The sequence below is a fragment of the Pagrus pagrus genome (assembly GCF_965226575.1).
Source record: "Pagrus pagrus genome assembly, chromosome: 6".
Classification (NCBI taxonomy): domain Eukaryota; kingdom Metazoa; phylum Chordata; class Actinopteri; order Spariformes; family Sparidae; genus Pagrus; species Pagrus pagrus.
The window spans coordinates 24,122,062-24,359,464 of NC_140190.1; the positions used below are offsets into that span (position 1 = coordinate 24,122,062).

Consider the following 237,403-nt stretch of genomic DNA (forward strand, 5'->3'; position numbering starts at 1 on the left):
GAAAAGTACACATATCCAGGTTTTCAAACATTCCTGTAGTCACTTGTGGGTGATGGCTATGACCCTAAGCATGGTCCGACTGACCATACAAACTTAAAACAAAAAATTGAAGATATCAAACAAACCCTTTACAATCACTTCCACACAAATCCCTCAGCTGTGACTGACAATTTTATAAGAGAAAAAAAGATAACAATAAAAAAACTAAAGATAAAAATACTTAAATGTATAAGAAAAATAAAAATAAAATGCAAAATGTTTTCTTCTCTAGGTTATCGCACAACCATGTAGATGTATTACCCTAACTATCAGATTTGGTGGTCAAAGAGTAAAATAAACTTCATACAAAAAATGTAAAATTAACTAATAAACAGATAATATAGTTAATGCAGTCAATGATCAGCCGGCTCATGATAACACTACTCATGATAACAAACTTTATATGTTCAAGGCCTCATGTACTCGGGTTCAATCGGTCTTCCTCGTATGCCTCATTGTTTGCCAAGTCTGGATCCTTCAGGTTCATCTTTCATTCACAATTATCACAGAAAATCAATAAAAACAGAAACAAAAAAAAAAACAAAGTTAAATCAAACTCCTTTGGTTTCTACATTATATGACCAAAACTTCACCTGTGAACTCAAATCTCTCTTAACTCATCTAGTTCATCACTTCAGTTTTCCTTGATAACATTTTAAGACTAAACAGGCTTAAAGAATGACTGTTAGCTGTTCTGAAAACTTCAGTGAAGAGTACAAACAAATCCAAGTTCCCTGTAGTCACTCATAAGGGATGTCACACATTTTGACCATGTCTTTAACCCCAAACATGGACTGAACAAAACACACTTAAAATAATAAATCAAAGATATCAAATAACCATGCTAGTCACTTCTACACAAATCCCTCAGCTGTGACTGACAATTTTATCAGAGAAAAAAAGATAATAATAAAAAAACTTAAGATAAAAATACTTAAATGTATAAGAAAAATAAAAATAAAATGCAAAATGTTTTCTTCACTAGTTTATCGCACCACCATGTAGATTCTGATTTGGTGCTCAAAGAGTAAAATAAACTTTATCCAAAAAATGCAAATATAACTAATAAACAGATAATATAGTAAATGCAGTCAATGATCAGCCGGCTCATGATAACACTAAACAAACTTTATATGTTCAAGGCATCTGGTACTCAGGTTCAATTGGTCTACTTGGTATGCCTCATTGTTTGCCAAGTCTGGATCCTTCAGGTTCTTCATCTTTCATTCACAATTATTACAGAAAATCAATAAAAACAGAAACAAAAAAAAAAACAAAGTTAAATCAAACTCCTTTGGTTTCTACATTATATGACCAAAACTTCACCTGTGAACTCAAATCTCTCTTAACTCATCTAGTTCATCACTTCAGTTTTCCTTGATAACAGTTTAAGACTAAACAGGCTTAAAGAATGACTGTTAGCTGTTCTGAAAACTTCAGTGAAGAGTACAAACAAATCCAAGTTCCCTGTAGTCACTCATACGGGATGTCACACATTTTGACCATGTCTTTAACCCCAAACATGGACTGAACAAAACACACTTAAACCCTAAGCATGGTCCGACTGACCATAAAAACTTAAAACAAAAAATCAAAGATATCAAATGAACACTCTGCAATCACTTCCACACAAATCCCTCAGCTGTGACTGACAATTTTATCAGAGAAAAAAAGATAATAATAAAGATAAAAATACTTAAATGTATGAGAAAAATAAAAATAAAATGCAAAATGTTTTCTTCACTAGTTTATCGCACCACCATGTAGATGTTTTACCCTAACTATCAGATTTGGTGCTCAAAGAGTAAAATGTAAAATGTAAAATGTAAAAATAACTAATAAACAGATAATATAGTAAATGCAGTCAATGATCAGCCGGATCAGGATAACACTAAACTAACTTCAAGGCATCATGTACTCAGGTTTAATCATTCATGGCATGCTTGATTGTTTCTTTAGCGCCTCAACGTTATATTTGTTCATCTTTCATACATAACTAGGACAGAAAATCAATCAAAACAGAAACAAATAATAAACAAAGTGAAATCTAACTCCTCTGGTTTCTACAAATCACTCAAAAACTCATCCATTTCATCCCTCTGTCAGGTACTCCTGTTTGGCTGTGATGGCATATTTCCATGTCTCGACGATCTGGGACAGTTGTAGATTTTCAGGAAATTTTTCCTCCACGTAAGGAGGCACCTCCACTTCTTTACGGTCCATGTAGACAGTCACAGTCTCTTTCACACTAAGCAAAAGGAAAGGATATTAATCTTAACACATTACTTTCTCAGTTCCAATCAAGATAAATGACCATGTTTTGCTATTTATCCTCCCTTTTCCTCATCTTTAATAGTTGTACAAATAGGTACAATTGAAGGACCTAAGAGAAGCAATTCAAAACTAACTGGACAAACTCATAAACAACAAAGATACTGTGAATTCTAGAAACCGCCATTACCCATGTTTTAAATTATTATTATTAGAAGCCCTTGATAACTTCTTTAAATTGTCAACTGACTTGAATGAGTAAGTGATGGTGACTAAATTTTGAGAGAATTATTTGACTAGCCTTTCACAACAAGAACTTTAGAAAATGGATGGATGTTTTACAAATTGTGCACACTCATAACAAGGTGACATTAAAATGCCCTTAACACAGTTTCAGTTGTCAAAATGATCTTATTCTACAATGTTAGTATCACATATATATTCCGTATCACCTTGTTACAACTCTTTATTGAAGTTATTGGTCTTAATGATTCCATCTTTTAATTTGGTCTATGTTTTGTATCTCACTGGATGGAGAGCGCCAGAGTTGTGTCAAAGTCTGTTACCCTGCTAATATGTGTTTCCTCTTACCAGCATGACTCAAGACGGTTCAAAACTAGCATTCTTTCTACTAGATCAAGTAAAAACGTAGAGGTTACTAAAACCTGCCGACTTATAATTACAACCAGATGTTTTATTCTGCCTTTTCATGGCGCAGAGATCAGGGTTTCTAGGTCAAACTGGGATGTAGGAGTTGTAGCCAGGCTACTAGTGGTAGCCTTGTTGCTAATGCTGTGTTTACAACAGCGCCAACAATAATAACACAGGGAAGCAATAGGGAGAGGGAATGATGAAACGTTGTCTATTTCCCCTTTAACTTCTGTTTTCTATTGCTGGCTGTAGTAAATAGTAAAAAGTCAAATGTTGCAGTCCTGATCGATTCACACAGCCTGCTGCAAATTTCTTAACATTTGGAGCACACAGCCATATTTTATGAGGGACTCATTTGGTTTGACATCACTACATCTACCACAAATATTGCATTAACTGTCAATTCACCCACTCAAAATGTAGTCCTTCAGTGCATTACCCTCTAAACAGCACAGGATGGTGCCTGTAACTTTGTAACACTGTCCTTCTAAACTGACTGATACTTTAAACCACAAGTGATCATCTCACAACCCATTTGATACTCCACTTACTACTTCCCGGTGCGGCTGACAGTTCACATGGCCAGTCATTTGTTTGTGAAAATCTTGATATTGATTTGGGGACAGTGACATGGCTGGCAGGCTAGTGAGTCTTGTTGTTAAACACACTGTGAAATTATATTTGCTGTTTGTCAACCATACAAAATGTGATTGACTCTGCCATTCTGACCTTCGAGTTATCCATTAATTCCTGATTATATCGGGCATTATCTCTTACATACAAGATATTTTATTAACAGCATAGTTTTGATGCTTCTTGAAGCTCGGTACACAATAATTCATCCATGTCACATAACTGTGCAATAGTGTACCTAACCAGGTGAGTCTCCGCTGTTCACTGTGCTTTCAATGAAAATAATGTTGTATTACCAAAATAAAACACATTCTGACCAGTCAGGACTGTTTAAAAGAAGCATGACTGGCTGATCTGAGCCCTGTGCAAGGAAGTTGATCTATCATTTTCTTCAAGGTCTCGCAGCCCTTCAGACTGTATGATATATTATATAACTGTTCAGATTTTTACTAAAATGCACACACAAGGTGATCACAACCAGCAGATGCCAGGCTACATGATGGGACACATTCCCAGTTCAGGATGGAAGTTAAAAGATAAAACAGAGTCTAAGCCTTTACTTGATGTAATTATGATGTTTCAACTAAGTGAAATATTTAAAACCCAAGATAAGATGTCTTTTTAATTGCTGCAGCAATCCATCGAATGAGATATTTTAGATGTCTCGTGCATCAATCATCCCTTAAATTGAAAAATAGCAGTAGAAATTGTGAAGCTGTTTAAGAGATTTACCTCCAGGATGGCATGTAATCGGCAGTGGCCCGCGGGCGGCCGAGACTCAACAGGAGGAACTCGTGCATCTCAAGCAGCCATTGGTCCACGTTTGCCCTGGACATGAAGGTTTTCAACTCAGTCTTGTCTTCTTCTGTCAGCGACATGTGGTACTCATCTGGATACCCCATAAAGGGCTCCTTTTTGTAGAAACACCAACAAACGAACGAACAAATGAATTAATGACAACATATTTTTGATGAGCCATACCCAGGTTTTTAAGTGATTTTCAGTATAGTGCTCTTGTTTTGCATTTAACAAGACCCAACATCTGGCAAAAGCAACACTTACCCTCTTGAGACGGAGCAAGTTTTCAGATTTGAGGGAGGAGAGGAGTTGCCACAGAGAAACACAGTGTCTGAGGTTGCATCTCTGCAGAACCTGAAGAAACAGCGTAAAGAGTCTGAACTGAACTTATACCAACAGTTTCTTTAGTCTTTGGGTTTTGAGAATGTTATTAAAATGGGATTTATTTAAATGGAGCTATATTTTGTAATTACCTTATTTTACTTATGTTTATTTGGGTGATTGACCTGATTTAATTAGTGGTAATGATAAACTCTATCTCTTTAAAATGTCCATATTTTTGTGTTGATTAGGAAAAGGCACACTATCGTGCACATTGTAATTACAACTATAATTGTTTAGGTTGGTGGAATGACTGGAGGCTGGAAGTCACTGTACTTATAAAATCCATTGAGGCACTGTGATTGTGAATTTTGGCTATATGAATAAAACTAGCCTGACTTGACTTAAGACAGTGAAGTGATGCATTTAGAGTTGTTTTTTGCTTTTACTTAACTCATGATGAAAAAGTAGTCATAATTCATTAAAGGATAGGTTCACAATTTGTCATTTGATTCACAAAGTACAGTATGTCTTAAAACTTTAGTCAGGTGCCCATATGAATATTTGCCTATAAGAGAGCCCTTCGTTATGTATTTATAATGTAATTACTCAAAATCCACAGTCCTCATTCCATGCAAGAATTTGAATTTGACAATTCAAGTGGATATCTTTCAAAGTAACAGACGTGTGCATATCTCTGCCAGGCAGCAACGGTGGACTGCTGTTATATCCACAGGCACTGCAGATCGGGCAAAACAAACATTAAATAAACATTCTGATTCATAGGAGGGTTGCGGGTGGGTGAAATAATACAACCCTGATTTCAAAATGTTGGGATACACTCAATTGAAAACAGTACAGAGACAATACCTCATCAACTTTATTGATTTTGTAAATATATTCATATTCTGAATCTAATGCCAGCAACACTTTTCAAAGAAGTTGGGACAGGGTCAACAAAAGATTGTGGAAGTTATGAAATGCTCAGAAAACATCTGTTTGGAACATTTCAGAGGTAAACAGGCTCATTGGTATTAGGTGATAGTATCATGATTGAGTATGAAAGGGGCATGCAAAGGCTCAGTCATTCACAAGCAGGGATGGGGTGAGGTTCAACACTTTGTGAAACACTGTAGAAATGATATAACTAAATGGGCTTGTGAACACTTGGTGAAACTGTTGTCGGTTAACACAATTTGTTTTGCAAATGATTGCAATCTGTTTTTGTTTACATTTGACACAGGATCCCAACTTTTTTGGAATCGGGGTTGTACATCATCATTGTTGAAAATATTAATTACATTACCTGAATCAATCCTCCAGCAGCAGCAAGCATAAGTGCATCCACTGTGTGTATATACGCATGAGGCACAGCAGTATAACATAACTATTTATTTAAATCTCTCAACACGGTGACAGGATCGGTCAGGATCTAAGGTTAATTAAAGTAGTGTTCTTTTACAAATCCAAAAGGTCACATGCACACTCCAGGTTAATGCAGTCAAATTGTTTGGAGTGAAACTGCTGTCCTCAGAGCAGACTAAAAAAATTATTTCAGATGTTAAAAGTTTAACTCAGCCCCATAGGAGCAGCAGAAGGCCGAGAGAGAGAACAATGAGACTGGTGTGTTTACCCAGAAAACTACAGTTCAAAAACCGCAGAAAAAACACACATTACCAGAGCTACTGTGTGAGACAGTAAATAAATCACAGGTGAAGTAGGGTGCATCTTTTGAGAACTGCAATGGGATCCATAATAATGCCTCAGGGTGATGGAGAGTGATGTCAGGTTTACCAGGTGGATGCATTTTGGTAATTTTCCTAACCAAGGGAACAGCATCCTCCCTGGTCCCCCCTCAAATCATCTACTGACTGGTGAAAATGACATTGCAGATATCTGTAGTGGAGGTTACAGCAAGTGGGAGGCGGGCCCAGCAGTGTTGCCAGATCGGGCTCATTTTGGGATGTGTTGTGTGGGTTTACATGGACATCTTAGAGAGTCAGTTTACATAAAATAACTGTAACAGTATTCAGCCTGGGCAAAAGAAGCTGGATATATGCTGACCTGCAATATGTGATGATTGATGTGGTCGGCCATCTTCAGGATGTCCTGGAGGTAGGTGACCAGCGACATCATGGGATCACCACCAGTCATTGAGAGGAAACCCATTAGCAGGTCCAAGATCTCAAGCGCCTCACACACCTCGCTGTATGAGTCCAGCCCTCTGGACAAGGCATTCCGGGTCAGAGAGGACAGAGCGACCTGAAGGAACAACAGTATGTAAGTATGAATGAAGGCTGAAGCTACTGTAAATATGTGACAAATGAAGCTCATGTCATTCAATAGCACAGTGACAAACCTTCTTCAGTTCATTCATGCTGCAGTTTTGATGGTCAACAAAAATGCATGTTGGATTGTAACCTTGTTCAATGCAATCCTGTTTATAGCTCTTTTAGGACCAACTATTAACTTTATGATTAGTTATTAATTGTTAAGTTGATTAGTTGATCGAGAGAAAATTATTTAGCAACAACCAATTCATATTTTAAGTATTTAGCATTTATTTAGCACAAATAGCCTACCAAGCATTCTCTGGTTTCAGCTTCTCACATGAGATTATTTCTGTTTAATGGCATGTTTGATGATGATGAGGTGATGATGATGATGTGCCCTCTTTAGTCACAATTCAGTTGCCTATTGTGCAAAAGTACTGTAGAGGGTTTATTCATTTACCTGAGGCACTTTTCCTTTAACTGCTTTGAAAATAGTTTCGTAGTCTCTGTCTTGTGTGTTGACCAGAGTGGGAATTCCCTAAAATAAAGCACAGTGAGTTTAGTGAAGCAGGGAAATAAAGAAAAATAAGTAAGGCAACACAGAGCAGATGCAATGACACAAACAAGAAGTTACGATTTTGTTGTTGAAAATGTCTTACCATATTGTTAACTAACCCAGTGCATACCCTCTAGATTTGCTTAGCAATACATACAATAAAATATGACAGCGGACATGTAGTTGGACATGATGACAAAGTCAGAGAAGGTCTGCTCTGTGTTGTGCAAGGCATGATGGATGACCCATGTCAGATTCAAGCAGGATGTGGAAGCACTGCCTGCTTCCTTTCGGTGCCTATGTTAACCAGTTGGGTTGTTCAGACAGGATGAAGCAAACTCGTGATCTGCAGCAACAGTCTGTGATTTTGTTTTTTAAATTACACACTTTTCCCCTTTGTGGCCCGTCCATCGCCTGTCTGACCAAGGTAGTGCACAATCATGGCAACAGTAGACTGCACAGGACTGCTGAACTTGTGTTTATGCCTCTTTCATTTGCTGTAACCAAACCAGGCTTTCTGGACTCACTGTGCGGGTGATGATGGGTTTTCCCTGCAGGAAGCGGGTGAGGATCTGCTGCTGGATCCTGGGCAGGTCAAATTGTGATATCGTCTCATGGCCACGTTCTAAGCTGTACTGGCAGTTGGATAAAACCAGAGGAAGCAGGTCTTTCTCCATGTCATAGTGGATCACATGCTCTTCCGTTAGCTCTGCCACAGTCACCCTGTAACTGCTGCAGATATTATAATGCAAGTATAATCTTGTTATTCATGTAGTTACATTCTTTATCCAAACCAAAACGCATAAACTCTCTTACAGCAAACATGTTTTTTTTATTGGCAAACTTGTTATAATTAATTGTCCATAATATCTGGCTGTTCATCAATAAAAATGATTCAACTGGATATTTGGCCAGATGCTAAAATTTCTGATCAATATATAAAGCACACTAGCAGAAGGCATGATCGCTGCCGATGTTACATATAACATATGCAGAAGCATAAAAGTACTCTTTCTAAGAAAAAGGAAGAAAGGAATCTTTAAATAGCCAGTATGTACAGTGTACATGTACAGTGTATGTTAAACTGAAAAATTGTCATCTACTCCCTGTTAGACAATACAGTTAGCTTGTTTTTTGCAGCTCTGTGTATATTTTGTACCTGCTGTCCACTTTAGTGTGGCTGTCAGCAGCGTTCACCAGCTCATTGTGTAGCGTCACCAGGTAGCTGACCAGCCCTGTGGCACACAGGCCTGGACCCTGCCGCCGGGGCAGGAGGTACAGCAGGTCGCTGTTCAGGTCCAAGTCCTTGCCGCAAAACACTTCTGGGATCTTCAGCTCATCTGTAGTTTGAAGAGGACATAAAATGGCTTTTCAATACAGCAATAAATAAATATGCATTCACTGATTAAGTGCTTACTAGACATGTTAAACAATATTACAATTGTGTTAATGCATTAAGGTAAATTCATGCTAAATTCAACTTTATTTATCTGGCAAAGTTGTGACAAAGTGCTTTGTAACACAAAGAAAAACAGAAAAAAATAAGGGAGAGGACAAAGACAGATGTAAAAGCACTCACTGAGAGTGCTTCCATCAGTAAACTTTTTAAGGAGATTAAGAGCAGGGTAAGCTTTACTTACTGCTGGTTACAAAATTTCTGAGCAGATTCCATGTTTTAAGGAAGATGTCAATGTGTTTTTCATACCACTCTCTCGTATCTGAAACAAGAAATGTTTGGGTTACAAAAAAATTTAAAGAAAGAAAAGCATATTTTCTGTCCCATAACCCATGCCTCCCCAAAAATTAAGTCCTTCCATTAGATTTTGGACAATTAAATGTTAAGATTTTGTGAATTAAATAAGGCTTTGGTCTAGTCATTGCTCAGAGATACAGCAGCTGTACCTTTTTGCTTCTCAATGAACTCTCTGATGGAGCCCATCGTCTGGTCAGATGTGTTCTGGAACTTTCTCACCAAGCGTTTCTGCAGGTTTAGGATGTTTGGAAGGAGCTTAATCTGTCGAATTTCCCCCTCCTGAATAAGAAAAACACAACAGCTAAAAGTCACACCTCATAACCATTGATTATTTATATATAGCTGAACAAAATTAACCTCATTTTTCATTTTACTGAAATTTCAAAGAGGTTTTTATTCTAATTTTCTTTTTCCTTTTTTTGAAGATTACTGGGAAAATAATTTTCACTCAAACTTTTTAATCACACATGTTATAACAAAATCACTGTAAATGTATTAATCTACTTCTCAAGACTGTTTGTAAAATGAAAGTATTATGAGTAATTTTAGTAAAAATGTAACATTTATCCTGAAGCTGTTGGCAGGTGCCATTGCAAATGATTACTTACAGATTATAGGATATCTTGTTATCATAATTGACATTCGGTCTGAAGGTTGCTTAAAAGAAAATCTAATGGTCGGTCTAAAATGCAAAGAGCATATTCTCTGAACTTGCACAGTTACTAAAATGAATCCAACAATGTTAAATTTTATTTGCTGGTGCCCCTAGATGAAAGGCCAGGATGCCAAAAAATACAATTATCAAGTCAATCTGTTGGAAATGAATATCTACAACAAACCTTACAGTAATCTTGTAAAGATGTCTTGCTCTGAACCAAACTGTTGGATGGAGAGGTGAATTCAAAGCCATTCTGTCACAAAGCTTTACATCTCGCAGACATTTACCTTCTGCAGGAACCTCCAGAGAAGAGGCAGCTCCTCCTTTTGGTCATGCTGCTCCACAATGTGTGTGAGGCTGAGCAGTGACAGCCTCTCCCTGTAGCTCCACACTGCTGAAGTGTGGACCTGAGAGCCCTGCGCTAGAGATGTGAGGAAGGAGCAATCATCACCAAAGGTCACCCTCATGATGAAGTTGGAAGAAACACGGGAGTCAGTCCTGATGAAGCCCTTTGCTTTCTGTAGGAGTTGATCAAGATCCTAGGCACAAAATATTTGGAATAGTGGGAGGAGAGTTTTGCTGCAGCAGTGAAAAATATTTGTGCTAAAGAAAGCCATGTAAATATCAGCATACAACACATATGCATTATAAATGAGTAGTAAATGGACATGTACGAGTCAAAGCTTATAAAAGCTACATTGTCAGTTGCAAGGGGGGAAAAAACAATGTGAAATGGTAAAAATGTATGGCAAACAGTGTTACCTTCAACTGAGGTGTCATAATATCTTCAGCCACAGTAGTCTCCCATTTGTTTCTGGATGCTTTGGTTGTTAGGTTAGGATCAATATCAGCTAGTCAAATTAAAACAGAGACAAAATGTACAAAATACATTATCTTCTTTACCCTATATACAAATGTGTAATTTTCAAATATATTCTTACTATCCTTTCACACAAATACAATTTTCAATGCATATCCGACAAATTTAGACACATTTTTAAAAAAAATTTTGTAGGCTATGTGTCCATCATCTCACAGATGTGGACTCAAGTCATTGTGACTTGGACTTGAGTTGACTCGAGTCACTGTTTTGATGACTTGCAACTTGATCTGACAGAAAATAAATGTTTTGAGACTTGACCTGTACTTGGAAGTTTAAGACTTGTAACTTCACTTAAGACTGCGACTTGTCTGTATTCATTTTATGTCTGATTATTTTATATCCATGGATGGTTATTCAGATATATGATGGAAACAAGAAATCCACACACATACTGTATGGGGCTTAAGAGCCTGAATCTGTTTGTAACTGAGTTGTTGAGCAAACAGGCAGACAGAGACAGTGGTTGAATGTAACTTGTCTAGATAACAGTGTTTCACTGTTCAAAAATAATGGGGAAACATTTTTTCTTTTTTTTTTCGATTGAGAAGCAATTAAGAAAGAAAGAAGCTTTTAAAGTTATTAATTTTTTTTGTTTGATCTCATTTGTTTCACTGAAACTGGGGGATGACTTGACTTGGGACTTGACTAGTCTAAGAACAGATGCCTTGGGACTTGCTTGAGACCTGTACTGAATGAGGTTTCAGGTTCCGATTTCCATTATTGTTTTTCCAACTGGTAACCACACAGTTACTGACTCCGCTGATGTAGACTGTCGGCATTAGTCAGGCATTGGTGCCTATTTTAGATGGCATTCTTTGCCTCATTCCGCTATCTATGTGTTACTGATTTCAAAATCTCTGTAGTTACGTGAAAAAACAACAAAATCAGAGCTAGCAACCTACATGCTGAAAATGGCCAAGTTACTCTTCGCTAATCTGGTCACTAACAGTGTGAACCTCAACGAGCTAGCAGCTTTAACCTTTTCTTTTGCAGGGATTTAGCCATTTAAATGCCAGAGCTCACCTACCAGCGTACAAAACAAGTTCCCCCCGACACTATTTTGCACGGTGATGCCTGAGATGACTGTATTTGGGTTAAAGAAATACAAACAAGTCAATACATACAAGTATTTTCCCCCAATACCAGAATGACAGTTGTTGTAGCCAGACCCTTCTCGAGTGCTGTGGAGATAGGTCTGGCTTTGCAAGACTACACTAGAATTCAATTAGAGCAAATAGGGTCTTGAATTAGTGTGAGTGGGACTCATCTTTGTTGTGATTTGGACAAATTAGATCAGGCAATGTGCTTTAACAAATAACTTTTTAACAGTGACTGACTGCTGGTGGTCTTACAGTGACTGGCCTGCTCGAGCTCTTGCAGGGACCTGAGCACCAAGTGAGCAGTTGTAACAGTGTCGTCAAATCCTCTTCCCAGCGCCTTTAACAGCTGATCCAGATCCTTTTTTATGTGTAGAGCAAGAAACGAACTTGCATCCTCTACAGTCGGCTGAATAATGTGCTGGAAATGCTAAAGACAATGTTACAAAACAACAGGCAGAATTATTCGTTTTTATGTGTTTTCTTGCACAGAGATCTTTATCTGGATAGAATCATTTGATATCTCAGCTAAACTTAACATCAATTCTACAAAAACATTAGTGCTTGCAGTCCAACAAAGTTAGCTGTTCAGAAACTGCTTCTACACAGTAAGTGCTGATGCAGATATAAATATCTAATTTTGAGAGTAATTGACTTCATCCACTCACCTGGGATTTTTCTGAGGCACCCAGCAACATTGCCAAGTGTGTAACCAGCCGGACCAGAGTGAAGGGAGTCAGAGACATATTTTTAGTGTCCAGTGCATCTGGGTTGTTTCTCAGCTCAGGATCTCCCAAGATGTGGCCAGGCTTTGTTCGATCCCTTAAAAAACATAACAAAGCATCAGTCAGTCAATCAGTCAAATTAGTAATACAGGAGAGTTGTTTAAATGTACGTCTACATGACATTTGATGGTACAACTACAATCAAATGGGTTTAATAAAGGAACTCACAAATTATCATCTGCTTATTGCTCCTATAAAATTAATGATATTAATCTGATTATTTTTGACATAAAGTTTCATAACTACTGTAGGTACTATAAATCACATTATGGGCAGCTGGCAATATACTAGATATTTTCTACTAGATGTACGATATGGATTTTTTTTCAGCTGACACAGATGACCAATAATTACCTGCTTCTCATAGCCGATGCCTAAGATAACCAATAGCTTCACATTTTTAAGAATTTTATATTACATAACTCAATTAACGTCATATTGTGTTAACATTGTAGACTCCCTCCGTCTTCTCAGAACCCTTGCAGAATATGTGTCACAAATTGCAATTGCATTGTCTCCTTCTTCTTCTTCTTTGTTCTTCTACTTCTCTGTGTTTATTGGTGGACTGCAAACCAGTTTTACATCATCTACTACATCGTACAAGTGTATAGGTGCTGCACTACTTAAGTCAGAAAGCATTGGCAAAATATTATCTGCTCTATTTATCGGGCATTAATTTCCCTAATACCGATAAATGGCCGATAATATATATTTCCCAAAACCAGGCCAATAATTTATCGCCCAATATACATTGTGCATCCCTACCATAAACATCAAAATATTACACTTTTTTCACTTTTACTTTGCTGTCGTGGTAACATTTCTTGTGTTAACAAAATCACCTACATTTTAAAAAATGTTAGGATTTGCATGTATATTGTGTCTTTGTGGACTTTTTTTCACCCACCAAACAACTATAAATAATACTTAATGGTCCCTCCATATATTACGTCCGACACAAAAATGACATTTTAAGTGGGAAGTATACTATATTACAGAGCAAAACTACTAAGAGACAATTGAGTGAGTGACTGTAGCTTGACCAATAATGACACTCACTGTTGCAGCTGAATAGATGTGAATCCAGGTAGGGGTTTATGATGTTCCCCTCCAACCTCCTCGCCACACTCCAGACATTGGCCTCTCTGCATGGGCTTGCCGCACTGCAGTAGAATGAAGCAGATCAGAACATTTTGCTCAGAAAGCAAATTTCTTACATACGGTATGTTTTTACTACTTCATGTTTTAATAACTTTGCAAATTAGTTAAGTGGAACTACATGAAAATAGCTTACCTCATCAACAAAGCATGGGTGATTATTTGGACACACTGTGAAAAACAATTGGCAATTTAGAGTAGGCTATGTGGGTTAATGTGAGTCCCTTAGCATTTAATATGATGTAGCAAACCAAGAGTGATAAAGATTATCAACACTTTGAGACTGTTTGGGAAAATAAAATCCACTGAGGAGATGGAATGTATAAATAAATGCAGACTATTGAGATAAACTAAGATGCAATTATCCAATGAATAAAGCTGCAAGAAACCATAATTTACCATTGCGGTTTATATATGAATAAGTAATACTTACCATACCAAGTGAGCTGCCCAAAGTCTTGTTTTATGGCTTCCTGGGCAACAGCTAACATGTCATCAGGCATTGTGGGTATAAATGCCCTCTGTAAGATTTAATAGAAACAACTTGTAAAAACTGGCATGAAAGTAACATAAAAAGTAATCATCAGCTACAATTAAGTTTTTTACACAAGCTGTTGGATTTTGATTTTACAATACTTTCAGCGAGTAAACAGTAATGGATTGACAGAATTTATACAGGATTTTTCTGCCATATAACCAAGGCTGAAAGTAGTTTTAGTTCTTGCCAGTACTACTATTAATCTTTATCACTTGTTATTGTGTCCCCTAGCTTCATGCATCACTGAACAAATGCTTTCAGTGTTGGAGTAGAAAAGAAATTAGAAACACTTGACATCATGTATAGCAAAAGATTTGTTTAAATGGTTTAAGTGCCAGATTTAATATGTGATTTTTGACAAAACTTTCAAAATCCTAACAACTTGTTTTGCTTTAAATGATTACAAATTAATAACAGCTGAACAGTTATGAAGTCTCTGTTTTTGAATTTTCAGAACATCAGGCATGAAAATGAAAATACAGATGATTAAGAGTAAAATATATCAAAATCTCTGTTACGATGTGTCATGGTATAAATGCCACAGATTATTACTGAATGTTGACAAAACTTTTATTATCCTAACAACTTGTTTGGTTATAATTACTACAACTAAATTAATCTGGAACAGGTGCTCGTTCTAAAGCGCATGGTCTACAGTCCACGGTGCAAGTGCGTTTAGGGCATGTCCATCTCCCTTTTGCAAGTTAAATGGCGGATAATCTGAGCGCAAATTTAGGTACAAGGCGCAAAGGGGTTATATTTAGAATCTTAATTAGCCATGGGTGTGTTTTGGGTGGAACATAAATTAAACCAATCCAAGTGCCATCTCCTATTCCCTTTAAGAGCCAGGTGCCCTGGGACCTGGTGCATTCATATTAAACGGTCGCACTCGTCTTTGCTCAGGGACTGGGAGGTTGTCCTCAGCTGCTGGACCAGGGTTGCCAACTCTCCCGATTCACGTGGGAGACTGCTGATTTTACAGTGAAGGAAACAAGTAAGATTGTGGGGGATATTTGTCGCAGTATCTGGCAACCCTGGCCTGCCTGCACATATGAGGCAAGCCGGTGATGTGACTCAGTCACTCGCTGGAGGCAGTGATATGCCAAGTAGCGTTGATACGACCGGAAAATAAGAAGAAGAAGTCGTCACTCGCTGGTGGTTTCTGTCTTCCCGCTCACTTCAACGTTCGGACAGAGATGGATAGAGTCAGAGAAAGAGTGACACCTGACACTCATCCAAAGAAAAGAAAAACTGAAAAAGGAAAAAAAGAAATATGCGTCCAGATTTAACACAGCGTGGACCGAGACCTTCCCCTGGGTTAGAGCCAGCTGGTGTAGTACCCACAATGCGGGAATAAGGATTAAGGCTTGGACATTCACACACTCACTAAGATGCACACAATTCAGTGTCCAGTTAGTGTTGTTTGTAAGGCAACTCTTTTGCACATTGTGTACAATATTGTATTTCTGTACACTCATTCTTTTTCAGTACTTTTGAGATTTTGAGGAGGGAAGGATGTATCTATTTTTAATTTGATGTGCAATAAATACTGCACTAAATGCATTGCAGTGTAACCGCCTTATTTAGCCTTCTGGTACTCATTTCAACAATAAAAACAGCTAATTTTTTCATTGTCCTCAATGGTAAACAGAATCATTTATTTAATATCAAAGAAACAACATTTTCAGAGCAAGGTTCCTTCATCAGGTTTAAAATACAAGGCAAGAAATGATGACAATAATTGTCATCATTTCTTGCCATGTATATGCACACCTGGCAAAGGAACCTTGTTCCTTGGGCCGATACACCGATGAAAAAAATCTCCCTATTTTTCACAATCCAATGTTGGCAAGTATGTGCTGGACCCTCTACTGTTACACAATCATCTATCTCATCAACACGTTGTTTGACTGCATATAAGCAAATACACTGATATTTAACTGAGGAAGAGGATGAGTGCTGCTGCGTGCCCGTCTGTGTGTAATAGTGATGTGCGGATCAGTCGGTACTGGTCATGAAAATTATTATTCTGGTAAATAGGAGGTGGGATGCCGCTATATATGTCTTTGATGAGGAAAATATTACCCGCAGCAACCCCCCCAGCAGCAGTAATGCTCTCCATTAAGAAAGCCACATGCGCATTTGTGCACGAGGAACAGCAGAAAAACTACACACAAAAGGTCATACAAACAGTTTAGATGCATACAGTAAAATAATTTGGAGTGAAGCAGCTGTCCTCATGTGGATCCCACTCGCGGTAACTACCAGTAGTTATGGCAAAGGCAGTGGGGTTCCCTCCAGCACAGATTTAAAACACAGCACAAAGCACTTAAGAACAATTTAGAAGCAATGTATAAGGAAAACATGAGTTGTTAAAGATGACATGGCGTTAGCAGATGTGTTTTCTTGTTGAAAATGTAAACATTAGATTTTGGATGTGGGTTTTGGCAGGCAGTTGTTGTTCCTTCTAGCCAGTACTGCCTACCAGCACTGAATCTTTAAGTGGTACGGTGTACTGGACCGTACCTGTCTACAGTCACCCCTGCCTATAACCCAAAATATCTTTAATGTACACTCCAAACACTTGACTATGTAAGGTACCATAAAGTTGTAAAACAGTCATTGGTGGTCTAGACAGGCAGATACCATACATGTTTACCTGCATATTTTGAGGAGACAGACCAAGTTGCTTGAGTGGCATCACAAGAGGGTAAGTCCCAGTGAGCAGTACAGCTGCCAGATGGATGGTCAGCTCAATGACAGTGTTGTCAACAATGGTATTACCAGGATGGACGGCCAGTTCTCCCAACCTGTTGTGAACCAAAGCTGAGCCAAAATCCCTTACTTCTTTTTGATGCAGAAACCTTGAGCCCTGGATGAGCTCTTCAAATGCTTGGCATTGCTACAGAGAAGATATGAGATGATATACAGTGACTATAAGCAGGTTTTTATAGCCGATTATAAAACATATGACGACAAAATATCAACTGAAAAATAGTATTAAAAAAATAAAATATTTCCAAGAAAGAAAGTTGTCAAACATTTCTATAATAACACTACACACTACTTCTACACGCTACACCCCTCAATCTTACTTCTGTCTAAAAAGGCAAGTGGAGGATCTTAGAACAACCAAAAGGCACAATCCCTCACTGGCTTTGTACACCAAGTAATTGTGCTCTGCCAAGCTAGAAGCGTTGCTGCTTGGAAGTATGAAAACCTTTTGGTATTTTTCATGCCACCCACAGGACCCAATACGATACATTTTGACAGATGACCCATGGATTATGTTCATCTTCCTCTGCAAACCGAGACGGATTTGTTAGTGTTACATGCTGCCCACTGAGGTTTATCAATATCGAAACATTTTCACTCAACATACAGTTCATAGAGAACTTTGTAGTTTGTGAAAAAAATGTTATGCAAGCTTAAATAGCAATTGAGGCAGAACCTTTAACAACGGATTAATTGATCACTGAAAGTTTCTGTTCTTGTGTCGTACACACATTTTCAGTCCTGAATGAAATCAGCGTCTGTTCAACTCTGGGCTACTTTTAGTCTACTGAAGAGTCTTGATGTGTAATATGTTACTTGTTTTCTGAAAAGGTGCATTTTATCCTTCTTCATACCTCAGGGGTTGGATGAAGACCTGTATTTGCAGATCTGTACAAAGTTGTAACTTCTCGGAAAAGTGCCAGGAGGATGAACACTGTTCGATTCCTTGGTGGCACATCACATTTCTAAATCAATGGAAAACAAACAAAAATTAAATACTATTCTGACTGAAACCAGACATTATGAAAATATGATTAGTTGATTACACTCAGTAATCCAGATTACAGTCATTCACATTTCCATCCAGGTAACACTAGCCCACACCACTTTGTTAATTGTCTTGTCCTTAGTTTTGCTTTTTATTGCATCGTTGTCTCCTTTTGTTGATAGATTAGCAAATATAAGTTTGTCCATAAAATTGTCGCCTCTGTTATCTCTAACTTTTACATTCAGACCCTGAACAAATGCCAGTTCTGCTTTGCTTTGCACCAGTCCATGATGTACCAATCATGGACTGGTGTTCACCAGTGCTACCAGTGGAAACGTTGTTCTAGAGCCCTGGAATGAGGCAAATATATGAAAAAAGTGAATATAACAGTACTTGTAGCAGATTTATTTGGTAAATTTAATTTAAATACCTCTAAGACTTCCTCTATCTGTTCAACATTGCCATTCACCACTGCCTTTGCGACTGCATCCCTCACGGCCTTGTATTCCTCTCCATATACAAGATACTTGTCCATCTGGCCTCCATCTTCATTCTGTTTACACCATAAATGGAGGTAAAGGAGCAAAAACATATATCTAAATAGAGAGACTTTGAATGGATTTCAGATGTCATGGTCTGTTTCCATGTCTTAAGAAATGAAGACCTGCACATTATCAAATGATAGTGGCCCCACGGCCTGCATAATATTATAGTTGTGACATGTTTACATACATTTTTCTATAGTAGATTTGCTGATGAATAGTGGTGTACCTGTTGATTGATTTCCGCAGGGAAAATCCAACTGAACTCTGGCTGTTTCAACAGTGTCTGGACGAACTCGACACCTTGTCGTTCACTGAGATGACGGATCAGGTAAACATGGTACCAATCATTCCCACTCTCCTGACAGAGCTTAATCACCATGTTCAGGAAATCCTCTGCTCCTTCTGAGACATCATTGTCTGCAACGCAATGTAACAGTAATGTTATCCGATAGATAGACTCTTATTTTTTTTTCACCGCTCACTAATGCAAACTGCCAGTCATAGTTAAGTTCTCTCTCACCAGATGGACTGTCACTGATGAGCTGGACAGCCATGGTGAGGGAAAGACGCAATCTTGCGATGTGCTGCAGATGTTTAATAGACACTGTTTCTGGAACAGAAGTGACTTCAACCAAAAAGAGGCGCAGGAATTGTGTTTCACCATTGAAAAATGCCTTTAACTCTTGAGCCTTGTTTCCTTGAGGCATTTTCTCCCACATTGAGTCCTGTAAAGAAAAAGGTTAAAGGATTATTATTGAACTATCACTTGACACAAACTGACCTGAATCAGCAGTGACCAGAAACTGAAACAGCAGTTTGTGATACAGCTGCCATCTACTCCTCCAGAATCTGGCCCTGAAATAAATCAATTTGGCCCACTGACAAAGCAGAAGTTTTTTCATAGCTTACATCAAAACCTTTTGATTTTTCATAAATCATCTGTAGATAACAATGTGAATACAAAGCTCATTTAAACACTAAATATGACCCTCACACCTTCACATCTTCACATCACATCTAATACAGCAGCCCTCTGAGGAAATCAATCCATGTATGAATACACTTTTTTCCTAAATGAATCAAAAGACATAAACAAACATAAAAGACATATCATCCTTCTTCTCACAGAAAACTACGCAACATATTGCTATTCCAACCATTCACTACTCTCACACATGCTCACTGATAATTCCTGCTGTTATTATCTGGGGCTGTCAGTTGAGATATCAGCTGTTCACATCAGCCAATCACATCTATAAAATAGCACAACAAAACACACCTACATTGTTATCCTATCATCTTGCTGCTATCTTTTTAAATGGTTGTCTCTCTGCCTTAAGTTCAGCTCCTTATCACCAGCCTATCAGTCTCAGCAGTCAGAGTCACACCAACAGTTTTTATGCATCTTCATAAATAGTCAACTGTTATAAAAGGTTGCCCTGAATTATTTTCTTTGTGAAGCTTTTTTTGAATGTTTCAAAATCTTCAATCAAATTGTCTTTCCATTTAAAACAACAGGCTACTGTCATGTGTATTTGATTAAAATATATTTTACCTCCAAGCAGTTGATGTACAGGGCATAAAGCTCTGCTTTATCCTCCTTGTCCAAAAATTTGCTGTCTTCAACTGATGACAAATGTTGCTGCAAATATTCCTGGACTGCATCAAAGCTGAAACACAGTTAAGTTCATCATACACTTAGTACAATACAGAAAAGCATCACAAGGTGAAACAGAGGAGCTTAAACCAATTCAAACATTCTCTCATAACCAAATTCTTCAATGTGATGAAAGCAGCAATGCTGTAACACACCTTTGCACTGTTGTTGTCAGTGCTGCCCTATAAACACTTCAGACAGCTCTAATTATCTGTAATCATTTAAATTCAGATGTTGAATTTCAGTTTACCCACCTGAACTTCAGCAGCAGCTTGAGGATCACAGATCTCACAACTGGGTTTTTATCTGGGGACTCGTCGAAAGGTGACAGATCTTTGGTGTGAATCTGCCCATGTTCTGGTTTGAAAGATGACTTAGAGTAAATATTAGTAAGAAAAAAATAAAGACTTATTTAATTATTAAAAGTAATCTTAATTTCAGAGTGGCATTACAAAAAGCATGTTGAAATGAAAGAAGAGGGGATATTATTGTTAAAAAGAAACTTACATTTATTAAAGAAATGCTTTCGTGGTCCCCAAAAATAGGAATTTATGTAGAAAATGGTCAAAGCTTTAATGTGCAGTGTCAGACAAGTTCATTTAAAAAGAACATGAAGAAAACAAAGAGGAAACAATACTTTTGAGTTTTTTTTTAGAAGAAACTCTACAGTAAGTGGTACCTGTTTCAATGGTAAGGTAGGACAACAGTTGTTTGATGACGCCACTGACTGGTGGCGTGTTGTCCTTGAAGCACACAGTGGAGAGCAGGTCAATGAAGAAACCGTTACAACGTCGTCTAAATTCTGCATTTTTCTTGATAGAGACCCTGCAGAGTCACAAAAATGAAAGGCACATAAATATAAAAAATCTAAAGTAGTGACATTTTATCTGTGTTAATTAACATTTCCAAATGTGATTAGGTTTAGCCAACTGATTCTCCAAATTACACTCTGTCAGGGGAATTTCTTGTTTCAGTTTGTATACCACTTTACTTATTCTGACCAATACTTTGTTTCACAGCTACACCCACTGAATCACCAATCACCTGGTCAATCACTGTCAGTAAAAAATCACTCTGTCGCACTGCTCAGAATCTGAGTGCACACATATTTATTATATGACACACGGCTCATTATACACACTTGCTAAGCACTATGCAGTGCAGCAAAAGACTCCTGTGCACTTAATAACAACAGTGGTGCAGTGAGTAAAATCCACAAATCAAGTTCATGATAGCAAGCTACTGAACTGCTTATAGTACATGTCCTTCAGCATGAACAGTTGACCCTTACAAGCCCTGCAACTGCTGATCTGTAACTGATCCTGACAAGAGTGAGTTTCACCTTTGAATTTTGACAGGTGTTAAATGGTGCATTAATATTAGAAAAAACTCTCACCTGATATCTTCAGAGACATGTGGCTGAAAGTCATTTGGTAAAACCTGGCTGCACATGCGACAGAACGTCTTTCCTGTATCAAGGCTTTCCCTAATGCATGTAAAGCAGTAAATGTGATGGCACGGCAGTCCTACAGGATCCTGAGGCTCCCTCAAGCACACCGCACACTGAAGTCCAAACCTTGAAAATTAAACCAACATCAATCAGATTCCCTAAAGTGTAACATTCTTTACGAAACATAGCACAAAAAGTTACGAAATTTGTGTTTGGTAGATTATTTCTTTGTTGTAACAATGCTTCTTGGCAATAAATCTGATACCATTGGAAAGCCTGTTTATTTCCCTTTTAAATGGTCACATTTGTAAGGAACATGCATTTGTGGGATGAGCAGCAGAGCCGAGTATGTGGGTTGCGCCCATGAACAATTTGCCAAATCTTCTCTGCCAAACAGCTTATTCTGCTATTGACTCTTGTTTGGTGTTGTTTGGTGGATTGGATGATTGAAGTCTGAAGAAACAAGACATATTGGCAATTTAACAATTTATTAATTTAACAAACAGGAGCCTCAGTAGCGTGTGGAAGAACCATACACCAGCTTGGTCATACACTGCTGTGGGATGGCATCCCATTCTTCAACCAGCATTTGTCGCAAGTCAGCCAATGCGGTTGTGTTGGTCACTCTGGCACGAACAGCACGCCCAAGCTGATCCTACAAGTGTTCAATGGGGTTGAGGTCAGGACTGCTGGCAGGCCATTCCATCCTCTCCACTCCCAAATTCTGGAGGAAGTCTCTGAGAAACCCTGCTCGGTGTGTGACCAGGCTGGTGACCAGCATGAGGAGGAGATGCCAGGCTGTTGTGGCAGTGTATGGTTCTTCCACACGCTACTGAGGCTCCTGTTTGTTAAATTAATAAATTGTTAAATTGCCAATATGTCTTGTTTCTTTAGAGTTCAATAATCCAATCCACCAAACAACACCAACAAGAGTCAATAGCAGAATAAGCTGTTTGGCAGAGAAGATTTGGCAAATTTTTCATGGGTGCAGCCCACATACTCGGCTTTGTTGCTCATCCCACAAATGCATGTTCCTTACAAATGTGGCACCATTTAAAAGGGAAATAAACAGGCTTTCCAATGGTATAAGATTTATTGCCAAGAAGCACTGTTACAACAAAGAAATAATCTACCAAACACAAATTTCCTTACTTTTTGTGCTATGTTTATTTCATTTAAAATAACCAACTGGTCAAATTAACAAGCCCTCACCTGTAAATCTGATCACTTGCACCCTGCTTACAGGACTTCAGTACTTGAATCACAGCTTCAAAAGTCCTCACTGATTTTACATCTGAGTTGTCCCCCAGAGCCTTAGAAATGGGTGAAAAGCATTGTACATAAATAAAATAGCCATGACGGTGTTTTGTTTTTGTTTTGTTTTTTACTTTTTTCCATTATCTTTGAACTTTGTGTAAAATATAACAGTAATGAGGGAAAACTTGTGAACAGCATGTAGACAATCATGACACAAAAATTCTCCTCAAGGTAGATTAATAGGTTAATAAAAGAACCTCGGTCATATTAAATGTAAGCAACATTGACTTTATCCATTTTCTTTGGAAGATACCGGAGATTGAAAAAGTTCTCACCTTGCTTAAGGTTTGAATGTGAGTCAGGATGAGTGCACGGAGATGACTCTCGTCATTTTGGAAACCCAGCAGCATGTGTTCCACAAACAATGCGAGGGTGTAGATGTGCTTCCACGCATTACTGTAACATTTTACAGAGCAGTTGATTGATTCACCATACTCCAAGGCAGTATTTAAGGTCAGTGCAGGGTTACCCTAAGACATTAGCTTGCAGAGATGGTAAGCACTATATTGTATGAAAATCAACTCAATCATTGAATATGTGGCCTTTGCAATGTGAAATAGCGCCACTAATTGTTTTCCAGAGGCTTAACAAGCCTAATATTGTATTTGGCTAAAAATGTAGTAATTTCTTGTGACTTAAGCAGAAGCTTTCATCTCATCTAGCAGTGAATCAAGTTTTTGTGCACTGCAATGGTTTGGGGATGTGATCAATCGAAAGTATATCTGACTTTGACATTATATTACTAGCTGAAATACACAACCATCCAGTTTCTAAATCGCTAATGGTGTTAGTGACATTAGAGGCCTAGGTACCAGCTCTGGACAGATCTCTAGTCTATCAAAGGGCTAAAACGAAGCAACACTAAAGCATTCACACTTCAGCACAATTTAGAGTTACCTAACCTGCTTATGACCAGACCGTGGTAGGGGACAAGTGCAGACAGACAAAAGGCATGCAGCCACGTCATTATACCTGTAGAAAGATATTACTGACTTTGGACTGAGTATTTTACTCTGACTCCTGTGCATCAGCAGCATACCTGACATCATTGAGTATTTCTTTGCATCGCCCTCCATATTGCCTGGTGTTGTGTTGAGAGCAAATCAACTCCAGAGATGGTTTCAGCTTCTTCACTTGCTCCAGCCAGTCCTGGTAAAGAGCTTCAGTATCTAGAGTAGAAGGCTCCAGATATTCAAGACATGCCTTGGCTGCATGAACATCCAAAACCTTCAGGACAGGAAAACAGTTTGGGAGTGTTTTTTTCAATATTGAAAACATAAAGAAATGATAATAATATAGATTTGCAATAATCAATTATGTGAAAAATACTCAAATAAAAGCTATTCAAAGATGACAGAATTAGAGAGGGGTCAATATTGGGTTTTCCTTGACACAAAGTGTTTCTTGTCTTGGAATTTTGCTTAATTTTTGAAAAAAAAAAATGTTTTATTAATGTCTTTCACAATTCTAGGTACTTTTATTTACCAAATCAAAACATCATATTGACAAAGCTAATGAATCTTAAGGCTTTACTTTCCACCTACACATATTTCATTATTGTGCATCCTGCAGAACACTGACATTTTCTTAATCTTTAAGCATGTCTGTAAAACTTTGCATTATTGGCTTTGTTAAGAGGTAATTCAAAGGTCAGCGGTAGTTTAATGCCTGAATGTGCCTTGAAACATAATGATACATTGAAATAAAAGATGAACATCATTTAGATTTGTTGCATTTTTTAAGTCTGGAAGGTCTCCTCAGAAGATGTTGCTAAAATTTAGAAATATGTTTACCATCTCTTGACAACAGCTAATTTGCTGGTTTCTTTGCAAAGGAGAAATGATGTCAGGCCGAAGAGATATCATCCTTGAGAGGTTCTGAAGACGACTTTTGTAGAAATGGTAGGCGATGTGTATATGAGGAAGAGAAAGCTCATCGTCATCTTTTTTTCGTTTCTTTACTTCATCCACGCAGCTGGCCAGGGCCTGACACAAGAGCTGTTGAGTAGTGCACAAGTAGATTAATAAAACTGTATTTGTACATCAGTGTTAATAAAGAACCTTATGAAGGTAACTGGTAATTATCTGCTCTTGAGTCCTTAACTAGCTGCCTAGCACACATCCCTGTATCTGGCATCGAACCACAATTCTAACAACTAGTTTTACCATAATTTGTTCAAAACTGAATTATTATTCAGATTTACTCTGGCTTTTCTTTTTCTTTTTTAGCTTGGTTAGTCAGCTGGTAGATCACTGCTATCTGTACTGAACAAAGTTAAACGCTAGTTATCTGGGATTGTGTACAACTTGACAATTCATGCGTGTGCCCTGTGTCGTCTTTATTGGGAAACCATAAACTGCTTCAGTTTTGGTCATAAGTGGAGATATGGGATGGGAACCTTCAAACATCAGACATAAATGTCAAATGTTTTGGTTTTGGAATAGATTTGTAAAGATGTTTGATCAGAGACTCACTTAAAAGGCAGTTAAATGGGACATCTCACATGGTCATCCTTGGGCTAAAGACTTGAAATCCTTATTCTGTTTTCTTGATTTGTCTTTTGTTTTACAGAATATGATACTTACTTATATTCAAAAGATTAAGAGCAAAACATTTTTCTCATGCCAAGAGACAATTGGTTGGTTGTTATATGGTATAAGCAAACTCATAAATTCGAACTATAAGCGAACTCATAAATTCTCATGAAGAATAGCCACATAGTAAAACACAATCTGAAGTATAATTCAAATTAAATAAAAAGACCCCTGTGTGCACAGTTACGTTCAGAAAAATAACCATTTGTCCCTGAGACCGGCAGGTTTAATGCCACTCCAGAGTTTGTTGTGGGAGCACGGTGGAATTGAGAATGAATTTCATTTTATGTTTTGCAGTCCTATCTATGAGGACATAAGGGATGTATTATTACTAAAAGGTTTATGCTGACTTCTTTTGGCTGGGTGACTATGAAAAAGGGAGCGAGTTGTGCCTCAGGAAGGGAACCTTTGCCAAGCTTGGAAGGGAAGGCAGAATATTTTATATAAGACTGAGCTGCAAAATAGCCTGTAATTTTGTGATGAAATTAAATGTAATTAAATGTTTGACTGCTACAACTGTACTTCTGGTGTCTAGAAAACCGATAAGGGTTGGGCACCTTGAATGCTTGACACAAAAATAAAAGAAATCAATAAATCAGTCCACTATAAATTAGTGTTGTTTTTGACTGCACTGATTTGAATTTTGGCAACACCAGAGAAAATCATATACAGACAAATGTTTTGACGAAGTGAGCAGTGGTATTGCAGCTAATAGAAGGAGTCATTAAGCACTTCATTCACCCTCACCTGCAATTCTTCATCTGATGCCACATCCACACTCATGGAAACAAAATCCTTCAGGTACCTTTCGAAAAAATCTTTCTTCATTTTTTTGTACACATTTTTTGAGATGTAACTGCCAAGTGGAGTGTTGATGAACAACTCCTGGAAATGGCCAGGTGAGGCAGCTGCAAAGAAAAGTTCAGAAATCTGTCAGTTACAAAGCTTGTACTAACTGAACAGCACAATTGCAGAACAGCAGGCATTTGGATATGTTAGTTATACAGTAGTATAGTTACTTTGATGCCTGACTGTCTGCATCATGAGTCCATCCAGGAAGTCTTTGATCCACCAGCTGAAGGGCATGCGGCAGTGCATTGTGCTGCCAGCTATGATATGGCTTTGTACCTGTAACACACTGGCCCTGTTGAGGCAGGATGCAAATACCATGAATGTCATTTTGCAAGTAAGAGTAATTACTCTGTAATTTATCTGATGCTGATGTTGTTCACTTGAATTTACTTGCATCTTTTTTCTACAGTAAGAAAACAAACCCAACGGTGGGTGGCCAAAATGGGTTTTATGTTATGCTTCATTTTTATAACTACATAAATGTTAAAAAAAAAAAGAAGCCTAAAACAACATCTGTGGTATGTTGTCAAGCATTCAGACCATACATGTTTATATGAGGATTTTCAATCAGGTTTTAGAGCACATCATAGCACAGAGACGGCACTGGTGAAAGTTACAAATGACCTCCTAATCGCTTATGACAAAGGACTTGTCTCTGTCCTGGTCTTACTAGATCTTAGTGCTGCATTTGATACCATTGATCATCACATTCTACTACAGAGACTGGAACACTTAATTGGCATTAAAGGACCCGCATTAAACTGGTTTAAGTCCTATTTATCGGATCGATTTCAGTTTGTACATGTTAATGATGAGTCATCCCTGTATACCAAGGTTAGTCATGGTGTTCCTCAAGGCTCCGTGCTTGGACCCATACTATTCACCTTATATATGCTCCCTCTAGGAAATATAATTCGGAAACACTCCATAAACTTTCATTGTTATGCAGATGATACACAGTTATACCTATCAATAAAGCCAAATGAAACTAATCAGCTTACTAAACTCCATGCATGTCTCAAGGACATTAAGACCTGGATGACCTGCAATTTTCTGCTGTTAAACTCAGATAAAACCGAAGTTATAGTACTTGGTCCTAAACACCTTAGAGATGCATTATCTAATGATATAGCGAGTTTGGATGGCATTAACTTGGCCTCCAGCACCACCGTCAGGAATCTGGGAGTTATCTTTGATCAAGATATGTCCTTCAACTCCCACATAAAACAAATTTCAAGGTCTGCATTTTTTCATCTACGTAACATTGCAAAAATCAGGCCCATCCTGTCTCAAAAAGACGCAGAAAAGCTAGTCCATGCATTTGTTACTTCCAGGCTGGACTATTGTAATTCTCTATTATCAGGCTGCCCTAACAAGTCTATAAAGAGTCTCCAGCTGGTCCAGAATGCTGCAGCACGTGTACTGACAGGAACTAAGAAAAGAGATCATATTACTCCTGTATTGGCCTCTCTGCACTGGCTCCCTGTAAAATCAAGAATAGAGTTTAAAATCCTTCTCCTCACTTACAAAGCTGTTAATGGTCAGGCACCATCATATCTCCAGGAGCTCATACTACCCAATCACCCAACTAGAGCATTACGCTCCCAGAACGCAGGATTACTTGTAGTTCCTAAAGTCTCCAAAAGTAGAATGGGAGCCAGAGCCTTCAGCTATCAAGCTCCTCTTCTGCGGAACCATCTTCCTGTTTTGGTCCGGGAGGCGGACACCCTCTCTACCTTTAAGAGTAGACTTAAGACCTTCCTCTTCAATAGAGCTTATAGTTAGGGCTGGGCCAGGACAGGCCCAGGCCTGTCCTGGACCAGCTCTTAGTTATGCTGCTATAGGCCTAGTCCGGGGGACAATGACACACTGAGCTTCTCTCTCCTCCCCTCTCCTCTCCTCTCCTCTCCTCTCCATCTGTATACATTATGCCTGTATACATGCCCCATCTCTGCATGTCACTGACTTACTTCTTCCCCGGAGTCCTTGTGCTTTCTAGTCCTACAGGCTCCCATGGATCCTGGCCGCGCCCGGGTAGTGGATCGTGGATGCGCCCACTGCTATGGCCCTGCCTGATCGTGGTATGGCCCTGCCTGATCGTGGATGCGCCCACTGCTATGGCCCTGCCTGATCGTGGATGCGCCTACTGCCACCACTACTGTTGCTAATATTAGTCACATCTCTGTTACATACGTTCCACTACTATTATTGTAATGCATTACTACATACCATCCTTACCATTAATCACTACTACTGTTATCATTAGTAATCACATTTCCATGTGCATTTCATTATTATTGCTGTAATACATCTTTATGTACTTTCACTCCTGTCAACCATCGCTTATAATTGAATACATTGTGATCTCGTTGATCTGCTCTGTACATGCGACATCTATTGCACGTCTGTCCGTCCTGGGAGAGGGATCCCTCCTCTGTGGCTCTCCCTGAGGTTTCTTCCGCATTTTTTTTTCCCTGTTAAAAGGGCCTTTTTTTGGGGCAAGTTTTTCCTCACTCGAATTGAGGGTCGAAGGACAGAGGGTGTCGTCTCTGTACAGATTGTAAAGCCCTCTGAGGCAAACTGTGATTTGTGAATTTGGGCTATACAAATAAAATTTGATTTGATTTGATTTGATTTGACATGTAACTAAATCTCTAATAATAAAATCATGTGCGCTGAATAGATACCATGATCATACTCACTTGCTTTCCAGCTTCACGTAAGGCACATGGAGCATCTCTTTGCTCGCAAATATTTCAAGCCATAGGTTCCTGATGTCATCGCACTCATTCAGCAGGAGGTCCAAATTGCAATCTCGGTCAATGACTGATATCAAGTTGGCTAGAATTGGAGTGACGACTGCTTGGATCTTCCTCCACAGTGTGTTTCTGTGTGAAATATTCATATGACTTTCTTAAAAACAACCTAACATTTGCATATGCATATTAAAAATTATAGTTGAAAGAGGTTCAGCATCAGTCAGCTGAATCTCTGTACCAGCAATGACTGCTTGTTTACGTGTTGTTTACAGTGGTGCATTTAAAATATCACACCACAGCAAAATTAGTAATGAATAAATGACATATAAAGATTGAATGCAAATATAGCAAAGAAAAAGGTTACATAGACTGCTAAGGTATGGAATGTAAAGGAGAGACCTACAGGAACGTTCCCCCCTCTTGAAGAGCGTTGACATTAGATGCCTCCATTAGCACCCAGCTTTTTGGATTGGGGATCGTGGCCTCATAGTCCTCTAACAGCAAGTGCAGATGTTTTCGCACAATGTTTGCAAACACACCTTTAAAACAAAATTCATTTACAAAACTTTTTTTCAGAAAGATACATTTTCACGGGCCACAGACAGCATTGGCCCAATATCAAAAAAGACTGATTTTATGACCTTGTGTTTGACTTCCATCCAGAAGTGTCAGCAGGTTCTCAACTCGCTTTGTGCTGAGTTCTCCACTTTCTGCTGCATCTCTGAGCAGGCTGACAGCACCCTGCACACAGCTCCTAATGAGATCTGTTGTATCAAGAATATCTCCCAAAACCTGTAAAAAAAAAAAAAAAGTCTGTTAGTTATATTTATTTAATAAATGTATGAAATAATGGATAAATTGTATGTTATTGAGCTAAAATAAATTCTGAATCTATAAACTATTGCCCATATGTTTTAAATATGTTTTGAAGCTACTACTTCAACAACAACAACAACAACAACAACAACAACAACAACAACAACAACAACAACAGAGAATAGATAAAAGATGAGATGGTTGATCAAGATCATACATCTATCCATGTCCGGAATACAAAACTTGTTTGTCTGAGTTAATTTTGCAGTTTAGGAATAATTTTTAATCAGGTTTTGAAATCACTGAAATCATCAGAAAACAAAACATCTTATTCAGATTACCTTTCATAATGGGCTCTTCTAAAGTAAGAAAAGCCGAGTCAAAAAGGCTGGTGAACTCAGGTTCTCAAATTTCTTAATTGCCTTCTAATCATTTGTCACATTCACTCAATTACTTCCGCCAAGGAGATTATGTTTTCGCCTGTGTCCGTTTGTTTGTTGGTTAGTTAGTTGGTTTGTCAGAAGCTAAAGTGACGGCTCCAGGAAATATTTATCACTTTCTTTAACGTTAGGGTATTTTTCAGCATTTTCGTCAATTTTTCAGGGAATAATGCATGAATCTTGATGAAAAAAATTGTGCGTATTAGGGTGGCTTGCATGTATTTCTAGGGGATTTTTTCTAGTCGGGCACTCCGGTGGCCAGTCTAGGGTCCTAGTATTAGCAGGTGAGAATGGAGGTAGATATCAGTGTGCTGTGGCTGCAGAACCCTTCATTCTTCTTCTTCTTCTTCTTCTTCATTCAACAGAGAATGTGTTCATGAAGAAAGTAAGTAAAGAGTGACCTGTAGACTGCTTGTCTATGTTGAAGAAATGTTGCAAGTAGTGTGCATTTCATCCTGCTAAGTAGCAGTAACCGATGTATGTTTGTTTTTCTGAGCTGTTTTCTGCAACTGTGGGTTAATTTGACTCACTTGCTAATTGGGCTAATGCGAGTCAGCTAGCTGTGTTACATTGCATGTGCTTACATGTGGGTGTATTTAAGATACCAGCTCAGCTATTTTATCAGCCATTTCTGTTTACATTGTATTTGTTATATTGCTGTATATTGCTAGAGTACTAAGCTCAAATTAATGAGCATAGTCTCAGTGACATTGTATAGGAGGACATTATTTGTAACATTTTTGTATTTTTATTATTTTCTTACAGAAACCATTCTCAATTCAGTTTATCATCTATCCAGCATTATATAAACGACATAAACTGTTCTCTGAGTATGTGTCTACTCTCTGAGCAGAGTTGCTGTTGTGGATTAAGTGGTCCCAGCATTAAACATCACAAACATACAATCTTTAATAAGCGGATTTAAATATATTTTATTTGATATTGAATTAGGCTTGACTGAATTAACAGGGACCTTTCAGTCTTTGGTGGAGGTATGCACACTACTGAGTGCCATCCTAGTTACTTTTGTGTTTAATTTAGATTTAGTTTTATTGATTTTTGCAAAGAAATGCCTTTTCTGAATTTTATACCTGCAACATGTTGGGAAAGTTGTGGAATGTTCCAAAAACACCTGTTTGGTAAACAGGTTCAAAGGTGATAGTATCATGATTGGGTATGAAAGGGGCATCCTCAAAAGGCTCAGTCGTTCACAAGCAAGGATGGGGCAGGGTTCACTACTTTGTGAAACACATGATTGTATAAAGGATATTCTTACCATGGGCTTGGGAACACTTCGTAAAACCATTATTAGTAAACAGTTTGTTTGCAAATGATAGCACCCGGATTTTATTTACATTTTACACAGCGTCCCAGCTTTTTGGGAATCAGAGGTTGTACAAGTACATAAAAGGAAAACATAAATTTTTAGCAAATGTTAAACTTCTATAGTTAGTTTGTACTCTACAAATGCATTAGAGATAAGTAAATTGTATTTTTGTGTGGCCTGACTGGCAATCAGGATCCTCTTGTTCGTGTTTATGAATACGGATGGTAAATTATACTTACAGTGGAGTCCTTATTTTGTGGCACATAGGTGTGGTCCTCTGTCTCCGTGCCTGAAAAAAAGAGTTACAGGTGAATTTAATCAGTTACTTAAAATATATAACTTTACGAAAAAAAGTTTTTTGATGAACTACCCTCAGGTGGATCTTCAAAAAGGTCACTTATGCGCCGTTTTTTCAAGGAATGAACATCAGACACAAACTCTGTTGATCTCCTGAGATCATCAATGTGAACAGACCGCCAAGGACCTGTAAAAAAAGAAAGGCAGATAAATTAAGAGGCGATATGTAAGTTTTAACTGTCATCTAAATTGTTTGCTCTTTAATTTATTTTGTTTCTTGTTGTTACACTTACTGTGTAGCACTGGGTTCTGTGTATGAAAGGTGCTACATAAACTAATCCATTACTATTACTGTTGTTGTTGTGCTAATACAGCATATTGCTGCTGACATGAAATAAGCAGATTCGCTAGTCTTGCTGTGAGTGTGTAACAGCAGTGCTAACCTCCTTGAAATCCAAAATAGGAAGTCCCGCCCTCGATTCGGAGAAGTTTGCTGACAAAGTACACAAATGTCTTTGTGTTGTCAGTTGTGGCCCACTTGTTTATTTCACTGATACATGAATACCTAAAAAAATGTAATGAAAGTAAAAATAGAAAGTGAACAAACATTAACGTTTGCAATAATGTTTGAGAAATATGTGATAGTAATTATTTGATGATCTTTACACTCACTTGGCTGAGGAAAGAATATTCCTTCTGTGGGAGTCTTCATCATAGTCTGTTTGGATAATGAGCACTTTGTCTGCAGGTGTTGAGCCAAGAAATTCCCTAATGCCAGAACATAAGCATGCTTTACATTCGAGCAGACAGAGTGAACACTTTACAAATGTATGCAGGCCCATATTACGTAGTATCTACAAGGATTGGACAATTGGACAAATATGTCAGCTATTGCCAACTGAGTCCATTGCTGGTTTGTATTTTTTTGCAATTTTTCTCATTCCATTTAGCTAACAGTCTGCCGACGAAGAAGTGAGAGCTGGTCCTCAGCAAAAGGCTTTATTTTTCCCAAACCAGAGTTGGTGATTTTGTGAACAGTAGAAAGACTAACTAAGATGGTTTCGGTGAGTTTTATTTTGTTTCTGCCAAGTTTTAATAATGTCCGATTTACAATAAGCTATTTGCACTGTATGCAATTTATGCTGGATGGGGTCTCTCAATCAAAACATCTACCTAAATTCAATTTAATTCTATTCTGATTTTTTAATAAATCGCCAACCCTAGTATCTACTCAGTATGACGCAAAACAATATAGAATCCCAACAAAAATACCACTAGCGTGTGGAAAAAAAGGCTGTTTAGTTAGACTGAAATGATTACTTTGGCACCATGCTCTTTACACTGTATTCACACACCTGATTATCTTGAGGAAAGAGTACTCTGTGTCAAACTGCTGCAGTGACAGCAGCCTGATTTCAAGGTTTGTCACTTTCTGCAGTTGTTGAATGTCTGCTGCAGTCAGTAGCCTTGAAAAAGTTGTGACCTTCAAAAAAGCAAAATACCTAGAATTAGAATTTAAAATACTATGCAATCATTTCTCATTTGCTATTACAAAAAGGACAGGCCACCCACATATACTGTTACTTTGTTATGTTCTATCAATCGGTGATTTATAATGTACAAGTACCTCAGTGAAGAAGAAGTGGGACTGTTCCAATTGTTTTGTGCGATAGACAATGTAGTCTCCCAATGAACTGTGCATTTCCTCTTTAACATATTCCTTTATGAAGTGTTCTCTTTCTTCATCAGGCAGTCTGGCTTTGTCCAAACGAACAACTGAGTCTGGAGTGGCACAGTCGAGCAGAATGTGTTTGGCTTCGTCCAGTATGGTCTGAGAATCTGTGTCAGCCCCTTGATTCTCTGTTACTTGCAGGATCACAGATGAGCATGTGTCTTCATGGTAGCCGATGAAGACATCACTTGGATCATATTGCTTTTTCATGGTATGTGGAATCCTTAAGGACACAAAATTATCAACCCATTCCTTTAGATGTCCGGCAATGTTCTTCTGCTCATTTCTGAGAACAGTGTTGATGTCAAGGTAGTGTTTCTCCATCCTGTTAATCAGCGGGATTGGAAACTGCTCATAGACCACCTCTCGCTCTTCAATGACTATAAGCCTGAAGTTTTTGTGAACTCTGCATTTCACACGATGTGTTCCTAATCCAAGATCAACATACTTTTGACCACCTAGGGTCACATAGTATTGGTTGAGAGCATCATACAGACTTTCGTACAGATTCTGAAGGTTCAGAAGCACAACTGTCTGTCCAGTCTCCATGCAAACCTTGACACGATTGATGTTCCTACAGATCTGTGTGTACTCCTGATCCTTTGGAAAACTAGACCCAAAGATGATCTGTGGATGGATTTGGTTCAAGGAGAATTTCTGTAGGAGAATCTGAAGGGCTGCATAGTTTTTTGTGAGAATTAAGAGGTAACGACTTGCGTCAACTTGGCAAGCTGGAGAGATGCTTTGACTGACCAAATCATTAGTGGTGATGCTGGCATTTGCAAAGTCATTTCTGAGTTCTTTGCTGAATATGCCCATCACATCCACACCATCTTTTCCGCTGAAGTTTCTCAGGACCGCTCCAATGATTTCATCTGCAGTAGGTCTCTTATTAGTGATCTTGGTAATCGAAAACACCATTTTTATCAGACTGTAGAAATCCCGCAGACCAAAGAAACCCTTGCCTTCTTCGCATACAGTGATATATGCTTTTGCGAAAGGCTCAAAGAGGTGTTTGATCTTTTCAAGAACAGTTTCTTCAGACGAACATATCCCTTCAGCACTTTTGACGAGCTCTTTCAGGTTCAGATCTCCACGGGACACAAAGATTCCACGATTCATCTTGGCAGGGTCAAGAGCCCAATTGGAAATTCCAATGAAACCAACCCTTTTATGAGGTTGTGGTTCATCATCAACACAGCCCTCTTCCAGTAATGGGTGCAGTGTTTTCAGTGGCATTTTAGGGGAGTCTTCAGCCAATCCAATCTCATCAAGAACAACTACTGAGATGTATTCATCCAAGTTTTTGCTTTTCTGAAAGCGGGCACATTGTTTGAATGTGCTGATGATTCCTTCTGGAGTTGAATGGGGGCTGCACTGAAAAGACACCAGGTGTATCTGCTTCAGCCTCTTGTATAGTTCAGAATGTGAGGCCGAGCCCTGCATTGCATCTGCAACAAGGGTTTTGGACAATGATTTGGAGCTCCCTGGTTTCCCAACAATAAACAAGGGAATTCTTAGTTCAACACAGATCACCATCATGAAGAAATTCTCTTTCAAAGCCTCATTTCTGGCAATTGTTTTACCCATGGGAACACCATCAAGTAGTAGATCCTGCATGAGTTGGATTTCCTCTAGTACCCTCTCCATGTTGTATTCAGAAGGAAGCAACTCGCTGATAGTTCTCCAGTATGACTTTTTGTCTTCCAAGCAGGACTGATAGCACACCCCAGTGGCCATCAAGAGCGACCAGATTACTCTGTCACTAGCAGGTAGAAAGCTGTTGGAGTTTTTTCTCTTGTGGTTGAGTTTGCTTAGTTCTGTTGATAACATGGAATGATTTTTGTGGAACCACACAAACACGTTCATCCAACGTTCAACATCCCTCAAACTGACAAAGCTGCATTCATCTTTCCTCTCCCTCATGAATTTTTGTGATGATGACAACACCTGAGTTATGGTTGGAATATAATGCTTCTCAATCACATTGGCCTTCACCTCTCTTTGCACCATTTGTTCAATGTACATTTTCTCTGTTGAGTCATTGAGCTGCCCAAAATCCCAAACAAGTGGAATCATGCTGGGGGGCAACTTATGAACACGATACACAAGCTGGCGTAGAGGGATGGAGCCAAGTTTGTCATCAGTATCCTCAGCCCTGACCCGGTAGCCCAATCCAGATGCCTCTAATCTTTCAATCATCTTCTCTGTATGCTTCCTGTAGGGGTTGCATGCAGCAACAATCTGTAGTCCTGTTTGAGAGCCAAGTTGTTGTCCCTGCACAGAGTGATCACAAATGATCTCTTTGATGCTGCTGATGGCATCTGTGGTGTTTGCCTCATCGAAGAAAAGAACTGAGTCAAATTTATGATTCTGTGTGTTGTTCCTTGCAAGAATTTCTGCTTCCTTCACTTTCTCATGAAGCATTTCTGAAGTAGTTCCTCCATGAACCTTGACCAGTTTCATGTTTTCTGCCGATGTTCCACACCTTCTCAAATCACACATGAACTTTATGAGCTTCGTCTTACCACATCCCGTCTCACCCATTATGATTACCGGGATGCCGCACCTGAATCTCATATGGATTGCCATCATTTTGAGAACATTATCAGTGGTCAGCTCGTATGTTTCATCAGGATCTGTTGGCCCCTTGATGCCAAGCACGCTGCACAGAGTCTCCATCTTGTCAGCTCGAGGAAGCTGATCAAAGACCCTATTAAAAGGAACTCTCTGAAGTTTTAAGCCATTGTACAGCTGTCGAGTCATGATGTTTTGTTTTATCACTTCTCCTGTCAAGGGATTTATGGCATCAACTCCTCTCTGGCCATTGAGCTTCAGGTAAAACCCAATAAAAGTCATCGAAATGTGGTCATCATTAAAAAAGATGTATGGATGTGGCTCAGATTCCCACCTCTTTCGAATGAGGAATGGTGCTAAGTCTCTTCCATTAAGTCCACTGTTGTCAATGTGTTGCCTCCCTGGGCTCTGGTCAGTGATGCATAGTGATGGGGTTGCAAAGTCTTTGGACATCAAGATCATGAACTCAACCACAAAGTTTTTGAACCCACGGAGAGTGTCTCCGACCAACTCAACTTTGCAGAAGTCTGATTTCTCACAGTCTTGCAACTGAAGATTAAGGAACCAGACAAAGTTCCGTAGCTCTGCCCATGATGGATCTATTATGCCACAGTGGATTAAAAGTGTCTGAAGACACTTTGCATGTGTCCCCTCAATGCCCTGGTATGTGAAGTTGTCGAGATTGTTTTTGCTGTCAAAGCGTGTGAGGTACTGGTATGGTCTTTGATAAGTTTCACTCCTGAAACATTCATCATCCATGAGGGGGTCATCATTCTCCATGTCCGCATTTTCCTCTCTTCTCATTTCCAAAGCCATGACCTCCTTTGGTGAACGACAGTATACCTTCGGGAAAACATCTGTGAAAGCAAAGTTTTCCTTTTGCCCCTAACAAACACAAAAATACATATAGATTAAGTTTAGAATCAATTAATCAAGCTTATTCTCTCAGGCAAAGATCTTAAGACTATTTATTTCAGGAAAAATAATTATACCTAACTCTCCTACCAGCTACTAATAGCAGTTACTGTAATTACCTTTATACCATATTTAGCCACTCATCCTTGACCTGTCTGCAACTGAAACAAAATGCCAAGACTCTGACAAGATGTGGTTGTATCTATCTAAATTGTATCGCACACAGGTGAACTTTAGTTATTTGAGAATCTGTGTTATAAAAATATTTTACTAAACAAAAATGGAACGATTGTAGTATAATTTGTGTGATAAATCAGTGATAAAATGAAATAGATAGAATTGTGTAGTATGATTGATTGATGAAGATGAAAAATGCACAAACATCTCAACTTACAGATTCGGGGTCATATCTAGGCTGATTACTGTTGGATTCCAGCAACTCAATGATATACAAGTGTTTGTGGCTGCAGTGCCACACCCATCCATCAGAATCCATCAGGTACCCCAAAAAGAAAAGCTTGAATATGAATTCATTCAAGCCTTTTTGCACCTGGGTATTACAAATCACTTTGTTAGAACACATCTTAATGTTACTGGATTTGACAATTTTAAGGATTCTTTCAAGAACCACATTGTTAAAAATAATCTTTTATCATCATGGTTATATGAACATTGCTTACCGAGGATGTGACATCAATGTGAAACACCTTGAGATCTTTTTGTTTTGGTGTGTCATACAAAGACTGAAGAATCTTGTGATCATCAACCTCATGTTCAGTTAGTCGGATGCACTTCTTGAATGCAGTTCCTTGTTCAACACTTCCCTCCAGCTTTTCGTACAATCTTTGGACATACAATGACTTGCCTAAAATGGAAAATAACCATATATAATGAGGTGATTGAAATGATAGCATCAATAATAACCGATTGGAATATGCTACAGTTCTATCTCTAGAAAGTAAGCATTCCCACAAAACACAAAACGAGGTCAATTTAATTCTTTATCTTGTTTTCTTAATTTAATACCATATAACTTGTTTTAGTTAAAACTCCCATGTTGTATTTACAGCATTAGACGTCTATTTTGCTGAGTTGTATGAAATAATTATATACTCCAAAACTGGTGACACCGTTTCATTTTGCTAAACAATACCAAAATAGTACTTATCTAAAGGCAAGCATCAATAAATATGAGAATTGCAATACAATGTACAAAAACATTTGCTCATATAAAACCCAGTTTGAAAGATTAACTCTTTAAAAATGTATCCCCCTGGGTTACCTAACCCAATATGCAGCATGCAAAATAACTGCACAACTCAATTCATCTCCAACAGAAAACGTTGCCAAATGGACAAATTGTGATTGGGAATTAAAGGCAGACTTGTGCAATAGGCATTCTTGGAACTGAATATGGATGCAAATATTTAAACTTTAGTTAAAGATAAATAATTTGTTGATCTTAACATAAGGCTGACACACAGATAACATTAAAAAACTTAAAGCTAAATGATAAATATTATAAAACTACAGTTTATGTGAGACTTACCTACTCCTGCTCTCCCGGAAGTTACAATGCCAACAGAATGGCCACCTTTGAACATAGCATTCCTGTGGTCTGAGGGAACAGTGTAATGCTTGGACAAATACTTCTGGATCCTTTCCAATCGGTCTTGTGGCACAAAGTCTCTTTTGAACTGACTGAATGCAGTAGGAATGTAAGTGTGCTCCCTGTCAGAGCTGCAAAAGATCACTAGTGTGTAATCATGTTTAAACTGGGAACGCAGTTTCTGAAAACACTTCTCCATTGCACAGCTCACGTCATAGGTTAGTTGGTCTGCCCAAAGCATTGTGTAAATCTTCTGGCCAATGTCACCTGGTGTGAGACATCTCCTCAGAAAAAGATCTACTTGCTCATTAGATGTTGCAGGGGTACACAAGAGAACCTCATCATAACTTGGCAGTGGCTCATAGTCACTGGTCATGTACAAGCAGATACTTGAAGTCAAGACCTCATCATGTGGGCAAATTATGAGGTTAGGCTGGTTTGAGAGGAGGCGTTTTGGGACCTCTCTCCTGAGTGAACTGTCTTTTGCCTCTGAGAGCACTGGTTCTTCCCATTCATTTTCATTTTGGTTTTCTGCGACAGTCATCATTTTCAACAGATGCCCTAAACTCCTTACGTCCAAAAGGTCGTGGAAAAATATTCCCTCATTCCTCATGTAACCATTCCACAACATTTCTAGTTCTTTCAAGCCCACAGTTTGGTCTGCCTTGTCTGCTAGATCATCTGTTGTAAAATGACTCACATTAGCTGAAGACATATCGCTGTCATCCTGCCAAAGAAAGTGACTTTGAAACTGACCATCATCATTAATCCTTTTCCCAGGCTCATATTGTTTGTGAAACCTTTCCCATGTGCTCCACACATCTGATGTTGTGCAGTTTGGTTGGATAAAAGAGAGCATCATCAAAGCTTTGTCATCTATTTCTACATTCACATTTGCTGGTGTCATAACACTGCAGAGGTAGAATATTTGTTCTGCTGTGAAGTAGTTTAAGTAGTAGTGATCAGATCTTTGTTTGTCCATGAAGTTTCGCCAGTCATCAAGAAACAACTCCATCTTCTTGGACAGTGCTCCAAGTTCTTCGACTAGACTTCCACATACTTGGATGCGATGCAGGGTCTTGCAAAAGTTGATTTCCATAATGATACATGGGTCACTCTGAGTTTTGCAATATATCCTAGCTTCCCAACATCTGTAGAGTGGGTTCCCTGCAGCATAAAGGTCTACAAATGCTTTGGTAAGTCTTTGGACATTCTCAAAAACCTGCATAAGAAGAAGATACAGTGAGATTACAGTTATGGGAAATAAAAAAAAATAATACAATCATTATTTTTAGATTGACTTTAGATTAAATTAACAAAAAAAATCAGACTTAAAAAATAAATCTCTTTTCATAAAATCACAAAATATACAATTTCTATACACACCTCAGCGAAGCATTCCACCGTGCCCTGATTTTGTTCCCCTCTTCCAGACATGAGCATAAGCTTATTTTGCAACTCTTTCAGGTCCTCATAGGTGTATGTCTTGTTTTCCTCATGTCCATCCTGGATTTCCAGCATCAGGGAAGTCTCTAAAGTGAGCTACAGGGAAAGAGAAAGCAAACAGCAATATGACAGGGACTACATTAGTGTTTATTTTAAGTTCTTTGACCTAACTAGAATTACTTCCTCACAATGGTATGCAAAGTCAAGTTGTCAAGCCCAGTCAGTCAAATTGCTTTTGACAATCATGTCTGTCCAAACTCATACATGGAGTGAAGACTTTGAAGGAATATTATAAAAGGTATTACATTTTTTTTTTTCCAAATGCTATAAAGTATTGGTCAATATCAAAGCCACTTTTCTAAAACTCATACAGTCTGCATTACCAAAACACGTCTTGGCCAAACTGGTAATCCCACCTCCTGACCTAAATAACACTAACAACAGGGAGCTTTACAAAAACAATTGACTTTTATCTTTAAAGTTACATTTTTTTTTCACATACATCAGTATTTCATCATAGAAAAACATGTTATCATCCTATGACCATACTAAAAAATACAGGTAAGAGGCAAGTAAGAATAAATCAAAAATGCAGCACTTTAAATTGTAAGTTACTTGTGAAAAATGAAAAGTTTAAACAAAAATCAAATTCATTAAATTCTAGAGCTGCAATAATAATCATGTACAATATAATCACTCATACAGTAAAGTCAATGAGGGTTCTAGTTCTCCCTCTCTAGTCTAATACTGTAACTAAAAACGTGTCACCTGGGTAGGCTTTTGGCTGAAATTGCAATCAGCTGTGTTTGGATAGTTTTTAATTTCATAGTAAATATTCTGCAAATTTGTAATAATTCTGTTTTGAAAGTGTTTTTTTAACAGTTTGAATGAGAGAAGGGTTCCTGGATTTTGGAAAATGTGGTCATTGAATGCATTTTGTGTGGAAGCAATGAAAAATTATTTCAGCTTGGTTCACATGGACTTATATTTCACTTACTGTGTTAAGAGTTTTAAAATGTGACTTAATTGTGCCTGCACAAAGCTATAAAAGCATCATCACATGCACGAGACATCGATAGCCAATGTGATTTTGATTAAATTAATTAAATTGTATCTGTAAAAAACACCCACTTACTGTAAGAGGTTTTAATCCGGGCAGTTAAGATGTGTTGACATGCTTATTTTTTACAGTTTCTTTTTAATACTGAAACTGAACTTTAAAATTTGTTATGGTGATACTAATAATAACTGTTACAATGATATTTGTCCAGTGCTGTCAAATTTTTTCATGTTGTGCACTGAGCTTACCTTTTTCTGGTCTTGGGCCTTGATGGTGTATATTCCTCTCTCATTGATGGATGTTGCCAGGGACAGAGATGAAAATTCAACAGATCCATGGCTAATCTTCACAGTCTTCAACCATTCCAGATGTCGTACTGTATCCCTCTGAAATAAGGTACAAAATGAAACTTTTTGAACGTAATTCTTCACATTAACTACTTAATCAGTTTTCAATGTGTTTTCTTCATGTAGCAAATAATAAATGAACAGTAGCCATTTATGCATTTTATGCATTTGAAAAAAAAAACAGGCTGTGGTATTCATAGAAAACTACGTAGCTAAGCTTCTATCAGAGGATAAACCTTTTCCCAAAAGATTTGCTTAAAATGTTGCATGTGAAAACCCTATCTTTTCCCTTTGAAACAATTTGGTTTGGATAATAAGACATCTAAGAAACTTTTGATTGATTGTGGTTTAATTGTAGTAGCAAATTACTTACAGTATGGTGGTGACATAAAGGGTGGAATCTTACCAGCTTTGTTGGTAAATTTCTGTCACTTTTAAGTGCTTTCCATAATTTTGACAATGACTCATTGAAGGCCTCAAAATCAGAGTCCTGCTTCAGTCCATACAAGATGGATGAGAAACCAAGGACAGTATCATGAAAACAGGCCACTCGATCCACATCCAGGTCATTTTCTCCAGCAGAGATGGATGCCAGGTCCACAAAAACTTTCAGCTCATTGATATCTGCAATTAAAAAGTTCCTTAAGCCAACACAACTTCTTGTCTATAGTACAAGGTAACAAAAAATGCTATTTACTGTACCTTCAAGTGCTTCTTTAACCCACAGGACAAACTCTAGGCTCTGACTGAGTTCCTGAAGACATTCCCTGGCATCATTCGTAATGTCCATCAGAATATCTTTGGTCTTCATGAGGTTTTCATCTATGTAGTTCAAGCTGTTTTTCTTGAAGTCACCTTGAGTCTGAAAAAAATATTAAATTGTTGAGTGTATGATTTGTGATTCTAAAAGGCTGTATAAAAGTCTATTTTATTCAGTTATCTTTTCAGTTTTCTCAAACTCTTATTTAAATGGTCTATTGTGGATTGTGGGTGAATATTCTACTAGTATTTCAGTACTTTATTCAGAGTACAAGACCAAACTAGTCTTTACAGGGTTTTACAGGGATTTTTTAAACCGTGGGGGAGGTCTGCCCAGGTGGAAAAGGGGGGGTGACGACGACAACATGAATTTTGAAATGTGAAATTATGACTATTTCAAACTGAATGTTTTTCTAAATACATTATTTACTATATGGTTTCCGGTATGAATTGAAAATAATAATTGAAAATAGGATCTTGCAGAAAATTACCTGGGCATTACCTAAGCTAACCTTATGTTGTGCTGTTCAAAACATGTATCTGAAACGTAATGGGTTTCCTCTATCAATAGAAAATTAAGTTTTACAGTTAAAAATTAATCTACAACAAAATAATATCTCTCTCTACTGTATGACCAAAGACTCGACATGCTTTATTAGGCCTAAAGTAATCTCTCTTTAACAAGTGTCAATGGTACAAAACTAAAATAAAAATAAGAATCTCTCTGAAATAATGATAGAAATAATGCGTATCCGGTATTAACCACTTAATAACACATTTATCCCGACTCAGGATTTTTTTTGTAGCCTAATCCATCTATAACATTAGGGTCGTTTTCACGGGTTTGAACAAAACTGTATCAAATATAACCTAGCTTAGGTACAGGGCCGTAGCCAGGATTTTTGAAATACCGAGGTCAACATTCGGCAGACTCCACATGCATCTCACTGGTTCCTTCTCCTGCTCTTTCTCTCTCCTCTCCTCCTGTCTCTGTCCCTTCAACCTCTTCATCTCTCTCTCCTGTCTCATCCTCTGTTGAATTTTTAAAATGAAAAGTCTAAGTATACTACTGAGTCATGATTACTATAATTTGACCTAATATTTTAATGCCATGCTTAGTCACATTATTACTTATCCATCCAAACATCCAAATAATATTAGTGATGGATAATTCATACTGTGACTGAACATGGCCTTAAAATATTCTGATTCATTGCATGTCCTTTCATTTTTCAGCCTAGGCTACATTTACAGAAGGTTACAGTTTAGCATCTCTATTATTGGCTATCTGTTGCATCTGTAGGCTCGTTCACTATTTTTCTCATTCTCTTTGCTTATTACAATTCTCACCTTTCCTCCTCTTTGCCTGATCATCATCTGCCTTTCTTGCTGCAACAAATGATAACTTGGGTTGATGCAGCCTCTCACCACTACCTGCATCTTTGCTCCGATTCATTTAATTGCCGTTCTAAATATAGACCTGCAGTCACGTCGCGACCGTGTTTACTTTCGGTTTTAATGAAACGAAACTTAAGAAAAAAATATGAGGACATGACCTCGGTGTCCTCAATGGTGACTACGGCCCTGCTTAGGTACCTTTCTTTGACCCTTTTCTCTCCCTCCACGTCGGACTGTCGTCTCTACTCTCTTCGTCTTTCGCGCGCCGCAGCCAGACAGGCAGGTGGTGACTCCGGTGTTGGTTTTTCAAAATAAGGGTATTTGCAGCGTAGCATCACATTTCATGAAAAACACCATGTTTTGTGCCAAAATTCACATTTCATACAATAATTTACATTAACATAAACATAAAACAACATAAAAACATTATTCTGAAGGTGTGGCGGCTTTTATTTTGCCGTGGCGGTGCGCCACAATCTATTACATGTAGAGGAAACCCTGCTTTATAAGAATTATGAAGTTTCTGGTGAGGCTTTCTGGTGAAGTAACTGGTGTTTCTTTAAAGGACATTTTTTAGGGATAAAGCTGCTCTTCCTAACTTTAAATGATTGGGAAACATACCATTTGCAGCAATTTCTCCAGTACGTTGAAGTCTCCTTCTGGACACATTGTGTTCCTAATGTCCATGATGATTTTAGCAGACTCCATTGCAAGATGAAGACCATGGTACTGTTGAATCTGGTGAATCCTTCCACTGATCCATTTTCTGTTATCAGATGGATCTGTTTTGCACATGATGTCCAACTCTTCCTGCAAGTCTTCATATTTTCTTCCACAGTACACAAAAATGCTGTCTATATCCTCTAATAACAGTTCCCCACTCTTTAAACCATCATAAAGCCTTTTGTATTTGCTGTAGCAACTCTGGAATACTTTGCTGTAGACCAGGTCAAGAGTGTAGGTTTCCTTATTTTCATCAAGATCTTCAGTGTCATCTGTATCATGGTGGTCTGATGACAGCTCTTCTACTTGGTGCGTCCAGCACTTTCTGAAGATTGTGCTGTCTTTAACAGCATGCAGTTCTGAAGCCATTTGACGAGTGGCATCACAAAGATTGAAATAAGTGACTTGCCCAGTTGCAGAACAGGTTTCTCCATCAAGAGTGTGAACCTTCATAAATTCATTCAGGTTCATCATCTCAATGTTCTGCTCAAGTTTTTTGTCCAACCCCTTGAAGTCAACTGTGGATCAAAAAGATAAATATTAAGAAGTTAACATACACTTGTAAAGAACATGTTTATCATGGGTTTATCTCATTTTTCTGTGATGGAATGAGCTGAACACAAACTACTTTGTCACTAAAAACATTCATGAAGTTTGGTTCAATAATAAATTTATTATGGGTCTTCTGAAAATGTGACCAAATCTGCTGGCTCAAAAATATACATACAGCAAATTGAACGATCAATTTTGGTGATTATAGAAAGTTGTGTAAATCAAATTTTCTTTGTAGCATGGTCTCTTAACTTCTTCTGAGTGATTCTGATTGATAACAGCTGGTGACTTTTCTGGGCCCATTTAAATAGGGCTTGTTTGATACACCCATTAGACTCAGCTGATCTGAAAGGGCACATTATTGATTTAAACAAGTCAGTAAAGTCACTTGGAGCCATTTCAAAGCAGTTAAAGGTCCCAAGATCAACTGTACAAACAACTTTTTGTAAGTGTGAAGTGCATGGCACAGTTGTGTCACTGCCACGAACAGGAAGAAAATGCAAACTATCACCTGCTGCTGAGAGAAAATTGGTCAGGATGCTCAAGAGTCAACCAAAAACCACTAACAAGCAAGTCTACAATGAATTAGAAGCTGCTGGAAGACAGGTGTCAGTGTTCACAGTCAAGTGTGTTTTGCATCAACATAAGCTGAAAGGCTGCCATGCAAGAAAGAAGCCTTTGCTCCAGACGCGGCACCATAAAGCTTGACTGAACATTGCTGCTGATCACATGGACAAAGTACCTTCTGGAGGAAAACTCTGTGGTCAGATGAAACCAAAATGTTTTGCCACAATGTCCTGCAGTATGTTTGGAGGTGAGAGGGTGAGGCCCTTAACAATAGACTTAAAAGTGGGCACATGTATTATTCCATACAAAGTAGCAAATGACTCAAACAATAATGTTATTGTAATACCAAGTGAGGTGAGCCTATTAATAGATTTGGTAAGTGTTTCCACAACCCTGCTGAGAAACACGTTGGCATGTTTCTGCTAACCTCAAAGAGCAAGCAGTACTTAAACTTTCTGATACAGCATCTCAGGTCGCCTCACTTTGCCTCACATGTTTACACTGAGAAGGGGACAACTGACAGTTAACTACTAACGTGCATGTAAATTGCCCATCTGTATGAGAGGCAATAACCAGTCTGTATCTGTACTCCAAAAAAAAAATAACATAATGCAAAGACAAAAGTACTAATGATGTCAGGCACGCCACAAAAACTATGGTAGTCTCACCAGCATAACAATACCCAATTTGTCAGTCGATTCTTTTGGAAAGAACACATTCCTTGTGTTTCAACACAAAGTTCACCAGGACAGCTTCTCACTTGGAGCATTCTTCCTATGCTGAATATGCTACCCATAACCGTGCAGCCGGTGAGCACTCTAGTTAAGAGCTTGTACTGCTTGTTCTTACTTTGCCTGGCAAAGCTATGGCTGTCCCTAGATCCTTCATTCTTGCTGTATGATTGGAAGACAAGTGAAAATTAACAAAGCAATACAATACAAAATATTAAATGCAAACACCTCACCAGCACTCTCTAGTTTAAATGACTAACAACAGACATGGGTGTGGCAGCAGAACATGACTGGCCTTGGTCTTTTATTAGAACCTTTGTTTGATAAAAGGAGAGGTGTGTTTTTTCATTTGAATCATGGACCAGCGATTGTTTAGTCTATGCACCAAATATAATTCTGCAAGAAATTACAAAACATATTTTATGATAATAAACTACAACATAGCATACAGTAGTGTCTCTATTCTAAGACTAGGTTTCTAACATTACTTTTGCTCTCAGTGTATCAGCGCTTCCTACCTTCGACGTGCTCTGGAAGCTCCCAGCAGACTTGTAGAAGACCCTCGACCAGCTCCTTCTCTCTATTGACAGCTTTTACTTCGTCTTTTCTTAGTTTCAGTAAGGTTGTCATTTGTCCATCATCTTTACAACGTCCATCATCAGAGAGGCCATCTAGAGGAACACAAACACTCAGATGAACATAACTACAGAAACAAATGGCAACTGTGAATGTCAACAAAGAAAAACAGCCACTGGAACTGTGATGGTGCATATACACATACAGCCAGTATACAAAGTTGAAATGAAGTCATCTAAGAGGTCCAGAGGCGATATCACTCCTAGGTGGAACTTCTAAGGAAAGGACCTACACACTGCCTTTTTTGTAAAAACAGACACTAACGCAGATAGTTTTGTTTAACCAGATTTTTATATATCTACCACTTAAACCTTTGATGGTCCTGCAATACGATGATGGTGAATGTTCATTTGTTTGTGATACTGAGAGCACTAAAGGACTAAGTTTGAAAATGTTAACAGCAGTGTTATTGCAAGAAGTTCTTAATGATTCTTATTTATTAGAAAACTAGTACTTCCTATTGAAATCCTGAGCAGCAATCAATGGTGGATATCTCAAGACCAGATCAAGTAAAAACAAAACTATCTGCATTACTAGAAGGAGATATGTTTGTATTTCTCAGAATATAACTCTGTCCAATGGCACACTTTCAAGGTAACTCACACAATTAACCAACATGTTTAATTCAAGTTTGGAGCTGATGCTATGGTGTACAATCAGGTTTGACATTAGTTTAAGATTACTTCAATTAAAGAACCAAAATTCACCTTGGTTTTTATCCTGGAGATTCATTTACTGAGGGACAACTCTCAGAAGGTACAAAAAAGGGCAAACATGATTGCACTCTAGAGGGGTTATTGGTTCACAAACCTGTGTCATTTCTCTTGAATAATACTATTTCTTTTACAGCTGTTAGGTGGAGGTAGAGGGCACTGTTTTGAGAGAATACATCAATTTGGTTAAAGTCTATGGCCCAAACAATGACAATCCTTAATTTTTCAATTATTAATTCAATAATTAATTAAATTAATCAATTAAATAACTATTTTATTTATTGCCTTCCTTCCAGGTAAAGTCAGGGCTCCAGACTGTGACTTAAACGGTATGCAACCATTAAGTGCCACAGAAACAGATCTTAAAGTATTTACTGTTCCTGTGTCACTTCATGGTTGCATATGCAACCGCCTGGAGCAAGAATTAGTAAAAGAAGAAGAAGAAATAGAAACTCAAGAAAGAGGGGTTTCAGGAGAAAGAGCAGCAAAAACAGATATTTGTACTCACCTATCTTCAGAAAGTCAACAAATACATGTTCTCTCTGGACGATTTGATTTAAAGTTTTGATTTGGATCTCGCCAGTCAGGAACTTCTTTGACACAGATTTGAATGTTGAACTTGCCAGAGTTATTGTTGTTTGCGCTTCATCTAACAATTTGTTGATTAGTTTTTCTCTTGCAACTGGAAAAAAGGTGTAACAAAACCAACTGAAAAACATTTCAGTATGACAAAATAAACACACCAACTTGAGATAAACCCCAAAAAACACAAAATATATATATATATAATTAAACAGATCCCCAGTCAGTCTTGTAATATTATATGTTACAGGTACTTACCTGTCATTTGAAAGAGAGTTTTTGATATGGGCCAATTTAAAAGGTGCTCAAGTACCAAGTCCTCCACCTCAATGTATTTTCCATTAACATCTGTGGGCCATGTCTTCAGCACAACAACAGACATCAGCTTCCCAAACTTTCTGATATCATATTTCTCCAAAAGAGCTGAGACGGCTCTGCCAGACTTATCCTGATCAGAAAACAATCAAAAAATAAATTCATTGCACAACATACTCCAAGTATTTGTCATTGAGAACTCGAAATATTGTAAATAGGAGGGATCTGCTGATTTAATTAATTGCTTTATTGCAAGAGACATGCGCAAGAATTTGTTTCTTAAGTTTCTTAACTGCCTCATTGGTTACAATTGTTTATGAATTGTTTATGTTTATAGCACACAAACAGAATATACATAAGCATTTACATGTATGTAATTTAAAAGCATTTTGTAACTTTTATTCACCACTTATCAAAATCATACCTGACAAATATCTGCAACTGCCTCCAACGCACATTTCTCCATTGTACTGCATAACAATGGACTTGTCTTGCTCAGTTCTTCCATCTTTTTGGAGTATACTCCAATTTGATCCATTGGCGTTTCCTAGCACACAAGCACACAGCCTCAGTTTTGTTTCACAACAAATGTACATTTAAGGCATGCCAACACAAAAATAGTCTTACTTGTTTTAGCTTTCCTTCAAAATCAGCCATGAAGGTGGCTCTCCAGACTGAAGCGAGTTCCTCATGACTGAACGATAGTGAGAGTAACTTTTCCCATACCTAGAAAGAGAGACTTGGATTTTAATAGTTGGTCAGCTATGTCATATTTTAAGTAGAACAGACAACAACATATACATTACTGCAATTGATTTTTGCTTACCTGTATTTCATGGGGTACAGAAAACTGCGTCCTTTTTGATTTACAAAGCAGTTTGTTACTGAATGTTTTTCTCCGCCATTTCCTCATTGTTTCGAATGTCTCCCCAATTGACTCTTCTCTTGACTGGAATAGCAGTTATAAGTTACTATGGGTTTTGAATTGCTTTTACATAATAATAAGAACATTTAATGAAAATAAACCTTAACATTGTCTAATATTGCACTGCTTGCATTTAAGCGTTAATACTTAGCTAGTCTGTATTTTTACATGTTGTACCCTGCCTTTCACTGAGGGACATCAGAAATAAGACATAAGACTTAAACACATGGAACACAACAGGGGATACATTTCCCAAAACTGGCAGCTTAGCAGTACAATGCTTTGCATCCCTGTCGGTGCTATGCGCTACTTCTCCACACAGCTGGAGAGCTAACGATTATCTACTGCAGGTAATACACAGACAACAGATAAATACCTCATACAACCCCACATCAAAAGAGCCAAATTGTTACTTTAAGGTAAAAAAGTTTCATAATGTTGCTTTAAATATGGTGTATAATTCAACAGCAGAGAGTGCTACATTGCAAATATATAAACATCAGAATCATAACAAGCTTTATAAATTCTTTAAAAAGAATTTGGAGAAATAAAAAAGTATAAGACAGAGAGGTACAGAAGGTGACCACTGTGGTTCTAGACACCTCCTCATATTCACAGGACACTTTATGAACAAATATAAAATCTTCAACTTCCTCTCTCTTTTGTTTCTGTCCTCTAGACCCTGCTCTTGACTCTTGGACCTTGACCCTTGGCAAGCAGAGGCCATGTTCCCTACAGCTGCAAACTGCACCAAGCGTTTCAAGTCCTGACTGGCTTGGAGACATAAATATGAGGCTTGTCCAACAGACAGACTGTTGAGTCTCACCTGGGAATCAATGTGGTTGTATGCCTTGAAAATCTCACAGACAAGATAAAGGAAGACCATGGGAACATCATAGTGGTTTGGATCTGTTATGTGACGGCAGACAGAACCAAGAAGCATTGCTGCAGATTTCACGCAATGCTCTCCATATTTCTCTGTGTCAGCAAAACTATGGAGAAAAAAAATCTATTGATGAGAAATAGTTTTTTTTTTATCTCTAAAGCAATATAGATACTGACATTTATAGACATTACTGTATAGATACTATCAAACAGTGACAGGTACAGTTTATTTTTATCTTTTTACCTTTTACTGCAATGTTTTGTTCTGTCAATGAGAACATCTCCCAATTGTCTTAAAGCCTGTAATATAAAAAACAGAACAAACATAATTTGAAGACATACAGTACTTCAACAGTGAAAAGAGATTCATGCACCTGGTAGCTGTTATTTATTTCAGGTCATTATAATAATGAAGGGTTTTCTTGGTCACAGTTTTCAAGTTATTATGTCAAACCTGTTAGCAAACATTTGCATATTCACTCATCCAGCAGTTAAAATAATACAAGTCCAATATTCACTCTCTTTTCAGCCCCGTTTAGGTCTCTACCAACTCCTAAGGTATATACAGTACAGTATATGGCTTGAACACTGTCTGTCTGCTGTTTGATGCTGAGCAGAAGTTGTACAGTGGGATTTCAGAGCCTTCTCCTCATAGATTGTGTCACACTGCGAATACTGACACATACTGTAATGCCAGCCCCATGTGATTTCAGATATTGTAGGATACCGGCATTGTGGAACTAAAAGAACTGAGACGGGCGTGACGTGTTACATAGCAGCATCTGCGCCTAGTGTAATGTGTGACATATTTGTCAGGCAGACCTTTCTACAAAATAGGCTAATTTTAGATTAACTGCCCTTCACCAGATAAGCACATGTAAGCAGGCTTTAGCAGCAGTGGGCAGAGACAAAAAGCTGTGGTCAAGTCGAACAGGTTTACAGCAGCCTTCAGCCTGCACAAGAAATCACAGAAACACTCACATCCTTTTATATCTGATTCTGATTTACCGATATCTTACCGACCCATATATCAGTTTGTTTGACAGGGTAGCCTATTAATGGATTTGATTTCTTTTATATTGTGTCATGCATACAAAGTGTCCAACCCTCATGGGTTTACAAGACACCAAAAGTACAGTTGCAACATTCACACATTTCATGTCATTACAAAATTACAGGTTATTTTGTTGCTCAGTCTCATACAGAATGTTCTGCCTTCTCTCCCAAGCTTGACAAACAAAATCTGCTACAGCAAAGGTTCCCTTTCTGAAGCACAACTCAAGTTTTTCATAATCATCCTGCTGAAAGAAATCAGCATACTGTAGATGTTCTTTTAGTCAAAAGTGCATCCTTTATGTCCTCGTGGACAGGACAGCAAAACAAAAATGAACTTCATTCTAAAGTTTCACCTAGCTCAGTAGCTGAGGGATCACCATGTGAGATGTCCCAATTAGGGGCCTTTTGAGCGAGTCTCTAACCAGACATCCTCACAAATCAATTCAAAAGCTAAAATATTTGAGGTTCCCATCCCATGTCTCCACTAATGCAAATGATATATGACAGCACTGTTAAACCAAAATAAGTCTACCAAACTAGTTTCCATTTACAGCACCATTATAAAACAATGTTCAGCATGATCTGCAGATCTTTTCCATGTTAAGTAAACCACGTCAAACGTATATAATATGCTCAAAGTCTGATCATCAACTTCAACTTCCGAGCTAGAAGCTTTAATTTGAAGAGCTAAATCATTAACACTAATAGAAAACAATGTTGGAGAAAAAACATCTTCTTGCTTTACACCTTATTGTTCCCAAAACCACCCAGTTGAGTTTTCAATTATCATCCTATATACCATCCATTAGCTTGCATAAAAGAGGTTGGCCTTGGTGAAAAACCAGTATTATAAGTACTCCTGCATTATTTTTTTCGAAAAATACTCCCAAAATCAAGCTAAATCACAGTCCAGTAAATTCAGATGGATTCCGCTACAATGATCACAGTGATCGTTTCTGTGTAAGCCTGTGCAACACTGATTTCACATTGCCATTTGATACACTTTTATTAGAAAAAAATAAAATGTTATAGTCACTTTAGGATACATACCTTGTATTTGGAGTGAGTTATTCCAGAACTGATACTGAACTGCAGATACTTTAGAATGTCTAGGAGATCCACTTTCACAATGGATATGAAGCTTGTTAGATCCTCCACAGGCAGCAGAGACATCCAAGAGTGCACAAGAAGACGATCAATGTCTGCCAGGTATGCGCGGTCTTTCATAATCTGCATCACACTCCTAATTTAAAAATCAGAGTTGATTGTGGTGACAGGGTGGTGAAATGAAAAAATATTTTTTTTTAAATCAAGATATCCCCAGGGTGAGTGTTGGGAACCAACAAAAAATACATTTACCTAAACTTTCAACATAAAAAAAAATAGAAAAAAAACCCACTAGTCACTTTCTAGGGTGTCCGTTGATTGGCAACCTCACAGTGACAACACATTTTCAATGTTGACTTATTGCTTAAACAAATTTGGGGTCATGAAATATGAGGACAAAACATTAACAGTTTCATTTAATATAGGACCACTGATATTCAAATGTGTTTACTAAATAATGAGTTTTGTTAAACATTTCTACAGATATTTCAAAAGGTTCTGTTCTTCAGCAAGTCTTTGGAGGAGAAAAACACTTCCACCTACCTAACATTACCGTCCCTGGATGAATGTTTTGTTTTGCTCTCCCTCAAGCATGTCCAGGAGTCACAAGCTGGAACTTCTTGAAATGGCTTGCTTTCACCTCTCAGTAAGTGAATCAGAGGGGTGACCAACACCCACTTCTCAATGTGATGTTGTCTAGCACTGTCACAAAGCCTCTCAACAGCATCTGCAACTCTACACCAGCAGAGAAGTCTGTGTTTAGTTTCATTATATTTACAGTGGAAAAGGTATTCAACATTTGGAAAGCCAACCATGTTGTTTATTCAGATATTATCATTATCATATAATACATGTTTAGGATATGTTTTTACTCTGAAATATATTGTTGAAAGATATAATCAGTTGTGTTCAGATCTGCATTTTTAAGACAACAAACAAAATACATTTTGCATGCTTCAGGGTAAAGGCCATTGCTTTTTTAAGTTTACCTGTCCACTGTGTTTTTTAAATGGTTTTCTAAATTTTCAGCCTCTACACTGCACTGCCAAAATAATAGAAAAACACTTGCATCTCTTCTTCTTCCTATTCTTTTAAATTAATGACACTGGTGGTGAGCAATAGCATGATACATTACTGCCACCACCGGTAATGTGGTGTTTCAGGATGGACATAACATCTCTTAACAAAGATTGATGGATAAAAGGGTAAATCCCAGTTCTGTTGCCTCCAACTCTCAGTGGTCACTTATTTGATGTGTCAAGTATATTTGACCACACATTCTAAGTTCTATTATTGACTTACATTTTTGTTTTTTGTTGTCAGAGAAATGGTGACTTCCATAACAGTGATTTGAGTAATGTAATTAGTAGTATTAGTAATTAGAGCTAGCCTTGTCAACAGTTTTGTTCTCATGACAAAACAAAGCTTCTTGTACTGAGAAAAGGCAGAATTATTGCAAGCACAACATGAACATGTATGTCCTTCTGTAGGCTGATATAGCCAACTTCTTCACACAGTACATTGGCTCAGTTTAAGCAAATCAAGATTTGTAGGAATAATGTCACTACTAATTATAGCACTTCAATGAAAAACACATTATCTACTTTGGAGACCAATAAACTCAACTAAAAACAGATCAGCATGGAAAATAAACACTCTTTTTACTTCCATCTTTCACAAGTAAAAAATCAAAGACTTTTTCTGTGTGCACAAAAGGCTATTTTTTCACAAATTTGTCAAAGTCCAGGTTGGTGAGCACTGGTGTGACATATCAAGTGCACAGGTGTCCCTTGGACTGGTCACAATAAAAGGCTACTCTTAGTGCAGTTTTATCACTCAACACAATGCCACAGATGTGGCAAGCTTTGATGGAGTGTGTAGTTACCATGCTGACTGTGGAAATGTCCACCAGAGCTACTGCCCTTTAACTGAATGTTCATTTAACTATCATAAGCCATCTTCATCAAAATCCAACCTGCCTAACAACTGCAGACCACATGGAACCACCTTAGCCCAGGACCTACACATCAGGCTTTTTCATCTGCACAATTGCAAATTGAGACCAACAACCCAGTCACATTGAGGCACACCTGTGCAATAATATGTTGCTTTTAATAATTTCTTGTTTTGTTGTCTGTTGTTTTTTTCTAAGTTATAATCTTTATTGTTATCATGATAATTTATTAGTAACAATTGTTATATAACTTTAATCACACATGAATTACCTCTTTTCATCTATAGGGCTTGCAAAGTCCTTCCACCAAGGTGAGAAATGGTGTGGTGGTTTATTAGGCAGGCGAAGAAGATCACATAGATCAGATAGTTGCTCTGTCATGCTGCTGTTCAGATAAGCGCTGTAAATGAGCAAACTAACAACTCCTGCATGTAGAGGCTCTGAGAGATCTTTTGTTTCTTGAACAAGAAGTTGGAGCAGGATTTTGACCTAGAAAAGGTAAAAGAAGAAAAAAACAACCAATGTAAATAGACTTCAACCAACCGCTCAAAGTAATGTACAAGACACGTTGCATTCATATATTCACACACTGATGGCAAAAGGTGCCCTGCAGATGCCATCCCGCTCATCAGGAGCAATACTGTACTTTCTATCCAAATCATCCCAGAATATTTCTATGCACAATCACTGAACCACCAATGTCTGATTAGTGGATGACCAGCTCTACCTACTGAGCCACAACCACCTCTCTGTTACACTTATACTCAGATTCTGAGGATAATTCTTGCTGGAAACTGTTTTTTACAAATTCCATTTGTCTCAGATTTTGAGGGAACCATCTGTGTCCCAGAATAAAACCTCTGATTTACCTGTTTTTCACCATATGGCAATCTCTGTGGTTTTAGCATGCCGTCATGCAATGCTATCAGTGCAGGATAGCTGTATGCATAATAGAACTGATGTAGCTGGAAAAAGAAGTTGTCCACATTTGGTTCCTTCCAAGTTTTTAGAAGTTCAAGGATGATTTTCAGCATTTCCCTGCCAGCTAGGTCTCTTCCTTTGACAACTTCTTTAGCCGAAAACTCCCCGGAAAAAAACTGCTTCTTAAGCTCGAGATAGATCATATCATCAAACTGGTGCCACTCCCCTAGACACAGATTAACAAAAGGACAGAAGGCTTTTAATAGAATGTCAAACCAGTACATACAAATGGAGCATTGTGTTTGTTCAGACAGTACTCAAATCACTTGCATCAGCTGATTGGCATCAGTTACTTTCATATTCATGCTTCCCCATCATTGGCTCATTCTTTAGCGGCTTGGCTACTAGCTGAATTATCTCACATCTCACTTCTTTTGTTAATGAAGATACTCCCTCCACCCCAACTTTGTCTTGATATGATCAAATTTGGCACTGTTGGTTTTACTAAGATCTAATGTAATTATGTATTTGTTAAGGGGGATAAAATGAATTTCTCTAACTCATTGCTGCACATATGCTTTAAGATCTCCCTCAAAAAACAAAGTCTTTTTAATGAAAACATGGTCAATTATTTTACATGCAATCCATATTAGCAAACACATCTGTAGAGCTGATTGGATACACAGTAACAGAAAAATAATATCTGATCCCAAACAGCCCATCTGATAATCTATAGTCCACTTTCTAGAATTACAGACACATTTGTCTTCCTGTTTGTTTAGTAGCTGTCCTAGATCTTACCATCCATTGTCCCTGTCATGATATTGGTTAAATACCTTGGTTAACTCTGCATTCACTGCTAGATTGTTTCCGACACCACAACTAGTAGTTACCTTTGAGCCAAGATCTGAGTGTTATTTCCTAGTGCTACTTTGTATCTCTACCTGCATTAACCCTGTTCTTCTCCTCTTCCTCCCCAGTGTTAGCTTCTCCACGCTCTCCAGCCTCCAACCAGCCTATTGCCTGCACACCTCTGCCACCCGCCACACTCCAGTCGAGACTCCCCGAGCCGAGACGCTCTCAAGACCCGGTCTACTCACTGGTAACCCGCACCATAACCCAGCCAGCCACTACGCTTCTCTGCACGCTCTGGAGCTTCATGACCTCAAGTAACCCTTTCCTCACAGAGCCCTCTTCACCTGCTTCAATGAGCTACCCCTGAACTGCACAAACATTCCTCTGATTGTTGAATAAATCACCTTATAACCTTCTCCTGTCTTATTGTCCGCTTTTGGGTCTATCTACAAACCTACAAACCGTCACAGTCCCCCTTGGTAAGTGTATCTTTTGAGGCATTTCTGTACAGCATTTATCAATGAAAATGAATACTGTACCAATACCAATAATCTACAATAAGATAATACTGTCTGATATCTACAAAGCTGATTTATCAGTTAGGCACTGACTAGAAATTGCTGTTGAGCCTTTAAGTGTAAGAAAATGAATCTAGATTACCTTCACGTGTTAAAAAGTCCTCTCTAACTTTCAGGCACCTGTAGACATTTTCATTTCCATCTTCCTGGTAGATGGTCTCAAAATCGCTCTTTTGGCCATTGTCACTGTGTTTGAAAATGAAGTATTTGTAGGGTATGCTCTCATGAATTATGTTCTTGGAAATCATAACTCGTCCTTCAACAAGATATCTCTTGTCCCCTAGTGGTCTGTGAAACACAGGAGTCATTATTAGTGGTGGGACAGGGAAATGTGACAAACCCATAATTTTCAAGAAAATAATCAAATGAATGAACAGTCACTATGCTGTTGGGTAGTTGAGGAAAACTTAGCCCATAATCACTGTCATAAATCAATCTGATTTCATTGCTCCTTTGGTTTTTGGTGGAGAGTTGACAAAAGGGTTATGATAAAATATGTTTTTCAAAACTCATACCTAGAGGACAATCGCAGGCCACTTTGATCCCAACTTCCATACAATTTTTCACACGCTAAATAAATCACATCCTTTTCTGGATCGAAATGAACACTTTTGGAAGTGACAGCATGGAAGTACACAGGCACACATTCGATGTTTGATGAACTAAAAAAGAAAAATCAAATAGGTAAATGTTAACTTCATATTTTCATAATAAAATATCAAAGTATTTTGAAGCAGATAGTAGATAAGAAATACAATAGAAAATCATGTATATACGGTAAATATAATATAACCCGAAACCTACATTTGTGGTGCCTGGTGTTCAGTGGACATTTCCAAGATATTTGCTGCCTTCTTATCAGGGCAAAAGGGCCCTGGTGAATTGGAGACATCGACATCCCTGTTGACTGGCAGCTGTGCCTGTGTGGTGTCGACAGCCTGTGAGAAGAATAAAATGTCGAAGAGTAAACAAAGCCCTGATCAGATTACCGGGATATTACAATATCTAATTTCAAACATTTGCAGCTAAAAGGTAGACTTTTACCAGTATATCGTCACATTTTATGCGTGAAACTCAAATTTTATTGTCCTCGCTATTCAATGAAAGCATTGAAAGTAAGTAACCCCCACTTGAAAGTTGGTCGTGTTTGCTAAATAGGCAGGTGATTAACAATACTCAGTTAAAAGCCTGTATACATACTTGGTGCCAAAACACCAAGGTTTTAATGGGACTCGAATTAAAATAATTACAGAAATTTGGAAATGTTATTACTACCATGATTATCATTTAGTGTTTCTGTAGATAACGAATAAAAGCAGTACAAAGTCTAGTGTTATAAGCTTATAATTCAGGGTTCAAGTCAGTTTTTGAGGGTAAATGTATTTCACTGATAACTACCTCAGTGTTTCTGGCTGTTTCCTTTGCTACTGGACATGGACCAGCAGAATACTCCACTTTGGTATTTTGATCATCTGAGCAACAAGTCTCATCTCTGGCTGCTTGGTCTTCTTTCCTGGAAACTTGTTTCACAAGTTCATGCTGTTCAGTGCTGATGTGATTCTCATTATCATCTGGTCTTGCAAAGAGATTTTCTGTGTTATGAGAGATTGCTTTATCTTGCTCAGAGGCAGACTGCTTTGCAACTGAATCACATTTTTTAGGTGTCTGGCCAGCAGTGTTATCTGTTTGGTCATGCGATGTACCACCCTCTCTGGCTGTGTGTAAATCATCAATAGGCAGCTGCCCCTGATAAGAGTCTGAATAGTTGGTTTTATCATCTGGCCTCCCAGAGAGACTTTGTGTCACATCTGTATTTAGTTCAGAGGCAGACAGCTTTGACACAGGACCGTGTACTTGAGGTGTTTGCTCAGACGATTCTGATGAAGTGGGGCCAATTCCTTTAGTTGATGTTAGTGATGATGCAGAAGTAGACAACAGCCCAGACTCAATGTCACCAGGAATTTGCACTGCATTAGGGCTATCCTCTGTACTTATATCTGGTGGGCCGTCTGTTTCCTGCTCTGTCAGGTTATCACTTGCAGGTGCAGGAGAGGGCAGGGTTGTGGAAACAGACAGGCTTGATCCAGGGACTGCCTCGCCGCATGGTTGAGAGTCACATTCAGGAGCTGTAGCAGATGGCCATTCTTCCTCCTTACAAGCATCTGTGACTTGTAGCTTTGCAGTAGAGACTGATTCTCCAACTGAGAGTGTCAGATTGGGGGATGAGGGTGTGTCCCCTTTTTCCAGTGTGACTTGGCAAGCAATGTTATCTGATGGGTCCTGTGGTGTAGCTCTGGCTGGCTCAAAGTCATCACTAGTCGACTAGAAAGAAAAGCAAAGAAATATTAGCATGGCAGATATTAAAGAATGACAGTTCTTCCAAAACAAGTCAGAACACAAGTTAATAAAATGGCAAATATCCACAAAGAGTAAGAAAATATGTTTAAAATATTAGAAAAATACGAAGGGAATGCCATGTCATTCATATCTAACTAAGTTAGTTAAGTTAATTAAGTTAGCACCCATAACAAGTAAGGTTAATTTGCAGTTTGAACTTGGTGGGTCTGCTCGATATTATGATAGCTTAATGTGATAGTTTTAACTTCAAAAAGAGAGAGAGGTTTTATACAGTGTCTTTTATTTTACCTGTTGGTATTTCAGCAAGCTTTCATTCAATACATCATTTTACAGAAAAATATATATAACATATAAATATATATACACACACACACACACACACACACACATATATATATATTTACACACACACACACACACACACACACAAACACACACACATAAGTGGATATTGGAGTCCTCCAGTGTGTGAGCTGTCTTTTTGTTTTTGGATTAGAATAGTTACAATTAAAATTTGTTCTCTTTAGAATCAAACATCCTGTGTGATATGATACTTCAGGACACTTTAACAACAGATGTTACTGGGATCACAACAGAAAACTGCATATGATCATTTAATATCCAGGAATTGACATTATAGACACGGCCAGTGGCATTGTAGCTGTGTGAAGCTGGTGCTGATGCAAACCAAACATACCAGCAGTCGTACTGTTTTACATTAAAAGCCTTACAACTGTGAACCAGTTGAAGTCTTTAATTGTGAAGGCGCAATTGGAAATGCAGTGCATTTGTCAGAGTTGCATAGCTGAACTCTGAGTGTCTGTACTGTACGGTGCTTTTGTCAGATAAAAAAAAGGGTCAACACAACCATAAATGGACATGTTCATTCTTGCCAACTTGATCAACTAAACGATGGAATGGGTAAAGATAAAACTGTCACAGTAAGCTTAGATAAAAAGCCGCAGACAGGCACACCACATAGCAGAATCCTGTTCTCCTTTTTTCATGAGCTTGTTTACAACCCAAGATAATGTCGATGTAAGCAGAACAAAGTTTCAGTCACAGGAAGAGGAAGCAATGATTGCTTGTGATAAGGAAAGAACACTGCGTAGACTCCCTGTTTAAATTTAACTTTTAAATATGAGATGTTATCGTGAAAAAAATATGCCAGTACAATAACTGTTTCATAGCTTTTTCACCTTTGTCTGGGCAGTCTTTTCTTTAACATCTAGATCCTCCTTTTGATTCTTCTCCTCAGCAGGGTCCAAGAGTTGATGTGCTGACGTGTCCACATCTGCTTAACAATTAATATTCTATTACACATATATTATAAATATCTGGTCTCTACAAAATAATGCAATAAGCAATCCCTATTTGCAAGTCTACTACAGCAAATAACCCTGAGAAATTCACAAAAATGTGTTTGCTGGTAAACTTACCTTGAGTCCTATTTTGAGGCAAGACAGATAACTGGAAGTCACATCCAGGACAGAATCTGTATGACCTTTCCACATGACCTCGACATTGAGGGCAAAACATGTTGCACCTATTTAGACAGATATTAATAAGAACAGGGAAGGTAAAAATTGTAGCATTTAAATGGACTGGACTTATTTTGTTTCACTTCTTTTATTCTTTGTTAATCTTTCAGAACGACAGTGCAGGACAATCTGAAAACCACCCGTAACATTCAATAGGAATCTTACAGTTGGCTTTAATCCTATACTGTATAAAGAATACTTCATGTAAGACTAACATTAAAAATCTCAGTATGACTAACCTCAGATTAACTGTTACAGACACATTACTTACTGTAAATATTCTAGTCAGCATAATTTGATGGATTATTCTTAAACTGGTCAGTGAAATGGATGAACTTTTTCAAATAACCTACCTTGGTTGCTCTGCTTCCTTACATGGTGGACAATGAAAATCTGAGAAAAGAAATGTGCTTATATAGCTTACTGAGAGTCATGCATTTACTTTCATTTTCACTTACATTAAAAGGAGTGGCTGTTATGGCTACAACTTTTCAACTCCCCTAACCTTATTCCCTGTTAAGAAACCATAGTGGGAAGACATTATGATCAGACAAACATTTAAACACTGCACACATAATGAACATGAGCTAAACATGGAAAAAGCAGGTGTAGAACTAGCGTTTGACACATCAATTTTAGTAATAAAAGCACCATCAGTGTTATAATAGTAACAGTAACAGCTGCACGGATGTTATGTATGATACTACTTGAAATGCCACATATAGTATTTACCTATGATGCTTTCTTTATCAACCCACCACCACAGAATGATAGCCTCACCTAGGTGAGGCTTGATTACAAAGTACGCAATATAAAACTATTAAAAAAAAATCATCATTAACATAGATATATAAAAACGATGATAAAAAAGAATATAAATTAATGTTTTAAAAAAGTACTCTGTTAATTGTCTGTTTAAGCCTGTCATTATGATTTACATTTTGTGTGTGTGTGTGTGTGTGTGTGTGTGTGTGTGTGTGTGTGTGTGTGTCTACACCTCAGAGGTCAGAAGCTGCCAGGGATGTTGTTAAACAGGACTTTCATTGCCAAAGTCCAACACCCTTACACTGTTCCACATCTTGTGAGTTGTATAACAAGATAATAAGCTTCATGAAAGCAGAAACAAACAAAGGGGGCTACTTTGCAGAGGCTGGCTAATTCAGTCTCCTCACAGTGGTAGTATAATGTAAATGTAAAGAGAATAAAACAAGCAAAAATGTGCAAACTTAGGCCACTTAGGTATATCTCTACATTCTATTGCAATTCAGTATGACTCTGCCATAACCCACTTTGTTTGCCGAGAAAATCTGAGCTGATAAGCAAGCTAATATAACTTACTGAGGCTCATGCATTTACCTTGGTTTGCATTTACAGTAGGAGGTGTGGCTGCTTTGGCTTTTATACAGTTAATTACAATTTCCAACAATCCACAGTGACCTCTTCAACCACGGAATGCTAGTCTCACCTAGGTGAGGCTTCCTTACAAAATATGCAATATAAAACATATATTGCATGACGTGGTATTCAGGACTTCAAAGGTGTAAATTATCTGATAAATAGGCCCATTACTAACTTGCTCTACCAACAGTATTTGTAATGGAACTTAAAAATGCAAAATAAATTCAGACTTGCTTTAAACTTGCATTCAGTAAATACAATAAATTCTAGTAAGAAGAGCGCATCATTAACATGATGTGTGTGTGTGTGTGTGTGTGTGTGTGTGGGTGTGTGTGTGTGTGTGTGAGTGTGTGTGTGTGTGTGTGTGTGTGTGTGTGTGTGTGTGTGTGTGTGCCTAGACCTTAGAGGTCAGAAGCTGTCAGGGATGTTGTTAAACAGGACTTTCAAGTCCAACATCCTTATTTTTTTTAACCTGTTCCACACCCTTGTGTAAATATAAATAGAATAAAACAAGCAAAAACCTGCAAACTTAGGCCACTTAGGTACATCTCTACATTCTATTGTAATTCAATATGACCCCGCCATAACCTATTTTGTTTGCCCTACTTCCTTACATGTTTGAAGAAAGAAAAGAAAATCTGAGTTGATAATCAAGCTCATATAGTTTACTGAGGTTCATGCATTACTTTGGTTTTCAATTTCAGTAGTAGGTGTGGCTGCTTTGGCTTTTATCTGAACAGTAAATTACAATTTCCCAGAATCCAAAGTGACCTCTTCCAATTGCTTGTTTTGTCCAATCAGCAAAGCTATTTCACTTAATTTCTTGCTTGACAAAGAGAAACAGCACATCTGTACCTTTGGGAAGGTGGTACTATAGTCACATATATTCCTATATGATTAATAAATCATCAAAATAACTGCAGACTCATTTTCTTCTCATCAACTAGTCATTGCAGCTCTGTATGATGAGATGCCACTGTCAACTTCACTATAGTCTCTACAGATATTACTATATATACAGACCACTTTTACAAAGAAGAATAGTGAACAATCAATGACACAAAAAACACCTACCTTGGTTGCTCTGCTTCCTTCAGTGGCTGAAGAAGAGAAGAGAAATGTGCTTATATAGTATTGTAAGAGTCATGCATTTACTTTCGTTTTCATTTACAGGAAAAGGTGTGGCTGCCTCAGATAAAACCTCTTATTTCCCCTAACCTCATTCCCTGTCAAGAAACCATAGTGAGAAGACGTTATGATTAAATCGTAATGTGTAAAGTAATTAAAACCACTTCATTCAAACAACACTTTACACATATTTAAAATAAAATCAACAATGGGAAAAAGGAGTTGAAACACCAGCAGTTTATAGATGTAACAGTAATGCTATTTATAATACTATTTAAAAAAATTCTAACAATGAGGATGGATTTTCATGTTAAAAGTTGTATGTAACATATTAAGCCTGGTGTGATATTCAAGACCTCCAAGGTGGAAATCATCTGACACAAACTACTAACTATTACAACTAATAGCAGCTCTGATGTAACTCTTGATAAACTAAATGATTTGCTTTAAAAAGGCATCATGTTAAAATGAATCATGTCTAAGAAGAAAATCCTGCAATGTCATTTCCATGCATTCAGTCTGTCCTGTCTTTTCAGATCCTGTCCAGCAGATGTCACTGGAGAGCTTTCCCGACTCAGCCATCATTGTAACATCTAACCTGCCCTCACCACTGTTCCCCATGGCCCTGGTATTACCCTTAGTCACTACCTTTCCCTTGCCAGTTTACCTATGTCACCCACCATTAGTCTGCCATGTCTGCTCTCTCAGCCCAAATGACAATGATGTTGATGTCGACCTTATGCTTGCCGCTTGACCGAGTGTAGAATGATTTATTTTCTAATCCTTTTTTTGCAAATATGTTTCAACTCAATGCTAAGAGTTGCTAAGCAGGTCCCTGTATTGTCTGTATCTCATCCTGCACTATTAGGACATACGAGGACACACAAAGCCACATGCGAGAGACACGGTACACATTCCTGCTGATTGCAGATGTTTTGTTGGCATTTGTTTAAGTTTTTTTTGTGTGTATAACCCCTTTTTATTCTTTTAAGACAACTCATCTTTGTAAGAATATGAATGCTATAATTTTAACCCCAACAACGGCCCTATATTATATTGTCTTATTTTTCCTGAGATTTATGCACGTAACTACATTAATTGTGCATTGGACTATGAATGTGGTCACAATCCTCAGAAGCAGTAATGTTGCTGAGGAGAATCAGTGAAGTTAATCTGGGAGAAAAATGTAACATTCATCATTCAATACAGCAAACCATGATTGGAAGGATTGTGAAAGGCTACTGGGAGAGATAAAACAAGAACACTGGCAGACAAACTGCAGTAAAGAAGAAGACTAGAGGGCAGAATAACCTTTAAAATTTAATTAAATTCAGGACTAACGCCTTGCAACAGCAGCTGAATTGCCAAAAGGTCTATTTTAATGGCCCTCAAATGAAACAGCAGGATATGTTGAGTGCATGTGGGGAGTATTTTCCTCCCAAAATGCATGCATGCATAATAACCAAGATGGCATTTGTGAGGGAGGAAAAAACACTATTTTCAACCTCCTCTGAAGTCAGTGCTCAAGAAGCGTGCTAAATCATATCATCTCATTGCTAGGCTGAATTGTTGACCGTGCTAACAGGCTTGGACTCTGTGTGTGTGTGTGTGTGTGTGTGTGTGTGTGTGTGTGTGTGTGTGTGTGTGTGTTGGGGGTGCGGGTGCTAATCTCAGTGCTGGGCTATTGAGTCCTCCTCCTCTTCTTTTTACCACCCACACATCTCTTCCCTACACAGACAAACACCGCTGCAGTTGCCAGCCAATCACCACCTCTCTCCCTTTCAATTGCCTTTACCTGCGTCACTCTGCATGTGTTGCCATGGCGATCACTGATGCTCCCCCCACACTTTGTCTCTCTGCCTCTTCCAGTATGAGGACGAAGCCGACTTGTGGCTGATGATGCAGGCAGGCTGCAGACGTCATCACTTCCCTCGGGAAGAAGGCCTATTTTTACCACTGGGCACAAAGTATACCAAGCTGCCCAACATATTTATGGAACCGCATCTAATCCCAGCCTGCCAGGAAAACATCTCCCCCCACGCTCTGCATCTCTCTCTCCATTCATCTCAAAGAAACACTGTTCCACTCCTTCCAACGCATATTTTTATCCCTTGAATTGAGATGACAGCTCTTGTGAAGGCTTTTTTCAAAATATTGTTTTAGTATTTGCACTGTTTTATCTGTGATACTGTATTTATCACCAAAGGGAAACTCCACACACATACTCACGGTCCACAGTGAGGTCCGAGGTCAGTGGTCATCCAAGGAGTTCCAGCTTCAGAGCTGGCAGAGATTCACGATTTTGTTCGTAGGTGAGCAGTTGCCTGTTGCGCCAGGGAAGAAATAACAGAGAAGGAAGTCAGCAGCACATCCCGACAGGTTTCTGACCACTCATTTTGAAACCATAAAACAGCGACAGTTAAAAGGCGAACTGGCAGGATGAGGGAAAGAAAAAAGACAGTGGAACAATAAAATATGTACAAAGCCGACGCACATAACCACAGATCATAAACTGTAAATGGCATTCAGTTAAAGCATCTGCAAAGCTATTTTCTGTAGTACATTGCATGTTTTTCCACAGGCTTCAGATATTTACACGTTTTGTTCTATGATATATTATACATTCTTAATGTCCTATAATTGAATTATAACACGCTTGTCTTGAAAATGGCGGCTGCTAACACGTGGCTGAATGAGAATGAGAGATTTTTACTTCTAGTGATTCAATTTACGCTTCAAAAAGCAAAACAAAAGTGTTGTTACGTCATGACTACATCACTCTATATTGACAACTGCTGGTTACTGTTGCTGTGAATATGATAAAAAGGTAAGGTAGAGGTATTTGCTGCTATGAAGCTCACACGACTAATAGAGCCATGACCGAATTAGCTAATGGTAGCTAATGATATTTATAAAGAAACAGATAAAATAACACAGACATACAACATTAAAAAAGTAACTTGTCGCAATATTGCGATATTCACAATAACGGTGATATTAGAATATGGAATATTAATATTTTGTTAATAACACACACAATAATGTCATGATAATCCACAAAGATGTTTGGCCTTGTGTATGTTTTGTTTCTTCTTTTTTTTTTTTTACTTTTAATTTTTTTGTTCATCTGTTGGCCTTTTCACTAGTCATTGAGTAGCTGATAGTGATTGTTCTTTTTGTACACTTTTGTTTTTACAGTTACATTTGCAGACACTCTCTCCACCTGCCCTGTACTCATATTTTGAGGCAAATTTACCTGCCAAAAAAAAACAACACACTGAACAAATGTTAAGATAAGACTGGTAGCAGTTTCTTTTTCACATTTCTATAGATATCAAGATAATATCGTAATCGTGAATTTGTTTGGCCATGATAATCGTGTATCAAAAATCTGATATTGTGACAATACAAGGTCAAAGAAGCAGTAAATACTCTCATCAACATTTATATCAGGTTCATTTTGACTTAGACTATTTATATAAACCCAAAACAACAGTGGTCCTATGATCTATCCCTGGGGCACAACATTATACAGTACAGGCATTTTGATGCCTTGAGCTTGTACATGCTGCACTGATGAGCAAAACTGTAAAATCTACAGACAAAACAATACTGAATACTTCACATCATACAGCTACATCAACCACAGATCACAGACTGTGATCAAGTTACAGGTCCGATATTCAAACCTACTTTTCTTGCTGTCAGGTGGCAGCATTAACCACTGAGCCACTGTACCACCCAGCAGCAGCAGCAGCCGCAGCAGCAGTGAGTGTGTCCTGCCACACTCACTGAAGAGGTTTCTATTATCTTTCAACACATTCCAGATATACACTGTATAACAGACTATCAAATCCTGTCCTCTGCAATAATTAAAAGTCTGTCTTTGTGGTAATATTTAGCATAGAATCAAACACTGAGCCTGAGGGGTGAAATTAAAATTGCATGAGACTGTTTGAAACATTTTCCACAAAATGTACTGTAATTTGCATTTTTCTCTTCCACAGCCTGGTTGGAAAATGAATGGAAACAACCATTTTAGGTAAATGAGACGTTGCTAAGCACAAGTCACGATCATCACTATTGTTTTATGCAGGGAGAAATGACATGAAATCGTATTGATTTTGACTGTTGTAGCAGTAAAATGACAATAAATACAAAAACATTTTGAAATTACGATCATTATATGATATTATACAAAATAACGAAAGAGAAGTAATAGTGTGAATTTAGTGTAAATGATTGATAAAAAAACACATGCAGTATTGTAACTGTAATATTTTCTGGAAGAAAATATGAGTCAAATATCAGATGCTTTCATCTGTGTTTCTACAACAGCTAATGTTTAACCATGAAAAGGTGTAGGCCTCAGGATATGTGGTTTAGTGTGTGAAATTGTGGGTGTGTTTGTGTGCAAACCAACATTTTGCACGCACACGCACATACGTAAACACACACAAAATGTCGTTTTGTGCCTGGGGTTCCCACATCCTCCATGAGTGTGGAACTTCACCCACACTTTGAAACTACGTCAGTCAGACCCAGTGGAGCAGGTTAGTGGGACTCACACAAGCACATGTGTACCTATCATTGAATTGTTAATTACCTTATTTACAAGTGAACATAAAGTGCCAAACAATAAAACAAGTCTTAATCTCAAAGTATCACTGAAATGAATACAATCCTAAAAATATGTCAAACAAGAATCCCATTGCCGTCCCTTTAACAAGATGAGTAATAGCAAAAAGTCCCAGCTCAGTCACCAGGACAAAAAGATGGCATTTAACATGTCTGCAAACCGCAGATACGTCCAAGGTTGACATTTGTACCAAACCTTATTAGCCACCTTTCACATCAGGAAGTGGAGGGGATGTTGGTCACACCACTAGATATTTTTATCAAACTCGTGAACATTTCCAACCTTTTTCTGTGGCGTCAAAACTGTATATTTTTCAAGGGAAGTCAGACCATCCGTCTGCAATCGTGGCGACTAAAACAGGTGTTTTTTGTGCGGAAACATAACCAGAGCATAAACGCAGCATTGTGACAAGAGTTAAATAGTAAATTCAACCTAAACAAACGTAAAGTTGCAAAATAATGAAATGTAAAGCTTTAACTTATCTGCTGTTTTGCAAGAAACGTAGTTAGGGAACATTTATTCTGGCGATTGGGTTGATAAGTCTGTACTGCTGACACTCTCCTCCCTTCATTGAACCATAGAACCAATTTATATTTAACACTTGAGGTATTTCATGATCTAATACAGGGTTGCCTTGAAATTTTGACTTGCCCTTTGTTGTGACTTGGTGTGTGGCTCAAAAGGTTTGAAAAGCACTGCTCTAAACTCGGAAAGATCAAGTGTGAAACATGTAAGTTCTGGTAAATGAGATCTGAGATAAAGTGCTGTTTGACATCTGTTTTATTTTGAGCACACGTGCCCACAGAAAGTCACATACCTGCCAGTAAGGCACTGTGACATTTCTGGAGAGGATCAAGACTCAACATTTATCTAGTTAACTACTTTGAAAGAAGGCCTTATTCAGTATTTTCATACATCCATGCACTTGCCAAATCAGTTGCCAGTGAAACAGCACAACTCTTAACTTATGTGTTCGACCCTCACAGGAAATTCACAAGAAATTCATAGATGTGAAGATGAAAGTAAGCCAACCGTTAAAGTTTCTGTCTCACATCAGAAGATGGACGCTTGTTTCTATTAATACCTTCAAAGGGCCTCAAGCACAATCCACACATCAACCACATGTTGCTCAGTACAGTACAAAACGTTCCTGATCTCTTTTGGGCTCCGGTACAGCGGCAGTTGAACCGTTCCAGCCCATGCCAAGCATTCCTGACAGCTCATCCCTGTCCGCCTTGGCTTGTAGCATTAACCCAGTCACTGATAAAAAATGATTGCTGGAGGCCTGAGTTTACTCTTCACATCACGTTGATTCATGTTCAAAGAATTTACACTATTTAGCTGTCATATGACACATTATTACATTATGACACACAACTGGGCTATTTAGTGTTTTGTATGTAGAACATTTCACAACATCGTGTCAGGAATATTCATCCCAACAGGCCAACAAATCACAAGAATAAATGTTGGCAATGTACATTTCTACAAACAACAGATATGTTGAAACTTTACATCTCTTTATGTTGCAGATTTACGCTTCTGTAGGTTCATTTTCTATTTTATGCTGTGACAAAGCAGTGCTTATGATCTGGTTAGGTTTAGGCACAAAAACCACATGGTTAGTGTTCATGAGAAGATCATGTTTTTGCTTAAACACCTGTTTTTGTTGCCGCAAACACGGCTGGATATGTCCAGAGGTCTCGCCAAAAACACCTGGATTTGTCCCCACAAATAAGGCTGGAAATGTCCTGAGGTATTCTTAAAGTGATCTGGTGGTTTCAAGATCCAGGGCCCTAGACAACTGGCCTGGTGTCCACCTTGTGTCGGCAGCCCTGGTCATTAACAAAACAAAGTTTTTGAGTGATTTCCCACCTGATGAGCAGTACATGGTCATTCTAGATTCACAGCTTCCTTGAGATGCTGTAGGTGTTTGTCACCTCTAACAATTTGTGGTGACACTGTCAGTGGTCAGCTGGTCTATTGGATCCATTACCATGATATTCAGCACAGACATTCATATTCCCCAGAGGATGACTCTGGTAGAGCCCCTGATTTTTCATGTAAGGCAGGAGATATACTTGCTGTTGACCCACAAGTTCTGCTTATCCAGTAAAATAGGCTATCTCTATCAGGAAAGTCAATTGTTTTATTGTTGTTTTTTAATGCTGGGTTGCTTTGTTAAATTTGGTTGTGCGTCGTCTGACAGTTTGGAAATTAAAATTCAAGTCCATTTTACATTTAGTGTTGTTGTCATTTCAGCTTACTTCTGGTCCATTTTGCAGTTCACGCTCCCCTCCCTCCTCTCTACATCACCACACTTGCACAACTCCTTTCTTTCTTTCAAAGCACCTCTTTCTTTTCTTCAAGCATTTTTCATCCCTCGGCCTGTTTGGTAGTATAAGCCGTCACCAGGAACACTGGAGTTAGTAGCTTTGCGCCATTGCCGTTAAACAGGAGGTTCCTGCTCTCTGCGCGTTCCCCAAGCAGACAGGACCGCCTCTTTATGGAGTTCTCTGTCCTGATTGGATAAATTGGGCAGGGATACCAGAAAATGATTTTTTACTGTGTGAGTAGGGAGAGGAGAGACATGGGTCTATAACATCTATAACAGTGATTACTATTTGAATACAGAGCTATTTAACACTTATTTTGATTCGGCAACTTCAAATGTAATTTGTATTGTTTTTTCTGCCATGTTTTGTAGTTAATGCATTCTCACTTACAAAATCAAAAGTGGAGTTTTACATTTTGAATTTCAGTTTCGTCAAACAAATGAAAAATCTGAATTCAATTTGAATACATTTTACATTCATTACAGTATTTTTTTTTCACTGTAAGTATTATCTAATGTACACCTGCTATTTGAAAATGAAATAATGCAAAATAAATTGATCACAAGACTAGATTTCTAGAATTGTGGGGAAATTATTTGACCTGACACGTTCAGTATCTTAAGAACAAATTCGTTTGAATGTCATCAACATTCATGGCTTGCTAAATGAGAGGGAGCAAAACTTCAGTACCAGAAACTAAGAATGTGTCTTATCTCCAAATGTCACATTTTGTACATTTTGGGTGTGTTAAGGGAAAGAGAATGAAAGAAAGTGTGGTGTGTGCGTTACATCCTTTTCCAGCTACCCTTTTGTTTCTTTCAGACTCAACACCCCCACTCTCACTACACCGATATTCAGACAAAAATATCTCTCCTCTGTTGGTTTACCCCAACCCTTCACCCCCCTCCATCACACGTACACACACACACACACACACACACACACACCTCCATTTCCGCCATAGCGTTAAGAGATCTGACATCACAGGGTTCATCATGTGATCCACCCACACGAAGCTTTGCACTGATGGATGGGGCCTACCTGTGACGCACATACCCCCTCTGTGTAACCCTTTACAGTCCAGAGCCACTGTTTGGTGAAGGACACACGGGCCGTCGTCTATTCCATGATATTTAGCTCCACATACTTTTGGGTTTTGATTCATTATTAAATCTTTACCTTAATAAACTGATTGTCTGCTGCTTGCATCTGTTTATTTATGAAAAGAGAGCAAAAATCAAATGATAAAAGAGGAAACCAAACACAGGAAATTTTACAACAGTAATTCTGAGTATATTTAGTGTGGCTTGAAATACACAAAAGTGGTATGCAGGTATACAAAAGTGAGTAGTGGTAAAATGATAGCGGCACTGGTCAGAATACTTTGTAAGATTATTGAATGAAATAAAATGAGTCTATTGGATGTGGGAGGAGGTAATATCATGGACAAGAGTTCACCAAAATTGCACAGAAGATTTCCACCATATTCACTGGTGGCAAAAAGGCTGAACTAAAATACTGTAATTAAAAATGGAGAGCAAAAGGAAGGTAAAATCTGTCCTGCAAAATGGAAACTCTTGGGTTATTGAAATTATCATGTGACTTTGTCATCAGATGGGTGTGCTGCGTGCGAGACCAACTCAAACACATCTTGAAAACTGTTAACTGACCAGAGGAAGTGTTGAAATCAGATTAGTTTCAGATTCAACTTCTCCTAATTCTGATGTGCAGGATTACAACAAGTGTCTCAGCTGAGGGCATAAAACAGAAGTAAGCAGCAAGACGTCAACTGTTTTCTTTGCTTCATGTCCAGAATTATTCAAGCTAACACTTCCATTATATCCTCCTGTTTGGTAATAATAACACTACATTTACATATTAATTCTGCTAGTGTGAAAATGTGAACAAGACAAGTACCAGTCAATAATCACCATGACATCAAACCTCAATGTACCACCTCAGTGTTTGTAGTTTCTCCTTCCTCTCCATGGCAATAGAGCTGGTACCAAAGATCATCTATTGAGAAAATGAGCCACTCTGTTGAAGAGCTAAACAGCACAGTAGTTTACAAAATTTTAACACAAGAAGGTCCTTTTACCTTTTCTTTCCTGGAGCTTCCAACAACTCTTATTCAGATGCTCTGCTGTTACAGAAGTGTGTACCTATAACTATAATCGAGTAAGAGCATGTGTGTCATCTGTCATTTACTTTATCATACAAAGAGGCATAACACACTTCACACTAGTTGTTTTTCGAGGAAAATAAATGGAGATTAGCATTTAGCTAGTGTATGTTACTTAAAAAGAGGTAATATTTTGCTAAATATAGTTGCTGTGTTTTGGGAAAAAACACAAAAAAAACATCTCTCAGCCAGTGGTTGAAAGGAAAATGAAGCTTCCTTTCTGAGGAAAAAAACATTTGCAATCCAGGAAAAACCCAAAACACTTTGAACGGCTCATCATTCATGGACTCCCATTCATATAACATAATGGATTCCCTAATTCCTAATGCATAATCAGTTTAAAAGCATAAACTGTTTGAATTGTGCCATGAATTACACATATGATGTTTATAGATAAAAATGATTCTTTTTCAAGTCAATAAAGTCACAGTTTGTCATAAAACTACTGAAATATAAGACTGAAAATATGTAATTATAAAGACTACACAGCCAACAGCCGCGTAAGTCACGTTGTCTCTTCAAAACGTTCAACAAACCTGTAACTTTAACATTGTAGAGCTGGTCCTCAAAACAAAACTAACAAGCTACTCTTTCATATAACTGCAGTTGTCAGTATGACCAGATTTATTGCGATTTTCATCTTTTTTAATACCTTTTCTGTGTTGAGCTGGCGGCCATGTTGGTGTTGGTGACGTATATTGTGTAGTTCACTGAGCATTTAACACAAACTGGATGATATTTTACTTTATTTACGACAAACTGTGACTTCATTGACACAGAGAATTATCTTTTAAATTGACCACATACGTGTGATTCGTGATCGAAATTTTTTTGTCTTTCTTCATTCACTACCATACAAAGTTTCTCCAAAATAAGGTCCCGTGGGGTCCACCAGAAGGGGCGTGAGTCTGCTCTCTATAGGCCTACAATACACAAATATTCTGATTAATTGTAACAAAGTTAAAGTGGTGTAGTTTGTAGTCCTTAGAACCAGGAACTCAGTAAGCAGTTCCCTCGTCTCAAAGTCAACAGGTTTTTTAAATTGGTTTTCAGTTAAATGCCTGAACTAAGGTCTGTGGTTACTACAGGCTTAAGATATCAACACCCTTTGTTCTGTGACATAAAATTCATCATTAAATGTCCCACAATTCATTTATAAAGCGCTTATGTGTCTTGAAAATGGCGTTTGGTAACAAGTGGCTAAATGTGAAGTTCACATTAAATGTCAAAAAATCACTTACTAGTCCGTCTTTAGTTGCAAAATATTCCAACTCTAACTTTACAACTTGTAGATTGACCAGTTTATAGTCATATAGTAGTAAGATGTTTAGTGGCGGCGACGTTAAAGTCATGTGACCACAATGCAGTCCGTTTCTAGTGATTTAATTTATGCTTCAAAAAATCCCCTCAAAAAGGGGTTTTAAAAGTTCATCTGTGAAGATTATCTTGCTGAACAAAACGTATAAGTACCATAAACTTGTGTTTGTCACAGAGCTTATTTTCAGCAATATTCAAAAAGCCAATGGAAAAATTCCATTGGCTTTTTGTTGAGGGAACCAGATGACCAAAAGTCATCTCATGACACTTTCCAAAATGCTAATTTTTAAAATGAACTTTATTGAAAAACAATCAAATATACAAGCACATCAGACAGACATGTACTAAATATAATGGAACAGAAAAACAAGACATTATCATAAATAGTGACTGCAAATTGAATCTGCTTGGGGTTGAAAAGGTAAAAGAAAAAAAGGTACTAAACACATATTTCATATTTGAAAAGGTCTTTTTTTCTTATAGTTCTTAGTTTTCTTACTTTTTTTCAGTGCCAGACTTTTAATATTCTTTAAATTCGCACAGGAAACCTATAAGGTTTCATAAAGCCTCAATTTTGCTATCATCATTAATTCTACACAATATATCATTTTCCAGTCGAGCCCAGAAAGTGATCGAGTGTATACAAATGTAAAATAAATGTGAAATAACGATTCTGGTTCACCACTTCCTGGTAAGGCCTACAAAAATACATCATCGCCAAAAAAACAAAAAAAAATCTAATCCACGGGCACCAAAAAGCTGCACAGAGTGAGACCTCCTTCTTGTCTGCGCCTCTCTGATCAGCTTTATTAAAATAAAAGTGTGGAAAACGTCATTTCTGCCCAGTGCGCGTGCTCTGATGTGACATAATGGAACGTGCGAGCCTAGAAAAGCTCGAGGCGGCGCGAGCGGGCACACAGTACAGTCAGGTCCGAGCAGAGCACTGAGGTGTCACAACGTTAATGAAACAGGACATATTTCATTGAGCAGTGCCGTTTGTTCCTGTGGTTATGGGCTGGGCTCCGTTCTGAGGGAGCGCCGAACACTTCGACTTGTCATTGCGAAACGGAAATAATGATGAAGAAGGATATTAACTTGAGCCTGGCGGACGACGCTGACCTCAAGCCGCATCTCCGCGACGCCGAGAGCCTCCTCAGCTCCCCGGACCTGGGGCTGCTCAAACTGGCCTCCCCGGAGCTGGAGCGGCTCATCATCCAGTCCAACGGGATGGTCACGACGACGCCCACCAGCTCCCAGTTCCTCTACCCGAAGACGGTGACGGACGAGCAGGAGTTCGCCGAGGGCTTCGTGAAGGCGCTGGAGGACCTGCACAAGCAGAACCAGCTGAGCGGACCCGGGCAGACGAACAGCAGCCTGGACCTGGGCGCCAACATCGCCCCGGTCACCATCCAGCCGGATCTACCTGTGTACACGAACTTGAACAGTTACGGCAGCGGGCCGCTGGAAACCACCGTCAACTACTCCACAGAGACCGTCCCTTTCCCGCCTCCTCCGTCGCATCATCTGGGGGCAGCCCCGCCGCAGCCCGAGCTCTCTCGGGTCCAGCCGCTAAAGGAGGAGCCTCAGACGGTCCCAGACGTGCAGAGCTTCGGGGAGAGTCCGCCGCTGTCTCCCATCGACATTGACTCACAGGAGCGCATGAAAGCCGAGAGGAAGAGGCTGCGGAACCGGATTGCAGCCTCCAAGTGTCGGATGCGCAAACTGGAGCGGATCTCCAGGCTGGAGGACAAGGTCAAATCTCTGAAAAGCCACAACACCGATCTGGCCTCAACGGCGAGCCTGCTGAGGGAGCAAGTGGCCCAGCTGAAACAAAAAGTCCTCACCCATGTCAACAGCGGCTGCCAGCTGCTGCCACACGAGGTCCAGGTGCACTAGTCGGAGGACATGACCTGCAGTTGGGCTACTGACCAGCATATAAGCTTCATGGACTTGTTAATGTTGGTTTTTCTGTATGTAGCCCAGATGTGTGCCGTTCCTAGGGGAATGATTGCCAGGCCGCGTAGGCCAAACTGTACATTAATAATCGTCTGTTTCAATTGCTTTGAACATCGGCTAAGATATCATCATACCTGGTAGAACACAGTTTATGATACTGTGTGATGAGACTCTCCCGCTCTGATCGGCCATCAGACAATACTGATAAGTTGCATTTTTATTAAGTGAAAGCAATTTCCAGGATCCACATCTCCACAGACGCCTCCGTCCGGTGGAGATGATTCAACAGTATTAATCACTCGATTTTTAAATAAACAGTCGCCAATTGGTTTATTGGGTTTATGCCGAAATGAAGAGCGTTACACTTTAATATATTCGATGATTGAAATCCTGTTCTACCTCGTATTTTGTTTACTGGTGCTCAAATCAACATTAAACTGCAATTTTTTTTGCAGGAATTTGGTCATGAGATTTCCTGATGAGAGAAGGCACTTACTTGGTGCTATGTGCTCACCTTTAATGACAAAGGGGATATATCTAGATTTTTTTTTTTTTTCTGTAAAAATGTTTACAGACTGGCTGTTTCTGTATACAGTCTCAAACATGGACCAAACAGATTTTCAGTATTTGTACAGTGATATGCACACATGTGACACAGATTAATATATGAGGACTTGGTCCACACACCCACATTTGATATGACACAGATAATCTACATATATGGACTAATCACCATACATTTCTGGAACAGTTTGCATGTTGTTGACATACTCGAATGTTGCCCACAGCTGGGTGTCAAAGGGTGCAATTAATCAGTGTTTATTAACTTCAACATTTACAAACACATGTATTTATCTTTTCATTTTATTTTTTACTCTACTGTGTCTCTTATTCAGTGTGTTCTTGGTTTAATGTTACGAGTGGTAGCCTTTTTTGTTGCACTGACTGTTGCTGTCACTTCTAGCCTACAGTTACTTGGCTGTATGCTGCTGTGTTCTGAATTAAATGCTGCTGGCAATAAACACTGTTTCCTCTATTTTGGTGAAACTCTCATTTGCATGCATGTTGGCAGAAACATACTGAAGGTCCAAGTCATTGTGTGCAAAACTGACAAAATGAAACCATTAGTTTAAAGAGCATGTTCAGTTTAATTAACGTATGCCGGCACAACACTGACACCATAACTACAACTAAAAGTGAATAGTGTCATTATAGTACATTTATAGCTTCCTCCTCTGATGGAGATTGAATTAGTGAAGCCAGTGTTGTGTAATAACAGTATTTGGGAGCATATGTGCATCCCTCTGGTATCTTTCTCCCTCTGCTGGTTAATTGGGAAATTGCAAATGATGTCGCTGCACTGTAAGTTGAAGGGACATTTTGTTGAACATGTTGGGACCTTGAACAACTCCAGGAGTGTCCAAAGGAAAATAAGGATATGTTTGATTTCAGTCGTCGCTTAACAGACATCAGATTAAAGTGTGATGGTGGACTATTAATGATTTATTTGAGATATTATTTATTACTCAGCAGTGCAGAATTAAATCTGATTAGGTGTTGTTCCCTGATCTCCAACCTATGATATTATCAAACGACAGGTCCTTTAGATCAGGATTACACCAAAATATTGGTTCTATCAGCCTTTCAATAAACGCTGTCTAGCCTTTGTTAATAGCAGTCAGTATCATATGATAAGCAGGAGGCTCCTGTTTTTATCACAGTTAAAAACATTTGAGCTGTAGAAAGTCCTTTTCATGTCCTTTGTTCAATTATGTTATTGGTCAGTTATTGTATATCCCATAGTTTTCCCATTAAATAGGTGTGGTGTGTGATATATAACATCTGTTACTCTATAATATGCAGTATATATGCATACTATTTTGGTTTTCCTTTCAAATGATGGTCTAGATATACAATATATTTTTAAACTTAATAAGATAAAAATCATTGAAAAATCTCATGCCCAGCGGCCTTATAGAACCATACAATATAGCAGGGGAATGGAGGAAATGAATGCCCCCAACGGACAATAATTTGTAATATTTTTGCCTCTAAATAACTTCCACAAAAAGCTGTGAAATGTGGGAAAAGAAATGCTGCTTTGGGTTTATCGACCTCTGAGTAAAAATATACATAAAGGACTTGCTGATTGTTGCAGCAGGGAACAAAAATAATAAGATAACTGCTGTCAGTATCTCTGAGCCTGAGGCAGGAATACATTAGATTTTGACAAATCGTAGCATAACTAACAGTAATGACAGCGATACAGTCCACCATCTGAAGCCTGCTCTGTCAGTCGTGACTTCATTTTCTTGGCTTAGATGATGACTGACTTGTTTGGAACAATCTAATGTCGGGGTTTTCCAAAACAGAAGCTTAATGATGGGCCATGGGCAAAAAAAACCTATTGCCTAATTGACTGGCTTCCTGTGCAGACTGTCACTCTGCTGATCTCAGATTATGAAATAAATAAATAAAATAAAGGATAATTTTTAACCTTCTCTTTGCCTACAATTTATAGCTATTTGATCTAACCTATGGATAATTAATCTACCAAAATATAAATCTGTGGAAACCAACATTTAATCACATTCTCAAATATATGAGGGCCATTAAAAATTGACTTGAACAGCAAGGTTCTGAAGTCCTTCGCTGTCCCTTCTGAGACATACTGACTTAACTTTGGCACTCTGCATTTTTCTTTATTATACACGTCTACATCCCAGCTTCACAATTGTTAGAATTTTTGACAAGCTGCTGTTTGTTGCACAAAATATCTTTTCATTGTGTGACTTTGTTTTCATTTCCAAGTGAAGAGTGAAACAGTGACATCTTGAGGCTGTCGGGGCGAGAAGCAGTCAAACATTTGCCACCAGAACGACAGCTTCACTGCTGAAACTGAAACATTTCATTATTTTGAATAATTGTGGATTTCAACGTTACAGTCTGAGTTAAAAACAACACTTAAGATGCAGCAAGTTAGCGCATATCTTGAATATCAGTTAATTTTAGTAATGTGAAAAAAAAGAGTAAAAAGTCTAAAGTGTTTCCTCCAAAATACCGTATAAAGAAGCAGAAAATCAAAAATTGTCCCTGAGTGCAGCAGTTGAGTTAATGTACTCTGTTACAGCAGCAGTGCCCATCTCATCCCCAACAGCACAAAATCTTCAAAAACAAGAATCAACTGATTGTTAGTAACTTTTTATTGTTTTACCACAAAGTACAGATAAAAACATCCACAGCATATTCTCTCATCTTAATGGCCCGAACGGAGGAGGATTTGAAGAGGCAGTGATACGAGACCAAATAAAGTACACGTTTCTGCGTGCTAGTAGAAGATCTAAAGTCGGCAACCTCTACCAAGCTTGATGGCGTTTCTTTTGCGTGTAGATGCTGTAGTGTGTATTGCTTTGTAACAGAGTGACACATTCATTCACGAGCAGGCCTAGAAATGAATGCAGATACAGTACAACATGGCTCTTTTGGGGGGTTTCAGGTTTTTACTGTTAGTGTTGACTTTTTCTCCTCTTTTTTTCCCCTTGTTTTTTTGTTGCAAGCCTGAGTCGATACAACACAATCCACACATATGACTCAAAGGTACAGTATTTACAGATCTGGTTTATATAGAGAGGAAGACATATTAGAAAGGAGAACAGTTTTAAAAGTTTGGATTTTTACCGGAAAAGAAACAGTCACAACCAGTAAGAAGTAAAATATACGCAGGATCAAAAACAGAGGTTTGTTGTGATCATCACTTCCTTTCTGATGAGATCGTCACACTTTGACCCGGGCCGCATTTTTCTCAAACTCTAATAGTCAGCGGCTCATCTGTGATTGATTGTTTGAATGCTACACTTCTTGACGGTTGAAATAAATGCTTTTCTGATTCAGGTTTGATTAAAAAGTCAAAGGTGAAGGTGATAGGTTTGATCTTTGCAATGATTTTTATGGTGCTTTGCCTTCTCAATCATCATCTACATGCCTGTTTTAACTGGAAACAACAGCCATCCTGAAATAAAAAGTGATATAAAAGTATTCATTAATGACCAGACTTCACTTCAGTCCAACAAGCAGCACCTGTTTTAACACACTGCTTATTCTGGCATCCTACAGTAAAAACAGAGCTGCTTCTCTGGCAATCTTTGATGAAGTGAAACAAAGGAATCACCAGCAATCCCAGAGGGAGGTGATGCTACGTAGACTTGAAGCAGCTGTTAGCAGAAATGTGGTGAGGTTACAGCATTCTTGGATCCAATAAAACCTCAGAACAGAACATTTAATTCCCGCATTGACTCGAAGAACTCAACCGGGCTTGTGAACAGCCTCCAGCTATTTGATGCTTGTTTGACTTTAAACAGTGCCGTCCGTACTTCACCTAAACAGTGAGCACGATGGAGAACATTACACACAAATAGACAAGCAGACTCTGTAATACTGATTCTGAAGAGGTCTCACTATGGGCGAGGAAACGTTAAATCGCTGAGCGCATTAATGATTCTGCAGTCCTGTCTTTACAACACCTTCATGTTTCAGAGTAATGCATTTAAACTGATGTGAACTGGAAACACATCAGATGCTTGATCCTGGATACAGTCTCCTTCAGTGCGTACTACTTTAAAAATACATCTGACCAGCTGTTTGAAAGCTGTGTGAAAAAGCTACTGTTAAATAAATGTGTGTTTTATTTCTGTAGCGTGAATTCTGCTGATCCTACAAAGCCAAAGCGCAGGAACTCCAATGTTGGAGTCATGATGAATTGAACTTTTAAATGTTTGTTTTATCTTGAGACATTAAGTTCAAACTTGCTCTATCTTAGAGAACAGTGGATGTAAAAAAAACTACAAAATCCAATCAAAAACCATGGCAGACCACAGTAAGCATGGGTACTGCGCTCTGCCTTGAGTTTTCTGAGGTTACAGGTCACAAAATATTACTCGAGGATCTCTTGAATGTTTCTCATAAACTCGTCGATTTCAACTTTTTAATCATGCAAACATTAAAAACAGATATGATGGAAAAAGAAACAAGATGTTCTCAGGAAGAAGACAAGAAGAAGACTGTAGTTACTGCAGTTTGTTGTTGCACAACCCATATATCTTTTTCAGGTCATACAAAGACAGAGTGCTGTGTCGGCATTTTTGAAGCCTTTCTTCAGTTTCATAGTGTAGTTACTGTGGTTAGGCATTGTAGGGCAGCATACTGTGTATTCCTGTCAATCAAACTTGATTGTGGTGACTCAATAAGAGACTAGCAGTAGTTTCAGTGATGTGATGACCAAGCGAAAATTTCTGCCATGTAACAGCAGTGTACCTGGTTCATATACTGTTTGTCAGATTTCATACTATTCTCTCTTGATGTTTCCTCTCAAACAATCCGATAAAGGCAAAATACCATAAAGATTATCGAACAAAACAACATTGTTTGCATCGTCCAAACCCATTCAATCATGCGTTAGAGAATGGTGAACTGTTTGAATGATTATTGTTTGATATTTGATAAAGTAGCTGTGATTATCCAACTTAATGTTTGCTGCGATCAAGTCTGTAGGCTGTCAGACAGCTTTGCAGGCAGCAGCACAGTCTGTGATATCATTATGCAGCGTTGGTAGCGAGCACAACTGCACAGCTGTGTTGCACAAAAATGCTTTTCAGATATCCTTAAATTTTTACATTGTCTCTCAGTGACAGCAGGAACAATAACATCTTGAGGCAAAAGCATCAAAACATTTGCCACCATAAGCTTTTAGAGGGACTCAAATCGTTTGAATATTTTAAAAATTCATCATGTGAGCTTCACTACAGTCACTGTCTGGCTTTAAACAACATTTATGATGCCGCACAGAGTATATCCCTTTATTAGCAGCAGTGTTGGAAGTCACACTGACGTGGATTGGGAGGATGATAAACATGTTGGGAATTTTTCCAACTTGTATTTCAGATTCAAATGGTTCCACTGGATTTTTTCTCTTTGAAGAAAGTTTGAAGCGGCATGAGACCAAACCGTCAGGGAAAGGAAACAACTCACAGAGGAGCTGCCACACATCATCCAAACAAACCCGACACCACAGAGCTCTTATATTTGATACTATCCTCATAGAACTTCATTCCTTTTAAAATTCATTTCCAGAAATGCATACCTGTAGATATTATATATATATATATATTGCACAACATTTATACGTACATCTGAAATAAATATAATTAAATAAAATGTGTCTCTTAATTTTTTGCTATGTTTTTTAACCTAGCTCTATCTTGTTCATATTTTCTCCCACCTGGTGTTTTAATGTATGAAAAGAATAAGCGGGGCACCAGAATACAAAATAAAAGTAAAAGTAAAAACATAAAAAAGGCCAAACGAAAAGGCTCAGATGAATAATGAAAACAAAATACCTGCTAATACCTGAAATATCCATGTATGGATACCAGGTGAGACAACTGAATCAAATGTAACACATCAGTATGGAGCAGATTTCAGCTGGATCACCCCTCCCTCATTTACTCCACTGTGGCCTTCACTAAATCCGAGGCTGATATCTTTTCAAGACATTTAAACAAAGTACTGTAAACATCGGAAGGATTTAAATGGCACTCTGAGGACGGACGCCGTCAAATCCTTCTTGTAAAACCACACTGAGGAACAGGGAGACAACTGAAGAAGGGTAGGGAACCTTCAAGAACCAGGGCTGCAAAGAGTCTGAAACACTCCAGTTTGATTGACCTCGCTTTGGCATCAGACCAACACCCGCACTGATCACAAAAACTGACACCTTTTAGCTCCTTTAAGAGGAGGACCCAGAAGCAAACACCTCGAGCACCGTTCCACGAACACCTCGGAGCATTTCAGACACTTTTCAACCTGGTTCTTGAGACCCTCAGCTAACGATCCTTACTAGGTTACAGAAAGAAGCGGGAAAGTGAGTGAGAAGGGTGATGGAGTATGGACCCGAGGCCCTGGGGTCCAGCTAAAGGAGGAGGAGGAGGAGGAGGAGGAGGAGGAAGAGGGAGGAAAAGGGTTTCGGGGCTGTAGTCAGCTTTAACATGCACAGTCCTGGTGAGGAGGAGCAGGCTGCTCTGTCAGCTGGGGCCCCTGTTTGGCCCCCGTGACGGCGGGATCTCCAGCGTCCAGGCTCTCAGACATCTTTTCACAGATGATGTCGACCAGGCGCTCGAAGGTCTGCTTCACGTTGATGTTGTCCTTGGCGCTGGCCTCGAAGAACTCAAAACCTGGAAAGGAAAAAGGGCATGAGAGAGGGTTAGAGTGGGTAAATGACTGTGTGGTCATCTCTGACACTGTGTGGTGTAGTGGTGAAGATGTAGACACCTGGTAGAGTTCAATTTGAAACATGTTATCTTGATAATTAGATGGACTGCCAGAAAAACTCCATCTTAAAGGGACATTAAGCCCCAAAATTATAAATGTGTTTTTGATATAAACACATATTTAAAAAAAAAACTCAGCAACGATGTCTCCTTCCAGAAATCATCACCCAACTAAACTAGCTTAAGTTACAGCTCAGCCAAGGAGGAAGCTATTAAAAGTGAGGCAGCTGCGACACAGCTGCAGTGGCTGCAACGTAATCCTTTGGGGCAACTCCGACAGTCAAAGTGAAGTTTTTTGCTACTGACAGGCTGAGGTTGTTATCGGAAACGATGCCTACAGAGAGACCTTTTGTTAAATAATAAGATTCCTTTTGAAACCAGAAACACAAGTCAAATTTTACAAAGAAATCTTACGAGAGCTGAGTGGCTGCAGGACGACAACAGTGGAAACATGAGTCAGAGTTCAAGAGAGGAGTTTGACATTTGCCTAGAGGAACTGCAAGCAAGAATTTATTTCCAAGTCGTGGGTGAATAATGAACTGCTTTTGACAATCAAGATGAGGCAACAACTGCAACAACTCAACTCGCAAGACTATAGAGCGTGACTTCTGGTTCCAAAGATCTGATTCTCTAAGAATCGCTTCTGTGTTGTTGTCAGACACTTAGAATAACAACCTCAGCCTGCAAGCTTTAAGTGGACGTAATTTGACGGTCAGAGATTTTCCAAAGGATTATGCTGCAGCCATTGCAGCCGTGTTGCGGCTGCCAGCTGAGGCGAACTACTGGACCATTTCCAAACTTGTTGGTCAGTTTGAAAACAAACAGGAATTCCTGTGTTATGTTTCCATCCTGCTCTTCAGCAGAAGGAAAGTAGTATGAAACTGCTTACAAAGAGGTCTGTAGATTATATCGAGTAACTAGGTCATGAAACATTTTTATAATGTCTTTTTTAATTTAATTCTATACCTTACCTTTATCAAATTTATTTATTTTATTTTTTCAGCGATTTGATTTTGGGGTGAACTGTTCCTTTTAAAGACTTTGGTTGATATCTGTATGTGTGCCTAACAGTGAGTCATAGATAGTGTGTGTGTGTGTGTGTGTGTGTGTGTGTGTGTGTGTGTGTGTGTGTGTGTGTGTGTGTGTGTGTGTACACCGTGAACTCACCGAGGTGTTCAGACAGCTGCCGGCCTCTGTCTCCACTCACCACTCGCTCGTCATCCATGTCGCACTTGTTTCCTACCAGCAGCACCTGGGCGTTGTCCCATGAGTACGTCTTGATCTGAGTCGACCTGCAAACCAACACACCCAGCAGTCAGAGAGGAAACTCAAAGACACACTGATCACACTGCAGCTGAACGTGTCCTGAAGTCTGAATCATTCCTCTCACATGGTTCCTAATCAGAATATAAAGCCTCTTTCTGCTGTAGTTTTCACCCCAGAACAGCTGCTGGAGTGTTGCAGTCCACTGGTCTAACATTGAACTCCTCTGACACTGTTGGACTCATTATGGACAGTTTAAAAATGAATTATCAAATCAATACAGCAGAGCCAGAAATATTCCCTTTTTTTATTCCATGCATTTTTCTTCCTTTTCAAATCCTGGCACCTACATTACCCACAATGCAACTTAGCCACTGAGTGAAATCAAGATTTGAGTACCCCCTCTACCACTGCTTGTAAGTGAATTTGTCTTGTCTAACTGAATGGTATTTTTCTAAGACACAAAAACCCCACAGGTGTCGTTATAGTTTCTGCAGCGAGCAAGACTTTTGTTTTTGTCTTCTTCAACTACAGTGGACTTAAAAACAAGAGCTGTGTCCAGCATGATGACGAGAGAAAGGATGAAGGACCAATGAAAATAAAACTAAAAATATAACTGTAGGTAAAAAGGAAATAACGATAAACTTTTTTTTCTTGAAGGACAATCAGAGTAACTTTACAGCAGAGAAATGACACCGACAGGAAACATAAAGGATAAAGATAATGATCGTTGCAGCATCCAGTTCCTCTGCAGCCACAGAGGAAGCCGTGGGCCGATCAAACAATACGAACAGAAACCTGAACTGGATCATCAATCTATATCTCTACATCTATTTCCAGTCTGGTGCCGATTATCAAGACACCACCTGATCCATCATCCACGCAGCACTCCCTCTCACAGGTGAAACTCCACAGTGTCGGTTTACTCTCATGTGACACACCCCTGAGCCAATCACATACCAGTCCTGGACAGCGTTGAATGACTCCTCATTGGTGATGTCATACATGAGGATGAAGCCCATGGCTCCTCGGTAGTAGGCCGTGGTGATGGTGCGGTAACGTTCCTGACCCGCCGTGTCCTGGAATGACAAAAGAGGAACAGCAGCAGTTAGAGATGTTTTTACGAAGTCATTACTCACCGAGACTTCTCACAGGTTAAGTTGAAGATAAACTTTTAGGCCTTCAGACAGTCTAACTGGTAATATTTCCTCATTTCTCACATGTCAGACATTTGGCAGAAGCACTCAAGTGTTTTCAGCAAACACTCTGCAACTCTGACAATTTCATTCTATTTGAATAAACCTATTTTGTGTTTCTAAATTTAAAGAAATAGGCACCAGGAAAATACAAAAATCATATTCACGTTTAAATAACTAAAGGGAAAGGCAACTAGTATTATACATCAAGATTATAGTACAGCAGTTTACTAGTTTTCATGCCACAGCACTTTCTGTGAGACAGTTAAGTTAGCAGCTAAATGTTATTAAAATGTTGCTTTAGACTCAAAGTTATGGACATTTATCCAAGCCAACATTTTAAAATCTGAATTAATCTTGGAAAAAAAAGAACTTTAATCGCCACTTTGGTGGATAACACACCACTGAATCCGAAGCCGAATCTACGAGTCTTTGAACACATTTCCTACTTTTTAATCAGCCTGGTTTTGTCTTGAGAGACACAAGCCTTGATTGGTTTACAGCGCATCACCACTCGGTTGCGAGAGTCGTGTGCACCAATCTTCTATCCTGCATTAATAATGCACTATCCTAATAAAACATTAAGAGCACAAACAAAAAACAAAAAATGGAACAACGACCCCATGAGAGTCGGAAATCACAAATGAAAAGCCGTGATGTCAGAGCAGTTTGCAGAAGTTCGCAGATTGTGGTAATAACCTGTTTTTATCTGTGTTTATGTGTAGCCTGGTGTTTGTTTAAGGAACAAAAGATACAGAAAGTTATTTTAGAAATGACTCAAATATTCAAGAGTTTTAAAAGGCCTCTCCTGTTTTCTGCCAGCAGGTAACACGTCATCAGCTCGCTGAGAGCTCTGCCTCTTCCTCCTTCCCTCTCTCTCCTTTGACACGAAAACCGAGGTTGAATTTCAGAGTTTAACCCTAATGAATGCTCAGGGAATTGAAGCCTGGTGTTTCTGTTTCCCAATGTCCTGCGTCTCTCTGAGCAGCTCATGATCCAACGTCATCACAACTGCTAGTCTGGTGGAGGTAACCAGTTGTAAGTATAAGGTGATTTATTACTGTTTAAAGAGGGTTGGTCCTAACCCTTGAGTAAAAGCTGTATCTGTAGTCATGTCTCTTCTAAAATGTTTTGTTACAGGGGTGGCTTGGTGCTCATTAGCATAAACCCTACTGAATGATCACAGAAATATTACAGCAACATTATAGGAATAATTGAGAGTTATGAACCGTTTATCATTTGCTTCCTTTGAATGCTACTGGGACTTTAACAGGGACTGCAATCCCTGACAAAGAGAGTCCATAAATGTGTACAAATACAACACATTCTGCTTAGTTTCTCTCCTCTTGGATTCATCAGTGTGTCCATTCACTCAATCACACATGATCCTCCTCAGGTCACAAGAATATTGTGTGACATCTATATTTAGAGAGCTGCAGCTCCATATTGTTGGTTATAATGTTCTGCAGTTTATGTCCTGCTCATCCACTCAGTGTGCTGCAGGACACTCAGGATGAGAGCTGTAGCTCTGTACCTCAAATGTCCGTGTAGGTAGCACCGAGTGGTGTTACATAATGAGCACAGTGGAGTACTCATCTTTCACTACGAGCCCTGAAAACAGGTAAAACTGTGAAAATATTAGATGAGCAAACGGCTTGTGAGCAGATTAATTCAGTTTGATATGGATGTGCGAGAAAAGCAGGGAGGGAGAGTCATTGAGGGAAAAATTACTGTTATTATCAAAGTTATTATCGAACAGTTTCTCCTTATTTTTAATTGTGTAATAGAGGTGAACTAGGATAATCTTCTATTTGCTATAACTGTTTATGTCTGTGCTAGACAACAGGAACATTCTGTATATTTTTGTTAAAGACTGTAAGAGCTTTCTCTTCAAATAAACACTCATTCGTTGGTTCCCCTGCTTCCTAGACTCATGAGCACACTGAAGAAAGTTTGATTTAATTCAACGAAACACGAGTCAAAACCAAGATACAGCGAGGCTATGTGATGTGGGGACTTGGAACAAAGTGAGTGGAGGAAACAAAAAGGAAAACAAAAAATAAATCAGAGGTTTTCTGAAGGTGTAAAAACATGACAAAGTTTGTGGCTGGTCTATACTAGGGGTTGACCAATGTGGTTAGTTCAGGGCCGAATGTCAGTAATTCAGGAGACTGATAATCGATAATTGGAACGTTTACAGGAAAATAAAAATCTTAGTCTCAAAGTCAGGAATAACGAGTGATGGAATGTAACCAAATACAATTAACTCAAGTACTGTACTTACATACAATTTCAAGGTACTTTGCTTCAGTATTTCCATTTTCTGCTACTTTATACCTTCACTCCACTCCACATCAGTTTAGCTAGAAAATTCAGATTATTCACTGCTGAACGGCTATCACTCGTGACATCAGATATTGTTGACACTGAGGCCACAGTGGTGACCACTAATGGAGAAAGGTTGCTGATATATACTGCGGGTACCGCGAGTTGGGCAAGTCTAGTTTTGGCTCTTCGTTCAAAAGGAAACACTAAGGCAGCCAGACGACAACAAACAATACCATTTACTTCTAATTGTTGCACTAAAAAATGTTTCTGAAAGCATTTTAGAAGAGAAATAGAAACAGGATCATGATTTACTTTTGATCAGCGCTGCCCAGTTTTATAGTTTCATCAGTAAGTTTTTTCAGGCGACGTTTTCACAATAGAGGAAACCAGGCTTATTGCAGTTCACAATATTTCTGTATTGCAGCAAGACATTAAGCTAAAATATGTTTCCAATACATTTTAGGTGAGAACCGTGTGTTATAGTTTATCAGCACTGCCTAGCTTAGATAGTTTGGTAGGCGTTTGGTGAGACGACCCTCACTCAATACGAGAGAGAGAGAGAGAGAGATCATAATCATAAATTGCATATCTTTGGGTTGATCGGAGATAAAACATTTTGTGCCATTTTTTTGACTAAATGTTTAATCACTTGATCAAATAATATTCATTAATCAATAATATTAAGTCTCAATATGAGACATAATAGCTGCAGCCCAACACTAACTACACTCATGAGCGCTGACATCATGAATGTAGTCTTTATAGTCTTCAGCATAATGACAAACGGTGTCCTATTCAAGTGAGATTATATTCATATGACACACAACATAAGCATGAATCTATGTAAATGGGATTAAGTGCACACTGTGAAATAAATATACATTCTGTATGTTCACCGTTTTCATTTTACTCTCAGCTGAGAGAATTGCTGAGAGATGGGGGATGGGGATTTTATGTGTGTATGCGTGTGTGTGTGTGTGTGTGTGTGTGTGTGTGTGTGTGTACACGTGTGCAGAGGATGTAGGGGATGTACACACACACAACACACGCATGCGCGCGCACACACATACACACACACACACGGCGGCATAATGTGTAGTAAAGGTAAAAGGTGTCATGATCAACACTGTGATACTGAAACACCAGTTTCCTGCAGCTCAGTGAGCTTGAGCCTCACATCTTGCCTTTGCTCTGTAATTGTGGTTACTACCGGAAAAAAAAACCAACCTGTGATGTGTTTTGCTCTCTTGTCATTGTCTTTATTGTTTACTGTGTTCCACTCCAGTGGTGAGCTGGATGAGCAGGCTGCAGAGAGGACGGCGCTGTGTCCGATGTGAGGACAGTTTGCATAATAAAACGGCACCACGGGGCAGTGTTTCACAACGAACAAGAACTGTTGAACATGTTATGAAACGTCTTATGAAATATTATTTGCTGTATTATTAGGTCTCATTAAAAAAACGTGACTCACATTCAGGTTTTGTTTCAAAGGTTCAAGTGAGAATCACAACCATTTAGCATTCTCTCTCTTTCACAAGTATCAAGCTAACCTCACCGTGGTTGTGGTTTCAGAAAGGTGTCGGAAAGGTGTAGGGGGAGGGGGTTTCAGATTTTGATCAACCATCCGACATGCACTTTGGTATTCTTATTTCCGTTGACCCAAGACTCAGAGCTGGTAACACTTTCCAGTTATATATGCAAACAACATCGCTGGAACAAATAGACACAATGTTTTACACAACGAAGGAAACATCTTCAGGTATAACATTTCCCAAATTTAAGCAGAAGAACCAAATAAATAAGAATTTGTCACAGACCGCATTTCACAAAGTTTCTAGTTTCTTCTAACAGAAGAACCAACAAAACTGAGAGTTTTTTTAAGAGTGACTGGGGACTTTTTCAACAGGAAACAAAGACGTTTTCTATACTTGTTCCTGTTTACTGTAACATTTCTAAAATTTGAATGAAATGTCGTCTTCTTTCATAAATGTGAATGGTGAAATCAGTGTGTTCAAACAGCTTCTAAACTTTGGCAGGTAACACACACTTTAGACACAGAAACAGACAGGCTGCCACTTTTTGACACCTTTTACAAGGAAAGAAACATCTTACTGTGGTGCATTTAATGCTGAAGTTTAAGTTTCTCCTCACTCAACAACTCTCTAAATTGTCAGATTTTTTAAGGGATACTGGGGAGGACATCAGTTGCTAAAAGAAGAAAAGGGGGCATTCACACCTGTACATAGAGCAGTCCACTTGTGATCACTCAGGACAGATCTATCCTCAAACAGATTCATCCGAGAAGTAAGCAGAAGAAAGACAAGACAAATGCACTTGGAACATGGTGGAAGCAGAGGGAAAAAGTTGGACACACGTGGCCCAAAATGTAGCTATATGAGACACTGATGACCAGCTGCAGGTTGTGATGTTGTGGGAGAAAATGAAGGATGTTTGGTTTGTTTATAGATCTTCAGAGTTTAATTTCCCTCCTTCCAGGAAACTCGACACATCTCCGGATCTCTTACCCAGATCTGTAATTTGATCCTCTTGTCGTTCCTGTAGATGGTCTTCACCTTGAAGTCGATGCCCACCGTACTGACAAAGGCTGGTGTGAAGGAGTCGTCGGCGTAGCGGAACAAGAAGGAAGTTTTGCCCACACTGCTGTTGCCAATGATGAGGATCTTGAACATATAGTCAAAGTTTTGGTCCGAAGACTCCTTCTGCCCGTAGGTCGCTGTTGCTGAGGCCATCTGTGGACAGAGAGGAAGGAGAAAACAAAGCTTTAATCAAATGGCCGCTATGACCATTAGATGCTGTGTCCTCCCATGTACAGAGGCTGTGTCCCCCCTTGTACAGAGGCTACGTCCCCCTTATATACAGAGGCTGTGTCCCCCCTTGTACAGAGGCTACGTCCCCCTTATATACAGAGGCTGTGTCCCCCTTATATACAGAGGCTGTGTCCCCCTCCTGTACAGAGGCATGAATATTTTGTATGTTTTCTTTCCACGAGTCTGAAAGAAGACATGTCATGAAGTCAAAATGTGTAATGTGAGCACACTGCTGTTGTAACTGTGTGTAACAGAATTTTTGTGATGTAAAGCATTAACATGAAACACAAAAAAATAAATCGTTCTGCACAACTTGAATTGAACTAGAATGGCTTTGTACTGTGATTTATGTGTATGCATGTAAGTGATGATGAGGGTCAAGATCACAGAGGATCTCACACCCCTCCCTCCACAGCTCTGGTGGCAGTGCTTTAAAAATAGATGACAGTGACCTTTCCTGAAAGAACAAATTAGAATTTTCTGTTTGATCCACACTCTATTAACACTCTTTCAGGGCAAGAGAATTGCTCAAATCTATGCTATACACCTGTTTTATGAAGACAATAATCCCCCATAAAGTGCATATTATATATATTAGTTTGAATATTAATTAAATGTCATTTTTCAAGCAAAACTTTCGACTATTTTGTTTCAGCTTTTCATGTGTGAGGATTTGCTGTTTTGCTTTGTCATGGATGATAGTAAATTGAATATATTTGCTTCTTGGGCTGTAGGAACTTATAACAGATGCTTTTACAACATTTCATGAAATGATAAATCGATTAATTTAGAAAAATAATCAGAAACTCTTGCTGATTTAGATGCAGGCACATCTCCAAGGTGTGGACAGAATGTGAATGCTTCCTGGATGTTGCACAGGCAGCCTGCCTCCTTGAATTAATGACCGTCCCCATTTAAAAAACATAAGCGAGAAACACAATGTAATGAAATTAAATTCAAGAAACCCCCGAGAAGAAAGCATCAGAGACGCTTTATCATCCAGAAAAGGTCACAAATTTAATGAGTGTTTAGACAAAAGATGGGAGTCTGTCAGCATCTGTTAGACTCAGCATTACAGATGATAGTGATTAACTGGTCAGCCTTAAACACTGCACATTTGCTTCGTGGTGATTAATCAAAGCAGCACATTGCAAAGTCAGGGGAAACCAGGGAACCCATCTGAGTTTTTTCTCAGCGTTGGAGACAAATTGCTTTATCAGTCACAATCAGCTGGGGATGCGTGAGGAATAATTCAAAGCAGAAGCAGCTGCAGGTTCAAGTTAGTTAGTTAAGTTAGGTTGGAGTTTGATATTCACCAGCTGGACGTGATTTTTACATCAATAGCTCTGTGTCGATTTAAATCCTCAAAGACCTAGACGGCTAAAATAGTTAGAAGCAAAAAATAGTTATTGTTCTAAAATGTTTTGAACAGCTAATCTTATCCATACACCTTAAAAACTCAGGTAAAGTGGAGTTTTTCAGCTTTTCAGTGGCGTCACGCGTTTTGTTTGGGCTCCTCAGCGAACGTGATAACAGCATCATGTTTTGCAGCATTTATTCATCAAGAAAACCAACATAGTTTCTTCCTCTGGGCCAACGGGCAATGGTTGAAGCTGAGCTACTCTCGTTGTTCATGTTCAATGAATAATATATTTCACTAAACAAAGTCACTTGGCTTCAATGTCCTCTGCTATGATTAATAACCTTCCTATTTACTTTTTGTAAACATCTACATGGTTGGTAAATGAAATATAGGATTACACCTGTTTGTCACTGAAGAACACCAAGGATGATATTCAAATAAATGGCTGGAACTTTCTAAGGAAAGGTCAGATGTTGAATACAGACGACATAGTACAACTTTTTAAACCAAGAAAGCTAAACTTCTGAGTGGGGCTTTTTTTTTATTTCTGGAAAATTCATCCATTGTCAGACAAGACAAATGTAAAACTGGGACTTTAAATGAGCCAGACTTAAACTTAATTTATGACACTTGATGATGACTGATAGAATGGGGATTGGAAAAACAAAATAAATACAGCTAAGTCCGCCCTATAAATTGTTCTAGGACCTTGCGGGTTACCTTCATGGGAGGAGTCTCAGGCCTACAGCTGAAGTTACAGTCATGGAGAGATGTAGTCTGACACCAACAATGACACCACCGAGAAGTAAGTACTGTATATGCAAGTGGTAACTTTAGATTTCATAGCCTACACACAATCCATTATGGAAGGCAGCTACAACGAGGGGAAGCTAGGCTAGCCAGATAAGACTACTTTCTGCATTTACTATAGATTGGACTCAAGGACAAGTGAGATTTCTGTCATTAAAGCTGTTAGAGCCACATGCTGCTTGCATACATTGACTCTGTCCTCACTAAAGTACTAACACCCAACATTCAGGCCGGGTCCCCCCCATGTACAGAGGCTGTGTCCCCCTTACATACAGAGGCTGACCCTGAAAACTTGAGGTGCAGATCTGGATTTTTTCTAACTTTCTGATGACAGAAATGCTAGAGTAAAGAATGGAAAAAGAGAGAAAGCTTGAGATATAAGTCTCGACACACAGCAGGATTATCCCTGCATTAAGCGAGTGTGACTGTCTGATCATCAATTTTGAAAAGTTACAGAAGTGGTCTGACACAGCTCCAGCTCCCCCTAATCTGATGTCAAAAAGGTGTCTGAGGCTTTTCAACCATCCGACAAGAAGTTCTGAAAAGGCATACTGGCACCTTAAAGGGGCTCTGTTGGACTTCTGTGTTGTGCTGATAGGTCGTTAGTTTATGTTAACAGACTCCATTTCTGAACTAACGTTAGCAGCATTAGCTCTCTGTTATTGGAGTGGAGAGAGACACTGAGACGTGGCACTCGAGAACGTCCATCCGAGTCCTTCACAAAGAAATCGATCAGTATTAAACAGTTCAAACAAATCGTCCATAGGCTTGTATACTGAGAGAGATGGGCAAGGTGTCATTTTTCACATCATGTTTCAATGCGCTCACATACGGCCAATAAAAAAGTGATCAATAAATGTAAATGGCTACATAGAGTCCCTTTAATTCCAGCTTCAGCAGGAAAACTATCAGCTACGTGACCTGAAACGTGCAACAGTTGCTGGTACGTAACCACGTTCCAGCTACCACTGGATAACAAGAATTCAGGGCTACAAAGGCTAAAAGGGGAGGAAACCTTGTTGACTCTTGAGAGCACAATGAGTGGAGCCCACAGGCCTCAGAGTCCCAGCACCCTGCTCTATATTTAGACTCTTATCTCGACTCGGCTGCAGTGCAACACGAGAACTCTCAGGGAAAAAAAGCACAAACAAAACAACTGCAACCTCCTCAGATCAGGTTACATGACGGAACACAGAGATGCTAAATAATGAAGATGCACAGACCCTTCCTCAGCACACTGATGTCTTTCACTGCAAGTGGAGTTTTAACAGGAAGTGACAAAGAAAAATGAAGCCAGAAATCAGACAAAAATCATTTTGATCATTTTTGGTCTATTTTGGTTAAAGAGGATTTTTTTTTCCAGGCTCCCAATTTGAGAACATCCGAACAAACAGCAGCACGGTTGTCGATTTATATTTGGCTGATGACGAGTTGTCCTCCGTCTCTGACGTCAGCAATTCCTCACGAATCTGCAGCCTGCAGCTCCTGCGTGCACTTCAAAAGACTGCATGATTTGCAATAAATAGTAAGGGTTATTAAGAGTCAGCATTTTAACCTTGTGGTTAAATGATGCTGCTGAACTTGATTGGTGTTCAACTGAGATGACTGAGAATGTGAGACTGGATGCTCTGCAGTGAAGTGAGCTGCAGTGTGACTCACTGAGGGTGAGAGAGAGTAATCCACACCAACGACAAGAGCGGAGAACAAGGAGACGCACAGCAAAGGTCCTAAATGAAGCAACTGAACCACATTGATATGACTTTATTTGGCTAAATGACTCTGAATTCTGTTAAATGTTAAGAAAACATGGTTCAGTGCTGCTTTTCCAATTAACCTTTAACTAACATAAGAGGGACAATATCCAACAACATCAGAAGCACGAGACATATAAACTAATTTTACATGATTTCTCTAAGTTCATGTGAATTCTCTTGGTAGGATCAGAGATGGTCAGTATTTCAATTAAATGTATTTAAGATATGTATGTGATTACCTTTTGCTATTTTGTTATTTGTCTTTTGCTTGGCAGATAATAATAAGATGTCATTTGAAACCAAACACTTTAAGAGATAGTATTTGGGTATCTAAAAAAATAAAACACATTATTACCCCCAGGTTTAAACCCCAGAAAAGAAACTCTTGGTAGGAACAGGAAAAATGGTCTTTTGAAAGGTTTGTTTGCCCAGTCTGAGAATAAAAAATTTACAGTTTATAATATTGTGTACATACAGTGTGTATGTGTGCGATATTTTATTCCTGAGAATGTTTTTACCGTGACTTTAATACAGACTCTTAGTGGACTCACCTTGAGATCTACATGAACAAAATGTGACTTTGTGTTACATGATTTACAATGTGTAGCTGTAAATCTGTAAATATTAAGCCCAGAATGTGTAAACACCATACATTTATATTCACTAAAGAGATTATCTTTACATTTCCTTACTTATATAAGATCTGAAGCAAAAATTAAATGAGAAAAACTGACAGAAATATAGATTGGTGACTTGTTCAAACAACATACAGTGTCTAAGTTGTTGACTCACTACAAGCTGCCAGAACAACTTCCTCGCATAAATTCATGTCTGTAAACTCAACACTACTCATCCAAAATATATTCCATTATTCTGATGACTGTGGTGGAGACTGACGAGATGAACAGCACCAGTCAAACCTCAGACGAAAGGAAATGATGTGGGAAAACATGATGTATGACATTAATGTTTGTTTCATGTATTAACGTGAGGAGGGTTTCAGTTTTCTCAGTGGTCCAATCAGAACAGATGCTTTCTGCTGCTGCTGTTTTTTGTCTCTGTAAGTGGCAAGATTTTAAAGGACATTTCGCAAAAGTAACACAATAAACTTTCAATAACAGAATGTTAACGTTACACTTATAGACCTAAGATGTCTTTTATTTGTCATCCATCTGTAGTCCATCACTGAACTACATTATTAGTCACTGTGAACCAAAACTGAAAATGTGACAACGACTGTTCCTCTGCCTCCGACTAAAGCAAACCTGCTGGAAGTGAGTTCACACTTGATCACAGTCGGGGTTTGGTGTTGGATTTCGTCTTTGGCCGGCCTTATTAAAAATGTATCTACTCGTGTTACTGGTGCACCAAAGTGTCCACTCAGCTCGGCAGATATTTCTGCCCATGCGCTTTTTATCGACGAGTTTCTTCGAGCTGAGTCAGCGGCGTTGCAGCGGCAGCACATTAGGAAACAGCACCAAGTTTTAAACTTAGAAACAGACATTCAAGCCAAGTTCTTACGGTCAGTTTAGAGTTCACTTTCCATCTTAACTTTTGGATTATCTTTGCTTCACAGCGTGGATGCAGGAAGAGTCACATCTTTCCTGTCATTACCGTGTCGTCCTCCTTCCTTTTCCTCACATTAAACATATTTCTACTGAGAATGACCCCCCACTACAGGAATGTTTTCTTAAAATGTGGACTTATAGCACTTGTTCTGAACCAAAGTTCTGGTTTGATATCTTACAATGAAACATAGGAGCAGCGGTTAAACATGATCAGCCACTGTTGGCAGCCTGGATCTTGTCAAACACTGTCACACACAGACGTGTGCTGGCTTCACAGGAGTGAACTGTTGAGTGTCTGCTGTTATGTGACGGCGCGGTGAGATTACTGCAGCCTTTCCTCTGCGTCTCAGAGATTAGCTGCGGAGAAGAGAGTTTGGCTTAACCTTCACTAAACACTAATTTGATACAGGAGCTTACAGACTGAGGCCTCTGTGTTTAATCTCAAAGTAATTAACAAATTCTCATTATGCAAATGTCGTTCAGGCTGCAGGACGCTGCCGCTGCTTTCATTTGGCCTCGATAGTGAACTGCCTTTGAACAAATCTGCAGGTCAGGTGAGCGAAGAGAGCCTCCAGAACACATGTGCTCGTTACCTCTCATGATTTAAAGTGATAAGAAGATGAACAGTGGACTAGACAACTTTAATTTTTTTCATATGGGTAGACATTAGATTTCAGCGTTTTGTTCGAGGACACATTGAGATGTGAAAATATCTTGTAAGATTTGAACCAACAACCCCAAAACCAGCACTCTCAGGCTGTATTCAGACTACTGATTTTCGATACATATCGATTCTGAATATTTGAAGGTTAGGATACTTATTTTCTGCAGCATTGACACACCAGTAGGAGCCGCACTTTCTTGCCCTCTCTTCGAGTTGACACGCACATTTATTTTATTATCTTTTATAGCCTTGTTGTATTTATTTTTTCATAAAAACTTAAAATTATATGCACTTAATGTTGTGTCCAGTTTTACCCATGGTGTCAAAGGTACTGTATTGAATTTAGTAAATTCCGGTATCTCGACAAGACTATTTCAGACCCGATCAGGCAGTGTGAGGAGTGCTGCAGGGTTGTGTGGCAGTGTGTGAGTTTAGGGTACGTTTCCTAATTTGTTTAATGGATGAACTTGTGACTTATGATGCTTTGTGAAGAAATCCTATTATTTCAGGGGAACTGGTGGCGGGAACAATTACAGCTTATAGCACTGTCGATCATTTTTTAGAATTGTGAAGCTTTGTGGCTTTCCTGTGGAAACTTAAAATACTTACAGGATTATTATCACTACTGTTAACCAACCAATCTGATTGCCGGTTTGAGCGATTGGTCACCGTAGCATGACATCAGATTGTGTCTCTCCAAAAGTCAATTCTGTTTCACCTTTTCGCCACAGGGCCAGAGTGTTTTTTGATTTTTTCTAGCATCCCCTGTGGTCTGCATCGGAGCCTGGCAGATACAGGAATCGATGCCGAATTGGAATTCAATATTTATAAATTACCCCAAGCATCTTTTTCTGCATGAAAAATGTTCATATTTTCCGATATAATGTCACTCAAATTCAGACTTTTCTTTTCTTTCTTTTCTTGACACCATGCATGGTACACCCAGTGTCAAAGATGTGTACCAGTACGCACATTCTCACCCTCTGTGTATTTTTATACATTCGTAAATCTCTGTGGAAAGTTGCGTTAGAACACTTTTCGTCTGTACGTATAGTTGATACATTTGGCCCCTGATGTCTTGTTTTGTTCGACCAACAGTCAAAAACCAAAGATATTCAATATACAATTATATAAAACATTTAAAAAACTCACCAAATCCTCACAGTGGAGGAGATTTTTTAGCATTTTGCAAAAAAATTACTCTACACATCAATTTATCAGCTTATTGTCTGTTTGCTGTAACTGAAGTAACTATGTGATCCACTTATGTTTGTAATCTATATTCTCGTCTCGACGTTTACCTTCATTGCTCTTTTATAACAGTTTTCTTCATTATTTTCTCTGTATTATTTCTTACTTCTGAGCTTACTGTCCATTTGGCTGCTGAATGTGCTGACTCATGACTCTGCTTCCCCACAGAGATCAATACAGTCTCATCATCATAACCATCATTGTCATTTTCAATTTGACATCTGACAGATATCTTTCAATACATCTCTAAAATCTTTTTATATTTGCTTGTCAGGTGTGACATTTGTAAGTCTAAATGATGGAGTTAGGCCCTGAGACAAAAGTAACAACAGTGGTTTGTTAAAAGTAATCTTGATTAATATTGACTATTATACTGTTATATGTATTTCCCATGTGTCAAAGTGATTCTGAGGGTTACAAGAGGGAGATAAAATATCTCTGAACATTTCATAATGACACTATGTCAGCCGCTACAAATTGACTTAGAGATTAAAATCATCTTCGGGCGCAGAGACGAGACTGAACGTCAGGAGGGACATGACTTGAGAGTTTGACCCAGGCAAAGACGGCAAAATGGTCACCGACACTAGCTGCTAAGGACACTCCTTAGCTCCTCTGTCATGGAGGAGGAGGAAGGGGAGATGGAGGAGCAGGAGAAGGAGCAGGAGGGGGTACATGCTTTCAATCAGGCCTTGAATATTTAGGCCTTTGTAGGCAGAGAGAAATGATGAATCCACCTCTCTGAGCAATGGTGTTACTGCTGTGTCCAACAAAAAGTAGTTATAGGCCTGAGAACCCAGTCGCCAGAATAAATGTTGGCAGTGGACGTTTCTGCAAACCACGAACATGTTGGAGCTTTACTCTTCTTCTGGTTCTTTTTTCAATTTCAAGTTGTGACAATGCTGTGCTTATGATTTGGCTTAAAATACCTGTTTTATTACCCAAAACACATCTGGAGATGTCCCTATTCTCATCCTAAATTTCCTCCTTTATGTCGCCATCAACCATCTGAAAATTGTCCCGAGGTCTCCTTAAGGATGCCAGTGCCGTCACTGACAAATGCTGAAACACTGGTCCATCATAAAAATAAAATACCCGGCGGCTTCACACGAATATTGGCACACAGTATCGCACTGCAACTCTACAATCCCCTCCAGCTCCTGATATAAAAGTCAGGTCATAAACATGTAATGTGAACGTGATCTGACACGTAGACATTTCAGTGTAGTAGGCATGACAGATGTGGACGTATGAGTGGTTTGCAGAAATGCTGCCAACATTTAATCCAGACTGGCGACTTGGCTGGGCATGAGGTTGAGTCACTAAGAAAATTCGATGTCACCAATGACAAACAAGCAATTGTTTTATATAATATAAAGCACTGAAGATTTAAAATATTTTGATGATAAAAAGCCCTGAAACTATGGAGAAGAGTTCTGCTCATCTATCACTGATGGTCAGTAGTCACACCTTCAGTTCTCCGCCTGAGTACGTGTTGTTTATTTAAAATCCTAATTCAATCATGACTAAGAGTTGTGACTTTCTGTGCTGGACTATGACATCATCAAGCTCGCCTCTAAACCTGTCACCTAAAGGCGATTGATGTCCTCCTGGAGCAGATTGATCCGGAGCTAAGTGCTGCTGCAGTCTGCTAGTCAGGCTCATTTAATCAGTGTTGGGAGGCTTCCTGCAGACTGACAGCTAATCCTCAGCTGATCCCAGATCATCCAAACACCTTCCTGCTCTAAGACAGTTACTGAGACACCTGCTGAGACGACAGACAGACACGTCTTCAGACAAACACTCGGAGCATAAAACATAGTTCCACTTGAACACACATTTCTCAGTGAGGTGGGGATAATCTCATTGGTTTCAGTTAAAATTAGCTAAATTCAAAACTCAAAGAACAAAATCTGGCAACCTTATAACGTCTTATAGTGGAAAGTGCTTTACCTCAATATTTAGATTCCTTATTACTTCTGCAGATACTGCACTTTTTTTTCTTCACTACTTTTATTTAGTAACTTTAGTTACTAGTTACTTTGTAGATTTGGATAAACAATATCAAAGTACGATTTATTATTATAGGATCACTGATAAGGTCGTTGAAGCTCACAAGCTACCAGCATCATTTAAAGTAATTAAAATTAGCTCCACCTTCACTAGCTGCAACACTGGAGTGACTTTCACAATAACACATCCTTAATTTGAATCCAGTAATATCATATGCATTATACTGAAATGAGAGATATTGATTAATGAGTAGCTACTTCTGCTTTTGATACTAAATGCTCATGCTTTTGTGCTTTTGCTCAAGTAAAATTTTGAATGCATACTTTTACCTGTAACAGTCATTCCACACCGTCATACTGGCAGTAATGGGAGTGGCAAATAACCGGTATTGACAATAACCATGATATTTTAAAAATGTAATATTGATATCGAGTTAATACGACACATATGTTAATATCATGCAGCCTTAATAATACAATGCCTGTTACATAATTCTTGTTTCGCTTCGTTCCATTATCGCTTTGTCATAACAGGTGGCAGTAATGGACCTTAACGTTGGTCGCCACCAAGGACGTTACATTGAATCTGGAAACAGTGTTGAAGACGGAGCCCCATTCATTCCTATGTAAGCTGCTCAGCGGCGCTTTGAAGCCAAAAAAGCTTGACTTCCAGGGTATGACACAACCCGGATCTTCCGTGAAGAGACGCTCAAAAACAAAGTCATCCACCATGAATGTATATCAGTAATAACAAAGCTCTCAACATCTTAACATCTTAATTCTTTTGGTTAGATAATCATGAAAATCTGAATCGTGACAGAACTACACTAGATGAAGTTAGTAAAAGATCTGAGTACTTCTTCCAGCACTAGCTGTTGAACTTTGAGGGTCAGTCAGCTTAACTGGCTAAGCTGAATATCTTGCTAGCAGCAGGGGCGTCCAATCTATTTCATGTGTCAAAAGATCAACTGCGACAAAAGCAGTTACTTCTTTACAGCCTCTATTCAAGCAGAATTTACAACCACAACCATTCAACAGCACATTTCATGGTACCTCCTACTCAACAAGTTCATATGCCTGACAGTGTAGGAGCCCTTGAACGCAGCATATCAATAAGCGGTCTGACTGAAACTGGCATGGTAAAAATGCACATGGTAGAGATTCTTGTCAACGGGCCTGTACTTCTGCATCGAGCAGATCTCACATGAGATGGTAAAACAAGCTAACACTTCTACTGTATCTACCATTTTATTCTGCTTCATTCTTTTACTCCACTACTCATTTTTCAGATGAAAATTATACACACTACACAAGATAAGGTTATATCTGTTTATTTATCAGTTTATTTTGACAGGGACAACACATGTAGGCATTGTTACATCTAATTAAAATGTAACTTGCAATTTATAAAGGACTTCTAGCCATAAAAGATCATGTATAGTTTATTAGTATGGTAAATACCAGTTAGAATTGTCACTTCTTATGTTTTAATACATCAACATTATAATTCACAATATAACACCGAAAGGGGCCATCAAGCATAATGATAGCTGTTATGTTTGCTGCTATTAGTACATTTTGTTACCAATACTTCTGCACCTTTACATAAGCACAATTTTCAATGCAGAAAGTAACTTATAATGGAGCATCTTTCTTTGACTTTTACATCAATAAATGATTAAAATACTTCTTGAACATTGCGAAGAGGCTGCAAACTCTCGTGTAAATTCCCTGTTAGGCAGAAAAAACTGAAACTGTGAACAGACTGCGAGGGAACACAAGGTTTTCACAGATCTAAAATGTTCCACGAAAAGTGAAAATTACATTTTCACAACCAGAATCACAACCAGGACCAAAACTAAGAAGCCAGATCCAAACTTCTCAGGAATCAAATATTTAGATTGAATGAAGCACGGCACAAACCGCGTTGCAGTAAAAACCTTTACACTGGCCGAGGGGCTTGTAAAACTCCAATCAATATAGTTTTGGGGGGTTAGTGCTGTTGTTTAAAGGTGAAGTCAGCAGCCATTTGACCTCTGACCCCACCAGCAAACTGCTGATGCTTGCATCTTTCCTCACTGTCCGCGATGCTGTTCTCTTACTGCGCTAAACAAATATTAAGTATTCAGTGATTTTGGTGCCAAAATGTTAAAAAAAAACACTCAGTCATACGGACTTGTTTTTTCATCAAAGTGGGACGCTAAAACGGGACCACTGAAACACAAACTGGTCATATTACTTTACAAAAATCGTTAACATAGATCCAACGTCCTGTCAAGGGTTTGTCCAGCAGTTCACCAGGCAGCTTTGTGTGTTAACAACAAATACATCAGAGAAGATGTCTCCTCACTAACGCAGCAGTCGTCTTTTGCAGCTGCTCCCAGGTTGCCTGAGACGGCATTTTTCCCCCTTTCCTCCACTCACGTGCCTCCTTTTCTAGGAAGCGTGGGGATGCAGATGAGAGGAGGGGAGGCTAAAAATAGCATCTTAGCTTCTTTCTTTCTTCTTTCTTTTTTTTTCTTCTCCACAGCAAACAGAAAGCACAGAGGGCAGCAGCGGGATGTGGGAGATGCTTTTTGGTGCTGGAGTCTGCAGGTGAATCCAGGACAGTTTGGATAAAACAACAGCCGTGTGTCTGTTTGTAAACCGGTTCATATTTACGTCATCGCTATTTGCCCTTTTTTTTTTTACTTATGTGTCTATTCTTCTTCAAAAACATGTTGAAAATGTTAAGCTAGTTGTTGAAATTCTATGCATTAAGTCCTTATGTGTTTTCCATATGGTGAAAGTAGGCTTTAATATAGGTTTTAAAGGGCCAGTTCAAGTTATTAATAAAGTTTGGATCTAAAAACTGCTGATAGCCAAATGTTGTTCTTATATTTGAGTATTTTGATGTCCTATAACCGACACGGTTTCCCTTTCAGAGAGCTTTGTTTTCCTCTGAAGCAGATTTAGCCCCTCATGAGATGATTAACATCTCCCCTGAAACCAATTTGTTTAGCAGCAACAGCAGCAGCAGCTGTTCTTTAAGGTATAAAATGCATTCATTTAAAAAAAACCTCAACATTCCTGAGAAACTCATAATGTCGACGGGCTGACTAATATCTGAAACGTAATAAAAGATATCGACCCAGTGTATGAGTCTGAGCCTGGCTGGTGCTGCAGCAGTGTCTGCCACACAGGCAACGAGGATGTGTGTTTTCACAGATGCATCAGTCCGACCGCCAGTAACTTTTGCTGTTAGCAGAGGAAGTGCAGCTTACATTCACACTCGTTCAAACTCATGAAACTCTGCAGGTGAAACCAAAAACGGAAGCACCACAATGACTGTCAGCGGACTTAAAATTGTATTCGCTGTGGTTAGATGGACAATATTTCTTCAGTCTGAATGAAATCAATCTGATTAGAGATTCCAAGATAAACTGGCAACAGAAACGTTTTCTGCTTCAACGTATTATTATGATGTAAATGTTGATTGCACAATGTAATGGATACAGAACAACGAAAACATAAACGTCACCATCATTATATAATTTTGTCTTCCACCGGGCACGCAGTCACCTGGAAAAACAGAAATGATCCAATTGTGTTTGCAACAGCAGCACCAACAACTACATCATTGTCTGCTGCCACTTTAATGCTTTACACTGACGCTAAATAAAGTGATCTGATAGGATGTACGTTTACATTCCCCAAAATGTTATATCAGAATATCACTTTTTTTTCAAATGTGCTGAATGGTACTGCCTACTGTGAAGTGTCTAATCTGCTGGAAAGAAAAGGAAGAAGAAGAAGAATGGTGGTTTCGTTATTCTGTATCCACCACATTGTGCAGGCGACATTTACTTCATAATGACACGCTGAAGTAGTAAACTTGTCAGTTGCAATTTAAGCAACAATCTTTTAAATTCTCCCAAAAAAAAAGGTGTATCACCACCAAGCAAACCAGTTCTGTTTTGCTGACGCCATGTTTCTGTCCCTCCTGGAAGCAGTGCCACCATCGCAGCAAGAATATGATCATTCCAACCAGAGAGACACAACTGGATCAAGCGTTTACTGGGTTACAAGGCACTTTTGCTATCAAACTGATCATTGAAGGTTCACACACCACCCCGCTCAATCTGAATGAAAACAAATTCAAATCACATCAGGCTCTCTCGGTTGAGGTGATTACATGAGGCATTTTTATTCTGGCTGGGCTATTATTCTGATCATTAGTGGAACATTATCCTCCGTGTACATGCAGCTATTATCTCGTAGCTCTATGTATTATTGAGTTGTACTGATAACTAAACTGCGGACTCGATTTTCAAGTATTATGTTTTCAATACTGTAAAGCTTTGAAAATGGTGGGTGAAGGTAGATGAAAGCCTGTACACCCTCTCTCATTAGCTACCTCTGACACACACACACACACACACACACACACACACACACACACACACACACACACAGTGCACACAAACCCTTTCATCTATAATCAATCAATTAGAGGCTATAGACTCTAAAACTCTAAATTTATTCTAAAACCAATTTCCATTCATATATTCTACATTTAAGAAACTGGAGGTATATATATATATATACCTCCAATATAATGTTGTATAATTATCCTCCTGTATATGTGCAGTACTGCTATTGGACACTCCCAGTTAGGGGTGGGAATCACAGAGCAACTCACGATATGATACCGCTCACGATACGTTGCCCACGATAACGATAGAATCACGATACAGCAGTTTTGCGATAATAAATACATTTCAATACAATCATCTAACGATACATCTCAATATCTGTCTAACTGAAGGTCACAAAATACCACTGAAAAGGCAAAGTCATCATTCCAATGTGCCGCATGCTTTAATAAAAACATCGATATTTAACGCCAGTGCGTCAATAATCGTATCCCAAGAGGAAGTATCGCGATAGTCATATTATCCAGCCCCTACTCCCAATACAGTTCATAATCTGTACATTCATTTTTTACATATTCATTTTTCTTTTCTTCTTTTTTCTAGAATGTGTGGTGGTAGTATTTATGAAGCACACACACACACACACACACACACACACACACACACACCAGTTTATTAATCGAGATCTGATTGGTTTAGGACTGAATGCTTTGCCCTACTACAGGAACCTTCATATGGCTCAACATGTAATGAGATAAACTCCAATAATATCCCTTTAATCATGCAAATATACAGACAACAATCCAGCCCATGGTTGACCTCAGGTTATCTCAGGATAATAATAAATATGATATTATAGGAAAAAAATTGATGATTGTATGTATGCGTGCCAAAAAATAATCAATGATTTCTCTCGTTTTGTTTACTGGATTTTAAACGTTTGATTTTGACCCTATTGTCCCTGCCTCAGACCCATTTAAACCCATTCTCCTGATTTCATCCATCGGACGGTGTGAAACGCCTTTTCCTGCAGGACAGGCCCTGAGTCAAGCCAGACATCCACTGAACGAGCAGCAGCCCTCACATCCATCCACACAGATAACACGAATAAACATGCATTTCATCCAGCCACGACCGGTTTATGGTTTTCACAAGGAAAACAGCTGTTCTAACGCAGGCATCTTCAGTCAAATTTGAAACCCTTCACTTGATTTTTAAACACAAGCGCTCAGAGACAACAAATACAGGAAACGGTGTATTTAAATAAAAGATGTGTGTCTATGAAATAGACAAATAAAGACAGAAATCCCACCTTTATAGATTTCTATCCGGCTGCTATCCACCTCGTCCAGCACCCGCAGAAACACCACTGTCAAGACAGACTGATCGTAAAACACCACATCCGGCGAAGAGTTCCAAAATAAAAGCCGTTAATATTCGTCATACTTTTTTTTTTAAGTAACTCAAAATAAATGTGATAATTACAATGAAATCAGGTGACTGTCTAGATACTTAAAATCCCAATACATACGAAAGTTTAACTTCAGTTGGCAGTGTTTTTTTGGAAGCAAACTGTGAGCTAATGTAATACATTCAAATTTTCTGTAAACATACTGTGTGCTACTTGAGGCACTTTAAATCACTCTAAATTGTATGAAAAGCGCTTTACAAATAAAGTCTGACTGATAGCCTATACAGCCTATCCTAAACTAAAGGTGCTGTAGGCTATTCTGGTGGAAGATAGCTGATTGTTGAGAGGCGAAGTGGCTCCCCCTCTTTTTTTTTGTTTTGTTTTGTTTTGTTTTTTAAATAAATATGTATGGAAGTTATTTTATGATCCATGATCCATTTGATTTTTGATTTGGTCTGAACTGTGACGTGAATTACACATATAATGTTTGTCAATTCAAAAGATGACAGATTAATGAACTAAGTTACATCATCTTGCACAATATAGGCCTAACCTATATCACCACCACCAACATGGCCGTCACCTCAGCAAAGAAATACTGCACCTGCTAAACATCAACAAAGACTAACTTAATAATAATAATAACTTAAATAACTAAACAATGTCTTCAACGCTTTATAGGTGATTTAGTTCCACTCCTAAAACACTGACACAATGGTACGGTCAAAACCGGGCTCCTACATTACCCACAATGCAACTTGAACTCAGACAGTTGATTTGATCAGTTTGTTGAGCGTTTGTTGAGCGTTGCGTGTTATGCTAGTAGCAGCTAATGTAGCCTCCAGCCTTGAAATAGCAATGATGAGGAAGCTAAACACTACATTCATTTAAGACAAATAACTCTACAACTGTTTTTATTTATTTATTTATTTATTTATAATCTTGTAGTTTTCAGACCCAACTGACGCCGACTCAACTGACATCGGTCAATTGTTGCGAATCAACGCTTTTATACTGAAAAAACATACATTTCCGGTCTTTCCATAGCTCCGCCATCTTTACGCAGCCAGAGACGAGACGTCGTTAAATGAATGCCGAATGAATGACAGGTGGGCGGTTCTTTGGGACCGTGTAGAAGATTGACAGCCCGTCTGACCAATCCGGAGCCTCGTCGTAACCGTTCTGCTATATTCCGCCTCAAATACTCGACCTGTCATTTATTATTGATGAGTGCTGCGGGAGAGCCTGAATTATTGATCAGGGGGTCAGCAGTAACCACTGCTGCCGTTTTCATCCATTCACAGACTCTAGTCTCATTATGGTTTTTGCAAAAATATCAATGCAATAATATCTTAATGTAATAATAATAATAATAATAATACAATACAAGGTAAAAAAAAATAAATCTCAGCCAATATAAACTGCATATTGATTAACTGTATCTATCATAAAATAGATCACTTTGACCACTATTATGTTAATTTTATTATCTTTTGTTAATTATATTTTTAGTAATATGACATCTATTTGAATAAATCCTCATATTATAATAAATCTGCACAGTTTGATCAGCTAAAAGCACATTTAGGAATATTAGACGACAGAATATTAATGTTAGTAATGTTAGTCTGTTGATGTGCACAAAGTACAAACTGGTTCAGTTTAATCGTGAAGCTTAGCTGTTATGTTATGTTATCCATACGTCAAAAAGCAAAGGCTGAGATTTTATTATAGGAATTGACCTTTATGTTTTTTCTGGGTAGATACAGATTCCAATTATTAGCAATAAAGGAGCCCAATAACTGATATGACCTAAAAATAAAAACCTTTGAGTCAACATTTTCTTTTTTATAGTTTGAAGAAAACATATATCATGGAAACTTGCTGCACATCTTTAATACGCTTTAAGATAAGTCATGGTTGAAAACATGGTTGCTTTTTTTACAATAACAAAAACATTCTAACCATGATAGAGGTTAGTTTTGAATTCACTCTTTAGCCCATCACGCTATTTTAAGTAAAGTCTGTATGTGGATTTTGTGACAGTCAACTTCAAAATGAGCTGCTGCTACACTTTGTGTGAAATGCAGAACTGACTCCTCCAAGAAATTATCAAATTTAAAAAGATATCAAATTTACTTGTAATGGTTGTCACTGTCACTGAACAGTTGTTAATTAAACTTAATATCTAAAGTTATCTGAAGATTTATTTTCAAGTTCAGTTAACTTTAAATTGTTTTTCACAAGAAAAGAAAACTTAAAGCAAGATTTTAAATGAACTATTCAACCTAAATTAAGTTAACTCAAATATTTAAGGCAGCAATTGAACTTAGACTTCTAAGTTGAAACAGCCCAAAATTATTTACAGTGTGTGTGGTTTTGGGGAAGAAATTTTAATCAGAAGAAAAATCTTTCTTGACTGATTTTTTTTTTTTTATGCCTAAACAAACTAAATAAACAAACTCTCTTCGTTTTCGTGACTGAATATATTGAATGAGCAAACTGGCCATAAGGGCAACGGAATTTATTTCTGTTTTACTTTGTTTATATGTGGCGGACCCTGCCACCTTTCTAGCTTCAAACAGTGTTCTTGGGACCTTATTTTCCTCTGAGAGCAGCTTGTTTATTCAGTTATGGAAAAAATAAATATTTCTCAGTTTGTATTCTTACCTCATAAATATCAAAATTCAGTTGATGTTGTTTGGATCTTGAGTTATCCTGTGTTAAATGTGTGTGGAATATGAACCCACGTCATGTGTGCTGAAAATGACACAACAGCAAAATGTGTATAAAAGTAGGAGAGACTTTATTCTGACATTTCTCTGAGAGATAGCCTCTCTGTTGATGCTATTGAGGAACAACTGAAATAAAACTGTTACTGGAAAGCAGCCACCCTGCTGTTTACAACTTTCCCAGCTGTTTTCAAGCATTGTCTGATTTACAAGTTTACAAGCTGCAGCTGTATATTGTTGTGCTCTGTTCTGACCATCGCTCCTCCAGACCGGCAGGTGGCGCGCACACATTTAATGTATTCTCTGTAAGGCGGCTCCTGTGTTGAAGTGTTTCTCCCTCAGGTAGTGATTCCGTCCTGTGATTACAGCGTTTCGCCTCCCTGGTTGTGTTTAGAGCACAGGTAAGGTTGTATATCGTTTTAGCACAGATGACAGGTTGTAGTCAGATTAAGTTTAGCCACTAACTGAATCACATATCGACGGGAGAATAGACTGTGACAGCCAGAACACCGGCTCTGATTCTACTGTCACCGGTTTGTTGCATGCGGCGTTTAACAACAAGCAGAGAGCTCATTGTAAACTTAAAAGTGTAATTTTTACATTAAAAGTGAATGTCAGCGCTTGTGTTGTGCCAAATAGAAAACGGCACAGTAAACAGTTGTCTCCGGCTGCGTAGTGGGGGCAGCCGAGAGGTTTATCCTGGTTTAAATTACCCAGGCATCCGGACCGCTGAAGCTAAGCTAGCTGTTAGCATACAGCAGCACCGGCTGAGATGAGCTTTGAACCTTTGAACTGATGCAACACTTCATGTCTGGAAAAATAAAACCAACAACGGCAAATTAACCACAAAGCTTTAATCATCATGTCACAGGAGAGACTGTAAGGTTGAATAGCTTAACGATAATCAACTGCAAACCAATAACTTATGGGACTTTCGTACTATAAAGTATACATAAAGGCATTTTTCGGAGGCCTAACATTCATTTTTGTCTTTATTTGGCATTTACAAGGTTAATTTAAGACCCAGGGGGGGTGATTAACTTCACAAGAAAACAAGAGAGGTTTTCTGGATTTACTGTGTTTACAACAAAAGAGAATGAATGGAGTTTTTACCAAGAGAGTTTTTATCAACATTATTTGATAACTGTTTTGTAGTTTTTAGCCTCTTTAAATACTTCCCCAGTTTTTATATTCTATTCTTATTTTTGTTAAGACATTTTGTGATTGCTTGATGTGTTTTGTTTTTTTAATTTGTCCTGTACCCTTATTTTGAAACTTCTATTGAGGAGGTGCAGCCTTTAAGTACAATGGAGTTGAGTAAAACTTAAATGTCCAGGTGGGGCAACTTGCTTTACAGACAGTAGTCAAACACATGCACATACGACATGAGACAAGATCCACACCACCGTAGATCATGGAGGTTATAGTTTGTTTAAAAAGCCAATAGCCGAAGGAAAAAAATTTAATTGTATCCGTTTTCTTAGGGAGACTGAACGTCTGCCCTGATGGAAGCATCTGGAACTCAACCTATAAAAGATGTTGAGGGTCTAAAACAATAGTATTTGACTGTAATAGTCTGTAATCTTACAGCACTGCCTAACAATTTCTTAACAGTTGTTTCTTGTTTTTAAGACTATGACTTCCAAACCAGCAAATCATAGAATTAATGCTTCAGAATAACTGACTAAAAAAAGGAAATTCTTGTTGTAGAGAACATACAAGCTGTGTGCTTAAATCATCTTCAAGGCCACATGCTGAAATGCATTGGTGAAATAATTTAGAATATTATAAATGATTTTCTACAGACAGCTGTTTTTCTAATGCAGATGACAGCACTCTCTGTGGTCCAGACATCATGCTTCCCCGGGCGGGTAAAGAGTTTCTGGTGCGGATACAGTTCTCCTGGCGGCCGTTATTCCAGGGCCGGTACCTGCTGCTCACCAACACCCTGAGTGGAGGAGGAATGCTGGCGCTGGGAGACATTCTGCAGCAGAGCCGGGAGACACGCAAGGAGCCGGGCAGAGTCCGAGACTGGAAGAGGACAGGTAAGAGAAAACTGTGAAGCTAGGAGGATGTTGTTATTGCAATGTGGGATTTGCACCGTCAGCCCTGGAGGTGCTGTTGCCTTGCTTCACCCACTGAATGACTGGCCTCTGGCTCAATTAAATGAAATATACTGGCTTTGTTACTGACCATGTGCAGGATACAGAAACGGAAATAAGTTGTCTTTGCTTTTTGGCTACAGAGAATATCCGTGCAGCGGTGATGAATCTGTTAGAATCAACAGTTTCTACAGGAATAAATCAAACTTTTCTTACTCCTACAGCAGATCCTCAATGAAAATGGACTAAAACGTTTATCTAAGAAACGGTCCAAATCAATATAAGATAGATATCTGCAATAGCAGCATTGTGATCATGACCAACTGCCCTTCTTACTTTGTGTGCTCACACAGTGAAGTGAAAATCAGAGTGAGTCTGAGGTGAAACGTTTAACCAAAGAGGGCAGTAAAACACTACTTTTCAGCCATGTGATAAGCCACTGTTAAGTGTCAGGAGCAAAATCCTTTGTTAATCTTGTAGTTTATTGTGTTTTACTAAAGTAAGATAATGAGGATAACAAGGAAAATATAAACATTCATGAATCTGCATTTATTAATAAAGAATAAGGTATTTATTTATTGAAAAAGGTATTTTGGATAATGTTTGTGCAGTGTGTTGAATTTTAAATCTTTTCTCCCTTCTTCCTTTTTAACCCCTAAAGGTTACATGTTTGTGGTGGGCTGCTCCATGGGTCCAATGCTGCATTACTGGTACGGCTGGCTGGACAGAGTGTATGTTGGAAAAGCCATGAAGACGGTGGGCAAGAAGGTTCTGGTGGACCAGATGATCGCCTCACCGACTCTCGGGCTGTGGTATTTTTTAGGTGAGAAGGATTTCAGAGTTTATTGGCATTAAGCAGCTTGTCTCCTTCCTCCCTTAGTGCACACATACACACCTTAATATTTCTCATGGTGTGAGCGCATAAGCACTTTCTGTATGACACACAAATGTACACACACATAAGACAGATTCAAAGGTCATACTGGAAGACGTGGGTGAGTGAAGACAAAAGCCGGTGTATGTCAATATCAGAGGTGGATTGATTTCAAAGGTCGTTTGTAAAGAGTTTGACGTTTGATGAAATGTGGCACTGACGCACATCTGACAGACAACTCTGTTTATTGCAGGTATGGGTCTCATGGAGGGACACTCTTTATCGGAAGGATGGGAGGAGTTCAAAGACAAGTTCTGGGAATTTTATAAGGCAAGTACACCTGTCAGGGTCTGACCTGCAGATCATTGCACCAGCGCTTACATTATCCTTCACTCATGACATTGCAAATTCTCCATTGTTCTCAACCAGAGATGGGATGTTAATTTTGCAGCTCTTTCATATGGCGTTGTCTGAGCTTCTGTGCTTTGGTGTGCATGTAAAACACAAAAAGAGAAAGCTGAATGAGCATCACTCCAGAACTTTGTTCTTCTCAGCTTTTCAAATGTGAAATTTGCTAAATTCTGCCCACAAGCGTTTATATTTTAGGATCATATCAGTGCAGTTATTTGCTGCCCCAGGAGAAGAAGACCAAAACTAAATCTCCCAATTAGGATTGTCCTGATTCTACAAATACAGATTAGATTTGACTCTCGATTTTTGAGTCTTGATTTGTAAAGATTGCCAGATCATAGGTTTCATGCCATGACAACCTTAAATTACTTTGGCAAATTCGTCTTTAAAGAGATAGACTGTATATGGTATAGAGGTGTGGACATTTCTCGATTATAAGATGCATCGGGATGCGGACGTGGAAGATTCTGCATCGATGCATTAGTATAAGAATATTCTGTTAAACGGACATCTCTGGGAACACCATTTTCACCTGAAGCCAACGTCTGCAGCCATAAATAATAACTGTTACAGCAAGCCCAGCTAATCAGCCAAGATCTGAGGAGGTGCTGTCAACTTGCTGTTCAACTCTGAGAGAGGTGTGTGCAGCAGAGTCAATAGATGCCTCATCTTAAAGCTGCTATGTGAAAACAATAGTATTGTAGATTACAACAAACGTGTAAGGCCCTGCAGATGGATAAATGTTTTGCTTTCGTAATGTTTATGTTTTGAAAAGATGCAGCTTTTATTTTGTAGACTGCTGTAGTCTGATCATTGTGTGGACATGTGTTTGCATTTGAATCATTGACAGCTGAATCGTAATCGAATCGTGAGGCCAGTGAAGATTCACAGCTCTAATATGGTATGATGTGTGATGCGACGGCCATATTTCTTTTAAAGGCACCACACTCTATTTGAAATAATATTTCACCACTCAATTGGAAAATAAACTGTCAACAACAGTTTGAGTTTCTTCACCTGCGAAAGGTGTGCTTTGTGCAGTGTGTGTTTATAGCATCAGCATTGTTTTTGTTTTTCAAGTAGGCGAGGTTGTGTTAAAAAGAGAGAGGAGAGAGTCGCTGATCCTACTTTTGGTTTCAAAAACTGATATTAGAGCACGGATACCCAACCTGAACTTATCAGGACCTGAGCTGACAAATCTTGGTTGTTTGCCAGCTGAAAGTGTGTCGATCTCCAAGCCAGCTCAGCAAACTCCCCCATCATCTCACAGTTTTAAGGATATTTGTTCTGGGTAATCTTTGCTGGTTTGTTTACACTTATCTGTTTATTCTTTCCTGCAGGCGGACTGGTGTGTCTGGCCTGCCGCTCAGATGATCAACTTCTACTTTCTCTCGCCCAAATTCCGTGTTGTGTACATCAACTTTATCACCTTAGGGTGGGACACCTACCTGTCCTACCTCAAACACAGAGTAAGTCTCCCATACAGGAGTTTAAAGGGACATTCTGTATCTGTTTTTTTTTTTTAAAGATGAAGAGCATTTTTTTTTCTTTTATTCTTTGTTATTCTTTTTTCTATGTTTACTTATTATATGATCATTTAACAGCTTTTAGGTTCTCTGTGCTGTAAAGGAACACTTTAACAGTACAGTAACAGTATAATACTGTATGTATTATTGTACTTCTCTAATGTACAGTATGTCAAGTTATAAAAGGGCACATTATTATTATTAGATTATCAAAACTCCTCTCTCCAGGTTTCTGCTCATGTGGTTCAATGTGTCTTTAAGAGTTTCTACGTGCTCAGAAGTGATATTGATTATACTGATGTGTGTTGTTTCTGTTGTGTTGACAGGATAATGTCGACCCCACCGCAGCGATATCAGACAGCAGTGCTGAGGATGTACAGCAGGAAGCGCTCCAACCGTCCAAACCTCTGGAGGAGAAATCTTAGAGACGAGGTTCACTGTGAAGTCGTTTGTCGGAGGCGAAGAAAGAATTAGTTTTTTCCGCCTTCCATGTGAGAATGTTCTTAATTATATTTGGATGGTCTTTCCTCTGATAATCTGTTCCTATCTTGTGTTTAAATCATGTCTGTCTGAGCTCAGAGGAGTTGTGTGTGTTTAAGCTGAAGTGCTGGAACACTTTTCCTGTCATGTTTGCAGAGTTTTAACGCGTCTCTGTTCATTTTATCCGTCTATTTATGCCAGAATGAGGCGCACTCCAGAAAGAAAACGTTCAGGGATGAAAAGCTGTTTCACTGCCTGTCATGCTGACACCTCTGATGGTGGTGGTTTCCTTTTTATCACAACCTAGGCACGAGTGCGACTGCTGACATTAACAAGACAATCAGCAAGGCACTTAACAGACTTCTTCCAGAAACTTTTTCTGGTTTGACATGAAAGAATCATTTTTGCTCAGTTAGAACTGAAAAAGCCACTTGGATGAGAAGTGAAACCTCTTCAAGAAACTGAAACACGTCTAGTTGCCTACAGTACAGAACCTAGATTTACCATGACCTGGATGACTGAGAACCTTCATCAACATTTTGCTGTGAAACAGCTTCAGTAAAACAGCTGCTGTTTTAAATGTATATTAACCTGCATTAACCTTGCCTTAATATGTGGAACAGTGCTGCCCTCTATTTTCATGCCAAATAATCTCTTGTCTTCAGGTTATTCCTTTGAGGTACCTAAAGTTAAAGATAACTGCATGATTGTGGTTTTTATTAAATCTATATAAGAATAAGATCTATTTTTTGTATTATACAAATCTTCAACGTGTAAACTTGATTCTTGAAAGACTGAAGAACAGAATTTGATGTGATGTACTGTACTTTATATCTACAGCAGCTAACGTGTGATTTAAATGCTTTTAGTTTTGTAATGATAGAGGACAGCATGTCGTGTCAACATAAAAGCAGAAATCTGTGGAGCTATACACTGTATATATATATTTAATTTTTTTTACAAATGTGTGTAAAGAACTTGTGTAAAGGTCTTTAAAGAATTCTGATGAGTTGTAATTATTTTGTTAAATTTTACTATCAGTGTAATTTAAAGAAGAGATGGCAATAAAAAAATGAAATGACATGAACTCTCTCAAAGCTTATAAATACATTAGACATAAACTCTGTTATCCAAGTATGAATGAGTTTATTGTAGTGCCTTGTCTAAAAGGGTTGGGAAGTAATGGAATACAAGTAATGGGATTACATAATCAGGATACAAAAAAGGTAACCGTATTCCTGTAAAGTTACAGAAATAAAGATGTAATTAGATTACAGATGCACTCAGTAAAAAGGGGATTATTAACAGGATTACAAGTAAAATAAAGAATTATATATTAAACATGAAGACATACACAGTCTTACAAGTGAAAACCATGAGGTGTAATCTTTTATACATATCTGTAAATAACATGGATGCTTTAAATGACAAATATGTACATATCAGCATTTTTATGCATTTCTTTATTACTTTGTAATAGATTTCCCAGCCTGTTAGATATATAAATCTACAGTATATATTGCTGTGCGAGACAGCACACTTGTGCTAACTAGCATAACATGTTTTTGTTTTTTGTTTTTTTTTAATATGTGGTTTATTCCCATCATATTTTATCCTAACAGGGTGGCAGTTTAAGACGAGGACACACAGGTTAACATCTTAAAACTTAAAAAAGGTAGTGTTACAAACTTTTCTATTTAAAACCCTTTAAGTGGTTTGTCTAGTCTGTGATTCATCTCACTGAGGCTTCTTTCAGAAATCACTACAAATTATTATTGTTATTATTATTATTATTATGTGAAATCACATTTAAGTTGTCCTTGTTTTATTTCTTTTTCTTTCTTTTGATTTTTTAAAGAGTATCTTAACACTCCCTGAAAACTGTATTTCTTGCTGATCTCCAGCAGTTTAACTTTTTACCTTGGTGTTGTCATGTGCAGGTGCGTGCCAGGACTCTGTGACATCACTGTTGGGTGTGGTTACAGGTGCAACAGAGCACATTTCGGGCCCCACCCACCTATACCTATCAGTAATGCTGTGTGTCAAACAGTCCTGAAACTTTTAACCAGAGAGGGCAGTAAAACACTGTTTTACAGCAACTACAGTTTTTGAAAAATTAATGCATATTGTTTTACTCCACATCATGTTAACTTTTAGAAGTTTCAAACATTCATAAATACAAGATGTGTACAATGTGTTAAATTTTGAGGGTTGCATAAAGGTTGCATGTTTGTGGTAGGCTGCTCCATGGGAAATGCATTGAACATGATGGGCAAGAGGTGGTATGTGGTATATTTTAACCTTATTGGCAATAAGCAGCCTGTCTCCTTCCTCCCTCAGTGCACACATACACGCCTCAACATTTGTCAGGGTGTAGTAGTTTCTCTATGACGCAAATGTACACACACGTAAGACAGAGTCAAAGGTTCGACTTAAAGATGTGAGTGAGATAAGATGAAAACTGTCATATGTCAATATCAGAGGTGGATTGAGTTCAAAGGTCGTCTGTAAAGAGTTTGAATGTGACTGACGTTTTTTTCGTCAGTCATGTTTTAAAGATTTCAACACTCCTCCAGCCTCTGACGCAAAACTCTGTTTTGCGTCAGCATATGAGTCTCATGGAGGGACACACTTTATCCAAGCATGGGAGGAGGTTTAAGACAAGTGCTGGGAATATTATATGGCAGATACACATGTCAGAGTCAGGTTCTCATATTTTCCTTCACTTATTACATCTCAAGTTCTTCTTTTTTCTTAACCAGAGATGAGACGGCCTGTCCTCACAAGACTCACTGACTGTTGTATCAGGGGGTTAAAATGTCTGTCGACCTCTAGCGGGTGTAGTAATTATGAAGGGAGCAAAGAAGGACGTTAGGTGAAATACAGAGGAGGTTGGGGTGGATGGATGAGTCGAACACAGGACTTTTCTTCTGTTCATGTCCACTTTGTAACTTATGTAACGTACTTAACGAAAAGATCATGGTTTTGGGTTAAAATAGGTAAGTTACGTCAAGGTTTGGGTACTGAACTTGATACTTTTAAGGGTACAGACTGCATTACATTGGTCCTTGAGTACAGATTAACGTTAAATCAATCATGCTCAGTCCTATGAGCACATCTTTATTGTTACATTATAGAGAGAGGGAGTGAGCGGGACGTCAGCCCTGCAACAAGTAACAGTGAGTCAGGGCCAGTCACACCTGAGGAAACACCTGGTTAAACATAGAATATATCTGTAAGCTGAAGAGCGTACTGTGTTTGGTAGCCTAAAAGCAAGGTGTGGCATTAGCACTGCCGTTTCAGCATAACAGCCTAGGCATTCCAAGACAGGGCGACCTGCTAAGAATATTTAGAAGTACACAGAAATGCACGGTAATCTTAAGTGTAAAACTCTGTAAACATACAACACGAAAAGAGATCGAGGCAGTGCAAAGGTTCATCTTTAAGAAGCAAAAATAAGTCAGATCGAACTGCTATAAGCTTCAAATTGCTGTACGTGAGACAATTCAGGAAGTATTTGATGTTGAGGACAGTTGAATGGATGGGGAAGGGTAGAAACACGTTGCCTGTAAGGATGTACTCAAGACCAGCTGGAGGTGTAAAGGATCTGTCTCAGGTGTGTCTCCACCTGAGCTGATAAAAGAATGACAGGTATGTACAGGAGTGAAAAGGAAAGGATGAGGGGAGGAGGGATGTAGGGCTGAGGTAGGAAGGTGAATGGATGACGGAAAGGGAGGGTGGGCCGAGAAATCAGAGACAGCTCAGCGGGTTGACGTAGAACTGACAGGTGATAAGAGGTGTGGTTGAGGCGCTGAGGGTTGTTGCCCTGCTCCCAAACCTGATTAACTTCACTGAAGACAAATAATACGGAATTTAAAAGAGTAGAATAAGTTGATACAAAACTGATTGAACAGGAACATGAAAAACACAGCCGTGCAAGATATGAAGCACACATGAAAGTAGTGCACAGAGAGTAAGACATCACACTGTGTGCAGCTGGAAAGAGCTTCAGTATCAGTTTGTAAAAGTTAAAATAAAAGGTCATTTTTGGTTAGAGCACTCTGACATGAATGTCACTTTAATGAGTTGAAGTTTGATTTTAAAACAAACCTGTGAGCCGCTGAATAAGAGCAGAGCCGTGTTCAAACACTGACTAACCAGCCTGAAGGATTTGATATGCACCAACCCACCGTTTAGAGCACTCCTCCTCAGGCACTCAACACATCCTGCTGTTAAGGATGTAGCGTGTGTGTGCGTGTGTGTGTTTGAATGTCGTCGATATGACCGCCAGCCTTTTCCTCTCTCAACATGCCTGCAGCGATGCACCTCACTGTACTCGTGTCCCTTTTTGTAGTCATAGTTTGTGCAGGTAAGTCAACATATCTCATTTTACCTGTTAAACTTTTGTCAAACTTGTTTGAGAATTTGCCTGAATGTGATGTTGAAGTCTTACAGAGATGTAAATTTATGCAAATAGGAAACTTGCTACAGTGAGAGGGAAGCTCAGTTGCTTCATCCGAGGTAGTTCGGTGCAGGTTTCAGGTCTCAATATGCAAGGAAACGCTGTACTTTATAGAGAACAGTTAACTGAAACAGCAATGGCGAACAATAACTGAGTTGGACAACGTGCAGACTTGTAGTAACACAGAAACCTCCATATTCAAGCAATATATTCATATATGTTGCTGGAAAAGACAAGTCAAATGTGTCTTTCTGTATTCTGCATGATAAATATTATTAAAGTGAAGTATGAAGGAAAGGTAAGGTAAACGGGAAGGTCGTGTCTGGGTGGAGACTAAAGCAAATATTGAATCAGTACAAGTGATCCGGAGCCAAACCTACCGAGTTGTCTGCAGCTTGTGCAAACACTTTTATGCACACACAGGTACACAATGCCAGCTGACTGCCAGCTGTTTGTCTGCATCAACAGAGAGCACTGATCGTTTCCACACACACTTTTTATTAGACTCTCCGCAGAGTCAACAACCTCATCTGAACCTCAAACTGATCTGTGCCTTGAGGACACGAAAATGGGCTTCATTACTAAACAAAACAACCTCACCTTAAGATCCCTTAGGAAGCCGCTGTGGAGCTTTTAATCACATCAGCAGATGGAAATGTGGACTGTCTGGTTCCCATGCTTCCCTGAGAACTTTAAGGATTTTTCACTAATGCTTAAAAGTTGAGTTTAAAAGGTTGTTCTTGACCCTGAAACTGCTAAAACCATCCCACCTCAAGGTCCGTTTAGATTTAAAAACCCTGAAGAAGCTGCTTAATTGACCATGTATAAGTAGCAGCTGGCTCCTGAGTTAGACAGGTAGGGAGAGCAACTACTATAGAAAGCATCCAAGTTTGTTTATTTTCCCCCTTTCACTCCATATTTCTCCCCCGGTCATCCACATCCTCCCTGCAGTGGCTCCTCACTCTCCCGTCTGATCTCGTTGCAACTTTAGAAACAGGTTCAAAACTTTTTTATTGAGCAGTGGACAAAATATTTTAAGTGCCGTCTTTGAGGATTCTGTACCTGACCTTACTTTACCTCCAAAGCAGTGTTCAGTCTTGATGAATGATCCTCTGGGAAGTAGCAGTCGGTGATTATTTACCCTGGTGCGGCTGCAGGCTACAGGAACTCTGCTTACACACTTAAGATGTTTAGTTTGGCGCTCTAAGCTTGAACTCCGGCTATTGAGAACTGTTACACTTACTTATAGCAGAAAGATCCTCTAAAAAACAAACATTTAACCTCAACATAAATATAATCAAAACAGTTTAACTTCATATTCTGCTTTTTTGCTTCATGCTGAAGGCCGACTGCTTCTCAGCAATATAAATATGCAACAGTGCCAGTCGTGGAAGTATGGATTATTTCTGTCTTATGCTATCACACTTCACTCATCTGACACTTTTTTTTTATGTATTAATGTTTTTTTGGCCTTTTCATGGCTTTATTGATAGGACAGAATTGATAGATAACAGGAACCAGGATGACAGAGAGCTGGGATGACATGCAGCAAAGAGCCACAGGTCGGACAAAACCCTTTCTGTTAAACTGAAGGATGAAGTGTTCCTTTATGTGTCGAGAAAATTCCCCTTCTTTTGAAGTTATATAAACTCTTTGAAAGCTTTCTATGGATTAGCCGGAAAATGCATCGTCACAGAGAGGAAAACTTACTGTGTGACCATCTTATAAAATATGATGCATTGCTGGAGATTGAACTCCTCAACAGTATATGAAGTAGATAAAATGAGCTCAGTCTTGAACTTCTAAAGCCGTAAAAAGCAAAATACCTTTAAATACAGCAATAATATTAACCAAAAAACATCTGACGAGAGCATTTTACTACCAAACGAATACTTTTACTTTTGATACTTTCAGTGCATTTTGATAAATATTCTTTTATACTTTTTCTTAAGCAAGATTTGAATTATAACCTTTTTTAATCCCCAAAGAAATTATTGTACCAGAGATTCTCAGAATAACAGCTACATAGGAATAAGAACAAAAATACAATAGACTATTAACAAAAAATTGTAAAAGGAGTAAGTGCTGACATCAGTGCCAAATAGAACAATGATAAAATAACAATAAAAATATGATACATTTAGGTAAACTACTAGGTAAACAAAAACTACAATAGAAAAGGTAGCGATTACAATGAATGCTTAAAGGGGTACTTTCACAGTGTGTTAGTAGTGCTTTTATTCTTTAAATTTGCACATTTGTACTGTATGTAAGTGAAAGTTTGATCGTTGTGCAGGAGAGGTTAGAAGCCAACAATGGCGCATGAAGATACTTCCCCTAAAATCTCATTAGTCATGCTTAAAAGAAGAAGAACATGTTGATAAAAACAAAGATTGTGCAATTCAAAGTTTCAAGACTAAGGAATTTAAGTAAAGCATCTGAATACTTCTTGCACCACCGCTCATGACTCCCAGTGTTGTATCTGTCTCACTTGCTTACTTGCATCAGATGGAGGAGGGATCAGGAGACAGCTAGTATTGAATGTGTGTATTGCTTGGCTGCGATGATGCCAATACAGAAGACTAGATAGCTTATGGTAAAATATCATACAATATATCTTCATTTAATATAATATGAAAATGCTTGCAGACTCTGAATCAAGCTTTGTGGCTGATGTGGTTCCCTCTCACCTGCTCCTCGGGGGAGAGATTGCCTTTGCCCTGTTTATACACTAGTAAAATTAGGGAAATTAGTAAAATTGGGAAGTTTTAGATTTGTGACTCGACTGGGAGGAAGAACTGGAGTGAGTCTAGCTGCAGTACTGTGTTTGTGCATGTTGTGTCATCAAATAGGTAAATCTAAAGTGGAGGCGGTCTCCTCCTGTGCAGAGTGCTTTTAGTTTGAAATATTAGCAGTGTTATCTACGTTGAAGAAGCCAACAATCACTCTCTGCATCTAGTCAGGTGTGAATGAGGTGCATCGTCAGTTTTTTCATGCTGTTTGTTCCTCCACTTCCACAACAGCTGCACAGACCACCAGTTTGGCTCCTACAACGGAAAATGATGTCAGTGCAACCACCAACAACACACCTCTGACATCAACACACCTGATTACCACTGAAGTCACCTCAGACAAAACAGCATCATCGTCACCACCTCCCTCGACTTCCCCACAAACACCGAACCTGACAGACGTGACACATCCCAGCACTCCTCCACAAGCGACCAACCAGACGCCCAACGTGACGGTTTCCCATGGAGCGACAGCCCCAGCCAGATCAGAATCACCAAACGTCACCACAAACACCACTGCAAACACAACCAGCCCAGGTCAGAGTACTGTTCAAGCAGAGGGTTGGAGTGTTCCTTTAATCTGAATGAGAGTACAATGATTTAACGTTAAGATTGTACACCGCTAAAATCCTGAAACATCCACACAGATAAAGGATCCCTGTGTGGTTGCTGGATTTTAGGTCAGTGAGAGTCATGTGGACTCAAATAACGGGCCGCAAATTACCTTAAAGCTGCATAGATCAAGATTTTTGGTCACTGGAGGTTAGAAGATCTGCAAAAAAGATCTTCCAAAAAAGCTGTCTTTTCTATGTACCTTATTAAGAGTAAATAATGTAATTTTCTGCACTCACCATGCATGTAGGTTCACAGCTATGCAGCAAGAACAACATCCTTTCAGTAAAGGTGGAAGACAGCAGTTGACCTTTGATCCTGTAACTGTAAGAAATTGTAAAACTGTGAAAACAATATTTAAAGATTAATTCAATGATTGTGAATACAAATCAGTAAAAAAATTAGCTACCACATACAGTAGTTAGAACCAATTATAGACTCAAATTAGTCAGGCTACATCATCTCTCAGGCAAAGAACAACATAGTATTGCCAATAAAGCCAAACATTAAATCTGTATATGTAAATATATATTGAAATTGAAGGTTTTCATTTAAATAAATGTCTGTTGAGTCACTGTTTACCACCATTTCTTTACAACCACTCATCAGTGGTTGGTCCTCCAGAGAGGGTAAGCGGCGCTAACGCAACAGACTTGCTCTTGAGTGTTTTACTAGTCTGTGCTTGAGTTAAAAGAAAAGATTGATGACCACAGATGATGGAACTTCAAAAACATGTGCAAATCAAAAGACTTAATCCAAGCGACACTGTTTGGGTCCCTGGGAAGTGAAGATCTGTTCTGTAGTTTCTCCAGTTTACTGAGTAGTTAAGAAGTTAAGCTTTTTTTGTCTCACCCTCAGGCCCTTCACATGAGTGGGGAAAAGGTGACTTGGCAGCAAACCCTGGCCTCGTGGCCGTTCTTTGCATCTTCTGTATCGTCTTCGCCCTCGTGCTGGTGGTTATGACCGTGAAATGTGTCAGGTCACCGAGGTCCAACTTTGAGAGGCTTGAAGACCTGCCGCTGGTGAGTTAGAAAGAAAAGGACCTGATGTTTTGACAGATTTGAATCTGATTTTATTCTTTCTAATTCAAATGTGATCACATCTTTGATTTGATGCATTACCTTTTTGGATGAGAGTGAAAAAGGTTATTCAATTGGTTCCAGCCATGCTAGCTGCTGATGCTAATGACATGACAAGTCACTCTGCTGTGTGTGCCTGATATTTCCACCAGCAGGGGGCAACACTTACTGGCGAACAGATTATTATTATAAGATGTGACTGTCATTTTCTTCCTTTTCCTCTCAGCAGTGAGTGCAGTGGTTTGCTGCTCTTTTTTTTTTTTACACAAACAGGAAGCCTGACTGACTCGTCAGATGAGAAAAGTCTCAGTTCCAGAAACAGTAACAGTGTGTGGTGAGCATTTAATGGCGAATGCTTATCATTTCCATCAGTGCGTCAGCTGGTGTTCACACACCCTCAACAACCAGGACTCTTTACATGTCATTTCAGGTGAAATTGTAACCAAGCATCAGCTCTCCACCATGAAATTTATCTCCAGCAACACTATAGAAAGTATCTATTGTTACCAGCTATCTGTAAATCTTTATTGCCACCTTACTGTAGCCGCTGTAAAGAGCGTTCATGGCGCTGTTTAAGATTAGGACAGAGTGTACTGCATATGAACATGTGTGCAGCATGTACACACTACAAGGCCAACAGCATATGGGTCCAAACTCAAAAACAGCTGATTTAGCAAACTGAGCAGGTGATGATTAGCAGATAACTTCCAGGTTTAAAAAGTGACAGGTCTTTTAGTCATTTAGTGAAAATCTTTTTCCTGCATGCAGAGTTTGTTCCAATCAAAACCAAACATCATCACACTGTACTCCATTAATATTCACTAAGATAACATTAGAATCAACATAAACACCAGATTTCTGGTTGTGACAAGCAGATTCTGACAGCTGCTTGGTTGTCAACCTACAGTGGCCCCGTGCTGCAAAACATGTCAAATATATATGTTAAACCATATATTTGTTACTCTCATTTTTGGATTGTTTTGGCTGTATTAATGCATAGAGCATACATTTTGGCAAAGGTGTTTGTTATTTTTTTGTCTTTTAAATTTCAACCTCAGCTCATATAATATGTCTATAATACACTGTGTATATTACAGACAGACAGCTAAAACTGTCTTACATTTTATGGACCATTAAAACCAATTAAAACTATTGGAGAAACAAAAGAAAAAAATCATTTAAATTCTTGAAAATGAATGAATATTTGGTTGTTATAATCAGGACTGATGTTGGTTGAAAAATGTAACCCGGTGAAAGTTGAAATTATGAATATGAACTGATCAGGCATAACATTATGACCACCTGCCTAATATTGAGAAGGTTCCCCTTGTGCAGCCTAAACAGCTCTGACCTGTCAAGACATGGACTTCAGACCTCTGAGGGTGTCCTGTGGTGTCTGGCACCAGGGCGTTTTATAGTGGATCCTCTGGGTCCTGTTTGTTGGGGGGTGGGGCCTCCATGGATCAGACCTGCTCCAGCACACCTTTATTGTGTTCCTCGAGCTGTTCCTGAGCAGTGTTTGCGTGGTCAGGGCACATTGTCCTGCTGGGGGGCCACTGCCATCAGGTAGTGTTGTTGTGATGAGGGGGTGTACTTGGTCCACAACAGTGTTTGGATCGGTGGTGCGTGTCAAGTGGCATTCACATGAATGCCAGCACCCAAGGTTTCCCAGCAGAACACTGCATTGTGATGAGATGATCAATGTTATTCACGTCACCTGTCAGTGGTTTTAATGTTGTGGGTTTAATCGGTGTATAGTATTTCTATGCAGTTTTTGACATGGAACGTTTTTTGTACTAAATGTGGTCTGAGTAACATTTGCTGTACATTTAGCAAAACATAAAATGCGTCTTTGATCAGAATTCAAGTCATTTCAGAGTTCTTGGAAAAATAAAAGTTTGGTCAGCAATATTATTCGACACCCACGGCTCAGTCATTTACGCTTCTGTCTAGACACTATTTCTGTCGAGGTGAGGAAACGGGGGAAGCACCCAGCAGGGGTTAAGGGGTTTATTGTAGCTGTGAACATGCAACTTAAGCTAGCAGGCAGGCAGGCAGGTAAAGGCGGCTTGAAAAGAAATACATTTGACTACAGAGAGACTACAAACATTAGGTTTTTTCAGACTGGAGGAAAGTCAGATTTGTTTCTTAAATCATATCTTACTGAGCTTTCTGAAGCTCAGTGATGGAGGACGCTGTTGATGTGAGCAGGAGCTGAAGGTTACAGAGCAGAAAATATATCAGGAAACAGGAAATGATGCTGACCTTGAGTGAAGAAAAAAAATAGTTTAATGTAAAGCAGCACACAGCTCTGCAGACTCACTGAACCTTAGCGCTGAATAGCTTTTGAGTTTAGCTCTGCAGGCTTGTAACACCAGTCATCCAATACAGATGTTTTACACCACAACGGTTGCAGTTTATTATGAATATGTTCTGTTTCTTTTAACCCTTTACTGTCTCGTTTTGTTTTTTTTCTCCAGGGCAAAGTGAACGAGGAGTCTCCGTTCGCCCAGTACTCCAAGTGACAGAGGAGACTTCATCAGACACTGAAGTCCTGGAGGAGTCTGGTGTGCTGTACCTATCTGATGTTTCTGGACAGAAGAATCACAGAAATGCTGTCCGGACTAGCAGTGACGTTATTCTCCCAGGCTCTTATTTCTTTAAATAGCACTTTTGTCAACGATACTGGAGTATTTCTGCCTCAGCTCATGTGGCTACTTTTATTTCTGCAGATTTAGTCTCTGAAGTTTAATCAACGGTTGCACTAAACTCTTTCTTCTCTTTTTGAAAAGAGAATCAGCCTAAAAAGTACAAATGTAAATGTAACGTATCCTTGATGGCACTTACAATTGCACTCTTACATGTAACAAGTGACAACTGATCGCATTTTGAGTTTCCATCATGATCTTGGGGATTTGTGTTTTCAGCAGTGCACAGTAAGATGTATTCCTGTGTTATCTACATGTACAAATGCTTGTTTGGGGCAAATAGTGTGCACAAGTATGTGTGAAATATAATTTATGTTATTTATTGTCATATATGATGTATAATAATGTCTTTCCTGGCCTGTAGTCCTTCAAGCAGTTTTCAGATTTCAGACGTAAACTCATTTCTTGAGTTAAATTTGTCAAATCTGTGAACAAAAAAAATATTGGCAGGCTCATTCTCCCCTTATTGGACGCCTTCTATCTTAAAGACCATATTAACATGGCTGACATTTTGCCCTGACGTCATGCTCAGGGTGGGAAACTCAGATGATGGAAAATGTTATGCTGCTCCAGGTTAGAAGTCCTGTTTGCTAAAGGAAGGGATCAGACAAATTGCAATTGCAAATAGTAACTGAAAATATAGTGGATAGTGAAAATCTGTAGGGACACTGAGCCATACTTCAACATAGAGCAACATATCTGATAACCCAACAGCTAATGTTAGCATTCAAAATGCTCAAAAAGCTCAAAGTTTTCACTCTAAACATCTCTTCACATACAATGTCAACACATGCAGTCCTCACCTGAATCTGTGCGCCCAAGCTGCTCTTGTTCATTTATTTTAATTTCCTTAGCATTCAACCTACAGTACAGCTCTCTGCAGTGATGACTGAGACGTCACACAGCCTTCTTCAAATCAAGAATAAAGTATTGGAACTACTTTCATATGATTTTAACAAAGTAATCTTTGCTGCAGTGCAACATGTCTACGCTTGGGGACTGCTTGCTGTAAATCCATGTTTTTAAATTGTTCTGTTTTCAATAAAATAAAATCAATGTTCCCAAAACTTTTTAATTTTGTTTATTTTGCTTTTCCACATCACTTGTTGCTGGACTGGTTAATGTTATGTAAACGAGACCCCCCCTCTCCCAAAGCCTGCTGTCTATTGTCTTGTCACCTACACTTTAACATGTCAAGTTTCCCCTGATAAATGACTCAGACATCTGAGATAACCATGTTGTCTGCAGGGTTTGATGTTGATCATTACCCAAAAAAGGTCAGAGCTATGAGATGACTGAGTGCTACTGCGGTCTTACTATCTGCGTGTGACATCGCTACTGGGACAACTTTCCAGTGATAACGTGAAACCCATCTGAGTAACATCAGTGTGAGTGTGAGGGAACAATTTCTTCAGAGTCAGTCTGTCTGCCTGTTTGAGTAAGAAAAGCAGAAGTTGGACGTCGCTATCGTGGATTGTTGCAAAGCATATTTTCAAATTAGACATGCAGGCAGATTTTGGGTGAAAACCAAATTTTGTTTCATTTCCTTGTAATGCAACAGGAAGAGCAATCATCTGTGAATTAAAGATGGAAATATAACTTTTCTTGCATCACAGATGGTTTTCACATAAGAACAGAAGACCTGGAATGTTTTTTTTATTCTGTTTTCTAACTTTTCTCCTTTTTTTTTTAACCTCCTTCTATTTGTAATGGGCATGAAATCACTACTTAGCCTGTTTGTGCTTCATGAACAACTGTTCTACTGTGTTGTAACCTATTGGCAATGAAATAAAAAGTGATGTTCCTGGCAGGAAAGTGCACAGTGGAAAATCAAATATAATTTAATAAAATGAATCCCTTTCATTATGAATAAATTAAGCTGCCAACAAGTAAGTAGTTGTCAAGCTCTCGCCTTTATTCTTCTCATCAGCTCCTGTGTTATGGGACATAGATAAATGGTTACATTTATTCGATGTAGTCTTGCTAAATAAATAATATTAAACATTAAAGGTGCAATAGAATTGGCCACCAGTCAAATTCATCCTTAAAACAAATAGTGGTGCAGCATATTATCATAGTAACCGCTAACTGCTGCTAACTGTAGCTGCTATCATCTAGTTAGCTCAATTAGCTGTGCAGCTAACCGTCTGGACTGGGAGCTTGGAGCACCGTGAAAAAAGGGGGCTAACTGGTTAGCAGCATGGACTGTAAAAATAGCAGACAGAGCCTCCATGATGAGCCAGAATGACACTCAAAGACGGTGGTAATGGCCATCGCTATCTTGTCAGGACTTAACTCTGCAATAAAGGGCAAAGAGGTGGAGCGTGGGTTGATCTGAAGCGAGTTTAGTTAGTTAGACAAGCCCACCTAGCTGGAGGCTACCAAGCTAGCTAAGGCTAACAAGAAATCTGTGAAAAGATTAGCAAATTCCCCCTTATCATTTCGTTACTCACATTAGTTCAACTACAGGTTTATTTGCCCCAGACATTTTTCAGCCTTGGAGGTTACCAATCAACATTTCATTAATTAATCAAGTTTTCAACTAAAAGGTGCAACAAGAATTTAAGTTACATTTTTTGAAAATAACATTAAAATTATCAATAGAATGTGAATATATAGCAGTTATGACATTATGATGTCAGTGTATTGTGTTGCAGAGATATCTACTGAAGTTAGCATGCTAACCAGCTAGCCCAAGCCTGTCCTGGCCCAAAGCTCTTTCCAAGCTCCCAGTCCAGACTGCTAGCTGCAAGGCTAACTGAGCTAATGGCAGCTACAGTTAGCAGCAGTTAGTGGTTACGCTATTGAAATGCTGCCCCATATTTGCTTTTAGTAAGAATTTGACAGGAGGCCACTTCTTACATATTGCACCTTTAAAATGTTGCTTGCACATTAATTCATCAGTCATGTATACTGTGTAATTATTATAAAGGGTCATTCTGCATAATTACTTTTTAAACTCTGAGTACATTTAGCTTATAATACATCTGTACCTAAGCGGCATACATTTGAAAAGCAGGACTTTTACTTGTAATGGAGTATTTTCATATTTCAGATCTAGATAAATGGAGAAAAGAGTGTCACTGAGGTCATGAATAGCAAACAGAAGGTCATGACAGATGAGTAACAGTGAACAATTTACAATAAAGTAAACAGTTACGAGTAACTTCAGATAAGTGTGTGTGTGTGACCTAAATAAAGGACAGATAAGCAAACAAACAAACAGAAGTAGGCGTGTGAGAGAGCCTGTCCCCTGCGGAGCTCGTGGTGACTGTAGTGAAGTTGTTTACGTCCCACAGCCACACTTCCTGTCACGTGGTCCGGTGGTCGACGTCACAGTGACGGCTGGCCGTGCAGCGCTGCATGTTTCAGAGTTTGAAGTCTAACCAAGTAACTAACCTGCAGCAATAAAAATGGACCACAGTGATAAGTGCAGCAGTATTACCTGACCGACTCAACAGGTTCAGCGGCTTGTTCCTGCAAGAAAAACACGAGAACTCCACGAGAGAAGACGGCTGCGGTGAGTGAAAATGAGTTTTTAGGCGACAATAACTTTACTTCAGGACTGTGATACCGTGGCAGATGCGCTCAGATGTCAGCTGATGTCTTTAATATCCACGTGTTTCTCATAAAAAAGGTTAAGAAAAGTGTTTGCCTGACAGTTTGAGCCTGGAAAATGAAATCATTAATTTTTCAAAGGGAGTCTTGTACTTTCCCTTTAGAATACACACATGGACATACAGCGTCTCTGTGAGACTCAGCAGAGACTTTAGAGTGATATGATCTTTATTCATCAATATCTAACCCCTGTAGTGTCCTCATTGGATTTAATGGTGATTTTGTGTCGCTTTTTCTTTCACAATTCTCGGATTCTCCGGTTAAAACACGAGACATTTCTATGGAAGTTTGTCATAGTATTCATCTGTCACTGTTCCCACTCCCACACAGACTTGCCTTCATATATTTGTTTGATATCCTCTGTAGTGTTTATCATAAGATCAGTACAGCACATGTCCAGTAATAGCATTAGTGCTAGTTTCCAGTCACAGTTGTGTTGTATTGTGTGTGTGTGTGTGTGTGTGTGTGTGTGTGTGTGTGTGTGTGTGTGTGTGTGCACTGAGTTGCTGGAGTCATACTGCTTTGTGATGAGCAAACCAACATGGAATGTATTTCCCCAAAATATTTATGCGTTCCCTCCTCCTGTCTTTATCTCTTTCCTTCCTCCATATCTGCTTCCTTCATTCTGGCCGCTATAAGCCACACACACACACACACACACACACACACACTGTGTGACATGGCTTAATCCTTTTTTTTTTGTTCAGCTAAAACTTATCTCAGTAAATCTATCACAATTTATGTCTTTCTTTTGTTTATTTTATTTCCCTCACACACAATTTTTCTGATGGGAAGGGAAAGAAAGAAAAATAAAGTTTTTGTTCTTCATTCCTCTGGTTGGCCCTCTTTCAGTTATGTATTTTCTTATTTTAATCTAACCATTGCACATAGTTGGTTTTGCTGTAACTGTTGTTTAGTCTGGAAGGGTCAAAATAGCGATACACGTCGATTCTGATTATTTGAAGATAAGATAAGTTTATATCTAGTTGCTGATAAAATTCTAAGAGTTTTTATTATATTTTCTATTCAAATTGTTATTTTGTTCTTCAAAAATCATCTTTATTATTGTCTCTATTTTTTGAGACTTATTCTTGTGCTGCTACTTATTTCCCTCCGTACTGTACTGTGTTACCTGCAAATTTCTCCCAAGGAGGATCAATAAACATCTTGTTTTATCTTATCTTAAATAAATTACACTTCTAATAAAATACACTACTTTGGCTCTGATGGAAACCAAACTTATCAAATGAATGTAGTGGAGTAAAAGTACAATATCTGTCTCCAAAATGTGGTGGAGTGACAATATGAAGTAGCAGAAAATGGAAATACTCAAGTAAAATAGAAGTACCCCAACACTGTAATTAATACTAGTACTTGAGTAAAAATACATAGTTAAATTCCATCACTGGTATTGATGGTTGGTACCAGTATCAGCTGCGTTCCTTCACTCTCTTCTCCGACAGTGAGTGGACACAGTCCAGCCTCCTCCAGGAGTAAATTCATTCACACAGAACACAAACCTTGTTTTACACCCTCAGCGTTGTGTCAGTTATTTTCATTGTGGTTGGAACACAGTATTGAATATCAATGTTTTCCAAGGTATTGTGTTAAAGTAAGAAATCCCCGTGAAACTAAAAATCACAGGTTAGACTTGTATTTTGCTTTATCAAAAAAACATTTATGAAAGGATTTTAAATGTTCGCAAAGCAGTGTGCTGCGGTATTCTTTTGGTCTTTGGTCTGTTTTTTGTTTTCCTAAAATGTACCTCCGATCCAAAGAACTCCTGTTTGTTTATTTCTGCATTTGTGAAGCAGCAGTCTGTAGCCAATCTGGCATTTTATCTTATTTTTAGAAGTTTCAGTATCCTGTCAGCACTGGTCCATTGCTTCTGTTAAGTGCCTTGCTCAAAAGTGTTGAATGAAGTCAAGCAGTCTATGCAAACTCTTTGTGGATTAATATCAGCAACACTACGAAAAAGAGGAAGAAACAGTTGATTTCAATGTCACTTTTTAAAATACAGCTGTTAATTTTTTGCTGTTACAATTTTTTTTATCTCAGAATATTTTTGCCTATAGCTCTCATCTAAATGAATGAAAATTGAGAACTAAATAATAATAATATTAACAATAATAATAATAATAATAATAATAATGATATGTAGACATTTTGTCCGAACCTCTCACCTCTTCTCAAAATGTCAGCCAAACTCTAGGTCATATATCAATATTTTATCATTATTGAGATTATAACATCTTAGATTTTGGATCATTATATTCTGATAAGGTATAAGTTGTCTTTTTCTGGGTTTAAGGCTGTTGTACAGTAAAGTGATGTAATTTTCTAAACTTAGCAGACTGTTCCAATTGCTCTTATACTGTATTTTACTCACTTGTATCCACATTTCTGATGTTTATTTATCAAAAATCTCCTTTTGTCAATATCTGGTGAATTTACCAATATTGTTGCAGTATTGATATTGAGCTATTTGGTGAAAAATATTGTGATATTTGATTGTGTCACCCAGTCTGAGCATTTATGAAGTGCTTATGAGGAGAGATAAGTATTGAGATATATATTGTGTATTGCGACAGTATTTGAAGACCATATCTCTGAGCCCTTAGAAGAAGTCAGGGATTGTTAAGTGATCCTTGACGTCAGTAGTGAGATAAATTGATGAAGACTACAGTTTCTTTTCACACCTACAGAACCGTCACATAATTCTGCGCAGAGCTTCTCACAGTCATGGTCAGACCTGTTTCTCTGCCGTGGGAAACTTTGGTAATCCTTCAGTGTCAGCACTTTAACACTAAACACAGAAAAACAGACATCCTCACTGCGTCCATCAGATGGCGTTCTGCTCCAGCACTGATCCTCCACCTCCTCCTCCTGCTGCTCTTATCATCATCACCATCTGAAGCTGTTTGATCTGCAAATATTTGCAGAGCCAGTGCCTAAATCTGCTTTTGTCTGTCTGCATGACTCACTGGTGATTTGACAGAAAAGAAGCATTTGTCTTGTCACTTCCTCTGAAATCACTGGTGAGAAGAAGAAAAGGGCTTTTATTGACAGGTGACTGGAATTCAGACCCTTTCCTTCAGTTTTCAAGTTAGTCACAGCAATGGTCCTTTTTTCTGCTTAGTGTAATTACTGCTTTTGAATGCTGGTTGAGACTTTATGCTGTCGAGTTGTTTTCTCATTTCTGTTGTGTTTAAGAAAATGCAGAGCTGCTGGTTTGAAACTGGAGAACAGAAGGAAGAGCAGAGAAGAAGGGTTATTCTGCAGCAAAGAGAAAAACTGAATAGAAAAACATTGATAGAGTAGAAACACGTCTATATGTTGATTGATTGTGACTGTGACTCGCTCCTGTCCATCAGTGAGGGCATTGTTTAATAGTACGTCATTGTTTGAGCTGGAAAACCAACATGTGAGTTTAGCTAAGCTCCAAGTCAAATATAGAGATATTTATATTTATATATCTCCATAATTATGTAAATTTGTCTGAATTTAACAGCTTTTTGCATTTCTGGTTAGGTGTTACGCTTCATTTTGTCGTCTCGGAGCTTGTGCTTGGTGCGATGAGAGCAGAGTTTGAGCTAATCTGAAGGTAAAAACAACTTGTTATGGTTTAAGGGGGATTTATGAAGCATGCCAGACTAGGGACAACAGATGCAAATTAGCTGCCATCTAACTCTGGTGCAGTTACTTTAATTGTGCACTGTCCCTTGTTTATAATAAATAATAATAATAATAATAATAAATAATAAAGATTAAAAAAAAAAGATAATGAAATTGTTGGCCAGGAGCAGCCACTTTCTGTCTCATCATGTTCTATAAGATTATCAAATGTTTGTAGCGTCGCTGTCACATCTAAACTTTGACTTTTCTTGTTGTCAGACAAATGGCCTGTTTTCAGTTTAGTGACGATGCATTTTCCAGCTAATCCAGGAAGGTTTTAACAAGTTTATTTATTTTAAAAACTAGGAGAAATTACTCAGCCCATAAAGAAACACCTATACAGAATCACCAAATTTGGAGATATACATGGGTTTTCACTGCACAGGAAGGGGATTCAAAACTGTAATCTGTAAAGTAAGCAGCATCTAAAACTGTCAGACAAATGTAGAGGAGTAAAAACTATGATACTAATATACAGTACTATATAGGGGTTGACCGTTTTTTTCAAGGCTGATCCCGATGAGTAGTAATCCAGGAGAGTGATAATTGGAACCGATATACATTTACAGGAAAAATAAAAATCTTAGTCCCAAAGTCGAGAAAAACCAGTGACAGAATGTAACTAACTACAGTTTACTCAGGTTCTGTACTTATGTACAATTGTGAGGTACTTTGCTTCAGTATTACCATCTTCTGCTACTAAATACTTCCACTTCACTTCATTTATTTGATAACTTCAGCTAGCAGATTCAGATTATTCAGTGCTGATCGCGATTACTCGTCCCATCAGATATTGTTGTGGACACTGATGATGCCTTCCATTGTGAGATGGAATTTCCAAGACTGTATTTCCGACTGGAGACAGGAGGAGTCGGCTCCTAACGTGTACTCTCAACGACTTCTGTTGAGCGCAGGTCAACTGAATAAAAGTGAAAATGACTGTTAGGATGTTGATAATGTGTCATCACTTCGTGTGGTGGAATTAAGCACGTTCACCCGGGTCTTGTGTTTAGATCAAAGCTGAGCCGAGCCGAGGTGATAAAAACCCGGGTCTACTGCAGAGTCAATTGACCCGGGTGTAAATGCAGAGTTTACACATTCCCGTTGCACTCAAAAGCCAAATCCCAGCGGGTTTAAGAGGGATTTTTGACCAGTGGAAAAGGGTATTATTTACTGGGTGGGTTGGGGGTGTGAATCATATTTCCCCTCAGTGGGTATCTCTTTTATACTGAAGCTCTTGAACGTTGCACGGACTCTTATCAGCTTAAGTTTTAACACTCCTATCTACATCACCGCGGCGGCATCACAAGACACCTCGGGTGTTCACTTTATGATGGTGGAGCTTGAGACAAGGACACTGCTGCAGAGAGTTAATCATTACAAACTCTGCTTTGCCAGCTCAGCTCACAAAACACACACTTTTTATTGCTGCATGAGATGTTATGTACCAAAGTGTTTTCATTTTCACTGTTAAATTCACTGTCACTGCTCTGAAATGTGAAATATTTGTCAGCGAACACAGAAATGCTTTTGAACTTTTATCTAATTGAACAGAATCCATATTTTTATCACCACAAACAGCTTTAACAGACAATAAACTATTTATTTGACCTCTTTCTCGCAGCAGATGTTATAAGTTGTCATTGCAGACAAAGAACACGTGACTAATAACGTTAATGATGGCTGCTCGGTGGAACAACCAAACTCTTCGTCTTTGAAGCTAGATGTCAGCTCACGACAAAGAAAAGGCAGGCTGTCATTACTCTGAGGAGTGAAACACTGTCTGACAAAGAAGCTGACCAAAATTTCAAATATGTGGCTGACGCTGTCAGAAAGGCCTCTTGAAACTGGGAAGAGCTGTGATAAAAAAAGAGTACCGGAGCATATCAGAGGGTTGTCAGACTGAGCTGCTTTATTCTCAGAGGCAAAAGAAATGAAGAATACATCTACACAGCGAGTAGACTTCATATTCTGCAGTTACAACTAGACCTCTGTCTTTAAATCTTATGTTTCAATAAGAAGCCTTTTTCCCTGCAGGCATTTTGACTTGTAAAAGTCCCATTAATCTTTGCCAGTGTTAGACATTTTTCGTGACTCACAGTTGGAATATGTCTGTGCCTTGGATTGCCGTGAATCATCAGGCCAAAAGATTAAAAACTATGCAAGAAAATGTCTGGTCCTCTGACAAAAAGTTGCAATGCGAGCCAAAAACTTTTGGGGGAGAATATAACTATGACTCATGAGTTTGATCCTGGCAACAAACATCCAATCATAGAGCTCACAGATCTGTTCCGTGCAGAAGCTCAAGATGGCAGCTTAGATAAATTTACTTTTGGATTCTTGGCAAATTTTGAAATTATGCACAGTGCTTGGTTCACAAATTGAACAAAGAAGCGTTTTAAGCCTCTGACTTGTTCCTCCTCCAGAGCAATGGTAACTGAGACTCATGGGTATTGTAGTATTTAGACCCGTCTGCCAGGCCACACTGACAAAACATGACATCTCAGAAACAAAACGGAAATAATTCAAACTTGTGGCCACAATACAAACTGATAGGATCATAACATGCATCAACATTGGTGGAGGTGCTGTGTTTCCGTGTTATGTAACATTGAAGATATCTTTGAAGAACATTTGGTAAATGGGAAAAACATTTGCAGAGCCAGCTTCTCACAACTCTGTAGTAGGTAAAGCAGGTGTTACAGTAACAATGGCTCTGTTCTATAGCTTGTTTGCGTATGATGTCGAGTCATTCGGTTGCTATGATGCAAACAACAGATGGAGAGCAGGGAGTATTTTATGATACATAGTGATGTATGTACAGATACACAAGATTCCTTGGTGATATATAGGAAGCCTTATTACGAAATCTCAAAATGCTGAACGGCTTCCCAAACCTTCGTCTGCCATCCGGCACTGGATAATGAGTGAGATTCCATTGTGGCCATTTGTAATAGTCATGGTCAACCATTGTAAATACCCCAATATCCCTGTACCCCTGTAACTGCAACAACAATATGTAGCAACAAGAGCTCATCTTCCTCCATGTCGTCCATTCTGCTTTTGCCGCAGTGAGTCATGACTCACCTGACGTGCCGATGGTTTGGTACACAGAACATCTTGAAAGGCACAGCTAGAAACTGTTGGGAAAAGGGCAGGCACTTTCAAAAAAACACTTGACAGCTGCTCCTGCTGCTAGTGTCGTAACCTGTATGCTTTTATTTGCTTTGTTTTTTCCTCCTTTTGCTGTTTTTATGGTTTTGATGTTTTATTTGATTTTGTTTGTTAAGCGCCTTGTGACCGTGCTATATTAAATAAACTTTACTTGCTTACTTACTATCTGTCTATCACGAGAGTGATTGAGTAGAGAGAGTCGCGACGACGGAGGTTCAAAATGCTGATCATCACGTGATTCACGGAGACTTCTGATAGTTCCAGGAAGTTCTGAGCGGGCACTTTATATGCATGAATACAGAGAGACAGAAGTCTGACATTTGGCAGTTTGTAGTTAATACATGATTTATTGATTGATTGATTTACAGTCCTGGGCTGCTAGTACTTGCAGCCAACTTCTAGAAACTATTAAGAGGCTCCACGATCCGCCATTGCTTCAAAAAATGTTCCATCGGAGTAAACGGAGATGACTTTACTCTCTCTACTCAACTTCACCAACTGTGATGGGCTGACTTCAACCAATCAGGTTAGCAGTAGGGGAGTGCTACCACCAGCGGAGCCAGATAAATCAAACTCTTACCAAAAGCGAGTCGAGTTGAGAGAAGAGCGACAACATGTGTGGCATCATGAAAAGCCTTCAGGGCTGTTCGTTGCTCTGTCAATGAATAAAACTTTCCAGCTCTGATGTAACTGATGCGAACAGCATATATGCTGATCTCTGAGTCGTGACCGTGAAACTGAAGCAGCTAAATGGAATTCAGCAATCATAAATTCTGTTAATGTTCTTTTTCCTACTCTGACTTTTCAAAATGTCCTCTGGGAAAATGGTTTATAGAAACTGTTTTATCATCCTTTCAGATACAGCAGGGTAGACCATAATTACTTTTTTTGACTCAGTTAAGCTCCAAAGAAAAAAGCAAATATTTTCAAATGTGCCATTTGTGGTAATGTTAAGAAGTACTTTGAAAATACCTTGATCTGCACCTGGCACATTCTTGGTCGTTTCCTCTGCTCATGGCCTGAATTTACATTGAATTTCATTGACATCTATCAACAAGAATCTGAGATATTGTTCTGACTCAAACAGAAAACATAAGTGAACATTAATTCTTTGGCAGAGGTAAAAATGTGCTGGTAGAACCAATAAACAGGCAGATTGTGTGTTTTCTCTAGTTAAATATACATCATTTGTGCAAATTTACTGTTGTGGTCTGGATGCAGTGTGTTTTCTGTACTTTCCCGTCACTTTCATTTGTATGATTGTACACGTAAACCTCACATCCCTTTTACATTTCAAATATGAGAAGCCTTGAGTGTGCCGGCTGGGATCTGCCTCCAGTTTGTGAACAGCAGGTCTTGTTTACTGTTGGGGTTGGTGCGCAGCACAGGCTGTCATTTACGCATGTTTTTCTGCAAGAAGCCGCAGGAAAGTGATGAGCAGCAGAGATATGTATAGTATACTCGTATAGTATAGACATTATACTGACTGCCAGTGGTGCAAGAAAACAGTGCAAATAATAAAGTAGAAGAAAATTCACTGAATGCAAAAAAGAAAAATGATAAACAGCCAAGATGAAGGCACCTGAAGGTACGCAGGGACTAAAATATGGCAACAGCTCAGTAGAAGATATCTGAGACCAAAGGGCAGAAACATTAAACTCTGAAGGCTTAAGACTAAAACTTTGCATTTGCAGTTAGCAGCAGATGTCGAGTTGAGCGTGAATGATCAGACAATTAATCAAGCAGTCAACAGAAAATGTACAGGCAGCTGCTTTGATAATCAATTATTGTCTTTTTTTAAAGCCCAAATTCCAAACATTTGAAGATTGAAGATTTTATTAATATATATGTGTTACAAATGACAGTAAACTGAATATCTATGAGTTTAGGATTAAAGGACATACAATGCATTTTTACAAATTTTATTTTATAGAAAAAAATATAATTATAATTGACTCAATCAACTTTATTTTCAACTTCTCTTAGTTTTGCTTGACTGCTTGACAGCATTTCTCCTGTTATGTTATCTTCCTGAGTGTCCTGCTTTTGCTCTGTCAGAACTGTTTTTAAAGGTGCTCTATAAATAAGGACTTTTATTATTTTTATTATTTTATTTATGCTTTTAGAGATCATTGAGGGTTCACCCTCATTAACGATGACATTGAAACAAAGCAAAAACAGGAAAAAGCAATAACAAGGGAAAAAACTCACAAAGTAAAAACAGTTCCACAATGGGTTCCTAAAAAAAGCCAAAGCCGTAACAATGTTGGATATTTTGATTAAAAACAAATAAAATAATGTAAATGTAAAATAATGTAAAAATAACATTCAGTGATAAAACCCTTAAAACGTTGCAGTTATGCCAGATAATTACATATATAAGATAAAATAATTGGAAGTCAAATAAAAATAACCCAAATAAATGAAATGTTAGAACATTTTCACTAATTATTTAGCTAACCATAGCTAAATAGCAAACTATTATTTTTGATTAATCTGCTGGTTATTATCAGGGTTTTGCAGTTAAAGAGAAACCAGTGATAATCAATTCTTTCTTTGAGGAAAGACGATCAAACCTTATCATATAAAATACAATGATGTGTAGCCTAAACATCACCTGTAATAAATCTCAAAGCAGAGTGAAAGACAGTCGAGAAAAAAAAAAGAGGCTCAAGACCCATCTTTTTAATCAGGCTTTTAACTAAACTCATTTAACTCTTTCTAAGTTCTTACATTTTTTATTATTATTTATTACTATCCTTATTTATTTATTATTATTTATTTATTTATTTACATATTTATTTATTATTATTATTATTATTATTATTATTATTATTATTATATTTTTATTTTTAGCTTAGTTTATCCTGTTTTATTACTTTATTGTTTTACTTCAATGTTTTATTTCAATGTTTTAGTCGTTACTTATGGTCTATTTTATACATTCTATTGTTTTATTCCCTCAGTTTTAGCTCCTATACCTTTTATCTTATTTTACTGTTTTAGCCCCTCGATCTTCCAGTGTTTCCTCCTGGGGGCCTACCACACCGGGAGTTGCTTCTGGTCCACCGATGGGGGTGCTGTCCCGTGGATGGCCCTGGCCCGGGTGGCTAGAGAGCTCTACACCTTGGTGTGGAGCCTCCTGTCTGCCTGGGCTTGGGGGGTCTATGTGGTGGCGCCCCTGCAGTCATGGACCATGATTCCTCTCGGTGTGCATGGCCCCCAAAGGTAGCTTCTTCCTCACCTGTGATTTCGGTGCCCAGCCATGTCTCCTTAGCAACAGCTAGTGTATGTGTGTGGGTGTGTGTATGTTTGTGTGTGGGTGTGTATGTCTGTCCATATGTCTGTGTATGTGTGTGAGTGTGTATGTAAATGTGTATCTGTGTGTATGTTTGTGGGGGTGGGAGGTTTGTGGTCTTCATGGTGTTTTGTATTGTTTTGTTCTGTTTTGTTCTGTTTTGTTTTTAACCTCTGTGAGGCACTTTGTGTTACCGTACAGTATGAAAAGTGCCATATAAATAAAGTTGATTGATTGATTGATTGAGTTCAAGAGAAGAAGAGGATGTGTACCTGTAACTGACATCAACTTAGTCCAAGACTGACATGAAAACTGAGTCAACAACTAATCGAGAAAATAATCAACATTAATTGACAGTGAGATTGATAATGATCATTAGTTGCAGCTCTAATGTTGAGGAATGAGGACAGCATAGGGGATGATTAGTCGTCAGTAGGCTACATTAAAATCAATCACAAACTGGAAAGCGGCAGAGAGAGCAGAAGTGTTAATCTGAAGATGGTTTGGGATGCTGAGCATGAATAAAACATTTGTTGTGAAAGCTTCCATGTTTTGTTTTATCGTCTTAATAGAAAAATAAACCTCAGCAGTGGATTAAACCGACTAATGTGGCCTAAAGGGGGTTTAATAATCCATGACTTTCATCGACTTCTGGTGACTAACAACAGGAATTACTGCGGATAAAACTGACTCATCACACACAGATCTGTGTTTCAGCTGCTCTCATCGTGTCCCCTCCAGCTGCTGTGGGCTGTAATTGACAGAAATAAAGTCAGATTTGGATGGCAGAGTAGAAAATCTTGTGAGAGCTGTAATACAACACAAATATATGGTGACATTTTCATCCATCAACACAACAGACGCATGAAAGGTGAGGAGGAGAAGGTGATTTAGAAAAGTTCTGTTTACACATCAAGAGTACCTCTGTGACTCTGATGTAGCAGGGATGTCATCAGGGTTGTCTCGACTCGAGCTTGAGACTACAGAAACTGAAAATGTGGAGTTCAAGAGAAGTTGGTATTTTGGATGCAGGGCCATCTAATGCAAGCACATTGAGCTGCATTATGGGAAGTGTAGGATTCAGTGTTTTTTTAAGCTTGACAGAAAGAACTAAAAGTCAGGATATCGTCATCTCTGCTGCTTTGATAAGGACATGATTTTCATACTGTACATTAGAATTCAATGCTCAGACAGTACACGGTATGATAACCATCATTTAACGTTTTTGTACCACAGCTTACCTTAATGCTAGTTTTGACTGGACATCAACTGTGCTGACCAGGAATAAAATCCTTGTGGAGAAATAAGGGATTGTTTATTTGTTTATTGGCCTAAAATTAGTCATAATGTAATATATTGAGTCTAAAAAATACTGGAATAACCTCAAATATTCACCAAAGTGGAGTGTAAAGTCTCGCCATGTTCCTCAGCTACAGTCCTGAATGTATTATGAACCACTTTGTGCTGATATCAAGTTAAAAGCCCTGTTTGAATGCAGTCCATTCACCATTTTATGATCCATTATATCCCCTCATATGAAACACTTAAGAATGTCCATGTCATAGACGACACATTTTGTTCGTGCTGTCGTGTTTGTGTAATCATTTCGATTTATTGTATTAAACTTTGTTTCACTGCTGGATCTCTCATGCGTGACTTGAAAATAAACAAATCACTTCACTGAGTAATAAAAGTGCTTAATCATGAACTTCTCTGGCTGGAGGCTTTTCGACTTTGTGATGATGTCGTATTCATTGTTCCTTCGGCCATCACGGAGCGCATGGTAATGACAGGTGGTGTTGATGAGTCGTGAGTAATTTATAGATGAGTCATTGTTAATGTTTAGTTTTTGTTGCCCACTTACGCTTTCTTTTTTCTTCTACACATGTATTAGGGACCTGAATTCTTCATTCCTGGACCACTTACTTTGTATTTTTTTTCTTATGTTCGATGTTCAAACCATAACTTGAAGTAAAGGTTTAAAATGAGTTTGGTTTTCCCAGGAAAATTACTTTTGAATGTCAGAAGTGTCTGCAGTTAGTGAAGTGGTGGATGAGTTTCTGCTCATCTTTCCATATCAAATCGTTATTATGCCTACCCTAGTCGTGATGTAGGCATCATCTTAAAGGCCAGTCGTGTTAACAGAAATGTTCATTTTGTGCGGATGACAGGCTGATATTATCATCATACATCCTTACTAAGAGTGATGAATGTTGTTTCTCTTTTCTTTGTTTCAGCTGCTGCATCAACTAACCAGCGTCAATGTCTTGGCTTGAGGTAAATAAGGTTCATGGCTTCCCCTCTAACAACCACAGACACACACACACACTCATACACACACACCTCCAACCTGCCTTATAAAGTCCATGGTTTACATTGGTGATAAGTCCTACGTGAGATCCGACCTCAGCGTGACTCTGCAGCTGTGCGTCATGTAGTGATGAGGACTGAGTTACCTCATGGCTGTAAAAGTTTTACCTTCATTTCAAGGCTTTGTTCGTAGATAATAAAGACAAAGGGGACACGCACCCACACACACACACACACACATGCATGAACACCTCACAGTGAGTGTCTGCGAGAAGCATTTTAAAATGGCTTTTAATTATTCACCGAGCTCGCTTCAGAGACTGCTTTGATTTGTTTTCCAGATAGATGTGGCAACTGGGATGTAAATGCATTTTCAAGGGCATATTGATGATGATGAATTTAATCTTTCTCTCAAATAACTTTAACCTGCATTGATCGCTTTTGAAATAAATTGTAATACAGCCGTACTAATGTTACACAGGCAGTGATGCAAAAACGGTCACAATACAGTCAGCTACATTGCTGATGCCTGACGACACAGCAGAACAGCCAATTCAAAAATAGATACATGAATAAATATCAAATTATTGAATTTATATATGAAAATAATCGCTGATTCCCCTCAAATGCATTCAAGCTAAAGTAACAAGCCTGCTTTTTAAATGTAAGGAGCAGAAAGTACATATATTTGTGTTAAAATGAAGAGAGTAATAAACCCTAACCCATACAATAAAGACAACGGTTGCTCCATGAGTTTAAGTTATTGAGTTCAGTTCCTGCTTTCATGAAAACGATCAGTGTATTTGTGCCTACAGTAATAATTGTGGCACACACACTCCTACATGAAGATGTAGATGGGGATTTAGAAGGAGAGGGTTGATTGGAGCCAGGCTCTATTTATGGACCGATGATAATCATAAGCTTGCACCCCCGGATGTCATTATACGTTCAGGTGAATGTTTTTAGCTCGGCATCAGGGAACAGGCTGTGAAACGCTCACTCATGTCACTCACACCGTGGGAAGGTTGATCCAGCTCTGTTCCTGTCGACATTATGATGAATTCATATTAATTTTCTAAATGAGGGAAACAGAGGCAGCTTTGATTGCTCTCATGGAGGATCAGTGTGTTGTAATGAAAAGCTCTTATCACCTGTGATTACATCATCAAAGAGTCAGAGCTTGTCTCTGTTTGTACTTATTTGTGCAAGGATAAGTGTGTCTGCAGTGGAGTAATTATGTACTTTTTGTGTGTAATGTCTTTGTGATTAAGCATATGTGTACCTGTAGTTAATACAAGGGAACAGAGTGTAAAGATGAGTGTGTACATGTTGTAGGGGGCAGATGGCAGCCCAGTGGATTGTGGGATACTGACGGCATTAAACTTCAGAAAAGTAAGATCTTCGAGCTCCTGCATTTCAGCCACAGAATTTGTTGTAGATAGCGTTTCACAAAGTTGATTAAGTTTCTCCTAACTCTACAACTCACAAAATTGAACAATTTTTAAATGGAGCCTCAGGACTTTCTCCTCAGGCGTCAAAGAAGTTGCCTATATTGGTTACTGTTTACTACATTTGTGAATTTGACATGTTTGCCGTCAATAAAATGTTGTCTTCTATCATAAACTTGTGTAAATGATGCTACAGTAAATGTTGGGAGGTAAGACACACTTTAGACATGGAAAGAGACTGGCAGTTTGTCACAGCATTGCTGCACCAGCCTCTTTTTGACAAGGAGAGAAACAACCTAATGTATTGCATTTATTGCCGAATTTACAAGAAGGCATTGATAAGTTTGAATTTGTCATTGCAAAGTTTCACAAAGTTTGTTACATTTCTCCTCACCCAACAACTCTCAAAAATAAGCAATTTCTTAAGGGAGTCTGGGTATATTGCAGTTGCTAGTTGAATTGTTAGTTGAAACATCTAATGCCTGAACACTAGCAGGTAAAGCGAGCCCACGCATGTAATTTACATTACAATGAGCCACATGGAAATCAGACAGTGTGTAATCCATTCTGCCTGTTGTTGTTGCCTCTTCTTCTTCTTCCCCTTGTTTCATTGAGGATGTCAGTTGAGAAGGAGGTCCTCCAGTGTGGCTCACCTCACATGTTTGTACACGCTGCTGTTCACATGCATCCCAGACCACCTTAGAATGTGGTCTTGGTGATCCAATCTCAGATGCGTCCTCAATGCGTTTTAGGGCTGTTCCCCCATGGACGTAGAGCTGTCCACTTGTGATTGAGATTGAGTTCCCTTTGTATTTTGAGCAGGATGTCTAGTGGGAAAAAAAACATACAGATCCTAAATATTAAGCACTCCGCTCTCCTGGTACCCATCAAGTTGTTTATTCTGAGCATAAAAGGCTGAATTATGAAAGCCATTTTCTGTGTTTATCTGCAAAAGATGATTAGTGGAAGGTGTGAAGGGTCTGTTTAGTGACGGAAGAGCTTTGATTAACTGCAGTCGAGGGCAATGGAAACATTTACACAACAGGCTAATCAACTGATTAGCAAAGGTGAGACCAAGCAGGAGATAGAGAGAGACTGTATCAGCAGACAGAAATGATTTATCAGATCAGAACTTCCCTATGAATAATTAAACAAACTGTTGTATTGGAAATAAAATTAAAGGAGACGCGTCTCACACTACGTGATCATGTCACATATTTGCATAATTGTTGTCTTTATTCATGGTAGATGTGATTACTTACTTACTGGAAGCTGAGAACACAACAGAACTGACTGGCGACACGGTGAGCGGTGCTGGCTCAGGTGTGTGTGAGCTGACCAATCAGAGCAGACTACGGGGCCTTAAAGAGACAGGAGCTAAAACGGAGTGTTTCAGACAGAGGGGGAATGCAGTGCTGCTGCACTGGACAGTATGAGAAAACTGATGTGTTTTTGAGTACTAAAGCATGTAAACCTATTCTAGAAGTAAGCCAAAATAAAACTATAAACCTGAAAATGAACATAATAATACATAATATCCTTTCAAAAATCATAAAGTGAGAAATTAATCATAGAAGACTCACAGAGACTATTTTTACTCACCTCGTGGCAGAGAAGCACACCAGAATCAAAAGCTATTATAGTTAGTAAGTATTTAGCTTGTATAGTCATACACTCCACATTCATCAGTACTGAGCTGAGCGGTGATAAGCTGTTTCTCTGTTAATTTGCAGCTGTAAAAGGGTATTACAGATTGCACAGACAGAGCTGAGGTTATGGGTTTGACTCCCACTGTGTGCAGCCACTCCATGTGAGTCACGAGCATTGATGCAGCTCCGTGCTGTTGATTAACAGAGAAACGTGACGAGGATGAGTCCCGCCGCAGAGGCAGAACACCCACCGTCCCATCTGATCACACACCAGCCACACTGCCTCCATCTCATTCTCACTCGCTGTGTGTTGCATGGCAGGGGGCTAGACAGGTGATAACGCAGACAGCTGCTGCCTCTCTGGAAGAAAATGTGTCATTCAGCTAAAAAAGACAGTGAGAACTTGAGGCAAACCAGTGCACAGCGCTGTTGTTAATTAGGTTATATTAGGCTGTTGTCAGGTCAAAAATTCATACCTGCAAAATGTCAACTTTAGAGAAAATATCAGATCAGTGCGTCTGCGGGGGGGAAAATGGCAGCGGGGGGCCAAACAGAGAACATTAACCTTAATCCAGTTGTGACTGGTAAGCATAAAACCAACTAAGTGCAGAGCCTTTGATGGCCACCCAGGTTTCAGGACGGTTGATTTAAATGGCAGGATCTAATCAAAATCAATCAAAAGCAACACTTACATCTTAAATCATTAAAATCGTGCTCTCTCTGTCAGCATTTTATCTATCTATTTTAATTACCCGCTATTTTAGCAGGGAGGACCCACTGAGACCGAAGTCTCATTTCCAGCGGGGCCCTGCAACAACATACAAAAAGAAAATCTACAAATATAAGAATAATACATATTTACATACACATTTATGTACACACATACATACAGGCCCGTAACTCAACACATGTGCATACCATTAAAAACAACTGCAAGCATTTTTTTTGAGTAGTTCAGCCACTAGCTCTTTAAAAACACCATATGATACATGAGAGAAACGCTTAGCTTTAGTTCGAAAGTTATTCCACATAATGGGTGGGCAAAAATGACGACAGGCTTCCCATGTTCTGTCATATACCTTGGCGTTTTTAGCGTGATCCAGTCTTGAGATCTGGTTGTATGTCTGAGGTTGTCTGTTGACAAAAGCTTCTTCAGGTACATGGGCGGTTTACCAATTTATAAATAAAAAGTATGCTGTGTTGCTTCCTGCGCTGACGCAGAAAGGGCCAACCAACAGTGCTATACAGACCACAGTGGTGTGTTGACTGAGACGGGCACATGAGAATAAACAGAATCTCCATAGTCCAATACTGGAAATACTGATGCCTGCTCAGTCTTCTTTCTATTAAGCATTGTTAGGCAGTTTATGTGCTGTGTAAAGCTCTAAAACCTGACTGGAACTTTTCAAAGATGTTATTGTGACACATAAAAGCTAAAAGCAGAGTTGAAACCACTTTCTCTAAAACCTTAGAAATTGTGGAAGTTTGTTAAATTGGCCTAAGATTATTAAGAACAGTGGGCTCAAGGTTGGGTTTTTCTTTGAAAGTGGTTGGACAACAGCATGTTTAGAAATAGATGGAAAATGACTATTTGTGAGTGAGCTGGGAAAATGATACCTGGTGTTGCAGCTTCTAGGGTGGCGGATCGATATTCATCACCTCCTTTTGACCCACCAGGGACGACTCCGCCAACTCGTCTGAAGCCCAAATTACAGAGAAACAGAGGCTGACAGCTGCCCGAGGATCTCCCAAAATGGGCATGGATTTTTTGGTTTATGTGTTGTTGTGGCTGCCTCGATCACATTACACACCTTTTTAATGGGGAGAAGTCCTCTTGGTTATATACTTTTTACACACACACACACGCACACACACACACACAAACTGCTATCTCTCCTCCTGATGTCTTTCATTGCTGCTATCCATTAAAGGCTCTCAGTGGATATTAGATTGATGAGCAGAGAGAAAATGCAAAAAAAAAGCCAATATAATGGTCAGGGAGGAAGACAAACAAACTACTTACTTAGTGTCAGATGTGAAAAGTGTTTGTGCTTCGCCTGCAGCACCCTCAGGGCAGACGAGACGGATGCCATGCACCCCGGACTGATATGTGTAGATTCATTATTGATTCAGTGAGTTATTTGTTGAAGTGCTTCTAATTGAGACGGTGAAATTATTAGGTTGTCATGGCAGGGCTCTTCTGAATCTCATTTGGATTATTACATTATATTTGATATAAATATGTTCATGCATCAACAGTGATGCTTGCAAGCATATGGTAATTGTCACTGATTAGATGATGAATCTTAATTTCATCACGTCTCATTTCTAATGTCTTATTAACGGAGTCACTCAATTGAAATGACAGAGTGCGCGACATATTTAGTCGGTACATTGTGCATCCAAATTGTATGAAACACATCTGTAATGATGAGCATTAAGTCGTAATATTTACAATTCATATGCATTGTGTAAGATTGGTCAAGTGGTGAAGGAGCATCAGCAAAATTTTAATTTTGACCTCAATTTTGGCACCAAAGTAAATGTCAGGGGAGCATCGTATAGTCTTTAGGATTCATCGTCTGGGAAGCTTTAATGTCTGTGCAAAATATCCAACGGCCCACAGACTCTTCGCCATTCTGCTATTATCTGCTTTAGAGAGGTGTTGAGTCACCTTAATGGTCTATTGGCAGCTGCAGTTTGTTAGTAATGCTGCTGAATTTTTTTTACATTATACTGAGAGACAGAATTATAGAAAATAACTTAGTTGGCATATAAGGTGTGCTATAACCAAAGCAAAAAGTGATATGTAGATCAACCCTTAAAGTTATTTTACTCTTCATTTTATGATCTCAATAAAACCTTATTCAGAGTTTGTGCCTACTACTGTTCTGCCTCAGTTTAATACACTGCGTCAGCAGCTGGGTACTGGTTTTGTTAACAGATGTTTTGGCAACATGTGAGGCGAGCTGCAACTTCAATGCAGCAATAAATTGCCCAATAACATTGAAGTACAACTGTTGTCTACTCAACAAACATTGCTGATAGATTTGTCATGGTTACAGCAGGATCGTGTCCCAGGGCCATGGTTGGAGCGGTCAGTTTTGGTTTAGAGGTGCTAGAGGATGGAGGAGCATCCCTGGCGTTGGCTTTCGATTCTTCCCTAGACGGCTGTTTTCTGACTGCCTGTTCCTCTGACTGCCAGCTGGATAGTGTAAAACAGCATGTGCACCAGGGAGACCTCATTTGAACTTTCAATTTTCATTACAAGTGATGTGAAATCTAGTTTAAAGAGGTGTTGATTCAACTTAAAGCTGTACATCTTGGAGTGGCACACCTGTGCACTTATCATGTTGTTTAATATCAAGGTGTTCTTTTGTGTGCAGACAAAAAATTTGTGGTAAATGTGAGCATTTTGAGGATGGGAACTTGTAAATTTAGCATTAAACTGAAGATGTTGACGTTCTGGACTTTATGTTCTGTCTCCCCTGTCTCTCGGTGTGCAGGATCGACGGGAGTCTCTGCCTGCGGTCCGGCAGGCAGTGCGGCGGCGTTTCTCTGGAACGCTGATGCTGCCTCCTCTGTGGAGGAGACACTCCTGTCAGGACCACCCATGTGACACCCGGCGGGCATCTACAGCACACGCTCTGCCGCTGGACCGACTGGAGGTGTTGTACAGCCGAGCACTGGCCAGTCATGATGAGCACCGGTCAGTAACACACAAACACTTCTCTCTCTCTTTCTTTCTTTTGTTGGTGGTGCCTACATATCATACTATGCAGATTACACACTCCAACGCTGTTGGTCTTTCTGCTTTTATAACACTGCTGACTGTTGTTACCACTCCTACATTATTCAAGAGAGGAACCCTCAAAAATTGATCTTCAGTGATTGATGCCTTTTTCAATGCTGCTTTTTGAAATTCATGCAGCATATTTTTTCAGAAAAGGATAGATGTTTTTCAGGGAGTTGTTGTTCTGGTGTGTTTTGGTTTTGATCTGTTGCTCCGTGTCACAAGGGCTAATGATGTGTGCCCTAAAAAATTTGGTTGGAAAGCCATTAAAACCCAGTAATTACATTTGTTTTTGAGTACAGATGGCCTTTTACTTTTTTCTTTTTTTGGGAATATAGACGCCCTTTTTCTTTCTTTCTTTCTTTCTTTCTTTCTTGCAGGTTGGTATAGCCTACATACTGTATCACACATACTATGCAGATCAGTGATTGATGTCTTTTTCAAAGCAGATTTTTGAAATTCATGCAGCATATTCTTTTGGGAGTTGTTTTTTCTGGAGTGTTTTGGTTTTGATCTGTTATTCTGTATCACCAAGGCTAATGATATGTATCCTGCTCAATGGTGATGCATTTGCCAAGATATTTATTAGTGTGAGGAAAAAGAAGTGAAAACTTTAGTTGGAAAGCCATGAAAAACAATAATTACGCTTGTTTTTGAGTACAGATGCCCTTTTCTTTCTGTGTTTAGTAGCGCAGGTTGGTATAGATAGAGAATCGTGTTTTATTGCCTCCTGAGATTCATGCAGCATATTTTTTCTGAAAAGGATCGTTTTTTGGGGGGGTGTTTTGGTTTTGATCTGTTGTTCTGTGTCACGAAGGCTACTGATGTGTATCCTGCTCAATGATGCTGATTATCAATTTTTTAAGACATGTGTCAGTGTGATTTTCTGACTTTCCTTCCTTCCTTCGTTCCTTCCTGCCTCACCTTTGCTTCCCTTCCCTCTCTCTAAGGTTAGCTGGAATTGTTACCTGTGCTCATTAGCTCTGAGTCTCTTTCTTGTGTGTGTCAGTGTTGGGTTGAGTCCAGCTGGGCACTGAGGAAACAGCAGGGTGTCTGTCTGAGCAACTGAAGCTCTCTGAGTGACAGAGAGTGCTGCACACACACACACACACACACACACACACACACACACACACACACACACACACGCCACGCCACGCACACTCATGCATACACACACACAGGGAGTAGGCTGGAATATATTTTGTGGTTTCAGGTGATAATGACAGCCCTCTTCTCTTTGCAAAGTGTCTGGTAATTGCAGTAACAGAGGTGTGAGTGTGTTGTTATATTTTCCTCACATTACGGTATCTCCTCTTTCTACAATCTTAAACATTTAGAGACATTGTGTGTGTGTGTGTGTGTGTGTGTGTGTGTGTGTGTGTGTGTGTGTGTGTGCTCTGCATGACATTAATGATAGAGGCCAATAATTTGAACTATGTTGCTTTCCTATCATGCTAATAAAGCTGAATATATTTGAATGTATGACATGTAGCCAAGTCTCCCATGAAGCAATGAAAGAGCTGTAGGCTACCAATTAAATAAAACTTATAGTAGCCTGTTAAAGCTGTACAGAATATTAAACTATTCATAATGATGACTGAATGTTAAAAAAGCTGTCATTTTTACACTGTTTATGTGCAGAGGTTACAGTTAGGGCTGCAACTAATGATTATTGACATTTTATGAATAATCAAGCTATGCTTACAATCTGCTGTTCAAAGCATGACAGAAATGTCAAACTTTAACTTTAAAAGGGAACAAACGAGCCCACAAACTTCGATATAAATGTAATTCTGGGCACAAGTATAAGACGGACAGTTTCTACTTTCATGTATTTTTCGCCCACCTCTGATTGTCGGTTTAAGGTGCAATATGTAAGAATTTAAGTGGGAAACATTAAAAAAATTAGCCTAAAATCATAATCTAATTTATCAACAGAATGTGAAGAAATAACAGTTTTGGCGTTATGACATGTATGTATTGTGTTATAGAGATATCTACTGAAGTTAGCGTGCTAACGAGCTAGCCCCGACCTGTCCTGGTCCAACATTCCTGTGCTATGATGCAATAAACATCCATGGTTAAAAAATAACTACTATTCTGAGTAGTATTTGAGAAGAATACTTTGCACGTTTACTTACGCATTATTTTAATACCAACTTGTAATTGAGTAATATTTCAGTAATGTAACTGTACTCGTACTTGAGTACAGATTTGCAGTACTTTTTCCATCACATTGAAGCAGAAGAAAGAGAGAGAGAGAGACAGACAGACAGACAGACCGAGAGAGAGAGAGACCTAAAGAGTAAAGGAGGAGAGAGAGAGAGAGAGAGAGAGAGAGAGAGAGAGAGAGAGAGAGAGAGAGGCAGGCTCAGACTCGTTCAGCACTCTGGCTCGTGGACAGCAGCACACCATCATGCCGCGCGCGCTGCTCTCTGTCCGTTAAAAGGGTTTGACGCGCGGGCTTTCTACATCAGCTTCCTCTCTGGGCCGTCTTCAAAGATCAACGTTCAAAAACAAGCAGAAAACAACTACTCAACAACAACTTAAGGACAAAATGGAGTGTACCACACTGAGCAGAGAGGGAGCAGGGCTCGCCAAGCCGCCCAAACATCTGTGGCGGCAACCCAGGACTCACATACGGATCAAACAGCGCTTCAACTCGGACACCGAGCGCTACCTGTGCCGCAACCGGACTCTGGAGAAACTGCGACCCGGGCTGAGAAAACCCCGCATGTCCTGGCCCTCCTCGTTGAAACGGTAACCTCTTCCCCCTCTCAAGTGTCTAAAGTCGCCACGTTAAATCCGCTTTGTTGTTCAGTCAAGATAAGTTAGCTCTCTAAACATACAGACCGCTAACTATATGAATAAAACGTCCTAACTGTTAGCTTAACTTCTAACTGGAGCAGTGATTGCTGGCTGACAGTTTGTGTGTTCAGTATGAAGGTAGGTGCATTAGTTTGATAATTAGGGTAGTAACATAAACCAAAGCTGTGGCTTTGACATAGATATATTTAATATATATTTGATATATAGTTAAGATATATTTAAGTCTTTTAGTCTATTTAATTAACGTGACGAGGATTTTGAAATGACCCGTGATTTGTACTGAATGTACACCAAACCCCACTCAAAAACTGTATAAATAACGACCAACAGTCCATAATCTACCTCCATACACTCTGGACATACACTAAACCTCCCAGGCGACCAACTGGGTTATATATATGTGCTGGCTGGCTGTGGTTACGACATGGCTGACATTTCCTTCTTACTACCAAAACCTCTAACCCTGCCTGCATAAAGAAATGGTGAATATCAGAGGGTTGTTGAAGCACTGTATATCAGGATAGTTCATTATTATTTAGGCTAAGTCACACAATTCTGAAATCGCCCCTATTGTGTTTGGATACTGAATCACTAAATCTTTGGTTAAGTTTGTTAAAATCTTTCATTCACACTTTTCTGCCCTGTTTTTTTTTTCCTGCTGAATTTCTGGAAATGCAGCAAATGAGGCCAAAGCAGTTGAGATTTATCTCTGTAGAAGAATACAAGTTATTTCAGATGGTGATGAATCTGTTTTCTTATGCATACCGTTAAAATGTGTGAACCACTGTTTTACAGTGAAATGCATTTCTTAACCGGTGTCTTTATATTGATGTTAACATCATCACATACAGTAGGCTATATATTCTGTCTCTCACTGTGCTGTTGCATGTCTGAACTAGTCCATCCAGTAGTAAATTATAAATGCTCTGTTTATCATTTTTACACGTCTCTTTTTGGTGTTTGTGAAAACGTGTTATATACTGACATTCTTATTTTGCTAAAATGTGAAACAGAGAGCAAGCTTGTCTACATAAGAGATTTTCCATTGATTTTCATTTCATCTGTGGTGTTGATGAGTTATTCATTTTCAGTGACTTCTCTATGCCTGTCAACTCAGTCAGTTTGTTTGCCCACGCTCCAATACAAGCCCTTGGCAGATATTGAAAAAAACTGAGATGGCAGTGGCTGATGAGGACATTTTGGATATCTTGCATCTTGCACCCAATAACATGTGTCCTTGGGGATATTTAATCACTAAATGTGTTTTGTCAATGTGGCAGTTTAATTTTCATGCAGTTACTGACCTGTTTCGCAGTTCTTTGTAACATGGGTCGAAGGAAAACACAGACACTGTCATTATTAGGAATGGATATCGTTAGGATTTTAATTGATACTACTACTTGTATTGAAACTCCATATGGGTTTGGTTCTTTCAATACTCCTAAAGATTCTTTCTCATTTAGAAATAATTGCTTTTTAAAAATATATTGTTTAAAAAATAATTAATTTTGAGCAGGATCAAAATTAAGGATCTATATATTGTTTCAAGAGCAGTGCCAGTAAGGTTTACAACAGCAGAATCCCTATAAACTTAATAATATCTCACTGAAAACAAACATAAAATGTCAATAAAACCAATAATATTCCTTTAGAAAGGATGAAGAACACAGACACCAGTATCTCCTCTATCCTCCTCCCTCTGCTGCTTTTGTGATTAATTGCCTGCAGGTAGAGAGTTCGCCAATACGTTACAAGCTAAGCTAAACGGTTAGACTACATTCAGAGCGCTTTCCTTTTAGCAGGACTCTAGAGTGCGACCTAGATTTGTAAAGGTGTGCCTAAAATTATTCCTAGGTCGCACTGGTGCACCCAATGTTTTCAATGCGAATGCCTAAACTTCCATCACATCTGTTGCCTCTCTGCGAACGAAGCGTTTAATCTCCTTTGACCGAACTCACAGTAATGGTAGGCTCATATTGTGGTCTAAACCAATCAGAGACAGAGATGGAGCGGGTCTTTGCTTCTGATTGGCTGTGGTCCAGATATTCCTGTCCACTGCTCTGGGCTGTGTGTGTTCAAAATTGCAACCTGACCACCCGAGGTAAACAGATAAAGGAAACGGACAACGAAAAAGGAAGAGGGTTAGACACATAGATAGCTTTTTCATCAAGAAAAGTAAGCCTATTGTTCTGCCCAGTACGAGTAGGCCTGCTGTCATTCCTAGTCCATGCCCAGACAAGAAGGTAGTTCAGCCACCGGTCTCCTCAGTCCCTAAGGTGCCAAGCCCTTCAGCGGAGATGGCATCTGATGGGACAGAGATGGAGTGTAGGCTTATCAAGTCTGAGATCATAGAGTCAGAGAGTAGTCAGACTAAAAAACAAAAATGTATACTTTCAGGAAGGACTGGCTAGAACAATTTCCCTGGGTGAGATGCAATAAAATAGATAACTCGATGCACTGCATTTATTGTAAGGAGTGCGGTCCAAACATGGCTGGTAGCAGTGCCTTCGTAAGCAGCTCAACAATGTTTCGTATCGAAACATTGAAGAAACATAACGTCTTGCAAAAACACACTTCATGCCGGGTCAAGTGTGTTAATAAAGTTTCTCTCCCGGCTGCATTTCAGCGGCAGGCATGTTTTGCATACGCTGGCAAGGTATGCATGGTAAATAAGCTGGCATGAATGAGAGTATGAGTGAGGACAAATGGATGATGAATGAAAGCATTTTTTATTTTATTTTAGGGTATATTATCTATTTTATCTACTTTTATTTATGTATTTTGAGTCCAGTACTTGAGTGCACCTGAAATTTCGTTGTATTTTGTACAATGACAAATAAAGTCTCTATCTATCTATCTATCTATCTATCTATCTATCTATCTATCTATCTATCTTCTCTTTAGCATTTCGCTATAGCTGAGCTAGCATGGTTTGGTTGTGTAAAAGTTAGCAGCAGAGCAGATTAAAAATATCACTTTATATTTGTTGACATGTTTGTGCTTCTTGACCAGGTGCCTTGATTAAGTATTGACATTTTTCTTGTGAAGATTGTATTGCATCTACAGTAATGAGCGTTGCTGGAAATTATGCAATTTCAAGCAATTACATGTTATTGCAAGTTCCGAATAATGCAGTTACAGTATAACGCGTTCTCTGATTGATGAAAAATAATCACATTCTCAACACGTAACAAAAGAAATTTTTAATCATGGCACTGGCAGGATTAAAAGTCCATGAAATAGCGCACTTTGATTAATTGGATGTCTCCTGCAGAGGCTGTCTACCTATTCTTCAGGGCTTTGAGTTGTATTGCATGTACTTTAAAGGATGATGGGAGAGATGTGAGCGATGGTTTAGCTAACAGTACACCGCTCTGTAAACCTCATCAGTCAGGCTGATGAAGGGCTCTGACTTCAGTATTTCATTCCGTACTCCTTCTTACCCAAGCACTACAGGGGAAGACATTGATGACAAGTATTTGTGCCTCACATCTTGTGCATTATTTTGCAATTTTTCAGTTTGAGAGAACAGCCATGCTTTTGGCAGTGGTTGTTTTGAAAATACGGAAAAGAGAAAGTAATAAGTAAAAGGAGACAGCCATGAATTGACTTTTTATTGTAGTGGCATAAGTCAAAAATGTATTTTTTTCATATGGGTTTTGTGAAAACTAATTTCGTGACACATTATAATCTAGTTTTCTAAGTAGAGATTTAATTCTTATTCAGTCTCTTTCAGTCTTAAGACTCCAGGGAAACACTGCCCATCATCACTTTGCATCATATTTTTTATGTTTTCTATAGTCCAGTACAGACTAGCTGCGAACACTGACCCTCCACATGTGTCTGTTTGTTTCCTTTAGAAAAAGAGAAATGGATGAATTAAAAAAAAAGCCAATAAAACATCTCTGTGATTGGCTGCAGCAGAATTGAACAGGCATGAAAACCGCTGTCAGTTCAGCTCTGCTCCCCAGACACTGCTTGCTGTCAACAAGCAATGCCGGGGCTCGCTGCACCTCAGAGGCTTTTAACACACAAGCTGAAGTGCTGTTTTTCCCTCTTGATATTACAATGAAAAAATTACCACCAAAAAATTGTTTCAATTTAAGTTTTCTTTTACGCTGGACGTTGTAAAAGGGAAAGGATTTTTATGCCTGGCGATAGGTGTTGCCAGAGGCATAAAATTTCAATTTGTCCATCCCTCTGCCTGTCCATTGTCATGAACGTGACAGCTCAGGAATCATCAAACATCCACTTTTAACACACAAGCTGAAGTGCTGTTTTTCCCTCTTGATATTACAATCAGAAAATTACCACCAAAAAATTGTTTCAATTTAAGTTTTCTTTTACGCTGGACATTGTAAAAGGGAAAGGATTTTTATGCCTGGCGATAGGTGTTGCCAGAGGCATAAAATTTCAATTTGTCCATCCCTCTGCCTGTCCATTGTCATGAACGTGACTGCTCAGGAATCATCAAACATCCACTTGGACTCCAGAATGAGCTGATTAGCATTTGGTGGTCAGAGGTCAAAGATCCATTTTATTGTAACCTTAGAAAACATTCATAACTGAAGAATTCACAAGCATATTATGACAAAATCTTACACAAATGTCTATTAGGATAAAGTTATGAAGTATTGACAGTTAATATTCAAAAGGTCAACAATTTGGCAATCAACCACTTGAATGGCAAATTTGGCAATCACACAATTCGATCCAATTTTTATTCTTTGGTGTCCGATTCGATTCAGAATCAACTTTCAATTTAAAATCGCTTAAGGTCTGAGGTTACACATGACTCACTTCCTAACATGATGTAAACAGTCTGAAATGTGTGCGAAACCTAAACCTACTTTAACAAGAATTAGTTTCCACATCTTAACATGATATCCAGTTATAGCGACATCAGGCAACAGCCTCTACAAATACCATACGTTCTACCTAGCGATGGTAGGCTACGTTGAAATAGCTAACATCAATGTTTACGTTAGCTTGTGTCGGCGACGCTTGGTGAGCTGGTGTTAACAACTGGATGCTTTCGGTTCAGATGTTGAATCATTGTTGACATGCTGTTGTGGTATGCCAGTTCTGCTTTGCAGTAGACAAATTGCACTTTGTTATCTTCTTTTTTAAGTGTGAAATGATCCCAAACTTTGGACCTTCTCTGTCTTTTATGGACGGTTTCTTGGCTGTCCGCCATCGCGCCCACTCAATTCTGAACGTAGTGGTGTGTGTCCGCAATAACAGTCCGTGTGGAAAAATGATCCCTGAGCTAAGCAGGCCACATAACGCGGTTGATAGGAATTAAACGAAGCCTCGAGGCAGAGAATTTGCTTCGACCATTTTTTATAATCGAATTATTTGAGTTTCTCGAGTAGTCTGTCTGTCTGTCTGTCTGTCTGTCTGTCTGTCTGTCTGTCTGTGTGTGTGTGTGTGTGTGTGTGTGTGTGTGTGTGTGTGTGTGTGTGTGTGTGTGTGTGTGTGTCACTGCATGTGTGAAATCAAATTATAAATGTAAATGGATGGTCTCAGTTCACTGACATCATCCTCTGTTAAGTGACCATTAAAAGCTGCTGTCACGTTACCTCAGCTGCCATGTCAAGGCTTTCAGTTGCGCTCACAGACAGTGTGCTGCCTTATGTCAGTTATTTCCAAACAATATCTTGAGACCTCCCGGTGTGAATGCAGTCTGCGCCGACTATCCAACATTGAATGATGACGGTGGAAATGCATACACATTGAGCTGTAGGTAGGAGTAAGAGCAATGAGTCAAGCTGGCTGACTACTATAGCCACCAATATCACCACTGGCATTGCTTTTTTTCCCTCATAGAATACATCTTTCTGTTTTTGTACCAGAATAACAAGATTGTGTATCATTACACATGAGTCAGATCAGTTTTAAATATAAAACACACTCAGTCCACTTGGGATGGAGATTTATGTAAGACAAGATATGAAATATGAATAGATATGAAGCCTTCTCTGTCTGTAGAAATTGCACTTAAGAGTGAGGGAACTATTTACAGAGGAAGTTTTTATAAACTTGGATGAATAAACTTCCGTCAGCTACCATCGTCCCTCATCAGTTTGGATATTCACAATTTCACTCTTAGTCATAAAAAAAACATTATTTTTACCAGATACTCATATCAGCTGATTACCCGCTCAATAACTGTTAATAACTGTTCTGGTTCAAACATTTATCTGACAGGGGACAGTCTCAAACATTTACTCACCAAACGGAAGACCTACCCACATTTGACTCTTGTCAGGTGTTAATTTTGGACCCTGTCACCCACCTTTTATGAAACAATATGTGATCATTCAAATGAAAATGAGATTTTTTTAAGCCAGCCCTGCTCAGTGAGACCCCATAAGGGTCGATGTGTAGGAGCGTTTACTGGCATCTAGCAGTGAGGTTGCAGATTGCAACCAACTGAAAACCCTCAACTCAAACTCCCCTTCCAAGCATGTAGGAGAACCTACAATAAAAAAACATGAAAAGTCCTCTTTAAAAACCAAAGGCAACACTCAGTGTATGGACAATCTGCACAAATGGACTTTTCTGTCTGATAAAGCTCAGGATAGACCGACACAGCCAGAACAAGCTTCTCCTTATGATTGGTTGCCTTAAAAAAAGCGGCGGTGATGCCACCAGCGCCTTTCTGAAAAGTTCAGAGATTTTCAACTCTAAGTGCTGAGAGTGGCCACACAAAAAAACGGCCCCTGATGCCGCAGACACTGGCTCATCATTAGAAACAATTTAAAATCGACGCTGGTGCTCAGAAAAAAGACATTTTGTGGACACAGGCCCTAAGGTAACGAAAACGTCTTATATTCAGTTGATTATAAACTTCCATCCATCATTCACATTGGACTTTTAAGATTGAAAGACTCTGTTTTTGCTATTTGTAGAGTTGCTATTCATTTCCCTCTTTTTCACAGCCTTATGTTGGCAGGTATGATAATGTCAGTTCAGTTGAGTAAGTTCATTAGAGAGCACAATGTAAATTTAGTTTGCCTAATTCTAATTTCCACTTCACTTTAATGGCATTGATTTCTGCTTGCTAATATTTGTAACCTTGGGCACGCTGATGGGCTCTTAAATGTCACAATTTGCCAGCAAAGCCAACAGGGCAGATGCACACTAGAAGATGAATTGCCTTTCAGGTTTGGGTATAAGCTGAAGGCTGGTCTCCAGGCTGAATAATAATGAATTATCAAATAGACATTCACTGTCTTACTCAAGGACACTACAGAAACAAATGTCAGCTCTCAAAGGGAACGAACTGGTGGCCTTTTGGCTATTGGTTGTTCTCATGCTGTTAGGTCTGTAGTGTCTTCGTGCATTCAAAGTGGAAGCACTCCCAGGCCGCGAGCAGTGAGAAAGAAAACTGTGATCTGGACCAATGGTCAACTTGAAACAGGAACGGCCTGCTTCGAAAGCACTTCCTATGAAGACATGGTGAAAAATTATACCCGTTGCTATGGAGCCCATCTGTTTTCCAGGGATAATAGCATAAAGGGTTCCCCACTAGGTTATCAGAGGAGGTGAGAGCAGCCACAATCAAGATGGAGAAACTGAATGTTATTTAACAAATCTCATGTTCACAAAAGACACAAACACATGTACAGATTGTCAATTTACTGAAGGCTATTGTAGTCGTGTTTAATGCATTTACCTGACCTGCACATGTCAGTTGCTTTGCGGATGGTGCTGTTATCAAGTTGCATTACTCAATAGAAACCATTTAATGACACTGTGGTCATTGCAAGGTAAACACATTTCCAGTAAAATTTAAAGCTGCTGATGGATTCTGCCTATTTAGTTTCAAAATGTTTAAACCTCAAACAACAGCCACTGTGTTGTGGGTCTTTATTAATTTTGAGGAATGTAAAATAAAAACCAAACAGTTCAGTTTACTGAGTTTTTTTGTGGTCTAGTAGTTGTGATAATGTTTTATCCATAAGAAGCACAATTCAAGTTGTTCATTAGTAGATGATTCTCAACTTGGCATTAAAATACTCACAAAATCTATCATAAAAAGTTAGTCGTCGCAGTGCTTTGTTACCCAAGATTTTAGTATTATTAAACAATTTTGTTTAATTCATACAGAGCTTCAGGAGATGATTATTCTCCTGATGTCTCTAACCCTGTTTATGAAATCAGTACAGGACTAAACTCAATTTGATTGCATTGGAACTATGAGTTTGCACCTATTTTGTCCTTAGTTTCATGTCTAATTTGCTTAGATTGTTAGATTAGATGTACATTTGCCTTCAGTTCCTGAAAAATCAGTACAGCCAGTGTTACGGTCACTTCCTCCTGCCCTGATCACAAATTTATAGTTATTAGTTTTTCTGCTCCAAGCAGCCAGGTACTCCCTTTGAGAGGTCTGAAAAAGAGCTTGTGATTGTTAAAGGTGGAGATGAGCGTCTAGTGGCCAGGGCATTGATTTATTATCATTGTCATATTGAAAAGTTGACAGAGGAAACACGAAGCAGCCTGCACCCCTCCTCCACACTGTCAGCTGAAGACAATCACAGTGGTCCAGAGAGACACTGTTCAGTCTCAAGTTTGTTTTCAGGGCTGTTAGCCAGTAACAATTAGTCAGGGCACTAGAGACTGCTTTCTGACAAATGACAGGCGGAAGACAAGCTAAAAAAAACCCTCTTTTTTGATAGGGCTCATACTTTAGTAGGGGATAGCTCTGTTAATTATTTTTGTGGTAGGTCAGAATAGATTTATGAAGGCTGCCACCATATCAAATGCCAATATTCAATGTCTTTAAAGTGTCATTGTTATTATTATTAAAACATAGTTGTAAATGTACTTATCTATTGTCAAGTATCGTTTCGTATTTAAAGATATAATGTGTAAATGTCTGCATTAAAATGTCTGACTTTTGTTATATATTTTGTTGAATTGTGTACTTCCATTTTGCCAAATGTTTCTGATGAAGATTACTCAAGTTTACAGCGTGTCCCATCTGGTTGCCTGTTGCTATAACTGCCGGGAGAGTCAAAGAGTGAGGAAGGAAGTCGGTGAATGTGACTTAAATGTAACATGAATAAAACTTTAAAACCATTCGGTGGACATTTTTGCCCAGATCATGTCACAGAGATTTTCATCAGCAATGGTAGCTCTTAAATTGTGTGTTCACCACCCACGAAGCAACTACCACTAGCTCACTTGCTTACAGTTAGTGAGCTGTTGCTCGCTTGCTACCTGTAACGATGCAAGCTATGACCATGCAACAAGGTTGTGTGTGTGTTTAGATTTAGGTCAACCCAGAGACTCTGGTTCTCTGTCATCTTTTCCCCTCTCCTCTTTGTAATGTTACACAGAGCCCGACCGATATATCGGCTGGCCGATATTATCGGCCGATATTAGGCATTTTCCAAACTATCGGTATCGGCATTTATAATGGCCGATAAATTAATATTTAAAAAATAAAATAAAAACGGACGAAACACCCTTCAACCATGTTATGAGTGTTGGCATTGCATAGTTTGTCCAGAGGACACTCTACAACGTCCCTGTTGGCAACACTCGTGTTTAGAACGCCACAAACCCTACATCCAGCTGATCCAGCCAGAGTCGGGCAGAGCGAACCAGTTATCCACGACTGAGATCATCGGTGAAGTGTGCTCATGGTAAGTTGGCAACAGTCATGAGAAATACATTGCTTGAATAACAATTAAAAGAACATCCCCATCAGTTCTCTTAACTCAAATAAGCATGACAAAATTTGTGACTACCATGCCCAGTTTTGCTGCTGTTACGTGTAAGCCGAGAGTGAAACAGAATTAGCTAGTAATTTTGATGTTTATTATTTAACAAGTTTATTTTTAAACTGCATTATCATATTATTTCAGTGAGGACTCATAAATAACTACAAATAACTAATGTTACGGAAATCTGTTGTATGTTTTGTTATGCGTTTCTGGATTTTTATTTTAATGTATATATCGGCCGATATATCAGAATATCAGTTTTTCATTAAGTACTTTTCATCACTCTCATTAAGTAAATTTCCCCTCACACTCCACTTGGCAGTCAACATAACAGTACATAAACACCCGACAACTCTGCAGATTGCTGCTGCAGTCAGGTTGATAAACAGGAGTGAAGCTAAATCTGCTTTTAAATCCCTAAAGTTAACAATGTGGCAGATGAACTCTCTCATCCCTGCCTGGCGAGTGTCCAAAATACATCCCTGTCCTGGGTTTAAAAGTTTCTTTGTTTCTGCACCACGCGGACGGCTATCGATACTAAGGAAGCTAAGCTAAGAAAATGATAGCACAAAAACAGTGGGGTGATTGATAGAATCACAGTGGCCAGCTCACTTGTCACAAATGCCAACAACTGCTTCCCTATGGTAGTAACACTAATCTTTTATGCTCTCTGGTGGAGTGTTTTGATGGTAAAGGGCTCAGGGGTCGATAATTATAATCGATGATCGATGATGGCCCAACCCTACTTATCATGAAAATGAAGTGGAGAAACACAACTCAGTTTGTGTTTCTGGGTAACTACCTCATTACAGTAACGTGTGTGGTTGGAGAACACAAGGTGTCCATTTTGTGTTTCCTGGTAGTGGCAGTTCACTTGTGTTGGGTCTGTGTGTGCTGCTGTTAGTGTACGGCAGAAATTCTGTAGTTTAACTACTCATTGTGGCCCTTTTGTTTTGTGGCTGTTGCACCCCACTGTTGTGTTGGTCAACTGTTACTGTTTTGGTGTGTGTTGCCGCAGTAATTATGTATCATTTGGTTTTATGTGCTCTCATCTCATGGCGGTAGCCATTTTGTTATTGGGAGTGGCACCCACTGATTTGATCCCGTGCAGAAGATAAGGCGTCGATTTTATGTAGACTGTGTGGTTTAGCATGACAGTGGACAGCATTATTATGGCTGCCATTTTGTGTTGCTCTGACGCTTGAAATTGAACATTTCTTTGGGGGAGAAATGTTTTATTGTATGCACTATTGTATGTGCTTTAATTTGCTCTGTGCTGTAATGCCCCTCTGTTGTGTTGCCTGAGTGTGTGTATGATTGGTAGCAGGTGTGTTTGGTTAATTGAGTGAATGAGTGTAGGTTGTCCAGGGAGCTGATTGGTCCAGCCTCCAAACAAGAAGTTAAAGAGGCCAGCTCTTCCCAGTTCCTGTGGGTTCTCCTCTCTCCACTCTCAGCCAGACTGCCAGCATGTCCTTTTGTGTGCTAGATGTGTTTTTAAATAAAACCTTTAAAAATACTTTTAAAGCTGCTGGTGGTGCTTGGGAGATGGGAAGAGGGGAGTCTCATCAACTTGTTGCGCCAGGGTTTCCCCAAGGCCCTGGTCGTAACAAATATATATAGTGAATAAGTGTATTTCCCAAAATGTTTACCTATTTCTTCAAAAATGCCTTCTGAGTGGAGTGTTTGGACTTCAAACAAGACAAGATTTCATAGTGATGTGCTGTGACAAAGATGAATGTGCAGCCGTTTTCTTCCTTGTATTTTGTTAAAAAATACTGTGTACGTCTTGCACTGAGCCTTCTATGATTTTGTTTTATGTAGAACAACTTTCAAACTGACATAAATAATAAATAGTTGAAAACTAGATTCCTAACTGTGATGCAAAGGCACATCAATTTAAAAAGCTTTTATTGCCTTCCTGCTCTCTGTGCATTTGCCAACGGCTGGTGGTAGAACAAAATTGACATTGTTTACTTATTTTCAAGGCAGTCCAGTCGCCCGTGGCAAAAAACGGTCAGGCATTTCTTGGAAACTGCAGTTGCTGCCTGCTTGATAAATTTGTTTGTTGATTTTACTAAGGATGTGATGCTTAATGGTGCTTTGATGCCTTGTTATGCTTTCATGGAATACATTTGTCACTGCCTTCCTGCCAAAGAACAATAAATGACACTTCAGACCTCAGCATGGGTGTAGCTTTGATATAAATCACCAAAAATATCTGGAAATGAAAAAATTACATTTTAATAGGGATGAGACAATTACAATCTCGATTGTAAGTTTGATATCAATTGAAATGATGCCGACGATCACTGTAGGACGCCATGTTTAACCCACTGTGGCAGAGGCATGACTGGAGATCATAAGCAGAGTTGAACGGGTCAGTAGCAGGGCATGTTATGTTACAGATGTTTCTCTGTGTAGCGTTAAGTTTCACTTTCACTTCGGTTCAGTCTTGTGCCCCTGTTTAAAACACACAGTAATGTTATTTTAGTTATTTTTAATCTGTAGATGAGGACAAACAATCACTAGTAGGTCCAGCATGCTAGAGGCAGAACAACATAGCAGCTTCGCCTTTTGGCAAACTGGTCAGCGGGGGTTCCCTACACGTCACACATACGGACCATGGAGTGACACTCACTCACATTTCTTCACTAAGAAGAAAATTAGCAGGGAAAGCGCAGGTAACTACTGATTAAGAGTATAGGATATTGTTGTTTCATTGTGAAAATTTAAGTGGTGCTTACAACTGATTACTGCACACTGCACTCATATGTTTACTGTACAAAGCTGAGCACTAGTGATGTTAAGATATTGTTGTTACTGTTCTAAATTTCATTGTGATGATTGTGCTTTGTCTTATTAAAACTGATAACTACACAGAACACTGAGCTTTTTATTCTGTTTTTTTATTCTATTTATTTTTTTATTATTATAGGATATTGTTGTTACATTGTAAGAATTTAAGTAGTGCTCTCCTTGTCCCATTTATATGAGGCACATATTTTGAGTTTTTATGAATATTCTTGTCTTTGCCCTTCACCAAGGCATTGTCTTCTAATAGGAGTTGGTCCCTGGTTGTTGCACTCTGGCATTTACTGCGTTTAAATCAAAGGGTAGGTTAAAGGATAACTACCATTTTTTACAACCTGGACCTTATTTCTCGCAAAATATATTATCATTTACTCACCCAGATAACTTTGGTGTCATTTGGAGTCGTTCGGACGAAATTAGATCCAGTGTAGCGCCGCTATATCCATATAATGCGAGTGACGGGGCACCGAAACACAGCCTCTATATAACGCATTATCTGCCACGAAACTAGTTCATTTCTCGGCTCGTCTGTTATCAACATCCAGGGTCAAACTAGCAGTAGCAGCTACAGGTTAACAAGCCGGCTGCCGCGGGTGCGCACGCAGCTCAGAGATGACATCTTCCAGGTCAGAGGTAGTAGGTCAACCTACAAACCCTGGATGTTGATAACAGTTCGTCTGTTAATTTCGTCCGAACGATGCCAAATGACACCAAAGTTATCTGGGTGAGTAAAGCATCGTATTTTATGCTAGAAATAAGGTCCAGGTTGTAAAAAACGGTAGTTATCCTTTAAGGGATTATAGGGGATTAAAAAGTTTAATTTGACTAATCAAACCTAGCCTGTAGTTCAGAAAATAGCAAGTCCTGTACTTTTGATAATAAACTGAAATGACTTTCTGTGTGTATAATGGACACAGAATGATTTGAGGAAGGGTAAGCCTCTAATCAGCGTATTGTTATTATTTTTGAAAAGTCTACAAGCAGTTTTTTTTTCTTCATCTGTAGTAGTAGTGGTTTTAGGGTGACATGCCATGTATTTCTGAGAAGCAAGTAATAACATCCACAAATAGGGTTTCTGATCCATCTCTCAGCAGCACAGCAATAGCTTGGTGAGCACTACAGGAGATGAGTAAAGCACTTGTCCATGTGTAAACAATACCCACTGAAGGCACAAGAGAAATGATCAGAGAGAGAAATGAATGCAGTTGCTCTTGATAAGCCTCGATGAATTACCAAACAACAGTCAGTGAACAGAATAGAGATTTGTATCTCTGCCCTTGCACTGACCTCACTCTTATGAGAGGATATATGAGTCCATTTTTCATTTGTTTTACTGCTCCTTGTGTGTACCAGGCTTGAAGAAAAATCACACTTTGCTCTGGTTATTTCAAAATTATTATTTTTATTACAGGAAAATAGATTTCATTATCATGCAAAGATCGTCCCTTGAGTTTTAGATTTACGCACCTGAATCTGTTAGTTTTGTAGATGCGGCTTCAAATAGAATATCCCTCACAAACCCATTATAATGAAGTACTGTAGTGCTGCAGAGATGTCCAAGCCTAAGAGAACATGTTTATTTGGTACAGACCCCAACACATGTCACATAATCATGATTTTAATCAATCATCAATTTTTCCCTCGGTGAAAATGAAAATCGTGATTCAAAAATGTTGACTTTCACTAATCTTGAATCATATCGCAATATCATTTTTTGACTATATCGTACAACTCTACTTTAAAGATAATTCATAGATCACCACCTTCTCTAATAGCAGACAGTTCTTCTTTGACTGTAGAATTAAAAGGAAGAAATATTTAAAGAATAAATTCAAAAGTACAGAGCAGTAAATATTCGCACAGTTAAAAACAGGAACTTCTAAACTATAATAAGGTTATGTCCAGACTAGAGGCCTATGGAAAACCTGCATGAAACTGAAATAGACCCAAGGATGATGCTGATCCTAGACCCAGATAGAGCCAGAACACAAACACTGGCAGCAGTGTAATGCATGTTTACCTGCAGTGATCATAGTTTTACCCGCCATGTGATCAGAGCTGACATGTAGACCGCTTGGATATATTCAGGTATTGGAAATCTTCAGTGACAGAGCTGCGCAACAGAATTTGATCTTACTTGACCCAATTAGACTGAATACAACTTGGACTCTGCCCAGCCTGGGTCACTTACTGGTTGCTCCATTACCAGTAGGTGAGTGGACCCTGGAAGAAAACGCTGGTGCATGGCTGTATCACTGTAGACTGGGCAGACATTGATTGTTGGTCATGTGCAAGAGGTGACCATTATTTTTTACCAAAACAACTGCATTGGTTTAATTCCATAAACTGATAGCAGAAAGATATTTTACTCCTGATTTCTTTGCATTTATTTTGACATTGTCTAAATGATACAATATTTGTTGAATGACAGTGAAGAGAACATATAGAAAGAAGACTACACAAAAAATAGCACAAAAAGAAAAAGAACCACTGACATTATTCTTCACATTTACAGCAAAATCTGTTTCAGCTATTTATGTAAATGCAGCTATTTTGGAGATACTTGCCACTTCACCTGCTGATTGCTTGTTGGCAACAGCTTAGTCACCCTCATCCCCTCCTATGCCCCCCTCCCTGCCACCTCATACAGAAACAATAAATCTGTAATGTCTGTAATTGCTTTAGTTTGACCGGTAATATGAGCAGCAAAGACAGCAGATCCAACCCAGAAGCAAACAGGAGGCGGTAGGCATAATGACTCAGATTCATCACATCGAAGCAGATCTGTTGGTGTGTTGAGTCAAGGGGTATCTCTGTGCTGATTACTCAGACACAAGCAGAGGATGGGATTCATCTTCCTATTTAAGCAGGAAGGCCTGGCCATCTTGCTGGGAAAATCGCAAACAGTCATCTCCATGTCGCTGTTATAAACATGATACTGATAGAGCAGGTTAATTATCATCATATCATTGCTAAATTAACTGTAATCAGATTGATTGTCAGAAACAAAAGGAAACATGGTGGAAATAATGAATAGCCTCAGTCTCACGTCTTGTTGTCGAGTTTCGAACAATTTACAGTGTTGCTATCCTATAAAGTGTATAAAGTGTGGCTGTCACGTTCCACTTTATAGTAATGACTGGAAATGTTACTCAAACACTCAAAGCAACTAGAGAAGGCAATTTCAGAAGACATCACTATTATGAATCCTGGCTGTTGAAAAGCTGGCGCTGAATGGGCATTGCTGGCTTTAAAAATTGTAATACCAATCATGTATGAAAGATGTGGAATATTTTAAGCTTTGCACTAACAGTAATCAAATTGGCACCCTTTGCCTCAAGAGAGTACTTTAATTTGATTAATGTAATAATTTGGGTTTTCATTTATTCCTAACAGAATTAAAGCTGCATTAGGCAAGATTTATATGCTACATATACCCACTTAAACAGCCTTAATCACAAGCTGATGCTGTAAAGAGATGGCTGGGCCTTATCCTCTGGTTGAGATGCTGTTGATCAGATCTCATTAAATTCTGGTCTGACATATTGAAACAACTGTGAAATCTCATATACACCAAGAAAGAGACTTTGAAACTGAGGAACAAAATGCAGGTTCAGATTTTAACTGTAGCAGTTGTATAAGCAGCGTCAGTGGAATTTTTTGGCATTGTTATAGCCCATTATCTACAACTATGTATGACTTGCAGTCATTTTTTAAATCATACAAGCATAGTATCAGTAATCTCTCGCAAGGAATGATCACACAATCCTTTTCAGTGTCTTAATTTTTTCTTCTTATTTATGCTCTGAGTTTACAAAAGCATAGCTCTTAAATGCAAGCCTTCCAGAAGTTACCTTGTTAGTTCTTATGATTTAGGTGTTTCTTTTGCATTGGTAAGCTTTTTGATGTTCTGTGTGCTATAAATCCTTCAGACATTTCTTAATGTTAAGTTTAATCTCCAAATTCCGTCATCAGCTCATACATGGATGGCAAATTGGATGTATTTTCAAGTTGTACATTGTTAAATCTCCTGACCAGATACACATGTTATGTTTCAGGAAATTATTTTACAATAATTTTAAAAATACAAACCGTGTAAACATTTTTTATCTCATGCTCAGGTAGCTAATGGAGCATGGAGCTCCACTTTCTAACCTATTAATTATTATTTGGCAATTTGTGTCTCATGGAATTTCTTATTCTTAGGGTCTTTCTGAGGGAAGTCTCTCGCTTTTCCTGTCACTTATTTACACTTTCAGGATTTCAGTTGTGACACCTCTCCCATATAAATCGGGCACACACACTTGACTGAAATTGCGATGACAGAACAACACCTTTCAGACATTAGGTGGACCTGGTGAACACCTGCACAGATCTTCAGTCCTTTACACCCTCTTTTTCAGTAAAGTCCTGACACTTCTTTGAATCACAAAACCTGAAAAACATTGGGTGTCTTCCATTTGGCAGTGCCAGCATGCAGCATGATAAACAGTGGCAAAGGCGTGGAAAATTGTTCAGCTGGAGTGCCATCAGCTAGTATGTTGAATCCATGGCTTAATATCTAACACATGATGAGCAAACATTGGCAGGTGGTGTGGCAGAAGCTGTGGTTATGCATCTTGTTACATATGCATAACCACTCTTGCATGGCTGTAGCATGCAGTGCTTGGAAATGTTAAATATCAGGTAGAGCATCAGCTGCTGTACACCCAAAAATCATTTCCTAGTCCTGTTCGTTTATGTCAATTTTATCATCTCTATCACCCTGTTCAGAGCCGTCGTTAAAGTCTTGGGGAAGGAACTGTCAGAACCGAGAATTGTCACAAAAAAGAAAACCTAAACCTAAAAATATGTTAATTTGGCTGAATTTTCAGCATAAAACCTCCAGATCTATTGCAAGTGAAGTGAAATAAAGTTTACATTACAGTCAGGATTTATTACAGAAACAAACTGGGCTGATAAACAATATGTAGGCCTGGTTTCACTGCTTTGCAGCAGTTCAGACTTTCCAAACTAATTGTGACTTGGCAGTGATAGTGTAGTCGTTACAGTACCTACACCTACTTGACTTTTAAATCTTTGGGCTGTGTTTAATCTCTCAGTGAAAATGATTAGTAAGTGTCTGAAACTCAATGTATTGCTCACAATTGAGTAAACTAAATAGTTTGTATTATAAAGGGTGTAGGCTTCAGTTAAAACAATATTCAGGCCATACTTTAAATTCATCTTAGGAAAACTTTACTTAAAGTAAACTGGACTAATTTGACGTAATCGCCAGCATATTTTGGCAATAAAACTGTGGTTAGTTAATTAGTACAATATAGTTACTTTAACATTAAAACGTTAACTTATCAAACACTGAAATGGGAAGAAAAAGGAAAACTTTGTATCAGTTGAGTGAGGTATGTTAAAATCCTTCACTTCAATGTTAAATCCATCTGTCATGGTTTGAATATAGAAAACAATGCTGATAAAGTAGTTTCATATCTATTAAAAAATAAGATTAATGCAGAAACCTTTTCCTGTTAATGTTACAGATGTCAAGTGAAGAAAATAGCAGAAGCCTCCAAATGTCATGGTATTTCTCTACTTTCAAGCAAAATAAATTGCAGATGGAATAAAAATGATGCTTCCAAAAGGCTGAGAACCCCCCTAATGTTCTGACCTTTTGATGAGCGTTAGCCTCATAGTCTCATCCAGGGTCCTTGTCTAGAATGGGATACATAACGTGTGACCTTCTGGTTGAAATATTATCAATGAACCAACATCCTTGGGACTATCTAAAGGTTTGCTCGTCCATGAGTTTCCCTTTGTCTTGGATAAGCTCGTCCTCCCCGCAGTGTCTTGTGAATTGATGCTTAACCGTTACTGCAGTTAATAATATGGAAAGCTTAATACTATTCACGAAGTGATGGCACTGAAAATATAATAAATGGTGAAATTTGATGAATGTAAAAACATCACATATGACTGAGACAATGAGCCGAATAAACAAGATACCAGCACAGCTCACTCAAAGAAAACTACCTCAGTAATTTTCTCAGCAATGCTTTAATTTCCTTTTTGTTGGATCCCTGCAACTCCAATGACACAGTTTTGAGTTAAATACCTTGTTTTTTATTTACTATCTCCTCAAACAGTTTTTGCCATGTTCCCCTCGATTTACGCTGGTCCTACCTTCTGTTCTCTATCTTCATAACTACTTCAACATAAGGATTACAGAAAATAAATTTTCATTTTAAGAATCAATTTTATTCTGTCTACTGTACTGTATAAGACACCTTGATAACTTGTAGTATGACAACCTGTTAGTGCGGCTGATTAGCGAACATGTAGTGTAAATAAAGCAATGTAATGGAGTGGTGACAGAAGCAGATTGGACATGTGTAAATGAAACTCCTCAGCTTTAGTAACACATTCTGGTGCTACTTTCCTCACCATCCGGCGTTGAAACATTCCACCTCCCAGCAGAACATATGCAGTTTCTAAGTAAAGCCAGTGCCCCAAAGTGGTCTCAATGCTGATAGAACTACAGAATCTCACAATTGTTACAATTCTTGTCTTAAGAATTGACAACAAATCCTCACACCTAAACAACTGAATTGGTCAGTTGCTAAAGACTCCCATAACAACATACGTCGTTATGGCAGTATACAGATGTGACTGATGCAATGTATCATTATCATCATCGTCAACAGGTGTACCGGACCTTCGTCATACAGTCACAGTTTGGTTAGGTTTAGGCACTAAAACTTGGTTAGGTTTGAAAAAGATTGTGGTTTAGGTTCAAATAAATGTAACTTAACTAAACTTTCATTTGTAAAAAATGTTACATATCTAACTTAAGTTACGTTATGAACATTGCGTCGGTTAACTATGTTTTTAAGTTGAAATTAACTCACTATTGACTTTTCGGTTGGGACAAGAACAGCGGTCTCCCAGGTGAAAGTCCTGCATTTGTTTGACCGATGCCTCTACCCTGTCCTCCTTTCAATGCAGACTTTGTCGTTCTTTATACTCCATTACCTGTCTTCCTCCTTTGCTGCCATAGTAATTACTCCGGCCACTAGTGGTCACCTAACAATAAACTTAACTACTGTATGGGTCATAATAAGCTGCTTGCAAAGTCAACCTGTATGATTGTTTTCCTTGTGAGGGTGGGCTGAAATAAAAGTATCATAAATAATCATGATGTTTTTTAACACCCTGTCCTCCTTTCAATGCGGACTTTGTTGTTCTTTATACTCCATTACCTGTCTTCCTCCTTTGCTGCCATAGTAATTACTCCGGCCACTAGTGGTCACCTAACAATAAACGTAACTACTGTATGGGTCATAATAAACTGCTTGCAAAGTCAACCTGTATGATTGTTTTCCTTGTGAGGGTGGGCTGGAATAAAAGTATCATAAATAATCATGATGTTTTTTAACACTTGGGGAGGCGTGTCATCTTCCTATTGGCATGTTTTACTGTGGAGTATTTTTTGTTCCTGCTCCATGCACGAGTGCCTGTAGTTTGTTTTTTCCTTCACATAAATAATGACTTAATGTTGCTTTATCTTTACATAGTATAATATTTTATGACTTTATGGTTCTGAGGTGTAGGGCAAAAAAGCCTTGAAAATGCTTAATGCTTGACTCTTCTTAGTTATTTAATTTGTTTACAATGAATGTATGTTCCTGAGTTTTTCTTTACCCACATTTGAAATAATTTTGATTGCACATAAAACAGCCATTGTTTAAATAACTTCTCTTCACATAGTACAAGACAGGATAGGACAATTGACAACAACATAAACCATTATACTTACATATTTCGAAACCCCCTATGTGAGTAAACACATGAAATCTCAGAAATGGCCACAAAAATAATAAATTCTGCCTGCTGGGCCATTTAATCTGTCCCTGTCCTGAGCTGGGATGAGGTAACCAAAGCATTGTGAACATTATTGATGAAGAGGTTTTCAGTGCAGGCCATCCTTCCTTTCCTCTGTATGTCTGGTACATGTGGAGAAATTGACAATAAAAAACTTGAATCTTGAATCTTGTTTCTTTTGGAGCCCTGCCTGTCTCTTCTCACCAGGTGATGTGTTTTTGTGGAGCCACGTGTCCCTCTTCAGCTGAGTGGAGCTGTAAAGCTGCCTGAGGGCTTAGGAGATGCTGGTAGGGGGAAGTCAATCCCCTATCTGTGATTCACAGATGGATATTTTGACTGCCATGAAAAACAAGGGAGCAGCTATGTGAATTTGTGGTTTAAAATGAAGCAGGTTAAGAAAGAGATAGATAAGAGGAAAGAAAAACTGATTCGATTACTAAGGCAACAGAAAATTAAATTGACAAGTTGGAAAATTAATTTTAACACTCTTAGCACTGCCTTTGTAGAGCAGAACTGCTACAAGGCTGACAGACAATTAGGACATGGGGTGTTAACATTGGTGCAACTTCTTATTGCAATAATATCCTGAATTTGACTTGAGTATTATAACTTTCATAATGCCTATTTAACAAGGCAGGCTGACAATATCACACCCCTAATGACAGGATCAGAAGTATATTGTGACTTTTTATAATAAAGGACAGAACAAAATGATTACGTTTATGATTTTATCCTTACTCCAGGACATTTATTCCAGTTTTTAGTTTCACTGGAAGATTGTATGTCAGATTACAATCCCTCACGTGCTAAATCCCTACTCCTCTCAGGCTCACGACTGTTGGCAGCAGATACAGCTGATAAAAAAAAATCACGAACTTCAAAGTTGTCTGATATCTCACCTCCTTTCTTCTTTTTGTAATCACTCACATCCTCCTTGCACTTTGTTTTCCTCAGACCTTCTGTGACTATTGACTTTTTCTCTTTGGTTGCGTTAGCTGTGCTACTACGGAGTGTTTGCGAATAAAACCAAAGCAGTAACAATTTCATGTAAAAAGAACTTAGTGTTTGTGGAACAAACTAAGTGCCATATGGGTGTTTTTCCTGTTTGTTGCCTTTGTTCTGATATTTTCTTTTAGCAGCTAATTGAACCATTTAGAGTAAAAACACTTTCCATCTTCAAATTCTCTCGCTGTTTTTTTTTCTTTTCTTTTCTTCGTCAAGGAATCATTTAAAGTCTTCTTCTGATTGAAATCTGACAAACTTCAAAAACCTTCTTGAAGCCATGTCAGTATTTGTCGTTCATATCATCAGTGACATGATAATGACATTAACAATACCTTGAACAATACTTTTTTTCACCTGGACAATCAAAAAAACATTCACAGTGTTTAACTACGCAGGGTCTGTGGCTGCAGCCACCAGGCGCCTGCAAGGTCACCAAGTGGGGATGGAGCCTTAGCAGATGTCTTGTTTGAATAACAACACACTGTTTGCCATTGAGGAGCTCCCAGTTGCCTAGGAGATACAGCAGACCGTGACAGACAGCTTGATCTGTTGCCGTGTGATGAAAGATGCGATGGTTGAGTCTTTCTCTAGCAACGGTCTGGTCTGGGCATTCATCATCAGAGTCACCTCACCTTAATCAAAAGTTAAGGTCAGATAAACTGATAGAAGAGAAACATTGACAATCCTTGTTCAAATAGACATGAGCTAAGACAGTATATCATTGTAGGGTAGTGCATTGCATCATATTTGATATGGGCAGTTTTATTTCATTGAGCTGAGTATAGCCTTGCCTTTCATGAATGAATGGCATTTGTTGAACCTTATGCTAGTACTGTATAAGATGATATCTGCTCAACTTAAACAGCACTGAGACAACAGTGCTTTGAAGCTCCCATCAAAATTGCCAATTAATTAGTAATATGGACAGCTCGTAGATGTGATAGATGCTGCCGTGTTGTGGACTATTGATAAACTATAGATTAGTTTCACATGACTGAGAATATATACTATCCTGGAAGTGCTTGTCATATTAGTCAAGACTTGTGTTTTAAAGTTATTGTGTTCTAATACCTACCAGATAAAGCTGAAGCAATTAGTTTAATTAACTCTAATAATGTTTGCCATCGTACATGAGCCATATTGCTGTTTTGTCTTCCTATCACTGAAACAGCATGATACAGTCCTCTTATTGATCATTAACCTGTTGATTGTTCAATTAATTGTTTATGTCAATTTCATGGACAATCAAAAAGACCATGGTGACTTGCCCAATGGCTATAATGCTTGATAAACTATCATTTAGTTATGCATTAATAATAATAATTTACAAAAATTGTTGTTGAATAATTTTCTCTTCTTAATCAACTAATCCTTTCAGCAGTAGTCCAACGGTCAACCTCTCATGATTTATTTTTTAACTGTATTTATTGTCTTCTTAACAAATAAAATGCAATAACACAGTACAACACAACTCCAACAAACATCTACACCCATATACGCACGTATATGTACAGTACATAAAACACCACAAAATAATAAGTCAGTGAGGAAAAGAGGGAGAGAATGGTCCTAGTACACATTTATATATAGTATACATTGGGTCAAAAATAATATTATATAATTTTCAATTTTCACTGTTCCTACTTGACCACTAATAAAAAATTTCTTTTTGTCTATTGGATTACATATGTTAAGAGCTATTCAGAACTTAGGGAGGATAGTCATCTTGATTATATTAATTTGGCCGGCTAATGATTGGGGGATGTGGGACCATCTTTGCAGACCTCATGTTTAGTTTTATATGCAGGGGTGATAGCGCTCCGGCGTCACGCCGGATTTCTGGCGTCATACCGGATTTCCGGCGTACCGAGGTGTTTGCGAAAAAAAAAAAAAAGACAGGTTCGCGTTCGCAAAAAAAAAAAATCAGGTTCGCGTTTGCGGAGGTCCGAGAGGCGCTTTCACTCAGACAAGCGAAGAGCCTGGTGTCTATTTACTCCGAATTTCGTCTGCTTTCGGGTTCCCGACTGTAGCAGATACCGAAATCACCAAAATAAAAGTGTTCACCAACATAAAACTTATAAAATAGACATTAACTTGTAATACAATAAAAGCAAAATGTTAACTTAATGGCTCGGGACTTTCTTGTAAATTATATTCCTTAAATTAAAGAGTTTCACCGCATTTTATTAGCTTGGTGCTTTTATTTTGACGGAAAGGCCTGTGTCTCTCGCCCCACTTCCTACCAAAACAGCGAGTCAGTCAACATTGATGAGGCCACGGACAAAAACATGGATAAAATTCTAAATGTACTTGTCCGATTAACAATTAAGATGCTACTATAATATAGGCTTGTATTGGGTTTGTTCATCTCATGTCTGAAAAATGTACATTTATATCCACAAAAGTCATCAGAATATTTCATTTGATGGACTATTTATCAAAATGTTGTCCCAGGGAATCACACCCCTGGATCCCGCTTGACAATTGTGTTGATCACGGCACATATCTTGGCTTAGGGGCTCGCTTACCTCCCAGGGAAAAAAGTTCAGGCTCAGGATTTTTTTTTACTATCACCCCTGTATATGTGAAGAATGGATATCAAACTTCATTTCCTTTTTGCCGAAGCGTGTTTTCAACGATCAAACATTTTCTGTGCTGCCACACTCTTTTATGGTAGTAGTACAGTATAGCATATAGTACAGCACAGTATTATACTTCACCTCATAGATCCTCAGAGCACACTCAACCTTCAATAGGAAATACTGCAAGGTGATAGAAGGGTTTTGTTTGGATCACCATTGTACCAACATTGAACATTCACGAATGTGTGTTTGTTGGTATTTTATCATCTTTAGCATCATAATTGCCTGTCAACATGGAGCGTCAACTGAGAAATATGATGAATAAGTCATTTTGAATAAACAGCAGCCGTAAGCAACAACTGTCTTAAATTGATGAGTGACTGACCTTTAATTTGAATACATTACAATTTGTATTTTTAACAAACATTCAACTAAAAATATTAGTGCTCAGATTAAAGGTATGAAAGACTAAAAAAACATTTTTTTACTATCTAGGTCTGTCGTGAGGAATAACTTCTCAAAATATTTTTAGAATATTGTGTTATTTTACACTGAAAAAAAAAAAAAACCTGTAGAAAAATGGTGATATTGCAGCAGCAAGGGCCCTAAAATACTGCTACAGTATATAAAAGAAAATACCAACCTTATAAAAACAGTGATTTTTGTAATTAATGTACAACTTTTAGATTTTATTTGATTTGGCTATTTCTTTAAGTTAAATTAAGGATATTTACACATAAAAACAATTAAATTGCCTTTAAATATGGTTGAGCACTGTTATAATACAAATAATCAGGCTGTGGGAAAGAAATGCTTATGTGTGGGAATTTTATGGTTATTCACACAGATTGATTACAGATTGGTCATACTATTTTACTTTAGAAATGGAAATTGATGTGATGTGATCTGTGGTCATTTGATCAGCAGGAATGTGTTAAAACCTGGTGAGTGTCTCTCCAACACGCAACGCTGGCGTTGGCCCCAGCTCTTGGCCTTTCACAGAGGAAGTTGTCCAGAATGAGCCTCTTCATGTTCCTGGCTCTTTCTCCCCAGGAGCTGGCCCGGACTTGATGATTCCATCTGGACAAGCTTACGACACTGCTCTGTGCCTCTTTCCTCACTCTGTTACCATATCAGTTTTTCCCTTTTTACCTTTGCTTTGCATTTAGCAATTTAAAATGCATACGTATTAGAGCTGCACAGTTAATTGAATTATGGCAATGTGCGTCGCAGAAGCTGCAATTTCTTGATAGAGGTAAAGTGTGTGACAAAAAAGCATTCTGATAAAGTACTGTAGTGCTGCAGAGATGTCCTGGCCTACAAATCTTATTCTTCAGATGTAGGAAAACATGTTTGGTTGGCACAGACCTCAACAAATGTCACATCATTACGATTTAAAAAATCTTTTAAAGTGAAAATTAAAATTTGTGATACAAAAATATGTATTTGAAAAAATTATGTGCTAGTTAAAGTATAAATTATATTCTGTAATTGTCTTCCTGTCAACATATCACATGAAAAGACCAAAACCAGCAACGATTTTATTCTACTAACTAACTTCTAACTTTGTGTGTAGCAGAAGCCTGACATTGCTCATTCTTTTGTACCATAGAGCACCATCGGACTAAAACAAATCAATTAAATAAATGTTTCCTCTTTGCAATGAATGTGCAGACTTACGTTTATTTTACGTCTATCCCACACACACTGTTCTGCTGTTTTGAATACTTGAAGAAGTCAGCATTGTAGTAGTAGTCCCCAGCATAACTGAACAGTGCCACGTGTTTTGGTAAATTATTCAGCCCTTTTAAAAAATGAAACTATGTATTTGTTTCTTTTTTTTGACTATACGTAAATGACGATAGTTACGATAGTGGAGGGTTGGTCATTGATCATTGATCTGCCCAACCCCACTTTTGACAATAATTTGAAGGGTATAATGGTTCGTGGCTCTAGTTGCTCTACCAGCTTTGGCTGAGGTTGCCTCCCTGAACATTTATTTTCATCATTATTATTACTACTGGTGTTATTGTTGGTGCTGCCTTCAAAGCAATTATCTTTCGAGTGAGCACTGATTTCTTTCAAGTGTCTCAGTTGAGAGAGAACTCTGCACTTTTATCTCTAAAACTTTTTTTCTTTGTTACGCAGGTTGTTCTCAGTCTTTTTATAGGATATCTAATTATTAATCTTGGTTTACATGTTTACAGTACTTAATCATTTTGTTTTTGAATTCTCCTTAATCAGTTCATTTCTGTTTAGTGTCTTATGTTTATGCAGCCAGTGTTGTTGAAATGTTGAAAGTGGCAGCCTTGTGTGCTTACAATGAGATATGGGGAAATGTCCAGTGATTATAATTTCTCATATCTATATCTAGGCTCATTCTTCGAATTGTTGACTGTGAGAAACCAAGGTTAATGTTAAAACTTCATATTTGGAGTTTCACATTGTTTCCATTCACAGTGCCTGCCAAAGAGAGGTGACAGGCAGCGAGAGAAAAAGGAAGTCCTTTTAAAGCAGCAACGGGCCAGTTTCAGTGCTGTGTATCCAATTAATAGTCATATCCGAGCATTTTTTGTCTGTTATTTGGTATTAGCATTGGAAGAACAACAAATATTTGGTATGAAAGTCTATATTGTAAGCTCTGTTGTAAGTTGTTCATATGGGCATTGCTATTCTATATGGTCATACAAGAAATAGTTGATATTTGGAAAATACTGTACATCTGATCCTTTTTTAACCCAGGAATCGGTAAAGGGAACAGGTGCGTGTGTGTGTGTGTGTGTGTGTTTAAGGACATACTATTTTATATAATGTAGTTTTCCAACTTTCAAGGTTGTACTTTGTGTGTCCCTAGTTTTTAGAAACACTCTCACGAATGTTCAGATAATCAGATTTTTCTAAATACCACCAGTAATGAAAAATTCTGCCCTGGAGTAAACATTGATAAATAACACTGAAGAAAAATCTTCACATCGAAAAGGCTGAATTTAATCATTGAGCTGAAAAATTACATTTATTTGTGTCAGCAACAGCAGGATACTGAAAACAAGTTACTGTTTTGTACAAGTTACAGTATGAAATCTTTCGGCTTGATGGAGTGAAAGTATAAGTCGCTCAGCCCTCATTCCGTTTCAATTTGTCAACTTCCCACTCTAACACTTGTCAGTCACCTTGATGAACTATCATCAGTCATAAGACTGCCTATACACAGCACTGCAATTTAGTTTGAGCTGCACACAATACCAACAATTTAAAAATTAGAAAGGAATTGGAAACTTTTGGTAGAGAAGCATTCTCCATGTTTAAGCATTGCATTCAGCTCCAGACTGATTGGATGCACTTTGAAAGGCAGAAAACATGGTTAATGTAGAGCGGTGTTATGACCACAGTAGAGCTGCCATTAGTGTCCTCATAATACTCTAACTTCTAACTTTGATAGAATACCTTAAAGGTCAGTGCACCTTCAGAGAGCCAGGGTCGAAAGTTGAAAGAAAAAACGTATTTACTTTTATCAGTAGGTTACAAACATGACATGGCTTGGCTGTGGTCTGGAGGACATGTAGCACTCACTGGCAAACAGGCTAAATTGTACACACACTGCAATGCTACGTTCAGCCCTGTAATGTTACTATAAGTGTCATTCTCACTGTTACAATCGCTCTCACTCTCTCTTGACTGCACACTCGCTAAATTGCTGAATGATCGCTGAAAAAAGCTCTTGTATAAAAACTTACAGTGCAAAAAATATTTTAAAAATAAATGTAAAAAAATTCCACAATGCTTAGGTGCCGCAGGTCTTGCAATAAACTGGCGCAAACTCTGATGTGTGTGTGTCAACTCAAAAATGAATATTGGATCAGTTTCAATAGTCAGACTCGATATGTATTAAAAAAAGAAAAATTGACAACAGTAGCCGCCATGAGGCTCAACAACATTGCTCTTTCCTTTGGAAAATCATGGTTGTCGAAGTGCAACTAACACTGGCTGTGCACCGTAGCTGCATCGTTTGATGGAGGTCACTTTTATCCCTGTAGCAAATCCACAGACAGAAAAAGTAATCAACATGATAATCATACTTAGCTGCTCACCACACTCACGTGTCTCACTCAATTGAAATGTTTTTTATACTATAAATCACTAAAGGCGCACAAGAAAGATATGCAATTCTTCTGAAAAGGGTGCATATTATAGGTCTACTCTTGCATCTCTTTTTGTCATGTCCGTATCAGATAAAGTTTGGTCCCCGGAAATACTTTTTGGATATGTTATTGTTTCTGTGTGGAGCTGTTGCCTACTTCTGCATTCACTTGGATCCAAATAACAACTAAATCCCCTGTCACCATCTGTGAGAGAGTGGGTCTCTGTTTCGCTCCATCACCCTGCCACCACAAAGCACCCGAGGAGTAATTTTTATGGAAAACATAGCCTTGAGAGAGAAGCTTTCCATAGGAGATGCTTTAATTTGTCAATTAAATGAAATTATGTTTATGTAGTCCAGTTGTTTCCTTGAGGTTGAGGTATGACGTATTTAATACTACAGGGATAAAGCAGTGTGTCCACTGGTAACTCCAAAGGCTTTTCAGGTGTCCAATCATGTTTGTCTGTGTTTTTAAAATGAATCTGGTTGTGTGTGTGTTTCCTGGTTATGTGCTTGTGTGTTTGATCTGGTGTTGGCGGTGGGAGGAGGAAGGTTATGTGACTCAGTCGAATAAATAGTTCCACATATCCCGTCATTAGTCACTTTAAGAAAAGAAATAGGATTCAGCTCCTTCGTCTTTTCTCCCCATTGACTCATAATGACAACCATTTGATTGACTGAGCCCACGCTGTCTGAATTTTTTTATGTTTTGAAATATTTTCTCCCACTCAGTCAACGCCTCACTCAGTCAGGCGTAATGTTGTCGTAACCGTGTTAGCTAATGATGTGGACTGTTTCCAAGGTTAGGGGTTCAAAACGCAGTGGAGCCTCCTATGCTGGAGATACAATTAGGATGCTGTAAGGTGCCTCGGGTAAACGTTTCACTGAATGCCAGGAAACATTAAATAAGTTGAATTTGTCCAAGTCAAAACCCCACTGGATGATTTGACATTTTGTACTCCTGAGTTCATGTCCTGTGGGTTTTTCCATGTTGCTGCATTTGTGTGCGTTTGTGCGTGGGCACCATCTGCTGGTCATATTTGGCAGCACTTCATACAACAGCTGTGTTTTTGTTGGTGAGCTCATTGCTGTGACCCCTCCTGACCCCTCCCCAGTTAAATCAGTACTTTGGCAGTCAGCCCCTCAGGCTCAAGAGCCCTTCAATCTCAACTTTATTGCAACATTAAAATGGATGAGTGACAAAGAGACATAATGACAAAGTGAATAATACACATTGGACTCATTTCCCGTTTTACCTTGAAGATGGCTCTCTAGATACTTTAAACAGCAATAGCAGTGTGTTAAACAAATGAATCACATTACTCATGGCACATTGCTATTAATAACAATGATTCGATCTACAGATAGTTAACAAGACCTTTAACATTCGCTGCTATGTACACTTGATGTGTAGCTCTCATGTTCCTATGATTGAAAAGACAAAGGAAAGAGCACAACCCACAGAAACTCAGACTTCATCCACATAAAGCCTTAGTATAAAGACATTCTAGTCATGCTGTTTGATTGACAATTGATCTATGATAATTGCAGTGCAAATACGGTACATCGATGAACATTTTACTAACAAAGAAGGCTAAACAGTGTGTAGAAAAGAAAGTGGATGTTGCATAAAAGTAGTTCCAGATTGAATAATGGATGAAGCAGTTATAAAAAGATTTGAAATTCAGCGTATGATTTGCAGTTTTATTATCTTGATGTATATTCTGATGTGGGATTCGTAAAACTGAGACAGAAATGTGTTGATATAACCAGCTCTTAAGAGGGCATGTGTTCCCAGATCACAATTGCTGTCAAATTTTCCAGTGTAAAGGTCATATATGCTTTTGTCTGCTGCCGTCTTAAGCTTATCAGTGATAACAATCAGGACAATACTCTCACTCATATATAGCTGAACTCTGACACACAGCAGACCATTGTCAAACTTTACAATCTCTGAATCCATGAAACTGAACATGGTTTAATCTAGGCATGGGACAATGCCTAGATCAAACCATGTTAAATTTAACAATTATCATCAAATATTCTGAAATCTTTAAAATAGAATTAAAATGTGCTAAAACATATTGGAATCACTTTAACCTTACAGTTATCATGAAACAAATACTCTTATTGTGTCACAGATGAGACATGCATATATTTTTTTGACAAACAATCAATCAAGAAATCTTTAGGTATTTCCTCAATAACTGAGGAGAATAGGCACCAAGTCTATTTTCGACAGAAGAGCACCGCAGCCACGTCAATTAGCATAGAGCAGATCAAGCCAGACAGGAAGGAAGACAACGGAACGGCATAGTGCATCCGATCAAATTTTTAACACCTGGTGCTGACTCGGGCTCTACAGCACAACAAAGTTGTAAATATTACCAATAAGCACTCTTAAAACAGACAAATAACAAAACGATTCAACTATGTAGCCTACTCAACCACAGTAGAAGCACAAAAATCAAGGAGAAATGTTGAAATAAACACAATCTGTGCAAGTCAACAACATCAGGCAGGCACGACGCTTTGCTTCTGAACGCCAGGTAGAGAGAAATATCCAGTGGAATCAAGTAGTGAGAATATTCACATTTATCTTGTATTACGAGTATCCTGATAATGAATATTTACAATACCAAGATCAACTTATTGTGAGTGTTTTATATCAGTGTTTTTGTTGGAAGAGACAAACAATGTACTGGTATTGACTGAATGAACTGAACGTTATGAATGTCAGGTAGAAGTGACACGTATTTACAGGATGCTACTTATCAGGGGAAATGTTTAGGTACAAGCAGACTTCAGTTTGTGTGTTTTGGCTGAATTCACAAGGTTTTGTTTTGGGTAGAGGAGGTTCGGGTCACTGGCTGTCTCTGGGTCAAAGATGAAACTCTGCTTGATCTGTTTTTCCATCACCCCTCGGCCCCGTTGGGAAAGCTCTATTCACTTGAGATACGACCAAAAGTTTAAGTGACATTCGCAGGGTTCCTGTTATCTTTTATCTCAAGCAGGCTCTGTTTTTAGACAGAGAGGGGCCCCACTGACCAGTACAATGAAAATCTCTCCAGGCTGCAGCCTCTCAACACTACACAGCTCTGGCATGTGTCTACACAGGCAGAGCCATAATCATTGGTTAATGTTTGTGCACTGATGGGCTGAGGAAAGAAACAGATGTAAACTGGTGCTCTTGGTAGTTGCCAGTGCTGGACGCAGCTAGTGTAGCTGTGGTGCGAGCTAACAACGCTATAATTCAGGCCTGGCCATATTTAGGCAGGGCTCAGTGCTATGTAAACAGAGCTTACTGCTGAGGGGAGGGCTCACTCCTGCACTCATGTCCGTGTCCATCAACTTTGCTTGCACATAGCTCAGTTGAGAAAAGGTAATGAAGATGAACAGGAACAGTGGATCTGAAGAAATTAGAGACTCCAACAAGCGTCTCTGAGTATGAAGTGCATCATTACAAGACTGACAATACAATTGTTAATGATTTCCTCGGAAGAATGCTGCTGCCCTGAGATGGATGACCAGGACTACCTGTCAGGACTGAGAAGGCTGCACAAGAGATCAGCATAAGAGATCTGGTTTTGTTTAACCCTCAGACGGAAGCATGAGTGAGGCCCTGTGGCAAAGCTCTGGGGAGGCTGATTCTTTCCCACTCAGCAGCCCTCAACCTATCCAGCTGAAACCACGGTCAACGTCTGGCTCGCCTTGTGGATCACCAAGGATGTCCCCCTGTGGCTCTCCTCGAAACTCCCCCCGCCACTCTCCTCAGCTATTCCGCAAGCTCCTCATGAACCGTAACATTGCTCTGCAGAGGCGCTTCACCTTGGCACACACACCCAGGTAATAATTGTGAATTGTGTGAATAATTAGAAGGTGATTGTTGTCAGGATTTACAAGACTTCAGAAGTTGTAATTGCACATGGATGAGATGAGTTCATTTTGAAAGATTCAGAGATCTTCTTTGTATCAATCTCAGTCTTTGTATCAATGTGACCCAGCTGTACTTGAGTAAACTCAAGTACACGCATTTGTTTCAGGGGCTGATAGGTAATAGGGCTGTTTTACACGTCATCAAAATGTGTGTCATGGGTTTGCTGTGGCAAATAAAGCCCCATTGTCCAATCAGAAGGTAACTGGGGAAACCATGATTTTGTTGACGTCGTGATTGGGGTCATCTCAATGGAACTCATTGTTCTTGCAATGAAAGAGGGTGTCTTGTTTTGTGCCTAAGGTGCTATGAGCTGCATTCAGCAGGCCTGACACAGGTCAAATAGTGAGGATAAGAAATCCAGTTGAAGCAAATAGACTGCGTTGGTTTGACCTGAGGTTTAGGATGCACTCAGACTAGGCAATCCGTACCATGCCCAAGCATGTTTGACCCCCAAAGTCCAGTTTGTTTGACTAGTGTGAGGGCTCCGTACTGTGCACTCTGTGTACTCAAGCACAGTACGCTTTCTTGGCCCTGGCATGGTTGGAAGAGATGCTTTTCTGCACGGTACGGTTGCTCATGCACGAGCACAAGTACAGGTGGGCAACATGGACATGAAGTATAATCATGTGTATTAAGCGGCCTTGCATAATCAAGAAATCCTGGAATGTGAGAGAGTTGTGGCCAAAATGACACAAAAAACGCCACAAAAAAGTCAGTAAAGTTAGTCATGTTCTTTCTGTTGTTTTCCAATGTGCTGCCGCCGCTACGACATGATGTTATATGATCAAGAGGTAGCTGTGGTCAGGCCTGGTTGCGGTCCAAGCATTGTGAGTGCAGGCCAGCGGGGGACTGGGGAGAAGGGACAATCGATAGAGCAACTGGGCCAATTGTGAGTGCACCCTTAAAGGGAGTAGGGCCACCTCACCGTAGTGACACAAGGCTGACCCTCAATGCTGTTCAGTCATGTATTCATTCATTCCTCATGACTGAAAACAGGCAGCATGTGTCTCTTTTACGTCAAAGACAGATTGAGCCGATTTCATTGCCTTGCTGAACTTCTTAGATTGGTGTTTCCTGTCTTAAACAACATAAATGTTTAAAAAAACAACAACTGCAGAATGGCACAGTATAGTGTGGGTTATTAGTCATTTCAGAACAGAATGTCAAGTATTGATATCAGAGTGCCATTATGAAGTAATTGTCTGATTATTAAAAGAGAAACTAAACATGGTAGTGCGGGAAAAAGCAGTGCTGTTGGGTAATGACGTAGGAAATAGATTTTCCATGTACACAACCATGACCTGTAGGGCAGCTGAGGAAACTTGGGGGGAGCTGCATGGAAGGAAAATCACCCTGCTGTCTGAAGCCCTCATTATTCAGTCTCGTCTGTCAAAACAATTCTTAAATCTACAAGTGTTGGTGTTAACAACTGTTTAATTGAATTATTTGTAAATATGAAATATTTAATAAGCTTTAGTAACATTTGCATTATGATGATCTTCTCATATAGAGCGCTGTTTCATCTTAAAAAGGACTTTAATACTGATAGATTACTGCGTTTCCCACAGCTATCTCAAAATATAATCATTTGATATTTTTAACAAGTTGGCCCCATGAGGTGGAGGAGATCTCCTTCATGTGGCTACAAGCTGCGTGCAACAACAGTGTTTTTGTATGTCCTGTGGTTTTCATTTTAACCCTCCCATTTCACCTAAGCACACAAGATTACTGCTAAAGGAAATCTAATCTAGAAATAATTCCAAAGTAATATTGATATTATAATGTGATGTAGTGTGATGTTTGCATTAGAATTATTTTGGTTACATTCCCCTACCTCAGTGCCTTTGCTTCCTCTCATTACTCTTTATTAATCTAGTTAATATTTAAGCCTGTCCGACCAACACATTGCTTATTAAAATCGGATGAGAAAAGCTCCCTTGCTAATCAAACTGATGACCAGTTTTTTAGAGAAAAGTAAATCAAGTCCACCAGGTGTGTCACAGAGTAAAATTAAGCAATTATTTTACAACTGGAAATCTCCCTGGAGTGCAACAAATAAGAGCGATGACCAGAGTGGAGCGAAGCTTTGAGTAGCACCCCCAATGGTTCTTCAGGGGAGATTCCACAATATATCAATGCACTATAATAAATACAATATTCAATAAAAAAATTTAAAATAAGCGATCACAGTAAGAAGAGCAACACTAAGTGATGGAGAGAAAAAATTGAGTTACAAAAAATGTAATTACACTCCGAGTACATTTTTTTTTTTTTAAGTTTTTTTTTACAAAAACTATAAAGGAATTAAGTTTTACATTAGGCTTTGTGCTAGCTTATGCAATACATCATTAAAACGTATCAGCTAAACATGAAACCCACTCTACACTGTAACTGTTTGCCTACCTGGCTGTCTGCCTGTAACTGTGGAGGAAGCAGCTCGTAACATTGTTATAGTGTTGTCATCTGCTGCCCACATTTGCTGCAACACCCAGTGTTAAGACTCTTCAGTCTTGTCAGCTGATGTGGCCTCAGTGTCCACCATCCTCTCACATCCTAACACACTAACACAACTGTCACTCCAGTCCTAATCAATCAATGTGAAGCTTCACTTCATGATGACATTAGCTTGGCCTTCGCCTGTTTTCTCACATTACCTGTGTCTCTTGCTTCAGCCTTCTTTATTGGATTATAATCTCTCTGGTGATGGAGACCTCACCTGTGATAACAATTTTGATGATTTTTTTGGTTTGGTTTTGGCCAATTACTTCACCTGCATGTAGTTATAAATATGTAAATATATAAACCTCCAGGCCACCAGGAAATCATGCAAACTTAGTTTATAGTAGACCTTTGATATGCTGAAGTGTGGTACAACCTCTTTATTAAAAATAAAGTAAAAAAAAAAAAATTAAGATAAAAAAAAATGTGTACAATGAAACAGTTTAGGCAGTAGGAAGGAAAAACAATCCATGAGTAATATAAAGATAGAAGTATGTTTCATTCCCCATGTGTTTTTGTAGGACCAAGGTTGCGTGGACCATTATTTATTATGTTAATTCATGCTTGTAAATCAGTTTATTCATTCTAGCATTACCTTAGTATGTTAATATTATCAGGCACATCTCATGACAAATAAATTATACCACACTCAGAAGATAATAATGTAAGTCTGTGCATCATCCTTTTTTAGTTTGTGTGTAGGGAAGTGGTTGTGGTGGCTTTTAATGTTGCCATGCAACAAATGCCCCTTAATCTAAAGCTTGAATGTTCTAAACTTTCAGTGCTAGCAGCTAAAGCTGTCAATGACCATTCATCTCTGCTAAAAGCAATGTGGGACTTAAAAAGATGGAGAAGTTGTCCCTGGCAGGGGAAAAAATAAAATATATATTGTGGGAGCTCTGTTCTGATGAGTCACTTTCATGATTGATCTAAAGCTGCTTGCCAGTTTGCTGTATCATGGCTCATATCTTTACTAGTGTGCCATTTAGGCAGTTATAATCCCTTCCCCTCCTCAATTTAATTACTCAGAAAAGACACTACAGAGATTCAAACATTAAAAATGTCTAGAATGAAAAAAATCACATTCTCTTTGCAGGATGGCACACGCAGACATAATCATTAACTGTAACAACCATCAAATATTTCAAAGACTTTATTTCAAGCACATAATTTTAACAACTCTATTGGTGAGATCTCGCTGCGGTCTCCAGTCGATTAAAACGTTATTGCTGGTAATCTGTTATCAGGCTTCAGGTGTGTTGATGTGTATGTGTGTAAGGCAGGGGTGTAATCTTACCTCTGAGTCAATGGTCTATTGATTAAAGCACTGTCTTGTGTTTTAGCTTCCAACCTACTGTCATATAATGTGTGAAAAGTTAATGAGTGTAGAAAAGTTTTGACATTTATGTTCACACACACACACACACACACACACACACACACACACACACACACACACACACACACACACACACACACAAACATCATCAACTTCATTGTTTCAATCATTCTCAAAGCAAAAATAGTGAAAAAATACCAAACATTTTCTGAAGATTTGTTGCTTTTCTTTGTTGTATCCTTTTTTAATTGCATACCTTTGTGTTTTTGGGCTTTTGGTAGAGCAAAATAAGACATGTAAAGAAGTCATCCTGGACTCTGGGAAGTTGTAATATTCTTTATTTAACTATTTTTCTTATTTCATAGACTTAATTTTATCATTAAGTAATCAAAAAAAAAAAAAAAAACTCACACTGACACTAAAACTCTCAAAAACATAAATATCAGTCTACCATGTATACTTCTTTGAAAGTATGAGATTGTGTTTGTTTGGTACTTCTGTTAAACAAGTTTATGCCCGACCGCCACCCCCCACCCCTCTTGCCACCCTGCTCAGCACCAATTCTAACAATATCCCCCTGTAATTATGTAGCTGCAGGGCAGCCGAAGGGGGGTGTCGGGTCAGGCGGCCCGTTGATCTCACGTGTCAATGAAGGCTGAGCCAAGCCAGCTCTGCCAGACACAAAATCACCCGCCAGCCACACAGTGGAGTCAGAGCTCTCTTTTACAAGTTGGGACACACGAAAATGTTCCTCTGTCTAAATGTAGGGAAGAGAGAATTTTTTAGTCTCTCCAAGTTCAGAAAGGGTCATCACTTACTGCTTTGGCTTTTCTTTGGAAATGTTGCTTAAAAAAGTTTCAACCTCTAACTTCACACCAAATCTTTTAAAGTGAGTTCGTGCATATTTGTCTCGGTATTGGATATCCTGCACAAAGCAGACTCCTTGACAGCTCCTGAGCTGTCCTCAGCCCCTACAGCGACCTCAGGGGACTCCACAAGCTCTCACACTGCTGGAGGAAGAGGTCAACCAGTGCTGACGCTACCCTGCAGTGTCATTGCTCTCAGCAACAACTCAACCCTTCCCCTTTCCTGCAAACAGAGTGAGTGACTGACAGAGAAGCAGAGTCACAAAGCTACTTCAGTATTCTTCTGTTCTGATCTCCTGTTCTCTGCTGGACAATTTGGAGCCCTGCTACTAAAGACCGTTCAGGAATGTAGTCAGAGCCACTATGTTTGTTGTTGTTACAACAAACTACTGAAAGAAGAACTGTGGAGACTCCTTCAATGCAGCTGAGTCCTCAGTTACAACAGCTCCCTTTCTGCTTCTTCCTTCTGGAGAGACTAAGTGAATATCACACTCCAGTAAGCCTTGTTGAGGCTTGCCTGGGACCTCAGTGGAAGAACTCTGAAACCAGCATCCTGAGGCACAGACGATTAATCAGATTTGTCCTCTATTTGACTGCATCAGTTTTGTTTTCATCTCTCACCTGGAATCTATTTGTGTTTTGGTTTATCGCAGTACAAAACCTCATGGTGTCTATCCCGAACCACCCAGTGGTTCATGGGAGGAAAGTAGCAGACTGAGTCGTGAAGTTCAAGAATCTCCACAAGAGACTCAATTCATATGAGTCAGGAGCTCAAGGGACAATGAACAAAGACCTCCGGTTTGCAAGGAAAGGGGTGCCGACTGGTTTCGGACACGGTCGGAGACACTCGTGCTTAGGGTATGTTCCTAAACTATACATCCTGCATCTGTTCACTGCTTATATTCATGAGTGGGAGTATTCATAGAGGCTGCAGAGTACAGCTACGTGCCTGATTCACAGACCTGTTGTGAAAGTTTCACTGTCCGAGCTACAACAATAGATACGGATATTTTTAAACAGAACACGCTGTACATTTAGTGATTTATGAACAAGTGAATTATTATTTCTGCTAACTTTTGCAGTGATGATAGCTGCTGCTGATTTTGCAGGTTTTGCTTTAAGGTCTAAATAGACTGTAGTTTTGGTGTCAGTTCACAAAATCAAAGAGCAAGTGGTTTAGTGTGAAGTTGAATCAATTTCTGCACACTCAGTGGTAGAAAATGGAACAGAATAAACTGGAGCAACAGCACAGGTTGAGTTTGCAGTAAAGGTTTTGAAACTATCATTTCTACTCATTCAGCCAACTTTGTGCTGAGTATCACTATTGTTTACGTTCTCTTCATGTCATTACTGATGCCATGATCATGTCATGTGAGATGTGTGTTAGACAGGGAAGATTAACATTAGGAAAAATTCATGCATGAAGTATAATTGTTGTTTTTGTACATTTTTGTATAGTTATGGTCACAGACTCTCTCTTCACCTCCCTTTACTCACATTGTGAATTTCGTATCATCATCAATCAATCAATCATACTGTGATGTTGTGACGGCTCTTATTCACATGGTCATGGCTTCAATGTTGAGTGAACGCTATTTGGAAACAAATTACAGGATAATTAAAGTAACTTTCTTTTGTAATGTAGCTGCAATATGTATTCAGAACAAGAAGAAGAAGAAAAAACCCTTCCACATAGGAACTTATGAGAACTCATATAGTATAGATAATGCTAATGCAAGTCTGTGACCTGTGTAAAGGGTTGAATGGTTCATATAGTGGGGTTGTGTGATGTTTTGAGAACTGAGGACAGTGTGTGACTTGATGGTTTTAAGCTGCACTGTTTTTCTATTTGCTGGCATTTTACCCAACAGCTTTTTAAAGGAAGCTAATTTTGTTTGTGGCAAGTTTCATTCAACAGACTTCCTGTTTTTGCTGAAAGTCTTCCAGAGACATTTTTTTTAGCTCGATGACCCTGAAACAAATGTTTCTGACTAACACAGAAGTGACTGTTTGACTATCTACAGATGCTTGCGTTCAAGCAGTTTAAAAGCAGTTGCATGGGCAGCACAGTTTACATTTTTATGAGTGCATGTGTTTCATTTTGTGAATAATGCATTTTTCTCTGACAACTTGTGTGTGTTAATGAGTGTGTGTTGTCAGTCTGCCTGCTACATTGTTAGTCTGTGAGCAGAGGTGTTGGGGGATAGAAAGTCCTGCCTGTTGTTTCTGATCTGCTATGAGGAACATACTCATGTTACACTGATGACAAACACACACTGCCTGCTATGTATGCGTTCCAGTGTTTGTGTGTTGCTTGTGTGTTCATGCCCGTTCCTGTGCTAAGACCTGGTAAGCATTAAGCTGGGCTGGGATTGGTGGGCACCGCCCAGCTCTCCACTCTGCTGCTGGGTCAGTGGTTGACTCAGCCTCACATATCATATCGCAGCACGACCACAAACACATGCCACACCTTCACTGCTGTCACCCTGAGCCAGAACTGTATAGTTAAATACGAGGGAAACTAAGAATAGTAACTTATTTATCTTCTTCTCTGACAGAACTGTCCTTGGCGCAGAAGTAGACTTTACTGTATATGTTGTTGTTTTTTTAAAGTGAAATGCAACCACAAATATAATAACTGCTACTTTCAATTGTGCAGTAGAATATTTTGTCTGACGGAGACAAAGCAAAGTAGGTATGAATTTGAAAGGTCAAAGGCAAAGCAAGTTTACAAGGTAACTCACAATGTTTTACAGGAGCTCAGAAATACAGTTAAAGTAAGACATTTAGAAAAAAAACATATATGTTATTGTTAGAGACAATATAAACAAAAAGCAAAAATAAGCAAATTAATGATTACAGATTTTATTTTTTTAAGTTATTATTTTATTACACCTTTAGCCAAATAGCTCAAAAGTATCATTGCAGTATTTTCTATGGTAGCAGCCTCTACAGTATTCTTTAGTACTCTGTACTCTGATACAAAAGTCCTTATAAATGCTATCTCCTGTTAGCTGCTTAGGTTTGCACAATTTTCATAAGTTTGTATCAATTTTCATAAGTTTGTATCTGCTTTATTTGGGAATGTTGCTGTTCAAATTCAAACTCAAACCCGCCAGCCAAAAGCATGATATAAAAAAGATTTTTTGTTTTAATGTCAAACATTTATTGGTGCTGGACGTGTTGTTTACCACTGGGGCTTTTCCACTCGCACTTTTGGCCGCACCAAGTCAACCTGTGCTGCACTGATTTGCTTTTCCATTACTAGTTTTACCGCACCGATTTGTGCTGAGCCGCCCACGAGATAGACCTTTTCCAGTCAGTCCTGCTCTGCCTGCAGAGCCTGCTCTGCCTCCAAGCAGGTTACGTTGACATCTCACAACCACGGTGAACCTGCCACGACCCCCTTCTGAACTCATGTCTGTCCAGGGGACCGAAGTTCAGCTCTCAGTACTAGATTCTCACTGAATCTTTGTAGTTTGGACTTTAGTTTAACTCCTGTTTGCACTTTCAGATATCAGTTATTTTTGATGAAAACCTGTTCTGTTCCTGATTTTGTTGCTTCACCATTAAAGCAATGAAATAACTAAATAAACCTATCCTTCGACTCCTCTCTATTCGAGACAAGCGCATCATTAGTTAAAGACATACCTTCAAGCAGCCCTGTTGTAATGGAAATGCAAAACCCCACCAAGCTGGGCTGATGTGCTGAGTCATACCCCCACATGTAACATTTACTTCAAATGTCAAAAAAGAAATGTCTTTGCTCTTGATGTCAAAGAGGGGCAATGTCAAAGAGTTTGCTTTACAGCTGTAAGCAGGCTCGTTTGAAATACCGTCTCCTCTTGAATCTTGCCTGACCTAATATTATTATAAATGACAGGCAGCAGCAGCCACCTAACCACGGCCCGTACCTTCTAATTTTTCTTGAATTGAGTGATTTTGGTGTTTAGAGATTGCAATTAAAAGATGTTAGGGTGTGTAAAATTTTAACAATCTCTTATGTCATCTTTGTGTATCTGTCAAACAGGTAAAGATAGAGTGATCTGTCAGTGTTAGATTTTTTATTCTAATTTAATCATGAGTTAGGGAAATTGGGGGAATTTGGAAATGTTACTAAGTCATGATTTGGCAAGTTGTCAGAGAGACTTCCCTGGGTACATGACTCATGTGAGCTCCTGTTAACACAACAGAAACATTTCAAATAGCCAGATTATTTACAGATACAACCTGTGCCAGACGGGCTCATTGCTTGCTTCTGACCCAGTACAGTCCCAGCAGAAGCACTAGTGATAAGCCCCCCCTCCCCTCCCAAACAATAACACAACAGACCCCCAAAATAAAACCCCCGAGCCTGGAATAGTTCCCCAGCCCCGCCAGCTTGGCTGCACATGACACGTGAATGTGACATGTGTTTCTCGTGTATCACACGCACACACACACACACACACACACACACACACACACACACACACACACACACACACACACACACACACACACACACACTGCATCCTGCCACTGCCACCCATCCTAAAATTCATATTGATTGTTCCACCAGAGAGGAGTTGTGGTACTGTACCAGCACTGGAAAAATCACAGAAGTAAATAGCAGCTGTAATGACACTGACCCTTTAAAATTCTTGCCATTTCTATTGTTAACTGTGGTAATAAGTGGCTTGCCCTATTGCCTTGTTTCTGTAGTTGTGCGTACTGCTTAAAGTGTGTCTGTCTGTGTTTATTTCTTTTGCTCCCATGTGTGAACATACTGTAGTTTCTTCTAGGCAAAGAGTGACCTCTGCTGGATAGTCAGTCCACTGTCAGCACTTTACTCACATAATAGCTAAGAACATTCTCTGATATTCCAGATACATTTTGTGTCAATTTGGTGAATGTTAATCTGGGTGGTGTTGGAATTACAAGTAAAGCTTATACTGGACAAATAAAGAGGACACTGCCCACTGAAATAACTAATTCTGTTCAACTGCAGCTGCAGGCTGTGTGTTTTGTGGGAGGTGCAGGAGAAGCAGCATTACTTCAGTACTGCAAGAGGATGTAAATATAAGTATTTGCTAAGCAGCAACCACCATGACTGATAGTTGATGCCACAATGTCTGATAGCCACTACATACTCTCTGACTGACTCTGAGGCTATGTTAACACTGGGCCTTAATCACCACAAACGCTGCATTTGATGAATTAAAAGAATTAAAAAGTTAAAGATTTACAAGTTCTGATAAATATGATCAGACTGGGGTCACATTAAATCAGACATGTATCAGAATGTGCACTAAAAAAGCAGCACAAATCATAATAACCAAAGTCAGATTCAGTGTGATTGCTTTTGTTCACAATGATTTTAGTTGCTGACCTCACAGATGCTATGGCCATGTTATTACAAACTCTGACATGTTTGTGTGACAGATTTTTACTCTGAATGAAAACTGCACTGCATGGTTTGATGTGTCACTTTAAAAATTACTCCACAAGGTGGTGCAAGTCCTTCTCTGCTCTGCTGTCACAATTTTACTGTGGGAAATACAACACATACATGTGCAGACAAAGTTTTACAAGGTCTACAGCCATAACCACCATACCTGTCTAAAATACATTGCTCTTTAAATTTACATTTAGCTTAATTCTTGTGGAACATCAGGACAGGATAGATTCACTGTTTTCAGATGAACAATTTTCAGTTTTCATAAACTTGTGTAAGACTTTCATTTAAACCTGAAAAAACAAGAAGCGAGTACTTTTCAGCAACAAGAAGGTCCAGGTGTAGTCAATCACATCCTATTATTAAAATGAACCCAACGCTCGTCACAAGGGAGCAGGGTCTGTTTTTAAAACATAACATAAATTTGTCTAACTTTACTATGAGCTTGCAATTTCCAAAAAGAAGATCTGTAATGCCTTTTAAAGCGCAGAGCCTGGAGCCCTATCTGCCTCACTGGACTGTGTATGCTCTCTGTGAAGCTGTAACAGAAAGCTAAATTTATCAATACTGACGCTGTGAAGTTGTGTAATACAGGCATAGAAAAGATTTACATAATTAAAGTCTGAGTAAGTTAATGTAAAATTAATGGCTGATATTCTATATATATAAGGTCATTATAACTCAGAACTAATAATTAATACTGCATGACACACACAAATATTTACATGTGCACTCTCTCACACTCCCAAACACAGATACATGACACTCCCCCCTCGCAGCTTATTCTCATTACCAGTGGTAATGTTGTCATAGGAGCCAGCAGCCAGCTGGACTGTAGAAGTCATTTGGCTGGTGGATTTGGTTACACAGCGGCCTCACAAACACCTCATTCTCAGCAAACCTCCACCCCTGCATCTGCTTCAAGGTCCAACATGTTTCACAAGCACGTTGCACACAGAGGGAGGAGAGAATTGGTGATTTTATTTTAGTTTTATTCAGACAACATCAAAACATGGTAAACATAACTAAAACTAGTTAGTAACTGAGAAGTAATCCAGTGATTTTGGATGCAATTGAACTTAAGCTGATGCTTCCTCTGTCTGTCAGTGTTCAGTCCTTTGGAGTGTCATCCCAATGTCATTGGGAGAGAGCAGAGAAACATTAGCCCATGGTAGAAGCCTTACTGGTCTGGAGGGTTTGCTACAATTATATGGGTATTATACTGTTTAGTCTCCCTCTGAAAGCTGATGTCAGGCTGCTACAAAGCAGATTCTACAGGGGTCATGCTGACCCCGTCTTTGCTGTGGAGGGGGCAGCTCTTTACCTGTGCAAGATGTAGGGCTGCACCTAACGATTATTTTTTATTGATTAATCTTTCAATTAGTTTTTGGATGAATCGATTAATCCATCTATTTCTTGGATTATTCTTTCATCTTCAATCATCAGCAAACAAATCTGTCTGTGTGTAATCCTAATATATTTTATGTTTGGGTGGGGTCAAAAAGTAACTAGTAGTAGTAGTAACTAGTAACCAGTATGCTTAACCTACTGTGGCAGAGGCATGACTGGAGATATTAAGCAGAGTAGAATGGGCCAGTAGCAGGGCATGTTATTTAGCATGGATAGATACTACAGAGGGAACACTACAGACATTTCTCTGTGCAGCGTTAAGTTTCACTTTCACTTCGGTTAATGATCTGCCTCATCCTGGTTGTTTACTCTTATTTTTTAATCCGTCGATGAGGACAAACAATCACTAGTAGGACCAGCCTGCCAGTAGCAAGACAACATAGCAGCTTCATCTTTAGGCAAACTGATCAGCGGGGGTTCCCAACACGTCACACACGTGGACCATGGAGTGACTCCCACACTGCTGCACCAACCTGCGATGTTTCGCTGTACCGCCAGATCCAATGTGAATCCAGCCACTCTGGGATGCTTCCGCTTCAAGTGCTCGAGCATGCTGGTAGTACATTTAAATTTACATTTACATTTATGGCATTTAGCAGACGCTTTTTTCCAAAGCCACTTACAATAAGTACATTTGTCACAAGAAAGAAACCACAACATCTCACCGTTGATAAAGTAGAAAAGGAAAAAATAGAAACAATTTTCAAGCCCTCATCTGAGCAAAGTAGCTGCTATTTATCAAGGATACCTCAAGTACCTAAGTGCTATGATTTAAGTGCTAAGGGTAAGAACATACAAGGGCGATTTTTTTTTTTTTTCTTTTTTCTTTTCTTTTTTTTGGGGGTGGGTGGGGAGGGAGTCATGCTATGTGGGGTCGAGGTGAAGTCTGAACAAGGGAGTCTTGAGTCTTTTGCGGAAGATGGCGAGTGACTCTGCTGTCCTGACATTAGTCGGGGGTTTGTTTCACCACTGGGGCGCCAGAGCAGAGAAGAGTTGCGACTTCGCTAAGCAGCCTTTGTTTGCTCTTAGCGATGGCGGTACCAGCCGGCCAGCTGATGTAGTAGAGCGAAGTACTCGCGCTGGGGCGTGTGGTCTGACCAGTGTTTGGAGGGAGATGGATGCAGTTCTGTTGACAGCCTTGTACTCGGTAGTACTGCTTACATCCGACTCGTTGACGCACTTTACGTAAATCGACGTATTTACATCGATGCATCTCACAAGTTGTAGCAAGATGCAAGAAGAGAATATTTGTTTTGTGGATTTGGACAAGCTTTGCTATCATGTCCTTCAGGGTGTTTTGTTCACTGTTTTGCAGGTATATGGGGTACTTGGGACATGACTGACGACATGCATGGGGCAGTTTGCAGCTGACTGAAGTGGCTCAGTTGAGGGTCAACACCTCCAAGAATGAGGCCAAAAACTGTTCATTTCCCCCATTGGGGTGTGAGCAAGTTTTGTCCCCAGAGAAAAGATATTTGGTTTTGTTTATGAATGAGGGTAATGCAGTGAATTTGTGCAGCTGCACTTGGTTGTTCACATGAAAAAAGACAGAAATAATCATGCAAAGATTAAAATAACAGGCTTGAGTGAGAAGTGTAACCCCTGGCTTGTTTCTCACCTTTGCACAGCTGGCCAAATAATACATGACATGAGGGTGAATGGTTAGACAAAACCCACAAATCAGACTTCAGAAAGGCCTGTGAGGAGGGGGCTCCAAAGCTATTTGACCATCCAATAAGCATAATGGCCTCTTAATTTAATTTGAGTTAGACAGGGAGCTTCATTTGTCCTTATAAATTCAGGGGAATCTTTGTCTGATGGCCTTGCATTGTTTTCATATTTCTGAACAACTGAGCTATCAGTGTCTTCCCTGGTCTGTGGCACTCAACCTCACCCAGTGTTGAAATTAAATTATGAGCCCTACAGCTGGTACCATCTGATATCACGCTGCTGGTATAAAAATCAGCCAATAGCAGATTGCAGTTTAAATCAAATTGAGGCAAATCTGTACGTGGGATGTAGGGTAAAGGCCTGAATTTATAATCAGACATATAATCAAAACTTTCTGTTGGAATTAAATGAAACAGAATTTTACTGTGTCATTGAGCAGATGGAGCTGCATATGAATTTTACATACCCACTGTTATTATTCAGACTGACCTCAAGCTAGAGAAAAGAAACTTCATGCAGCAGCTTTCTGTTGAACCTGGTCAACTCTAGCAGGTCGAGACAACATCTGACTCCGCCACTTAATCCTCACCACGTCACTGCTTTTTAGCCAAGTCAGTCTTTTAAATGTCTCATGTTTTAAAGCCCCCCACACTCCACCTCAGCTCCTGTGTGCCTGCCGACACGTCTGACTCGGCTGCCTGCCCTGTGTCTCAAAAGACAAATATTTGCCCGCAATGTCGACAGCAGTGAGCCGGTCAGGTGGTGACATCATCAGGTCCAGTAAGTCCATCACTCCCTGTGGTGAGATTGGCTAGTTCTCATTTGCTGGAGCTCAGATTTGTCCATTGAATTATACAGTTACACCCGCTGATGTAGGTGAAAATGTACTGACCCTACCTTTAATCCTACAATCAAGAAAACACAAATAAAACCATATAGAACAATAGAAATGCATGAATGAGTTTGTAACACGTTACAGTTTTAACACCTCTTAGTTTTTTTAGCAGTTGCAAAATAAGTTAAAGCTACAGGCATTTTTTACTTCAGTAGAGCTGGGCAACGATATCTATGTCTTAGATTGTGGAGATCTTTATGTTGTGGTATGTCATAAGTGTTGTCTTTTCCTGGTTTAAAGGCTGCATTTCAGCAAAGTGATGTAATTTTCTGAATTTACCAGGCTGTTTTACTCGTTCTTTAGCCTTCACCCTCTTTGTCATTATATCCATATTACTTAGGTTATTGGTCAGAAATCTCATTGTGTTAGTATTTTGTGGAAGTAACGATAGCCATCCTTACAATATTGTTGCAACATTATTATCGAAGCAGAGCCTTTTTGGTCAAAAATATTGTGATATTTGATTTTGTTGCCCAGTCCGAACATTTATGAAATGCTTTTGAAAAGATTTATATAATATATTTATATAAGATTTATATATATTATATAAGATTTAAATATATTTTAAATATATCGTTTATTGCTATATGGCCTAAAAATATCGCAATATTATTTTAAGGCCATACCGCCCTACTTCGATACAATACCTTGAAAAATATTGATATTTTATAACATTTAACATATACCTTTTTTGACACCAATTTTATGAAATTCATTTTAACAAAGTCTCTGGACATAACCAAGAGATCTACTGTATATAGAAGAACTAGATACCAGATAGTGTCCATTTAAACCGATTAGAATTGCTTGCCTAGTGCATACGCCAAAATAGTGGCCTGGGGTAACCTTGTCTTTTTCTTGCATGCCTCAAGACAGCCAATCACCAGCTCTATTTGAACATGGCACAACAAGCACGCTGCATGGTTATTGGCTCACTGACACTGATGAGATTAACTCCTTAGGTATTGAAATTTGGTATTGAATGACAAGACATTTTTTGATACTCGATAGTATCGAGGCAATTCAGTCGTTGCCATAAAAGTATCAACGTTGCCCAGCCCAAGAGATAACACTGTAGTAAATCTTTGGATTAGGACTTTAAAAAGCTGACGGAATATAAGAGGGTTGAGTTGTGGTCAAAGATTTGGTTGAAATGGTTTGAACCATTGAGTTTTCTTTTATTCTGGCAAGAAATTCATTCATTGTGGTGTGTGTGTGTGTGTGTGTGTGTGTGTGTGTGTGTGTGTGTGTGTGTGTGAGTGAGTGTGTTTGCTGAGCCTGTAAACAGTTAAAATATCCACAGGAGGCACGCTGCCTCAGAGAGTTTCCCTCTTCAGAGTGCTGCACACATGCGGTGCACATTTACCACATACTGTGCATATACATTACCACATGCACATGCATGCGCACAAACACGTGATGCAACTACTACAACCACAGATCCCCCTCAATCTCTCTCACTCACACACATACTGCACATACATACGCACAGAGTTCATGTCTTTTTTAAAGCCCACATGTGCTGGACGAGACAGACAGAGAGAGCCATAGAGAGACAGAGGGAGGGAAGGAGGGAGGAGTGTATCTCCAGAGAAGAGAGAGAGCTCAGCTCTGTACTCCTCAATGTGGATTTGAAACCAACAACTTCAGCTCGCTGCGTTTAGCTCCCCAAACCGCATGAAACAGGAGTGTCGCTGGGGAAATGACTCTAGAAGCCACGCTGCTTTGATCCCCCTTCCTTTCTTCACCCTCGACTCATTTCGGACAGGAGACATGATGCTGAAACACACTGAGGAGGGCTTTCCTCCGCCTGTCTGCGCGTCAATGGAAACCTGGTGTGGTGTGGAGGGAGAGGAGAGAGCGCACAACAGCAGAGGAGTAGAGGAGTGCCTGGAGGAGGAGGAAGAGGAAGATTAGTGGAAAACAAAGCAGAAGGGAGACAAAAACAACCACAAACATGAGCCTACCAACTAACTGTGTGTATCTGGCCCCCTCGGTCCAGGATCGCTACTTCACAGTGAGGAATGGGAATATCTGTGGGTCGCCGTGCGCTGTCAACCGGCCCATCGACATCGTGCAGAAACGCAGGCGGTAGGCCAGATGTGGTTTTAATCCAGATGTTGTAGTTACACAATTCTAAATGCCCTGCTGTCTAAAGTTGCACACATTTTCTGAGGGACAAACACTCACAAACTCTTATAGGGGCTTTCTTGTGTGGCATCCAATAGTGAGCTAGTGTTGGAGGTCGTCCTGATCTCATTATTTTTTCATTTTTTTATTTCTGCTCTATAAGATGAGTGGCCACAACAACATGAATCCCCATTAACCTTCATTTAATCCTATGCTTATTTCCTGTTGTATGTTAATATTTCCCTTTTACATATTTTACTATGAAGCACATCATGTAAAAAAATTTAAATAAAGTCACTTGGTTGTCCTTGTAAATAAAGTTAGTTTTGAAGTATTTCTACCAGGGAATGTATTGTGTCTGGGCTACTCAGTACTTATACTGATTTTAGCTAAATTTTGAGTTGTTAAAGTTTGATTGTGCTATAATATTCTTGATGTGACTCATTCCAGATGTTGCCGGTTGTCTGGAATCTGGTTGTCTTTGTAATGAGTTTCACACTGTTTCAGTGTTGCTTAGTATGTAAATTATAGTGACCTTGCATTTGTATCTCTTGATATTCATATCATTTGTACTTGACTCACAGTACGATGAGTCTATGCTACTCAGAGTTTAAATTGACGTCAGTACTTAAAGGTATTTCATTTAATCTCTTAAACATCATCATAATGTCCCTATAGTCATCATTTCCTTGTGCTCCTCAGCAGTGGGTTGATGGGGACATATTTGATTTTTTTTTTTTTTTTTAATGGTATAGTATTTTTACCTAGTTTGTTGTAGATAAAACCCTTTTTTCGCGTAAAAACAGTGTGGTGTAAGAGGGTCAACGCTCTGAGTAGGCCACTTGCAGGTAATGGATTGAACAATATATCTGCTCTTTACTTCTCAGAACTAAATAGTTTAAATCCAGCACGTCAAAATAATATTCATAGTCAGCGTTATCAGGAAAGGAGTTGAGATCAGACCTTTAATATCATCAATTACTTAATCATTTGTTCATATTTATCCCCCTATTACCACTGAAACACATGCACCTGAAAAACTCATTACATCTTTATACACAGTACGCTGTATATCTCTGCTTGTGTGAATACACACGCACACAAAGATACCTAAACTTGCCTTACCCCCCTTTATTTTAGCTTGTATTATAAAAAAAGATTACAAAAGGAAATTCAGTGTTTTCTAATGATGGATTGTAACCAGTATGTTGCAATAATAATCTCAATATTATATATAAAAATGAGCAAAAAAGATGTTAATTTCTTCACAAATTTTATTATCAAATACCAATCAACATATTTTTGACAGAACTACAGCACATATGAATATCACTCAGTTTTTTAAAGCATATGATGTCAGACCAATACAGTTTACTCACCCCCATACATTAAAACATACTACAGACACACATTTCAATTGTCACCAGATGAGTATACTTGAAAGTGCCTGCTGCCTTAGGAGTCACAGAAGGAAATGTGACTAATTTTGCAGCCGGCCTCTCAGAAAGTCATGACGACATCAGCCATGTCAGGCGAGGAGGGGGATCAAAGTGTCTTTAAAATGTCAACCCACAAATAAAAAACCTTCAAAGGGAAATTACTAATGAAGGCAGAGTCGGACATATTTATAGACCTGATGGATCGACCACATGTGTGTAATAACACAGCCGAGAGGCAGCGGAGAAAACTAGAGTGCACAGTGTTATTGTCCAAATCCCTTTAACCCTGCACCCTGTGTAGTTTCCATTAATTCCTAGACGGAAAACATACTGCTGTCATCGTCATTACCTCGTAAAGTTTGAGCTTTTACAGTTAGTTTTGGCAAACAGAGAGTCGTGTACATCAGCGCAGACAGTTAGCATCTGCTTTTAGGGTTATGATGAGGCAGGAGTTAACTGTGTGTGAAGTGGCTTTAGTGAGGTTTGAGTCGCCTGCCTTCTACTTACTTTCTGATATAGCTACTATATCTCTTACAAGTTCAGTTATCTCACACTACTCTGTTACTCATGGTGCCATATTGTCTTGTCTTTTCACTTTCTGTCCTGTCCTGCTCATTCTCCCCCCTATTCCCTAACCTCCCGATGACCTGTTATTTTCTGTCCTCCCTCACCTGGACTTGTCCTGTCATATTGTCCTGTCTTGTTTTAAATTGTAAACTGAAAAAATTTTGATTGTTGGTCATTTGAAGACATCACTTTGGACTCTGGGAGACAGAGTAAACCTCAAATTTGACCTGTGCTAGAATAAAGATTTTGACTCCATTAATAGCTCTTCTTCAGTGCATTTGAAGTAACATTTGTAGATTAATATAAAACAATAAATTAGACCTCTGCTGTGATATTTCTTGAAGATGGAAGCAGACACGATTTAGTTGCTGAGGTCAGATGCATTTTGCTCTTAGCGTGTTGGTGACAGTCATGATGAAATGTCTTGTGTATGTGAAACCTCTTCACCGCTTGTGAAACGACACACTTGACACGTTGCAGTTCATAGTGATTCTACAAGACTTCACTGAGTCTGAATCTGTTGATAGGAGATGTTTTCTGCTGTTACTCAATATCTTCACATTTGACACGATTGTATTCAGTGCCTCAGACTGACTTTGTTCTCATTCTTTAGTTGTTACTCTTGTTTCTGACCTGTTGGTGTGTAAACGAGGTTTTGAGCTGTACTAAATTGGAAATTTAGTTTATTAGGCTTTTGTCCAAGTGGAAATACTGTTTGATACACAGGTTTTTCTTCACAAAGGAAGGCTCGGGGAACATCTTGTTAACCCTGATCGTGTGTTGGAGGTCTGAGGTTTGGCCACAATGCAAAAGTGCAGCTCTTCATTCATTTTCTGGTGCTTCTTGTCAAACTGATCCTATAACAAATATGCAGACAAAAATGAATAACTGTAGAAATAAAGCTGGTTTGTGCAGCTGCTTCATTATAAAAGCTTACATTTTTCACTAAAAGGAAGTGATGAGTATGTTAAGTTAATGTACTATTACTGCATACATTGTAGTGTCAGTATAGTTTCCAGCTGTTTCAGAGTATGAGCTGATAAAGTAAGTCAGTAGCAGGAGTTACTTTATCAGCTCTCATTCTGTTTGATGCTTTTTTAAGACTTAGATATGCAGGGAGACTCTTGTTGGGACAATAACATTCTCACAGCCTGAAACCACAAAAAGTCAAAATCATACTGATAAAATTAGTTTAGGGTCAGCAGCATTTTTAAGGCAGATTAACTCTCCACAGCTATTTGTTAATGACTCTGAAGCATAAGCTCTGGGATACATTTCTGCTTTGAAGTTAAGTTCAGTTAAGTTTGCTAAAAACATGAAAATAAGCAAATAAGTAAATTAACTAAAATATAAGACTAGACGATGCTCTATCAACATTCACTGCCTGCTTTTATGTGACTCTGGTCAGACAGAAACCTCCGTCATATAAATCAGATCAGGATATCTGATAATTGATTTAAAGCCAACATTTGAGGCAAATATCAGTTCAGCTCATGTACAAATGTTTTTCCTTTCATGTTACCTATTTGCTGCTGCATTACCGCGGTGCCGCCGCGGTGGTAAAAGGGAGGGTTGCACTTGATAGCTGTAGATGCTAGGTGGCAGCAGAGTGCTTGGATCCTGATGATGACAGTAAAATCCTGATTGCAGGATTTTACTAAATACCCCGTTTTTACCACAATATGCTCAGCAATGGCAGAGTGGCGCTGTCCCTATTTCGGCTGGTTGACTCCACAGGAAACGGTTGTATGTAGTGTAATGCTATGTTAATATGACTGCTTTGGCAGATATTTAACTTCAACAGCTCTTCTGTTAAAGTTTAATAAACTAAAGATGTGTAACTACACATTTTTCAGTAGGCATTGCGTATACCCACTTGTAAATCCCCTCTGATGCACGTCTTCGTTACATTATTTGAGGGAACGCTAGATGACTGCATATTTGGGGACGCAACTGACACTAATGCTAATGTAGCACATCAGGTATTTAAGCTATAGCAATGAAGGACATCTTTAAACAGTATACATTGTAAGAAATGCTCTATTTAACTGGAGCAGGAGAAACGCTGTGGTGCATCTCTGTGTGTGTAATGTAGTGCGCAGATCTCAGTCATCTGATCGGACAGGACAGGTCATAAGAACTATCATTCTGATGAATAGGGGATGGGGTGTGGGTGGGTGAAATAATTCATCTTTGATGAGGAACATATTGATAACATAACCTGCAATGGACTCAAGCAGGAGAAACATGCAGTGCATCTCTCCCTTAAGAGATACAATGTGCGTGTTTACGGAGGAGACAGAGTTTACCTTCATTGATTACTGGAATCTCCTGACTCCTGAGCTCCATCACTGCTGTTTCCTCCGGAGAGTATCCTGTCTACTGTCCTACAGATTTTAGTTTTGCTGCTTAAATGAGCTGTGATGAGCTGTGATGTTTGCTACAGTGACATTACTACGTGCAGGGGAAGGAAACCTTTAAATGACTGAAAGCAGCCTCTCTAATCATTAAAGCACAGTGTACATGCATTGTGAACCTGCCTATGAAGGTGCATCTTACTATATGAATACTGGGCCCTCTATAAAAGGAGAGACGTTTGTAGTCTCTGTGCAGGTATCGCCTGACTTCTTGCTGAATACACCTTCTTTCAACTGTTCAAAAATGAGATCTGACCTTTGGCAGTGTCACAGAAGGTTTGCCAGCCCTCCGGGCCTCAGCTCATGTCAACACACTGCGACATGACGCACAGCTCACTCTACATGAGGTCAAAGGTCACTGTGAACTGCCAGTATGTTGCGACATAATGTAAACAAATAGTCACGTTAGTTCTGGCAGAGCACTGAAGTCGTGCTCACTGTGAGCATGAGTCAGCTTTGAGACACGATCAGCGCTCTCATTATGACACTGCACCTGTACTGACACTGATGATGGATTTCAGAGGCATCTCTTGCCATGTGTAGCTCATATCTCCATGGTGTGATCTGATGGGTTTATTTAAGGTGGTTGTCACTCTCCACACTGAATTCTGCACTTCGATTATTTAGTCGGCTGATCAGTCTCGAGAGCACTACATATTCTGCCCCTAAAAGAACAAAATATATATATATGCAGTAAAGCTCCATATGCACCATTAGAAGTTGATTCGCATTCCACCAATAAACACAGAGGGGAAGAAGAAGAAGAAAAAGAACGGGAAGAAGAAGAAAAAGTGCAGCCCATTGTGCTCTTTACTTAAAACTGCTGCACATGGGTAGAGCCACGCAGTGTAGACTAACCAAACATGTTGCTGCCGGTGTTGATGTTTTTTTGCAGTTTCAGAGGAAGAAGAACGCAACTGTGATTTGCAATACGTTCCATAAGGGAACAAATCATCCATCTTTGCTCACTACATCTTAGCCTTTCTTACCATCAGGTTTGCTTAAACTACAGGTCAGAAACCTTATTTTAAAGTACAAAAATGTGAAATTACCGGTTATTTGAATGATATCGACAATGAGAACCAGGTAATTATCGGCTATCAGAATTGGCCGAAAAAGAATCCATATCATGCCTCCCTAAAAAGAATGTTATATGGTTGGTGCTGTGACTTGTTTTGTTCTGATGGTCACAGACAGATTTTGTTGTCTAGGTTCCTCGCCATTTCACAGATGTGCTGTACTGTTCCCCACAGCTGTTGCATGTGATGTCATGATGATATCATACACCTTTAATTCTTTAATTTCATACATTCATTACAATACATTTTAAAGGCATCTGGATTTTTTTGGCAAACAATTTTTGACCCCTGCTGAGGACTGAGGGAAATATTGATGTGACAGTGTCTGTTTACTGGACTGGATCCCAAATCGTTGCCATATTCACGGCTGACGCCTCAACCACTGAACCGCAGGATGCCTCTCCTCCACGTCTCTTGAGTCACTCCTCTCCGTTCCTACAACAAACACGCCTCAACAGAAATCCCACTGTGTCCACAAGCTCAACCAGCTGTTTTCCGGCCTGTATCTTTTTAGCGTGTTTCATAGCATCCTTTGTGTTGTAGTCTCTTATTTAGTGGAAAAACAGAACATGCAGAGTGTCGGGCCGAGAATAATTGCAGGCCTAAGAGCTGGTCGATCAGCATCGCAGTGACGGCCATGAAACCACAACTGACGTCAGCAGACAAGTGTGACTGTTGTGTGTGTACTTGTGTCACTGCTGGAATAGTGGAGTGAGTGTTATCCTGACATCTCTGTGACTCCTGGAATGATGATCAACTTCACAAAGAGGCTCTGTTACATTATTCCTCGCAGGATTAGACAATAGTGTGTTTGATGGACTGAGGAAATAAGGCATCCTCATGTTTGTCACAGGTGAACTTGATCACCTGTCTAGACTTGAGGGCTCTGCCTGCACAGCGGGATACCAGGTAAGGAAAGGCTGTGGGTTGGAGGGGACTTTAAACAGCTTAATTTTGTGTGACAATATGGTGAGTTTCTTCAAAGTTCTTCAAAGATGCTGTCATCAGTTTATGCAGAGAGATGTAAAAAAAGGAAATATACAAATCTAAAATATGAACACGGAAAATAACTGAGGGTCATATTGAAGCTCTGGTTCTTGCAGGATGTTTAGTTAGACAAGATTTTTAAAATAGATACTGTTGAAAGTATCTGCAATATTAAAAGTACTGATGCAATGAATACCTATGACACCTGATATCGTTAAGTTCTTCGTTTGTAAAACGTATTCCATCTTATTTATGCTAAAAATAGGAACACACTGATCCAACATTCTATCTTCCAGCACCAATTCTGATACCTTAACTCGGAAAGTAATGTTCCGATACCAGTGAGATACGCTTTATCTCAAAGTCCTTGTAATAAGCTTTAATTGATAGGTAAATCCTCATAAGATGCATTATTAAGACTAAATAAGTGTTAATAATAGTATGGTAACCATGTTTATTGTTAGATTATAAGGCACTTATAAGCACTTACAAGAAACCTGTCAACAGTTTATAGACACTGAAGAACGTTAATGAATGCCTTATGAGTTTCTTATATTTGTATAATTACAAGGAATCTGGAGCCCTTGCAGCATGTCTTGTAATCTTTGGGAAAAAAAGAAATTATTAACTTCACAAAGGAATTGTTCTTGCTCTTGATCTGGTAGCTGCAAAACCCACAGTTAACTGTTAATAATTGCATAATGCAGAATGTATTATTTTTAATTATGCAACAGAAAAGTTTAGGGCAATTTTAAAATGACAAACAGTAATAAGTAAGTTAATTGAACTCATGAAATGTGTTTTTTATTGTGTTATTAACAATTATAAGAAACTTTTTATTAACGTTATTAAGCAAACTGTTAACAGGTTTCCTATAAGTCCTTATTAATGTTTTATAATGTAACAATAAACATATTTTTGATGCTAAAATTAACACATATATAGTCTTATTAATGTTAATAAGCATCTTATAAAGACTTACAAGGGCCTTATTATGCGTTACGGTACACATTTATTTGCATGCTTCACTGCATGGCACTCGTTGGGATAGATGTAAAATAAAATGCTTGCTCGAGATTGTTGTGCCACTAAAACCTGAGCCGGCAGTCCACAGTGACTGAATTTAACTGACAGCAGAAACAATTTTATAATGACACTGTGAAAGATTTTTAATATTGATCAGTAATGTCAAGGGTGATTCATTCGTCCCAATAATAATGTATGTTCAAAATAGAATTTACTGTAATTTTTTATCCAAGTCCTCTCACTATAATCGATAAGAAAGATTGTGTTGTGTCGAGTGTTTTACATGAACTAAGCATCCAAAAACAATCAAGTCAAAAAAGGCAGAGAAAGATAGAGGAGAAAATACTCTCTCCCTGTTGTCTCCATCTTTTCGTGTCCCTCTTATCAGCGATGTGATTGGCTGCTCCTGGGTTGTCCTCGGCTAATTAGTGGAGGAAGTGACAAACTCCTGCCTTACCACCGGACTCAATCACTGTATACCGAAAGGTGCCAATTAGTGCCATATGAACATGATTAGGGGAGCACTCGGCATGGCCTGTTGCTGGGCAAAGACAAACAAACTGTGTGTGTGTGTGTGTGTGTGTGTGTGTGTGTGTGTGTGTGTGTGTGTGTGTGTGTGTGTGTGTGTGTGTGTGTGTTCGTGCCCTCAACCAGTCTGTCCAGTTGCGCACCAGTGTGATGTAAGGTTGTTCGATTTTCAGGTCGATTCTGGAGCCAAATCTAGATCTCTACTGCTGCGGCTGTAATCACACTGCCTCTGTGTGTGTGTGTGTGTGTGTGTGTGTGTGTGTGTGTGTGTGTGTGTGTATGTGTGTGGTTCTGAGTGGTTCTGGCCCAGTGTGTTACCTTCCTAACCAGTTTCTAATGATGTTAATGCTGATCAGCCACTGTATGGATTTCTCCCTGGCTGGACGGACAGAGCTAATCACTGCACACAGACTCCACGATCAATACCCGTCCAGAGGAGTTAATCAACCTTTGAGGTGCCCTGCACTCCAAAAATTTAACACTACACCGTTTACATTTATATTTAAAGGTCAAGTCTGCTTAAAAGGCCTCTGTTGTTCTAGTAAGTTTGTCACATACTGTAGGCAGACTATCCTTTAACCGCAACACCACAGTTCATGACAGCGAACCACTGCCCCGTTTAAGTATCTTTGACCAAACAATGAATCTCTGCTAGCTCTTGCCAACCTCTAAACCCCTGAGACAAATATAAAGATCTAACAACAATTCATAGAGAAAACAATCCTACTTAAAAAATAAATAGTAATGCTTAGACTGTAGGGTTTTTAGAGTCACAGTTTTACACTAGGAGATCATCAGACTGAATATTCGGAATACTGCTGGTGTGATAAAGACTATTACCCCCCACTCCAATCTCTCATTAATGTACTGTAGTAATGTCAAAGTATTGTAGTTCATTTGATAAGATGAGATGTTAAGATAATGCAAGATAAAGAAGCCTTGATCTGTAAAAATACAGCAGACACACAAAAGTTGGATCTTCTACAGTCTTCTGTCTGAAATGAAAATAATGCAGAGGTTGCACATAAAATCTGATGTGAATGAAGTCCTGTAACTTTTAGCCCCTTTTTTCTCACTTGCTCTCTTCCTCTCGCTCTCTTGACCGCAATCCAAACAAAGATGTGCTGCCTTCAAAGGCAAGAGTCCTTCCTCTGCCTATAGGTCAAAGGTCACACAGAAAAATAATAAACACAGCAGCTGGCTTGACTCGACGCAACCTTCCCCTCCCCTTGGCTATATTTAGAGAGACATGAGCTGCTCTGAGATCAGATGTTGATGTTGGACACTGAGCACTGGCTCTGTTTGGACAGCGATCCACAGTGGCCAGTCAGGTGGATGGAAAGAGCAACTGGCTCTTTATGGAGGTGTGGCACTGAGTTTCATTCCTGTATACAACAGTAGAAATAGTTTTTTAAGAAGAAGGTAATTCAACAGTAGACTGACATACAGTAGGACTGCAGTAATTCAATTTAAACAGTAACCAACAGCAGATGCATGATAATACATAATACTCAGTAACTGAATTCAAAAGCCATTGATGTTCTCAACACAATTGCATTAATCTTCAGGCTGCTTGGTGGAGGAAATGTCTAAAATTAATGGAATTATTTAAAATCATCCAGCACATAAGAAAAGGTTTTACATCAGTGTCACACAGTAGGACATGGCTGCCTAAAGTGGGGCCTGTGGGCCAAAGTTGGCCTCCATAAAGTTCAATCTAGCAAGGAAAAAAACAAACAAACAAACAAATGATTGTAATTTTAATGCTATTTTATGCTTTGTGAGGTAAAAATGCTCGTTAATTAAGGGAACTTGAGATCCAAGTATCCATTTTACATTTTACCAATATATAACAGTACAATTAGTGCCTGTTTTTGGCCCATGTCCTACCTTAAGTGCCAATGTTGGCTCTCTGAAGGGAGGTTTGTGCACCCCTACAGTATAATAAACCCTCAACATTTTTTGGTTGTCTTTTGCTGTCTTTCCTTTTCTGCTAAAAATAGCATACAAGAGGTGAGAGTGCAGTGAGCAGATCATAGACATCTTTGATGTAATGTGCTAAAAAAAGCAGCTTTTATCTGCTCTCTTCAGTTTTCACTGGAACTGAAATGTGTAGCCTCTGTCTATATTTATTTCATTTCATGTGTTTTAGGTTGTAGCGTTATTGACAGCATATTGAGGCCTTTGTGATTACAGGGATATTTTCTCTAGCTATTTACCATGTCTAACAGTTTCTCTGAACATTATGTCCTGTATTATATAGTATTTCATTGGTCAACCTTAATCCACTGATGCTGCGCTGAACTCACTGTATTCAATAATTTTTTGGTACATTTTGTACTGCTGCTCAGCTGGCTATAGACCACAGTGAAGCAGCTGATTGCCTTTACCAAAGTACTTGCCCAAGAGCGATTTTCTGACTTTGTTAAGCTTTTTGAAAATGTTCTACTGATGTTGGCACTGTGAGTTGTGAAACTGTAATGGTAAAAAATCAATTTATGACTTACAGTATTCATGGCATTTTCACCAATGTACCTTGTGTACAAGATTGTGTGTCAAAGCAGACACATTTTATAATATTTCAGTCAAACTTTTGATTGTCTTCGTGATATTTTTAAGCTTTCATTACAAACAGAAAAGAGATGACTGCAAATGAAGATGAAAGAGATGCAACAAAGATCCCTGGCTGGACTTGAGCCGGGAAGTTGCCATTCATGGTTGGTATCTGAGGGCCCTGACACACAGGGCACGCCAATGTCGAGGCAATCGGTGAGCTTCTGTGGCCCTGTTTGTTGCACTGTGTCCTGCACCATTGGCACTGGTCACCCCTTGTCAGCGGCTCTTTGGCCAATTAAGCATGTTGAATCTGTGGCAGAGAAAGTTGGTATAAGAAATCACTCTTATTGACTGTTTGGCTAAGTGAATTAGTGCATGACAATAGAGTGGGAGAAGAAAGGGAAAGCCCCTTGAGCCTGTCGCTGTAGAATCTGTGATTTCACCCATTAAGTTTGGCCCACAACAATATCTTATTGAACACATCACAATTAATAGCCTATAACACTGAATAATCTGAATCTGCAAAGTAACTAGTAACTAAATTTCTCAAATAAATGTAGTGGGGAGGAAGTATACAGTAACAGAAAATGAAAATACTCAAGTAATGTACCTCAACATTTTACTGAAGAACAGTACTTAGGTATATTCCATCACTGGTTGTTCAAAATGTTGAGTCAGAGTTTTAAATCAGAGTTTAATTTTTACTGCAGATGAATATCGGTCCCAAATATTTGTTTTCAGTCTCCTTTATTTCGAATGATCTGTATTAGTATCAGCCCTGAAAAAGCTATATTGGTCAACCCTAGTGTCTGGGCCCTTAAACAATAGCAGCTGTTTAAATTTGTCTAATGTACTTTATTATATGGCTGCCAGTCAGAGCATCAGCTCATCAGCTGAGATGCTACAAATGTGAAACAACAGAAAGTCTACAAATGTATATATCAGCTCAGGCTTAGTTATGTAAAGTTGATAAAAAGATGATGCTCCCTCAATGAAGAGGAAAGTGTTTGTGGACTTTGGAACTTTGAATTTTTAATTTCCTGCTTTGATATGTACAGATCCTGATTAATAATGTGCCTATTTCTTTTTTCTCCTGCCCTGCTGCTGAACATCCCCTGAGTGTAATGTCATGAGTATATAAACACACATGCGGACACACACAGTGACAGTGAAAGGAAAGGACTGTTTGGCAGGGGGCTGAATGAGGGGGAAGCGGGTTGTTTTTCTGCTGCTTTCAGATCAAATGTACAATAGGGTTGAGGTGTAAAGCAAACAAACCCTTTTTACTCCCTCAACTTTTTTACCAGCCAACACAGACAGACACACACACACACACACACACACACACACACACACACACACACACACACACACACACACACACACAGCCCTTTAAACTTGTGCTGTTTTTATCATTTTAAATCATATCAAATCTTTACTATAGCTTAGCCATTTTCTCTCTCTCTCACACACACATGCACGCACACACACACACACACACACACACACACACACACACACACACACACACACACACACACACACACACACACACACACACACACAAGCACTCACCACACACTCATTTTCCATGCTCTGTTTTCCTCCTCTCCTCCTCACCTCTCGCCTCCTTCCTGGTGTGATGTTTTAGGCCCCTCGGCCTATTCCCACGCTGCGAGGAAAGAAAACAGGAGGGAGCGTTTGTGTATATGTGTGCAATTTGACCTTTGACCCTGGGCCTGTGTCATAGCCCATCTCATAACATCTGGCAGTTGTTTTGTGTATCACTCTCTCACATACATAAGAAGTTCCTAAAACCCCTTGGCACTAGTTCCCATGAGTACATCACAAGCACATAGGCCCTGGAACTGGTCGTACTTGGCATTATACATCCTGAGGTTAGTGCAGCTACAGAGGCCAATCCAAAGAAAAGGCCTTTTAAGGATCATAGAATGTCCGACTTGTATAAAAGAAATGTGGTTGTTTTATTAAATTAAGATGTCTCTGGGTAATGCTGAAAATCAAAGTGACTTTAACTTAACTTAACTTAAATCATTACAGTTCCTTGATCAGCAAGTTGTTCAGTGATGAGCTTTAGTGTTTAGATGAACATAGTGTCTGTAGCTGTAAAAGTTAATTTTGAGTCAAAAGTGAAGACAAAGTGAAAAAAGTGGGCGTGCAACTTATTATTTTACTTTATTGGTAATTTTGTCAATTAAAAATATGTCCATCACAATTTTCTGAAGCCGAAGGTAACTCATGAAAAAGCTTGTTTTATCTGACCAACAGCCCAAAACCCTAAAACGTTGCATAATGTAAAGAAATGCAACAAATACTGAGAAGCCCGAAATCAGACATGTTTGACAATTGAAAGAGAAAGAGAGCCTAAATGATTAATTAAGCAAAAAATTGTGATAAATAATCTGTCGGTTGAACGATCAATTAATATGTTAATTGCTTCCATCCCAATTCCGTCTAATCACTAAACTTCCAGTAAGGAAAAATGCAACATGTATCCTGAGTGATAATAAAATAAAACTTTAACATGCAGGGTTTTTTTTGTTTGTTTCAAGAAAAAAGATTCCTTTTCTCCAATATGTCGATGAGGTTAAAACTAAATTTCCTGGGAACAAACGCAGAGGTTAGGATGTGGGTGTTGAGCGATGTGTGTGAGTGTGAGAAAAGTTTGGTAAAACAGAGTTAAAGAGAGAAAAGGGAGCTGTCATTTACGTCAGAGCAATGGAGAACAATGCTGCAGGCAGGAGGCAGACCAAGGTCAACTTGTTATGTATGCTGCAACTGAACAAGACGCCAGCCAAGCAGTCTGTCTGTCTGTCTGTCTGTTTAAAAGAGGATGCATGTCTTACCCTGTTGCAGGAGTAGTAGTATAAAACGTAGTAACAGCTCTAGAGGTAGTACTAGTAGTAGTTGTAGTAGTAATAAAAATAATAATTTGGTAGTAGAAGTTCTGTTGCAACAGGTAGTACAGTAGCTTTAAAACCTTTACAGACTCATGGTTATCTAAATGTTACATAATATAGGATTTTTCCAGCCAGATCAGGTGAAACACTGAAAAATACTCAAACACAAAGAGTAATCTACCAAAACTTGAGCTTCAATCTGTAAATACTGTTGGCCTTATAAACTCAGACTGGTTGGGCCCTCTTACTTTACAGTTTATTAGGGTCCGGGCAGCTAAGCTGCCAGGAACCTATTGTATTCCTAGGAATTCTTTCTTTCTTTCTTTCTTTCTTTCTTTCTTTCTTTCTTTCTTTCTTCTTCCGAGGAAGTCATACTTCCCATGGGCGAAAACTCACCAAACTTTACAGAAATGTCCGGCCCCATGCCAGATTTACGTAATTCCAAGGACATGTCAATATTCCTCCTGGGGGGGGCACAATAAGCGTTTAAATTTAAAAACTTTAAAAATACCTACAAAATCAACAGTATATGCTACAGTTTTGAAACTTTCACCAAACTGTAGCCCCAATACTGCTGAAACTTTAGTCCACTTAAACTCATTACAAATTATGAAGTCCATCACTCAGTTTTTTTCAAAACCTGTAAAACTTATAAAACCTATCTCCTCCCACAATTTTTGCCCAATTGTCACCAAACTTGCTAGAGAGCATCTTCAGACCGTCCTCCACAAAACTTGTTTCTCGGATTTTTGATTTATCAAAAATTAAGCCTACAGTGCATCAAAATGTTTGACTGTAAACAGTACTGTAAACATATACTATCAAATTCTTGCTAAATACATTTTCAATCTTCCTGAAAAAAATTGAGAATATTTTGCAGTCATGGTTGATGGAGTTTGGCAAATATCAGAATTTTATCTCAAAAACTGAATTTTTGAGAACATTTTGAATTCTGCTCTCATGGGAACAACTGGAGTCAATGTAAGAGTGGCATTTTTAAACATCAAATTTTCTCTTATGAAGCAAAACACTTTAAGTTAAAAACAAATCACCAACATTTCCATGCTGTCAAGATGCAATTTATGTATTATCAGATTTTTTTTAAGTCAAGGAATTTCTGACATTTTGACCATTTTTGAAATCTGCCTTGACAACAGCTGCCCAGACAGTGACTCCCTGAGTCGACAAATCAAGCTACACAGCAGGTCTCACTTCCAGCCAATTAGCTCAGTGAGTTAGGAGCTGGTGCTTGGTATCAGGGGTTGTGGGTTCAAGACCCAGCAAGGATGATGATGATGATGACGATGATGATGACGACGACGACGACGACGACGACGACAGATCAAAATGTCAGATCTCCTCAACATAAAACAAAAGTCCATTGTCCTGACGGTGGCATCGCAGCAAGCCTCTAAATTAAATAAAAACAAATAGCTTGAACTGGACCATGGAAGAAAGCTAACCAATTTTTGCACAAAGGTCCAGTCTCATGCCAGATTACCTCAGCTGTAAACCCAAGCCAATAGTCCTGATGGTGGTGCTACAGCAAGCGTCTAAAGTTCAAAACTTTGAAAATTCATAACAAATCAAACATACTTGCTACAGCTTCAGAACTTTCATCAAACTGTAGCCTCAATATTGAAGAAACTTTTGTACATTTAAACCTATTAAAAATTATGAAGTACATCACTCAGTTTTTTTTCAAAAACTGTAAAACTTCTTAAACCTATTTCATCTCTCCTCCTTTGATTTATCAAAAATTGAGCCTCAAAAACTGAATTTTTCACAGCATTTTTAATTTTTCTTTCATGTGAACAATTGGAGTCAATGCAATGATGACATAGCTAAACACCAGTTATTCACTTATGGAGCAAATCAATCATTTTTAAAATTACCAACATCTCCATGCTGCAATATGTGTATTTTCAGATTTTTGTCTTGATAACTGAATTTTTTACAGTGGTTTCAAATCTGCCTGCGCAACAGTGACTGGCTTACTCAATTTGTGAAGCCACTGTTGTGTTGCCACTTGCCAATTAGCTCAGAGCGATAGATGACAGTCTTTGGTTCCAGAAGTTGTGGGTTCAATCCTCAAGTGGTCCAAAATGAGCATTGTTGTCAACTGTCTTGTCTTCCTATTCTCCTGTTTGTTGCTCAGAATTGCCAAAAATAGCCCGGACCCGACCCATCGCTGCGCAGCAGCTATAATTCTCTTTATAACAGCCTGTAAATAACCTGATCTGTAATGTTCCAACTGTTCCTGTCCTTTATAGCTGTTTGCTTAATATTTTTGACATTTGTTTAACAACTTCAATTATTTTCCCTTCCTGCAGCAGAAACATAATACGCCCTTAAGGAGCCATATCATCCACTGTCTGTGCAATACATATGTATATATACTTATTTTACGAATGATGGGAGGAAACAAAATCACACAATGAAATGCATGTTCCAACCTATTATGCATTGGCTAGTTTACAGCCCTACTGACTCAGAAATGATCATTTCAAACAAAATATCAGGAGGAATCATTTTTACTCCTCTCACAGGTCTTGACACAATTAAGATCAGATCAGGATACAAAAGACAAAAGAGGAAGTTAGGTAAAAGTCCTAATTTTAGAGGTTTTAGAAAAAGTTAGGTTAACAGTTTTATGAGGTCAGATGTTTACTGCACATATCTGGAAATTAGTTTGGATTTAGACACATTATCTTATGTAACATACACATTTGATTCTTTTATTAAGATAAAGGCACATTTTTCAATGGAACAGGTCTAGACCATACTCTTTAATTAATTAATTTACAGCGACCCAACTTTTCCCCCCATCAGCAGGCATATGGCCACAGTGGTGAGAAAAAATTGCCATGCAGTGAAAGATAATGCAGTACCATATTTTCCTCAGTAGTGGGAGCTGCCTCCCTATCTGTTGCCTGTTGGCTTCTCCTTCTTATGAATGAGAAAGAGTGCCATTGACTAGCAGCAACCTCTTGTGAGCTGCAGCAGCTGAAAAGCTCAATGGTGAGTCTGTAGGATGTAAATTCTTCTTTCTGCCACTAAAAATATTAAAAATCAAGTTTATCTGTTTTTCTTACTTTTCTTACATGTTAAAGTTTTATTTTATTATCACTCAAGATACATAGTTGCATTTTTCCTTACTGGAAGTTTAGTGATTAGAAGAGCAGGTCAAAACCAATATATAGAGCTAATGTTTGATTAAATATCAGTATGATCCAGTCAGTGTCATCCGTTTCTGATATGACTGGTGTGAACAAACATAATTGTTTGAGAATAGATTTTAGGTTTATTCTCACTTAAAATCAGGTCGTGGATCACTGTAAATGGAGGTGGTAGGTCACCTTGTTGTAAAAACCTGAACAGCAAAAGATACCATAAGTCTGGGTTTCATTGGAAAGATAAAGTGTCAAATTGGCATTTTCCACACTGATGAGCAAATATCTGAAGCAAAAGTGAGGTCAGACAGTAAAATCACAGCTGAATACAATCACAGCTCCCACTGTGTCATGTAATCCAATGATTTGCTTTACCTGAGTAGCAGTTGTCAAAGTGTCCTTGAGCAACACACTTCAACCTCCTACCTGCACACTCAGGAAATAAAAAATAAAAATAGAATATGGAGTATAAATAGCAAATAGTGTATTTTTTCTTCATTGAGAGGCACTTAACCATCAACCTATAAAAAATGTGTTTCTGAGGAGGGGAGAAATCATCTACACCCAGTCTTGGGGCGGGGGGTATCTACGTCAGCTCCATCACAAGTCTCCCCGTTCCCCTATTTCCTGGCAGGCTGATCTATTTTTAGCTTCTGTCGTCACTGGTCTCCTCTGATGGAGCCTTGTCATGGCCGACTACACCGAGCCGGGGGGAGGGTAGGGTGTAGAATGGGGTTGGGTGAGGTGTAGTGATGGTGTCGGTGGGGTGGGGGTATTATCATTGAGGTAAGCCCTGCTGCAGCCCGGCCCCTCTCTGCCACGTCACACCAATCATGTGTGAGATGCTGAACCACATCACTGTGCTGGATACAGCCTTCTGATCACCTCCTCCGTGTTTGTCTGTCTGTCTCTCCCTCTCTCTCTCCCTGCTTCTGTGAATTGGGTCTTTCATTCAACATCGATTGCATAATAGCCATCGTTCATTTATCAGGCACTGCTACTGCTGGAGCGCTGCAGGCGCGCTGAGCTAAAAATAGACCCAAGCAACCTGCCGTTGCTCTGTTGGTGCACTGTTTGCTATTTTTATAACAAGGGAAGAAAGAGCACAAAAGAACAGGTCACAATAAATTGAATTGATATTCCTCTCAGATATCCTCAAAAATCTAATTTAAATCATGGAACATTCATATCTTATATTTTATTTATGCACAGACAAGAAGTGAATAGTTGCTGGTTTCAATCTTCAGACTCGTTAGTGGAATGAAGAGTGTACTTTACTCCCTGATCAGTCATGCCACCGTGTCCTTGAGCAAGGCACAGCCCCATTGGAGGGGATGTGGACCACAGTGAGGCTGAAAAAATGCAGCAAAGAAGAAAAATTTCCATGTTTTCCCTCCACTACTGCACGAACCCTTTCTGTGTGCTCAGACCAAACTCAAAGTCAGCTTCTCCTCTGCCCCTCTTTGTTCATCTCTCTGTATTTAGCTCTTTCCCGGCTGCACAAAAAAATCTAGTTTGTTTCAAAGGACATTTTATGTAAAAGGGAATTTGTTGATTGGATGTTTCCGATATTGAACCCCTTGATTGGAAGGATTTCAAAAGGATTAAACCAGGTCCAAGTCGAGCTGTGATACTGTTTGGTTACAGGAGTTTGACTGAATCCAGCTGGCAAAAAGGGACGTTTTGATCATACCAATAAAATCCAATTTTTTAAAATGAAGCTTATAGACATTAAGTAGAAAAAGTGCTTTGTTCAGAAAAAGGGGTACCTTTAATTGTGGTGGTTGTGATGGGATGATAGTGGGAGGGGTGGGAGGGGGGGCTGGACTAGTAAGTAGCTCTACTGACGTACCATGCATGAAGTCAGTGCTTACGTCACACAGAGATAGAGGAGGAAAAGATGTGTGAGTGTGCGTTTGATTGCAAAAAGCGAGTAACAAGGTCACCTGTTAAAAAAGACGGTCACATTCAGGATAGAAAATTTGAATTTATCCTGCTAAGATTATCACGTAGAAATTGTTTTTGTGTTTTTGTCATTATGATGATTTTTTTTGTTTGGGACACTTTGCTGTAAGAAACATGCTGTATTTGGAAAACATTTGATATTCAGACACGCAACCTCCAGCTCCACTCACTTGCTGAGGGTTTATCATACATACCTTATCATAGCCTTATTTTAGCTTTCTCTTTTTTCTCTTTTCTACATGTGTACAGAGGCACATAGGACTATTTATGTGAAGTATATCAGATTAATTGAGTGTTATAGGGTTTGCAATGCTGTTTCATTGTAGAATTTATTAGGATCCTTGATAATCCTTTGATTAAAGGTATTATAACATTTGTTGTCTTTACACTGCTTTGATCTAATGTGTTGCTGCTTTCGTTGTGGCACATTGTAACCCTATAATAATATTTGTAGTATGCAAATTAAGTGTATTATTATTGGCAGTAGTTAAAGTAGTAACTGTTCACGTAAATGTGGCACAGCAGTAGAAGTAGCAAGTACTAAGAACCAGGGTTGAGCAAGTGCTCGCAGTCAGTCAGAGTCAGTTTGACTCTGAGTATCAAGCTCATTATCCAGTGGAACTAACAGAAACTGTAACATAAGTATTTATATGTTTCTCTCTCTCTCTCTCTCTCTCTCTGTGTGTAGTTTTGATGTGGAGAATGGCCTGTCGGTGGGTCGCAGTCCACTGGACTCTCAGACTAGCCCGGGTTCTGGTCTGGTACTTCAGGCCAATTTCCCCCACAGTCAGCGGCGTGAGTCTTTCCTATACCGCTCCGACTCAGATTTTGACCTCTCGCCAAAAGCCATGTCCCGCAACTCGTCAACTGCCAGCGACCTGTAAGTATTTTACTCTCAAAATACAAACACCAATAAACCACCCAGCCATCGACCTCAACTACATGCTGCATTTTGTATTGTGGGACTGCTGAGCTGGATTTGGAGGGAAATTTAGTCATTTGGTCAGGGATGTATTGTTGTTTGTTGTTCAAGACATTTCTGGAAGTCTATTTATTCGTTTTTTCATTTGGGTCCAGATTAGTTGCTGGATACCAACAAATCACTTAATCTCCATGTTTCCCAAGTCACTCATTAGAGGTGTGCTTCAACAGTAAACAGTAATTGTCAGTAATAAATTATTTAATAAATCATTTCATTATTGTAACAAAATGAGATACACAGCACATTTTTAGAACAAATTTTGAAATATTGTGACTCTTTCATTTGGGATCCATATATACTGTATGCTGTATAAATATCAGGTCACATGGATTGTATCACCACTGTTACAGTAGAGTTACCCTCGAGAATATATTGTCACTGTTTTTATATAAACCCACCGAAGGTCCAATTTACACTTTGACATCTGGCTTTTAAGAGGCTTTTTAAAACAGAGCTCATGTTTGTCAGTGTAAACAGCATAACAATCAAATTTAGTCAAGATGTACAACTAAAGCCAAAACTATGATCTGATCTCAGGGCTAGATTTTCCTCCAGTTTCTGCCTGTTTATACAGTTAAGATTTCTCTGTGCAGCTAGCAGTCTGTTTGAAGCCAGAGTGTAAATGGGGCCTCGACCATCAATAGCTGTCGCTCCTTTGTTTTGAAGGGAGGAGGGATTGAAGCATTGGGAAGTCAATTGGCTACCTCGGTGAGACAAAGTGTGAAGACTGCTGTGATTTCTCTGCCTATCTTTTTGTGCTGTGCAATGTCGTCATAAGTCAAACCTGCTACCTCTTCCACCCCACCCCATCCCTCGTTCCCTGGCTTACACGTCATCTTTTCCCAGCCACAACCTGAAGAACGAAGCAAAGTATTTGAAACAGTCCTAGCAAACATTTGACAGATTTGACATGTTTGAAGTTAACCCAAGGGAGTGCAAATATCTGCCAATTTGATAAAAAAAAAGCGTATTAAGAATCACATTAGAATGGTTTTTTGATACTTAAGCCTTGGTTTCACAACGTCAAAATGTTTGCTGGACAGCGATGTACAGACACTGTACTTTTCACTGGCAGCATGGATTTAAAGTCTGAATGGTTATGAAATGCATGTTGTGACCCCAAAGCTTCCAGAAAGCACTGCCTCCCCAAAAGTTTGCTTTTCCAGCGCCAACTGCATGAACACTGCTCCTCACCTGCACAAATTTCTTGTTAAACAAATATGTGTTTTGGAGGCATTCCTTGTTTAAGAGTTATTAAATCTGCGTAAACTGGTTTTAAACCCTAGTACAGACACATGGGATTTTGGGTTATTTAGCTGTTTTGACTGGCGCATTAGTTTATAGCCACCCAATGAAGGTAAACTCAGTATTCTCTTTCAAACAAATATCTGGCATTTTAGCTGCTAAATGCTACAATTCTGCCAATCACTTGGATTAATTTGTCAAAGAACCAAAACAGTGAGCTAAAATTTGTCATTTGAGTCATTTGATTCAAAGAAACATCACTTAACGCAGGTGTCTTTTGACTGTTTAGGTTAAACCTCAATGGGTAGAAGCAAAATTGATAATTGTTTACTTGTCAGTAACCAGTGTTGGGCTATTTTCTTCCCTCCTTTCTCACTTATTGTCATTTCCACTTGGTTTCAATACTATTTGAAGCAGTGACTCTATGGCTCTGCCCACTGAGGTTTAACTCTAATCTGCATCTTTGCCTTTAAGAAATATTTGTAAAACTAAAAGAACCTCCTCTCTACTTGTTTTATCCAGTCCTGGATTTGAGACCGGCTATGGGTTACAGCTAACTGTAGATTCCCTATACACCCCTCACATTAAGATGATGACAACAAACAAACAAGGAAACATATTTGTTGTCATTATTTGTGTTTTGAGGATTTTGAAAACTTTTCCCTTCTGTCCCATCTCACTTGGCTTTTTCACTCGATGTCTGTGGTTTTTGCAGGCATGGAGAAGACATGATAGTGACTCCGTTTGCACAGGTTAGTAGCATTTTGTGAGTTTCCAGAATGTATGGGCCACTCTCATAATACCTCATGGTACAGAAATGCAGAATCCAAACCCAGTGGCTGTGGTGCCACCAGGTTTCAAAAATGTGGTTTAGCACTGGGGCCAGTTTTTACAACACTGTTTTACAGGTGTTGTAGAAACACAGCACCACTACAAGTGTTTTTAGTATTTGTGAATAGTGATACTAAAGTTGTTTGAGCTTATCTTGTCAGTGATGGGCCAGTGGAGTCCTGGCCAGCAGAGAAGCTAATTTTAGCAGAACTGTACAGAGATCAACCTACAGTATTTCTGAAAATTATTCATTTAATTATTTTATGTCCAACCATTAATCAAGGATACAATCAACATAAGGACCTTGTTAATAAAGATATCTCTCCATATCATGGAAATGTTTGCAAATGATGGCCTGGCATGTGGCACAAAAAAGGAGTTGTGTACTGCAGGTGTGCAAGCCTCTCTCCACATAGAGCATATTGCTCATTACGTGGTAACATAAGGGCCATTTTAACTAAGATTTACTATATACAGACTATATTTAAATTGTAATGTACAAGGCTGTAACCTCCTGTAGGTCCTGTTTGGACAAACTGAGATGGTCCCCAAGGATTTTGATTAAGGCAGTACTGTAGTTATATAGAAAGATTCATGAAAAATGCCAGATTTGTCTTATGTAATGTCACTTGCTGTTCTCTTTCATAGCATTCCTTTTGTCTCTCACATTGGGAACGCCTTCGGCTTGACCTCATCAGAAGCTCTTGTCAGTGTCATGGAGGGTGGTGACCCTCCCCCCTATAAAAAGGGCTTGACATTGCGCTGCCAGTTATTCAAAAACCTCTTCCTGCTATGAGCAGAAGTTCCAAACTCCGCTCAAGCCGACTGCCCTTCCAGACCTAGCTAAACTGTCCATCCGACACTAGTGAAAACATGGTCAACAGGGGCTTTGTCCTTGGAGCGGATAGTTGTTCGTGAGCTAACACTCACACTAGCCTGTCACCAAACAGTAGTTTGAATTGCTAACTGTGGGAGAAGAAATACTTTCAACAGCTAGCTAAAGCCGAGTGGCAACACTCCCCGGTAGCAATACCCCGGGGCCAAGTAGAAATACTTTCCCGAACTGAAGTTAGCTTCCTGGAGCTAACACAGCTCGAGTAGCAATACTCCACTGTATAACCTTAATTCTACCTGGAAGTCGTAATGCTCCCAGTCGTTGCATGCTTTTAGTTAACCGCACCAGATTAGCATAAGAACATTAACAGGTACAGCATACCATTAGCTTCATAACTTATTAGCTCTGCTAGTGACCATGGCTGCCGCTAATGTCCCCACGAAAACAGAGGTCTGAAGGTCAGCCTGAAACATGCCCAAGCTGGCTTTGAGTCCAGGGAGGAGTGCTCACATTGTAGCTGGTTCTCCCTCAAAGTGCTCCGTTGCCATCTGGCTTGTCAGACGAATTTGTCCAGCGGGGACCCAGTTATGACTTCCACTGTAACAGCTCAGGAGCCGATGGGACTGGCTGAGCCAGTGACCCTCGAAGTTGGAACAGCAACGTTGCCTAGCTGGGGGGATCAACTTGACCTCATCGACCCACTGCCTCAGGACTTAGCCGGTCCTGACTTAGCAATGGGCTCGGTGGAATGTCTGGATGCAATGGTGGGTGAGGTTTCAGATGGTCTCCTCATTTCAGATGAGGATGATGACAACGACTCTTCACTTGCACTTTTGGGCCAAGTTGCAGAATGTCATCCCTCAATGGCAGTTAAGGCGGGTGACGAAGACTAGTCTTCCCCAATATTGGACTAGGACTTGCAGAATGTGTGCAATCAGCTACCAAGCTCAAAATTCAATGGCTGGAGGCTAGGCTGAAGCTACAAGGTCTCGTTATGACGGGAAAAAGCTGAAGAGGACAGGCAAACAACTCCTCCCGATTTCTCCAGAACTGCTGGAGGAATTTGTTGTCTCTTGGCGTAACAAGCCGTACAGAGAGAAGCATCTCTTTGGCTGGCAGCTCCATGCGTGACTGCGAGGATATGGAGAAACAAGGTCTCCGGTCAGGCCCCCAGGCTCCACCCAGGGCATTGGCTCCAATAGGGTCTGTGGCAGAGAAAGGCTCTCCCTCAGACACATTGGTTTTGAGGTAACGCTGCAGGGCAGCATCCCTTGGTTTGCTGCTTCATGAGGGGCACACACCATAGGCTTCCGGTCTTCTTAACCTTCAATCCGTCCTGGGACCTACCCACTGTTTTGGATGCCCTTTTGGCCCCACCTTTTGAGCCGCTGGAGCAGGTAAAGCTGAAAATGGTGACCTTACAGACAGCCTTGTTGCTGTCTCTCGCTTCAGCTAAACGAGTGGCTAAGATTCATGCTCTTTTAGTACACCGAGCGTGCACAAAGTTCTCTTGTGGGAATGCAAGAGTTAGTCTACAGCCTAACCCTGCCTTTATGCTTAAGGTGTTGGGGTCATGTTCCTCAGTTGACCTGGTGTCCTTTTATCCCCCGCCATTCTCCTCAGAGGAGCATCAGCGGTTACATATTACATTTCTTATGTCTTATGTTGTGTCCAGTGCGGACGTTAGGCATCTACATGGACAAAACTAAGTGCTGTAGGAAAAGTCACCAAAAGTCTTGGGCAAAGAATCGCTTGTGGAAACCTGTCCCAAAGCAGCGGGTCTCTCACTGGATTGTGGATTGCTTTAGGCTATAGCTCTAAGGGTTTGCAGACTCCACAGTGACTGCATGCACAGTCTACCAGGGGTCTCGCCACCTCGTGAGCCCTTTTTAGGTGGATCTCCATTCAGGAGATTTGTGCTGCAGCCACACACCTTTGCTAAGTTCTACAAGCTTGATGTTTCAGCCCCTCCATTAGCCCATTCGGTGCTTAGTGTGGCTAGACCTGGGTATGTCTAACTCTCAGGACAGTTGGTCACCAGGTAACATCTGCCCAGCAATCTGGGTACTCTACATAGTAATCAGTACTCTACATGGAAGAAGTTGAGAGCAGAGCCGTGATTACCTTCGCAGTAACTGCTCCTAGGTACTGGTTCAGGTATGTGGACAACACCTGGGTCAAAATCAGAGCAATGGAAGTGAAAGTTCACACGGTAAGATGTCAGAGGAGACAGTCTACCCTTCTTGGACTGTGCAGTACACATTGAAGGAGACAGAAGCCTCAACATTGAGGCGTACAGAAAACCTACAGAGTGGTGGGTCTCCACCCTCCATGACTGATGTGCCTTGCTCCATCCAAATCGGCTGGCAGAATGCAATAGGAGCTTCTGAGGAGGTCATGCCGAAGTTGTTCCCGATGTGAGACACTCACTCATGCTACTCAGAGAACCAGGGTTACGCAAGTTTTAGGTTACTTGTGTAACCCTGGTCTTCTGAGTTTTCTACTGTACCATATTGTTCTGTAGCAGTGGGTAGCACCACCGAGCACTTGTCTTTTTCAGGGACAGATTACATTCAAATGTTCAGCATTTCCAATCGAATTAAAAGTGTCTGGTTCATCCAGACAACTCACATTGCTCCTCACTGGCCCTTACTCACCATTTTGAAAAATAGGTGATGGTTCAGTTTTCACAGAAAGCACCCACACACATTCTCTTTGTACCGAACAGCTTGGTGTGTGTACTGTATGTGTGCTCTTTAGCATTTGTCCGTTAACACAATATGTGTACATGTTATATATCCAAACTAATGTCTACAGTTTTGTTTGGTCTACCTGCAGGTGGATATTAAACTCATTTACCTGCCATATTATCACAGCATACTTGAGATCAGGCAAGACCAAAAACTGTAGTAAGGCATTTAAAAATCATTTCCTATAATGAAACAGTAGAAACAGCTATAGTATTTATTGGCATTCAAAAGCAGAACAAGACCACATGCCAACTCTTCAGGTTTGTCCCAAACTTAATGTTTTTGGGCCGATGTTGGGGCTGTCGGTGTCCGTGGACCCTGTGGTTGCCTTGTGTCCCACACCGTTGGCACTATTGTCTATACTACTTATCGGCAGCTTTTCAGCTGATTGAGCATGTTCAATCTGCAGCAGAGCACGTCAATGAGATAAATCATGTTGAACCTGAACGCCCATCTTTCTCCAGAATAACTAACCCCACCTTGAACGGCTGTATTACTGCCATCAGACTTGAAGTTAAAAAATGTTCAATTAACTGGGGGAGAAGCTTTTTATATTTTCAAGGCAAAGTGGTGTCTGTTCGTTTGCTCAACATTAATTTCAAAATGTGATTCAGTGAAACTTCTTAAAGGGTCAGCTGAGCAAATCAAGGCATAAATAGTTCAATTTGAGGCTTCTGCCCCTGCATGTCTCAGGTGTCTTCATCCAGACCTATTCATATGTCTACAAAACTCACCCCTCTCTTTTCCCCCTTTCAGGTTCTTGCCAGTCTCAGAACAGTGAGGAGTAACTTTGCTGCTCTGACACATCTGCAAGATCGTGTGGGAAACAAGTAAGAACAAGAAAACAGACTGGGTGACTAACTGTCTGTGTTCTTCTCATTCTACTAACAACCTCATCTGTTCCCTGTTCCAGGCGGCCGGCGAGCAGCAACCAGCCATCCATGTGTAAACCATGTCTTACAGGTCAGTGTTACCATTACTTTATGTTGGGACACTCTGAGATATATCACATCAGAACTGCAAATACTTTCATGTTTTTTTTTTTTATGGAAATATTGTGAAAATGGTGCAAGTTTAAGTGGTTCTTTGGCCATTACCAAATATGAAATGCGTGTGTAAAAGATGATATTGATGAGTGAAAATACAAGCATGGTGTTAAACACATCACTTCAACATTCGCACCATGACAAGCTCTTCCAAAACTTCTCAGTAAGAAACAGCGATTAACAAGAGCAATCCCACTCCTCTGAATCACTCTACAAAATTTGACATGTGGCTGTTTTCATAGCAGTCCCACAACAGACCTCTAACATATGTATTTGTAACCTCTGACCATTCAGAGGAGCCCTACCAGAAGCTGGCAGTGGAGACGCTGGAGGAGCTGGACTGGTGTCTGGACCAGCTGGAGACGCTGCAGACGAGACACTCAGTCAGCGAGATGGCATCCAATAAGGTGAGATGACAGAAAAAAGAAGAAGAGTGGTTGATCTGTCGTACACTGTCAGGTGTTCTTGGAAAACAGGAAAAAGAGAACTTTAGAGCCCCGCTGAAGACTTGGTGGCCAGGACATCTTGGATTCTTTGATGACTGGAGTTTAAATAATTTAGCCCCTATAATAAAATGTTTATAAATATGTCCTTCCTCTTTTGATACATTTTCTTTGAGTGCCTGGATTGGCTCCAAAAGACTTCTTTTCAGATGCCACACATTCTGTCTTTCTCTAGTAATCAACACTTCCTCTCCCTTCCTCTCATCAGACACCCACACACATACAGTACATACTTTTATTTTTTATTTATATAGCTGAATAACTGTCAAGGCAGCTGTAAATTAAAAAAGAAATCATTTAAATTTGAAATTATATTGAAGCTGTTATTACGTTTCAGGCAAAAATATTGATGACCCAAATGCATAAAACACCCAGGAGGCAGGCAGGATTAAGAACAAAAAAAAAGGCAAGCTTTATTTAACAAAAAGCTGAATAATCTAAAATCAAGAAGTGCAAACACCAAAAAATACGAAGACCAAAAACAAACGCTTAACAAAGTATAACCAAAAGCAAAGTACAAATCAGTAAAAATACAAGGAACGAAAAAACAGAAATATACCACGGGGGGACACCGGGTGACACAGGAAGACACAGCTCAGGTAAATCACACAGGAAAAACTGACAGAGACATCAGGGAGCACACACTATATACACACAGTGCTGATTGACAAACAAGACACAGGTGAACACAGAAAAGGGGCGAGAAATCACACAAAAGGAGGAACTGAAAAGCAATACATGAGGCATGAGGGCAAAACTTCAAAATAAAACAGGAAATCACAGAAACAAAACTGCATTTGCTTTAGCAGCAGGGGACAGAATCAGTGTCAAATGTTTTGGGAGTAATTTTCATTTTAGCTTTCAAGTATGAATGTTAAGCAGGTCACATTTGTCGCTCCTGTCTGGTGTCCAGAGCAGCGCTGACAAATTGCAATTCCTCTCAGCTTTTTCCTTGTTGGAAAACATCAGATCTGAGTCACATTTGAGGGGAAAAACTCAGATGTTAGGACCCAGGCAGCTGCAGTGTGAATACTCGGGTTCATGAATGGCGTCTTCCTCCACTGAAAGAGTTAATCAGCGCCTCCTCACCTCCCTCCTTCCTGCTTCTCTTCATGGTCTGGCGGCTAAACTCAGCCTGCCTCCATCCAATCAAATCCCTGTCCTCCACCCAGCCCCTGAAGGCAGATGAATCTGATTGGACAGGGAAGGGGGAACTGCATGCAGGGCGGGGGAGGGGGGGTTCCTCACAGCCTCTCGCTCTCCCTCTCCCTCTCCCTCTTTATGTTTCTCATTGACAGTGCGTGACAGTAGTTGGATTGGCGACTGCAGTCACACCCTTTCTCCCCCGATGGTAGACCTCATCCCCAGCCTCCCCCACCTCAACCCACCTCACCCTTCCCCTCGGACCCACCCCCTCCCCTTCACCTCCAGGACAGCACATGGGACTGTGGGAACTTTTATTTCCAAACGGACTCCTTTCATGTTCAAGCGTGGATCAGAGCTGAGTGAGCAGATTTCAGCCCGTCACTGAACAAGCAAACTTGTCTCCATGTCGGTTTGGATTTACCTCTAACATCAACATGTGTGGGTTGACATGCGTGTGTCGGCTCTCTGCGTTTGTCTCTGCTGGAGACTCAGACAGGTGAGCGACGGGGAGCACTGCTGGCTTGTCTTGTTTACACTGGATGTATTGATCAGCAGTCCAAGGCTTTGCAGGGGGCTGAATGCTGAGTGAGGCTGCCTGTCGGATCTGACTCGGGACTTGATCTTCAAACAGGCTGAATGTTGAGATTCTGTGTGTCTCTTTCCATGTATATGTATGAGTGTGTGTGTGTGTGTGTGTGTGTGTGTGTGTGAGAAATAGAGGAAAAAAGCTGTCATGTTTTTTTCACATATAACAGATTTCTAAGAGGTTGGTTTACAGCAGCAGGTATATCTTGCACGTAATTTGTAAACATTTGAGTGTGTGTGTGTAGAAGACCTGAGTAAAAGCATGATAGAGGGAGGTGTTGGGAAGCTACAGGAGAAGTAAATAGTTGATGAACATACACATTTCAGTTGATGTTGTTTTTGTGTGTCCATATGTGTGTCACATAGTAACCGTGTGACCACTGCAGCATCACTCTCTCTCTCTCACCGACCCCCTCCCTCCTCCCTCAGCCACCTCATGCCAGAGCTGTTACATAATCAGTGTGGAAGCTACCGCTGCGATAAAACTCGAATGGGGGGAACACTTTTGTTTTTTGAAAACTTTTTGGCATCAGTGTTTTTCTTTACAACTAGCAGTGCAGATTTCTCCCTGGTGTCTGCAAACAGACAACATAGTTAGCTACTAAAACTTGTCTTCTTGTATTTTAAGCAAAGAAAGTACATATTAGAAAAACATTATTGCATTTCAAAAGGGGTAAACATGGACTGTAGGCTTTATCGACAGAAATAAAAGTGCAGAGTACCCCCAAATGTTTTTTGACTTTCAAACCACAGCAGCTGGGTCAAACACAGAGGGGGAAATGATTGAATGTAGAAAAAATAATGATAAATATATACACTCTATTCACTTTTCTCATACAGGTATGTGCGGGAAGGACAATTGCACAGGATAACTGCACTTATAATTGTAATACACACATGTTTTGTAGTAATACTCCCTAGGGACTCCAACACAAGACGAATGGCTAAAAGTTCTGACTGAAATCTATGATATGGAACAGTTAACTCATAGGATGAGAACAATGTTTACATATCAACAACAAGATTAGGGAATGAACCACTGAATATACCACAGAGAATGATGGAGACATGACATTCCAGACCATTTCATCTGTGTTTATATATACTGTATATGTCGCACTGATGGAAAATGATTCCTAATATTAGAGATATGTTAACATCTCTGCGTGAGCCTGATCGTGGTGCAGCTGCAGAAAGTCTGAAAGCGAGTTTTTGAAATAGGCTGTGCAGTCTGTGCATGTTTTAACAGCATTTCAGTGACTTTGATAAAATTTAAGAAGTAATTTGGATCAGCTTTTCTGGAACCAAAAATCTTTGAGTTGTCCATCTCATCTCAGGCTTAGTCAACTCAGAGTTCAGGATTAAACTCACTGTTGTTAAACTTGCTTCCTGAAACAGGCCCCAGGAATAACGATACTTCTGTCTGTGTTTTTGTTGTGCCTACACAGTTTAAGAGGATGCTAAACCGTGAGCTGACGCAGCTCTCAGAGACAAGCCGCTCAGGGAATCAGGTGTCAGAGTTCATCGCCAACACCTTCCTAGGTGAGTTTCAAAACCTGAAGTAAATGAATGAAACAACCCCCACTTTGTGGAAGGGACAGCTATTGAAGACAGAAGACCTCTGCATTAAATGAAAAATTATTTAAACCATTTCTTCGCTAAAACTGATGTGGACTAATACAACAGTCTTGCAAAATAATTGTGCATTCATAGAAGTAATGATTTTCAGTTTTTGTTGAAACTGTTTCAGAAAGATGTTAACTTTATGGTGCAAGCAACTTTATGGTGCTGTTTATGGTATGTTATATTTAGTTTACGCACATTAATGTAAATGGTGTGGATGACAAAATATCTTCAAATATATTTAGTAATATCTCAAACATGTCGGTGAAGTCTGTGTCTCTGGTGCTGCATGACAGCTTGCATAATTACATCATCAGGCTTTACTGACTGTTCTGCTGTCAGTCGTATTACATGAGTTTTAAACAACAAGCTGCTGTTCAGCTAATGTGAATGATATGTGTCATCCGGCATGGTGTATATGAGATGGGGAAAGGAAAGGAAGTCTTGAATGATTGTGCATTATTGGAGCAAAGAAGGGGAGAAGTTTTTAGCAGAAGAATATTTCAAAGGATGAGACTGAAGAGGATTGAAAGTTGAAAAAACTGAAAAATGGATGATAAAAAAAGAAGTTAAATAGAAGCTTTTTTTAAAGGGAGTGGGAAGAGGTTGTTTTTGCAGGAAAGAAAGTGAAACTGGCTGATATATAAAGAAGCAGGAAGAGGAGAATTTCAGTATTTGAAATAAAGAGAGAGGAATATTTAAGAGAAAATATGTAGAGACTAGATTCTAAAGGGGAGGACTGTTTGTTAATAGGGATGGATGGAGAAGGTGAGGATTTTTCCTTCCCTAAACGAGAAGGAGGCGCGGCGACAGCATTCCCGGACACATTGTGTGGTGTTGTCGTAGCAACAGGGTGCAATATTATTAGACGGCGTGTTGCATCAATAGGAGGCTCAGTCTTCAACAGCCCTGCCGGGGGGATGGAGGTCCAGCCCAACGAGGATGGAGCTGTCAATCGAATGCCGTTTTGATATGAGTGCCTCGGCGTTGAGCCCGGCTGCGTTTGGAAATGAACACCATGGTTTTGGGTGTGAGGAAGAGGAGGCACTGTGAGAGAGGTGAGGAAGGCCAGACAGCTCTTCGTGTGATGCTGCCACTCAGGTCGCTCTACATCCTTATGGTGGCATGTGTTTGTATCTGGCCTCAGATCTGGATGTTGTTGAAGAAATCATTCCTGCTGTTCTAATAGAAAACGTGGATGTAAAATACTGAGGATGATCTGTGGACATGAAGTGAAGCAGACAGTCCGTGATGTCACAATGGGATCAATATTTCTTTGGTTTGTACAAATACGGATGAGTCATTTTCAACACTATCGTTTCTGCTGGGGCAGCACCTTTGTGGTAACCGATCATATGGAGATGAAGTTGATGCTGCCTTGTTTTGATTAAAAGCTCCACTGAGGGTTAACCTGTAGATGTGATGAAGCCTTTTCAAACTCACATTTGGAAAAACATGAGAAGCACTTTGTCATTGTGCTCAAGACAAGGCTGACAACCTTGTTTTACCCATCATCCATAGCGTTCTACTACTGGTATTCTGTACCTACTGCTATACAGTCTGTTCATGTATACGGTGTGCTGTGACGATATAGCTTTACAGTATACTGAAGGCTTATTTAATTATACCTGAATACATTGCTGTTTTACTTGGCATTTAGATTACATACTTTATACACTACCTCAATAGGCATGATCTCTAATTTAGTGGTCAAAAATGATGATCTACTGGAGCAAATCAAAGTTTAGTCATTCACAAGGTCCTTAACACAGATTCTGACTGAGAAGAAGCAAAGATGCACTCTCACCCAGAAACACTGTTGTGTTGATACAGTGAACATGACTCCTTTTCTGTATTTATATTCGTGTAACATTTAGATGGATTCGTGTTTTGCAGACAGGATCAACATGTGACACCTGTTTTTACTTGTGAACAGATTTACATTTAGCCTTTAGATTGTCTTAGCTCAGCTGAAATGAAGTCCAGTTACTCATTTATAGCTTGTGCTTTTTGTCATTTGATTCCTCCATAATGTATGTTTGGAGAAGACAGGTTTCATGTTGTTACACACAGTTTAAGAGCTGTATGTCTTCTACATGAAAGTTTTCTGATACTGGTTAGAATTAGAAAGTATTAATTGTAATCCTGTCATGTTAGCAGCCAGACATGACATAAGCTTTAAAATCGTTGTCCACTGAAGCTGAAGAACATTGAGGCAAGATATTGTTTCAGGTTGTTCAATTGCTGGAGGAGAATCATACCATAATATGTGTTTAATAACTATAAATCTTCATATAATTTATGTGATATATGATTTAACTTGGGTAGGGTGTAGAGCATGGATACCTGACCCATTTGGAAAAATATTTAGTTGTTTGGATGTGGGTCAGGTTTGGTGCTTTCAGGTTCTTTTTAGTAAAAATAAATAAATATAGTGTAAAAATAAAGGATAACTGATAATAAGTGATCAACAGAGTTAGAACCTTGTGGATACCAGCTTGACTCTGACATGATCACGTTGACAATGCAGCAAAGTTAGAGTAATCAAGTAAAATATCAAGTCTGAATGTTTGAAATCACTTGAAGACAGACATTTCACAGTATGCGTCCACGTCTGTTTGTACACATTGCAGAGAAACAACATGACGTGGAGATCCTGTCTCAGGCTCCTAAGGAGAAGGAGAAGAAGAAGAGGCCGATGTCACAGATCAGTGGTGTGAAAAAGGTGATACAGAGCCCTAGCTTAGCACCCGCCTGCATCCCTCGCTTTGGAGTCAGCACGCCACAAGAAAATATGTTGGCCAAGGTGGGTCCACACACAGTCAAACACAGACAGAAACACACACACATTAACACACTGTGTCTTATAGATGTTCTGTTTTGCTTCTCCAGGAGATTGAGGACATTAACCGTTGGGGTCTGGATATATTCAAGATAGCAGAATTTTCCGGAAACCGACCTTTGACGGTGATCATGTACTCTGTCTTCCAGGTAGGAGGATCCCTCCGCCGAAAGTCTGCTTACCTCACAAATAAAAAAAATTTAAGCTATGAATTCACTTTTTTGAACATCCACAAACAAAAAAGACATCATTATAAAAAAAGTAGTAATTGCAGTAATGAAGTTACTGTCGCTGTGAAGTGCTTCTGCATTTCACACTTTGACCGCCCAATTTGGATTAAAGATGAATCTGCTGGTTGTGTCATTTAAATCAACGCCACAGAAGAGACAAACTGTAATTTGTGATTGATGTGACTCTGTTTCCCTACTCTTCATCGTCCTCACCCTGCCAGGAGCGAGACCTTCTAAAAACGTTTAAGATCCCAAACGACACCTTTGTCACCTTCATGATGACCTTGGAGGACCACTACCATGCAGACGTAGCTTATCACAACAACCTTCATGCAGCTGATGTGGTCCAGTCCACCCACGTCCTCCTGTCCACCCCTGCTTTAGAGGTGAGCCGAGGAAACTGCTGTTGTAGCTTATGGTTACATTACACATGATAAGTTTCATAGATTTTGATATGCAGCTTCAGTAGTCAGGTCTCAGAGTGGTTAGAGCACTTAGAGAGATACTTTTTGTTCAAAATAAGTCACAGATACAATATAATATCACTGTGTTGGTTGAGTTAAATTGTTTCCTGTTCTTTGTTTATCCCAGGCAGTGTTCACAGACCTGGAGATTATGGCTGCTCTGTTTGCTAGTGCCATCCATGATGTCGACCACCCAGGAGTCACCAACCAGTTCCTAATAAACACCAGTAAGTTCCTCTTTGTCTCTGTGTACAAATACCACAACAGCCTTCAGAACAAAAACATCAACATATGTAGACCTGAGGAATAATCTGAAGAAAAATGCTGTTTTTTAAATAAAATGAGAAAATACAGATTACCTGTACATTCTAAAAATCTAAATGTTGTCTCTTTTTACTAAGCTGCACCTGAGCTTGGTCTGAGTCATTTTATTAGAGTGAGCAGCAATTATTCAGGATACTAATTACCTAGAATTTGTTTGAGTTTTCCTGTTGTACAGTATAAGGAATTTCATCCTACATCTGTGCAGGTTCAGAGCTGGCGCTGATGTACAACGATGCCTCGGTGCTGGAGAATCACCACCTCGCTGTGGGCTTCAAACTGCTCCAAGAAGACAACTGTGACATCTTCCAAAACCTCAGCAAGAAACAGAAAGACTCCCTCCGCAAGATGGTGATCGATATGGTGAGAACTGCTACATTTTTTAAACCCCGTATTGATATCCAGCCATACTGTACCTGAGCTGTCGCGTTACAGTGTGGTTTCCCATTATGGTTTAGTTAAGTATCTAGCCATGGCCTACTTTGAAAGGGCTGGTCATCATGCAGTATATCCAATTGGAAAACAGTTACAGTTGATGGTCAGTTACACCTTGATGGAGCAAACAAAATAGGAAAAATAGGATTCCCTGCAGCAATATAAAGTATATAAAAGTAACTACATTATGAGTTCAAGATCTTTCAGAATAATTGTAATTCCTAAACTAGACAGGATTTTTTTTAATTGCTCTTACAATTGCACTACAATTCTTGTGTGTAGTGTTTTAAAATCTGCATGATTTAAAAAGAAAGAAACTGAATAACCTCAGACCAAAAAAGACTGCAATGGTTAAAACTTTTACACAGGTGCAAGGACTAATAAACACAAACTGTCAGCCCACACTATCTCATAGAAACTCTAAAAGAAATACAGTATATTGTTTCATATCGACATTTACTTCATCCTTCACAACGCTCCAATAACCATTAAAAAGCCTGCAGAACCGTTAGGCCACAATTGTCTTTAGAAATATAAGAAAGAAGACAGAATAATGTGTCATTGAAACAGAGTTACTGAAGATGTTGAGTCTCTGTTTGTGCGGTTGTCGTCCTCATCAGGTGCTCGCCACAGATATGTCCAAACACATGAACTTCTTGGCTGACATGAAGACGATGGTTGAGACCAAGAAGGTGACCAGTCTGGGTGTTCTGCTGCTGGACAACTACTCTGATCGCATCCAGGTGAGAATGCCCCAGCTGGTACTGAATATCAGACTATACATATTACATCAAAGTACATGGTGTTACAAAAAATATCATACGTGTACAATCTCTGTTCACTTATGCAGTTCAGTCTGATTTTAAGGTTCTTTTTAATTAAAAGTGAGCAGTATTTAGTAAGCAGCAGATCTCGGGCATTGGCAGCAGCATGTTTTTTTTTCATTCACAACAAACTGAGTCAGTTAGTGTAAAGGTGCTGCTGCCTGCTGGACATTTAGCAGTAACTGCACCTCGACAGAGCTGTGGACTATTCTTCACTGTGTTTTAGCAGAATCAGAACTGGGTCAAGTTATATCTGTAATAAATGGAATTCTACTTACATTCCTCAAGTTATTGCCACCTTTTCTAAGCTATTGTTGGTCAGTTTTTGAAAACAGGGCATATCTGACCAAGGAAAACCAGCCTGAAGTGTGTCTGACTGATTATCTCTCCTCCAGGTTCTGCAGAACATGGTCCACTGTGCCGACCTGAGCAACCCGACCAAACCGCTGGAGCTTTACCGACAGTGGACGGACCGCATCATGGGGGAGTTCTTCACCCAGGGAGACCGAGAGCGGGACAAGGGCATGGAGATTAGTCCCATGTGTGACAAACACAACGCCTCCATAGAGAAAACCCAGGTAAGGCCCAGAGTTTAAGACATGCACCTGAATGCACCATGAAGCCCCTCTTAATGTGACAAACTCCAGCACAGACAGACAGCAGAGGACAGAAGCAGATAAATCTACAGAGATAAACGACACCAAAATCCAGCATGAACGCTCGACAGGGTCGTTGCTGCACTTGATTTCGATTGTCGCAATTGAAGTTCTTATTTCGATCAATTTCCGATTTTATAATTGAAATTGTGATACCCTTATCATCAAGTTTCATATTTCACTCCTCTCATACTCATATATTTATTTATGTTGTTTCTATGACTAGGTGGGCTTTATCGACTACATTGTCCACCCTCTGTGGGAGACCTGGGCCGACTTGGTGCACCCTGACGCCCAGGACATCCTGGACACGCTGGAGGACAACAGGGAATGGTACCAGAGCATGATCCCCCGCAGTCCGTCGCCCTCCAGCCCAGAGGAGCACCATGCAGAGCTTGGTTCAGGAGGAGAAGCTGTTGGAGCAGGAGGAGCCATCCCTTCAGGAGGAGGAGGAGGAGGAGGAGGAGGAGGAGACAAGTTCCAGTTTGAACTCACTCTGGAGGAGGAAGAGGAGGATGAGGAGGAGTTGGATGTGGAGTCGGACCTGGACAGCCCCCTAGAGGAAGAGCCCCATTCAGGCGGGGAGCGACACCAGGATTCCTCCTCCCCCTCCTTGTCTCCAGACCCCCGCAGCAGCACCAGCAGGTACCGTCCCCCCTCGCCTCACCCGTCTCGGACCCTGAATCTGGCTGCCATGTCAGTGCGGAGCCCCCACAGGACGCTGGAGGGCGCCGACAGGGACACAGAACTGAGCCAGGAGGGCGACGGGGTGGCCTGCCTGCGTATGGGCACGTAACAACCAGCACAACCTGCCCTGCCTGAGAGACACGAGTGCTGAATGTAGTGAGACGGAGGCAGGGCAGGCCTTCACCAATAAAGTCTGTAAAGTCACTACAGTCCCTTTACACTGGAGACACCCTCTCTGGAGAACTGTTTTATTTTCTATATTAACGAGAATGAATCGTTTTAGCCTCTCTTTGGGTGCCTGATTGGCCTTCATGTCCCGTCCTGCTTCGTTGTAGCTTCAGTTCGGAGCGTCCCAGACAAAGACTGCTGCATTTTAACTGGGAAGAAGAGTGGAGCGAAGGCGTGAAGCACTTAACGAGAACAAAAGGTAAAGGAAATGTCTTCCTCCAAAATAACTGTTTGAGACATTCAGACATGAGCAGCGAGCGAGGATCGCTGTGGTTCGACAGGGTCTTGGAAATTATTTTGCACCATAGTTTTCATTTTAGATAGAGATAGAGTCCGGTTGGAATAAGTGCGAATGATTTCTTTGCTTAAGAATGATGTGAGAGATGAATCA

The 237,403-nt window shown here is 39.2% G+C and overlaps 6 protein-coding genes across 14 annotated transcripts; 4 read left to right on the plus strand and 2 right to left on the minus strand.

Annotated features, from left to right (window-relative positions):
- Positions 1-1,928: 1,928 nt before the first annotated feature.
- Positions 1,929-65,921, minus strand: LOC311258108 (E3 ubiquitin-protein ligase rnf213-alpha-like). Its single transcript, XM_084354156.1, has 68 exons — positions 65,829-65,921; positions 65,395-65,555; positions 63,546-63,571; positions 61,427-61,466; positions 60,972-61,078; positions 60,732-60,826; positions 58,573-59,496; positions 57,979-58,112; positions 57,690-57,836; positions 57,257-57,462; positions 55,690-55,967; positions 55,092-55,309; positions 53,410-53,601; positions 52,810-53,002; positions 49,720-49,842; positions 49,521-49,619; positions 49,318-49,440; positions 48,837-49,026; positions 48,505-48,678; positions 47,166-47,318; positions 44,696-45,315; positions 42,620-42,779; positions 42,324-42,541; positions 41,819-41,956; positions 40,451-40,606; positions 39,005-40,286; positions 38,136-38,320; positions 37,850-38,005; positions 33,859-37,425; positions 33,587-33,714; positions 32,904-32,999; positions 32,675-32,796; positions 32,305-32,418; positions 32,174-32,223; positions 29,993-30,143; positions 29,755-29,890; positions 29,295-29,480; positions 26,760-26,884; positions 26,488-26,648; positions 24,940-25,143; positions 24,186-24,373; positions 23,422-23,542; positions 23,042-23,142; positions 21,776-21,955; positions 21,059-21,204; positions 20,634-20,736; positions 20,278-20,392; positions 19,243-19,447; positions 18,949-19,139; positions 18,608-18,730; positions 18,044-18,154; positions 17,074-17,316; positions 14,310-14,397; positions 14,013-14,047; positions 13,778-13,881; positions 12,602-12,755; positions 12,189-12,363; positions 10,716-10,804; positions 10,241-10,492; positions 9,445-9,574; positions 9,183-9,260; positions 8,702-8,882; positions 8,070-8,274; positions 7,447-7,524; positions 6,778-6,975; positions 4,657-4,746; positions 4,327-4,505; positions 1,929-2,287 (listed from the first exon to the last, which is right to left on the minus strand). Exons 5-68 carry the CDS (start codon positions 61,069-61,071, stop codon positions 2,131-2,133), a joined length of 15,324 nt encoding a protein of 5,107 aa, XP_084210282.1. The 5' UTR covers positions 61,072-61,078; positions 61,427-61,466; positions 63,546-63,571; positions 65,395-65,555; positions 65,829-65,921; the 3' UTR covers positions 1,929-2,130.
- Positions 65,922-74,452: 8,531 nt separating this feature from the next.
- LOC311258919 (transcription factor JunD-like) lies at positions 74,453-77,065 on the plus strand. Its single transcript, XM_084355624.1, has one exon. The coding sequence runs from the start codon at positions 75,148-75,150 to the stop codon at positions 75,967-75,969; it is 822 nt and encodes a 273-aa protein (XP_084211750.1). The 5' UTR covers positions 74,453-75,147; the 3' UTR covers positions 75,970-77,065.
- Positions 77,066-79,214: 2,149 nt separating this feature from the next.
- On the minus strand, positions 79,215-106,178 carry rab3ab (RAB3A, member RAS oncogene family, b). The gene is made up of 5 exons (XM_084354667.1): positions 106,116-106,178; positions 90,664-90,888; positions 85,575-85,693; positions 84,519-84,643; positions 79,215-83,255 (listed from the first exon to the last, which is right to left on the minus strand). Exons 2-5 carry the CDS (start codon positions 90,886-90,888, stop codon positions 83,065-83,067), a joined length of 660 nt encoding a protein of 219 aa, XP_084210793.1. The 5' UTR covers positions 106,116-106,178; the 3' UTR covers positions 79,215-83,064.
- A 3,098-nt stretch (positions 106,179-109,276) lies between these two features.
- Positions 109,277-115,422, plus strand: mpv17l2 (MPV17 mitochondrial inner membrane protein like 2). Of its 3 annotated transcripts, XR_014622731.1 has the most exons (7): positions 109,277-109,347; positions 110,773-110,991; positions 111,710-111,871; positions 112,176-112,252; positions 113,674-113,802; positions 114,186-114,350; positions 114,541-115,422. XR_014622731.1 is itself a non-coding variant. In XM_084354644.1 (6 exons), exons 2-6 carry the CDS (start codon positions 110,802-110,804, stop codon positions 114,282-114,284), a joined length of 657 nt encoding a protein of 218 aa, XP_084210770.1. In that variant the 5' UTR covers positions 109,277-109,347; positions 110,773-110,801; the 3' UTR covers positions 114,285-115,422. The 3 variants fall into 3 exon arrangements, 2 of the variants coding, with proteins under 2 accessions (XP_084210770.1, XP_084210771.1); XM_084354644.1 differs by having other exon boundaries at positions 114,186-115,422; XM_084354645.1 differs by lacking the exon at positions 109,277-109,347 and adding an exon at positions 109,362-109,479 and having other exon boundaries at positions 114,186-115,422.
- Positions 115,423-118,619: 3,197 nt separating this feature from the next.
- cist1 (colon, intestine and stomach enriched 1) lies at positions 118,620-127,047 on the plus strand. The gene is made up of 4 exons (XM_084354861.1): positions 118,620-118,708; positions 121,825-122,130; positions 123,064-123,227; positions 125,765-127,047. Exons 1-4 carry the CDS (start codon positions 118,648-118,650, stop codon positions 125,807-125,809), a joined length of 576 nt encoding a protein of 191 aa, XP_084210987.1. The 5' UTR covers positions 118,620-118,647; the 3' UTR covers positions 125,810-127,047.
- A 2,331-nt stretch (positions 127,048-129,378) lies between these two features.
- Positions 129,379-237,002, plus strand: LOC311257976 (3',5'-cyclic-AMP phosphodiesterase 4C-like). Of its 7 annotated transcripts, XM_084353976.1 has the most exons (18): positions 129,379-129,512; positions 141,995-142,034; positions 148,671-148,873; positions 219,468-219,659; positions 220,428-220,469; positions 221,722-221,758; positions 226,179-226,252; positions 226,336-226,385; positions 226,763-226,875; positions 230,151-230,244; positions 232,959-233,131; positions 233,218-233,316; positions 233,619-233,783; positions 233,989-234,088; positions 234,391-234,545; positions 235,238-235,360; positions 235,837-236,019; positions 236,324-237,002. In XM_084353976.1, the coding sequence occupies exons 2-18, from the start codon at positions 142,020-142,022 to the stop codon at positions 236,891-236,893; spliced, it is 2,388 nt and encodes a 795-aa protein (XP_084210102.1). In that variant the 5' UTR covers positions 129,379-129,512; positions 141,995-142,019; the 3' UTR covers positions 236,894-237,002. The 7 variants fall into 7 exon arrangements, with proteins under 7 accessions (XP_084210102.1, XP_084210104.1, XP_084210103.1 ...); XM_084353978.1 differs by lacking the exon at positions 220,428-220,469 and having other exon boundaries at positions 129,380-129,512; XM_084353981.1 differs by lacking the exons at positions 129,379-129,512; positions 141,995-142,034; positions 148,671-148,873 and adding exons at positions 151,636-151,720; positions 189,232-189,436.
- Positions 237,003-237,403: the final 401 nt, after the last annotated feature.

Excerpts from the sequence above, each read along its gene's own strand:
- LOC311258108 (XM_084354156.1), bottom strand. The coding sequence starts at position 61,071 with ATGTTTTGCCCTCAATGTCGAGGTCATGTGGAAAGGTCATACAGATTC. Across the intron at positions 48,679-48,836 it reads AACTCTCTTTCAAATGACAG|TTGCAAGAGAAAAACTAATC; the intron begins GTAAGTACCTGT and ends CCTTTTTTCCAG. Across the intron at positions 19,448-20,277 it reads TGTACATCAACTGCTTGGAG|GACTCAATGTGGGAGAAAAT; the intron begins GTAAAATATATT and ends TTTTCTTTACAG.
- LOC311258919 (XM_084355624.1), top strand. The coding sequence starts at position 75,148 with ATGATGAAGAAGGATATTAACTTGAGCCTGGCGGACGACGCTGACCTC.
- rab3ab (XM_084354667.1), bottom strand. The coding sequence starts at position 90,888 with ATGGCCTCAGCAACAGCGACCTACGGGCAGAAGGAGTCTTCGGACCAA. Across the intron at positions 85,694-90,663 it reads GGATCAAATTACAGATCTGG|GACACGGCGGGTCAGGAACG; the intron begins GTAAGAGATCCG and ends TTGTCATTCCAG. Across the intron at positions 83,256-84,518 it reads GCAGCTGTCTGAACACCTCG|GTTTTGAGTTCTTCGAGGCC; the intron begins GTGAGTTCACGG and ends TTTCCTTTCCAG.
- mpv17l2 (XM_084354644.1), top strand. The coding sequence starts at position 110,802 with ATGCTTCCCCGGGCGGGTAAAGAGTTTCTGGTGCGGATACAGTTCTCC. Across the intron at positions 112,253-113,673 it reads AGTTCTGGGAATTTTATAAG|GCGGACTGGTGTGTCTGGCC; the intron begins GCAAGTACACCT and ends TCTTTCCTGCAG. Across the intron at positions 113,803-114,185 it reads TGTCCTACCTCAAACACAGA|GATAATGTCGACCCCACCGC; the intron begins GTAAGTCTCCCA and ends TTGTGTTGACAG.
- cist1 (XM_084354861.1), top strand. The coding sequence starts at position 118,648 with ATGCCTGCAGCGATGCACCTCACTGTACTCGTGTCCCTTTTTGTAGTC. Across the intron at positions 122,131-123,063 it reads TGCAAACACAACCAGCCCAG|GCCCTTCACATGAGTGGGGA; the intron begins GTCAGAGTACTG and ends TCTCACCCTCAG. Across the intron at positions 123,228-125,764 it reads GGCTTGAAGACCTGCCGCTG|GGCAAAGTGAACGAGGAGTC; the intron begins GTGAGTTAGAAA and ends TTTTTTCTCCAG.
- LOC311257976 (XM_084353976.1), top strand. Across the intron at positions 226,386-226,762 it reads GTGTAAACCATGTCTTACAG|AGGAGCCCTACCAGAAGCTG; the intron begins GTCAGTGTTACC and ends CTGACCATTCAG. Across the intron at positions 233,317-233,618 it reads TCATGTACTCTGTCTTCCAG|GAGCGAGACCTTCTAAAAAC; the intron begins GTAGGAGGATCC and ends TCACCCTGCCAG.